Source organism: Sturnus vulgaris, chromosome 1, assembly GCF_052056855.1.
Source record: "Sturnus vulgaris isolate bStuVul1 chromosome 1, bStuVul1.hap1, whole genome shotgun sequence".
Taxonomy (NCBI): domain Eukaryota; kingdom Metazoa; phylum Chordata; class Aves; order Passeriformes; family Sturnidae; genus Sturnus; species Sturnus vulgaris.
Window position 1 is genome coordinate 42,157,411 of NC_142243.1, and position 277,339 is coordinate 42,434,749.

Sequence of the window (277,339 nt, forward strand, 5' to 3'; positions counted from 1 at the left end):
TAATGATCTGTGAAGCAGATAACTTCACAAGATATTGTCGAGGGCTTTCAGGCTAGAGAACACAGATATTCCTTCTTGAAACAAGAAGTCAATACTTCTCCCTGGGCTCTTCATTTGTCAATTTCTTTCACAAATCTCGGTGTAGTCACAATGTGGGTCCCAGCTAATTTTAAAACACCTTGTAAACTGAACCTTGTCTGAAGCTGAGCTCTCCAGATTGGGTGGTGAGGTCAACTCACCAAACATCCAAGCCCCCAGCTATATAATCAATCATGAAGTCAGGATTTCAGGCTGTGTGTATTTTAAATACAACAGCAGTGAAACACTCTTAGCCACCTGACCTGTTGGTCCTGTAATAAATAGACCCACTCAGCCAAACCCTGCTGTCACAAAGAGATTAATTTAAATTAAAATAACCCTTTCTTCCTCTTCTCATCAGTTACCACCTAATAGATCAGCTTGTAAGACATAAACAAAAGAGCAAGTCAGAAGCAATTAAGGAAGATTTTGTGCATGCTCAGAGGTGGCCGCATATGAGACCCAAGAATAAAATTCTGAAAAATTGATCACACACAAATCAGGAAACCTGCAATCTGACTACCACAACTTCTTTCCCCTCCCCACTAACAAATCAGTTTCTTAAGATTAGAGAATTAGATCTTTGTTGTATGAGTTATATAGAAAATATTTGCACCCTCTGTGTATTATTTTCTGAGTTATACCTTGTTATTAGCTCCTTTCAGATTGCTCAATATCTGCACCAATTGCCTCCATTCCTTGCTGCTGATTCTCATGACTCTTGCCTTTAATTTGTTGCCTAAAGAAATAATTCTGGAAGCCTCCTGAAATATCTCACTTTCTTGGCGCATAAAATTAGGCATTTCTACAAAAAGGGCTGCAGCTTCATCAAATAGCCAAGTTCTAAACAGGATTACTTGAGTCTTGATTTGATGCCTTTAGGCTCTACAGTTGTCATGTAAAGAAATCATTAATAAAGCAAGGGTAATTTTTACACCTAGAACAATTCACTCTTTGCTTGGGGAAAAAAAGCATTCTGATTCATTTGAGCTAAATTCCCAAGAATCCCTGGGAAAAGGGCCAAGTAGTAAAAATAAAACCATTTCAGCACAAGACGAAAGAAAGCAAAGTAGAACAGGTTTTGATCTTATCCTCTAGGCAGCTGTTGACCTACAGCAAAACAAATTGTAATCACTTTTAACTAATCAGATTGCTGCCTTTTTCAGTCTTATATTTTCTTTATCTCTGCAAATATAAGGAGTAGATGGAACACTGGATTCCTTACTGTGGTCACCTTGTCCCACAACTTCAGAAAAAATACAAGAGCATTATTTTCACATGCAATCAACAAAACAATATTACCTAGGAATAAATTTTTAACTTTACCATAAGACAGGAGAAATTTCACTCTACCTTCTCCATACTAGAACTATTAAATTGCTTCATCTATCTGAGAAGCTTTGTTAACTGACTAGAGGAGAGTTTGCAATTTGCTTAATGGAATACAAACTTACCAAGAAGCTTCCTTAGATGATCTGTAATGTTAGCAAGCTACCAAATAAGTGTACTTAACTAATATGTTAAGTATATCTGGAAGATGGAGTATAGGAGGTGTCAGAGAGACAAATCATATATATTCATGTCTGAGTATTTCTTCACTTCAAGAAGCTATCAAAAGGATCCTTTTAATATGTCAACATTTTTATTTGGAATTAATTTCAGCCTCTTCTATCTCCTGAAACACTGTTGGTTGGGGGTTTTTTGGCTTTTTCTGAGGAGTAGGAAGAACAGGTCTATAAAATTCCTTCCAGGCTGAACAGCAAAAACAGCAGCTGCAGGAGGTATGAGTGGCTTCTTGGCAGAAAAGCATTCTGTCATACATCAGATCCACACTCATTAGTATTAGTGAGCATTGCTGCAGTCAGAATTAACTGTTATGCACGGGACTCAAGGATATTTTAGCCCCAAACAATGAGACAGCATATGTAATTTAATAATGGTGGCACCAGCTTAGCTGCACTCCTAATTCTTTTGAACAGGATGCAAAACTAATACCCTCCTGTTAGTGTAGCTGAAGACTTCCAAAACATTAAATAGGAAATATATCACAGTCTTGTAATAGGGCAAAGTAAAAAAAAAACCCTGATGTGAACAAAAAAGCAAAAAAAAAGGACCATTATTTGGACGTACTTCTACAACATACTGAGCACAGACTGAACATTAAATATTAAGCATTACTAAGCATTAAGAGGTCTCATTACCATTCAGGTAACATCTAACAGAATCAGGCCTTTTACGAGGGGATAGTAGCCACAGGAAAGGTCATAGTAGCATTTTTAATCAGTACACCTCAAAGCACCACAAGAAAGATGCCAGTATCATTATGCCCATTTTACAGATTAGGAAATTGAGGCAAAAAGCTTCATCAAGATTTGACAAGCTACTATTAGAGCTAAAAACAGAAACCAGTTATCTTAAATCCTCATTAAGTCTAGTCACGAGCTTTTCAGGAGAAAACGGAGACAGTTGTTCTTGGACAATGATAAAGACCTGACTTTTCAGAGGTGCAGTCAGCAAGGGAGACAGACACTTAAAGCCTACAGAAATAAAGCATTTATTTTTTCCCTTCTTACAGCCAGCACAGTCACCAGATCAATAAGCAGCCTGAAGTGCTAAGACTGTGTTTCTTGGCCTGGTTTCAGATGGCATTCCAGACAAACAAATCCAACTGCCCCCACTGAGTTGTTCTCAAGTGAGTGGGATTCCCTTCAGACAAAAAAGTTGTCTGCATAGGACAAGTTACAGGATCAAGACATAATAGCAAGATGAATTATTAATTTTAGCATGTTTAAAATTGCAACATCCCTTTAAATATAAACTATTTCCTATGTAGTCTTGACAGTACTCTCATTAAATGCTAATAGATGATTCTGTAATAAACAGAACCTTAAAAATTAATCACATTTATATACCTTGGGATGTCATGAGTAACAGTGTTTTGCAACTTAGAAGTGCACAGAATCTTTTTTTTATGGTGCATTGACAACTCCTTCTTGGTGTTGAACAACACCTCATTATACTTCATGTTACAAATATATTTGTTTTGTAGAAAAATTTGCAGTTATTCTATAAATTTCAAATGTTAGTTGTACAATTTTCCTTCATGAGAATGCAAGAAAATCTCTTCAGATTGATTGTTTTGTTGTACAGACAGAGCAATCACTTCCATGTGTGCCATAACAATTATAAACCTGAGGTATTTTTTCTTATGAGCTAAAGTGATATACCACTCAATTAGAAATGCAAATATGTGGGCTGGAGAGAAAAACTGTAAACAAGTAATGTTTTCAGAAGGTCAGCTTTCTCACAGCCCCCTCTAGGTGCACAGATCATAATCTACTTCAAGCAGAGCTGCTGGTAAAGCTGAGGTAATGGTTAATTAAATATGTTGTTCCTAGATACTTTGAAATCCTTCAGACAAAGGCACCATGCAATCTCAAAAACAATTACATCCAAAAATCACTGTTATCAGCTACTACAATAATATAAATTACATTAACACAGACTGTAGGCCTACTAGTGGAAACAAACTTGAATTTCAGAGGAGTCTCAAAATGAGATTCTGGTGTTGGGACAGAGGCAGATGACTCAGCCATTAAAAATGCAGTGCTGTCCCAGCTTTTTTTTTTTTTTCCTTTGGAACAAAACCTTGGAGCCATACTATGGGGTAGATCTCAATTCTGACACAAAAAAAGCTTCAAAGAAGTCAACAACTGTTTATCACTGCTGCTCACACAGTTCCAAGCTCATCATAGTCACTTGCTAGGGAAACCACATGATTTATGCACATTCATGGTATTCAAGCTGGAAATAAAAGAAGAGCAAAACAGAAGGTTTTACATGAGTTTTATATTTGTCATACCAAGGGAAAGAAAACAAGATGGAAACCTAGGTGCAAAAGGATGTGGATTGAGATCCATTTTTAGCAATAAGGTAAGTTACTACCCTCAGCTGTGAGAAAAGTAGACAAGCATATCATGTGAGCTCTGCAGTTTAATGGCAATGTTGGTTCTACTCTAACAATGATTAATTACCTGATTTAATTATTAGTAGTTACCTTGTGTGCAGGGCTACAGCACAAACATGAACTCGAATTTCCAGTCTCTTGACATGTACAGTTATTAATTCTGTGTACTGTGGGGTTTTACACTGTGGTGACACCCAAGTATTACTATAGCCAGCTAGGACAATATCTGGATCAAATTACTTATTTATTTGCTCATTTAGATTTAAAAAACTGGCAAACCACAAGTTTTATAGTAACTATCAAATAAGTTACATCACTCCAAACTCCTAGAGGTTTGTGCAAGCACATAACTTACAGTGATGTAAAGCAAATGTATTTAGAAGTATTCTAGATTAATAAAAGATTCAAGCAGTGTAACTTAATTTGGGTATATGCATGTCAACAGAAGAAAATAGATTCCATTTAATTTAGGCTAACATTTTTAAGGAGTTTACTCAGGTACACAAAAAGCTGTCTGGAAACCCCCACAAATTGCTACACAGACAAATTGCAGTACGGGAACAGGCTACTGAGTATCAGCCGACCCATGGCCACAGTCCGTGTCAATTTTCTTATATCACAGCAAATAGTGAGGTAACCAAAGGTAGCCTGGCCATCTCTCCATGAAATCTGATTCACATAATTTATCATCCTCCTTGGACAGGTGCACAGTCACTGTACATCAGCTGATGCACAATATCTTTTCAAGGTGCATCACTGGATGAATGGAGTAAAATTGTTCTGGCCTTGCACAAGAAAAATAGCTAAATGACCAAGGTAAAATGGAATAAACTGCATTTTGTTCCAGTTGCTACATTTTTCAGGCATCTGTGCTGGCATAAACTAACTGGTACTGGTGCCAATTTTCTTTAGCTAAATGGAAACCTACAGAGATGTCTCTAAAATGCAGCACCAGTTTAGTTAAGTGTGTGTTTTAAATTACTGCATGTAACTCAGTTCAATCCACTACATTTAAAGCAGGATTATTTTAATTTGCCTTAAACTGATTAGGAATATGTTTAAATTAAACCAACATATTCTTAAATCAGAATTCTGGATCAGAATACCACAACTCTGGTATAAACTTTTTCTATTTTAAAATAACCTGTAGGGTTAAATACTTTCTAACATTCTCATCGGACAGGCCAAAATGAATACTTCCATTTACAGCCAAGTTTTTAACTCCAATAGTTTTTTGCACCTGCAAATGACCTAAAAATGGAAATATTTCCATATGCAAGACTACTATAAATATCTGATTTACTCATGGCTGAAATTTAGTCCTACCTGAAGAAGTACTCAGAGCTAACTCAAAAATAGTTAGTTATTATCCTTGGAAGAAATGAAGTATTTCTACAGCTTCAGCAATCCAAATGGAAAATGTACAACCTTTTGCTACACAGACTCAAGGACTACAGCTAATTAGACTGAATTATAATGCTCCTTTAAAATCAATACATACTAAAAGAAACATATTTAAAAGACTAGGAAAAAAACAACTTAAAGTAACAAAACCAGTAAATTGTTCATGATTCTGCAAATCAGTATCAAAGGGTTTGCTGTCAGTCTCTTTTAAGATCAAACTGTATAAAAGAGAATTTCTCTACGTGTTTTGACACAGGAACATCTCAAAAGATATTCACCAGGTTTATTGCTCTGGTTGGAAGTGCCAAAATATACAGGAAAGATATTACTGTCCAATTTGATTTCTAAATAAAACAAGTAATAGCCTGAGTTTCATCCATTACAGGAATCCCAGTGGTTAGGGAATCACTCGGACTAAAATGATCGAGCAAAACATCTTGGCACACACAGGAATAAACAAGGCCTTGATCCAGGAAACTGCTCCCTGTTGAGGCTACCTGAGATCAGTTAGACTCAGCATCGACATGGGACATGGCTTATTCAGAGCAGTTCACAAGAGGCTAAAGGTCTAAAGGAAAACTAAAAAAAAAACCAGAAATTCCTCACTTCAACAAAAAGCCCCTTCTGCATTTTTTAAATTTTCCATTTTAGTTCTGTCTTTTAAATCTTACAGTAAGGTATGAGGAAGACCAAGGTTTATTTTATTCTTGACATTTTTCAATAGTAAAAAGGAGACATTATAAAAGTACCAAAAAATTGAAAGAAATAATTTTATATGTATTGCTAATATTCAGTAATTACTTCATAGGTAGAAAAAATGTTTTGAAGGGCTAAGAAATTTAGTGTGGAGGTATTCCCCCCAAGTCAGCCCACAAATTATTCTCATCTCCTCTCCTCTCCTGGTGGCAAACTTCCAAATATCTTTCATTTTCATTAAAAAGTTTCTCAGCTCGTCCTTGTGGGCATAGAGGTTGTAAACTGCTGGTTATGGAGAAAGGTCATTCTGAGCTGTTGTGATTCAAGTGCTGGCACAGGTTCTAAAATAAAGCAACCTTCTCAGTGCTGTGATAAAGGCTGAGCCTTCAACATTTCTGGTTTAGCTGCTATTGAAGCTATTGCTGATGCACAGTTAGTTATTCTCAGCAATTCGTACTACCCTTGGAAAATATGCAGGGAAAATTGAGAGAAGTCTCACTGTACTTAAAAATTCACACTATATCTACAGTTTCCATCCATTAGCTTAATAGAATTTAATTTATTCCAAAAAAATCTGCTCCACCATAGAGCCTATATGCTTCTCCTATTTTCACTGCGTTAAGTGAAAAGCAAAAGGCAGACACTTAAACCAGTAGGGAACAGTACTGAGATATTTCATGGCTTTGTAAAGTTTTAAATCAAAGGACACCATGAGATCATCCCATCTGCTTAAGTTTCATCATAATTTATTATTATGTTTCATCTGGTCACCTCTGCACCGAGCCTCCCCTAACTTGTGTTTGTTGATTGCCTGTCTACCAAAGTAGACACTGGGGGTTTTGCTTCAGTCATTATTAGCTAAACTCTGGTCTCTCTGGCCCCTGCCACAGCTGCAAATTAATCCTGGGCAAATAAAACAGCACAGTTCTGTGTGGCACTCTCTGCCAGGGCACTTCCCCCACACTGCAATTCCTTGTGTTTGTGTGGTGTGGCAAGGCTGATGTAAGGATGTCCCTCACAGCTCAGGGCACTTGAGGGCTCTGACAGTAGGAGTGGCAGGTATGTCACAGTGTAGTGATAAAATCTGAAAAGATCCTTACTCCCTCTATGCTGGTGCGGATGCCATTCAGGGTGACTGGCCATCAGACTATTTCCTCAAAGATAGATGGGAAGAGTTCCAGGACTATCAGTCCAAAAATGATCAGAGGGCTGATGCAACCATAGCATCTGATCAGGCAGGAATAAATACAGAACAGGTTTTTACACACATCAGAAGGTTCCTCCACGCCTATGCAGATGTTTGAAACCAGGATACCTATAAAAACACTTATCTGTGCTGTAACTCGAGCACAGCTGAGACCAGCAGTTGGCTTCAGGTAAACATAGGCTGTACTTCACAGTCTGCTCTTCCACTGTCATTTGACCCATAAATAATAGTGCCCTTCCCTCCATTTGAATTTTCCTGCATCACTGACACAACTGGAGTCTGGATTAGGGAGTATATTAACATACTTGAAAACCTTTGAAGGCATCCTCTTCCCTTTTTCAATCCAGTTTGCAATTGATGTAATTGTGCCCAGCATGACAACGCAGGTATGGCCATAAAGAGGAGTATCTTCACCAACAGCAGGTGTAAATGGATCGATATGATCATGGCTGCCAAAAAAAAAAAATTTAAAAAAGTGAATAAAAGAATTTCTGAAGAAGTTGGAAGAGATTTAACGAGTGGATGTAATCAGCCCATCTTTTTATTCTTGAATGAGAGCATGAAGAGACACGGCAGGGGCATACTTGTCAGGCGTGAAAAAAAGTGAACCTCCCATGAGGCTCAAGGAAAGGAGAAGCCCTGATGCTGAATTTAAAAAGAGGCAAAAGCACAGATGTCCAGATAAAGAGTCCTATGTGATTCCTTCAACTAGCTAATTAACTCTTTCAGTAGTGAGATGAAAAATAGCAACAAAGAACCACGTTTCCTTACAGTTTCACTTTCTACTTCTCATCTACAACACTATGACTGCACTGCCTGCAAGCACAGCAAGGGGACCTCTCTTCTTCTTAACGTTTTTCCTGCATCAGTCATTTCTGACTTTCCTTGAGGTGACACTGAATTCAAAAACTCCATGAAGAAATTAGTCAGTGAGTGGGTAGGAGTGTAAAGGAAAGGGGTAAGAGAAGGCAAACAAGTCAAACCAAACAAGCAAAGGAATCTATCGCACCAGTATCAAAGGAGCAAAAGTCACAACGGCTGGGAACCTGAGGCTGATGTGATTTACTTGCATGCCTTAGGACATTCAGTTCCACATAATCCACTGTCAAAGTAAATTATAAGTATTACAGTATCTGCTATTGGAATGGATCCAATTCATTCAGAAGGAAACATCAAATGCTGCCTGTAAGGTATATGAGCACTTAATGACAAGGATTTATACCAAGATACAATCAAAATGAACAAGCTGTACAAAAGAGCAAACCAAAGCTAGGTTGCTTGTGTCTCTGTTTTTAATAGCTGTGTCTGATTTCTCAAGGGATTATTTTTAACTAACTTTCTTCAAACATAACAGCATTAGGAAACAAAGGAATAAATAATCTTTTTTTTGTAACATTGGCCCAAAAAGTTACTTTCCTAAGCCTATACTAATATATCAAACCAGACATAATTATTAGATTTTTCAGAGCCTGGCACCTTCTGTTGAAATCAGTAACACCATCTATCTCTCACCACATGGCTTTACCACTACTGCGAGGATGATCCACTCCTGACTGTGATGAAGTAGTGCTATTTGAAGGAGGAAACTGTGCTGGTAGGCAAAGAGAAATGCTTTGAAGAGTTTGAAATCAAAGTACAGTCTCTTTTTGTCAAAGATATGCAGGCAAAACTGTTTATTAAGGACTGGAAATGCTCCATGGATCTTGCCCCATTTTTAGGGCAGACAGTTGAATAACAATTTTTACTGTATCTGCTTGACTCAGAAACACCATCCCATTCTGGCAAAAGAGGACCTTGGCCACGTTTATTTCTGTCTTTGACCTTCCTTGACTTATGCACAATTTCCATGTACTTCAACACAAACCATCTAACATTTTGGAAATTCCAGCTGGCACAGAGCAGAGCAGCATGCACCCTCTGAAACACATGTGCTGCCAGTGCATCCAGTCCATTCTCCTCACCTGAAAGTGGCTTCACAACAGGTACCAGATGAAGTCCTAGTTCTACCACATGTCAGGGTATCTAAAAGATCAACAAAACTTCCAAAATTTACACGATGATCAACTCAATACCATGGTCCAAGCCTGCACTCTGGGAGCAATCCAAACCTCCATACACAAGTTCAGGTTGACTTTCTCTCACCTTCTTCTCTCTCTAGCATAAACACACAGCAGTAAGAATAGTCTTTGTATTCTAACCTTAAATTCCATTGCACATGCTCTTCCTCCAGGAATTATGGGGTGGGCAGCAGGGTCAGGTAGCTGGTGCCCTGACATGGGACCAGGAGGTATAAAGGCCATACCAAGAGGTGACATAGGTGGGAAAGGAGCAGGGGCTTGCTTAGCACACCCTCACCCAGTGGACAAACTCAACAGAGGTAAGCAAGGTAAGAAGAGCTAAACAGCTAGACCTGATGATCTGAAATGTCCTTTTCCAACCTTAAAAATTCCATGATTTTATGAAAATTTCTAGGAGGTGCACAGATGTGCACTCATTACAGAGAAGAATCATGCAATCCTACTGGAAAATCAGAAGTTAAAATAGAAGACTGGATCAGCTTTTCATTTTTCAGTTTCATTTCTAACTTCCAACACCTCATGGAACCAGGCCTGGACAATGATGGTGCACTGGTGCAAGAATGGCTCATGGGAAACAAGCTGGTTTACTAGATGCAGTTTGCTAGCAGACAAATTGCTCTAGCACAGGCAGGATTAGTGAAAAAAAAGCCCATAGGAACAGAAAGAATCCTCTAAAGTGATATTCCAAACAGATGTGAATATCCTTTATGAAGAAAAATTATGCTGAAGAAAAATTCTACTGTTCCTCTAGGAAACAGATGCAAGATTTGTTTCCAGGGCTTCTGACTTCTCCTATGTCAGCAATGTATTCCTATAATTCTTACTTCCCTTTAACAGGAGGATTTCACTGAAAATTGTAGGTAGCAAAAGAGACTAGTTTTAGACCTTTTTACCACAGTAAAAATATTTCTACACTATATAATTTCTTTTGCTACAATGAATCATTATAAAGTCAGCTGAAGTTCAAGATAACATATCTTAAGAACCTTAACAGAGGAAAAAAATTGTATCTACCTAATTATACATCAAAGAGTACTTTTGGAATAAATTCTGTTATCTGCAGAGTTAGAATTTTTTAAGTGTTCTACTTTAGTAATAAGAACAGTGCTGCTTGAATTAACTATTTTGCATAACTGCACTCAGATATCAGGGGTATCCAAATGTACTTTTACATGTCCACTCTATTATTATCACTAGAGATTCTCAGTCCATACTTCCCACAAAAAATATTCAATTCCTAATGCAGAAGTACTTTTATTATGGTCCTTTTTAATAACTTCAGTCTTGCCACAGTTCAGCATAATATTTTATAAAGCTTCTTTTGAGTTAAAGGGCATGAAGTTTCAATAATAGCACTAATGTATATTGAATTTGTATTTCAGTTTTCAATTATTTTCACATTTTTATTATAATTTTCTTTACAAAAATGTCTACATGGAGGCAGTCTCGTTTTCCACACAAGAATATATCTAATTCTGACATCCATCTGTCTGGAAATCTTTTTTATTGTATTTGTCACAGCATATTTAGAGGTAAACTTACTCTGTGACATTTCAAGATATAATAGCATTTTCTCATGCACACTAATGAAAATCCTAAAAAATCTCTTATACTATATTGAGAATTTGCCCTAGATCATAGATATTATGTTTTTCAATGCATTTTGAATCTGCATGTTAATTTTCATTTAAAATACTTACTTAAAGATGATCAGACTTGACATTGGAAGGGACCTCTGGAGATATCTTGTCCAAGTCCCCAGCACAAGCAGGGCCACCTAGAGTTTGTTGCTCAGGTCCATATCCAGACAGCTTTTGAATACCTATAATGTGTGAGACTCCATAATGTCCCTGGGCAACCTGTGCCAGTGCTCAGTCACCCTCACTGGGGAAAAGTGGTTTCTGATGTTCGGGGGGAAACTCCTGTATTTCAGTTTGTGCTCATCAGCTCTGTTCCTGCCACTGGCTACCACTGGAAAGAGCCTGGGCCTGTTCTATTTGCCCTCTCCTTGCAATTATTTGTACACATTGGTGAGATCCCCCTCAGCTTTCTCTTCTCTGAGCTGAACAAGCCCAGCTCCAGTTTATTAATAGTCTCCATGGCACTTCTTTGGACTGTCTCCAGTATGTCCACATCTCTCTTGTCATGGGGAGCCCAGAACTGGACACAGCACTCTCGGGTGTGGCCTCACCAGTGCTGAGTAGAGAGGAAGGATCACCTCCCTTGACCTGCCTAATGCATCCCAACAATAAAGTAGCTTTCTTTGCTGCAAGGGCACATAGCTGGCTCATGTTCAATTTGGATACCATCAGCACTCACAGGCCTTTTTCTTCCAAGCTGCTTTCCAGCTGAGTGGCCCCCAGTATTTATTGGTGCAAGGGGTTGTTCATCCCCACGTTCAACATAAGCCAGCAGTGTGCCCTTGCAGGGAAAAAAAAAAAAAAAAGTAACATTTCCTTGGGCTGAATTAGAGTGTTACCAGCAGGTCAAGAGAAAAATATAAACACTTCAAGGGAGGGTATTGGATCCAGTATCAATCATTGGGACACATTGCTTGTTACTGGCCTCGAACTAGATTTTGTGCCACAGATCACAACCCTCAGGGCTCAGCTGTTCACTCAGTTTTCAATCCCCTTCACTGCCTGCTCATGTAGCCCACACTTCAGCTCCTGTGTGACCATCTCTGGGAAGTCAAGGTATACAGTATCTACTCCTCTTAAGTGTACCAGAGTCGTGATTTCCTCTCATGTTCTTTCATTGTTTATTTACACATCAAAATTCCCAGTATGCTATAATTAACAGTTATAATCGAGAATAGGTTATACATTTGGCATTTATCAGCTAGTTCATTGTCCCTGAAATCAGTTATCCATTACTTCTTACACACTAGACCAGGAATCAGCCTTTAATACCGGGAAGAGAGAGCAAGAAAAATACAGAAACAACCAAGATCATGCTTTCATTTTTACTTTGTTAACCTTTTTTCTTTATAAATTCACTTCTTTGAGGTATCCTTGAGGATGTGCCTATGAGATCTCTGAAAGAACAGAGAATTATGGGCTGGTAATTGGAATGTCCTGAACCCCACAGTCCTTGAAAAAAAGAAACAAAAGAACAGGACATGAAAAACTAAAATCACTAATAGAACAAAAGAAGGAATGTTGACACAATAAAAGACTATTCAGAGACAAAAGCCTTCATTGCTACTCAGCTTTGATTAAACCCCAGAGCAGGACCATCTTGTTTAATGAATGAACCAAGGGGTCCTTTGGAGAAAAAAAAAAAAAAGTTTAAGTTTTCATGAAACAGAACTAACTAGAAATGAATGGAAATCCAAAATGAGAAGTCATTAAGAGCAACTTAAAACTATATATTCATTACATATTTTATCCCAGTGTGATTTCTTTCTTTCAGACAAACTTCATATTCAAATTGAGGTATGTTTACAAATTATTTACTTCTTTCTATGAACATCAAAAAAGTTCTAAATATTTTCCTTTAGAATAAGAGTTAAATCCCTTCTGTTTTTAAGATGGTAATTCTCAAAGCAGCAATGTCATAGGAGACAATTATGAAATCTCAAAGTAAAATCCATCTTTCAAAGGGTAAAAAGTAGTACAGTTACATAATTCAAAAGGTAGAGTAATAAAATAATAATAAGACTGGCAACTTCTTTCTAAAGATCTCAGAAATCTGTACAAATATTGATGTACATGTAAGCATTAAAATTTATCTGGAAATAAGGGAACAGTTTCATTTTCATTTCAGAGATTAAAAAAGGCATACAAAGATTAACTATTTAGCTCAGGGCCACTGTGCTTGGCCACTGTTTTCAAAACAAAACTGAAAATTGCTCCAAAGTCAGATGCCTGCTTGCTGGATTGCATTCCATTCAGCAGGACTGTCTATCCAGAAAACAGACAGAAAATATCCTTGTGCCTTACACTGACAAACAAAAGAAGTTATAAATCTGTCAATACAGTACCTTGGTAATGGAACACATATCACGTACATTATGGAACAAATGAAAAGGTAAAGTTCTGAAATTTTTTTTTTTTCATTTCCTTACCTGCTTTTGTTGCTGCAGGCAAGTGCGAACATAGCTGTGTAGAAAGACTTCATATTTGAATAAATGCAGAGCAAAATCACCTGGATAAAATTAAATTCTAGTTTAAAAATGTGGCTGATAATGAAGTGAGAGGAAGAAGGTGAATGCTTACATGCATTCATTTTCTGTCAGTGCAGGACTGGATCCATTCTACAACATTACATACCAAGGTGAGAAATAATCAGATTCTATCCCACATCTCTAATAATGGGATAATGTACACACAGGGCAATACTGCAACACAACTATTGGTTCCTTAAAGAGGAGCCATAAAGAGAGTAATCCACTGGCATTATGCTGAGATATTTCAATAGAAAAAAAGGAGAAATTAAAAAAAAAAAAAAAGCCGTGAAACTCTTGCTTGAGATGGTATTAGTCACTGTTTTTATCTTTAAAATATTGTAAGGGATGAGGCACATGTAATGTTGGTTATTAACTTCTTTGTTACCATTACACTGAATTTAGAGGTTTATTTAACAATCAAAGAATTTTAATTTCATTTGAATGTGACTCCTAAACCTAATGGCACTTGTGTGAATCCAATCTGTTGTTGAAGAAGCACTGTTTGTTCAGGTGACATTTGTGTGGAAGTAGCTTTAAATTTACAATTCTGTTATTTCCAAAATGTCATGTATTTCTAAGCAACAAGAACACTAGATCCACGTGATAGTGCAATTTTTTCCCAATTACCAGTCCAAAACACAGTGGGAAAAATAAGTGATGCTTGGCACAGCCTGAACACTGACTATCCCAGGACAATTTGGATGCTATTGCTTGAATGGTTTTACCTACCATCAATGATGAAGACACAGTTCTTTCTAGCCTTATAGATCACATGTTCTGGTAGCTACTTTGTATTGCAAATGAGCTAAGTAATTTAGAATGATTCAGTGGAAAATGTTTTGATTTGTTTTAAAGATAATGTAAAGTTTTGACAGATCTCATAAATCAAAGCCAAAAAGGTCTGTATTTTGAAAAGGTATATTCAATTTTCATTTGCACTAACGTCAGTCTGTTAATCTTTGTATCAATTCTTCATTTCAGCAACACATGTAGATGATTAACACACCCACATACATTCCTTTCCTATAATTTTTAGCCATTCACCTAACCAAAAAGACAGATCCTGAAGTGTACTGCAGTCAGAATTACATGGATCTTAACACATCTAGGCACACATTTTGATGGCCAAACAATAAGGAATTAGGAAATAGAGCTATAAATGCTATCAATGTAGAAATTTGCAGATGGAGAGGTTTGGTTAAGGCTGTATCAGGAGCTATGGGAGGGGAAGTTAATTTTATTTTTTTAATTTGCCTATATAGAAGAGGTGAATTTGTATATTAAAAAATAAACAGCAATTCAAAGTGCATTTTTTGAAGTTCAACACACTAAATGTTTTCCTTTACGTGTTCTAAATGCTGCTCAGATTCTCCATCATCCTGTGTTTTCTCAGTTCTCTTATCTATTCCTTAGCAGAAGAGTGTCAAGGCAAATCATATCAAGTCACCTCCACAGAAAAAATGGCCATGTATATTCAGAAGATATTAATAAATGTTACAACCTTGATTTATACAAGGCAGTGGCAGGGATTTTTTACATTTTGCACAGAAAAGTGCAGTTTATTATAAAAATTCCAACTGCTTTCCATCTTATGACAGCAAGACCTTTCTTATCTTTTGAGAAAAAACTTAAAAGGATATCTCAATGCATTCCTTTTTATGAGCTTCTTGATAATGCTAGGGCAAGAATATTCTCATTTCATCACAAATGAAAAATAATTTGGATCATCTGAGACTCAAAGCCCACACAATCTACTAAAGAGAAATCACATGAGAAAATGGAAAACAGGAAACAGCTTCTGTATCAGAGCTAAAATAGGTGGTATTTAGAAACAAGAACAAATCAGGTGTTTTACTTCAGATGTCATGGAAGTGGGTATTTTTTCTGCACAACTAACAACATCATTAATTTACACAATATTCAGAAACCGGAATTCTGAAAAAGAAGCATGCAAGGAAAAGCACCTCCCAATCAACATGCTAACAATTAAGGTAATAGAGCTTTTACTATAGCTTACAGCTCTATAGAGCTGATAATTAAACCAACTTATGCCCCTGAACTCTCAGTCTTTCATAGTGCCGTCAACTGATGATGGGAGAGCTGAGTCTTTGTCTCTGCACCTGGAAAGCTTTCACCCAGCAGACACTTCATGAAAATTAGTGTATTTCTGCAGAAAATTCTAGTTTTACTAAATGACCCCTTTTTTTGCAAAAGAATGTTTAATCAGAGAATCATTACCCAAATACTTAAGCATCTTTATACAGATATTTTTTCCCAACACTATTTTTCATTAGGGTCCTTCCACAGAAAGATTGTAATATGTTCTTAATAAAACAGTTACCCGAGACAGACAGAAAGACAGACACTTTAGGGAATATGATAATGGTGCACAAAGAGGATTTAGGAGCCTACCTAGGAATCTATATTATCCTAGCAATCAATTATCCAATGTATGCATTACACAGTTTGTAGATGCAGAGTAAGGAGGAATGCTTAATTTGGTCAACTATGGTCCCAAACCAGATTTTTTGGGTAGGTTGCAAGGACAAACAAGTCTTGCAGACCTGAACAGTATTTATTGAATCTGTCATAATTTTCTCATTGTTAAAGGTCCACCATAGGCCTCCAAATCCTTTTTTGGCACCTAGTTGGAATGGTTAAGACTATAAGGTGATTTAATGAGTCCAGAGACTGTTCTCTGGCTGTACACCACACAGCATTTGACCCGAGTCCCTCTAGGCCCCATAAACTGCCCCTTTGAGTACAAGACATAATTATTTTTTACTGTGTTTTTTTTTAGCTCAAACCACCTGAAATAACATGTGACTTTTTAATACAGCATCTCTGGTTTTGGTTGTTCTCTGTCTGCATAATTCAGAATCTAAAAATAGGACTTAAATAATCCTTCCATAATGATATGTCACAGTGAAAGAGCAGGCAAAAGAATGAGTAGGTATTACCATATACTACTTCTATGGGTGGTAGCTGTACTGTAATTAAAAATTGTTAATGGTTCTATTATAAGTGTCTAATTCATAGATTTTATCATTTAATCTTAAAAGATAATGCCTTCATTTTAGTTCATTTACTTGAGTGAGTAATCCCAACTTGTGAAAGGAGTCCTCTTAATGAGTCACATCAATAAAGAATTGGTCCCAAAATGAGAATAACTTTTACAGTGTAAACTTTAGCTGAAAGCTACATTTCTTTCTTTTCCCCCTCTACGTCTAAATAAAAAAGATCATCTGAACCAAAAAGAAAACATGTAGATGCTCTCAGTTAACCCTGGATCTGTTTTCAGAATGAAATAGGAAATTTATCAAGTGAGCAGTCATTATAGAGTTATGATTTCTTTTGAAACAAACCTTTGAAATGTAGTTCAGGCATTTACCTTTGCTCATGATCAGTGGTCATTGCTCTTCTAAGGCAAAATCCAAAAGATCTGATTGCTAATCTTGCATGAGATGCTGAATTTATACTCACGCATGATACTACCCCACACTCACTTCAAATCCTGTAGTAATCAGTCACATCCAAAAGAAATGTTTGTTCCTGCAAAATGCCTTCATATCATGACTTCCTGTTGGCAAATATGAGGCTTTTACACCTGCTTTGAATGTCTATTTGATCATCTAAGATCTAATCTTTGTCACAACTGTCAGTCCCTCTGAGTACAAAAGAAATTCAGTTATTTTGGTAATCTTATCTGTCTTTTTATGCTGTGGGATTTCCCAGATGCATGAGGTACCCCTTGCACTTAACACTTCACATTCTGTAACACTGTAGTTTTTCTCCCAACATTATTATTATTTTAGTCACCATGTCACTCTGCGTGCCAGTGCACCAACAGAGGTCTTGTGTCACTCAGCATAGCAACACATGGAAGTGCTAAATCACAGTGAAGAATGATGTTTCTTTGAGAGATATGAATTCCCAGCCACCAAGGCAAATAAAACAATCTAGTTTCTTCTGCTAAGGTGAACAAGAGATGTATCTGTGTAGTGCAGATGTTAGGAAGAAGTTTATGCATCAATTCTGGTGACAGAAGGGTGCAACATTCAAGGTACTAGCAGTGCTACAGGGCTAATGCAAAGGCAGCCAAGCCAATAAGGATTCTGATGGTTTATCTTTCTTTGAGCTGCTTATGTTAATAAGAATATTGAACTCATGCAGCTAGAACAGGGTTTGTAAAGGCAAAGTTTGAGCCTCACAAGCTAAAATCCTGCCATGACAAGCTAGTCCCCCGGCTCAGTCCTTTTAGCAATACAGGAAGCTGCTCTTATCCACACATCAATTTCAGACCACAAAGAACTTACAGGACTGAAATTAAACATTAAAAAAACCACGAGAAACCACAGATAACACTTCAGCAGTAGAATACAACAGAAAACAACATGAAGGAAAGTTTGACTCACAGCTCAGTGGAAGAGGCCAAGACAAGAATTAGCACAAGTGCTTAGGTGTGCTAGCAGCTAAAGCCTTGCTCAAGACAGCAGACATGGATACATGGATTTTAAAAAAGTAGGTTAGGCAGGTCTTTGAAAAACCTCCCCATCATTTAGATTCCAACAAGTTATTAAAAAAAAAAATCAGGAGGCCTCTGGCCAAGACTCACAGGAATTGATGAATTAATTTTATTTATATATGTATATATGTATATGCACTGAGCACCAAAGAGGCTTTGACAAAAAGCTAAAGCGTGTTGGCTTGAATTACTGGAAGTTTTTCCTGGGGCAAAGATTTTCTTCCAAGTGTTCAATTACAAAGAAGCTGGCTGAAATGCTCTCAAAATTACCATATGATGAGAGAATGCACCAGTAGGGTGGCTTCTTTGGAACAGCCTTGAAAGTCCTCAAGATTAGCAGCTTCCCTGATTTGTGACATAGGGTGAAAAACAAGATGTACAGATCCAAAACTAAATTAATATTTCCTCAGGCTACTGATTTTGACCTGGAGGCAAAGCTGAATATTGGGAATCCAAGTGTGGAATGGTACTGGCCACAGAGGAGGTAGAAATAAAACTCAGGGGGCTTTCTATAGCATCTGCCAATTTCCAAGATGGTATTCTGAAAGCCTTACCACATGCATTCATATGAAAATACTTTTAATAAATGTCTCAAGTTGTCATATGAACAGGTAGCAGCATTTATTGAGCTTGTGTTTATGAAGCAGTGAAGCAGAAAAAGTGATCCAGTTACTGCACTGTTTGAACCTCAGCAGAACACAGTGCTTTCAAACAGATAATGCTGATAGACAGAAATAAATACAAAATTAATTCAAGGGCAGGTAAGTCCAGACTAAACTTCATAGTATTCTTTTTTTAAAGAGAACTGGCTTTAAAAGAAAATCCTCAGATGTCCTCAGTCCAGTCTGCAGTAAAATAGCTGATACAGGGCTATGTGGGAAGTCAATAAATAATGCTAGAGAAGAAAGAGGTAAAAGAGGAACTGTTAGATGGAAAGGAAAATAGAAATCGAGTGTTGGGTAACTGACAGTTTGAAAGGGGCACTTTGACAGTGGAAAGAGCTTAATGGTACTTATTCAAGGATCAGTTCTGGGGTGAGCTGTTTTTAAATTTTCTTTCATGATCATGGCATATAAATAAGTGGTATGATGACTCAAACAAAGAAGCATTGTCAATACAAAACAAAATTAAGTCACTGAAGATTAAAATTGGAATGATCTGAGGACAGGAGTAATGGAAAGAAGAGCTTGGTCTAAAAACACTATTTACTTCAGAACTTAATTGCAATTAATTTAGGAAATTACTAGTGAAAAATAACTGAAGAAAAGGACCTATCTTGGCTATGAGGCACAGATTTACTAGAAAAATAGAATATCCTTCTTCTCTTGCTTGCACCACCATTTATCTGAGGATAAATGTACAATTACAGCACACAGTCCCACTGCATGTGATGCAATTTCAGATATTCAGATCCCCAGCCTGTGACAAGAATGAAGGCAAAATCAGGATGTATTTTTGAGGTATTTACTGTGGATACAGAGAACTTTGTGTGTCATTATTTGGCATTGGTAATCGAATTGAAATTCTGTACTGCCATTAAATAAAAGGAAGTTCAAGTGGAGAGAAGCTACTAGGAAAAGAGACTACTAGGAAACAAGATTATGGTTGGTGTAATAGAAAAGTTCAGAACCTGAAGCTGCAGGTCTTGGCCAATCCTTTTGCCTTGGGCTGAATTGGCAGCCTTTGTTAGTCTGTCTCTATTGGAAGCAAAGTGACAGTTCTGAACTAGAAGCAAAAATCGTGTTGTGCGGTTTTGCTTTGCTGCTTTTTTCCAAGTTTTGGGGGGTTTTGGGGGGGGGGTTGTCTCAGTAGAGTACAGATCTCCTAACAGGCTTTTTCAGAAAAGCTTTGCATTTATACTTACACGTTCATGTAGAACCAAGATTACAAACATAGAATATATATTAACAAAATAACAACTGTTTGCATGGTTTGTCTTTCATGCCACTGTAAAGGGTGCATTGTACCATTTTACACTCAAAGGAAGAACCAGTAATTTCCAAATAGCTAACTGTTGCATTTTTACTGGTTTATACTTTAGATTTTTTGCATTCAACCAAAGTAGCGGTTTGTTGAATTTGTTATTCTGTCTGCCATAGTAGCCTTGGGCAAATAATTCATGCAACAGTTTAAACTTTGTTTCTCAAGAAAGAGCTGTTTGATACCATACTGCCTTCCTCACCTGTGGTAGGTAGAAGTTAGATTACAATCTGAAAACTTAGATTCCAGATAATAGCCATTCTTTGAATATTTCCAATACAAGCTACATTACTGTTGTCATGCACTAAACACCACTGTTAACTGGCAATACTCATCTAGAAACATGGACTATATACGACTTGTCAAAACAACTGAGCAAGTCTATCTACTCTCTTATTTTTTCTGAGGCACAAGTGTAGAGGGAGCTGCCAGCCACCTGAATAGCTCTATGCCCAGTCTTCTTTTCCATCAGCCAAGCACATGGTAGTCAGAGAAAAATGAGAAAATGTCAGTGAAAGGCTTCTGTGAAAGCAAACAGCAGGGACTGCAACAGATCAATGATTCTGGAGGTGGCATTGAAAAACAGCCAAAGCTTTCCTTGATAGATATGGACAAACATATGTTGCATAGAGAATCAGCAATATTTCCATTGCTTCAGGGAAGCACCACCTCTTGCAAGTATACCCAACCTCATTGATTTGGGCATGTTCAGTAAGCCCAGTTCCACGAGGACTAATCAAACTTAAGTGCAAATGCTCTGGTCAGTCCATTAGGTGCTGGACATGTGACTATGGAAAGCACCATGACACACGACCCAAGTGCTTTCATAAGAAGCTATGCACCCAGCTGTATCAGAACAACTGTGCATCACCAACATAAATAATGGCCAAAAAAACAAAGATTGTCCACATATTAAAGTACCAATCTAAAATTCAGTTTTGCTCTACATGAGATTCTGTCCGTGGTCCAAGGCAAATCATCTAGTGTTACCCCAGTGCCAATTCTGTTCACTTGATTAGTGGCATGATAACACTTTTCTCCATTAGAAGCATTTTGTAAGGATCAATATGCTAAGGATTCTTAAATATTCAGATCAAATGTTATTGGATGATTAACCAAGTTAGCAAGAAATGTCAGACCCTTTTAGTAATGCAATGAAGTTCACTGCCTCAGATCTTGAGGGAATGATGCCACATTTGTGTAAAAAGGATTTTCTGCTATCAGTTTAAAACTGAAAGGCTGTGATTTTATTGTGAAGCCTTTGTTCTTGAGTTCTGAGACAGTTAAATCAGTGCACCTCCTTGACCCTTTCTAAACTATTAATAATTTATACACCTCTTTCATTTCACCTCTTATTCATCTCTGTTGTTACGTAAATACACTAATCTTTTTAATCTCTGCATGTATGGAACTCTATCCATGCCTCTGATCCTTCTCATTACTATTCTCTATCTCCTTTTTCATTTATGGCCTAAGTGAAATTAAGTGACCAAACTGAATGAATAGTCCAAATGGAAGGTTACTATGGTTTCATGTAAGATGTCCATAATACATTTGATTTATTTCAGGATATTTTCCTTTTTTCCCTTGTGTATGTAGGTGTTTTCAACAGAAAGGCCACAGAATGAGTATAGTCTTTTCTCTGAATATAGCTGCTGATCATTTAGGATTTCTCTGGCAGAACTAGCAGGTCTAATACTTATTTTCCACTGTCCGCTGATCTTTTCTTACTTTATCAGCTGCTGTTGGAGTCCAGGCTTCCAAACAGTAGCTCTCAGCATTCTGCACTGTGGTGTTCTTTCCATTTTGCTCTTATTAATTTATTCTTGTCTCTCCTATGTCAACACAGCTTTTTCCTAAGATTTGCTCAAAAATCCTGGGTTGTCTTCAATTTTATTTATTACTCAAATATTTAGAATCCCACCACATCTTGCATTGCTGCCTTATGCCATTGTTTTGCATGAATCCAAACCTGACCATCTGGGCACAACAAGATGACCTCCACTCATCCATTTCACTCTGTGATACGTTCTGTGTTTAGCTTTGCATTCCCTTATCTCCTCCCATGGATTCTCTTGCTTATCTGTTAGGATCTTTTCCTGTCTGCCATCCTTTCTGTTTTGCATTAAATCAACAGTCTCCTGCCTGTCTGTACAGCACACCAACTGTGCTGTGCCATCATTTTGTGCTACCCATGAGAAGGTGCCCTTGTGCTCCAAGTCCTGTTGATGCCAATTTAGTTAAATCCAGCTTCAGCACAGTGTGGACTATTGTGTGAATACAGTAATCCCAGGTCAAACATATACTTTGCAAAACACCCCTGGGGCTCCCTAGGCAAAGCTCTTGACTGCATGTCCTTCATCAGGCACTTCACAGAAATATTTGTCATGTCTTATGGGTGACTGTTACCAGAAGTAAAATCTATTCTTACCTTCTGCCAGAACTGAGATGAGTAAAGACTGTATCAGAACTGAGATAAGTAAAGACTGTATCATATACTGTCTTTGAATTCATCATCCACTAATATACATGCTCTCAATTAGATATTTATGCCTGCCAAGCAGGCAGCTCTCTGACCAGAGTTAGTGATGTCTCTCATTTCATATATGAACTGCTGTCCATTTCATGCCAACTCCTAAGATCATGACTCAATTCTCTATAAACAAAATGTTCCCACCACACAGCTCATCCATCATCTCGTGTAAGAAAGAGCTTCATGCAGTACATGGTCCTCACAATCTGGTCAATGCCAGAGTATAAACTCTTTTAGTCCCTAGTCCCTGCTTAGAGTATAGAGTTATGTTGAGAGAAAGAGTACATACACATCTCAACAAAAGAAGCAAATACAACAGTATAGTCCACTGCTGGAATCCATCTCACAGAGATGTGTGCATTGTGTTCAGGAAAGCCAGTTCAGTGTCAGCTATTAACAGTGACTCGCTCCACACTACACAGTTCTGCAGTCTTCACAACACTCAACTTGGAATGCAGTTTTTCTGATGGGATGCTCACAGTGCTGGTACTTAGAGGTGAGCTGGTGGAAACATTTGTTTGCAAAAAAGCTTGGTCCACAACTCTTTCTTAAAGCAATTTTTTTGTGTCTCTTGATGCTAACAACTTCTGCAAGCTAATTCCTTTAGTAACCACAGAATCCTTGCCTTTCAGCAGAACAAGTACTTCAGGCAAATACTTTGGCTATAATACATTTATCCTTCAAATGTTTGTTCTTGGACACATGACTCTACTTACATTGGACTGCTATGTATCAAAACCTGTATCAAAGGCTATTTGTAAGAGCATGCAGCATCTAGGAGATAGCTATTCATCCTCACTGCCCCCCTCATATACATCAATCTTACATATTCCTAATAGCACCTCAAGGCCTGAAAATTATTTGCTAGAGATCTACAGAGCTCAGTTCTTCTTACTTTCTCCTTGATCATGTTTTCATTAATATACTTTCCAGAGTATTCACTCATAATTTGTTGCACCTTCATAATATATGTTGCTTGTTCCTTGATGCCTCATTTACCTTCAAGAACGTCATCAGTACTGCTCTCAGGACATTTTCTTGTGCGTGTTTGACATTAGAATTCCATTGAAGACAGATAGATACTTAAAACTACTTGTGGTCAGCCCAATACTAACAGTAAAGGTAGTTGCCTTGTCTTATTATACTAAAACATGTACTTGAGTGCACCTAAAATGTTATTTTTATCCTAAAACAGATCCTATATCCACAGTCTCTGGATGAGGCTAGTGACTAATTTTTAGTGTGACTTAAGTACAGGTTCTGATATTATCTGAATATTACCTCCCTCATTTCTTGTGAAACTACATTACCACTGTAGTCTGCTGAAAATAATTACTGTACACAGTGTGGTAGTTGGTATGTTTGTCAATTCTTTTCTATGGGGAGTTTAAAAACATTTCATTGTCTCATATAGTAAACATGGGAATATACTTCTAAAACAACCCTGCACTGTATGTGTCCTTTTCCTTGAGACAAATTTGCATGCTGCTAGACAATTTTCATTTCTCTTTTCCATCAAGGACTTCATTGCTGTTCAACAGTGGGAGGTACAGTCCCATTTGGACCACTGGAAATTCTAACAAATAACTTACCACTGGAGGAGGATGGATTTTTACAGACAATATGTACTCACTTCACTGATCTCAGAAAGGTTTTACTGTCTTTGATCACTTTGTAGACATTCTTCCTAAATCTAACCACTTTCTAGGCCCAGCTATCAGCTGGAATTACAAGGCAGCTGGAATGTGATTGGTTGCCAGTCCAATAACATATCTTCAAACATTATTTGACATGAATACATATATAAGTTTGGGGATCGCTTACATGTGGTGATCATTTCACTAGGCTTCTTTCGTTACCCATACTGCTGCAGACCACTATGATGTTAGTTTCAGCTTTGGGATAGGAACAATTTCTAATCCTTATACAGGTCCACAGACTTGTTTTTTCTGCTTTTCATGCTGCCTTCTTATGTCTGCCCTAAACCACACTGTGAGCCTCAATATATCCTAATTCCTCATTTTCTTTATTGTGACCCAGTAGATTGGTTTGGGCTTTTGTCCTAGTAGCCACTATAACTTTGATACCTTCCCAGGAGAATGCAACGTAACTGTTGCACAAGATACATATTTCCTGACAGTCTTTCCCATAAGAAATTTGTCTGCCACATACAAATCTGTCATTAACAAGGAATCTTTAATGTTTCCAGAGTTTCTGGGGCTACAAGCTCACTATAATAATTTCCTCTTCCACTTGTCTTTAAGTAGAAAATAACAAGATGCACAACAGCCTCCTGTCCATAATCTCCTGTGGGGTCACATTACTCAATAAGCACTTTTATCAGTCTTCCCAATGTTTCAGACACAACAGCATCTTATTTGCTTCTCTTCCATCTTTTCCCAGAAAGATAGCAAAGAAAACCTTTACTGTCATTTTCTCTTCTTTATTCCTTTGTGTACATGCTCAATTACTTTTTTAACAGCTTCCTTGTTTGTGTAGGCTATTTTTTCTGGAAATCCACCAATACATTTCTAAAAGTCTCTCCAGACCACCTGTTTATTCCTAGCTTTGTTTTCCATTTAATAATATTTGAAGGGGAAGGTGTGTCTCTCTGTAATTATTGCTGCTGACATATTTCTGCACCAGGTACTGGACAATAGTACCAGAAGACTCCATGTTCATAACACCAAACTGGCTCTTTAATAAGTTATTTACAAAGATGCTGAGGCTGCAATTAACAGCAAAGCCACATGCATGCAGATTAGCTTATGTGTGGTCTTTCAGATCTCCCTGCAACCCATGTTCTTTCCCCTGGCTTCACACAGATTACTGCATTCAGTTATCTTTATTTACTTTCCCAGCCTAAGAAATTGTATGTGATTTAACAGCAGCTAGAGAAGTTAGATGCTGAGCACTTATCAGTAGTGGTGGCAGCTGTTAGAGCAATAAATCTGTCTTTCCCAGCTTGGCTGGAAAATACCTTATATTTAGGTACTCACTTAAGCAAGACTGAAGCTATGTTAAACAGAATTCCTTTTAAACAAGCCAATTTTAAGCATTAGTTCTCACAACTTTATTTACTTCCTAGGAAACTAAAGTTTTGAAACTGTCCTCATGTTGTCCATTATAATACAAAAATACACAGATGAAATAAGCAGTTTTGAGACCTGATGAGATTTACTTGAATCCATCACTGTCTTTGTGGATCTTATCTCACTTGAACTGTGTCAACCATAGGGGACATCCAAAAAGACTGCCTGTTAAAGCAGTATATTATGCTGATAGAAGAACCTTTAGCATAACTGAAATTTACTCTTTGATCATAGACTATGATCGTATTGCCAAGAAAAGGATAAAAGGCACATTTTATATTACTTTAGGTTAAATATTTATACATTACTATTTCTAAATTGAAATGCATATAGAGATATTCTAAAACATATGACCTACTAAAAATAAATGCTAAGCTCTTCCTCTAGTGTTTGATTCAAGCAGCTAAACATAGCAAAATATATCACAATATTTTGATAGAGCATTAAAACATGACCATTAAAGTGTGTTCTCTACTGTGCAGGGCTCTTTAGTTATTAATCTAGAAATGTCCCCTAATAATTCAGGCCAGTTTGAAATAATATGGCATTTTAGACCTTGTGCTTAAAGCATTGTGTTCCTCACTGTAAATCAGCAAATAAAGATTAATTTCACATTTAAAGATTAAACAAACAGCTATAAATGTATAATACTGCACCAATTATAAAATGAAGACTATATTGCCTTTAAGAAATCCAGCTGTTTTTCATTCATCCAGATATGTTCAATCTTACTGAAAAATTAGTATCTGTGTAAGGACATATTTATTTTTACCAGGAGAAGAGACATAGCATGTTTCCTTCACAATGCAGAAGAAGTGGCTACATCTGCTCACCTCAGAAAGCATACAGATGTTCAAACACTGTACCAAGGAGAAAACTTAGCTGCCTGGGTGTCACACTTTAATTCAATATAGGTGAAGCAGGAAGATGAGAATTTTAAAAAATTTTCTGAGTTAATTGATTCATTGATGAATAACAGCTTCCAAGAGCAGACATTTTTTCATCTCATTTCATATACCCTGATCTGAAATTCTCTCGGATTACCTCAGGTCATAAAGACATGATAACTAAGGACACACTGAAGTGTGCACAGCACACTGCATACTTCCACTTTCTATTTTCCAGCATTTTTCTGGGATTTTAATTTACTGGAGATACATGACCAGACTACCTATTTCTATAAAACTGCTGTTAGAGCTTGACTCAAGAAATATTAGGAGTAAGTATTTCCCTGCAATGTTCCTCTTTCCTCTCTGAGGAGAGAGAAACTTTTTACAACTCTCTGACATAAACAAATGTGAAATGGTAAAATTTTTATAAATATTATTATTGATGCAAATATTTCCATTTTTTCTGCCAGATTAGCTTTCTTGACCAAGATGTATGCTAAAATGATAGCTACATATGTACAAATATCTTAGCAACAAAAGAGCATCAGCATAAAGTCTGAAACTTGAAAACTATACATACCATAACTTATTGTGGATCTATCCAATTTTATCACTGCTGAATGGTTTTTAAATATAGAGTTCCTTTCATTTGTGCAACTCTAGCAAATATATACATGTCAAGTCTTTCAATTATGGATACCTAATAGCAAGCAGCCAAATTATCTAAAAAGTAAAAGGGAAATTTAAGATATTTGGGCTTTGAGATAGCAAGAGTCAATTAGAAATGTAATAAAACCACAAAGTTTTGAAATACAGTTCAAAATAGATCTTTTTAAAGAATAACCTACCATGCACCATACTCAGCAGCTGTGTAGCTGAAACAAACAAACACCTCGTTTGAACCGGGCAGAGCCCTGTACAGAACAGACGTGGTTTTCAGACAGGGACACACATGTTCTACACTGGGTAGGTATGACACACATGAAGGGCTCTTCACTGGGTAATGAATGGAAGACAAAGATACACAGCTTGAATGACAAAACATTACTGGAGGAAAAAAATTAACTCACAGAGAACTCAGGGTTGTTTGTTTAGCATAATCCTAAAATGCGTTCTGTTCACATAGATTTTTATTTTAAAAGGAACAATTGCTCTTCAAAAATAAATAAATGTTTTGCAACAGAAACAGGGACTCCATCATCTCTGATAATGATCACAGTGATTTTCTTTTGTCATGAGAGTGAAGGAGTATGAGCAGTTTTATGCAGCCCATATCAAGTAAATATTCTCAACATCCATATACAATTGGATGGACAAATCTTACTGATTTTGGCATCCATCAGCTCTATGGATAGACCTTTTTTTTCTTCTGGAATGACACTATTGGGAAATTGATTTCTAAATTATAAACTAGGCAGGAACTTCTGTAATAAATAATGGGTTTTAAAACCCCAGGTTTTTGGAAGTCAGTTTCTAACACTAATGTGAACTGTCATGGCAAGGGATTTGTTGGGCACAGCTAGAGCAAAGAGGACAAGCAAAGTACAGAACAATAACATTACAGAAGAGGACATTACTGAACAGAAGAGATAAAATGGAATGCTAAAAAAATTATGATGCAAGGAATCAGAAGGTTTAAGAAACTATGAACTTCAAAATTACTATTTTACTTATAGCTTGGTGAGAGAATAAGTTGTCAGCTAACTGATAACATCTCAACAACTGTGTAGAAATAGCCTAAAGCTCAGACTCAAGCTGAATTTGTCACTTCTTTACAGTACTTCCCTGCAAAAGCCTACTCAAGGGTCAGCTCTAAAGCACCCCAACTAGTGCATCTAGCAGGGAAACCCTGTTTATTTTTGAGACCACATAAGCTTTCTTCAGAGATGTGCTGCAGGATACTGTGACTGATTTGCCCTCAGAATGCATCTTATCCTGGAGGTCAGCAAAATGAACTCATCTTCTGAGGCCCACTGAGTCCAACTGCAGGGGCTTTGTGTGAGCTCAAGCTCCAGCTCAAGGAAAACTGCTTGTAACAGAGACATGTGATTTCAGGCATTCAAAGCATTCTGGAGCCATGCAGCTCGCATGAAACGTGTAGGTACAGCCAGAAGCTATTAACAGCTGAAATATCTTTGTATCTACCTGCTAAATTACATAAAGAGTATATATATATAATAAGAAGGTCATATGGCCAAATATCACTCTGCTTGCTCTGGTAACTGTTACCCACACATTTATCTTTTCTTAGCTTGTTGCTTTTCTTCATAGCCTGAAGTTGTGTCATGGGAGGTTTTGGTTGGATATTAGGAAAAGGTTTCTCACCCGGAGGGTGGTTGGACACTGGATCAGGCTCCCCAGGGAAGAGGTCACAACACCAAGCCTGACAGAGTTCAAGAAGAGTTTGGACAGTGCTCTCAGGCTGTGTGTGTCATGGTGTGACTCTTGGGGACGGTGCTGTATTGGGCCAGGAGTAGGACTTGATGATCCTTGTGGGTCCCTTCCAACTCAACTCCTTCCGTGATTAAGGAGGAGTTTAACTAAGAATTACAAGGCGTTATAATGAGGATCCTATTAAATACTCAAGATCTTGCATTCAAAACTGCTTAGAAAAGAGACAGTTTTGTGACACAGGTCTGTTACTGTCCAAGGTTTTGGGGTATTGAGTTTGTTGTAATTAAAAGCAAACAAATACAAACAACAAGAAAAAAGGCAACACATAGCCAGTAGGTTACATCATCTACAAAATCTTTCTTCTACATATTAAACAGGTGAGATTATTTAAAATCAGCTAGTCTGTAGTTCTGCCCCTATTCTTTTCCTTTCTTCTGTTTTCTTCTTTGGAGCTGGGAAAATAATCACAAATGAGTTCTTGCCCATTTTAATCACATCTTCCCTTCACAATCAACCAGCACAGTCAGCACTATTGGCAAAGAAAAGAATATAGCATTTCAAGAGGGAGCAAGCTTACTTGCAAACCCTCATCAATCTCATTTCTGTTTCATTATTTTTTTGGAAAAAATACTTTTATGTCACCACTATATCCTTGCAACAATTATCATCTTCAGCTGTCTTTACTTATTTCTGTAAACTAATGCTTTTTATTAATAAATAAAAGTGGGATTAAATAAAAAATGTTGGCAAAGCTAGCAAAAAAAAAAAAGCCTTTGAAGCAAAAGTATTCTGGTGATCATTATCTTTAGACACCATATTAAAGGCTTTCTCTTTTATTCATCTTAACACTGTAGACAAGAGGTAACTGCTTCCAGAGAGCAGTGGAATGAAGGTGCCACAACATTAGCAGTATCACAGCAAGTAGCAGACAGGCTCTGGTGTGACAGAATAATAATAGAAAATACATCCATTTCAAGGAGGAAATATACTAATTTGTAGTCAACTCCACTCGGAGAGATACTGAAAACAATTCCTTAAACTGGCTTCCTAAGAAAGATGGTAGGTTATTAGCTTACTGCCTCTTTCTCAAGAGACACAAACAAGTCCATTACACAGAAGAATGACAAACGCTGTTTTTGAAGAAGAGTGGTTAACGATCTCTTCTAATACTAATGTCACTTGGTTCTTCATCTCACCTGCATCTCACAGCACTTTGTGAAAGCTGCATTTTATAGTCCCTTTCAGCAAGGGAATTCAACACCAAAGCTTTTTGCAAAGTGGGGATGTCTCTGAGGAACCACGATAGAGGAAAAAGCATGCCCAAAGTGTTTCTCTTCCCGACAAGAAAATTCATTTCCTTGCCTTCATCCTTCCAAGCTCACACCTGGAGTAGGTTCCACACCAGAGTAATAGAGAGAAGGGTAAAGGCAAGCAGACTGACTGAAAGGAAGCACTGAGGGGAAAATAAAGATCTGTAAAACCTTGAAGGAAGTATAGTCTGATAGAACAGGATGTGGAAAGTTTGTGCTGTTGAGAGGGCCTAGACTCAAAGACAGTTCATTAACATTTAGCTGACCTGTCAGCCACCTGTGGAAGAAGACCACAGATACGACAACCCTGCACGACATTCCATAGTTAGTTCTAGTGGGAAATGTGTGCCTGTTGCACAATGAGTAACATTCTGTCACAACTTAGGGGACAAAATAAAGCACCTAACTGAAGCTAATAGGAAACTTAGTAGGCAACAGGTAATTCCCAACCCTGCAGACTGGGGTTTTCTTTTCCCACAACTGCTCAATGAGAAAAGGCTCTATTAGGCTCCCAGCCAGAGGAAGACAGTTGTGATCCACCTGTTTATATACAGAAGTGTATTTCTTTCCCTTATGTCATTATTCTTCTACAGAGGTCAAGGAATGCAAGAAAAACTGTGCAATTCACTAGAGCAGAATACAGAGTTCCTCTTCCAAAAATCCTTTAAGCAATGCCTTTGCTAGTAGAGTCTATAATCTACCATAGGGAGGTCACAGTAGACACTGCATTGGCTCAACTTCAGCAATTATCTGGAAAACACTTTTTCAGCCACTAAATCCAGTTTGAAAAAAGCCAAATAATTCTCAGTTGCAAGGCCCTGCACTCCCCAGTGATGGGCCTCATGGAAACAGTGATTGCATCTATCACCCCAAAAAACCTACTCGCTTTTAGACAGCTCTTCACCATCCCTAGAGTCAGACTTCACACTTAAAATTCATCCCTCTGGATTTAGGCAGGATTTTAAATATGGAACAGTGCCCCAGTTGTTGCTTATTTGGTTCAGAATTCCTGTGAACCATAAATTATAGGGTTTGAGACAGAACTATTCATGAATGTTTATCTGTATCATCTGATTCCAAGTTTGACCACAGATTTCCTTACTGCTGCTATGATATGTTTCATGGGAATCCTTTTAATACAATTTAACTTCTTAGCTACCACTTCCTTCACACCAAGGGGGAAAAAAGTGAAAAAGACAAAAAAACTGGTAGGTACCCTCGGAGTACAATTTTCAGATAATGCCTCTGTTTAAGCAAACAACGACAAAAACATTTATTTCTGAGATTTCTATTTCCAGCCACCCTTGAGCCTTTCAGAATAAATTGCACACTAGAAATAAAGCAAAATACTGTAGATCAGTTCATCTTTCCTATAGTAGAGATCTATTCTATGCAATACTTCTGCCTTTTTAGTAATGTGAGAAAGACTGCAATTTGCTGTTGTTCCAGTCCCAAAGAACTCAAGTCCCTGCTGAAAACTGCAAGTCTGTTAAAAATCCCTGTAAGATACATGCCCTTTAGAGAAATGGTGTGCAAGAGGCTTGAAGGGTTTAGTTGCTTCTCAGCCATGTAGAACATAGCACATAACTTTGAAAACAGTTGTCTTTTCACAAGACATTAATTTTACCACCTTGTATTAATTCTATCACCACATATTTAACTCTACAAGGCCAGGTTTCCCTATGTCTTAAGCCTGTGCAAGTATCCGCACTTATTCCATTTTGAAATAAAGAACACATAAGGTGGCCATCCAACACGGATGGGAAATACAACATCTTATTTCTAATAACCCACTGTCCTCTGAATCAAAGAATTGTTTAAAATCTCCAAATTCTTAAATATTAGTAAACAAACATATGTAAGATTTGATTAAAATGTACAGCCAAAAAGCTACTATGAGGCAAAAATTTCTGTCCTAAAAAATTGCAGACTTAATCTGAAAGCAGTATAAAGCTTATTACTAAAAATAATCTCTCCAGAACCAACATAAACATCCAAGTAAACTACTGTTTAACTTTAGTATTGTTTGATCACTGTTGTCACCAAGAGCCAGTCATGGGCCATGAAGTCACATCACCTTAACTATTGAAAAGTTCATATTTACTACATAATTGAGTTTACTTGTGCATTGTCAAAGGTAATTTTTAAAGGCTTCAAGGTAGAAAACTGAACACTTGATGCTATGAAAAAATGAGATAAATGTCTTGTCTGTCCATAATACAGTAAAATCCAGTGGCATATTTCCACATTTAACAATATTATGAAAAAAAAAGTATTTGCCATAGAATTATGCTTTGTCTTCCATATCATCATTTCTTTTCTTATTTGGACATTTCTATTGCCTTGTGTAGATACGCCATCTCTTCATCTTCATTTTTCTAAGGAGAATACACTGGGAGTTTTTGCCTCCTCACCAAACCTGAACTGTTTTTAATTTGGTAGAGTTAAGATTCATGCGTGAAAAAAAGAAGGAAAAAAGAAAAGTCTCTACATTATTCAACAGTGTTTGACATGACTACAGAACTGGGGAAAAAAACTTATCTTTAAATTGCATGTGCTATCATACTGTGACATTATATTACCAGGTGGCGATAAAACATGACTCTCTGAGAAATGATGATACATCTTTGTCATAGAAAATGTTAGGTGCTTTGGAACAGCATCACTTGCTGTTTTGAGAAAAAAAAATTCTAAGTTATCAAGAGACTTACAGGATGGCTGCATCCAACACTGAAGAAAATTACTTGAAAATAGTTTCAACTTCACTGCCCAGAGCATACATTAAATGCATTATCTGTATTGAGCTCTGCTGCAGCTCTAAATTTAGTGAAATGTGTATTTCACCGAGGCTAATGAAACTGGTAATCCCTATGGAGAGTGAAATTTCAGCATTTTCCTTATTCAGTGGTTTCTCATTTTCCAACCAGACCACCTTAGGCTATGATTTATCAGAGCTCAGATGCTAGGTTTGAGGGCCTTTTTAAATACGTGGGTAGGAAACCTTTTTTGGAAAACTTGGTTCCCAAAGAAGAAATGATGATGCTACTGAACTATTATAAACTCAGAATTAGTTGGTATCTAGCCACTAAAACTGCCTTCTTTTGAAGATCTTAAATACAAGTGTAATTAGCAGAAGACTTTCAAAAGATTTTTGAGGTGTTGGTTTTCAGTTGGGTTTTTATGAGTTTTTTTCCCCATGAGAGCAAATGTCTGTACTCCTATTTCAGTGATCCCTAAAATTGGAATGATACATACCATCCATGGGCAATTGGCATAAGGTCAGCAAGAGCAAACCTAGTCTACCAAAAATTCTCAGAGAAGTCTAACCTAACCATGTGAGTGGGATTGTTTCATCCTGTGGCCAGGGTGGTTTCCATCCAAGACTAAGAGCTCTAATTTGGAATTTACTGTACCATCATGTTAGTGTTTGTACACAGATTCAAAGATCAAAAAAACCCCATTAGATGCTTAGCAAAAAGTTAGGACTTACCTCTAGATTAAGACATGTAAAAATCAGGTTCTACATGTGAGCTAGATGTTCTCACTCCCCCTGTAGCTAATGGAGAACTGATCAATGTAGCTGACAGAATCCAAAAGCAATTCAGCTCCAAAGTCTCTTCTGAATTTGGCAGCTCATTAAGCCAGCGTAGTTAAAAGCACTGTTTCTGTGGCCGATTTTATACAAATGATGGTTGCATCTGTCCACCCACTTCATTACTTTCAACTACTCAAACCAAATGACCAGGAATGGATGCTGTTGTGATGTAACCTCATTCAGCAACTTAGTCACATGTTCGTTCCCCCCTGGTGGGATGGGGGAGAAAATCAGAAGAGTGAAAGTGAGAAAATTTTTGAGTTGAGATAAAGACAGATCAATAAAGTAAAGCCAAAGGCACATATACATGCAAAGAAAGCAAAACAATAAATTCATTAACTGCCTCCCATAGACAGGCAGATGTTACAGCGTCCTCAGGAGAGCAGGGCTCCATCACATCTAATGGTAACTTGGGAAGACAAACGCCATTCCTCCAAATGTCCTCTGCTTCCTTCTTCCTTCTCTATAAGCTAAGCATGACTCCATAGGGTATGAAAAATGCCTTTGGTAAGTGGGGTGCAGCTGTTCCAGCTGTGCCTCCCCAACTCCTTGTGCACACCCAGCCCTCTTACCGGCTGGGCAGTATGAGAGACAGAAAAGACCTTGACTCTGTATGAGCCCTTCTCAGCAATAACAAAAACATCTCTCTATTATCAACTCTGTTTTCATCAGGAATCCAAAGCAGAGCCCCACAAAAGCCACTGTGAAGACAATCAACTCTACCCCAGCTCAAACCAGCCCACATGCGCAGCACGATCGATTATGCAGTTTTGTCACAAGGCAGAAATTTACATCTCTACATACCATAAATACTACTCTACTTCAACAGTGTCATCACTATCCATATTTTTACTCATCTGTGTCTTTACTTCAAAGGTCCACTGTAAAGCAAAGAAAAAGCATAGCAGTTCAAATTTGGTTTAAAAACACAGCTCAAATGGTATAATTTCATACACGCATTAAGCACTTTTGGAGAAATATATAATGCCATAATCCACGCAAAATACCTAAAATTACCTAAATGCCTGAGCCACCTGCTGAAAATATACTGATCATATACACCCTCTATGCTGCCCTTGCTGACTGACACCTATGAAACCCAGTATGGAATTTAAATTGCCCCTACACAGACCTTTCCAGCTCTGTCCAACAATTGCAACATTACAGCAAGGTTCAAGCATCCTCTCAAGCATGACATTTAACTGAAAATGGTTCACCCCTCAGGGAAAGTCTGGATGAAGATGCTAAAGATATCCCCTGCAGATTATCTTAAAAGCTTTTCAGCTTGGCTAATAGATGGAAGTCTCATTGTATTAGTATCAGCTAATTGATTTTGGGGAACAAAACCCTCTTGCCATAGTTTAGCCTGCCTTACAACTGCCCTACAGTTTGCTGGTAAAGCTGAATAGTCAGAGAAGAGTCTTACCAGATGCAGCAGAGACTGGAAATTGGATGTTTTCCAACACAGCAATTGGTATAGACACTATCTGGATTATGCAGTCCCTTATTAAGTAGTGTCAAGGATTAGCCAGAACTAAAAACACTTGTGGGATTAGGGATTTATTTATATGAGGACAATCAGGAAAGTGAATTAACGAAAAATGTTACTTTAAAGAGAAGCTGTAAAACTACATTAAATCCTAATGTGGATGTTCTCCTTTAGAAACTACATTTGAATGATCTAACTTCACTGATGAAGTAAATTAAATTAAATTAGGACCACTTGAATTCTGGATAAGAAGGTCCTTAGGGGTTTTAATGACGTTTAACTGATCTATTTCTAAGTCACATCTTTAGTTGACTCACATTAATTTTCATGAATTGCTCCGTGCAGATAAGTCTCAAGTTCTGAAATGAGGAAAGCCCATAAAAAGAAAAGTGGCTGCTAAATTAACGGCAACAAAACATTCCTAAAATCAGTTGCAACACAGCTTGTTCATCTGCAAAGGCAACAGCACTCACAATGACTCTGGATCTGCATACTGAAGGACAAGATTTAGTAACAGGCTGTCAAATAACTCTTCTTGTGACAATGCCCAACTGAGGCTTCTTCTGTACTTCTCAAATTGAAAACTGCTTGCTCTGCAAGTCCTAAAACAAGATTTTAGATTTTAGGAAACTATAAACATTTTGGAAGGCATTTAGGCCCAAGTTAAGATTTATAATTAAAGAGCTGTAAACTACTGGTTTGTCAAGGGAGTACCCTTTCCTTATTTTTATTCCAAGTTCAAATGCTGGCAAAATAGACAAAAAATATCACTCATAACTCTATTTTTTTTCTGTTTCTGTAATCTATGCAATCCATGGTCGACAACTCATAACCAATTTATTTCTTATATTGTATCAAAAAGCCAATGGGACAAATGGCATTACTGACCTTTCTGCTTTTTGTGCAATATCCTATTTCCAGAGTGGAAGCAACTACCTAGTTCCATTATATTACTGATATTTGAGTCAAATTGTGCAATAATTCTTTTGTTGTAAATTCAGCTAATTAATCATTGTCATCCCTCCATTGTGCATCTTGACTCTCCTTCTGTAATTTTTCTGTCCATAAAACAATTGCTATTATAGGTAGTCATATTCAGAGTGTACATAAAACTTCATTCCTTCATACAAAGTTTCCTTTTCCTCAAGAGGAGTAATATAAGAAAATGTATTTAAATTTTAATACCGGGCATCATAAATAGTTTTTCCTTACAAAGAGATAAGTTTTCGAGTCCCTCTTGTGACAAGTGCTGTAATGAGCATCTTAACACTGTAAGGGGGTTGTAGTTATTGCAGTTCAGAGATTATATCTATACTGAGAGGGAGGAAAAAAGGCTGGAACCAGGCTAAAATATGCTGAACCATTGGTTCAATTTCTTTTGTCTTCACCGCTGTCGGTTAGTAAAGGTAAAAAAGCACCCATATTACGCCTCAAAAAAAAAAAAACCCTCAGTGATTTTCCTTATGCAGAGAACAATCTGTGAAGGCCTAACCTTTGTAGCTGATAGCAAACACATTTAGATTAAAATGAAGGTCTTAAAATACACTGCTCTTGAACACATGCACTTACAAGGATGTTATGTCTAATTTTGGCCTTTTGGAAGGGTAACTATTTTCAGAACCCATTTTATTGAAGTCTTAGGGTACATGTAGAAATAAAATACTACATGTTGATCCAGGAGAAAGCAAGTTTCGAAAATCAAGATTCACCTGGTGCTTTCTCCTCACTTAAAAAAATAAAAGAAAAAGATACTTTGCACCAAAAGCCAAAGACATTGCATTATTTTCATTAACTATGGTCTGAAAAAAACATCCAGAGCTCTTCTTGGAGGAGAAAACCTAAAAAGCTTATGGAAGAGCTTAATTGGGCACCTTTAATTTTTTTTCTCTTGTGGAATGAAGACTTCAGCATTTTCATTAATAATTCCTGATGTTTTGTCCATTACACCATTTTCAATAGAAATGAAACATAACTTGCTTATTTCAGAGCACTGAACAAACCAACAAATTGAGAAACCAGTTGCATTTCCAGACAAGGTAAAGAATACAATTTATCTCTGAACTTTCTGGAAAATACAAGGGGCTAAAATCAGAGAGGTTAAGGGGAGGAAAGTTTGCCAATTTTAAAACTGAAGAGGAAGCCAATTTTACCTTGACTTAGTCAGTGTTAATGAAATCCTAGCATCCATGCAGACCTTTAAATGAAAAAAAATAACCTTGTTTCTCAATTACTCTGGGGTGACAGCGACTGCAGAAATTCTGTGGTTCTGGTATAAAAGTATCCTGATTTTATTTTCCATCAGAAAAGATAAATTGTTTCATTCTCGGGTTTTGAACTCCTAATGGCTTAAGCACACAAGTAATCCTTCTGATTTCTGAAATAGTATGTTTTTCAGGACTGTGATTGTTTGTTTGCTATGTGTTTGTACTCACTTTTCCATGACAAACATAACAAGTAAAATTGCAAAAGCCTGCTTAGTTCAGCAAAAAAACACCCTGTTTTCTGCTTACTTAACGAGCTGAATCCACTCATGAGTGGTTGAACAAGTAACAGTGGCTATAAAAAAGAAGTTGGACCTTGGGGCAGAAGTAAGGAAAAGTGGAAAAGGAAGCAGGGATAAGAGAACCTGAAAACACCTGAAATCCTCCTTTCAGCAGTGTCAAACTATTGGATGTGCTCAGAGATCTCGTTTCTTTGCTGGTTTAAAGACCCAAGTATGACATAGGAAAACAAACCAAGGCTCTCTGCCCTTTGCACTTCCCTTGCTTCCAAGGGGTACAGTTCTGTTAAAAAGAGGTGTTTGGTCTTGTAAGATTTAAGAAATATTTATTTTTAATTGATGTTCAAGCATTTGTAGTACCTCCACTGCATTGAACACAATCCAATAGGGAAAGACCTGGCTCCTTAATAATAACTGCAATGCTTTCTCACGCTAGTCAAGAGTATTGAGTCTCCTGACAAGACATTTCTCTATCGTTTATCAAAAGCAAAGGTTTTCTTGCTGTAAAAATTAAAGCAATTTCTTTTCAGTTTCCACCCTCTCAAAAAACAGCTTGTGCAGCTAAACTTGAGTCCCTTCCAAGTCCCAAGTCCAAAAAAGTCCCTTTTTTGACTACACATCACACTTCAAAATTTAAAAGATAAAAGTTTCCCTTTATGAAAGTCAGCATTAAAAGTTTTTAATAAAAAATTCTTTTACCATTGTTTAACCATAAAATTGTTACTGGAAGACTATGTTCTCAAGATGGAAAATATTTTGAGGGTAGAGAAACAGAAACTTATTTGTAAATAATCATCAACATGTACTGGCAGACTTTGCTGGAATGCACAAAATGCAGTAAAGGAAAAAATGTTGTCCTCTTCTATCTATATTTAAATTAGACCTTTGTGCAAAAGCCCATTTCAGATCAGAGTTTTTTTGCTTAAACCAACACTGGAAGAGGTGAACTACTTAAAAAAAGAAATCCCTCCAAATGAAAAAAGAGGATTATCCAATTTTATTTTCTGTCCAGTTTTGATAAAACCTCAGTGATAAAAATCCTCATATGCTATCCTACATAATACATTGATACATAAGCAGAATGCGCAAAAATCCTAAAAATACAAGAAACTTTTAATGCATATTAAATACAACATATTAAAGTCATCAGCCCTACACTGTAAAATAATACAAGTAGAGAGACCAAGAAGTCCCACAGAACAGCCTTTCATGTCTTCTGCTCTTTTCCTGGACTAGAAATACTCTTATGGCAGGTTCTTTTACAAGATTTACCATAGACAGATAAAATACATTATATTTTCATTCTGAATGTTACATCTACAGACCCTCAAATATACCAATAGTTTTATTTAAGTAGCTACATTTTGTTATTGATTGGAGAACAGAAAACAGATGTGTGTGTGTATAGGAAACGTAAGTGTAGGAGGGAAGGAAAGCAGAACCAAATGTGAACTCCTGCATACAAAAGATGGTGGTAGCAAGTGTGGGGTGTAACATATGTTGGAACACTGTTCTTAATTTTAACATTATTTTGGATGGGTAAACCCATGGCAATTATGCCACTAAGATTCTTCAGCCACTTGCAAGCAAGCATAGGAATGTAAGAACAGAAGAATGGTAGGAAGGGACTACAACTACAGGGAATGCATGGATAAATCAGCAGATAACATGCAGGAATACTGAGATGATTGATGGACAGAAAGTGAGAAGGAAAAGTCATGTAACTGAGTCTCCAGAGACTGAGGTTTGCCTGCTGAGCTCTGCAGCAGTGGGTCTGTGGCTGCAAGAGGGGTGGAGCATATGCTGGGTATGGTAAGGAACCCACGGAGACTGAAGGAAAGTGCACACAAGAGGAAACAGCATCTTACTCAACTGCAGACACACTGTCAATTATCGTCCTTGGTTCCTCTTTTTGGAGTAAGAGTTTATTCCCCTGTTGAAGGTAACAGAAGAAACCAGGAACCTTTGGAAATTAGAGTTATACATACAAGAATTCAGTGAGAGACAATTAGGAACACTTTTCAAAGGCTAGTTGGTAAAGATCTTCTGTCTCAGATTATTTCTAAAATGGAGATACAATATCTAACTAGTCTACACAAGATACTGAGTTGTTAGCAGAAAAGGTCTTTTCAATACATGGGGTACTATAAGTGCTAAGTATTATTATCATTACTACTACTAAGAAGAAAAGAGTAAAATATGGTATTGAACAAAGGGCAACACACTGCAATATTTTTACATCCTGTTTTAAATAAATATATTTCTATCACTGGTAATAAAAACATATATATTTTAATACTATAATTTCCATTTAACATTATGATTTCCATTTTATAGTATTATTTACATAAAATAAATCTCAGACAAGTAATCTAAGGAGGGTGGGAGTGATACAAGAAATTGGTACTGGTTTGCTTGACTGCTTTTATGCTAAATGACATGGGGATTTGGCTGAATACTTTAGACTGTAATATTCTCTGTTAAGGTTGATTTGTTCAAATCCATTACTCTTGTCAGAGTTTGGTCATTTATACATCTACTGGGGAGAGAAATCAAATATTACAAACACTCAAGGCAATGATCTAACTCCTGCATTGTATTTTTTTCAGTTTGAAGCTACTGCAGGCCACTTAGATGTTGCAAATCCCTTTATTCCCTCCACAGGAGTCTGAACACATTGACCTTTCTTTACCCTATGCAACTTCCAGTGGAATAAAGAATATGCTGGTTCGACACTAGACAGGGTAGCTTGGATGTACATATCCAAGCTGACTTAACTAACCTATTTAGTGACTGACAAAAGTCCATCCCGAGGCAGGATGGGTCTCAGTACAGACTGTTAAAGCCTAAATACATCAAACAGCCTAAATGAAACTCCAGGTCCCCGTCTGGCTACACTGTGCCCACAGGAGCAGTTTTAAAGCCAGCTCAGGTGCATCCTGAGGAGCTATAGCTACATTGGTAGACTGGAGTGTAGACGTATGATATGAGAGATGACTGCAGATATTCATCAGCTTTGAAAATTAAAAATTTCTCAGGATAAGAGCAGTAAAGAGACAAAGATAAATTTGTAAAGGAAATAAGATTTTACTTTCTGGAAATTGTATTTGGACATAAAGTCTGATTAATGAAAATTTAGTAATTTTTTAGCATCTAATCACATTTAGTCATGGTGGTTAGAGGTCTCACCACTGCTGGTTATCCAGTAAATTCCTAATCAATTAAATACATTATGTTTCCTCAGTTCTATCTGAAGCTTTGGTGTGAAGATTTCTCACAAGAAACTGATCCCACTCCAAAGATTCCTCACAGGAATGCAGAAATTCTGAAGATTTCTATCTTTGGCTTCCTGGGCAACAACCTTGCTCATTTGCTTACTTTGCTCAGCAATTCTGCCAACCAAAGCTAGCAACGGACTCCTCAGATGGGAGCATTATTTCCTTATGGATTCATTTCTACCTCATTTTTGGTTTTATTTTGAGCAAAATATCTCTATAGGTATCCTATGGATAAAGCTAAAATCCTTGGAAAAGAAAGTATACAAAAGTCAAATACAACTTATTTAAAATTCATTAAGTATTTCAAACATTTTAGCATGCACCTAAGTTCCAACAATATTTTTGGGAAGAGAGGGCAGCAGATCCACCTCTTAGGAATTTCATCATTTTTGAGGGAAAACACCAGAAGTTTGTTGTATGAAATTAAGAGACGAAGGCAATAGGAGTTTCAAATTCTTTTTTTGATCATGAACTGATCTACAGCTATGTAGTCTATCGTGATTTCATTAAGATACCATTTATAAAGGAAAGTAGGCCTGCCAAATTTTAACCATAAATGATTCTATTACCAGGAATAAAAACATTGGAAGACTTTTATCTATTTGGATCCTAGCTATTCAGAAAAAGAATAAAAATATTATTTTAAAACTTCAAATATTAAAGATAAATATAAATTTTAATTAGAGGATGCTATCTTTATTTTGATATTAACTGTTTTAGCAAGCTATATTTTTAGGCTTATTTTCTTAAACTGACCTGTTTTCTGTGCTGAAATTCCTTTTAATCATCCCCTTGTACAGCCTAACACACTAAGTCATTGTTATCACATAAGTTGTCCCAAAGAGGTCACAAATCATTACATTTCTGGATAAATAGATGTCCTACGAAAACACAGCAGGAGCAGTTACAGTTTGATTAAAGGTGAAACAAAATGAAAGTGAATGCTAGCTTTTTGTGCCTCTATAATGTTTTTCTTTACTTGATCTTTAATCTTTTAGAGAGATTAAAAGAAGAAGACTGGTGCAATTTGTTTCAACAAAAACAATGTTAGTTTAGATGGAATGCCTACAAAGATCTGCAGTGCCTGACAACAAGAATTATTAAGGACAGTAGCAAAGAGTTATTCATGAATTTAAAATACAGAGATATAATTTATAAATCTCATTTTGCTTACCTGACATTGCAATTAGCAGTATGCAAAATGGCTGTGATGAGTAGTCATGGTAATAGGAGACCTTTTCTTAAGTCAGTATGTATTTGAAAGAATTCTTTTCAATAGTATATTCTCTCTTGCTCTTCAGGGGATCCTTACTACAACTAAATAGATATGAAAACGTAATTGTAAAACCTTAATATTTGCTGAGGCATTGGGTATCTACAGCATTGGACTGGAAAGAACTTTTTTTCCCCTCTATCTAACCCAGAAAATCTCAGATAACAAATTTCTGTCTTTTAACAGATATCTTTATCCATCTAGCTATCTACATATGTATGCTAAAAATAAAGTAAAATATAATGAAATCGCTTGGGGGAAAAAAAAGGTAACTTACCTAGAGAAGCAGTGAAAATGCTGTTTATTTGCAGAGATATTTAAAATTAAATTGCCCAAAGCACTGGAAAGGTTTATGGCAGAAAACCGTTTTGCTGTGGAAGGCAATGGACGACATAAAGTAATAAGTCTTTCCCGTGTCTAGATTCCATGACTCACATAGTAAATGAAGATGACCAATAACGTTTTTTTAACCAATAAAAAAACCCCAGCGTCTTTTGAAAACTCTGTCCTTCCTTATTCCAGGAGATACTAAGGTTGAAAAGTCTGACAAGACCACTAACGACTCAAAAATCACAACAAAACAAAACTAATTATTTCTATTTAAGCACCATTTCACAAGTACTGTATTATAATTAAGCTTCTAAAACATGACTCTGACACATTTAAATTTGATCGTGGTCCAACAGAACTTTTTGTGTATGCCCAGAGCAAAGTGAAACGGCATAGGTACACAAGCAAAAAAAGAGTAAACAAGTAAACAAAGGGTACACAAGTAAACAAAGGGTACACAGCAGGTATTTAAGCCAAATTGTACTTGTAAATCTACTGGTCAAGTTAGAGCAATCACATCAGTGATTGATCACATTAGTGAGAATTCCTGAAATGACACAGTGGCCTCGAGTCTTTCCAGCCTCACTTGGGATCTTGATGAAAATAGCTAAATTTAACACTGTTACCTGGAGTTCCACATACAACCATTTACAAGAAAGCTGCTCTGCCGTGCAATTCTCACTACCTACAACCCTAAGGAAAACAGCGAGTCTCCGTTTCTGATCAGTGTCCCTAAAGGGAGTGCAATCTGAAAGACTCCTGGGAGCCCAGTTGCAAATCCCCCCATGGAAATGTTAGCAGATACTGCTCTGCATGACCCCAGCTACTCAACTCTTAGCAGAGAGCAGCAGAGAGCTGGGCTATGCAGACCCAGCTATGGCTTCCTGCTCTCCACAGGGAATAGAAGGGGCATATCCTGGAACCATACAGGGTTTCCTATTGGACAGAAAGAGTAATAACTCTGCACAGACTATGCCTATCACCTACTCTTTATTACAGTTTGGTGACCCTTGAGTAACCTCACAAACTCACCTCCCTCAGGATATATAGCCCATGCACCTTCTTGAGAGCTCATACACTCCAGTCACCAAAACTAAAAATTTGAGATCTACTCCTGTGGGCTGATTCTTCCTAAACTAATAACTCTTACAGACAAGAGTGGTTTAATCCTGTTTCCAGAATGATAATAGAGTTTCTTGAGAATAATGATCAATATTGTATTGGATTGGAGTAGAAGAGTAAGTGGTCTTGCACTTTCTCTGTGCTTATGGAAAAGTGCACAAAGGCATGTTATTACTGTCCAAAATATTATAAATTCTTTATAAAAAAGTAACATCAATATATAGCATGATCCACTTGCCAAATGCAACTTCGGGGGAGGGAGGGAAGGAGGGAGAGAAGAGCAATATATTTATGGCATGTTTCTTGCGTCTGGTTTGCTGAACAGCAGAATTATATTCAAACTGCATTCAAGGGAAACTTATAAAAAGAAGTACATATAGAAAGTAGAAATATTTCTACCAAACCTGGGAACAATGCTCATATATTTAGATATGGTTTTCTTTGCATGTGTCAAATTTTCTAGGGACACAATTCAGCTAAAATACTTCAGCATAAGATTAGCTCTGTGCACTTTATTCGGGTTATTCGTGTGCTTAAAGAAAATACAAGCTTAAGTGTTGAACTTAAGAATTACACATTTTAACAACTTTAAAATCCCTGTCTTCAAATAAAACATGCAAAAATAGATTTTAGAAAAATATATCTTATAAAAATATTCCCAACTCACCAGCAACTTTTCCCTATTACCCAAAATCTGCAGGTATCTTCGCCTCATCCATTTCTAGAGAGAATCCTCATATCTGTCTCTTGATTATACCCTGATAAATAACCAAAACACAAATGTTCAAGACATCCTGATCTCTAGAGGAAGCACAGCAATTTTTTTTTTCAGAGCTCATCTGCTAACTATCCTAGAGGAAAATAAAGATATTTGAAAAACATACCTAGAAAACTGCCAAGAACACAGACAAGAAAGATGGTTTCTTGATCCACTAACTAAGCCAAAGTGCTTCTGCAAGAGGCTGTCACTCTGATCCTGACTAACAGTCAGTAGCAGCAGCATCTTCCTGGCTTCTAGGAAAGACATGACATAAAAGACACAAATCCAACAGATACATCTCCATAAGTGTACTCTGGCAACAATTCACCACACCTAGATAGAAACTCTTGTAGGAAAAGTCTACCAATTTTTCTCATAGTCCCAGTTCTTTTGTCATGGATTCAATTCGATCAGAATCCAAGCAACTCTATCTTCAAAAGAATGTGAAAACTCACAGCAAGAAATGTTTAACTCTGTTACTGTAGGCAAGTTCTTAGATTAACCAAGTAGCTAAGCACTAAGAATGCTCCTGCTGATGATGATTTCATATGTGCTCCTTAAGGCACGGACATTTTTCTTTTGCCTCCACCATAAGCATAGGATAAAAGCTTTGTTTTAAAAATATTTCTTACATTTCTCTAAAACTGAAGTAAAATCTTCCACAACTACCGTCATAGAATTTTTTTCTTTTCTGTCTCAGCTATCACAATCAATTCTCTTGCAATACAGCTGAAGTGCAGGAAATTTAGGTCTATTTAGTATTAATGGTTTAAGAATAGAATTTCAGTTCCCATCAGATCGAAACATCTGCCAATCTGCACTATTGTTCTTCAGAGCCCTATAAAACATAAATTTTATTAGGTTTCAGGGCAGACTTTTAAAACAGAGTCTAAAAGGCAAAATACACTACCATATCCTTACAGTTCTTTCACTTTATGTGTAAATTCTGCTCATCAGCAGATGTGACTTGGGGAGCTCCTTGCTCACAGTAGACCAAGAGCATAATCATTGCAACAGAATAACTTCAGTTCTTTTCAATTTTCGTTTTCCAATGAGGAGCAGTTTCTCTAGTCAATTGAATGTTATTGGAAGTGGGTGCTTGGATAACTCCTTGTAGGCAGTCATTATAAGGGTCCACTGAATCACACAATAACAGAGTTGTTACCAAAAGAACTGCTCTCTATTCCTCCAGTGGGAAAAGGCTCTGCCACAGGTAAGTTAGGCCTCAGAAACTGTTTTTTTCCAAAAATTCAGAGTTGACTAGAAATGTGGGTAGAAACACAGCATTTGTTTGTTCATGACATATATACACTGATGAGCTTGTTTTATACACTTAGCATCCCAACTCTGCTACCAGTGTATTATTCATAACTCCAGAGCATTTCCCAGTCCTTGCAGATGCCTGAAAATAAGGACAACATAAGCACAGGCAAAGAGGCAATGCCAGTAACTATGTACTAAGTGGCTCAGAAGACCCATAATACCATTCTGGCCAATTTAAATATTCATCCTTTCCTTGTTAACATAAAACCTCTCCATGTTCAGTTTCTCAGTTAAACAGGAGGTGCAGTGGTTTACACAGCAGTGCTTTAGTGAGATGGAATCTGATTACACTTATCTCCCAATACACAAAAGTGTGACTTCCCAAGAGTTAATAAAACAGGAGGATTAGAAATTACAAGAGTACTACTTCCAAAATGAACTTAAGATCAAGCATAAGAATGTCTCATTACCAAAGTAAAAACCTGCATTGAGAGGTATTAATTTCTCAAGCATGGATGGGTGGAACAAGCCATGATTATATCTCTCATCCTTTAGCACATGCATTTCTCACAGACCTACCTTGCACTAGTGCTTAGGAAGCTGATTGCTTCTGCTCCCTTTTCAAGAAACTAGGTGCCATAATGTTGGGTGTATGAGTAAAAGGATAATAATACCATATGGAGGCAGAGAAGCTAAAATATTGATATTTCATTTTTTCATCCTACTGGGGTTCTGTCATTCTTTAGATTGTTCCAATACGTAACAGAGAGAGAAAACTTTTTACAATCACAAATTTATGAGTCGCGTTTGTCTGCCTAAAAGCGTTCAGGGTTTGACCTTGCATTTCTGAATTTTTAGGAGTCTCTATAGGACTCCAAAACAAAAATGTATTGTATACATATATTGTATTATAATTGTATTATATAGAAGCTGACAGACAGGGTTTATAATACTCTGGAGGACCTGGCTGATCTTCAGAGGCCTACATCATTCTCAACTAAAATAGAGAATTAAGTAAAAGATAGTCAGTCTTTGTACTTAATATTCACAGCTTTTCTAGTCTCTAGCTGTGAGAACCAGTGCTGGCTGTACTCATAAAATTTTTCTCCTACCACATTAGAAGAAACCATCTACAACTAACACTTGACAGTCCAGGTTAGGACAGTGCACATTAAGCTATGGTCACAGTACGTTGGTGGGCCTGCAGTGAAATGACACTGCATTTTTTCTAAGCCTGGTAGAATTACTCTACTGCTTTTGAAAGAGCATTTGAACACTGTCTTCCCCTTGTTGTTACCCACCACAATGAGTTAATTAAGAAAACAAGAAAGTCACAAATACAAGTCATGTTTCTCTCCAGAAGGGCAACTGCTGGAGAAATAACAAAATATTAGCATAACTCTATACTAATAATTCAATAATTAATAGTCTAATAAAAATTTTCTAGGATCTCCACACAAATCTTACCATCTTCCTGCAATAAAAATCATGAAGTACATCTCTGCTTCAGGTGGAAGTCACATGAAGGAGATGTAAGTAGAACAAATTCAGCAAATTAAAGAACCTTGTAAGATAATGGGGGTATTTTCTCTTAAAAAGAGACCTTAGAAATTCCTGAATTTATTCTCAATATTAAGAAATAGGATCTTCTCAAAAGTTGTATGACTCCATAAATACATACAGTCTCCAAACATAATATTCAATACATGACATTGTATAAACAGAACAGTTTGTAACAAAAAGACATTTGAGTAAAGAAAAAACATCCTGGTAAGCGGTAAAAAGATATCATGATGCAGATAGCTTGGTCACATTCCCTATCCAGCTTGCCTTTGTGGACTTGGAAACCTGTGGGAAGAGTACAGGGACTGCCCTATGCCAGACTTATGGTTCCAGGAAGCTTTACAGTTGATCCACTGCAGGTCAAGGCTGAGCCCAACATCCAAGTTTAAACATATCCAAGAAATACAAGAAGACATCAGCTAGAGAGAGGAGGAGGAAGAGTTAGAAACAACAGAGAGAAGTGCTCCATGATACATATGCCTGCAGCCCATGAAACACTGTACCATACACTTGCAAGACTGAAACTACACTCAAAAAATGCATCCCTATCAAATTAAAGTTGATAAGCTCTTTATATCATTTTGTTAGATATTCCTATTAGATGACAGAGGATGAGAACAAGCATGGTAGCTGCCATGCAATTTGGATGCTGGTGCTGTCCTAGTGTATCCACCCTTCTACCTCTACTCCCCCTTAACAGTGCCTGGGTGACACAATAGGTTATGGGACTGGAAAGGATCTCAGGTTGAATCTTGAATACTGTACATACAGGTCCATACTTGAGGCATATAGTATGTATAGGGAACAGCTGGAAGATTTGTCCACTCTCTCACACTTACAATTTTGAAGGTCAATAATTTGGCACAAAATCCATGGCACAAAGAAGCCAAAGCAATATTGAGTGTAGTCCTTCATGCAAAGCCAAAGTGCATCCATTCTACTCAGAAAGGAGAAATATTGAGATTAGGGTTATTACACCTGTCTTGGCAATTTTGGATGATCTCAAGCAATACTGGTTCCATGTAAAAATAAAGCACAATATCCAACAAGTTGGGAGAAGAAAGAGGCCAGGGAGGCTGTATGCATGTGGCAGGGCAGTAGTTATTAAAACAGCATTTGTAAGGCAATTTTGTATCTTTGTGTTTAAGACAACTTCATGCAACATCTCCCTCCCAAGTGTCTCTAAATTCAGAAGTACAGAGAGCACAAAAGCAAAAACTAGGAAAAAATGTTAGAGGACAGAATTCACACCAGAAGGGAACAAAGAGGCTTTTAAAAGTCATGACATGGCTTGTTATGTTAAGGTTGTATTACTTGCTGATTGTCACGTCAAAGGAAAATGAAATGGTTGAATAATCTGCCCAATGCACCCTGCCTTGAACTTGTGGCTTGGCTGCTTGGGCAGAAGAATCTGTCCTCTGGTCCTGCTTTTGCATTAGTACTTTTGCTATAGTCAAATAAGAAAAGATCTTTAATTTTGCATCAAATTTATGTGGCTGTTTTCCTTTAGAAACAGAAATACATTCTAAAGAAAATAATTTGAAATACTACGATTATTTTTGTCTGAGAGCATGCACCAGTAATAAACTGGGAGGATATATCAGCAAATGGCATAGAATATCAATAGAGATTACAATGTTTAAGTTTATGTATAAAGTGGAACAAATATTTAAGGGAGGAAGGCATAAGAAGATAGTTTAGCAGTAAGGATTAGAGTAATTACTGCAGGGTCAGTTTCCCCAGGATAGGATTTTAAACATTAAGATTCATTGTCTCACAACACATGATAAGGAAGAAAAGAAAACAAATCAAATCAAACCAAACCAAACAAAACAAAAAAGAGGGGGAAAAAAAAAAAAAGAAAAAAAGAAAAAAAGACAACAACCCGGAAATTCAACTGGATAACAATAAATCTGGGACTCTGATGCTAGAATCATTTGCAAAAAGAGATTGCTGGGACCCTGAAGACTTGAACTGAAGACTGCAGATTATATATCACAGAACATAGTGTCTCAGTTCATATGTGGACAGAAGGCAGTAAAAACCTCGAAGTAACTTCACCTCAATACATCATTTTTTCTGAAGTTTCGAAAGCATCATTTGATGCCACTGCAGAGGCAAAAGAAATTCAAGTCATATAAAGTCAAAGTAGTCATTGCTGAGTTCTCTTCATGACAATGATAGAGTCCTCACTTCAGATCTACATGCAAGGATAGTTTGAAATTACACTATCCCAAAGCACCCATAAGCTCCTGTTTTGTATTGCATAGTGCATTTTGGCACAGTTTTTTCCACAAGAATGTGACTTAAATTCTTTTGCAATTCTAATGCAGTTATTAATGCAGCAGTTGACCAGAAAAATACCTACAAGTAGTCTAGAAAACAGCGAAGAGGCAATTAGTCTGAATTGCTACCAAGAGAAAAGAACTAGAAACAATATTTTGTAAAATTCTCTTTCCTCAAGGCTGTGCACATTTAGGCTACAAACTCAATTATGGGAAGATACTGCACAATACTTACAGTGAAATTTCCAGGCATGGGGAAATCTTTGCTGATATTTTATGACACGATTTTCTCTATTTTTTACCTACTGAATTAGTTAATGCACTGAAGTATTCTTTGATACTGCAGAAGAATTTTGAGAAGGCTCAAATTTATCAGCCAAACTAAAATCAGAAGAGCTAAACTTTAATGAATTATGGGAACAGTTTACAGACAATGTGCAAATAAAATCTTCTTCCCCTTCCTCTGCATTCAATTGCCACCCGAAACTACGTGAGATGTTCTGGCGACGGAGGCAATGAAGAAAAATTCAACTCAAGGATGATCAACATGCTACCAAGAAAAATCTCCCACTGATTTCAATATGCTTTAAACAACTTAAAAATTTCATTTCTTCTCTGCCCCTATGTTCTTTGCCATTTCCACACATCTTACCCTGATGCTGTAACAGCAGCTAGTGTTACAGCAAACGGCAGAACGCCTCTTTCCTGTACTCTGCTCTCCCCTCTCACTTCAACAAAATTCACCTTAATTTTGACTAAGCAGTGAGAGATCTCATATACTTAAACTGAATATAGCTTTCACTCCACTCCCCAGAGGTTGGCTTTACCCTCCAGCTGGTTCCCTGAGCAGCTTTGCTGCTCCAATAAAACATTTTAATATGACCCACTATCTACAACATGTAGATACCTAGCATTCACATGTTAAACATCACACTTCAGATGGGCCATTCAGTCATGTCCCTGAACAAAATGGGCTTTTAAAAAACTTTTTGTTGATCATCCCCAAGGCTGTACTTTCCTTCTTGCCAGAAGGAATAAAATGAAAGTTTTGCGAAACCACTCGGGTACAGCATTTTCCAAGAACAGCCAAATTCTGGTTAAGGTGCTTGCAAACACTACAGGTGACAAGACAGGTACTTCAGAGGTCCACAGCTTTTAAATGTTGCACAGTACTTATGTATGTAGGTTAGAAAATACACATGTAGAACGTTGAGTATGGCTTTATTTATCTATTTATTTAAAGAAGGGCCCAGTGTGTGCCTCCCCCTCAGTTTTTTTAACAAGGGATGAAGATTTAGCAGGGCTGGCACCAGCCCAGCAGATGGAAAGGACCCATTTCTTCACAAGAAGTCAGGTTGATGCAAAAGGTTATGGTAGCATATGGTTATGTCATGGCTTGGCTAGGAAAAGTAAAAAGTAGGTCTGTGCATGCAGACTGGAGTGATTTTTACCACTGTACAGGCCATGGGAAAGGCAAATTAAGCAGGATAATTAAGACAGAAGAAGCAGAGGAGCAACATCAACACGTCTAAACTATTGGAAAGGGAGAGGAAGAATCAGCAATAAAAGCTGTAAGGTTTGAGTTCCTCCTGTTATTGAATTAAATGCCAGATGAAGGCCTTGTCTAAACACACCAGTTGTGCAATTTCTACTCAAATCAATTACAAACCTCATTATAGTTACACAGGTGCAAAACTCTTTACAGACTATCTTGTATCATTGCTTAAGTGATTTACACATATCCACAAAGGGTCACAGCTGCTGAATTAAACCCATGTTACAATTAGAATAAACTCATGCCATTTTTGTCTATATGGAGACTAATAGTGATTTTTTTAAGTGCATTAAACTTCAGGTTCCCAGAGATAATTTCAGGCAATGGAGTTATGTTTTCTTTCATTTGAACATTTTTAAACAATGACCATCTGAGCACATAGCTGAAATCAAGTATCTTCCACCACATCAAATTATGCTTAACTATGCTATTTTAATATTCTTCATTTCAGGAGGTATTCTATCATTAATTTCTAAAGCCATCCTCAAAATATCTTAATACCAAGCTTGACAACTTGTTCAGCTGCAGGAACACAAAGTTGGAAAGACTGTTTAAGAAACTTTTTTATTCACTTCAAACCTGAACTGCTCTTCACTAAACTAAAGTGTCTACTGCTGTTATTAAACGCTGCTGAATAGTTTGCTAATGAAGTTTGGTGAGAAATATGAACCATGAGGCTGTACTTCTGATTAATAATTGATTTATTGGATGTGTCCAGGTGCAGTTTTTTCTGCAGGAATTTTGCTGCCTTTCTTTCAGCAGTACTGACACATGGTAGCTCTGCTGAGGAACGAAGAGCTCTCATTTGACATTTTCCTATATGTAGCTCCACAGCTTTCAAGATTTTCTAGTTTGTGCAACCATAATATGAATTCTGCATTTGGCATTATCCCCTGGATAATTCCATTATTAAGGAAGCTTGGAAATGAAAGATTTTTTTCTTTCCTTAAGGCATTTGGCCATTATTTTACACGTTTAGAATAAGAAAATTATTTTCTGTACACAAAATGGTTCAGAATCACTATGCAAAGTCAACTCCTCAGTCACTAATGTGGACATTTTTGCGGGGTTTTGTGTTCAAAGAATGCACCACGACACACAGTGGAACAAATCAAACCAAATTACCTTGAAACAAATCAAAGAACACAAGAGGACTGGGGGAGGAGGGGGGGGCACATAATGAAGGAAGTAAATATAAAATAAGATAAAAAGAGAGACATGGCAAATGTCTTTCCCTATCAAGCCATTAGTGTGGGTTGAATGCAGTTTCCAGTTGACATATTTTGCATCTCCTCTACAGAAATGTACTTTCCATTTCCATGACTCCACTGTCATGGCAGTATAGCACCAAACCCACTCAATCCTTCCATCTACCTATAGGAGTCTCTTAATTTCCATCTGTGTGTATTTGTTTGATCGATTTTGTCATAAGGCTATTAAGCCTTATTTAAATTCAAACAATATATTTACAGAAATGTTAATAAAAGCTTTTACTAGAACTGTGCTTTTGCTGCCACTGAATATCATTGCCCAAGCTCTGGGATATTCAAGAGTACCACCTTTTGAACAGTTTAAAAATGAATAGGCAACAATATTATTTGTTACCAATGACAAAGAAACACTTTACCATTAGTCAGCATTCAAATAAATCACATTGTCTGGGCTTGTCTATGCTCAAAAAATTGTCTGATCTAACTCTGACAGTACAGTCAGAATGATATAACCTCCTTGTTGCAAGTAAAAGTTATAGCACTGAAATTTAAAGTAAACACCATATAACCTTATCCACACCATGATCTGCAATAATTTTTAAATAAATCAGATTCCAAATCAAGGGAAGTTAACACTGGTAGTAAATTATACATTTAAAAAAAAAGCTCTGATATACACATCTTTTTTCCCAGCTAATATGAATCATGGGTCCTTTTTGGCTCCTTAACATCTAGAAAAATCATCAGAAAGGAAAGAAAACACAAAGGTATTCTCTCAGCGTACAACACTGCCATTTGAAACAGCTCCTCTGCTGCATCGTTAAGCCTGAACTGCTGTTTCCAAAAACAGGATGCCAACTGAGAGAATAAAAATTCAGAAAAGTAGACCAGGACTGAGCCTGTCGTAAAATCAGCCAGTACCTTTTAGAAAACACTTGATAGTTGCAAATTTCTGCTCACATTTGCTCTGCATTCACGAGCCAATTAAAAAAAATCCTTCACTTGAAATGCCAGTTGGCCAGCTCATTAAAAAAGCCTCACTGACAACACTGGAAAAGGGGCAAATACCTAACGCAATCGGTCTTGAACATATTACTGGTCTGTTTAAACAAGAATAAGAAAGAATACAGTGTTTAAAAAAGCAGCAACAAACTAACCACAACCAACACAAACGAAAAATCCTTACCTAAGAAAAATTTAGCCTTTTAAAAACCAGATTCAGCAGAACTGAACCTCAAAATCTTCCAGAAGTTTTCCTAAACCTCATTCTGCAGCTGTGTGAAATGGAGTCCTTTACAAGCAAGAGTGTATCAAAGTGCTCAGATCAAAACATACATACACATAGCTGACAATATAGTTACTCTGCTTTCAAATACAGTGACCAAGTCATACCCCTTGGCTAACGCAGGGATGGAGGAAAAATATTTACATTCTCAAAGGATTCTTGAACAGAGCTTTCCACTAAAGGAACAACTTCAATGGAGGGCTGCATCCAGCTCTGAGATCTCCAGCACAGCAGTGCTGGACCTCTTGGAATGAGTCCAGACGAGGCCCACAGAAATAATCAGAGAGCTGGAACACCTCTCCTATGGAGACAGGCTGACAGAGCTGGGGTTTTTCAGCCTGGAGCGGAGGAGTCTCCAGGGAGACCTAGAAGTACCTAGAAGAAAGCTGGAGAGGGACTTTTTACAACGGCAGGTAGTGACAGGACAAGGGGAAATTGTTTTAAACTAAGATGAAGTAGGTCTAGAGTGGATGTTAGGAAGAAATTCTTTAATGTGAGGGTGGTGAGCCACTGGAAGAGGTTACCCAGAGAAGCTGGGGATGCCCCATCCCTGGAAGTGTTCAAGGCCAGGTTGGATGAGGCTTTGAGTAACCTGGTGTAGTAGAAGATGATTCTGTTCTCATAGAAGGGAGGTTGGAAGTAAGGTCCCTTCCAACCCAAACCACTGTATGATCCTGTAATAGAAAGGTTTCCACTACGTATAAAAAGAAACATACTGTTTTCTTCCTTGGCCAAACAAAATAAAACCAGAGACAACAGCAAGGACTAATTAAAATTGTATTAGTCAACTAAGGCACAATACAGTCCCCATCCATACTAGTGAAATTGAACTGCAAGTCTTCAGGACCTTTGAAGAGCCACATTTGTGCATCAAAGGGAATGCACCTCAAATGATAAACACCAAACTATTTAATTTCAAAACTGAAGTCCCACATAAAAGCCACAAAACACGTTATCTGTGTGATCACTGCAAAGAGCCATGTACTCTTTTATTCTGGCTGTGTTTAGTATCATACCTTTTCTAAAAGCAGGCTGTCCCCTGCCATCTCAGGGTAGAAAAAAGGCCAGCATGACCTCAAACACCATTGACTGTGCAAGCTCAGAAGCCTTCAGTTTTCTTCACCTTCTCCTTATAGCCACAGGTTTTGCAAAATATTTGAGGAAGTCACAAGGTTCCCAAATAGCATTTCAATGGGAAAACTCCTAAAAGACAATTAATAAAATCTCGAACAATCCCACCCCCCCAGTCCCCCCCAAAAAGCCAAGATGTCCGTTTGCTGTGACTGCACCAAGGTGGTAGTCATCATCCCTGGAGGTGTTTAAGGAAAGACTGGATCTGGCTCTTAGTGCCATGGTCGAGTTGACATGGTGGTGTTTGGCCGTAAGTTGGACTTGATGACCTCAAAGATCTCTTCCAACCGATGCACTGCTGGTTTCTGTAAAAGTGCTCCCAGCTAAGGCAAGTGGCGCACGCAGGGCTCTCCCTGACCTTGCCCCAAGCTACCGCTCTTAACTGTATGAGGGCGAAGCTGTCCCAAATCCCTCAGTTCCAGCCAGCGCAGTTTCCACCAGGACAAATAAACATTTCCAACAAATGGAGTTACCGGTCACACGCTCAGGAGCTCGTCGCGCCCCCGCACGGCGGACTACAGCTCCCAGCATGCTCCACTCCGCACCGCCCCAGAGCACGCCGGGAGCGGCACCACCCACCGGCCCACACACATCTCAGCGCCCTGGCATGGCTCCGGGGGGCGCACACGTGACACCATGCCGCGCTTCGATTGGACCAAACCGCTGCCAGTCAACTGCCCCAACGGCTGGCACCGGGTGCGACGTGCCACAGCGCGCGGGGCCGTGCCGCTCCGATTGGCTGCTCGGGGATGACCCGCCCCTTTTAAATACCTGTCGCTCCGTGACAGGCCGTCACTGGAGTTCCTGTTAGGAGGGCGCTACCGGAGAGGATCGGTCCCGCCCCTTCGCCTTCTCCTGGGAGCCCCGCCCTCCTCCGCTAGCTCCTCCCGCTCCGGAGGGGCGGCAATGTCAAACGGCTCGCTCGGGAGGGAGGGAGGAAGGGAGACGCGATCCGCCCCACTCCCTCCCGCCTGGATCCCGTCCGCAGCCCCTCCTGCCAGAGCGCCCCCTCCCCACCCCGGCGCTGCCCCTCGGAGCCGCGCGCGCGCCCCGGGCCGTCTCGAGCCCCGCCCCCCCGGCTCCTTGCCCCCACCCCGTTCCTGTCGATGGCCCCGCCCCCCGGGCTCGCGCGCGCCGCGCCGTGTCCTCCCCCGGCCCGGGGGACGGTGACGGCGGCGGCGGGAGGAGGCGGCAGCGGCAGAGCCCGGGTGCGCCAGGAGGCGGCGGGGAGTCAGCGAGGAGCGCCGAGCAAGAACGGGCGGGCTCCGCCCCGCCCCTTGCCGAGCCCCCCGCCCCCTGCCCTTCCTCCCTCCTCTCCTCCCCTCCTCCGCCTCCTCCTCCCCGCACGCGCCGGGCGGAGGGAGAGGCTGCGAGGGAGCCCCGGGTACAACATGGCGGAGCACTCGGCCCCCGACCACAAGCACAGACCCGCCGCCAACTCCGCGGCGCCGCTCCACAGCCGCGCCGGGGCGGGCGGCGGCCTGTCGGGGGGCCTATCGCAGCCGGCGGGCTGGCAATCCCTGCTCTCCTTCACCATCCTCTTCCTGGCCTGGCTGGCTGGATTCAGCTCCCGGCTCTTCGCCGTCATCCGCTTCGAGAGCATCATCCACGAGTTCGACCCCTGGTCAGTCGCCGCCGCCGCCGGGCGGGACGGGGAGGCGGGAAAGCACCGCGCCATGAGCCGCGGCGGGGGAGACCCGCGGGTTCTGTCCACCGTGGCCGCGGAGACGGCGGGAGGGCCCCGCAGCCCGCCCCCCGCTCCGCCACGAAGTTGCGCCCCTGCCTGTTCCCCGGAGTGAGCCGGCAGCTGCGGCCGCCCCGGGAGCCGGGGAGGGAGGCAAGGAGAGAGAGATGGAGGCGGTGCGGACGGGACACGCTGTTGCAGGTCGGAGGGAGCGTGAGGGGTCGCCACCGCGGCGCGGGAGAAGGGGAGCGCCGGGAGCGAGCGGCGGTGCCGGGCGCTGGGGTGTCCCCTGCGGCGGAGACCTCGGGAACGGGGCGGCGGCAGTTCCCTCGTATCCCTTGGAGTTGCGGCAGGACTCTCCGAGGGACGCGGAGAAAGAAAGTTGTGGCGCTCGTAGGGAATCGGGCAGGAGTCAGGGGCTGGTAGCGAAACAGTTGTGCCAGGCGTGACCCGCGCCCCGGTCCGGGTCCCGTTGTCGCGGTGCCGGTCCCATGTGTGCCGTACGGCTTCCCGAAGTGGTCTTTGCTAGAGTCCTTGTCGACCGGGGAGGGAGCAGAGTGAGGAATGCACTGCAGGAAGTAATCTTCATAAAAGTGACTTGAGGGATTACAGCGAAATGGGTGACATTGATTTACTGCCAGGTGTTTCGAAGCTGCGTTTCTGAGCCCAAGGACTTTTGCTGTTTCCCACACATCTTGATTTTTCCAAAGGTTGCTTTCCCTCCTGTAGAAGCCGTCTGTTCTTTTTCCCTTCTTGGAGGGGACCGAAACCATTTTATGCATGAGATCAAGAAACGCTGCACTCGTTCCTTGCAGCAAGGCAAAGTGAAAGATGACAAGACTTGTGGGGCAGGGTTGTTGTAATGCAAAAATGTGACAATGAATTTTTATATTATTGTTTACTTCATCCTGGGAATCCGTGGGGTTTTTAGAACTCTAAGTAGGGTAAGTGGCAGATGACTTTAGAATAGTGAATTGTCAGATTTTAATTTAAAATTTTATGTCTTGGGTCTCACTGTTAATTGCACAAAGGAAGGAGATGCTTCGTTTTGAATTGCACGCTAGGTAGTCTGTGTTAAATTTAATCTAAAATTGTTGCTGGAATGGCATTCTCTGCAAAAGCATGCGCTCCACTTTGATACTTTCAAAAGCACAACTTCCTCTTTTCTAGTTGGCTTTTCCCCCCTCGTTTCTCTCCCCTCCACCCCCAAATGTAATCCATTCACAAATCATGGCTCAGGATAGTAGATAGAGAACAAGGAATTGCTTTGTTTTTAAATGCTGTGTGAAGTAATAAACCTTTGTGATGTGAAAGCCAAGTATCTCAAAATATCTTCAAAATGTCGAGTAATTGTCCATGATTTAAGTGTTTTTCTGCAAACACAAATGAATGGAAGAAGTGTAAACTTCCAGTTAATAAAGTTAAGAATGAGGGGGAGTATAGTTTAAACACATCTACAATGAGACTATGGACCTGAGGTTGTATCCTGTGGAGTAGTTTTCTTTTAATCTAAATTTAAGCATAAAGGCTTTCCTTTCTATTATGGAGGAAACTTTTAAGCATGCAACTTACATTTTTGTGCAAATTTTGTCTGATTTTTATCATCAATATTCATCCTTGTTGGATAAACGGAAATTTTACAGTGCTGAGTTGCATAACTTGTTACTAAGCCCTGAAGGACACTAAAATGGTGCTATGGGAGTTAAGTTCATAGTAATGATCTAGCTGTAAAGATAAACTCCTGTTAAAAGCAATGTGTAAATTGATGCAAAGTCATCTTCCTGAGTACACAAACAGAAGGCATTGCTGCCTGAGCTGCTGGATGTACCCTTGTTAATTAGGGAATAGATGAAGTTGACAAAACTCATTGATTTTAATGCAGGTCTGTGAGAAGCAGTTGAAATGTCAAGAATCATGCCAGTGTCGTGTTGCTGCATGCCAGAAATGGTAGAAGCAAATGCACTTAAGTTAATTAGTAGGAAAGAGAACCTAAAATGGTAGAAACTGAGTGAAAACAAAGGGCTTTCTCTATTGCAGCAGCAAAATTGTTGGAAAGTAAAAAATTATGTTGCTCTATTAAACAGTGTGGAGTAGCTAGGTAGGAATGGTTGCAAATAGTTGCAAGGGTCTTACAAGTCTGAATGTAATATGGGAAAGGAGCTTATGAAAAGACTAGTAGCAGTGCTCTGTTTCTATTTTTTTTTAACTACTTCTTTAGCAGCTTCTCCAGGTAAACTGGATTTTTTTTATTTTTTTGGGGACAGTGGCTGTAGACTTTGCTATGGAACAGTTTTATATTTTTCTCAATTCTTTTGGCTTTGCATAGGATATCTTGCAGTGTGTTGTTAAGTCAGTCACCTCTTCTCTAGTATTTGTTTTATGCTCCAGAGAGGAAACGCAGGTATGTCTGATAAAATGAGGAGCATTAGGCAAATCGTTTATTCTTTTGAATGGAAAAATATTGCTGCCTCTAAGGTGTAGAAAGCTTTTCCATTTACTTAGGAATCCAGTTTCCTGGTATGGACATACAAAACCATCAAGGGTGGGAAGAAAGGCAGAATTGCCTTGGGTTTTCTACATATTAATTGAATCAAATACCACCTTCTTTCTTTTTTTTTCCCCTAACATCCCTTTCGCGCTGCCTTTCTGACAGTAAAATTAGGTTTTGATTTGGGATAGAAGGGAGATTTGCTGCTTTTGTAAAATCAGCCACTGAGACTCACTTGTGTTGGCATTTCTTGCAGAAGTGACCCAAATGTAGTACGATAGGCCAAGGCAGTAGAGAGAGGACGGTGTTTGGTTTTGAAATACAATGCCTGTGCAAGGTAAAACCAAACTGGTGTTTTGAGGTCACCACGCTGCCACTTAAGAACTTGTGACCTGTACATTATGGCTAGGTTTACTGGGGTGTTTTTCACACTGACTACCTATTTTGTTCAGTATTTTCACTTTTTGATTTATTTCTCATGTGTTTACTTTCCATACTTGAGCTGGTCCAGAGACTTTGAAAAACGTGTGTGCTTCTTGGCAGTTTCTAGGTCAGGTGAACTGATACACAAAGTCAAGCAGCACTGACATTAAGATGTGCCATTGACAGGTCTCCAGCATTCAATTCCAGGACTTCATTCTAAGGCCAAGAACTTGAAACATGGATAGTGGTGGTACATTGGAATGGACAGATTCCATGTCTGAAATTTGGTTCATCTGTTGGCTGGTTTGGCAGCTGGGTTGACCAAGAGCTTAATTTTGGTGCTGTGTACACACAAGTGCAGAGTGAAAGCTGCACATGAAAATACAACAGCAGATTTAACTCAGTTGTCAAGTGAGAGCATTTTTATGCCAGATGTTGCCTTAAATGCCAACCTGGCTGCAGAACCAAGGCAACCAAAATCATGGAGCCCTTGAGCAGGAGCTACTTTCTGTGCACTTTCTAAAGTAAAGCTCCAGCATGTCCATATGCTCTTTCTTTTGACTGCTTGCACATATGTGTGTGTATAGATGCATAAAAAATAATCTGTATGTATACATATAAGATAGATATATATAAAAGGTGTGTACGTATATATATGTATTTAGCAAGACTGTTGCATTCTGGTACTGCTGCCAAGTGAAATGATAACAACTTTTGGTAGATCAGTAGTCTTGAGGGTGTACTGTCAAAATAGTGCATTCATTCTGTTTGTACAGTCCTTACCATTAAGTCACACGTGTGAGAAGTGTAGCTGAATCATTAATCATATCCCATGACATGAGATCAAATTTCTCTTTCCCCTGAGAATTTTAACATCTTGCTAAAAGATATTAATGCTAGTTACCTTAGTGAAAGCTTTCTTAGGCTGGAATACCAAAGCTCATATGTGTAAACATGAGACCCTCTCCATACCAGTTTGCACGTGCAGCATGGTGCACCAAGGCTTTGTCAGTTCCATTTGCCTACCTTCTCCTGCCAGGAATGTTGTCTTCTACATCCCTGCCAGCTCTTGGTGCTGGAGAGCACTACCACAATCTCCTCTACATTTTTGGTTCTTCCAAACCAGCAGCACTGATTGCTCAAACCACTGTCTTTTTACCTGCATTTAGGAATGACCATTGTTTACTGTACCTCACTCTGAGGGAACGTAATTGTCCTGGTAGCATATATGGCTTATAGATAGAAAAGCAATCCACTTTCTTAGCACGGATACCACAATCTGGCATTAGTGGAGTGTAGTGACTGAGGATGAACTGGTAAAAATAAACCTATAGTCAGTGTCGTTGCTGGAGTTTCAGAGACAGGCAGGTTAAAGGAAGTTGAGAATTTTATCTCAGGCACTGTCAAATATACAGGTTTTGCTATGTTCGAATCATGTTTGCCAGATGGATTCTTGAGCTGTTGTAAACTTGTTTCATTAATGAAAACAAAATTTAGCATCTATAAATATGACATGAAACCTTCCTTAAAATTCAAAGTGTGACTGAAATGAACATAAAAAGTGGTGTATGGAATTGATTGATCAGTGGTGCTTGTGGGTTTGTGTTGTAGTTGCCTGGTCTGATAGTTGACTTCTGGAGTAGTTCTCTGTCGTCCACTTGCAGTCCTGTTTTTTTCTTCTTGCTTGCTATAAAGCAGTCATAGTAAATTCAGTGAGGTAAATTGTTAAAATACTATAACATTTTAGTTGCCTGAGCTGGTTTGCCACCAGTTTTTATATTTATTTATATAATATATATATTTACATTATATTTGAGGAAGAATATGAACATCAGCAGGGCATGTAAATAGTGACTGATGTTAGAGGATAAATTGGGATTGAGTGATAGAGGGGAGGTGTATAGAAATAAAACCAGAGCATGTTATGACACTGGAGCAACAGGTGATGAAAGAAGAGGTGAATAAGAGCATGTTAAGTTGGTGTTCATAAGGAGAGGGGAAAAAAATTGTATAAGGAAGATAGTGTCAATAATATCAATTACCAATGCCCACCTAGGTGATTGATCTGGCCACTGCTTCCTTGCTAGTGCCTCTTGCTGGGAAAATAGACAGCAGATTGTGTACTAAATGTGTTCTTGAGAGTTAACAGCCACTTTGGTCTCCAAACGGTATCTGTCTTTCTGGAGCCTTTCAACCCATCCCACAGTCCTGTTCAAGTGAAGTACATAAATGTGGATCTGTTTAGTAAACGTTTCTCACAGACTTCAGAGTTTTTTCCCAAAACAATTCCTTTTGTTTATAATCTTAGACAACTTCCAGACCTCAGGAAAGAATTTAATTCCAATTCAGTTTGAATATAATCACTTTGAATTAATTTTGAGATGTTGCAAATTTCATGAGATTCATGTTAAAAACTTACATGCTCTTCATTCAAAATTGTTTTGATTCTGTGAAGTGAGAAGTACTCTATTTCTATTTTATTGAAATATATTTTTTAAGATTATATTTACTGTTAACATTTGAATTGTTTTTATACTCCAGTAATATGAATAATTTTAACAGAATTTCAAGTAACTCAAACTTGTTTCTGTCGTTTCATTGTAGTAGGAAAAATACTGTAGCATTGGGTCCAGATCTGATTCAGTGGGGCCTGTGTGCTCATGAAAAGAAGATTAGAGATTTTTATGTGAGAATAATCTTCCAGGCTTCACCACTGCACCACCACCTACCCTTTAATGAGGAGGACCCAAATCAGGCATCTTTTATGACCACTTCTATTGCAGTATGACATGGGTTGAGAAACTCTGTTAGCACAGGTTAGCCTGGCTTTTGGGGTTTCTCAGTTGTAAGGTATTGTTGATCTACTTGGAGGGAGCTGTTTTGAAGCCAAGTAAATTTTCCTGTAAGGTTGATATGGTGGTAACAGTCAAGATGATGTGCACTTGACTGCGTCTGGACTTCTCTACTGCTTGTGAAATTGCAAAAATAGGTAAATATTAGAAATGTAATGGAAGAAGGATAATTTGGAAAAAGAACGTTGGACAGAGTTGAAGGCATAGCAGAAACTGCTTTGTGAGTGGGCAGACCTCAGGCTAGATTTGTTCAGCTGGAGTGATGCAGCTGAAAAGCAGTTCACTGTGTGGCCTCATAAAATAGCAGTCATGCAAGAATCAAATCCCTGCTCTGATTACTATTGTCTTCTACCATCTTTACTTAGCACATAGTGCTTCTTTCCTCACTTGCACTACTTGTAATTGGGGTAAACACCTCATCAGATGTCATGTGGGTGCAGTAATGGGGTAATGCATGATAGGTAGGAGGGGCAGGTTCATAAAACACATGCAGAGTATGATTGAGTACAGAGACTCCCTATAGACTTCTTTTGGAAAACACGTGAGGTGAGATAGAATGCTTGCAAAGTGTTGACCCTTTTATTGATTTATGAGTAGCAGAATGAAACATGAAAAGGAAAACGTATCCAAATGTTTTATGTAGGCCAGGTCAACTGAACCATCAAGTTTAGCTTTTAATGCCATGATTTTTTTTTAATGGTCTTCAGCAAACACAAACACTTGACTAACTAGAGCAAATGCTAGGATTATAATCTTTGAATGGACTTTTTTTTGGCAGATATCCTATTATTTGAACAGCTTAATATGTTTGGTTTTTAAAAAAGAAATTTGATTTGATTACGTAGGGTTAGAGTGGTTTATAAAGGTTAGCTTTTGCTTCCTATCATAACTCTCTCTAATAGTCTCTAGTTTTGGCAGCCTGTAATCCTAACACTCACGTTTTTGAATCAGTCTCATGTTGAACTGGTGGGGGAAGGGGAGAATAAAAACTTTGGCTGGTAGAGTTAGCAAGGAAATTCAAAATCCTGTAGGAACTAATAGGTTTTAAATGGATTTAGGGTACACTAAGTTTAGGTAAATGTCTTTGCTGTTCCACAAGAATCTCCTCTAATTTAGTCAGCTTATTTTCCATTTAATGTCTAACTGTGCATGTGTTGTAAAGTTTCCTCCTGAATTTTTGAAAATTCCATTCTTGCAAGCCCTTTGAGGTACATTTGTACTGACATTAAGGGCTGCTCCTGAGGGCTTCTTTTGACATAGGAAAGCCATTAAAGCTGCTAGTTTTGGGGCCTGTGGAGCCTGCACCTAGTAGCAGGATGTGTGACAATGTTTTTATTATTATTAACGCCTTTAGCAAAACTTCTTGGAGCCATCAGTCTTACTACTTGCTTGGAGAGCAAAGTGAGCTTAGGACATGTATTGCTGTAACCTTTTTATGGTATGTCCAGCACATAGACTGTTTCCAGCCCCATGGCTGAGCAGTTTGTGGTCTTGATTTGAGCTGTTCCTGGGAATCAAACTGAGGTGTTTTTAATGTGGGTAGCTGCTAGGCCTGGGCTGGAGAGGTACCATGAAATTGACCCTAATGCCACACCGCACCTTATGTAAGTTGAAGCAGCCTGGGGAATGAATTTAAGGATATAGATACAAACAAAATAGATCAGCTTCTGTATTTCTCAACTTACTGCTGCTTTCCCAGGGTAAAAGCTCCTTTGGCATTTTAGAGAATTAAACACTTGCTATACTTGAAAAGTTTTTGCTATTATGTGAGGCAATATTCCTGTGCTTTAGAAAAAGAAATGGTCTGTTTTAAACAAGGAACAACTTATTTATACATGAGTGCTTCAAGAGCAGGAAACAGTTTTTAAAATGTCTATCTGCTATGGGGGACCCAAGTCCAGTATCAAATGTTACTTTTTCAGAGCCCATTTAACTTAAGTAACTGTAAATGATAATTTCTTCCGGGTGTTACAATGCTTATCATACAATTTTCTGTGACAGTCAATTTATGTGGGTTATGTTAGTTTGTTAGGTAAAAGAGCATGTTCAAGTTCTCTTCAGCTGATAATCCGTGAGGAATTGCAAAACACCTTTTCAGAACTTCCCTCACTTAAGCAAACAAATTCCTTGGAAAACTGCATTGCAATGGAGGATGTGAGTTTGGCTTGATTATTGATTTTTGGTTGTGTTCTTAGTGGGATAGCTGTTCTCCTCTAGACTGTTTTCTGGTGTATTATTTACATTTATTTAAAATAGTGCCTCCCTGTATGGATAGGCACTCTATATCCTGTTGATTTAATATGGGTTTTGCAGAAGGGAGAAATAACATGTAATTATGTAATTTTAAACTGTTCTAGAACATGTGACTGGGCAGCCTACATCTTTTGAGTTCTTGGCTTTATTTTTTTTCAGTCTCGTATTCTTTTCTTGCAATTACGCTATAAATGATAGCCAGCTTCTTTAAATCCAAGTAGTGTGATTTTATATATTTTTATTCCTATCTTCACTATAGATTGATACGTTAAGAAAGTCTAAGCATGAAAAGTACCTCTTTGAAGATGCAGCTGATAGAGAGGAACACATTTAATAGAATATGTGTGCTGTAGCCAGAGGATTTGAAAATAGAGGAATGCAGAAGCAAAACATAACAAAACAAGCTTTCCTGTCCTGAGTACTTTTCTGTTTCTATGTTTTTACATATATATATATACATATACATATATATATATATATATATAGTCTGTTGCATACCTTGAATGTGCTAACTCCTTATTCTAAACTTAGCCCAAACAGCATTTGGAAGTTCAGTTAAATAACTTAGAATTTCATAAATATTTTTGAAACCTTTATCTTGAAAAAGGTGATTTCATCTTCATGGCTGGATATTAAAGGTCTTTAAAACATCTTTAATTCCTTCTCTGGCAATAGATAAAGTGCCTTAAAGTTGCAATTTTTCTGAATTAGAAAGTCAGCAAAACTAAATTGGAGCTTTGGTATTGTATTGGTGGTAACAATGGCAGTAAATGGATGTCTCTTCGACTCACTATTGTAGAATGAAAGTCATGAAAGCCAAGGCAGTGTTTGAGGTTTCCAAGAAGCTGTGTGATGGTACCGTGTTTTGACTGTTCTGTCTTACTCAGGTGACTAGAATGATTCATCTATTGTCAGATGTCTGAAGTAACATTTGAAAAAGCTATTGCATGTGTCTCACGATTAATTTTACTCTGTAACAGTTTTAATCTTTCATTTGCCAAATAGAAAATGGATCTTGACACTGGAGAGACTACCTTAAACATTAGCAACAGTATCTTAATTTGTGATGTCTCAGGTCAGCTAGTAATGACAACTGTAATTATTCTCCTATGGATAAATGGGAGCCGAGGAATTTGTAGTGATTTAATTTTGTATTCCACCTTTATTTCACCAACATTAGCCCCACCCTCCCACGGTAAAGCCCAGTTTTTGCTAGGCACAAGCTTGGATGGTATGTTTTGTGTGAAATATATCATGCTTGTAATTGTTCCATCACTGAGTTTTATTTTCTGGCTTTTGCTTTTGTAAGTCAGCTTCAGGGTTCTTTTTTCTTTATGCTTCCATTGCACTCTGGTTTCAACAAAACATTCTTAGCTATGCACATCATGGTTTTGCTTTGTGCAAGCATGTTCCACACGGTGCCATCTGCTGTCTTCTTTCAGGGCTACCTTCAAGAAGAAAAAGCCACAGAAGAGCGCATTTGTGGAGAGAGAGTTGAGAGGGCATATGATCTGGTGGGGATTGAAGCATGAAAGGTCCTGAAACAGACCATCTTAATTCATTTTTGGAGAGCAAGGAGAGAGAAGATTTAGGATTATGTGACCTAAGAACTGTCCCTTGAGAGCTTACACCAGATCATTCCCAACAACTCTTACAAACCTCTGCAGTACATGACTTTTCAACCCCACCTAAACTGAAACTGAACTTCTTGCTTTAGCATCCTTCTTTCCCCATTTTCATGGGCAACCACACGTTCATTTTATGCCAGTGGGGCAGCAGCGAAAGGATGCGCTTTGATTTAATAAAATGGCTTTAGAAATGAAACTCATCCTTTTACTGTTCTAAGACAGAGCTACCAAACTGTGTATACCAGTGTAGCTGGCTGGTCAAAGAGGTGGTTTGCTTTTGAAAAGGGCATGTTCCTGGGAGGAGTATAGAGGAGGCAGTGGTGGGTGTAATCTCTGAATATTTTTGTAATAACATTTGTGACAGCTTCAAAGCATATGTGTGTAATAACAAGCCTAGCTCATCATAACAGTTCCCCCACCTTCACATTTTAAGGTCATTTCCAAGCATTCATGGGATTTTACTAAAATTACAGAGGAGCACAGTGAAATAGCTCAATATCTACAGTAGAGTAAGACTGAGCAATGCTAGAAGTTCTATCACGTAATGAGAAAATAAACATGTAACTTCAATTTCACATTGTACGTGACTGGAATTTAATATTAATTATAAATACTGTCTTAAATGCTGAGAACTGCTGTCATCACAGTACACTTAATCTTTAGCTTTTCTGTGAGAATACCTAAAAAGCAAATAACATTTTGTTACTACCCTTGTGTTTCCTGTACACATCCAGAGTTTGAAGAAACATTGGTAACCATTAAGTACAATTCTTAACAGGTTACATTAAATTAAAGGAAAACTTAGGTTTTCTTTTTAACTTAGACTGACTTGAAACATTATGAAAGATGTACAATAGATAACTCACTTTAAATTCTGCTCGCCATACTTATTTGAGACTAAATCAGACACTGAAAGTATCTGAATGCAAAATGCGGTTAGAAAGAGAAACTCTACTCGATGTATTATGAGGAAGGATGAAGGCCACGTTCAGTTTTCACCTACTTTTCTGATCTTTGTTTAGTTTATTGGTGACATCCTATTCCCACATTAATTTGCTCCAGTGTGAGAATATACAGTCGCTTTGCAAACAGCTCTTTTTGCCCTTAGCTAGGGGCCATCATCCCTTCTGTTGGACTGTATTAATAAAGCATGGGGATACTTTTAATCTGCTTCAGAATAAAATCAGTTAAAGTGGTTGAGGTTATAGAATCATTTAGGTTGAAAAAGACCTCTTAGAGCAATGAGTCCAACCGATAACCCTACACTAGCATGTCCAACCACTTTTAAACACTTCAAGGGTTGGTGATTCAGCCACTTCCTGGGTAGCCTGTTCCAGTGTTTAACAACCCTTTCAATGAAGAAATTTTTCCAAATACCTATCTAAATCTCTTCTGCTGCAACTTGACATTTCTTCTTGTCATCTTACTTGTTACCTGGGAGAAGAGGCTGACCCCTACCTGGCTACAGCCTCTTTTCAGATGTTTGCAGGGAGTGATAAGGTTCCCCATAAGCCTTTTTTTTTTTTTTTTTCTCCAGGCTGAACAAACCAACTCTTTCAGTTGCTCCTCATTGTGTTCCAGGCCCTTCACCAGCTTCACTGCCCTTCTCTGGACTTGCTCCAGCACCTCAGTGTTCTTTTTTGTCCCAAAACTGAACACAGGATTTGAGGTGTGGCCTCACCAGTGCTGAGCACAGCGAGACAATCACTGCCCTGGTCCTGCTGGCCACACTATTTCTGATACAGGCCAGGATGCCACGGGTCTTCATGGCCATCTGGGCACACACTGGCTCATGTTTAGCTGCTGTTGAACCAGGTGCTTTTCCACCGTTTAGCTTTCTAGCCACTCTTTTCCCAAGCCTGCAGTGTTTAGCAGGGTTGTTGTGATCCAAGTGCAGGACCCAGCACTTCACCTTGTTGAACCTCCTATAACTGGCCTTGGCCCATCATTCCAGCCTGTTCAGGTCCCTCTGCAGAGCCTTCCTGCCCTGCAGCAGATCAGCATTCCTACCCAACATCTCCAGACTGACTGAGAATGCACTTGATCCCTCATCCAGATAATTGATAAAGAAATTAAGCTGGCCTGACCCTAGCATTGGTCCCTGGGGAACGCCACTTGTGATCAGCTGCCAACTGGTGCAACTCCATTCACCACCACTTTTTGGGTTTGGCCGTCCAGACAGTTGTTTCCCCAGCAAAGAGTGCACCTGTCCAAGCCATGAGCAGCCCAGTTTCTCCAGAATGCTATAGAAATGTTGTCAAAAGCTGCAGTAAAGTGTAGATAAACAACATCCACAGTCTTTCCCTTATCCACTGAATGTATGACCTTGTCATAGGAGATCAGGTTGGTCAAGAGGTACCTGCCCCTCTTAAACCGTCCTGACTGGGCCTGATGCCCTGGTTGTTCTGTGTGTGCTGTGTGATTGTGCTCAAGATGATCTGCTCCACCAACTTCCCTGGCACCAAGGTGAGATTGACAGGCCTGGAATTACCTGGATCCTCCTTCACATCCTTCTTGTAGGTGTGCATCACATTTGCTGGCTTCGGTCTACCGGGACCTCTCTGGTTAGTCAGGACTGCTGGGAAATTATTGAAAATGGCGTGGTGAGCGCTTCTGCCAGCTCCCTCAGTACCTTTGGGTGGACCCCATGCAGTTTTGTGTGTGTTTGAGTGGTGCAGTAGGTTGCTGACCATTTCCCCTTGGAGTAGGGGAGCTTCACTGTGCTGCTCATCCCAGTCTTCCAGCTCAGGGAACTGGGTACTCGAACAACAGCTGGTCATACTGTAAAAGATAGGGGCAAAGAAGCATTATGTACTTTGTGCTTTGTCACTGTTTCCTTCCACATCCAGCAAAGCATGGAGGTCCTCCTTTGCCCTCCCTTTGTTGTTGATGTATTTATAGAAGCATTTTTTGTTGTCTTTTACAGTGTCTTTTTTGTTGTCTCTAACAGTGTCTTTAGAGTGGTTTGCTTTTTAGCTGTGATTCGAGCTAATTTGTCCCATTTGTGGACAGAAGCAGATTAGGAGTGCTTCTGCACTCCTTTTAGCAAGCCAAGGTTAGTTGAAGGATAACTGCCACAGTTAAATTTGCATATGTAATTTAGTACAAGGCATCCTAGAGCTGGAAATACTTTTTTTTTTTTTTTTACTCTTACGCCTTTGCACTTTGGGCTTTATTCGTGTGTTTTTCTTTTCAGCTTTATCTTGTGGGGCATAATTATATCTGTCTCTAGGTTCCTATAAACCCTATGTGTATTGTTTGGTTTGTTCTGCAGGTAGTTCTATCTATATACATACATACCCACAGGTGAAAATTGTCTGATCAGTTCTACAGTCCTTAGGAATGAAATATTTGTGTCTATTTATGCCAGGTTAATGAAGGGTTAAGAAGAATTTGAGCAGACATATTTAAGTTAGATAAAATTAGGTCTTTAAAACCTGGTGTTAATCACAGGACAAATTCTTCAAGTTAGACTGTGTCTGTTCTGCTCTGATGACCCTTTGTATTATCCGCTCTGAAACAATTTTTATTTTCTAAGAGTTACTGTATTAAAAAGTCAGTAAGTTGATGTGGCAACGGATGGAGTTCAACAGGTGCGGTATGAGAGATCCAGATTCTTGGACTGAACATGGTCTACCTACAGAGAGATCAATGGAAAGCAAGTATAGTCAGAGAATTCAGGCAAGGGAGACCTACCTACACGTAGGAGGAAGAATAGCAGATACATTAAGAAAAGTACTAAAGAACAAATATGTAAGGATTTTTGGATTAAAAGCTACCTTATTTTCACGTGCTAAACTGCTTTAGGTGTGCAGCCACAACACTGTAGATACTTTTAATTCCTGTGAGCTAAAGAACATTATGTTGTCATAATTTGCACAGAGTAGTTTGATATCTAATGTCTGATTCTGGCTGGATTTATCCTTTGTCGTGTTACAAAGAAGTTAAAGTAACAGACTCTTGACTGTTAAGGGTTGTACAAAATAATTTCTGCTAAAGCTCTTCTATGGTGCTGTAACTGTTTAAATGTTCTGCCAGAAATAAGATTGTCACTGCTTAAATATCATCTGTGGTGTGAGGGATATGGAGCCTTTCTAAGGGTCCTGTTTACTTTTTACCATGTCTTGTATTTTACAGGGTAGAGCAGTCTGCCAGGCCATCTTGCATCCAGACTGATGTCTTAAATTTCACTTTAAATTTCATAGGAAGTGAAGTTGGTTCAAGTGCATTGTGGATGTAGCTGGTGCTTTCTCAATTGCATATAGCCGACTTTATTATGTAATAGAGATGAAGGCTGTGCCACATACTTCCAAGCAGTTAAAATATAATTAAGATATCTGCAATGAATAGTAAATTTCCTTTGTTGTACTATGTATTTCAGACTATTGCAAAAGCTAGTATTCACTTCTGCAAGCATATTAGATCTTGCTACAAGATAGCAGGTATTTTTGGGGTCAGTTTAATAGGGAGTCCACTGTAGTTATTTGGGTGATAGAGATTGCTTTTCTATACTAGGAGACGGTGAAAAAAGTGGCTTGGAAGCTAGCTGTCCTCTGTTCCCTCTTACTTCTTATGAAGCAGTCATGTTCATCTCAGTGATTTTTAGTACCAGATTTTTCACAAAAAGGATGTTTTGCTCTTAAAATGTATTGTTCAGCTAATAGCCTTTTAATTCTTTCCTGCCAAGCAGACCCTCAAGTATCAGCCTTTAACTTGGAAGACCTTGGTTATGCTGTCTGCATCATGTTTAACACAAGTACAGCACAAATCTGATCTGGAAAAACACCGTCTTGAATATATTCTTGAATTCCATGCAAAGCTGTCAGAGTTGAGCATACAAGGCTTATTGTGCCACAGAGTAGCCCAAGAACATTCAAAAAGAAACAAGCATAGCACTATAGGGTTTTTTGAGTTTGTGGTAGTTAATACTGTATTGAGGAGAGAATTGATCCTTCTCAAGAAGCTGATGCTGTCAAAAGGTATAGAATCAACATTGTCATCAATTTGGATGTCAGTTGTAGTGTGGTATCTGGGGTAAAGTGTATGTCCATAAAACAGAAAACAAGCATTCCGTTTTTGCCTGTAAAAATTTCAAATGATTCTGTTTCCATCTTGTCTTTTAAACCTCTTGGGAATTTTGACTGTCCCAAGAAAAATGTTGTCACCACTTTCTTCTTAGGTCTAAAATGTTGTTATGTGTTATGAATGGCAGAATTGACTGGCAAAGTATGCCTTTTAATATTGATAAAACTAATGCTTTTCATAATAATTTGCCTTGAGACATGGAATAGTTCAAAAGCAAGAGAAAAAATAATAAAAACCTAATAGGCATCAGGGGAAGTGTCTGAAGTTGTAGACAGATATACGCCCACTACATGGTGATGGGAAGCATATCGTGGTTTCAGATGGTGATATACTGTGTGAAAAATACAAATTGTGATCATGGAGTGCTCTCAAAAACTCACAGTTTCTTAGCAAAAATACTGGAGGTGCCTTGGGTTCTCTGAAGAAGCTGAGTGACTATATGCTCCTTGTAGAATTTTATATCATTAAGCTACTGGCAGCATGCAGTTCCTGATTTTAGCACTTGCGAAGCGTAACATCTTATTGGAGGCAGGGAAAATTCCATGCCAAGTAGTGGCAGTAGAAAGACTGTAATCCTTCTTAAACACATTGAGGACATTCTGATATTCTTAATGGCAATTATTAATGGTTATTCTATAAACATTCTGGTATCCTTCAGAATTTCCATTGAGCTTAGTTGAATGTTGGGCCTCAGAAAATGGATGCCCTGCTGATTGTGTCATCTACCTTTTTTCTGCCTTGGCTTTCTCTGGGTTTACCTTCAGGAATTAGTCTAAAGATATTACAAAAAGGAGTTTGGTTTCTCAGCTGGATTCCAGGAATAGAAATTTCTTCCTCCTTTGACTCAAAATTTCCATCGTTTTTGAAGTTAGGTGGCCACATCTCTGCAAACTTCCTGCCATTTTGTTACATCATCATTCTTACTAATCAAGGGAGCTTTTGGCACATATTTTTGAGTGGCTGGGTTTGTCCAGAGTTATGAAATCTGAAATTAGAAGCAGGTCCATGACCAACTTTGCACCTGAGAAAATTCAGAATGGCATACTGCTGTCAATTATTTTGTCAAAGGCTTGTGATTGGCAGTCAACTTGAAGGACATGTATTTCTCTTTTCAAATGGCCCTACTTGCATCAAAACCCCTACAGATCATCAGAGCCTCTCTAAATGTAGGACAGTCTCAGGAGCCACCACAAATATTTGATATTATCTCAGAATGATAAAAGTAATTACGTATCCAGATATTTTGATAGAAAAATGCAAAGACTAAACAATCAAAAATTGCATATTTAACGCCCTAAAACCATCAGAATTAAGATGATACTAAACTCTGCATCAGTCAAAGCTTTTTTTTTTTCTGGTGGACTTGTCTTAATAATCATCTTTCAATCAAGATTAGCAAGAACTGTGCAAACCTGTTCCGTGTCCCTTGTGAAATATGGGCTAGAGTTCGTGTGCTTGTGACTCCCTGGATGGTTGTTGTCTGGGGAGGTACAGTAGCTTGAGTGTGCAAAGTGATAACAACTTCCACATAAAACCATAGTAGGTGTGTATCCAGAGAAATTAAAAAAAAAAAAAAGATTTGTGGTCACATAAGGACTTAAAATATATATCAATGTGCTAATTAGGGACAAATCATACAGTGTATGTATTAAATTTAGGACCTAATAAAACCATTCCACTGACATGAATGTAAGTTAAAAAGAAAGGAATGTGAGATTTTATTGAAATAAAATTGCCTAGTTGTTCGTCCATTTTGCGGAGTCAGTTTTGGCTCAGGTAAACAGAAGACCAGCCTCCATCTCATGGGTTCTTACACATGAGAGAGTTAGAGCTTGGTGTATGTTTTCTCCAGTCTTCCTGTGAGGTCTAACACCTTAGCTTTGGGATGTGGGCACTAGGAAAGGCTCTTTACGTGTCATAAGTACTTTTGCCTGTAGGTATTGCTGCTCCAAAATTCTAATCTTGATTATTTGAGAATGGGCTAAATGTCCATACATACTTAGCAAGATTATCAAGTAACACAATTAAAAATCTTCCCGATGAGAAAGACTTCCTTAGTGCCTTGGATTCATTATGTGATTGATGAGTGCTACACTTCCATTTTAAAAACTTTGTGCAGAATTCATTGCGTTAATTGCTCATTTGCAGATACAGAGCTCAGAATGAGACTTGCAGGATGCTGTGCTTGTAGTATAGTCTGTGGGCAAGCAGGTGTTTTAAAATTTAATTTGGAATACTGTATATATGTTTCTTTGTTTCAATGGAAGTTACTGAAGTTTCTCATTAGATTTTCCATAAAGTGTTGCTGAATATATTCTTCCTTTGGATGCAGAGAATATGTTGGATATGGAGTCAACCCGCAACTATCTTTTTCAAGAATCTAGACTTGCCATCTCTAATTAGATTCTGTATGGCCGAATTGATTCTGTAATCTACATTTGCATTAAAAACTGACTCCTAGAATTATTCAGATAGCTTGTAATGTTCACAGTTAGTATCTTGTCATTTTTCTGAGTTTGCAGATGTGAAAATTTTGTGCATCTGCAGCTGAAGACTTTTAAAGCACAGAAGCCTTTATAATTGAAGGCTTAGAAAATTTTCAACACATTCTGCTTGTAAGGAGATTACATATTCTCAGATGGCTGTAAAATGCTGGATAAGTCTAGATGATGGGGCAATAATAGCATGAAATTGATTGGGGTTTAGACAGCCACCATTCCCACAAGAAGCAATACACTGATCTTGCACTCTGTTGGAATGGAGGGGTCAAATGAATTCCATTGCTGTCAGTGTAATTTGCCTTAAGCGTTTTTAAGATCTGGATGAAGTAACTGCACTGCTGTACGTGTGCTGTTCTTTTCTATATGTTCTTTTTTCTCAGTAGGCTGAATTTTATTTTAATACTCACCTTAAATAGTACTTTGTCAAGAAAATACTAAACCTAGGAACGTCAAAGACGTCTCTTTATAAATATAGCAGTAATTGTTGCCGTGAAGTGCTGGAGAATTCTGTAGCTCCTGGATAGAAAGTGATTGCTGTGACTAGCATTAAGTAATCATCCTACAGTATTGCCTTGTGTCATCAAAAAGGCAGTTCATAGCAAGGAATAAAAATCAAACCTAAGCATGAACAGATAGTTAAGATTATGTATTAACAGTGCATAATATATAAGCGAAAACTTCACAGTCTTTGCTTTGCAAGTTGTCTAGTTAAGCTTTCTAAGTTAATGTTGCTACTAAAAAAAAGATTATGCCTCTGTTTCAGTTATTTTGCTCTTGCTGCTTATACTCTGTTCTATGTTAAAATATATGAAATGAGAACTGTATTTTTATTAACTTATCTCCAGTTGTCTACTGAACCAGCTGTAATGTAGGTATCTCCAACAGTGCCACAAAATTAATGGTACCATACACAGAGTACTTAGATGATCATTAGAGCATGCCCCCAAAGGTTCAAACTACAGTACCAGCCTAGATTGGTGGTTGGGGCTTTGAATTCTGAAACGTGCAGACTTAGGATTGTTTATTCCTTTAAAGCTTAGCTTGGAGGAGGAAATAGTTCAAACTACAGACTTGACAGAAAGAGGCAAGAACAGCAGAGCATCAGTTTTCCTCCTAGAGCGTTAACTGAAATAAGTCAGTGCTTCCTGGTGCCAGGCCCTCAGCTGAATATTAGCAAGTCTGTATCTTCTTCACAGCATGGACTGAGAACTTGAATATTTAACTCCGTTTTTCTAGCTAAGTATTTAATTAACATGTGCTTCACATAATTTTGTTCTTTATTCTTCTCAGGTCTGTTTCAAATCGACTTGCCTCAAGGGAGTGAGGGAGGATGGAGGGAATCTTGGGAAATGTGTAATCTGTTTCCATACCTCAAGATCAGATGGATGTGAGGGTTGAAGGTGGCAGAAAAGGGATCCTGTCCTTCACTCTGGTTCTGTCACATCATGCTGCATACTGTTTAGTCAGTGCAACCAGCAGTGTACTTCAGTTCCAGTGTCTCCTTGGATAAGATGGAGTAGGTCAGAAGGAGGGCTGGATAAAAACCCTAAATACCACCTTTTATTGCTGCTGCAAGTGGAAGAACTGGGATCCCCAAACTTGACATGCAATCTCTACCCAGCACTGGCTGTTCTTGCCTCCATTCTGATTCCTCCCTCACCTGCAGCCCCTGAATCTCCCAGATGCAGGTGTAGGAAAAGGTGGCAGTTTTTTTAATATTTACCAGGGCTGTTTTACACCCCTGTGAAACCTATAGATTGTTGCAGGTACTGTGGTAGCATTGCAGGAGAAATACAATACCACTGTGCTGCATTTCAAGCACAGTTTGAAAAGTACCAAGATAGTAAGAAGGTGTGACTGGTTTGTGATGCTCACTGTTTGTTAGCAGTGCTCTCCATTCTAGCTTAAAGGGAAACAGTTTCATAAGGTTCAGGCTTGTCCCTAATGGAGAAAAGTGCTGTGAAGGGCTAAGTGGTATCAAAGTATAATACTGGATCATATGATTGCCAGACTATACTTTTGTCTGGTGCACTGCCCATTGCTGCCAGTTTGTCCATGCTCAAAACTGGCTTTGATATGCAACATCACAGCAGCCTTTTCCTGATGTGTGCTTATGTTTATATTGACATTTTAACTTATTTTTGTTTGCAAGTAACCTAGTGGGAAGTGAAGTGGGCACTTTTTTTTTTTAAAGTCAAAAAGTCAAAGTCACTTTTATTTTTTTACTTTGACTTCTTAATTTAGAAGCTGAATTAAGCTTCTAAATATTTTTAGTTTTAAGTTTTGTGTCTAGAAGGTTGTGTCTTGTTCTCACGGGTCTTCTCACAGTGAAAAAGTAATGTACCTATAGTATTGCCAGTAATTTCTGCTGTAAACACATGCCCAGCTGTCACTGCATGCTTTCATTTGTGCCAAAAGAATCACTTTTACTAAAGAAGAGCTGATAGATTTGTCTGTCTAAGAGCATATTAGGAGGGAAGCTTAAATTCTTACCTCTGAAGTGGTAGAAGTAAAATGCTGTTATGTTGCATTTCAATTTTGAGTGGTAATTCATTCTTAATAAAGACTTAATGGGATGCTGCCAAAGCTCAACACAGTTGTTCGCATCCTTCTGAAGTCAGTTACGAAGCTTTGCTATTTGGAAACATGAGGAGAATGTCAATATGTATTCTTCTTGCCTATTTCATTTGTTTAACTAATCTTTTGATGCTGTAAAAGTAAATATTAGTAATACTTTTGTAGCCTCTGTGAGTTTGAGTCATGACTTAAAAATTCGAAAGTAATCCGTGTTAGTAAACATCTTTTTGAAGTTCTAGGATAACAATATTCGCTGGGTTTTCAGTCTTTTCAGTCCAGTCTAGCTGGATGGATTCTGTGTATCTTGTGCAACACAAAACTCCTAATTTGTTACATACCATACTGCAGGCACTTGGCACTAAACAAATTAACAACAGACCTTGCTATCCTAAGATAAGAGGCTAATTTTACAGGTACAGCATTTCAGAAATCACATTAGAGTTGACAGTTCAGAACTGGAGAATTAATTAATATTTAGAAATCTAGTCAAACGGGAATAGTTGTAGGCTTATTAGAAACCAATGTCACATTGCTGTTTGAATCAAAGATTTCTAGGTCAGAATGACTGATGTTCGTGTGAATTTTCTTATGTAAACGTGACTAATGACTTCTGAAAGTCCACAGTTTTATCAGTTAATGTATCCTATATGTCTGCTTATTTAATAGTAAGAGACTGTTCCTGAAAGTACTTCACTCTTTGTTATTTACTTATGTTTAATATCATTTGACTGACACTGTGATAGTTCAGACACTTGAAATATGCAAATTTGCTGACATCTGAACCTGAATTTCAGGTTTTTGTTCTTCCACTGTGTAGATGAAGAAATCTGCTCATGACCTCAATGTGGCTTTATTTCAGATATTACTTGTACTGATTAAACAATTAGGAACTTAATGGGGTTTGCAGTCTTAAATGACCTTAGCTTTATTCTGTGGAAATGAATTGGTTCAAAGTAAACCTATGATATTTTGGGAATCCTAGATATGCAAAAAAATTTGATTTAGTTTAAAATTTTTTGTCAGAAGGGATGCATATATCTGATGTGAGGGGATGTTTCCATAAAATAGATAAAAAGAAAAACACACACAAGCTTTTCTAGGCTTGAATTCATGCAGAGTCTTCGGAAGTTTTCATGGTAGTTTGCCCATCTAACCTTTTGTCTGTTGTAGGTATTCCATTTCACCTGAATTTCCGTTTAACTAATGAATAAAATCTTTAATACTTCTTTAACTAATGAATTTCACATGGTTAACTGAAAGTCAATTAGCATATCTATTAGAAGGATTGGCTTTGTGAATATTGCTTGTTTTAGAAGTTGTGTTCACCCAGGCTGTTCTCTACAAAACTTCACATTCTCAATATCTGTAGCCTTTTTTTTTAGTTTGGCCTTTGAAAGAATGATCATGCAAGAGTTTCTGGTTTAGGACAACATGCACTGTAGTGCTTTTTGCAGCCTTATACCTAGTTTCAAGAACTAATGGACATTTTAAAAGTTTAAAAGTTTTGTTGTCAGGTGTTTGATGTATTTTGTGCCAGGAAGATGGAAGATGAATTCCTTAATAGCAGTCTGCTGGTGGTTTTTTAATGGTTTTTACGCAGTGTGGAAGGCTGAACTGAAGGTGGTGTGCATGAGAGATCTTTTGTTATACAGAAAATTCTCTGCCGCAGAGAATGTGCAAACTTTGAAGATGAAACTTCACTTACAGAGGTTCTACAGTGTGTAAATTCTTATTGATTGAAGGAAGTTTGATAGTGTGAACAAACAGACTGATTCTGTTGTCTGTTATTGAATGAGTCACCTGTCAATTTGACATGAAGTAGTAGGGCAGCAGCAAATGTAGCGTGTAGCTATCCTGTCTCAGAATGGAAGTCTTGCATTGACTGCATGTGATAGACCATATTTGAAAATGAGTAGTTTTAGAAATGAGTAAAAAAAATAACCAGACTGTTGTATCAGAGTGAAAGAAAACCTTTTAATCTTTATGCACAAAAACGAACTCACCAAAAACTGTAAACTGTCATCTGTGGTACATGCACTGGCTGTAGCAGCAAAGGAAATATAGTGGTTAGTAGCTGAGAACTTAGTAATTTGCTGCACAGGTTTAGAGAGGACCATTGTATTTACATAGTAGATTAGATGCTAAAGTTCTTGGTTTTTATCTTATCCTTCCATTTCTTTCTAGGTTTAACTATAGATCAACACATCATCTTGCATCTCATGGGTTTTACGAATTTTTAAATTGGTTTGACGAAAGAGCATGGTATCCACTAGGAAGAATAGTAGGTGGAACTGTAAGTATTGTAATAATAACTTTATTAAAATAAAATCAATTTAATAAGTAAAAAATAATTAAAGATCACTTTTTAGGAAGTTTTATGAACTTTCAGTACAAATTTGACTTCGATAAAGGAGAATCTTAAGAGAATATGCTTTTAATTGTCAACTTGCTATAGAGGGAATACTGAGGTGTTTTTAATTTTTAACTGCAGAAACTAAGTAAGTCAATATGCCTTAGTCTTTCTCCATTAGCACATTGTGACAAAGAAATACAGAACTTCCTTACATGTGAAATTCTAATAGTAACAAATCAGGGTATTATGATCCTGAAATTCCGGTATATGAAATCAAAACAGGAAAAACATTTTTTTAAAAAACTTTTTAAAATCGTTACCTAAATCTCTTAAGGTCCAAGTTTTTATGCAATGATGAGTAGGCTTTATGTCTGTATGGAAAAAGTTTAGATTTCACTGGGAGAAGACCTTGTGAAATTAGATCAGTGTGGCCTCTGTACGAAGCATCAGGACTAGTTAAGATTGGTATCAGTGCAATTTACAAGACAAAAGGTGTACAAAACGATGTTATCCAATCAGAATGCAAATATCACTCATTGGAATAGCTTTAGTAACACAAAGTAATGCAACCATGTGTGTTTCTTAATGTGTAAAAGTTCATGAAAGCTTTTTAATGATAGTATATACCACTTAATTTACAAGTTTTTTGTAGCAGTTAGATCACCGTTTGTTTTAGTATATTAGAGATACTGGACACTCTTTATGCAACATGTAAATGCATGTTTTCCATACCTGTCTTTTACAAAATAAAATCTCTTAGGAAAAGGAATTGAAATACATGCAAGGGAGCATTCAGTCATCTGTTAATTTAATTTAGTACAATGCCCTTCTTGGTTTTTGAAAGAAACTAAGGCAGGTGAAGTACATATTGCCTTTTCTAGGATGTATTGATTTTTCTAATGTTGATAAATGTGGGAGGGTAGAGTTCCTATTAAGAACATTCTAAAGTTCTCCAGTAGTCCGTGGTGGGTTCAATAGATTTGTGTAAGTCCATGCTACCTTTCCTGGAACACATCTTAATTCAATTTTACAGGACTTCGTTTTAGTCCTTCATATCTGAAGATGTCTACAGATATTTTGCGAAAATACAGCACTCAATTGACTGACCATCAACTTTTCAACTTTAAAAAATTAAATCTTGTTGAAGCACATTTTCTTTCTTTGTTGATACCAAGAAGTGAAAGAATAGCATGGTATACTTTAAAGGAAAATGGATATGACTGGGAAATTTTGCGTTTCTTCTTGATATCTTAGGCTTTTGGGGCTTGTGTGTTTTTTTCCTTAAAACTGGTAGCTGGCTTGAAATTCTCTTGCAGATTTTGGTTTCTGCTTCCATACCTTAATAACAAATTCTTTTCATTGTATGATAAATGTCAAGCAAGATGGAATATTATCTGTATGCTGCTCATTCATTTATGAAGTAGATTATATGTTATTGTTAGCATTTGGATAAAATTTAAAGAGCCTAGGCTATTCAGTGGTGTTGTCAAAACATGATTAAAGTAGTACTAAAATAATTCTGTTAGCTTATGCTAATACTCACTGCTTATATCAGCTTAAAAAATTATTGTTTCATTGCAAGTTCTGTGTAAACAACCCTACCATGTAGTTGTCTTTAATAACCCAGTGTTCTGGTTTGTTTTGGTTTTTATCTTCGTATAGGTATACCCAGGACTGATGGTGACAGCAGGCCTTATACATTGGATTTTAAATATGCTTAATGTGACAGTCCATATAAGAGATGTGTGTGTGTTTCTAGCACCAGTTTTTAGCGGCCTTACAGCTATTTCTACTTTCCTGCTCACCAGAGAACTGTGGAACCAGGGAGCAGGGCTTTTAGCTGCCTGTTTCATCGCCATAGTTCCAGGTTACATATCCCGATCAGTAGCAGGATCGTTTGACAATGAAGGCATAGCTATTTTTGCACTGCAGTTCACATACTATTTATGGGTAAGTAATTGCTGAGTCTTTTGCTTTCGAAAGGTTTTTTGGTTCCTCCTCCAACCAAATGACTGATTTTTCTTAGAATCCATTGAATTCGTATTTTCCTCCCTCTCATCCCTCTTCCCTTTGGCTCTTGATTAGGCAAGTACTGAGAAGTCACATGATCTGAACCACTCCATAATCATGCTCTTCAGTTTGCTGTGTAAAAGCATGGTTCCACTGAAGCACTGTAGTAGTAATAAAAACAATGATGAGTCTATAAATTTAAAGCAAACAGAAGGGTTGTTTGTTTTTCAGTTTGGACCTGTTAGTCTTGTGTGCATCAAATGTTAGCTTCCTTATAAAGCTGGAGGAAAGCAGTAGACTCTGAATACGAAGTGCTTTGAATTGTCTTCTGGAAATACTTTTGACTGTATAGAGGGTCTGGGCTTTGAGTTAAGTATCCAAATTAAATAGTCAAAGCTGTCTAGAGTCAGATATTAGTGTTACTTGTGTGCTTAAAAAAACCAGTGTTAGGTCTTTTAATTTGCCTGCTTGCTAAAACAGCATGTATGCCTCTCCTTTATCTGTGCAGAATTTCATCTGTAAAGTAGTTTTGCAGGAATGAGTTAAGGAAAGCTGGAGTTTTTCTGGCCTGTTGGACCTACTTTGGAAATAACAAAAATAGCATAACTATATTGTTAATTCAGTACAGACACTCTAGGGTACTGTCTCTTGTGTATTCTGGAATGCCTGTACTTTTAATTTAGAGTGGTTCCATGTAAGTCATGGTCACTATAGCTTTCTCCATAATTTTGTCAAGAGTTCTGGTTTTCATAAGCAGATGCATATTCACAAACGTTTTAGCTTTAGAATATTTCAAACTTGGGATATAGTTGGTGGGAATATAATGGAAGATAATTGAATTTTTCATGACTGAGTGACTGGTGTTACTTAAATGCAGTTTTTTAAAATCTGGTTTTAGACTAAGCTGCAGCTGGAAAGGTGTGCTGTGTTTGATAACAATAATAGAATCAACCTGTGTTGTTACTTTAGAGTAACTGAGATATGATAGCAGTTATCTGTTCACATGTTCATTCATATTTAATTAAACTGCAGAGTGCAATAATGTTTGCATGAACTCTTGTAGAATCAAATCCATTTTGTAGACAACTTTCTAGCTTTTTGAAATGTGTGTTCTTCATTCCTGTTCTCCCTCACCACATGAGTTTCAGACAAATTCTTATTCCCGGGCCAGTTTCTGGATCCTGCTCAACCTTTGGTAGTATCTGGATGCTCTCGTTAACCTTAAGTGAGTTTTTTAAAATTACAGAATAGCTCTTTTGTCTATAATGGCAGAGTTGGGTCGGATGCCAGACAAATTAAGGCATGGATGGTCTTCACTTAGAATTATAAAGCGCTCTAATGTCTCAGAGAAAGTAACCATTGGATTGTATGCTTTTGCTAGAGAAATACATCTAACCTCCTTTTGTGTGTGAAAGAAGTGCATTTGTGTTACGATTTTATGGACATCAGTTCATAAGCATAAAATATAACTTGATGTGGGCTAAAGAAGTTCTCTCAACAATTGTTTTAGAATGAAACTTCAGAGTATTGTCCAGGATTTGTCATTCATAAATACTTGGTTATTTTTCCAGGTGAAGTCTGTGAAAACTGGGTCAGTCTTTTGGACAATCTGCTGCTGTTTATCCTACTTTTACATGGTAAGGCTTTTATATATATAATAGCTAAACTATTTGTCCATGTGTTGACAAAGAAGAAAAGGATATTTTCTTCTTTGTTGGAGCCATAATATAAAATTGTTGCTTTGTATTGTTATTAAAACCTTAAATATATGACTAGACAACATAATATGTACTTAAATCAACATGATTAAAGTACTTTTTGAGAAAAAAAAGAAATATAATAACTTTAATTACAAACTTTTCCCATGCTGTGAATGGGTACTCTGATTCATTTGGATTTTTATTTGGATACAGGTAAATTAAGGTATAATTTTGATATTCGTGTCTGTATGCCATTACTATAATGCAATAATAATCAGAATATTTAGAATGTAAGGACAAAGTTACATTTTTGTAATTTTGAAAGCTGTTTCTATGGGTGTAATTATGCCATGAAGTAAAGCTTACCACCAGAACTGATGAATGACTTCAATGTCATCATAAATGATCATAAAAGCCCTTTTCATTCTTGATCTGTGAAAATGGAGGCTATTGCAGAGATTTTCCTAAGGGCTGACAGAGGGGGAAAACAGTAGTAAAAATGAGGAGATAAACCTAATAGAAAAATGGAGGGAATTGGTTTTCTCCCTCCTCCATTTTCTGAAATCTTAGACTTGAAGAATTTTCCTGTTTGAATCAAGGATTTTTGTTTTTTCCCCCTGATAAACTTTGAGGCTGTATGAAAAATAAATTATCCTCAAAATAGCCAGTGGTGGGACAACCAGACTAATTGCTTGCTGGCAGTTAAGACTGAAGTCTCAAATACTGCTTTTCTACCATCAGGTAACTAGGTTTGCAAGAACAAGGAACTTCTGGATTGGTTTATGTGCCTTAAAGTCAAGGTTAATTCAAAGGTTGTCTGGATGCTGTCTAGTTTCCCTCTAGCTTTAATGTCTGTTTGGTTTCCTGGGAGACTTTTGCAGTTAATATAGGAAATAATAGCCTTGTGTTTGTCACCAAAGAGGCTAAGATAGCTATTTCTTGTTAAGAGTACATTTATTTCAATCAATTTCTCCTCCTTTTTGCCACATTACTTAATAGAGAGCCACTTGTTTATACACAGCATTGCTGTTTATATAGCATTATAGTGAAAAGGTCCTGTAGCTTTGGTACATGTTTAAGTGCAGTACAAAAGCTGAAAGCAAGTTTTTTAATCATTATATTTATATAGTGCAGTATTTTTTTATATTGTGCCAATTTATTGGTAAGATTCTCTTAAGGTGCCTTTATAAACATACTGATAACAAATACAATACTTTCACGATTTTACTGCTAAAAATCACACAATAACAGGTTTTTATGATCTTGGTGTGTGGGATTGTATGTGAGAGTATGTGATAATGTGTGTGCATGGTATCGGAATTTAAGAATTAATGTCGTCGTGACAATCAATCCTTGAATGTAAATGGGGGGTGCTGTTATTTTCTTTTCAAGTTCTATCAGCTCATGAAAGGTTCAGATTCATCTGTAGTTTAGCTTCAAATCTCAGTGATTAGATGATAGAATTTTATTGTTTGGATCTACTTCATCCCACATAGGTGATGGCTTTCCCTGTATTGTGTTTCCCTTTTGGAAAGAATTTTGAGGAGTTGCCCTTCTAGATATTTTGCTTGAGTAAATTTTTTAGGACAAAGCATAATTGTATATTTGTTTCATTATAATAATTTGTCTTTCTCTGATGAAATTAGTCATTTTCAGTGTAAGTTGGAAGGTAGATCACGATTTTGAGGTAGTAAGAGTCAGTCTTTGAATGGGAAGTTGGGAGAACGGCTTGAAAGGTGAATGGATATTGCATGAACTGACAAATCTTTCCTGATAACTAAATCTGCCTTATAATATATACCTAACTCACTGTGGTAACTTGACTCATGACCTTACATTACATTCAATATAGAGAAGGGTGTTTTCTCCATGGATTTATATTTTTAGCCTTTCTTTTGCTTCATCAGCTTCTGCTTCATATGGCTTTTCATGACAAGGAGGTAAAATAAAGGAAAGCTTTACACTGAAGCAATCCTGTAGGAGTAATAGCATGTCTCCACTCCTTTTGCCAATCTGTGAGGATGCCTCAGTTTTCTTTGAAAAGTTCCAAAGTGCATCTTCAGTATAATTTTTGGTGCTTAGATTTGGGTTCATATTTTGATAATTAGGGATGCAGGTCTCTGGTCCATGCAAACTGCAACCTCCTTCATTCAAACCTTTCCCTGAATTTGACAGTGTTCTATTTCCATGTTTGAACTATCTTACCTGTCTTCATACAGTGTTTTCTCCCATTAAATAAACTTACCTGTGTAAACCGTGATACTTCCTACAAGTAATTAAGTAATAGGATTTTGATAATCTGAAATGAGTTACTAGAAAACGTAGATTATTTTATTCTACTTGTTTCACATTGTCTGAATTGCTTACCATAAATTTTGAAATGCTGGGTTTTGTAGTATTAGTGTCAAAAGACAGTAATACTTGACCTCATCGTTTTTTTAGAATCTGTTCTATAGAACATAGTAATTTGGGTTTCTTTTTGGGTTCTAGGGCTTTAAAAATAGCTACATGAATCTAAAGCCTAAATTACAATTAAAGTGAAAACCACTTTAGCTACTGTATACTAAAAATGAAGATCTAGGGTAGGCATGGTGCATATGGGAGCAGTCTAGACTGTAATTTGATGAAAAGATGTGTTAAAATACAGATTGTCTAGTCAATATGAGCCCTTTTAAATATGTTAGAAAATTAGGTAAGGCATTGTAATGATAGCTCATTAAATCCTTACCTAAACCAGCAATCAGTGATCTGTTAATACCACTGTAGTGTTTCAGTTCTAAGTACACCATAGCAGTCCTTCCCAACAGCTCTTGTTGCCACGGCTCTGCAATATCTCTATTGTTGTATATCATTCCACAGTGCTCAGTCCTGCTTTCATGTGCATCTGTACTCTTCCTTTTGTTTATTTCCTTACACTGCAATCTGCATTGGCTGCTCTGGTCTTGGAGTTCTGCTCCTGGAGGTGTACCTTGCTCCCTTTCCCCTCTCTGCCTGGAGATAATGTTCCCTGTCCTCAGCAAAAAGTGCATGGTGCTAAATTTGTCAAAAGAAAGTTTTGAATCCTACATGAGATCATAGAATATCCTGGGTTGGAAGGGACCCACAAAGATCATCTCATGTCCAACTCGTGGCCCTGCAGGTCCTACCACTGATATGTGTTGAAGCCCTCACCATTGGGAAAAGCTTCCAGCATAACATTCTTATTTGCCAGAATTACCAGATTATCTTGGAAGGAGGAGATCCAGGAAGGGTGGTCCAGGAAATCCATCAGCCCATTTCAAGCACCTCTGATATGTGGGCTTTATTGTGGTTGTTTTACTCCCATAATATATATTGAGAATGATTGGTGGTACTAGTAGTTCTGACTGCTTGTGTAGATGAGCTTTGTGTTTTCTTGTTAGACCATCAAGAGGTATAAATCCAGCATGGGCTGTCCTAAGAATCTGCAGATATTTTCATATCTAATTTCCTGTTCCGTTTGTTGTAGGTCTCTGCATGGGGTGGTTATGTTTTCATCATCAACCTTATTCCACTGCATGTGTTTGTTCTGTTGCTGATGCAAAGATACAGCAGGAGAGTCTACATTGGTAAGTTCTGTTCATTGCAAAGTCATGCTCAAATACTTAAACATGAAGTACAAAATTATTGTAGTGATGTGTTTTGTATCAAGTGGGTGTTAAGTAATTGCATATCAGATTGAGTTGTTTTAATCTGATTACTGATTATAGTCAATTTTTTTCTACAACATGGAAATAAGGACTTGAAACATACTCATACTTCCAAAATTTCATATATGTAGCTGCTAATTATTTTTTCCTTTCTAGTGCCTGGGAAAGAAAAATGGGTGGTTTGATGTAAAAGAGTCCTGTTAATATCTTTTAAATATGCATTACATATCTATACCTTTAATAATGGTTTATATTTTTTTTCCTTTCCAAGTATATAAAACAACTTGTATTTTTATAAGTATACAGCAGAAGTTATGCAAACATATAGATAAAGACATAGGAAATGTTAAGCAATCTAAGTTTTAGATTTAGATTAGTTTTAGATCACTGAGACAAGGTGTGCACAGTAAGAGTCTGCTCACTCCAGGGACTCCTTAAAATTTTATTGGATTAATTGGTCAGCCTTCCTTCCAGTTTCAGGAATGTGTGAATAGGAATCATAGGAGCCTAAGTTTTTTATTGATTTGCCTGCCATTTAAATACTGTGTAAACTGGTTTTTACTGACACTTTACCAATAAAATCAGTCAGCTATCATGTAGGTGTGTGAATGGAATAATTAGTAAGCAATTCAGGTATTCTGAGATTTAGAAGTTAGCTGGAACATTTTTAATGTCAAGCCTTTACCATAGGTAGGTAGAGAACATAATGTGAGCTGAAGCATAATCACAAGGCGTTTCATATTTGTAAATATGTTTTCATTCCTCATTTTAATACTGTTTTATCTTTGTATTGTTAATTATTTTAATAATTAATTTAATTATTTAAAATATTTAATAGGGTTTTTTAGTCCCTGCTAGAGAAATTACTTTCTGTACATATATATGAACCATTATATGCCACAATAATTGCTCAATTTACTCGAGTTTTGAATTTTTGTTATCAAAACTTTAAATACTGCTTCTATACTTCTTTGTTACTTTATGTAATTGGGAATTGGAAATGCGTTAAAATTAAAAAAGAGGAAAAGCTCTAACGCATCCTTAATTTTTAATGTTAGTATTACTTAACTTCTTCATTAACTACTTCTTCTCATCTTAAGGGGAAAGTAATTAATCTTGGTTTCCCTTTAAAATTGTTTCATTGAATATTTTCATTTTCTGATTTCTATAAATTAGGCAAGAGAAAATTAAATCTACTAATTACAAAATCCTGAAGCAATATGGCAGCCAGAAACAGTAAAGAATAAGTGCTTAGCTTTTTCAGCTTGCAGTAAACTAATCTTTGAACTCATGTGGGGAAAATAGTACTGCATGTTCATAAGAATTAAAGGGTTTGGCAGATGTTTGTTTTGCAAATAGCTACAGTGTTTTGAGATGTTATTGCCCTTCAGCAGTGAGGGATATGTGCTGCCATGGAGTTGTCAGAGTGAAAATGTGATCACTGCTCTCCTGTTTCATTGCAACTGCTGTCTTAATTTAAGCTTTCATGGGAAGCCCTAGAGAAGTCTGTACATCTCACATTACTATGTCATTTCTAGGTTTGTTTAACAGGATATTTTTATAAACCAGGTAAGAATGTTCAAGTACTTCTCAGAGGAAATTCAAGTGTGCTTCACCTCCAAACTATTCAGATAGGAAGAAGAGTTTACAAAAGCTCCTTGAAACAGGGAGAATAAAGATATTTAGGGAGTTTCTGTTGCAATTGCTACTATGCCTGCAGCAGTCTCATAATTCTTAAAAAACTACCCACGTGCAGCTAAAACGTTTGAAAAATATTGTCAGCTGACAATAGCTAATAAAATCTACATTCTTTTCATTATTATGGGGATTTTGGGGGGTTTTAATCTCTAGATCAGTTATTTAAATTTATTTCAAGCTAGCTTGAGCCATTTTATAAAGGATGTGTTAAGTTTAATCCAACATAACATAGAGAATAGTATTTGGCAGAACCAATTTTTTAAAAATAGTGATGATTTCCTTGTATATGTTTTTCATAAGAGTGTTCATACACCAAGGAAAAGGTTAATGGGACATGATTGATATATCTGGGAGTATAATTCAGAATCATGTAATGAGTAAAAATTTCCAGAATGTGAAGGGTTTGCCAATTTTAAAGTATTTTAGGGCTGGAAGGCAAATGACTTTATTAGCCAGATAGCTTCTGACCCATTTGGCATCAGTAGTGATGATGCTAGATCCATTTGAAAGCTCAAGCTGTGCTTTTATTTTTTCATCTTGACAATGGCCAGTGCCTTTCATTCAGACCCTCTAGTTTAATCATTATGAACAAATGCTTACAATTCCAGTGTATTAGCAGAGAGATGAACAGCTTCTTTATTCAGATACAGCAACCATTGATACTGTTTTCTAGTATTGTAGTCTCTCTTTAGTTTCTCATATGTTTAAAAAATAAATGGTTTTACTCTTGGAAGGGTATAGATTTATGTTATATTTGCTCACTACAATATAATAACTTTTCATACAATTTTTTTAGGTTCTGTATAATTATCAGAATATATAATAAAACACTTGAGGATCTTCCAGAATTTAAAACTTCATTTCAGTAATTCCTTGTTATAGGTCTTGAATTTTATCATTCAAGCAGTGAACAGGCATATATTTATATCATCTAAAATTTCAGATTGTTTATTTATGGTGATTGTAATCCATTCATTGAAAGTATGTGGCCAACATATGATTATACTCTCTGGAGAAGCTTTTCAGCAGGTCTTTCCTGTATTTGTGTGGTATACTGCAAATTAAATTATTTGTAAAATGACTTTATCCACAGTAGATCAGAATGATTTTTTTTTTTTTTTTCTGGAGTTGGTCAAAGTTATAACCATAAGAACAGCATGCAGGAATCAAAATTAACTTTTTGCTTTTGCAAATACTGTGCAAACTATAGAATATAAAGGAACGTGAAAAGTCTGTGATGATATATCATCCTGATGTTTCTAAGTTCCTAGAAAAATTGTCGTGTTGTTTAAATTACCTTTTTTAAAAATCTTTTCAGTACCGGGCAGTATGTAGCTTTTTGAAAGAAGTGGGAGTAAGGAATTTGGGTGGGGTTGAGCAGTGCACTTAGCAAGTATAGCAGTTGCAGGACTGGGCTTAAAAATGGTGATTTACAGTGGTCTAACAAATGTGAAATGATTTATGCCAATCATTGAACTTCCACAGGATGGCAGTGTTGTAACAGTTGCATGGTACAGTAAATGATTTATGTTGTAGTGAATCCTTCAAAAATTGAGCTTCCTACAGGAAAATGCATTTCAGTGACTTAGAGGGCATAGATGAGTAGCCAGGCCAAGCTGTGCAATACAGGTGCTTGAAAAAATAAACTGAGTGCTTGGAAATATCATCCCCATCACTTCTGACTGGTTTGGGACTGAGACAGTGCCCTGGGAGCATAAACCCTCAGCAAGACCACATAGGTGCTATGGAAGTGACACCACTGCTCAATGATGCACTCCACAGAACTGATCTCATGGAGGTTAGTAAAGGACTATGAGAACAGGCATCTCTTCGTAAGATCCAGGCTGTCTGTAGACAGATAGGAGTTCAGGATTTCTAGGAGTTTAAAAATCTGACAGGTGGATTATTGCTGTTTGCCACTGAAGGAACAGAACTTCATTTGGACTTCAAGTTGGTTGTTTAGTTCAAATGTAATCAGCCTCATGGCTTTCCACATTTGATACTTTTATCTTCCTCTTCCATCTCCTCTTCACCCTGTAATACTGAGGACCAAAACCCCTTTCAGAATAAAGTATATGAATGTTAATGCATATGCAATAAGAATTCATATTAATAATAGTAATGTTAATATTAATGATGCTCTTGGCCTCTATTTTCTGGGGATTTATAAATCCCCAGAGTTGATACAGCTCTATCATACATATCCTTAATATTAATTTTTAATTCAATTGTTGTTCCATTTCTTGCATTCCCTCTGCTCTTATGTTAAATAAAGAGCAATGGTGCCTGGTTGCATTTTCTAAAGAAGTAGTGGACTCTTTAAATGTTTTGCTTTTTTAAGGTCTGGTCCTTTCAATTTCTCCTCATAAAGAAAGCCTATGTCACTTGTCATTTGAGAGTTCCTTCCACATCCATGACTCTCAAAAACGAGAACTTTTTTTCAAGCTGGAGAATCTTAGGTAAATGGATTATTTTCTTAGGAGGAGAAAAAACAGTGCAGTTAGAAAGAACACTACTTTGCTATATCCACTAAAATTGGTTGCAATAGACAGCTTTATTGTAGTCAAAGAAGAAAAAAGTAATTAGGATGGCTGAAATATTTAACATAGTACACTTCTGTTTTGCTGTCAGTGAAGTTAGGGGAGATGGACTTCTCTTTGAAGATGGAGCCAATGCTTTTTCAAATGTGTATTAATTTTGTTACCGTCTTTCTCTTCCCCTCTCCTCACATTTTTCTCTCCTAGCATATAGCACTTTCTACATTGTGGGGTTAATATTATCGATGCAAATACCTTTTGTGGGATTTCAGCCAATTAGAACAAGTGAACACATGGCAGCTGCAGGTAAGAAAATGAAACTTCTGCATCCAAAGCCTGCTTAACACAGGAAAACCTCAAGCACTTGCAGCTTTGTTTCCATGTATTAGAAAAAACCCAGGCTAACAAGGCATATTATTAAAGAAAGGTATAATTTAGTGTCCGTTGGGAAGTCTTCTTTCCAATTGACACATTATCCTCTTTTTGTGTGGGCTAATGGAGGTAAAATGCTTCCATAAGATTGGCTCGATTAGCATTCTGACAAGCCTTACTTTACACATTGATAATCTCTGCTGCTTTGCAATACAATGTTGCCTTCACACGTTGTACAGTTGAAACATTTCTTACTAGTAATGCAGTTTTTACTGAGCGAAATGGTTTTAGAGTTGATAGTCTTCTGTAATCTTTCAAAGCAGGCTAAGTTACTAATCAGGAGGGTGATTTTTAAATAACTGATTTCAATCTTGTTTGGGTTTTTTTGATTTAAGTTGATTTTTCAGTAGTTGGTGGCAGTCAGAGATCTTGATTTCTTGACAGCAATAACCTCTGCCAACACTGACTTTAAGTGCTTGCACTGTTTGTGTGATATAGTTCAGATTGTTATATTCCCCAGATTTTCTCTTATATTTAGTCACTTACCAAAATGTATTTGGGACAGTGATGGGACCATCATTGAAATTTAATACAAAAATACTTTCAAAATGGAGATTTGCAACAATCTGAATATAATGGAAAAAGAAAAAAATTACCAAGCTGTGTTTGGATTCTGAATAATTTTACATTTATTTAGTGAATAGAATTTTTGTCTTTCTCTAGGAGTTCAGAACTAGTGAATTTCATTGTGTACCTCGAATTCTTTGTTAACCTGAAGAAAGGCAATACACTTTTGTTTTATTTTATTCCTCTATCAGTCAGCATTGAATTTTGACTTTTGAAAGGATTCATCAGTGGATTGATCTGATTATATACCGTGAAATGAATAATACTGAAATACTATGTCCAATTTCTGGGTTTAATGTTAAACTCTGAACAGCCTTTTTTGAGAGTGTTGGGTGCTTCACCAGTGAATTCTAGTATTTCAACATGAACTTTTTATAATTCAGTTGACTTAATACTTACTTGGTTTGGTTTTTTCTTTCATCAGTTCCTCCAGTTTTACTCAGTATCTTCTTAGTTTGCATATATTTCCGTATTAGCATTATGTGTTGCCTGAAGTCTGTCTCTTAATTTTTCACCACATCTAGATAGGTATGTTAATCTGTATTCTTCTCATAATCAATGCAATCTGGTTTTCAGGTGTTTCTCTCCTTTAGAATATTTTATCTCATTGGAAGTTTCTGTTTTTGCATGAAAGTGTCATCTTTGTTAAGTATTAAAGGTTATTTGTCAGAAAGTATGTTATAGTAGTTTCTAGATGTTAGAGTGTGCCTTATATTTATTTTTCCAATTTAAATATAGGCAAATATGCTGGTTGCTTTAACAGCTGTGCTGCTTTTGAGCATTTATACAAGAACTTTCCTCTTTCCATAGGTGTTTTTGCACTGCTGCAGGCTTACGCATTTTTGCAGTATCTGAGAGACAGATTAACAAAGCAAGAATTTCAGACATTGTTCTTCTTGGGTGTCTCACTAGCTGCTGGTACTGTATTCCTGAGTGTCATCTATCTGACATACACAGGTAAATAAATGTGAAACTCATTTATGTTTACAGCTTGTAAGCCAGATGATCAACATTTGGTTTAGCCTAAAGTAGTTGTTTCAACATTTTGGACTATTTAATAGCAGTTTTATTTTTGTTACTTATGATATATTTTTTTCAAAAGAATTCTTAGCATCTCTGTTGGTTTCAAAGTCTTCTAAAACATGGTGGTTTGATTTGCTTTTCCATGCATAAGTTAGCAAAGTTTTCAGACTGGCATATCAAAACAAAAATTGGCTTCTAATCTCAGCATGCAGCCAAATATGTATTCTGTTGCAGTTCTTGGGAAGTGTTGATTTCATCTTCTGAAATTCACTGATCAGTATCCGTGCTTCATCAGCTGGAACAGGCCTAGTTCCCTCAGCTTCTGCTGGGCTGTGCAATCTGGGCTCCTGATCACCTCACAGCTCTCTGATTTCTTAATACACTCTCGGATTTTCTTAATAACCCTCTTGCACAAGAGGGTGCCCATGTCTGGACACATTATCCCAGGTGCAGCATCTAGAAGACTGAGCTTCAGGCTTTGGACTGAAGTCCTGCCTGTACAAGGCATGTCAGCCTCAATTTAGCACAGTTCCTTTTGGCCTCTGGGATATTTCTACTTTCTGTGAGCCACCAGCTGGACGCCGATCCACTGTGTACTACCTTGAGCTTGTCAGGACAGCCAGTTTTCAAGCAGTCACGTGGTCCCTTTGTCCTGTCCATTCCTCTTCAGCTGTAAATGAGCAATGAGGAAAACATTTATCAATGTATTTCAGGAGGCTGTGTTCCATGTTCTTTTCAGCAGCTCAGTTACTCGGTTACTGCCCTGTAGGTTCCTGCATATAACTTCCTGCCTTTCCTGGAGGTGCAGCAGTAGCCAATTCCCAGGCACCCTTTTCACTCAGGGGAAGATGGTGGGTAGCCTTCATGCTGGCCAGCTCTTCCAGCACCCTCAGGTGAATGCTGTCTACATCCAGAGAAGATCATAACCAGTAGTTCTTGTGTGCTGACAGCTCCTTCTTCATGTGCTTCCAGTGGATTGGGAGCAATTTCATCATCTGAAGACTGAAGGGAAAAATATGTCTTGTATTAGAACATTAACCACAATATTTAAACATCTAAATTAGATACTAAACGAAACCCTTCAGTCAGATTATACTAATTTTGAATGTAAGATAGGGGGAAGACTTACTGAGTCATGCACAAAAGCTTGGATAATCATGAAAGGATTTAAGCTTCTCTTATTTCTCTTCGTCTGTATCTGTCTTCAGGAGGAGCTGAAACAGTTGCAAAGAAAGTGTAAATAAAAGTTTAAGAATCATCTAATAACTTTTAATAATAATTTTTATCTTTAATTTAATAATTATACTGTTTCTTTTCATCTTACCATATTCAACTTATCTAAAAGCCTTGTTTTATAAAATAATATGCAAAACTTATCAGCATGTCTAATAGCAGCTCTTATATTCCATGCCGTAAGTAGATCTACCAGGAGAGAAATAAAAGGAAACCAGCGTTTAATTTAGTGTTTGTATTTTGGCTATAGAGTGTTCCCAGTTTCCTGCTCTGACATTTCAGAAAAATGAAATACTTTCTTACCAATTACATTTTCTTTTTCTCATGCACCTTCATAGAGTATAGTTTGCAATCTGTCATATTATTTGAGAAATATTCAATATTGCATAGCTTTGACTTTTGGAAGTGTGCGTGTCTTGATACTCAGATTGTACTTAACAAGTACAATGTGATCCTGTAAGTGTGTTCTAAAACCAGCTTGCTTCATGGTTGGTAGATTTTATAGCCTGTCAAATGCAGTAGGTATGGTTCACATATATTACAAGTTCAATGAAAATTTCTTTGGCTTTATGTTATAACTTGAGGGAGTAGAAAAACTATTGCATTTAAAAACCTAGGCAGCAAAAAGGTTTTTCTTTCTCTTTTTCAGGTTATATTGCTCCTTGGAGTGGTAGATTTTATTCACTGTGGGACACTGGGTAAGTAAGGATACAAGATTCAGATATCGGTAACATTTTACTGAAAATTAATAATAATTTACTCTCCTCATCCCCAAATCCATTTAGTATTCCAGTCAAGGAGAATCAGTTATCTAAAGAGTGTTTGTAGTAGCTGTTTCATGATCTTTACAACCATTTCACTAATTTGTCTATGAAATTTCTTGCTTCTTTGCAAGTCTTTGAATACGAAATATGTTTTTTCTATATGAAAGTCTAGTGTGTATGTCAGTGTGAAATAACTGAAAGCTATGCCAACACTTGAGTACACATTTAAAAATTACTAAGAGCCTTAGACTATATTCAGTGTGCAACAAAAATGTTGTGCATATGATCTTGCACGTTGCCTCTGTATTACGTTCATACATTCCTTTTGTATATACAGATGTCTGCTCTGAACAATGGTTTTATTAATGTGTGTTTTCACACATTAATAAATAATAATAATTAATCTTGTTAATCTCTTGTTTTAGTTAACCTTTGAAAATACTATATTGGATTTACTGGATTCTTTAGTCAGCCCAGAGAAAACAAACAAAATGGAAAGTCTTTTTCTCAGATAAATATTTTAAAGTGAAATTCTGTTGGTAGACTTTTTTTTTAATATTTAAAGCAAGGATAGAAGAACTTCGAACTCTGTACAGTTCAGACTTTTCAGACTTCCAGTTTTCAGGCTTCAAAATCCAGCTCATACAGGATTCTGTCCCAGCTCTATAATAAATGTAGTAGAACAGATGTCAATAAAGAAGCTTCAGATTTACTTGGGGAATATATGGATGTTGTTCTTTGCCTGTCTATATTTACTTATATATATACATATATTTGTATATATACAAAGCATTAAACTTTTGAGGGCTTGTCTACATTAGAAAAACATACTGTGTTAAAACACACAATACAGTTTTGAATGAGAACTGGATCTCAGTGAAGAAAAGGACATATGTTTGATACCTCAGCATTCAATCATGATAGCACCCTAGATTAGGTCCATATGTATCGTTGTCTGTAATACAGAGCACAGTTCTGTCCTTGTCTGCACTGAGTGTTTGACATGTTATTTAGGTGGCGTGTTTCCAAGTGTAGACAAGGCCTGATATTTTTCAAGCATCTGAAAGAATGTGGGTGCATCAGTAACTGATCTGGTATTTTAACACTGTAACTTTCTTTACTAAGAAAATTAAATTGATTCTCTTCAAAAATGTAGCAAAGGTGCTTCCATAGTTGTGTGTTTTCATTTTGGTGAATTTGGCTTCATATTTAGCAATAAACAAATGAAACATCCGTAATTTTCATTGTCTTAATTAGTATGGAAATAGTTGCTGTTTTAAATAACTATACACCAAATGCTTCCTAGATACAGTAAGGCCTGGGGACTTCTTTGGTATAAGAGTTTCATCAGATTTCTGCTGATTAGGGCACTTGCCATTTAAAATTGAAATGCTTCCTTTGAGATGAATTTCAAAATTCCTAATGTTTGCAAGTTTTAATTTTATCTTTTCAAAATAATTTGAACTGAATTTTTTTTAAAAAAGGTATGCGAAAATTCACATCCCGATCATTGCCTCTGTGTCTGAGCATCAGCCTACAACATGGGTTTCCTTCTTTTTTGATCTGCATATTCTCGTGTGTACTTTCCCAGCAGGGCTGTGGTTCTGTATCAAAAACATCAATGATGAAAGAGTCTTTGGTAAGAGAAAATATTTTTAAATTATTTTGAAAAAGTTTGCCTTCACCTTGATTTTACTTTGGTTTTGTTTGCTCAAAGCTCATATGTGGCTTGTTCTAAAACACGGTTTAAAAGTGATGTGTTTAAAGGTGATTGTTAAGAGTTGCCTGCACCCAGCAGTCTTTAAAACAGTTTGTAAAAGTGCAGAGGTTGCTGAAATGGTGATGGAGTGTAGTCCCAGGAGGTGGGATGCAGTCATTTGTTGTGTTCAGTTCTGCAGCTGGAGTTGCATGTTCTGGTGGGATACAGTTCCACAGTACAGGTCAGCCAGGTGAACAGCTCAGTGCAAAGGCAGGGTCCCTGCTCTGGGCGCCTGGCACTCATCCCATCACAAATCCCATTCAAAATGCCTTTGCTTTCCAGGTTTTCTGCTGTTTTACTGAACAGAAGCACTTGCTTTGGAACAAGTGCTGCAAAAGGCACAAGCCAAAATGGAAGTGTGGAGTCTCCCTATGTCAGTGACAACTTTTTTTTTATTTGTGCAAAGCTGTATTGTGAAAGCCAGCTTCTGATTTTTCGTTGAGGCTTGCAAGCAGTTGTAACCCATATGAAGGAGTGAAGATCACTCAGGTCTTGGACTTTTAGAGGGACAGGAGGCTCCAGGCTAATATAGCTGCCACTTAGGCTACCTAAGACGTGTGGGCATAGGAATGTTTACTCTGAGGTAGTCTGTGCTGCGTGCCTTACAATGAATGTTTGTCAAGACCAGTGCTGGTCAATTTGCTTTCAGCTTCCTACTGAAGGCTGCACCTTCCATCCAACACAGCATAAAGAGACCTATGACTGAGGATGGAGATGCCTCACCACAATGTAGAAAATACTTACATGATGTAATCTGATAAATCAGTGTCCCTTGATCTCAATGGCAAATCTTTCAAAAGAGGATATTGTTAAACTGTAGCAGACTAGGAGTCTACCACAAGGAAACCACTATTGGATATTCCCAATCAGTGTATACAGGATTGTTTGGGGTTTTTTTCTTTCCAATAAATGTGTTCTTGATGTGTTGTAGTATTCTGAAAACCTTGATTTATGTTTTGTGGAAGACAAAATGGAGGTAATACTGCTCAGGAATACTTCCTTCAGAATAGGATTCCTAATATAATGTTATTCATCTGTATAGAATTATAATGTAGACAAGCCCCCAATTTGTCCACAGATACCTCTAACTTAAATTAAAATATAATATTTACTTGAAATTGTAACACTTCCTTTTGCTTTTTCAGTTTCTAATGACTTGTTTGGTCTAAAGCTGTTTGACTTTTTTAATCAAATGAAGTTACCTATTATTCCAGTAGTATTGTTGGTGTGGAATATTAAATTTCACTAATAATGTATCTTCTGACACATTACTAATGAATATTGAAAATGGAGTTGTGTTATTGTTAACAGTTGTCAAGATGAATCTCAGGAAGGGTTTGAGGCTTCAAATGGATAAACATTTATTCAGCCGTATGTCTGTAAATTAAAAAGCAGTGAAATGCAAGATGCACACTCAAGCTTTTATACACACAGATGCTCAACCCACTTCTAGAAGTAGTTTTATGGAGAGCATGTACGTGTGCAGTCAGAGTGAGTATTATTTTCTAAGTGTCACCATTAGATGTGTTCCCTTGCAGTTGCTCTGTATGCAATCAGCGCTGTTTACTTTGCTGGAGTGATGGTTCGCCTGATGCTCACTTTGACTCCAGTGGTCTGTATGCTGTCAGCAATTGCTTTCTCCAATGTCTTTGAGCGTTACTTGGGTGATGATATGAAGAGGGAAAATCCACCAATAGAAGACAGCAGTGATGAGGATGACAAAAGGAACCCTGGCAACCTGTATGATAAGGTGAGGGGAGGAAGCAAGCCTTAGGAAACTTGATTTCCAATGTCAAGGATGATAGAATTTGCCATAACAGATGCATTTGTGTTTGTTTAGGCAGGCAAAGTGAGGAAACATGTGTCCGAGCAGGAAAAAACAGAAGAAGGGCTGGGTCCCAATATCAAAAATATTGTGACTATGCTGATGCTGATGTTGTTGATGATGTTTGCTGTTCACTGTACCTGGGTAACCAGCAATGCTTACTCCAGCCCCAGCGTGGTTCTCGCCTCCTATAACCATGATGGGTAAGGTCTACAGTCTGAAGTGATTAAAGGGCAAAAGCCTTTTTTACTGCTATTGTATTAGCAATTTGCTTTGCCTTCTTTAAATCACTCCTTATTATATAAAGGAATTGTGACCTGAATTAAAAATTATTCATACTCTAATTTTCAAAAAGATACAACATTTTCTGAAATATTTGATGAAATATATAAAAATAATCCTACCTAAAGCCAGTAAAAATGATGGTTAAAAAAAAGCCTTGGAGTCAACTGGGAAAACTTGTTTAAGAATATATATTTGACTGGAAATTTATTTAGTCATCTACAAAAGCAGTTCAACTTCTGGACATTCAGCTGTCAGAGAATTCAAACTTATGACTGCTGGTGACAAAATCCCTCAAAGGGACCTGAACTCATAAGAAAACCCTTATTTGTGAACCCAGACTTATCATGGTGCAGTTAATTTGTTGGTAGTATTTGAACAGATGCAGATCAAATGAATTGTTTTCCAGCACTCGGAATATCCTGGATGACTTCAGAGAAGCCTATTACTGGCTCAGACAGAACACAGACGAGCATGCCAGAGTGATGTCGTGGTGGGATTATGGGTATCAGATAGCAGGAATGGCCAACCGGACAACCCTGGTTGATAACAACACTTGGAACAACAGCCACATCGCCTTGGTAAGGGTGGCTGCTTTCTGTGGAGCAGAAACACCATACTGCAGTCCAGTATGAAATTGCAGATGTCTCTTTGGGTGATTGATATTAAGGAGAAATTGTATACGCAATTGTGGAAGGAACATACCTTTTTCATTTGTTAAAACTCAAGTATACGGATCAATTTTGCTTCAGAGTTTTCATTTTGTTTACTTGGAGCTTTCAAAACTTCACTTCCACTTCAGTTTCTCTTCTTTTCCTTGGGGGAAGATAGACAAAACCTAAGGTAACCATTCCCCTTGGGATCAATGCTGTAACAACTGGTACGACTGCATTACTGGCCTATCAAACTAAGGATCCTTGCATTTCAGCAGTGCCACTGCTGAGTGAATTTTTTTAAAGGCATTCTGAAAACTGACTATATGACTTGACAAATTTTCAGACATTGGGAAATCACAGGAAGTGATTATTTATGACTAGCTGTGGAAGTGTAGCAGACTGAATGCAGTTCTGTCTTCTCAAATTTGTTTTGCTACAAGGGCAGAATGGGAGAAGAGCTCAAGAAATTAGGATAATTAGGATAGTTTCTTGTGTTCTTTCCGTCTTGTGTCAGGAGTGACTACAGCTGTGGACCAGATCTGTCCAAAAGGAGTGTACAAAGCCAACAAATTAACAAAGCTGTGCTTTGAGCAGAGTCGCAAAAAAATGTGTATTGGGGGAAGAAGGATCACACACCCACACTTTTTGCAGGGCAGGAAACTCACATTCAGCTAGAAGCAAGCTTGGGAAATTGTATTGATGGTGTTAATATTAGTCTGATGTCAGTCAACATGCATTGCCACGTGCTCTGAGGCACTCCTAATTTGGTTGTTGACCTGACAGTATTGGTGTGTTTTAATGGGCACTCAGCTCTGATAACTCTGTGTTGCCTCCCTGTGCTACAGGAGGTAGAAATGCAGATACTGCATCCAAACTCAAGTTTCTTGCAGGACAAGGTGCATCATGTGAATAGAGACTGTGGAAGTCATCTGTGCTGCTGAAGGACAGTAACCACATAGCAGCAACTGGCAATAATGACTTTCAGTAAAGAATTCTCTCAAGTACAACTGCTGCATTGTCAAGTTCCATTTTGGAATGAAGACTCCATAAAGGGGGACCCAAGCAATAAATGTGTGTTGTGGCCAATACCTGCATTTGTGCTGTAAACGAGGCATGCCCTGGAGATGTCCAGATGATTTTTTCCAGCACAGAGATGGAAATCTGGCAAATAACCTCACGTTAATTAGGATAAAAACCAGGAAGCTGAGGTTCTTGGTCTTTTGACAGCTTGCTGCCTAAGCTTAGTGCTCTCTAATTACATTCTTAGCTGAATGTTACTAAGTCAGATGCAATGTTATGTATATTATAGTTAATCCCTTAGACTACAGCTATACCTTACTATGCCTTAAGTACAAGAGCTTCAAGAGCAAACAAAACTGCTGAACTGCTGAATGCCAATTGCTGACCAAATGCTTTTAAATGTGGGAACTGACCAGGATACAAGAGGTTCTGAATGCAGCTCTAAAAAGTTTTATTCTGATATTTTCTCTGTGTAGATTTACCTTGAATTCAGTGCTGAGCGTGCCTGTGTGCTACTTAGTGCAATGCACAATGGTGGCTTCATTAATGAAGGACAGAGCTCAAGGAAAAAAAAATAAGAATGCACATTTCAAAAATTTCAAATAATGTTTACACTTTGGGCTGTGTTTGAAGCTTTGAAAATAATTTGTAATTAGGTATTTTCTGCAACACTTAAGGTTTTGGTAATAAAGTTATGACTTGAAAAATATGTAAGTGCCACAAAAGGAAAACCCTTGTTGCTGCATTTCGTACTCAAAACACTCCTTTCAACAGGCAGCACTCCTCTTACAGAGGAGAAAATATTTCAGTTTCATTTGGGCTTTTGAGTTTCTAAATATTCACAATATGTTTTCTTTATCTAGAATGAAAATGTTGGCTTTGGTTGACAGGTAGATGTTAGAGAATCACAGAACCACAGGCTGGAAGGGAACACAGTGGATCACCTGGTCCAACCTCCCTGCCCAAGCAGGGCCTTTCTAGAGTATATGGCATAGGATTCCTGGGCTTTGGTCTGGCTGTATTAATCTGTGGAGCTGTTCAATAGGCAGCTATGCAGAAATTTAAGATATTTTTGCCATGATACAGGTGGGAAAGGCAATGTCATCAAATGAGTCTGCAGCATACGAGATCATGAGAAGCCTGGATGTGGACTATGTTTTGATTATTTTTGGTGGTGTGATTGGCTACTCTGGTGATGATATTAATAAGTTCTTGTGGATGGTGAGAATAGCAGAGGGGGAACATCCCAAAGATATACGGGTAAGTGGAACCTCTCTTTTTTGTTCTTTTAAAAAAACCTTATTTGTGTTATCACTTGTCTGGGAGTGGTCACTACAGTGGAGGGAAATCTCTTCTACTCTATTGCCATTTTACTTGAAATATGCTGGGATTGTTTTTCTAGAATAGTAGGAGTGCAGTTGCCTGTAGCCCAGTTTCTTTCAATGTTTTTGATTCTGAAAGGTCAGTAGCCTCAAAAGCTTTTCACATTTTTGCACAATACTAAAAGTAGGATTTTTTTTGTAATTCTTGTCTGTATGTCTCTGTGCATCATCACTTTGAAAAAAGTAGGAGCATTCAGAGTGTTTAAACAACATTACAAATTTCTTCAAACCCTGTAATAGCAGGAGACAAGTGAAAGTGTTAATATTGACTCATGTAGAGTTTAAGCTATTCAAACACCTCTGAGATTGCAGAAGTCTGTAGTAATATTTTCTTAAGCCTAACAAAAACTCCTAGATATTGAGCATAGGCTTAAGGGAGTAGTCCATGTGCGTACTTTCATCTTGTAGTTGAGATGAAAATGGCAGAAATTTTTTGTTTAAACACAGAGAATATTTGAAGTTTATAGTCACCCTGCAGATCTTGTATTTTAACAATAGAGAGTTTGTTGCCTTTCTGAAGAATAGATGCTCAACTAAATTTTACAGTTTGAGGTAACTTTTCCAGAACTACTTACAGTGATGTGACAGAACTTTTAACAGAAAAAAAGTACAGATCCACTGGCATCTGGGTTACAAGCAGGTAGTTCGCAACTATGTCACTTTCAATGAGCACCATCTCTTTCATTTTAAGGCTACCTTAAATCAGCTTTTAAAGTGTAATAGCCAGTTGAGATTCTTAGGAGTCTTTCTGTGGGGAAAGGAATGAGAAATTCCCTTATGATTTTAGTTTGCATTGACTCTTTGTATCTTCTTTTCTTTTTAAAGGAAAGTGATTACTTTACCCCTCAGGGAGAATTCCGGGTAGACAAGGCAGGCTCTCCAACTTTGCTGAACTGCCTCATGTATAAAATGTCCTATTACAGATTTGGAGAGATGCAGGTTAGTGCTACAACTTCTTCTGAATCTTAACTGAAATATGAGAAAGCAAATACTATTTTTATGTATTTTCTATCTTTTAAATTAAGCATTGCTTGTAGTAGCAGAATCTGCAGTAAGAGTGAGCTTTACAAATTAAAACACATCCAGTCATGGTCTGCTGTTTATAACCTTTAGCAAAAAGCATTTCTGCTGTTAATCCACACTTCTACTTCATTTTTTGGTGTCCTTCACATTGCCCCAGATGAGTATCTTGATTGCACTGTGCTGTGTGCTCACTAAAGCATCAACCGTGACATTGTGGAGAGCTTTAGATTTGTTTGTTGTAATAGCAACACAGAAGTGGAACTATTGACTGTTTAATGTCTGTCAGAAACTATGTGATTTCCATCCAAGTCACGTCAGTATAAAACAACACTACACTGTACAGTAAGGGCAGCAGTTGTCACTCCCCTTTGGGAGCACCAAACACATGGATGGAGCTAAATCTCTTTGTTTTTTTTCCTTTTCTTCCCCTGTTGCCCCCACCAGGAGCCCTTCCTTCTGATGTATTAGCACAATAATCCTTTTTTCAGTGGATTTTACTTGTAACACAGTGGGGACAAATTTAACTGATAATTGTGAACTACTTCTGGATTGTTTGGAAAACCGTGGTAGTGCAAATTATTGCAGTATAGGCAAGACAACAAAGGCAGCAGCTCTGCTGAAAAAACACTGCAGGCTGCTGCACCTCAGACTGTTCTTTGTTTCATCTCTAAATGCAGACAGGGTAGTTTTGCTGAGACATTAAGTACTGTCTCCTGTGACAGTTGTAGGATTCAGAATGAATTTGTCCCTGAGGATCTTAAAGGTTTTTCTGTGTAATAGTAACCAATGCAAGAGAAATGTTGCCCTTTGACTAGGGCCAGCTGAAGGCATTGCCTTATATGAAGTTTCACAGTTTGCAGTGATTGATGTTCTGGGTTTTGTCTCAAACTAACACACAACTTTAATTTTTATAGCTGGATTTTCGGACACCCCCGGGATTTGACCGTACGCGCAATGCAGAGATAGGCAACAAAGACATTAAATTTAAACATCTGGAGGAAGCCTTTACCTCAGAGCACTGGCTTGTTAGAATATACAAGGTCAAACAACTAGACAACAGAGAGACACTGGATCATAAACCTAGAGTAACCAACATGGTACCGAAACAGAAGTATTTGTCAAAGAAGGTGGGTTCCCAGTGAAGTAACTGAAAGGGGTCAGGAGCTTATTTTTAACAGTGAATCACATAGCTGGTGAATTATAGATTTCCACTAGCCAGAATGTTAATGGATACTGTTCATGTTAGTGTCCAATATCAGACCTGCCTGCTGGTAATAATTGTTAATTTACTGTCTGCTTAACTTAAAAGCATGTGAAGACACAAGGCTAGATTTTTTTTAGGCAGAATGCTAACTGGACATAGAGTGTGTCACTGGCTGCTACAACTCTTATGTCTTCATGTAACTGAAGTATAATCTCTAAAGTACATCAATTCATGTTTCAGTAACTATGGCTCACTAAGTAAATGTGGAAGTTGCTTTCTGACTTTGTTTGAAAGTAGTGATGCCTAGAAGTTTACAAATGGCAATTTTGTATGAAATAAATTAAATATGAAACTTTTGTTGATGGAACTTTAGTGTCTGTCTGCTTACTGCTTGAAGTCATCTTCACGGTTTTAAAGTGTTTGTTGTGCTGCCCTCCTTCAGCCTATTAAGAAAGGCCTGTTCCCAGGGGAGTTGGGGAGACTGTTAGCAGCACTCTCCTTCACAACATCTGTTTTCTATACATTCAAATAGATGTTGCAAAGGGAGCTCCAGAATCCTGTCTAACAAATTGGTATAGGCAGTAGACTTACAGTGTGTCATGGAAATACAAGTAGAGAACATTCTCTGCAAGCAGAAAATGTTAAATGTAAAGATGCTTATTTCTGTGATTTGATGGGAAGTACATTCAATAAGGCATTTGGGAGTTGCCACTGAAGCAAGACATATCTTACAATGATAATCTTTATTGTGCCTGTCATACACTTAACACTGTGACTTCTGATCTTAAGTGATGAGCAAGGCTGTATTTATATCTATGGTAGATGCACTCACAACACTTGAGCCTTGGATGTGTAGATTCTCTGTCTAGAAGTTGATGTAATTTCTGACCCATCACCAACTGCTGCAGTACAAACAGGCTCTACTTCCCATTAAGAAGTCAGAGAACCAGTGGAGAGAGGGTGCAGGTGTCCAAACTAGGATTCCTTTAAATACATTCCAAGGGCTCCTTAGTAGCCAGAGTTTTTCAGCAGTTACTTCCTTACTGGAAATTCAGTCCATCTCTTAACATTCATGTTAGGAGTGTTATTGCTCAAGCTCAGAGATACAATGTGTGTCTGAATATTGCATATTAGTTTGCATCTATCTCACTTTATTATAATGTCGTTGGTGTCATGTTGATTAAATGCAAATTTTTAAAATAATAATAGACCCTGTTGGTAAGCACAGCAAAGTGCAGCAAGGGTGGGAGCTGCTTCCTGGCAGGTGTGTTGAAGGTACAGTTCTACCTGCCACAAACTATATACACAAATTTGGAGTTAATTTTACCTATGACCAAAATTAATGTTCTCCTGCATCACTACTTTAAAAAAAAATCTAAAACATGCTGATAAAGGAATGTGCAGGAAGCTAACTAAGCAACCTACAGCCCAAGAGTGGAGTTTAGAAGACTAAAATGGGATTATTCAGGTATTTTTCTTTGAAAAAATGCTTTGAGCAAATACTTCTACCTAACTTGTGAGAGAATCAAATAGTGCAAAAGATGCAAGAAGGTATTTCCAAACAAAACTAACACTTATACCAGTTGTGCTCTTTATGCTTATTAGAGTTTTATCATGTTGGTTAATTATTAATTTTGTCTCAGGACATGCTTTGAAAACAATTCTACAGATCTGGTAGACAGGGTTACAAAAGCACATCTTGTGCAAAAGCAACTATTGGGCAGGAATTAACAGTCCCAACATTAAAAATAATAACCGGATAATGCCTAGTTGAGGGTTTAGCATTTAAGCTCTTTAAAATCAATCTAAAGCTCAGGCATTGAATGCACATCATTAAACCGCGGTCAAGACTAAATCATTAACTAATACCTGTTATTCTGTTTTTCTTTTTAGACCTCCAAAAGGAAGCGTGGCTACATTAAGAATAAACTAATTTTAAAGAAAGGCAAGAGACCCAACAGGAAGACAGTTTAAACACACTGTTCTGATTGCTAATACGAAGCAGTTGTCCTTGAGATAACCAGTCTTTGCCTTTAGCTCAAATCATGTTTCACAGCAACATGAGGGTACAGAACCATCATTGGTCCAGATTATTGTACAAAATTTTCAGGCAATGTCTGATTAAAAATATTGGCTTATTGAGAACAGCTGTTTTAGATTTGTAATGTGAAGCAAGACAGAGCTGCTATCCAAGTCTAGCAGCATTTTTTTTATTGGTACATATTATCCTTCAAATCTGTTGTAAATTTGGACTGACTTTACCAAAGAACCCTGTAATTTGGTCCTTGGCACATGCATTACTTGTCAATCTTTTCTGGAGAACACTGTTCAGCTGAATAGCAGCAGTATGAAAACTGGAATGGTGACACCTGAAAATGACTCTTTTTCAACAAGAAAGAGGTGGCAGAGCTCTCTCAAATTCAACTTTCAAAACAAGTTGCTCCCATGCTTATTTTTCAATGGTTTCTTTCAATGTCCTTTTACTCTTGCTGCAGGCTGGTTTTGAGCTGGAGTGTAAGAAGCAAAGCTGCAGTTTTCACAAGAGGTGACAGGACAGATTAATTGGACAAGCTGCTTTTGTTCAACACAGGATTGCAGTATTGCTGCCTTACACTGTCATTTCACAAGGTAGACAAGGCAAATCTTGCACACTGTAGATACAAGGGCTAAATTTGTAACCTCCTGAAAGATCTGAAACGACAGTAATGAATGCTGTAACAACGTACAACTGAGCACCATGGAGCTGCTGGTGCTTCAGAACAGAAATTAAACTATTTCAGGTGAATGTTTACATTGGTAAAACAAGTATAGCCTGGCTATTGGGGAAAAGAAGGTTGACAGGTATACAAAACCCCTTTTCTGTGGCTATCAGAGGTAGAAGATTTGCAAACCTCTTCAGCCCTCACTGAAGCCTTTCTGGCGAGGGTGGAAGTTTTTCTGGAAATCTGTTTCTCTGCATTTTTATTTAGAGTGCTTAAATCAATTGAAGAAATTCCTGCTCTAGTGCTATTTGCTTTGTCTGTCTTTTATACTGGTTTTGGTTTGTTTTTTTTTTTAAGTGGTGAAAGCTGTCAGATTAAATGCACTAAAATATGAATGGAGATTGAACGTGTTCACTTTCCAGCTATAAGGAAACTTTATACAGACTTGAAATTTTTCTTTGATTAAAATGAAAGGGTTTTTTTGCCATTTGTTTTCCTGCCACAGGTTGTAACTTTTTATAGAAACAAAACTTGCATCAATAACTTGATGTAAAATGCAGAATAGTATGTACCTTTCATGAAGAAAATGTAAATTTACAGTGTTCTGTGAGAATGTTACTGCTGACTTCTTTCCCAAGGTGTAGAATATTTTTTTGATTTATGAACTCATTTTTGACTCCAGTGGTTTATACAGACCAATACTACAGCTGCAACATTTTCACAAAGGTAATTAAATCTGGATTTCTGGCCCCTGTCGTTTGGAGATTTCATTTTATTTTGTTGCTTTAAAGCTCAATGCAGACCAGTTGTCAACTGTAGGGGAAAATAAAGTTAATTCAAGTTTTGTGTTAAGGCTGTGTGTCAGTTTTGTTGTGATTAACTTGATAACATGTTGCTTGTTGTCCTAGTCATAAATTAAGACATTAGAATTCTGTATTGCAAATCTCCTGCCATCACCAAGCTGCTGTAATGAAGCCACAGCATCTTCTTAACATCCCTCCAGCTTAAACCAAGCCAAATCTAGGGCCTGTGCAGTGATGAAACGAAGGTGGCTGTCATATTTCCAGGGAAGAGCAGCCTGCCTTCTCAACCACACATTGCAGCAACTCCTTCCAGCATCTGGATCTCCTCAAGCTGCTACAGCTGCTCACCCACCAGCAGAAGGGCTGATTGATTATGTGATGCACGATTTCTAGTGTCATGCTGCTTCCAAGCCAATCTGCAGCCTGATCATGTGTAAGAAATAAGGGATCTAACATTTGGAAGAACACCTGAAAGGCAGCAGGAGAGAGGCTGCCAGTCAGTTTGTGGTTTGGCAGTAACTCAGCCTTGTTTTAAAAAAGGAAATATAAGATTGCCCTCCCCTCTTCAGGTACCATTACAGTTGGACAGACTGTCTTCAGCCTTAGGTGCCAGTGTTCTGTGAATCTGAGGCATATGAAATAAAAATAAGCCAACTGCAGAGATCCCAGCCAGCCTGAGCCTAAAGTGGCCTACTACTTACCTGAGCTTTATTTTCTTCTTAAATCTAACATGACTTCAAGGATTCTGCCAATGTTCTGCAGTTGAAATAAAAAGTTGGGAGTCTTTGAGGCATCCACTTAGAAAAAGCAGCATTACAAAGAAGAACTGGCACTGCTTCATATTCCTTGGTTCCTCAGGAATCTGCACCCTGTGTAGATGGATCCTGGAATCAAACAGCTAACTCCTGCCTCCTCTTTATGAGAGCTGAACAGCACTTCTACCAGTGAAGATTGTCAGCATCTTCTCTCTTCACACACACACCTCCCAGACTAGTTTATTTCCTTAGCTCCAGTCATCCTTTTTCCTCTTGTTGTTCTACTGTGTCAAATTTTGAAGCATAATTGCCACAAAACAGTAAAAAAAAACCACAAAAAACCCCACAAGGACAAAACAAAACAAAACCACACACACAGAAAAGTAAAAAAAAAAAAGACAAAACACCAAGCACTTGAGCCAGGCTCAGGTCAGCAGTTGCTAAGGAACTAAAGCTGGAAGTGTCTAGATCTCAATACTGCATGGGTTCTGTATCTCTTAATCACTACTGGTGGGAACAGTGAGGCAGAGAGTACTGTTGGTAATGCCAGAAGAAATATTTTGACTTGCAGAAGTAATTTCATAACAAGGAAAAAAGTCATTAATTAACTATCTTAACAGATTTACTCTTCAAAAGCAACTGGATGCTTTATGAATAAAAAGTGAAAAAAAATCATATTTGGCTGTGTCTAAAACTCCTCACATCTTTTACCCAAGTGGATAAACTGCTCAAAGATTGCCTTGAAGCAATGCCACGGAAGGCAAGGAACAGGACTGGGTAGTGTTTCCTGCCCCACTTACAGGCAATGTTGTTTTCTGTTTTGCATAAAAACAAAGTGTTCCAGCAAGATTGTTTCCAGCACTCTGGATGAATGTTTAAAGAAAACCAGAAGGGCATTATCTAACACTTGAAAAATGCTGACCACAATCTGTTAAGAATAGTTTTCCTCCTCATGCACGTGTCCAATGCTGCAATAATGCAGAGCAATGTTTTAAGAGTTCTAATCAAGAATCTCTGTTGGTGATAAAGATTAAATGAAATGGGATTTTCAGAAGCAAGGGTACACCTTTACCTATTTCCTTTTTACTTGCCAAAATGAAGCACATGTTCCCCAGCCTTTCCTAAAGCTGTTGTTGCTGTGCAGCCCCATTTTCCCTGGATATAGCTATCCAATTTAAACAAAAAACTTACCTCCAGAGTGTCTGGGAGAATAAGCAGAGCAGAAAAGCCCCACACCAAACCCGGATTAACCTGGCAAATCACTTCCATGGGAACCATGCTCGGGTGTCATACTGCTCCTGGACAGTCAGTGACTGACACCACTGAACTAAGGCTTCCATGGAAAGAGAAAGGGCATCCCACTACTAAATGAAACAATTTTTTTATTCATGAGCATTCTCTTTTTAAATTCACAAATTATGAAAGGAAGGCAAATCAGAAGAGACTGCCAGAGCATCTTTTAAATGATAAAGGTATAAATTTTCTTTCTGAACATTTCTAATCAAAGAAAAAGGTTGCATAGGCTTTCTACAGGTGTGCACAAAAAAAAAATTGAAGTACATGGAAGTTTTTACATTACAATTCAGTGTACATCGTCTACTTGAAAAGGAAAGTATTTACTTGTTATTCCAAGACAGCTATTGGAACGACCTACAGAATAAGGCTTATGAATAGTTACTTTTCAGTCCTGCAAAATATACTGAAAACATACTATCAGAAAAATAAAATGACACTTGTAAATCTTGTTCTGGAATCTCTTGCTGATGGGATCTTTTCTGAAAGGACATTTTACGTTTGTGTCTCCCAAGTTAATCTGGGAAAGAAACAGTGGCAATGGCATCAGGGAATTCTTCATAGCATCAGAACGGAACAAAACATTGGTCAGAGCACAAGTGGAATGTCCTCGGCATGCAGAAACAACCAACCATGCAGACAGAGAAAATCTTCAATAAATTACAAGCAGAAAATTATTCAAATTTCTCCTTAAAAGGTCAGCTACAGCATCTCTGTAGCCCTGACAGTCACACCATCCCAGCTGAAAGAGGTCTACTCCTCCAGGGGCCCAGGCCTGCATGCCTGACACGCAGAGGTTTGCAATGGCTATTTAGTGAGGATGTGTCTTTGGTGTGTGGGAGAGCTCTGGGAGGATGTTTCATGGGTTTAACTCTGCTTTTTCCATTGTTCTTTGTGATGATACTACAAACTGTAGGAATATTCTTAGGTACTTATCAGACTAATCTCTAGAACAAGAGTGGATCCATTGTAAAGTGAATTCTTGCAGGTGATAAAGTACAAGTGTTCCTGATGATACTCGGTAGCAGTTCAGTAATTACTACAACAGCATCATTCTGGTTTTGTTACAGAAAACTATTACATCAACTGTTCCCAAAAAATAAGATTTTTTTTCTCTTAAAAAAAAAGTGTCAGTTACAAAACCAAGCTCATACAATCCACTTTTTTTTAAAAAATAGGATTTAAATAATTTAGAACATGAATATTTCTAATGTGCAAAAAAAAAAAAAAAAGACAAGAAGACTAAATAGCATTTAGGAGGAAAAAGTAGCCACACCTTCATTAAATAGAGATTTGAAGTTCAAATCCAAAGGAACAACTAATGGAATGTTTCCTTGGGCACACACCTCTGCTCAGCCTTCTGAGCTGCTCAAGAGATTTTAACATCTACCAAAAAATAAAAATGCAGGACGCACAAGGACAGATGTGAGCAGTGCTTTTACCTAGATGTCTTTGTAGCATCTATCAAGCATAAGTCAAGAGTATGAACAAAGCAGACAAAAGGCACAAAATTGCTCAGCTCTACAGAGAGGCATCCATGCTACTGTGTGTTAGAAATATGGTGGTTTTGTTAGGGGGCACTGTGGAAAGAAGCACTGAGCACATTTTACATGTGCCCTTTGCTGCCACCTCTCAAAAACATCTTCACTTCCAACAAATACAAACTAAAAAGCAACAAAAGCCTTAACACACTTCTAGAATCCACTTTGTCAGTGTGACAGTGGGTACCTTACAAAGCAAGATCAAATGACAGGATTTTTTAATTTTCTTTTTAACACTACAAAACAAATTGTATCCCATTTCATTTGTTTCATTCATAAAGTTATTGTCTCAGTGGAATAATTTACTAAATTGTTACTTTTACATCAGGGAATCATTTATCTGGGAAGGCTAGTTATATCATCTCTACTCATCCAAGTGTTTTATCAGAAGCAATCTCATTGAGGGGAACATGTAAGCCAGAAGTGTTGGCATGACAGCAGCCAGAGAACATTACACAGGAAGATCAAAGTTACCAGAGCAGCTGGCTCAGGGGTGGTGACCAGAGATCGACTGAATAGCTGGAGCATGAATAGACAAAGCAGCGAGGACACAACGGGCCAGTGTGAAAAACAAGGTTCTGGAGAAGGTATTGCTACTTCTTACAGGGTGGCAGGAAATTCACACTCGTCAGTGACAGGAAACACGCCGTGAACTCAGCAACCCAGAGCGAGCACAGCCAGTGGATCATTCTTATGTCAAAGTGAGTTTCTTGGTGACTGTTCAGACAGAATGACTGCCATTAAGAGACATGTCACATTTTAAGTGCAAAACATTTTTGGCAAAAGTGAAAAATAGAAAAACCTTAACCAGTACTAATAAAAAAGTATTTTCTTAAATACTAGCATAGGGCCTGATCCTGCAAGCACACAACTCGGGGAACCCCGGCTGAGTCCAGCCAGGCTTCTGTGCCCTAACACTTGGAGGAAAAGGTCTCTGAGTTGCTATTGGTGCTGGAATTGTTTACATGTAGTGTAACACACACAACACATGCACACTATGGGTACTTAGGGACGTGTGCCTGTGTGTCTGTGGATCTGCTCACACAAAATGGCTCCTGAATAAACTCGAGCTCGTGGTTATTTTGAGATGCGTCATTCACAGTATGTAACTTCCCGTGGGGATCTTCTGGAAACAGGACCTAGTCAAGGACATCCTGAAGTTACATACTGTATTATTTTAATGCCTTTCAGGGTAAAGTTATGAGGCAACTGCTCTCTCCTGTCAATGGGTCTTCCACAGAGGGTTCACATACAGCCAACCGTCGCCCTGTAAAAAAATTAAGCAGAGTTTACAAACAAGATTTACAAATCTTGTTTTAGCACACAAAAGTTAAAATAAGAACAAACAAGAAGCCATCCCCATCACCTGAAAATTCTGTGTTTAATGAATTGAGCATAATGTGGGTGGGAGAGAAAAAATTACAAGGGGGGAAGAGACGCAATGAGAAGATGCAAGAGATGCTGGTTTAAATAGGAGCTAATGCAACAATTCCCTCAGTCAGTCTCATTTCCCCTCCACCTTTCCTCCAAGAAAGCCAAGATGAACTTGGTAAGATCTTGCGTTTCCCACAGATGAAACCTAAGACTGTGTTTAGGATGTCAATGTTTACTTACACTGGATTAATCTCCCTGGACTGTGCTCATTTTAGTATGCTAAGATTATAGTGGATGTGAGTATGCAGAATTTGAAAAGCAAGGGCTAGATTTTACAGAAGAACACATCACTTATGTGCCTAACATTAGGCACCAAAAATCCAGATCAAAAGCAATCAAACTAAAGAAAAGTGAACAAGTTCACAACATAGACATGCAAAAGTCCACTGCTCTCCTTCCAGAGCCAGACTCTGTCAAAAAGAAAATTTAAGCAATCAGTGGTACATAACACCACCAGCCCATGACAAAATCCACAGATTTTCACCGTGCAGGAGCTTGCTAAAGCGTCTCTAAACCAAGAGACTCCAAGTACCTCTTTGGCAAAGTATTTGGGTTTCCAGGGAGTTGTGAGCGCTGCTCGCTGCCTCTCCTCTGCTCGCTGCCTCTCTTCCAGGCGGTGCTTGTGCTCCGTGGCAGCATCGATGTTCCCCTCCTTCAGAGAGCTGGTGACGTGCTGCCACAGGCGCCTGGCCAGGGAGAAGAGCACAAGGGAGGGTGAGAACAGCTCTGCCACAGCCCTGTGCTGCTGGACACCAGGCTGGTGAGCAGCAGGCTGAGGCCACGCTATCCATGCCAGTTTTCCAAGTCCCACAGCTTGGGAACCATCACTCTCCTAGGATATTCATCATGTTTGTGGATCAGATCTTCAGATTCACTCAACTCCCAGTATTTTGCCATCCAATTTTCTCAGCAGAATCTGACTGTTCCTGACTTTTCACCACTTGAGCTTTTTTCTCAAAGCAGGTGGATTTATTTTTACCATTTCCAGTTCACATTTCTTACTGATGTTCCTCTGCCCCCCAAAATGACAGGCATTTAATTCTGTAGTTTTTTGCAGTTAAATTTTTGAATTATAAGGGAGTGTCAGCCAAAACCCAAGAGTGCATTGATTTGGGCCACTGACTGGCCCAATGAGGTCCCTAACAGAGGAACTGATTCTAGGTAGCCCCTCTAGGTCTGCACTCTGTATTCCCACTTAGAATATTTACCAGCACAGAGCTACAGGTTTCTCACACAGCTGACCACACTCAGATACAGTGCCTTCTATCAGCCTAGCAGAAACTTTGCCTAGAAAAACCCTCACAGAATGGTTTGGGTTGGAAGAGACCTTAAAGATCCTCTAGTTCCACCCTCCCTGCCATGGGTAGGAACACCTCCCACTAGACCAGGCTGATCAGAGCCCCACCCAGCCTGGCCTTGAACACTGCCAGAGACTAGGCATCCACACCTTCTGGCAACCTGTTCCAGTGCCTCACCACCCTCACAGTAAAGAGTTTCTTCCTAATATCTAATCCAAACTATCCTCTGTCTGAAAGCAACCATAGCTTTCACTTATGTCCAGGGCTGTTTAAATGAGTTTGTGTTTACAATGTGATAAACTGCAGATCCTGCAGAGACACTGGATGGATGCAATTTGCTGACTAGTATCTAAAAAACTTATTTATTATCTATAATAAATACACTGAAAAGCTACTGGTTTCCTTATTTACTACCATCTTTATGTTCCACACTACAGGAGAAAAATGAGTTTGTAGATAAGCAAGTGGTCTAGAAAGCAGACAAATTGTATTTGACCCTGCACAATGACTCAAGACACCTTTGTAAAATAGACATTTATAGATAATAAAATGTAGTTTAACTCATATTTTTAAATCTCCCAATAAAATGTTCCTAAATTCAATTAAAGTATTGATTTTTCTGAAGATAAACATCAACGGTTATTGACAGCGGATACAGAACAGGCTTTTTTCTAAAGTATCTAGTCAGAGTTAGGCATATCGTGTGGGTGCCATGAGCCTCAAAAACCACCTGTATGTGTGTCTTGCTATCTCATACCACCTCACATACTACATATGTTTATACAAATATATATTCTAAAATATATAAAACATGAAGTACCAGTTTCAATGATATGCAACATATAAATACCAGTTTGAATTACTTGCAACAAACTGACTGATTTGCCTACCATGTTGCAATCACTCCAAGAAGCAGGTAAAAACACTGCGTTACCATTTTCCAGATGCTCATTAAAACAAATACAGGCATTTTCCCCATCTACAAAATCGATGTACTCATCACTACAGTGTAATTTATGCTCCAAGGAACCAACACACAGCCTCAGCTCTCTGTGCCCAGATTTCAGTGCTGTACGAAGCAAGGAATTTTTGAACCACAGCACTCAGACCTGCAGTTGGCTTCCCTGCTCTGTTCCCACCCAAAGTTCAGGACAGCACTGCAAAGCCTCCGCCCTTACCTGGATTCCAGTGGCCCTTGGTTTGCTATAGGCCTGATCTTTTTCCTGATGACAGGCAGTTTGGTGGTGTCAATCACTTTGGTGTCTCCATTGCTGTAAGTGAATTCCAGGGTGCCATTCCATTCTCCCTGTGCCTTGCACACAATGGTGTTTGTTGGATTGTGCTTCACTTCTGCTGTAACCCTGATTCAAGGGGAATAACACAGAAATAACTGGTACCATTTTTTATCAGCACACGAAAGCACTACCTTGCTAAGGGTGCAAGCAGTTTTCTACCTCCATAAATCAATTATTCAAGCAAAGTGGTGATGCTGCCTCCAAAAAAGAAAGACTCATCCCAGGAAAGCTCTTCTAACAGAGCAACAGCTTTGGGATGACATTCTAGCTAAGTACAGCAGTATCCCAACTTAAAATTCTGATACTTGGCTCAAGTCCAGAGCCAAATAGTTACCTCAGCAGCCTGAAAAATAATCCCTGACATTCATGAGCCATTTTCAATACATGATACCTTCACACCTGAACATAATGCTGTCAGAAACACATGTCAAAAACTTCGGGTATCTTTGTTTTCTTCTTTAGCTCTGCAAGTTCACTTCTCAGCTGCTGAGGGGCAATGATTAAAGCCACCTCACCAGTTAAAGAACTGATCTAAGAGTGAGCAAAATCGACAGATAGGAGTGGAAAACCGAAATGGAGAGAGAAGTTCCGTGTGTGTGTCCATGAGAAAGCTGTAGAAAACCATGTCATCAGTAAACTCTAAATTTTATAATTACTGAAGTAATACAGCACCATTTCCCCAAATTTTCACTCACCCTGATGGCACCAATTATTATCTACAAATTTATAGAAAAACCCTGCCAAAACAGCCCCATGTGGACATTTTCCTGAACACAACATTGAAATGGTTGACGCACATATGGAAGAATAGTTACACCATCTGAAATAAAACTGAGGTAACCATGCAAAGCACAGTCTCTACTGGACACTGCAACAATCCACAGCAGATCAAGAAGGGGGTCTGATGTTAATGACTGGGACATCAACTTGAGTATGGAGAAAGACAGGAGGCTGTCAGGCACATCGCTTCTTTGCACCCTTAGTAAAGGGGAACCAAAGAAGCTAAGTAACATTTTCAACATCTGGAACTTCAGTGCCCAGTAGGGAGCTACCACTATGGGCAGTGACACTTCTGCTTTTCTCCTCTTTTCAGGAGCTCCACCTGGAACACCAGTTCATCTACAAGACTCACACAGAAGCAGCAGCTGGGGTAGCAGAAATATTGCCTTTTCCATGTACATTTTTCTGATCCTGCACTTACAGCGGGATCAGAAACTTTTACAAGCAACAAAGCCTGGAGAGATACATTCACTTTATTTTAATGAGAGAAATACATCCAATTCAGTTAAACAACATAATATGTATTGCTACAATAAACTGCCCTAAAGCTTTAAGTCATCTCCAGCACTAACAGGAAAAGAACTTCAGCTATCTGGCTATAAAATACTGCAACAGAAGAACTGAACAAATACCCGAGAGCCTTTCCCCTGAAATCCAGCAGCAGGTAAACAAGAGTAAAACAGTAATTCCCATACCTGTGGACCTTCCCTCCATAGAAAGGCTTGGTGTGGAACGTGACTGTGGCAGAATACCCTGTTCTGGCACAATTGATGTTGACTTTCCCTCCAAGCTCCACCCAGGGGATGGTAAGGATTGAGCGAGCGTAGGCACTGGGCAGGGTGAAGACATACTCTTCTTCATGTTCCAGCAAGTGAAGAACACCTGTGCAGGAAGAGGAGAAAGTGAGGTGATAAAAGGTTCACTGATAAGACCTGATGGCCACTGACCAATGATCACCATCAAAATGCACATCCACAGAAAGCACAACATGCAGCTCTCCTTGAAGGAGGGCACGGTCTGCTAAGAAACTCTGCTCTATGAAACAAGTTTCTTCCAACAAGCATTTTGAAAAGCCAGTTCAAAAGCCAATCCAATTTGACTGTGTACCCTGTGGTCCTGCATGGTACCAAACGACTTTTCAGAAAATCTGACTGGATTCCTTACTTTGTGTTCCTGTTAAAAATTGGAAAAACATAGAATGTCCACCCAAAAAGCCATACTGAAAATTCAGATGCTCCCTCAGTGTCATATCATAATCTCCCTCCAGAAAAAATATAAGCATGGCCAAAGGACTCTTCACTTCTCCATTCAGTTCAAAACAGCCACGTCCTCCCCTAAAATTTCCTCTTGATGCTATGAAAGACTCTAATTTTCTGTGGGTACAACAAGGAAACACGGCATCTACAAATTTCCCATTAACTTTGTTCCTTAATTTCCAAATGCTTGGTTTCTCACACAGGCTTTGAAAAAAAATCTTGCATAATCAAAAAGGGGCCCAGGAGGGCCACTGCTCTACCAGCACCAAGTCCGATGTCTCTACCAGGCAGAGAAAATTACTGGTAATTCCATCTCACTCTGTAAAGGCTCCTCCACTCTCAGCACTATGAGGCTGTAACTAAAAACAACACACAACAGCAGCAGTTTTTCAACATTACTTGAAAGTTGCACGAAGAAAGTTGCCTTCCTGATCAGACCTTTGCAGCTTCCCCTGGGGCTAAGGGTACAGCTCTATTCCCATAAAAAACTGTAGTTTGGTCTTCAGGATAACAGGACATAAGACCAGGAAAAGAGCACCATAAACCTTGCACGCAGAATTAGATCATGCCAAATGTCTGCAGTGTATTTTTTTATTAGAGTTTTACAGTCTTTTGTGCCCCATTTACTAACTGCCTAAAGGCAAAAATGACAGCTTTGAAAATATTTTTTCACAACAGGGACTGAAAATAACCCATCACAGGAGGGACTCAGAACCCAGAAATATTTGGAAAAAAAGAGCAGGAAAGTTATTTTGACACAGTAATAGTATCTGTTTAGAAACAAGATGAGGTAGAGTCCATTTGCCTTCATCCTAGAGCAGGCAGAGGAAGAACACACTGTTAGTGGTATTGATTAATCTCTCTGTTTAAGGGAATACTGACACTACTTTTTCAAAGTGATCTCACATTTAATGATGAAAAAGCATTAAACAGGAACACAACACTACTGCTGCCATTATGAAAATATGCCTTTAATGTTGCACGGAAACACAAAATTAAAAGCACATAGCTCTAAGAGAGCCCTGATCTTGAATATTGGTTCCAGCTAACAAAACTAAATTAAGGCACACGAAACTCTGCAATTTGCCACTTCTGCCTTCTGAAACTACTTCACAGGAAAACATTTGCAAACCAGAACAGTTTCATGCAGTTGTTGTCAGAACCTCTGCAACTTCAGCCTCCCAGCAGTGACACAGCCAGCACACCCACTCCAGCACTAGGAGCTGGGAGTGCAAAAGCACACAGAAAAGCCATGTCTTAAAAGGACCTTTAATCTTTTAGTCGAGTTACAAGTTCCTGGTGTCATGTGCTGAACCCTCAATAGCAGGGAAGGGCCAGGAAGACACAGCCAGAATACACACACACATATTTTCCTTAAGCTTCCTTGGCTTCACACCTGCTGAGACATCCAAGCTGAACACACTGCAGGAAGGCTGAACTACCCAACTCACACTGGACACACAGCCAGGAAGTATTTTACTCAATAAATGGCTCTGGTTTTCAAACTCATTAAATGGATGCTGTAACAGCATTAAGTTAATAAAGAACTATCGTAGAATCACAGAATGGCCTGGGTTGGAAGGGACCTTTAAAGATCATCCCTGCCATGGCCAGGGACAACTCCCACCAGACTTGGTTGCTCAAAGCCCCATCCAACCTGGCCTTGAACACTTACAGGGATGGGGCAGCCACAGTTTCTTTGGGCAGCCTGTTCCAGCACCTCAACACCTCCACAGTAAAGAATGTTTTTCTAATATTTAACCTAAACCTACCCTCTTTTATTTTAAAGCCATTCTCCCTTTTCCTGTCTCTACACGCCCTGGTAAAGTCTCCCTCCATGTCCCATCCTCCTCTGACCATGACTGTATGTGATGTTTTCTTACGTGAGAGGAAACTGGTATGATAAACACCATTTCCTTATGGATGAATATACATTTGCTTCTGTCCCCCTGGTGGGATCAAGAGCTTTTTTCTCCCTGGTCAAGTGGGAGGGACTTGGAGCTGCAGTGCTGCCAAGCACATTTAAAGTGGAGAGCAAACAGCAGCAGTGACCTTCAACGTAAATATTTAACCACCACAGCAGGTTAGATATTAAAAACTGATCCCAGCTCTCTTGGCAGTATTTTTAGCACCTGGTAGCATATTTTCTGGATTCCTTAAACACCTGAATAAATACATTCTTTTATGAAGTGCTATCTCACTTGAAATATGACTCCAGCTCCGTAATTACAGTCTAAAGGAGAATAAAGGGCAGATCTGAAATACCCATGACTTGATAATACTTTCAGTATTAACCTGTTTTGCATTCCGTTGTTCACAGAGCCCACATGCAAAACCTCATTTAAGTGAAGCACCACAAACACTGTGGCTGCACCACCACATCTGAACAGAGACCTGTGCTTCCTTAGGGGAGAGGAAACCAAAAATTACACTGAGATTCAACATTTCTACCAGGTACCTCAGTTTGAATTAACTCCCTACCCTGCCAAGTGTCAATCTCGAGAAATTACAAGCCAATTAACTGAAAACTAACAGTTACTTTACAATGTGTAATTTTAACATCTGCTTATAACGATTACATTGCAACTGATCTTTAAAAACAACTGCTGGAAAATACACAGGCTATTTTTCTTCCCTTTTTTCCCTGCTGTAAGGGATGATTTACGTTTAGTTTGAAAATGGGTATAAGTAAATGCTCATGAAAAGTTGTAGAATATTCTCCCAATTTTAGTTTTTTCCTCTCATGTCAAAGAGCTCTTTCAAAACCTTCCAATTCTTAAAAAACAAATCTGAAGTATTTATAGGCAACAATTACACACAGAAGAATGCACCAGACCAGTACTCTAGGAGAAACAGTGGATTCAGTAATCTAGTTTGTTAGAAAAAAATGCTACAAGAATTTGTTATAAACCATTGCAGAATATTGAAATTCCCCCTTGAAATGTCCTCAGCACCATTTACTCCTCCTTTTGACTACAGCAAGGTATTCAGAGTCACACCCCTATCCATGGCTCCTCAGCCTGCATTAAAGGAAGTGATGGTCCTGGCATATCATTTTCCCAGTTTGACTCTTACATGTCCCTCACTGACGCTGCAGCTTTGTGAATTGATTTCCCAGTAACACATATTGACAAAAAAAACCCAGAGGAGGCTCCGGATCAATAAGCTGCAGAAGAGACATGAGGGATTTAATGCTTCCCACTGCCTGCATGGAGATCAATCTGAACAAATGGCACGAGGGACACGAGGGGCCTGGGGCAGTTTCCTTGTTTCAGAAGCTCCTCACCCTGCCTGTGTTTGTCATAACACACAAAGTTACGTGTGGGATGAGCCCCACACGGGTGTTGTGCATCACCAACTGCCCAGATCCCCACAGGAAAACGGGAGATGCCAGAACTGGGCTCTTACTGTCTCAAACCTTCCAGGCAGCTGTGTTGAACACTGCTCATTTTTCATAGACTGGAATCATTTGCTAAATTCAGTAAGGAGTGCCGTGCTAGATGAAAATGGTGCTAAAAACACTGGGCTAAAAATATTAACTCAAAAACGTGTACTTAGGGAAATATTTAGGCAGTTCTAATTGCATGCAGCAATCAAGCTTTGGGACTGGTAAATTAAGAAGTCACTCGTTTCTCAGTAATAGAAATTACAGACCTGTACATTTATTAATACATACACATACGTGTATTTGAACAGAAGAAAAAAAGGAGAGGAAAAAACATTCATTGTTTCCTTTTAAATTTACCCTGGAAAGAGCACTGAACCTTCTGGCCACCTATCGGATCTTTTCAAATGAATTTTCAATTTAGAAAAATAATTTTTGGAAGCCTATACCTCACTACTTTTTAAAATATTTAAAATAGCAGAAATGAAAACACCAGACGTAACTAGCCACTTGACAATACAGAGCAATCCATTTAATGTACTTTATGCTCTCTGCAAAATTAACCCATAAATCAAATATGACACATTTTGTTGGATTTTGCTGCTCTGGACCAAAATCCAAGAGCAGAAAAGGAACGGGCACAAGTTTACACTGAGGTGTGCTCACCACAGCATCCTTACCCTACAACCAGCATCAGTGTAAAGATTCTATGGAACACGTAAAAACCATTAAATATTTATATTGACTTTCTCATCCTTTGCTAATTTAAATCTTAATGTGACCCTGTTCATTATGGCCTCATCTCCTCCCTCATTCTTTCATTAGTACATAATTAACATTAACCAGAATTAGAGACTGCACATGCAACGGAAGTTCTTTTATGCAAAATACCCTCTTTTCTATTCAGGGTGGCTTTCTCATGGGGAAACTCAGTGCTGACTACTCTGAAGAATGGGGGTTTTGTCACACAGCAAAGAAAAGTTGCGACATTTCATTAGCAAGCCAGATTTAGACCACTCATAACCAGAGATGAAGAAAGGCCAGCATATAAAACAGTTCCCCACATGGGTTTCCAGCAGTGCTCTCCCACTTGCTCCACACCTCTGCAACAGACACTTATTTTGAATCAACAAACAAAAACCACAGACAGAAAAAAACAACCTTAGCCACTTTGAGGTGCGACATTCACAAAAACATCACACCACTGAGACACTGAGCTGTACTATCTGTGTGCCAAGACCATTCCATCCTTAAATCCCCGAATTCTTTACATTCCTTTATAAACCTTTGTACTTCCACGGTATTTTATGTCAGCTTCTAATAAAGAGCATAAAAAGCAATGTGCTCTATACATCTAAGGACTTTCTATAAAAATATGATTCAAAGCCTCCACAGACACATTCCCATTACAATATTCGTTACACACTATAGGTCAAAAAATTCGGTACTGCTTTATTTCTGCAAATAGCCAAGTGCAGTAGAAAAAGCTTCATTGAACTGTTGGAGGGGCACACACAATATTGTTCAGTAGAGAGCAAAGTTTCAAAACACACCCCAGTTGCTTGTATTCAACATTAGGCTACAAAAATTTCTGGTCATCGTCACAGAATCATCATAGAATGGCCTGTGTTGCAAGGGACCTTAAAAGTAATCTTGTTCCAAACCCTCTGCTGTGGGCAGGGACATCATCCACTAGACCAGGCTGCTCACAGCCCCAGCCAACCTGGACCTGGAAACCTCCAAGGATGGGGCATCCACAGCTACTCTGGGTAAGCTGGTCAAACAGAACTGTTCTGATACATATCTGACTAGAACAAGATGGTCACTCACTACCACTAAATTATCCAGAACATTAATTACAGTTCTTTAACACTCTGTTTGGAAGGACTGTTTTCCCCTCTAATATAACAATTAGTACTGATTTAATCTGTAGTATAATGAAACGAATACTGAAGAAACAGCAGAATTATTTAACCCAAGTGTCAAAATGGACACAGACATATTGGAGGTATCAAGGAAACTGTCTTTCAAGTAACATGATGCCACATGTAAAATCCTTACTGGTCTTACAAAAAAATCAAACTCCCCTACATGTACATAATTTAACTCCAGCAACAAGCAAAAAAGGGCTGAATGCTCATAATGAGGGGAAATGTAAAAAAAAGGAGAAAGGGACAAGACAAAATCCCAACAATGGCACATGATTAGTTTGATCATCCAATGCACAGTAGCAAAAAAACGCCACAACAATCAAAACCCACAGATTTTGATGATCCATGAGATGTTACTCTGTCTCTCATCAAAAGCAGGATCAGTGATACTTCATTCCCAAGAAACTTACTTAATCTGCTTTTAACAGTTTAAAATAGGATTCTACAATCTTACTGGCCAACCTTGGTGTGGAAAAGTTTCTCCAAGGAGCTAACTTTAATTTCTACCCACCTTAGGTAGCTTCACATGCCTTCTGACTAACAGCACCTTTTCAAAACCCAGCTCACTAACTTTGCTAGACTACTTCACCCCATATGAAATGTTGTAACTCTAACATGTCCCTAAACACAATGAAAAAATCTCCAAATTACATTTCACATTAAAAAAATTATTTGGCCCTGCATTACTACGCATGTAAATACAGGCTTAGGTTTTCCACACTTAGTCCAGCAGCTCCTTTTTGTCGGTTCAGCACTCTATTCCCTGATACTCAAGCTGACCTCAATCTACTACAGAATTTATACTTATGCAGCACATAAGAAAGAAGCATCTGCAGTAGATTTTAGATTTGAGTAGATTCTAAATTTTGCACAGCTTGACAAATCCACACACCAACTTAATCAGGAAGATTTCCCTGGACCTAAAATAAATAAACAAAAAAATTAAAGGAAGTGCAGTTTCAAGTGAAGAAATTGGACTGCAAAGCTGGCATTTTAAACTGAGGCTGTCAGGCTTAGACTTGCTGTTTTCAGATGACAGAAAAGCCTCAGTGGTACACAACTTCCTGCTGCCCATTGCCAGTCCTCAATGTGTAACAGAAATGCTTGGGCTGCACTGTGTCTCCATAACTTCCCAGAAATGCTGTCACTGTGAAGGACCCTGCTCTTGCACAGCTTACATGAACAAAAAAATGAATAGTAACTATGAACTGGTGAACTCAGACTTCCCCCCAGAATGCACATCACAAAGACAGCAGCAAACCTTGGAATAAAAGACTTTGCTACTGCAGATGTTCCCCAAAGCCGCCTCCACTCCCGGGATATCCCCAGTATTATGAAAAAAAGAAAGAGTATAGGGAAGAACTTATTCTCACAAGCACACATTAAACAATCCTTGGGGTGAGTAAGCAGTTAATTCTTAGACCCTTTCTGTCTCAAAACTGGGACACATTAGGACTTTGAAGTCTTAAATAATCCCCACTTTAGACACCCCCAATCCCAGGGAACTGTGTGCACTAGCAGCAAGAAATTTCCCAACTCCTACATAATCATAAGTGACTTTGTGTTTAATTTTATTTCCATTAAATAGTTCCCTTCACTGAGCAAAATGAGCTAGAAATGAACATGTACCAGAAAAATGCAGAATGTTAAGCCAATGACTCAGGCTGGCAGTAGTACAGGCAGGAGACAGACAAACAGACAGACCAATTTCCCCTCTGACACTCCCTTCCCAACTTCCTTAACTCTGTATTCAAAGCAAAATACCGAAGTCATAGAAGAAGGAAACACACGTGCTAACACAGACTTTATCACAAGGATATCAAAACTAGTAGTAAGGAGGTTTCACGTCTCTTCTATTAAAAAAGGGAATATATTGCCATCAGGGAAGGAGCTACTGTCTTTCCACTGGTCTTTACTTTTAGGTAGAAGAAATAGCAGAATATACCTGTATTTTTTCACTGTAATTATTTTGTTGCTATAAATAAGCAAAAACCAAATCACTGCATTTCCCACCCCACTTTTTACTGCTTTTAATACCACAGTATTCAACATAATGGTGACAAAAAGAAGCAAGTTGTTCTCATACTTCTGAGACTACAGTCTGAAAACTAGTTAAGGCAAAACACCAAAATCCATACATAGCATCTTACCCTCAAATGGCCAAAGGGACTAAATTGCTTAGAAACACACTTATCTCCAAGCAGTCACAGTCAGTGACAACACTGGTACAAGTGTGTGTATCAGTTCAGATCATCTAATAAGGATTTGTTATGACTCCCTCTGTTTCTGAACTCAAGTTGAGCAATGACTTATCACAATGCAGACTGCATATATATGATACAGAAAATCAGGATTCACACCTCTACTATGTGACTTTCTAGAAAGCTTATGAAAATACACTAACTGCAAACACTACAGAAATCATGACTCTTTGCAGAAACTATGAAAAACAAATGTTAAGCTTATTCAAAAACATGGCTTTTCTCATTGCTTTGCTCCAATTGTGAGAACCAAATCCCACATTACTTTAAAAATGAACAAGACAAAAATATTCTTACACAATATGCTAAAATTTGTCATTTGCTATTGTAACTTATTGTTTCTGAAGTCTGACAATATGTATTAACAGAGTCTCATCAATACAAGCACACATTTATATGTGTAACGTGCATTTCACATTCTGTCTGGACAGCAAAAGGTTATATGAACCCTACAGTTTTAATTCCAAGCTTCACAAAAGCAAACAGTCAAGGTTCAAATGAAAGGTCAGAGGGAGAGCAAGCAAGATCACATTTGGATTTCTGTTGACACTCAGAAATATTAGCTCAAAAAAAGCAGAATAAAAGCACATTTCCTTACCTTCACCTACCATAGAAACACCTATTGACATGCCCATGAACTTGCTTTTGGTCCACACGTGAGCGTTCACACACATTTTCTTCTCTTTGCACTCACAGTAAAAGCAGGATACTGGTGGATGATGAGACACTTGTTCAGCTACAAACCTCAGCTTGTAGCAGCTGGACTGGTCCTGGCCAAGCTCCTTGGCTGAGTCCTTAGAAGCCGTGGAGGCACCATTAGTTCTGAAAGCTTTCACTTTATCTTTAGGCACATCCCACGAGCAATGGAACGTTTCACCAATTATAGGGTTATAGGGCTTCTTGGCAACTGCTCCCTTTCGGCCTTCGTGAAAAGCTGTTAGATAATACTCCACAAAGCAGATAATTCTTTCCTCGGGAGTGGCTCCAGCTGCAATTGACAAAAACAGGTCTGGATGGGCCATGAAATTTGCATACATCTCCAGCAGGGATCTTTTCTCCAAAATAAATGTTGGAAGCACTACCTGTATGCAAAGCAGACAAAGGCATATATGATTTCCCTGTGATCACACTACTGAGGGGAAAGGGGGAGAGAGAACAGTTAGGATAGCTATAATTCTGACCCTGCCAAATTTTGGGATAGCTTATTTCCCTCCCGTGCCACAACAATTGAATTTTCTTTGCAGTGTAAATAATGAGCAAAGGAAAAAGCAGTGGCCTTGATACCCATGCAAACTGCTTCCTATTCCATTACGACTTTCAAGAGCAGCTCACACAACAGGGATGGGCTGTTCCACGCACATGGAAATCCACCTTTTCCTCTCCTCTCAGTTAACAAAACAGCCATTGTTTTCCTTGTTTACAGGACACAAAAGCATACTTTGATATTAACTAATTTACAGCAAACATCAACAAACCAAACTAATCATAACTCTCCCAAATGGGAGGTGCACAACCTCAACCACAACAAATCATAACCAAATCTCAAGTCTATTTCCAAGTATAAAATCATTCCAAGGAGCCTTCACAAAAGGCCATAGGCAAGAAAGCACTTCCCATGTGCCCTAGAGTGTCATCATATGTCATGTCCCCCCACAGCTCCCAAGTCAAAGCCCTTGCCATCCCTAAGATCCCCTGTCTCCCTTAAGCCCATGGCACACCCCCTCAGTTTCAGAGGGTACCATGTCACTGTGGAGGGGCCCTGCATGGCTTCATTTTATTTCACACAAGTTGAAACAAAAACTGCACAAAGGATTACATTCATGTCATGGGCATAGAGAGGCTCCCATGGGCCCAGAGAAAAACCTGGGGCTGAGCACTAGGCAGCCTGCCCTGGAGGGAGCCAGGCCCAAGTGATTTGGATACAGACTCAAGGGCCTCCTCTATCAAGGCAGATGTTGCCAAAGTCACTCTCTTCACAATAACACTTTGTTAGAAGTTTCCAGTGAAACATCCTGGAGGGCACTGCAAGGCAAACAAGGGCTACAGGACATGATTTATTTCTCTCCCTTCTTTCTCCCCCATGCTGTCCCCATTGTGCAGGTCTGTCACAGGGAGCTCAGAGGTTGCTCTCACATGACCAAAAGGAACTTCTGGCACACACAGATCTATCTAATGTGAACCCAAGTGGCTCAATGACGCCAGATGCAAATCAACATCTCTCCTCTATTACAGCAATTCTTCTGCTATCCTCTTTAATTCTTCATTGTATTTACTTTATCCCTTTCCCAAAAGCCAGGGTTATTTACAGCAGGCAGGGAGCCACTGTCTGTCACAAACACTTTTGCTTTCCCCCCGCTGGCCCAGCTTGCTATTCTAAGTGGGAGCAAAGCACAGATCAGCCCTTTTGGATCCCATGGATAATAAAACAGAAGCTGTCAAACTTTTATTAATCATTCAGCCCTTCTCAAAGAGAACTTGTAAACAGGAACAAGAATTCCAGACACAGCAGCTCAGAGTCTTTACAGCTAAACACAAGTCACGGTATCTCCCTGCAAGAAGAGAGAACTACTGGTAACTTATCTGCTTGTTGGCTCTCTCCTTCTGTATTTTATATTTAGACAGTCCTTTATAGGCTAATAATTTTTACAAGTTTAGATATAAATCAAGCAAAACTCTATCTGTATTATTCCTCTGACTCTACTCTCTAAGCCTTGAGGACTCCACATGACTTCTGCTACCAACCTATTGATGCCCTGAATGATGAAGGACCTTAATTTTACACTATGTGTGGCAGATTGAGTGCTAAAGACAGCCTACAGTCCTGGTGATGTGACAGTGACAGGCTGAGAAGATTGGTTTCTAAAGTGAAATCCAAAACTCTGAAGGCAAAGTGGAAATTGAGTAAAGTTTTCTTATTTTTAGCTCTTTAAACAATTCCATCTTACTTGCAGCATTCTCATTCTGACCAAATACTCATTATCCAATATAATCCTTAAAAAAGTGCAATTCAGCAGTTGAGATCCTCAATTCAGAATTTCATTTTAATATAAATTGTACACTAAAAGATCAGGTTACCAGAGGGGAAAGTGACAGCAAACATATAAAAAAATCTCCCATAACTTCTGTCTAGAAATACCAGTAGTGCCTTTTGTGAGTTCACTGCAGAGATTTGAAAGGGCAAACTCATTTGGATAAACAGCACTCTGCATCACACTATGTCCAAGAGCCTCTCTCTAAAGACAGTGACCTTTATTGGCACAAATAGAGAAGAAAACTGCAGACCACACTTCAGATGGTGCAGATTTTATGGTACAACACCAAGACTGCTCTGGTTTCACCCCACTGACGTGGTCAGAGAGTCTTGGTATCTCCTCCCTTAAGTCCTAGATGTGTGCTTTGCTTAACACAGCTACACCAGCACTGCCACTAAATGAGACGTGATGAATCACTGGACTCTTATAGAGTTTCAAGAATCAATTTAAAATCTGAATAAGGCCTGAACTCCAGCCCAAATGATTTTGCTTTAAAAGCCCAACTAAGCTGGAAATGACATCCCTAATTGTGGCAGGAAAGGATCCACTGAATAACTGAATTGTTTCCACACAAGGAGGCAGAGCTCTGAAATAAAAATACTTGAGTTTTAAAGCTTACACAACTGCAGTACTACGAAATATGCCTACAAAACATTGCCTTTTACTAAGTAATCTCATAGCCTCAAAGTTTCAATATGCAACACCAACACACGCTAATATAGCAAAAAAAAAAAAAATTTTTTTTTAATTGGCCTTATCTTGATTTCTGCAGAAATAAGAAAAATAGAAATAAACGAATTTGCAAGTGCACAGCATTCTTTTTGCCAGCACTGGGCTGTTGTGCACTTGTGCTAGCACTCTAGCTTTTAAAGGAATGACGTTTTCAACTCTTCTGCAGCCAGACAGAATGAAGAGTCCAGAAAAATACACTTAGGACCTATGTTCTTTGTACTGGCTTTAGACGGGACTATGAATTTTTTTTTAATTGCAGAAGAAGTCAAAATTGACTGAGTTTTTCCTCTGAGAAAAGGCCAGCATGACAACCAAAAGAAACTCTCTAGAACAAATACCAAGTTGCTGAAGTCTAAAGCAAAAAAAAAAATAATCTCACTGAATTCTAAAATGTTAGAATAATCTATTCTTACTCTTTCTCAGGCTTCAGATTTAAAAAAAAAAAAACGGTTTAAGAGGCATGCTTCCATTTTCATTGAGGTTAAAAAGACAATACTGGTTCAAAACTTGATTATAACCTCTTAGGTTTGAATCACTTAATTAGATCTGAATGCAATTGAGAAAAACAAGCACAACATCTTAAGAACAGATATTTATCCCCACTATTATTTACTGTGAGGAAAAAATGCGTGTCAGCATCATTCCCTAATTTTTTCAGAAATCCAGCCAAGGTACCTCATGCTGAGATACCCTTCTCTTAGAGGTGTAAAAGCTTCTTCTTCACTGTCATCTGTGTCATTGTGGGAATAAAATAAGTTATTTTCATGCCATTTATATTTTAAAATTGCAAAGTAAAAGAATATTGGCAAGCAAAGTAAAAACTTATGACATCATGAACACACCACAGTGTTCATTAGCAACAGGTTGACACTCTGCAGAATTACTGGCAGTCCTTTTACACAGAATGGCAATCCTTTATTTTTAGCACATATTAACTGTTAAGGGAAGGTGAGGCAATGCAGGGGAGTGATCACCCATCTGTACAAACTGTTAGCATTAACTGCAATCCATTAGATGCCATTTAGATGCCATTTGCCAAAAAAGGCTGTCAGTGGGGTTTGGCACTATTTTTCATTTTTTAAAAGTCTTAAGAACAAACAATTTAGAAACTTGTTTTTTTTCCCCCAGCCATTCTAGTTTTAGATGAGGTTGAAAGCCCTATCCCAGTCTGAGGCACCACCTGTGTACCACATTCTGCTGCTGTGAGCTGCTCCCCACCCAACTCTCTCCAGCAGCTGCTGAAGTCTATTTGGCCACCACCGAGTCCAGCCTGTTCTAGCAAATCCCCACATAGATCTGATACTACTCTGCAGGTGTTCTCCTGCACAGCAGTTCTTACTCCTTAACTCCTCACTAAAAGGCAGCAGTATGACACATTCCAGAAGTGAAGCACAGCACTAAATGTGGCTATCTTCACTGTGGGAGACTGCTGTCAGCACAGGCAAGGCCACGGCTAACCTAAGGAAAAGATGCTGTTTCCTGTGATATGGAATGTGAAGGTAATGCTCATGCATCCAGAACCCACAACCACCAAGGCCTCAGAAAAAGCTGTTTGTTCATGTGAGTATCATGCAGCAATCCACAGCTCTCAGAATGAACCAAAGACACAGCCCTAGGGAAGAAGGCACAGGAAAATGGAAATATGTAAAGACATCCCCTGATATTAGCAACTACTGCGCCACAACCACTTCCAGCAGAAGGTGATGAGCATCAAGGTGCTCTGAAATCTGACTTTCAGAGGAAGAATGGAAAATGGGAAGAAGTGCAGCCAACGAACCCAGCTTTACTGTCACATGTCAGAGGCCCTAAGGGCCTCATGTCAGTAAGCAAAGTTGATAAAAAAAGCAGCCAGCTGTCCTGTATTTTTTTTTTTAATCCTCAAAATGGGCAGAAAAGTGATGTGCACATGTGGCATGTCTCATTAATACTTATCATATGTGTATCCATGCATCACACAGACTACAAACAGATCTAACTATGCCATATGCCTGTTTCTCATCTCATTTCAACATTTATCATTAGCTTTAAAAATTGTGCTCTAAGAACCCTATGCAAGAAACAGGCTATCATCTATGTTTTTACCTCCTTTTTTTTCTTGTAAGTGTCTACACTTCTCTCATTTACATTAACAGTGTATCTTTGGGTTTTGCCTACTCCACCATGACAAAAAGATGACAGTGAAAATCAGGAAAGAAAAATCTTGTTCGTTGCCAAAGACAAAATGTTTTGAAGATACAGACTCATGGATGAGAAATCTCAGCCTAGTTTGAACATTATAGGCTCAGACAGCCTTAGAAAACCAACACAGAAAAAGGGAAGAGTTAAGAAAAGCAAGAATGTAAGAAAAACAACCAAAATGAACTGTATATAACCCCAGACATACTAAAAAGTGACAAGTATAAATTATTCAAAATGAAATTATGAAACTTTCGTTTTATTTAGAATTAAACATTCATTTCTGTACAGGTACTCAGCACCAAAATACAGGATTGCACAGTCTTAAAAATGCAATTATTTTAAAACACTGACAAGTGTTCCAGAGGAAGCAGAAAAAACTATATTGAGAAAACTTTATTTTGTAAGAAAGTTATAGTTTCTGATAAATCTATAAAAAAAAAAAAAAGAAAGGCAGATGAACTCTTCAGAATATCAAAATGCCCATGAGAATAACTTCCTGTAAAACTACGTCATGTGCCAGAGAAATTCTCTGGTCCTTCCAAACTTTGCATTACTTGTGAAGAGTGTCAGAATGAGTTCTTATTTCTGAAAACTGGACTATAGGAGTTTTATTTGGGGGATTTTTAAGTAGAAAACCCTTGTGAAAAGAAAGGATATTCCATATATTTACAAAAATCTGTTTGATTGTTTATTAAGTCCCATGAGAAGGTTTCACTGGAATATAAGACTATTCAAAAAGAAGCATTCCTTGCTTCCTTAACATCTACCTCATTTCCAAAACTGTAAGGAATTAGACTTAAGGGAAAATTTCTCAGACACTGTAATTTCTTGGCTCACATCAGTACGAAAAATCTTGTAGCAATACTGGTTCTACGACCAGAAGAATGCACAGAAGGTTAAACTGGTGAGTTGCTCAACACAGACAAGAACTGACACACTGAAGACTCCAATTTCTTTACCATCATGGGTTTTTTTGAAGCTGACTTGGAATCAAATGGAATCCAATCCACAAAGCAGTTATGTGAACATGTATATATCCTTCATCCATACAATTGCCCTTTCTGTTTCTCAGACCCAGAGTGCCTGACATACTTGTGGGTTACATACACAACATCAGGTTACTCTGAAAGACTTGCAAGAAAATAAGCAAGAGTTTTGGAGGATTTTTTTCTGTCCCTCCCCTTCCATCTTAAAAATATCTGATGTGGTCACTTTATGTGAAAGCAAGAGACAGCACTCCATAGCTCTCTGGGACCAGACTTTTATAAAGAGGAAAACTTTGCTGTCCACAAGGGCAAAACACACTCACAAGAACCAGCTTGCACACAAACACACAGAAGGATGAGAAAAAAAAACAACAGTGAACAAAAACAAAAGAGAGACAATGTTCATACCCTGGTAAGGTCCATGCCAAGTTTGAGCTGAGAGATGAGATGGAGAATTACACTACGTTGATCATCCATGACTCCTAAATCCTCCTCTTCATTATCTTCAGTATCTGTCATTTCATCTTCAACTAGGATCAACTCAGAAGCTGAATGCTGAAATGAAAAGAAATGTCACCATCTGAACAAAAAGATACAGAATGGGTATTTTTCCCCCCACTATATATGTTTAAAAATGGAGCTGTCTCGATGGAACTGAAGACAGCCTCTGTTAAAACCAAGAAAAGATACAAAGTCAAAATAAATAAAAAATCCAGTGATGGATTCATAAAGCATTTTGATCCTTTCCTCAGAATGAGAGTACTAAGTATAAGATGCTAATTTACACATTCTCTTCTCGTATTTATACTTCAGTCATGTCACACAAAGCTCACAGCATATTTAACAAGTCATCTTTTCATTAAATAGAAGTACACAGTTGAAAATGATCTTCAAGCTTGTTTCATAAATCTCCCCAGCAAATATTCATGTCATACACAGATGTTGCATGACTCGATATCATAGTTTTTTTTCCATTCTTTATCAAATTTCAAAGTTAGATATTTAAGAAAGCCAAGACATTTACTAAAGAAGATAAAACGACAACTATAATTAAAGAACACACTTCTGAAAAAAAGCTATAGACATTAGATTTTGGGAAGCAGAGCAGTGCTGTTAACTCTTTATAACTATTGGAACACTTCATCACCTCACAGCACAATGTCAGTGCTGCTGAGTTTCCAAAAATACAAGCTGAATATCAATAGACAGGCACCATGCCAGTCACTTCAAGAGGAACTTTACAGCAAAAGGGATAATGACTTGTGATATTTTATTTTTCCTCAGGGTTTTACAATGTATAACTAACAATAATCCAAACAGGTGGTAGTTACTTTGTTCAATCCATTGAAACCACTCTGCAAGCCTTCCAGATATGTATTCAAGTAAGCTTTTTGTACTTCAAGGGAAAAAAAATTGGGTTATGTAGATGAAAAATTACAGCCCAGCACGTCATCACTGCCCAAAGATTCCGTGCTGTAAATGAGACAACACTCCCTGCAAAAGTTAGCATTCTTTCATGCTAAATTGCACTTCTGCAGGAACAGCTAGTTCATTACATAAAACAAGAAATTCTTCATCTCACTCTGGAAGCCCACACAACTGAAAAGTTTCACTAAAACCAGCTGATATCCAGAATTAAGTTTCAAAGGAATATTTCTGAATCATCACATTAGACCCCCTCAGGTGAACTGTAGCTTGTGTAAGGGGAGTTCCTTTGAAATTTAGTTACTACGGAGGATTCCAAGATTTGAATAAAGTACTTTCTTTTTTTTTTTTTTTTAATTACTTAAATGTTTAGGTGGCTATTCATAAAAGAATAGCTATTTGGTGAAACCCAAGGACATCTGCAAGACACTTTACAGTTGCTTTATTTAGAAAGTAGAATATGTAGATTACATAAAACAGAATCTGGTGAGCTGTAACCTCAACAGCTTGGAGCTTTTCAAAAGGACAAAACCACACTTTCTTCTTCCCACTCCCCCGGAAAATAAAAGGAGAGAACGATAAGCCCTTTTCTCCCAAAATGCACAGCATTATTACCCACTGACTGATGCCTCACTGACAAGTTCAATTAACATAAAACCTGACAACCTCACACAAAATTATCAGTCGGGGAGAGATAAAGCACCGAAGCCTGGCTCAGTCGCACAGGCTATGATTCATTTGGAGGTAGCATGGAGAAAGCAGAATCAGAACTTACAGGAGATGCTTCCACAGGAGGCTTCCCTTTGATCCAGCTTGACCTCATTGAGAGCACTGAGCTACCGAATGGGCTCTGCTGCTTCTGTCACTGCCATGAACCGAGCTTGCGGCAAACAAGCTCCAGCAGGAATTAACAGCGCTACAAAAAAAGCAAGGGAACCTCCCCTCCTCACTCCCACCCCCTCTTTTTTTTCCTCTTTTTTTTTTTTTTTTTTTTTTTTGCTATCTGAGGGGTTGGAGAGTGTGCACCGGATGGCAATCTGCTCCTTGCATTTCCAGTCACATGGCACTGAGATCAGTGAGCTTAAATGCACGCAGCTCCAACTGGGAAATGGTGCTGCTGTCCCCAGAGGATATCCCGACCGGCAGTTCTCCAGGAGGGAGGGGAAGGGGCACAAATTTGTGTGAGACAGAAAGAGGACACAAAGAGAACGTGCTAGCATGTAATGTCCTTTTTGCGTGAACATGTAACAGCTGCGTAGCCTGAAGTTTCTAACAGCATCAGAAAAACAAACAAGTTACCCATTACTAGTCTGCAGACTAAATTATATACTAAGAATTTGCTTTTTCTCCCAAAGATTGTACTTTCACCCAGGGCCAGAAAATCCTTCTTTCTTTCTTGATGGAATACATGTTACATTTTCCTTGCCTCGTAATTGTTACTACCAAAATAGCAACCAAGCCAGAATATTCTGTGAAATTATCTCTCTCTGCTACCCTGCAAAACATCCATGGTCAGAGCAAGCCACCCTATGGACACTTGAGGTGCTCAGGAAAGTAGCATTTGCACTGTTGTAAATGAAAGCCTTTCTGCTCATCAGGGAGGATGAATACAGTGTAATATTAGGATCAATCGTGTTTCATGAGCACACTGTAAAGACTAAAATTTTAAATTATCTTAACTATATCTATTCTAAGAACTTGTGCAAGGTCACCAAAAAAACCCACAACTCTGCTTTTACAGTCATCAACACACTAGTGACCTTCAGTGAATGACATGGAGACAATTGCTCTTCTCTCACTTTCCAAGGAAAAGAATTTAAGGAAGCAGTTTACAATTTATGCTACAGGAACTAAAGAGCATTCATCTTCAGAAAGCAATATCCTTTCTATATTTCCCTCTCTCCTCATTAGCTGTTCTACATAACCATTAAATAGGTTTTTAGGAGCACATAAACTAACTTTAACACATATTTCTTTAACTAACACATTTTCTTAAACCAACATGCAAGCACAACACCATGCGAGTGGACACGCAGTCACAAAATTAAAAAAAAAGACTAGTGTATCTTTAAAGTGTCATAAAAGTCAAACCATTCTTTCTTTTTCTTTCCATGAAAATAGCATGCAGTTTAGTAGTATCCAATGCATAAGCATTCAGCAGAAAGCAAAGGATTATGTGGAGTGATTATCCTTTAACGGCAGCTTTTCTGAATCATCAGACATAGACTTTTTTTTTACCTCGTCCTGTAAAATGTAACTGGCAAAACTGACCCAGGAAAGCAGAGATCTGCTCCATCTCTGGGTGGTCAGAGCATAATGTAAAAGCTATTGAGCTGTGCACTGCCCAGCCTGGGAACTAACAGCACAGCCTGGTTTAGGTGCTGAGCCTGAGAAATCCAATACGGACCAGTTACAACCAACCACAAAAAAGGGGCTTATATTTAAAATAATTTTAATCAAAATCAGTTTCCAATACTGGGCTGAAACACTAGTATTTTTCAGAAAAATATGAAGAGAAAATAAAATATAATTTCCAAAAATACCAGGAAGAGACGCACTTCAAAGTTTAAATGCCAAAGACATGAAAATACACAGCAGCATAGAGCTATTTTAAACAGGTCACCTCATTAGAACTGGGATCGATTAATTTAGAGAGGTCATCTGCTGGGATACAAAACGGATGTTCCAGTCAGCAGTCTCCATCAGAAAACATGCTGATTCTTTTTTAACAATGAAACCTGTACGGGTAAGAAATTGTTTCTGAAGGAAACATTTTGCATTTTAAAAAAATGCTTTTAGGAAAAAGACACTTTGACAAGCCTGGGATAGAATCACAGAGTTAAAAGCTATACTTCTGTGAAAGGGCAAATGTGCCTCTGTCCTTCTACAGCTTCTTCCACAAATTAATTTTTCAAATTAACTGCTGTGCTGGAAATTAACTGTTAGAGATATACAACTCAGAGCTTCATTTTCCAACATATTTCACAAACCATACAATGCAACAATACTGTCAAGAATGACTGGGTCTCCTCTTAAGTTTTTTGAGGGGAAGAAAGTCACAGAATCAGTCTCATTTAGACTGGAACTGACTTCTTGGTATCTTCTTTTCCCACACCCTGCTCAAGCAGTACAGAATCAGTTTCCCAGGACGGTGTCCAGCTAAATTTTGATTATCTCCAAGGATGGAGACTCCACATCTTTTCTGGGCAACCCATATCAATGTTCACCACTCCCCACAGCAGAACTGCATTTTCTGGTGCTCAGATTCACTTCCAAGTGCCCACTGCCTCTTGTCTTATCACTGGGCACTATTGAGAAAAATCTGTCTCCCTGTTCTTCACTCTGTGAGAACACTGATAAGATACCATTGAGTTCTTCTCCAGGCTGAACAGTCCCAGTTCTCCCAGACCCTCCTTATGGGAAGGATGCTCCAGAACCTTCATCATCTTTGTGGGCCTCTGCTGGACCCATCCCAGTAAGCCCATGCCCTGCTTGCACTGGGGAGCCCAGAACTGCACACAACACTGTCGATGTGGCCTCACCTCTGCCAAGCAGAGGGGAAAGATCTCAACCTGCTGGCAACACTTCCTAAAGCAGCCCAGGAAGCTGCTGGCCACAAAAACATTTTGTTGGTTCACGGTCAGCTTGTTGTCCCCCAAGATCTCTGCAGAACTGCTTTCCAACCAGATGGCCTTCAGCGTGTATTAGTGCAAGAGTTTACCCTCAAATATCTCCAGATACAGGACTTGGCACTTGCCTGAGCTTATCTTTAAGAGACTCCTCTCTGTCCAGACTGCCAAGGTCCCTCTCCATGGCAGCACAAACCCCTGGCACATGAACCACTCCTCCCAGGTTTTTCATCACCTACAAACTTTCCAGGAGTGCACTCTGCATCATCATCCAGGTCATTAGTGAAGATGTGGAACACTGCCAGCCCCAGTATGGACCCCTGGGGTACACCACTAGTGACTAGCCTCCAACTGGACCTTGTACCACTGATCACAACCCTCTGGGCTGGGTTGTTCAGTTTTAAATCCACCTCACTGCCCAATTATTTAATCCATACCCTGTCAGCTTGCCTATGAGGATGTTAGGGAAGACAGGGTCAAAAACCTTACCAACATTAAAGCAAACAACATCCACTGCTCTCCCCATAAGCACCAAGCCAGTCACTTCCATTGTAGAGGGGTATCATGTTCGTTAAGCATGATTTTCCCTTTTTAAGTCTGACTACTTCTAATTGCCTTCTTGTCTTTTATGTGTTTGGAGATACCTTCCAGGGTTAGTTGCTCCACCACCTTCCCAAGGACTGACAAACCTGCAGCTCCCTAGATGGTACCAGAACACCCAAAGAGTTTCTTCTTGTCCTTTTTTAAAATGAATGACGTTCACTTTCCTCTAGACTACACAAACCTCTCCCAAATTCCACAACCTGTTAGAGACTCTGGTATATGTGCAGTTTAAGTGCTGCCTAACCTGTTCTCCCTCCACCAAGGGTCAGTCTACCTCCAGACTTTCCCTCTGATCTCAAAGTCTGTTACCAGTAAAGGCCAAGGTAAAGAAGGCATAGAGTAATCTCCACCACAGTAGTAAGCAGAGACTATGTATATCCTGGGATATCAGGGACATGTATATCCATGTATATCAGGGACACACTGAGGACCTCATATTCTTCATATAATTATGAAAGAATACTCTAAGAATCTTCATTTAGGCATAAAAACGTGTTTATGTTTTCACTATAAAAAGGACTGTAGTCAGGAGCAAGAGGATGAATCTTAGGAACTTAAAACACCCAGATAAAAATATACCATTTTGTAATATTCCAATGGAAGCATTCTTTAAGTCCTTCTATGTTCAAAAAAATGCCAAAGATTGTAAAACAAAATCCCATTTACAAAACATGTCTGCATCTAGAGAAAGACAGAATAAGTTAGAAGCAATATTAAACAGAATTAGCATTTTCAGACTAGACAAGGACTGTCATATTTTCTGCAGAGTCCTCTAATTATCTTTGGTCCCTACTAGTACATATAAAAGTCAAGATTCCCTTCAATAATGGCATAGCTTTGCAAGCATCATTTATACTCGCATTTGTGTAACTCGAGAGCTTGCAAGCAGGTTTTCCGTGGGTGTAAGATTAAATATAATTCCACAAGGTCAGGGAGCTTTAGCACCCTTACACTTATGTGAGAAATTAGCCCCGTAAGATTTTCACCAGTCCCAATACTAAAGTTAGAATTCTTTTTCTAAAGTGAGTAAGAACAACCCAAAGTAGTAGCATATAATGAGCTGTTAGCTTCTTGTAGGGCTTGTCACTGGATCAGAAATGACAACACCACACTAACTTGCATATGCCACTTCTCTTCTACTGGGCACCACACATTTAACTGCACTTACTGTAGCATGCACCTGACAGAAAAGCATGCAAGTTTACTGTACCCATCCCTCATCAGCAGTGATCAAATGTAGCTTGTGAAGTCAGTTGTACTTATTAAAGTATTTTATATATAGACTAGCATCTTGTCATGCTGCCGGTTGTGGTGGGCTGTCCCTGGCTAGGAGCCAGGTGCCCACCAAAAGCTCTCTTTCACTCCCTTTCTCAGCTGTGCAGCAGAGAGAAAATACAATGGAAGGCTCATGGGTTGAGTTAAGGAGAGGGAGAAATCACTCACCCATTATCTCATGGCTAACACAGACTTGACTTGGGGAAATTAATTCGAATTATTACCAATCAAGTAAGAGGAGGTAATGAGAAAATAAAAATAAATTTTTAACACCATGCTCCCACTACTTCTTCCTAGGCTTAAATTTACTACTTCCTACCAGTTTCCCCACAGTGGTGCAGGGGGACAGGCAATGGGACTTGCAGTCAGTACTTCACACCTTGCCTGAGGGGAACTGTGACCCAGACTCTTCCCCTGCTCCAGCACAGACTCGCTCCCAACAGGGACAGTCATCCACAAACTTCACCAACATGAGTCCTTCCCATGGCCTGCAGTTATTCACAAACTGCACTTCCATGGGTCCCTTCCACAGGGTACAGTCCTTCAGGCACACCCTGCTCCAGCATGGGTCCCCTACGGGGTCACAAATCCTACCAGAAAACCTGCTCCAGCATGGGCTTCTCTCCACATAGATCCAGATCCTGCAAGGACCCTATTCCAGCATAAGCTTCCACAGGGTCCCAGCTCCAGCACAGGGTCCTCCAGGGGCTGTGGGTCAGTATCTGCTTCGCTGTGGTCCTGCAGAGGGAGAGCCTGACTGGCCATGGTGTGCACCACGGGCTGCAGAAGAATGTCTGCTCTGGCAGCTGGACCATTTCATGTCCTTCCCCTCCTTCTTCGCTGACCTTTGTGTCTGCAGCTGCTTCTCTCACATTCTAACTCCTCTCTCTGCTGCTGTTCTGCAGGTTCCCTTTTTTCTCCCATCCTAAGTCTGCTATCCCAGAGGCACTAGGATCATCACTGATGGGCTCAGCCTCAGCCAGCAGCAGGTCCACCCTGGAGCCAGTGAGCATTGGTTCTGCCAAACACAGAGCAAGCTTCCAGCAGCTTCTCACAGAAACTGCCCCTCTAGCCCCTACACTACCAAAATCTTGCCACACAAACCCAATAGAAATAGAAATAAATAAATAAATAGAAACTTTGTTTACTTCAACCTAATTCTTGAAACAAAACAGTTTGAAACACATTTACTACCTACTATGAAGACTGATTCCTGAAATTATCCTCATCCACTCACTTTTTCTCTAACTTCCAAATGCAATGTTATTTACAGATTATCAAGCCTATTCTTAACTATAAGGCAGTAAAACTTTTTAATATCCAACAAACTCCTGTGTCTCTTTATATAAGATTTTCTACTCTTCAAGAACAGCTCAAATAAAACCATAAATAATTAGAAAATATTCTTCTCAACGTTTACCACCATGCAATGTAAGCAGCAGAAAGTGAAAAATGGAGTTGAAAAAGTGGTGGTGAAGACAAATAATAGCTTGGAGCTGGCCTCCCTCCATCTTACTGTAGTCTTATTTATGCTTTGCTTCTGGTGGCATCCGTGACTGATCACTACAAAGAATGAGTAGATCAAAGATAAAACCTCACATCCCATATACCCACTGTAATGTTGGCACCTGGATACCAAAGTTACAGTGGCTTTCAAAGAGACTTAAGGCTGTTCAATGTTCAAGGTTTGATGTTTTCAAAGCCACATAATGAGCCCGGAAGCAAAGCAGATCTTAAATGGAGAATTTAGAGAGAAAAACTTATTACCTGTGTACACCTTCATTTCATCCTGAAAAAGGTTTCTTAAAGATAGCAAAATAGGCAGGCTCAGTTCAGCTGCATTTTTAAAATTTACTCTATTTTGTAGAAGTTGTTTCCTCTAATCCAGAAAGTCTACCACCTCAAGGGGGAACCCACTCCCCTCAAACCCCAAAACATGCACTCTCCTAGAATTCTGTCATTAGAGCTTAGCTCTAACAATGATGTATCAAAATTGCACCTAACTTTTAAATTATTGAAGCAAGTAATAGAGGACGAGAATCAAATGAGAAGGATTTTACAATGAAAAAGTGAATACACCATAACTTACACACAACACTACCATGGCAAGAAAATATATCACTTTATTTTTGTTATCTACATACAGAACCAACCAGAAAGATAGTTAATTTTTCCTTCTTATAACAAAGGAAAAATGGTATAATAAGCAGATTTTCTACTTACCTTAAGTTATGCATGCCAAGAAAAATAATCCAGGCATATTTATCTAATAGGTAAGTAACTGCTGTATCCAAGTTTGTGTTCTGACACCGTGGGGTCAAAGCATTTATGTAACTGTGGACACATCATTCAGCACTAATAGGTCAAACCAGGTGGTATTTGGTAGAAAAAGCTTACATCAGGAAAGAATATCTAGAGTGCCCAGAAATTAATTTCTTGCCAATTTTTTTTTGTGTTTGGTAATTCAGGTCTCCAGATAAAATAAAATTCTTCAAACTAGGACTGTCAATGATTAAAACATCTCTTTTTTTGTGTGTATGGATAATTTGTATATATTTTGTGGTTTGTTGCTTGGGGTTGTTTTTCATTGAATATGCTAAACACACATGTTCAGAAAATCTCTCAGCTAGGGACAAGCACAAGGATCAAAGTGTGGCAATCTGTCTATCACACAAGATTAATTGGAGACAACATGTAATAGCAGAGACATCTACTGAACCAAGAAATACCTATCCTTCTCTAGGAGATATCCCATCACTGCACAGCAAGCCAGCAAAGCAGAAATGAATCTTGACAGTAACGCTGCACAGACAGGCTGACACACACGGACAATGCAAGCAAAGAAAACGATCACAAAACCTTCACCTCAGGTGACAAACAGGTCTGCAATCTTTTTCCTTCTCAACAGAAACAATCTGCCAGGCAGATCTGGAGACAAGCATGTTATCCAGATACTGATCAACTAGAGAACTGTATTAATGCCTTTTGCTAATGCTTTGCGGGAGTATCTCTGGGAACAAAAGTCTTTTCATCATTAAAGAACAAGCTGAGAAAGCTTCCTACACTGCAGATGTGTTTTACTCTGACCTCGGACTATATTTAGGGCTGAACATGACAATGTAGCAGTGATGAGGACCAGATAATAAGAGATTTCAGAAGAAAAAGGACTGGTTTCTTGTTTAAAGAATAGGAACAAATGCATGCAACACAAAACAAAGAACATCTATGTTTACATTGCAGTATAGCCTGTACAAGCACTCAGAAAAAACACTCAAAGCTAACTCTGAAAGTTATTATGTTTAAAAATAAAGAATCTATCAGTGACTAAACATCCTGTTAAACAGAGTTCCTCATTTGGGTTACCTACAGCACTATAATCCTGTTATGCACCAAATAATGTTTTTTGGACCACTTTCGCCCCCATGTTCATATTTTCTTTATAAGACAATCCCTCTTGCAAAACTTGATTTTCATAAACCTAAGTCAGTCAGTTCTGAAAACAGGCTGAAAAGCAGCTAATTCCCAACACACAGATTCCACAGGAAAGATTAAGTATGAGTACCAGTCCACACATGCTTGCGAGCACCTTTCAGGAAATGAGGGCTATGGAAGTACAGAACTGTTTAATCCGAATCCTAAAATACAAGAGGACTTTGCAGTATTGCATAAATTCAGTAAGAACTGGGAATAAATATATTTCATCACTGGTATCATCAGAAAGAAATAGTAACATGAGACTATAAAACAAAAATGCATGAAAAGCCCCACGGACTTGTCCTAAATTAAAGCAAAAAAACCTTGAAGCCTAGCATAAATCACAACCATAAGACAGAGAGTATCATATCATAAACAATTTTAACAAAAACTATATGTAATGCAATACAGAGACTAGTGAAGAACAATTTCCTGAAACATATTCAGTTTTATTTTGCAAATTAAATTTGCAAATGGCAACAAATAGAGTATCTGACACAATTAAAAGTGTAAAAGCTTGCAAACCACAGAGTGCAGCAGGACAGCTTCGAGTCACCTCCAGGCAGCACTTCAGACACTACAAGGGGTCTGAAAGTCACATGGTTGTAACATTTGGGGAGCTAAAGACAAAAGACTGCAGGTCAGTGCAGGAGAGTAGCACTGGGGAAAGGCTGGCAGAGAGCTGCACTTTATGGACACTCCCCTGTATTACAAGGCATCCTCTCTAGAATGAGATCCTTGGGGAGAAACCTGAAATTCTTCATATTCCCATGAAGAAGAGGAGGACAAATACCTTCTGGTAAGGGTCCCCGAAGGTGGACCCTTTTAGCTGCTCACCAGACAGTACAGCACACTGAGTATGATGCCTTTCCTTATCAAACAACCCTTTGCTCCCATCGACAAAATCCCTAGAGAAAGTGCAAGATTTTGTGCAGAGAGGCTGTGGGAGCTGCGCTGTGGGAGGTGTGCAGGACTGGACAAGCTGACCTGATTAGCGCTGCTCTCACAGTGCTGAGCTGCAGGACCTCGGGAGGTCCCTTTCAAGCCAGAGTACTCTGTGATTCCATTATGATTCTGCCTGCAGTGCCCAGTAACTGAAAAGTTAGGAAGTAACAGAGCTGAAGTCATTTAGCCAGCTGTAATTCTCTTTTATGTCGCTTTGTATGCTAGCTAAGCAAATTTACGGCACAAAAATACTGCCACATTAGTCAATAATACACCACTCACATATGCGAAGAGGGCACAAAAAGATGGACAACTACAAATTTAACCTTTACAATCATCTGGTCTTGCAATACCAATCTATATGTAAATCCAGTTCTCATAGTGCTATTTCTTGTATGCAGTATCACATGTCAGCACATTTGTAAGAGGACAGAAATGGTAAAGACATGTTAATCCAAGCAATATTAACAGTCTTGCCCCAAGACAACACATTTATTAAATCACCCTGACTCTTCCTGCAATTTCATTGCTCATCCACTATACACATTTACATTGTTGATAAACACACAAAACTAAAAAAAACCCAAACAAAAACCCTTAAGTCTTTCAAAAGAAAACTGAATCACTATAAACCATAGCAGGAGAATATTCAATGTGTATGTGAAACAAATTAGGCCTAGAAGGTTGTCTTCTTTTATATGTAGAACTTCTTGAGGCCAGTGGAACTCTCTGCTTAAAAAGCTCTCAAGAACTCTTCTCAGTCTGAAGAATCAACTGCTTGGTCCATCTCAAACTGAAAGTTCTCTATTAATGTAGAAGAGTTCTGCCTTTTTCACTTGCTCCTTCCAACTCCTCCTCTGGGACAAATTTTAGAATTAAATTCTGTTATCACAGCTGAGATTTATTTCCACATTCTGGCCTTTTCAAACAAAGAACCACTACAGTTCATCATCACAAGGTGAAAACCCCAATTTTTTTTCTAGCAAGACCAGACAGAATAGCTGAAGCCAGTTAGGATGATTCACTAAACAAGATAAAGCAATGCCAACTTGAGCCAAACTCTCTCTGTAAAAGAGTTGAAACCAACTTAGTCTAGTTAAGGAACTGACAGTCTTAGTGAGATTGGTAACATTTCTAACGGGCAGTATCACCAAGCCCACATATATACACGTACTAAGAAATAAAACTGATAGCACAAAGCAAATTAACTGGCACATAACAAATGGGCACACAATCCTGAAATAAAATTAACATTGACTTCAGAGTTCCTTTAGTAAGGGGCCCAAGTTTTATACTGAATAGAGTATGTAATTGATCCACTTAAAGTTAATTTTTAAGCCTTACTGCAAGGGAACCCAAGTTCTTTATACTCCAATGATTAGATTTCATTGACTTTTCACTAGTAATTATGGAATGCCACATGAATCAGAAGCTCATGTTTATTCAAATTAGAAGCAGATTTGGAATAAAGGATTTTTTTTAACACAGAGTATTACTCTCAATTATATAGATAGCAGCTGGAGCACAAGCATTTTGGAGGTGGAAGTGATTCAAGAATATGCAGTGGGTTTGACTGGTAGTAAAATTTTTATTAATTATTTGCATAAACAGTTTTACTAGAGGACTGTTTGCTGACACAAACTATTCTGGAAAGCTAGGAAAAAAACCAATCAAAATTAGCTAGATTATCTTAGTCATTGTCAGTGCTGCTGTAGCAGGCTTAGGGTCATTTAATTCTACTTTTAGTCTAATTGTACATTTAATCCTTAAATATACATTCCCTTGATTATCCTTAAATATACCTTCAATTGATTACCTCAGATTTCATTTTTTAGATGGTCTGCATAGTGAATGGATTAACCGGTACCATCTTTGCCTAGAGATTAATTTAGCTAAATCATTACAGGCCATTCAGTGTGCTCTTCGGCCTGAAAAGTACTTAATCATGCAAAGGACAAAAAGCAGAGCACTTTGAAAAACCCTCTAATGTCTGTACTAAACAGTGAAAAGGGACCATCTGTAATTCTGCAAACGTTACTTTCCCATCTTCATCTTTTGTTCTTCCATTACTGCACTTGTGGCTAGCACTGTATGTTCATGGCCAAGCTCTCTCCCAGCATCAATTATACAGATTTCTGTCAACTACAAAAAGGAATTAGGAAACACTAGAAACAAATTATACTAGGAAACAATCCACAGACCTGGGCACGTCTGCTGAGACACAGATAAATAAAGGTAATATTGAATTAGAAATAATTTCTTTTATCTAGCTTAGTTTCTAAAATTGCATGAACATTTTTTAAATTATTTCTTAGCATCTCTAATGCATTCTGCAATAGCTCTAAAGTCATATTAGTATATATACTTACATACAAATAAAAACAAATTACAGCTTGATAGAAAGAAACTATCACCTGAAGAAACAGGAAAAAAATACATAAACATAAAATAGAACAATTCAGCTCAGTACCTCCTCTAAGCAGAGCAGCTCCCTGTTACAGTTGAAAACATCAAGGTTCAGATCATCTAGGGGACCAAAACATCTTTAATAACCTGGACTTGACTGCCCTTGCAATCACTATCACAATTAAAACCTGGTTTAGCATTTAGATAATCAGAGCTAAAGGCTCAATCCTACAGAGCTCAAACTTCAATCCTATTAAAAAGACACTTCAGTTTGGAGCATGTGTACAGCTGCTCATGCTCACAGGCAAGGCAAAGTTAGGGACAGGAAAGCAGAGAGACAGCACAGATCCAAGGGACAGGAAGAATCAGCTGGCATGGCATTTTAAGGCATAAAAATCACATGAAGAGGACTATATTCCAGATCTAGCTACAGAACAATTTTTAAAATAATTCTTAACTAAAGTATTAGATCCAAAGAAAATTATTCCTCCTCTTTCAGACCCCACATAAAAACAGCCTGTTACCTATTTGTATTTGGCTGTCAGGGGAAGCATTTGGCCTGCAGTCACTCTCTGTCAGCTCACACAGGGAATTCTGACACCCAAAATGACAATTAGTTCAACTGGAATAGTGATTCACACTTATATTCTACTTTGACACGGAGTTTATTACAACTCAATTTACTATGAGATTCAAACTAATTAATTTCAGTATTTCTTGAAAAGAATTTCAAAATTATTAAACCTTATATGAAGAAAGCAGGGTCCAGTTTATGGCAGACTGGACAGAGACCAAGTTCACATCACAGGTCTGAAGAGTGCACCTATGGCATATTTCACACCAGATTTGTTCTGTTCTGCTTTAAGGAAAAACTCCAAAAGTTACCTTGAAATTGTAACACAACTTATGCTAGAAAATTCAGGAGCATTTTACATCAACTATCATTAGATTAAGAATAGTTCTGTGCAGTTCAGCCATCATCCCTTCCATCTGATGTTTCAGGTGGACAAACCAAAACAAAAAAGGAGAAATTAACTAAAATTTAGAGACTTATAAAATGTTTTTTTAAAAATTTGTAAAATAAGAGACAAAATTTCTTGAGGTTGTTTCTTTTAGTAAAGATAACAGGCTTGAACTTCTGCTGTCCTATATCAGAACTCTAAAAGAATAATAGGCAAGGAACACACAAGAAAATAACCTCTGTCACAAAATCTTTTATTTTCTGAACTAGTTTAAGCAGTATCTCAGACGATATCCCCCCTGCATTTGGAAGCAGGAAATGCCCTAAATAAACCAAGTCAAGTAAACACCAACATATTATCAAAAGAGGATAATCTTTAGCTTCTACCTTATTTCACCAGAGAAGAAACTCTGAATTCCTGAAACCCTGACAGTACAACAGACCAAAAAGTTTTAATTTAGTTACCTATGGTGTCAAAACTCAGCTCCAGAACTTTCCACATCCCTCAACAATGCTGAAGTATTCAAAGAAAACTGTATTAGATGAATCTTGTTATTCCAGAGAATTGTAAAGATCCACACACTTCATAAAGATATAAAAAGCTGTTTGTTAATGATGCTGGATGCACAGCTGCCAAGTGTCTGAATGCTGTGCTGAGAATTAGCACAGCTATCACTAAACACACTCAGCCACTCGGCCATGCTGCCAGGAAACTGCTGCCACTGGCAGGCAGCTGCATGGGAAAGATTCCTCAGCAGTCACCCACAACCTCCTCTGCCCCAACATAACATCTCTGTTTTCTTCTTAAAATCACTGCTGATCCACATTCCTACAGTTATCTTTTCCTTATAAACAACACTCCATAATATAAGCAGCTGAGTCTCCTGCTCCTCAAGGTGAGCCATTTAATGGCATTTTCTATTTCAGACTAGAGGGCAATTCACAATTTGTTTGGTTGGTCCATCTATTATATTACACAGAGTTAGCCAAAAAAGCTCTCTCCCATTCCTGTGAGGTATAGCTTCTGACTGAGATAGAGGTTATACCATAAAATTCCAAATTTTTTAAAATAAAAATCTACACTAGTCAAAGAAGAGACTGGAATAAATTTTGATAGCACTGATAAAGGAACTCTCATCTCATAACTTCTGTAAAAGCAAGGCTTATTTCTTCTGGCAGGTATATTTGGAAAGTTGAGCCCCATTAATACCCCAGAAGCGTCTTCAAAAAAACAAGATTATCTGGTGCCTAGTTGGGTTGTCTTAAAAAGAAAATCATTAAGAGAAATAAGCTGCATTTGAATGACACTTGTGGATTCCTCTTTTCTTCTAAAAGAAACTATCAGATAAATAAAAAAAGAAATCAGGGCATTCAGTGTCAACAGAATGTCAACTAATGACATCTAGAAACATTTTCTTATTCTCTGCTTATGTCACCACTGTTACTAACAACAAAGTATCTGGACTACAAATAAGTGATGATTTGCATTTGCTTTTATATATTATTATATGTGCTAAGCAATTAGCACAGTCGGTGCTTTTAGACCTTTGAAAATAAAGTGCCTATTCAGTGCCAGATCTAGGCTCTTGCCTTGGACACACAAGGCCACAATATATTTTAAAATATGATTACATCCTGCACACAGAACTGTTAAATTGTGTCAAATCAAACACCTTTGATAACTTTGGGCATGTCACACATCATCTTCTGGCTGACTACCTGGCTCAGATAGCATTCCTACCAGGGTAATTGTTAAGTTTCTCAGAAAAAAATTCATCAAAATTATCAAAACAGAAAAGTGTATCAGCTACATTTAAAAAACACTTCCAATTCAGAGCCAACAATATCAATCTCAGCACCACACACATGCTCTCTGTAAGGAAGGATACAGGTTTGTAAAGAACTTCCAGGAATAAATCCTGGTTTAAGCCACTTCCTTTGGGCAAAACCAAATTTCTGCTCATTAAACTGTACTACTGCATAACAAAAATTGCATGCCTGATTCCAGCTGCTTCTTGTTGCTCCACAATACACAAACTTCTACTTACTGTTTCAACCAAAAACACCTTCTTGAGCTAACCTTTTTGTAACTTAAAAATCTTACTCTTTTTCTGCCCTCATCTCTTTTTCTTTTTAATGTCTAATGCCTCAGGGCCTCAAACGCAGGCTGCTGACTTCACAAAGACTGCCCACAAAGCACTGAGGATTCTGTACTAGGAACAGTGCTACACTTCCTTGTTTCTATTCACCCCTTCAAGGGTACACCCTTCTCAATAAATCATGAGTTCCACAAGCAAAGCAGTATACCTCAAGCCACGCACACAACTCAGTGTCTCTCATCAGCAAATGAACAGGAAGGGATTGGACTCAAAAAAATATTGTTATTTAAAACATGCCATAAATGGCTCAACTCAACTGCAAAATGATAGCTTAACTTGAGTAAAATCACCTGCTGCTCTTTATATTCCTGCTGCAAAGTTCATGCTTCCACATCCCATTTGGTGTTAGTGGACGATGGAGAATAAAAAATAAAAAAAACTAAAAAAATCCTAATGAAACAGATTTAGGTGGTTCAGTAAGTAGTAACTCCCAAAACAATACTCTTAAATAGCCTCTTGTCTTACATACTGTAAAAAGTACACTTGGCTTATCTGAAAAAAGAAATTACACAACTTCCTAATAAAAAGTAATTTAAACACTTTGTTAAATGGACACTAGGAGTAACAGAACTCAGAATTCCTTTCTAAGGACAGAGGACCGAAGGAACATGTTTTAAAAAAATGGTTTAGCTGTGAATTTTTTTGAACTATATTCAATTCAACATACTACAAAAGAACTGGAAAAACAGCTTTATTAACGTCTCCAGCCATTACATATTTCGTTAAAGGCAATATAATTTAATTTAAGCTGTTCCAATTGCCCAGACCATTCATTAGTTTCTTCAGCTCTTTCGAAAACTTTGTTCCAGTTCTCCAGGTCTCACGTGCTCCAGGTGCCCTATAATCTCTAGGGTCTCAGAGTGCAGTGTTTTCCTTGTGGGCAGGACTGGTTACTGAAGCAGACAGCAGAAGCTGGAGTTTGTCGTGATGAGAGATTTTCAGTGCATGACATGTCTGACACGCAGCTGTGAGTCTCCTCAAAGAGTGGATGCTTCAGAACTGCCCTTTACCAAGTAAATGCCATAAAAGCACAAATCAGCTGGTTGATGCAAGATGATGGGGACAAGTTCTGCCCATAATCACTTAACAGGAAAAGCGATCAGGAAATAACATCGTTTTTCAACTCAAAGAACAGTCAGCTATACTCAAAAGATGCCCAAGAGCAAACAGCAAACATGGAAGAACAAGTAGCAAGCAAGCAGTGTCTCCTGTCTATCTCAAATGAATGAATGAAAAATAAATAAATAGCTCTTATTTGCATCAGAAGATAGAAATGTGTACTGACAATCAGTTGATTGCTTTTAAGATTATGAAAGAAATTGTACACTTGTACACAAGTACCTCGGAGAAGTAAAAGCATAGAACAATATCATTAACGTACTTTTTAAGTTTTTGGAGTGCACTTTTGCATTAAGCTTATCATTTTCACAAAACAAAGAATACACTATAAAGACAAAATACAATAATTTATCAATGAAAGTATTTACCATCACACATGGTCTGTGTCTAACCAACACCCTACAGACACCAAGCAAGCTTACCTCAGTGTTTGGCTGCAGTGCCTGTGCATCCTGGGCTGCAGATGGTACTATTGCCCATGTAATATTGGCACTAGCAGATGATAAGGAGCTGAGAGCACCATTTTTCAGTTCCTCTGTGGAGTGTGACTTGGGCCCAGGCCATCCCAGGATACCTTCTGAAGCAGAAAATATCTATCAGTTTATGAGAGAAAGATTACAGATTTCCTCCATTCACCTCACCCCTCTACTGATCTAAATGTGTTGTATCTCTTCTCTGCCTCTATGTACAGCTTCACTTTAGTAAAAAATGATCTTGTACTTTCTGAACTAGCCTATGCAGTATCTCAAATGATATCCCTGCCTTTGGAAACAAGAAACACCCTAATTAACCAAACTAAGCATCTTACAGGCCAATCTATCTGTGATTTTTTTAAGTCAATGAATGTTAGACCTACTAACAGACTGTATAATCCTGAATGTGGCATACCTTGGAAATTAAGCAAGAATTCTCTACCCCCTATTTTCATAGTTATAAAGTTATCCAAGTAAACCCTCCATTTCTTCCGCTTGAAATCAGTTTTAAGTCTAGCAGCTGTATTTTATTTCTGTCTGTACTATTAAAAGCTTTTTCTAGATTAAGTACTAAAATGCTTTACTGGTACCAAGACCACAGTTTAAAAGAGGTCTCATTAGGAAGATACATATTAAATATGAATCAAACAGAACTTGGCATCAGAACAACCCTTATTTCTGGTGGTACTTGATTTCCTGGATGGGTATTTAAGGATGCCATGACAGAAAGTATGATCAGCTAAGGCAAGTACACAGTTGTTCCTCCCTAACTGCTCTAAAACATAGTCTCAACAGTCAAATCAGTAGCCCTCAGCACGGGACTTAAAATTTCAGTTATTAATTACACGCTTCCATAAAATGTAGAGATATGGATAAGAGAATCACAGCTCCTCAGTCATTACCATAACTTATATATGAATATACAATTAGTGCCACAGGGAGGATCTCCTCTCATCACTGACAGATTTTTAAGATGGTGCAGAGCAACACAAAGTACATTAAAGAATGTGCAATTTCTCCTCTCTATATCACCAGGGTTACCAGAGATTGCCTCCTAAGTGAAGTAAATGGTTAGATCTGGAGAGGCTATGCTGCGTAGCATTACATTAACACTTCCATTATTAAAAAATGGGCCACAAATCCCATAGCTGACTGAGCTCTTACCAAATGCAACAAACAAAACAGTTACAGAACATTCCTCTCATCTAAAATGGCACTAAGTTATGAAGACACCGCACAACTTCAGATCTGCTTTGCTTAGGGTGCTTTTGTGGCGCCATCTTTTGCTGAAGAAAGCATGAGGAAAGCATAAACAAATTGTTAAGAGTAAAATTATTTTCAAAGATCTGAGTAACCAACGGGGGGAAAAAATCCAGCTTTTTTTCTTTTTTAAAATGTGTATTTCATATAATTACACAAAATTCCCCTTGCCAAAGGAAGAACATTTCTGTGGCTCTGCTGTCAAATTATATTTCTCACTCTTCATTATTTTGCAATAACAGATCTTGATCTATTTTTTGGTTTTTCTCTGTCAAAAAAGCTGAATAATGGATTACTGCTGCTACTTTCCTATTACACAGACACTAAAAAAAAACTGAACTGACTTCTCTTTATGCCAATCTTTAAAAATATGTCATCCCATCATTCCCTTGGGCAATCCATTTTCTCTCTGCAGAATCTATTTGGCCTTCACGGTAAACATTTATTTTTGATTTTTTTTAATCTAGTTTATGTAAATAAGCACAATGAAGAAGCACCTCACTTCAGGGGAAATTTTTAAGTGTGAACATTTACTTCATCATCACAAACATATTTTTAAAGACATTATATTAGTCTTCCTCTTCAGTTCAAATACATTGTAAAAAGACCTTTGTATTTCTCTGCACATTTTAGAGTCTCTAAGAGAAATAGAAACTGTTAGAACTAGGCAAGCATGTTTTCTCTCCTGTACCAAGGGCAATGCTACCCTCACAAAACAACAAATCTTGTCAGCCTAATCAAATTTTAAACAGATCTTAAAAATACATTATGACCTAGCCAACACCAACAGGATGCCAACAGTTACAGTCTAAATTATATTAAAGCACATTCATTTCCTCAACACTTCTGCATATGTGAAAAATTGTTTTGTTAAATTGTGCATCTGGAATTTTACTACTTTGCAGAAGAGAAATATGCTGGGAAAGAGTAAGTCACACAGCACAGAAATCTAAACAAATAAAGAGTATCTCTCTGAACAAGTTGAAAAAAATTCCTGCCTACTTTCAAAGTGCCATCAGGGAACCTGTGATGATCTTTAATCTACAAATCTTACTCTGAGATGTCAGCATTCTCATGCCATCCCAAGGGACTTGCCATATATCTAACACAGCAGCTCATGTTTCAGGCAAAAGCAATCTCTGATGAGAGAACTCATCAGAAATTATCTTCAAATCAACTAAGGCTGGAACACAATCTCTATGTAGAAAGTGAAAGGCCACAACAATATGGCTCCTACATTACTCATCAGTTTTACAAAACTTTTCAGGACAGTTTTTCGGGGAGCGGTGGTTTCAGTACAATCATAATGTTCTCATCTGCACTACTACAAATTACTCTTATCACAAAATAGTGCCTGTATAGCTGTTGTCTGTGCCATGTCTAATTGAGTTGTTTTACTGGAATTCACTCTCCACAGACTGAGCTGCCATCTGTAAATCATTTGATCCATTTTAATGGAGTTGCCATCTTTGCCAGTTTATGGGACTCAAAAATTTCTATCACTAGTTCAATCCCTGTTCTTATAAAGAATTTAAATATATATATATAAATTAAACATAATATGAGGAAGTTTATCTTCTGAGTTGGATACAAATAGGAAGAAACTGCTGTCATTGGTTTGGATTTTTTTAAGCCAGATTTTTTTCTCTGTTTTCAGTCACAGTCAAAGACAGCTGACAGAAGGTAAATTCTAATCTATTTTGATACATTTCAGAGCTCTAAAGGAATTCTCCAGAAAGGCAGTCACAAATTATATAAAAGTATTGAAAGCTACATAACTACTTTACTACTTGCTTTAAGACTATGCAAAGCACTACACTAATTAAAACATCTGTTTCTGCAGTAAATGAAGATGCAAAAATCAGATGTACCAAATACACAACTAGTAAAACTGTCAGATCTCTTCTACCTGCACGGTGTTGGTTCTGTAGCTCCAGAAGTGAAAACCCAAGTCTGATTCCTCTGAAAGTTCACAGCATATGTATATACAAAACAAGAGTTCTTATAGAAATACCCAAAAAATAGCTTCTTTCCCTCTTCCCCTCAACACCAGCTTCCACTGTGATGAACATGCAGCACACAAGGCACCGGAGAACACCTGTACCTAGGCAAAGTACAGCATCCAGACAGACAACCTATTTATCCTTTCCCTATAGGAATGCTACAGTTCACAAACATCTATTTTAGAGGGCACAATAGGTTGTATCCCACACAAATGCCCTCAGGAGAAACATCTATTCCTTCTACAAGTGCACACTGCAGGAGTGGGAGGAGTTTTCTCCAAAGAGAAGGTTTACAGGAGATTTTTCTGTTAAGCAATGTTGATAATTTTCTTTTGTTGGTTTTGATTTTCTGGGTACCTGAGGTACCTTCAAACTCACTTTTGCATGATAATTGATTCATGAAATACGCTTAACACCTATCTCAACTCCATAACAAAAACCTTTCTAATTTTAAGTCCTCTGGTCTTGCCTGAGAGACTACAAAAACAAAAAAAACAAAAACAAACCTACTTTTTTCCCCAGCACAATCGTAAACTAATATCTACTGATAACACTTTCATGACATATTTTAAATATACTCTAACAAATATCCCCTAAGAGTGCAGTAGTAGGCCTTGAGGAGAAGCCAACATGAGATTTGGATTCCTTCCCCTGCCAGGGATGGATGTGACAATTTGGTTTCTCTGCTGAATCCCCACAGCACACTGAACCAGCAACAGCAAATGGCAGCTGCATCTCTGCTTTTCACATGAGATTGTATTTGCTAATGTTGTGTGGGGACTAGAAAATGATGTTATCTTCCAATGAAAGAAGAATATGTAAGGAATAATGCATTAGCCTCTAGACAGAGCAGCAAATTGTTCTGGTTATTCTTGACAGAAGCAAGGCTGGTGATGGTGCAATTAAGGGAGAACGGACTGACCAAGCCAACTTTAGTAAAGTACACCAGTAACAAAGAATAAGTATTCCCCTGTCTGCTTTCCTCACTCTTCTCTGCCCACACACATTTAAGCACAAATAAGGACTTACTTATCTTCTCATTTTTCTTTCTTGTCATCTCAGCTGCAAGAGAATTCTTAGCTGTCCTTTGTCAACAAATTGAAAGCATCTAGATTTTGTCTTTCCTATCCATTTATTTTCTCCAAAAAGGAGGCAATAGAGAATAAAAAGCTCAAGTATATCCAGTACCCAACTCCAGAATCATCTCCAATCCATTTGTTTCCATGGGAGCCAAAATCAGCAGCATTTGCACATTAAAGTGAACTTTAGAAAATCCATAGTAAGGATGAGTGTGGCTTTCGTTTTTAAAAAAATATTTTAAAAAATGAAACATTCTACAGTTTGAAAAGTGGGCAAGGGAGAGACAGAAAAATATAGGAGGGAATTCCTATCAGGAAGATGCTTTATTCAGTAAATGAGTGGCTAATGTGAAATGTAGATTAAAAAAACTGATTGATCTGTACAGGCTGCTACTACAAGAGAGGATTCTGTCTGCCAAAACACTAGAATAAAATTTAAAAAAAAACAGACCTAAAACACAACATACGCTGGTAGAGCTACATTAAAACAAACGTTCAAGTTTGCTCTGTTCACAGTCTGGGAGGGAAGAATGTTAACAATTGCAGTCAACAGGCTCTGGAGATACTCTTCTGCCAAAGGCTGTATACAGAGCTGGAAAAAAATAACACTAGAACTTCTAAAGTTAGAAATGAAGACAAAAGTCTCTTCTCCACATTTTGTAGAGATACAATCTCTCCTCCTCAACTCACACTACATGTAACCAACATTTCCAGCTAATAATACCCTTCCTCTGGCAGATTTCTCAATGAAAGAAAAAAAAATCATAGAAATTTAGATCAATGCACGTACCTTTAATAATGACAGCTAGAAATTATTTTTTAAATTATTTTTACTCAAAAGTAGAAACACGGGATTTTGCTTCACTTGTTCTTCTTGATGTACTTCGAAAATTGACAATTACAAAAACCTTTCCATGAAGCTTCAGAGTGGAAATAAAGAATTTACTGACTAGCCTTCAAGACTGAAGACTTCAGTTTAATCTTCATGTCTGCTTGCAGGCTTGAGGTCTAAGGCAATGCGTGAGAAACATGAAACGGAAAAATCATGTAATCCTTAAACTATTCCATTAGAAAGGATGCCATAAAAATATTTTAAGTAATGACCTACATAATTGTAGATTCTGGACAAGGTTCCACTAAAGTGAATACCAAGCTGATTTCTTTCTACTCTAATTACTGGAAAACAAAGCAACAAAAAATATTTACATCAAAAGAAAGAAGACACTTTTTTCCTTGTTTACAACAATAAATGTCAGTAAGTCTATTTAAAATAGTGGCTAATTATAATCTTCATGAGAGCATTCCCTAAGTACTAGGTCAGAAACCCTCAGCCACTTTTAAGTCTTTCCTTTAGAGGCAGTAAGACTGCAAGGCCTCCAGGGAAGTCAGCAGAACTTGCACAATCGGGTATAAAGACCCTCAAGGACACAAGGAATGGTAGAGAGGAAGCAGATTAAGTAGATATATATCTACTTTTAAGGCAGCTCTCTCTCCTTATGGCATAATAATGAAAGCTTTGGATGCTGAAGGAAAGCAAACTCAAGGGTAGGTCCAAGTCACCCAAGCCAAGCAATTGAATATTTCTCACACTCCACACAAGGAAGACTGTTGCCTGCCTGCACTGGATTGCTTTCAGGAACTGTAGGCTAGAAGTAAGAAAATAAATTACCAAATTCCTATCTTGTCTCTATCTATGCATTCTGCCTCACAATGCCCACTAGCATTAACACCACACAGCAGGTGATGAGACAGCACTGGGATGAAGCATTCAGCAATAAACTGCACAGGGCTATGACATCTCACAAGAAAGGTGTTTGGGAACTCCTATCACAGAAGCACATGGCTTTTAAACTAACATGTCATTTTCATCTGACAGTGACAGTAAAGGTCATCTTCTGTTATACCTGCTGGGTATAAAATTAAAAGAATTCACCTGGAGGACACAATCAAAATGAACTAGATCATCTCTCAGAATTAGAGTTTGCTAGGGGATTACTTAAAGGCTTTAGTCTGAATAGGTATGAGCTTATGCAGCTTTGATGACTCTGAAACTCTACCGACTCAGCAGAAACGCTAAGTCTATCAAAGTATGCCTGGAAAAGATTAAGTGTGTAGGAAAATCAGTAATCAAGACTTGTAGGCCAGGTTCTTTCAGGCAACTGTGTTGCATAATAAGGCCAAGGGGAAAAAAAAATCATTTCAGGCAGGGAGAAGAAACTAAATATTTCAGCAGCTTTTAGTGCCCTTCTTAGTTTAGCGGGTTTTTTGGTTTGTTTTTTTTTTTTTTACTTCCATACCAAAGAATAAGCCCACACATACACTGAAGCATTAACTGCTTGCATTCAAGATCTCACAGTTACACCAAAGATGCCAGAGTGAACCAGTGCTACACAATTTTGATTCCTGAAAGAATTCTCGTGCAAGTTTTCAGTCTTAGGAAAAAAAACAAACAAAAACACTTATTAGTTTTTATAATTCAGTATTTAATAGTCTTTACTTCCCTTTCAAAAAAAAAAAAAAAGAGGATTCCCTTTAAGCAATTACTGATGTTTTGCTTGCTTTTCTCTCTTCTTGCCCACAGATCCTCAAAAACCATTATCAAGTCAAAACAAAGACACTGATTTAACAGAAGATTATGTGGACACAGATTCAAGGACATTCACACCTCAAGTCATCTATCTTTTGACAGTTCACTTAGATCACATCAAGATGAAAAACAACCTTCAGGGACCTTGAAACTAGAAAGTAACTTTTCTTCGAAGGATGCTTTTCATCTGTGGTTCAAACCATTCTTTTCTGAAATAAAGTTATATCAAATAATTTAATTCAATGCACTTTACTACTTATGTAAGTGCAAGAGGGATTTGCATTTTCCACAAGAAAATAGCAATTTATTAAAAATCATGTTCCTTTATGAAGCCAATCAGAATCTGGATATGGGAAAGTCAGCATGTACCATAGGACAGGTGTCAAAAGGCTTAATAGTGGATTTTTCCAAGAACCACATTCACATCACCTTCCTGTTTCCCAAGTAACCCTCTCACATTTCTATTCTCCTCACAATGGGAATGCTTCAGAGGCTGTCCCACCGTGCCACCTCAGCAGCCTTGAGGGCACATCCTGCCCTGTAGTGAACCTACTGCAAGTAAGGGTAGGCTGGGGGGAATTGCTGTGGAAGCACCCAAAGAAAATACAAAAAGGCACCCCATATCCAGAGTTCTTCTGCTGCTGCTTCTTAGATGAACACTTGCTCTTGTTCTTAAGACTTGGCAGTGCAGTTTATGCATGGGAAAACGCTAATCACCCTTCCAGAAACCCAAGGTCCAAATTCCAATATTATGGATAAATCCAGAACTGGTTGAACTGGAAAAACTGAGGTACATGGGGACTGAAAAGCTCATGCCTGCAGAGCTCAATGTAGTATCACACTGACATTTTAGGCTCATAAAACTTGCTGCAAAATTTTATTTTTTCTTTAAAGCATGGAGAACTCTTTCCAGACTCAAAGAAAACCACAGACTGAAATGAATCCACCTCAGCAGCATCCTTCCATGCAGAAAACTAGAAAAATTATTTTCACTGTAGCACTGCATAGCATTATTTTTATCAAACAAATCTGTATTGAGATTGAAATCTAATTAACAAGAACAGGAAGGGGAGCAAACCAAAACAACCAAGCTGGTTCTGCACTGCCATTAACATCAAAAATGTAGATATATATATATACCTCTTCTCCATGCCCCATATTTTTTGTGTTGCTGTCTTCAGGACTGGATTTCTCTGAGAAGACTCAGGACCACCTCTTTTCCTCCCCTCTTCTGATTGCAATACATTTTGCATCCTTTTATTAAGTAGAGCATTACAGTGCTTGAGACTGCAGAAGCTCACAACCTGCTCACCCCAACTTGCCTCTCTGAGAATGGTTAATTTTGCCTGCTTCATATCATAATAAAACACACAATGCACATGAAACAACACCCAAGGGAGCTTGTGCTCACCTGATGACAGTGTCCTGCTATGCTGTTGGCCCACTTGATGCATGCTTTGCTGTAGTAGACTCAGGCATTCTCCAAGGCAGCTCAGGGTGGCAGCAGAGGTAGCTTTTAAAAGTAGCAAGTCCTGATCCAAGGCAGTAAGGGGTCCAGAATTTGGGAGAGCTTCAATGGCTTGTACAAGATTCTTCTGTTGTCCTTCAGCTTGGCTCATGATCTATAAAGGTCAAAAAACATCTGCTGTCATAGGAAATATCACTATGTAACTGTTAGATTCTTATGGATTGAAATCGTGACTAAATGTGAAGAACTACCACAAATGGATGTTAATGTTCTGATCCAAACATACCACATACTCACCTACAAAAACGAAGGGCTTGAGACTACCAAAGGCCTGTAAAAATGTCAAGACTATGTTAGAGAAAATAGTCTCTTAAAATAGTAGGTTCACAATAGGTTTAATAGTGACTCATACTTTCTGAAAGTCTTTGTAAGGAAAAGTATGAAAATTCTACTTCCTTCTCCATTATTAATTTAGGCTTCAATTTTCTTGTTTTTGTATGTGATATGAGACACCCAAGGAAGCTACACTGTCCCTCCTTTCCTACATAAAGTATCTCATCACAGTTTAAGAATGGGTATTATCCATTTCTCGAGCATCACTAAGAAACTGTTATTACAAAATGCAGTATTTTTTAAGTTTACAGACATTAGTATAGGAAGCAACTTATTTCATATCCAATATGAATACCAGCTGCCAGGCAGAAAGTTAACCTGTTTCTAGATTTGGACCATCCAGATGAAGACAAAACGGGTGCTTGAATAGCAGGTAAAAACAGCATTTGAGCAGGCTGCTCTTTAAGCAAATTGGGAAGCTTTCAAAATCCTAAAGCCAAAAGAAAAAGGAGATGTTCAAAATTTCTCTCTCCATTTTTACAGCCTGTAGGAAGTCATAAATGCACATGGCAAGCCTCTTACACTTACCTTGCAAAAAACTTACTGCAAAAACTTACAGGTTAACACTTGAAGCATCCAAAGCTTTCAGAAAAATATGTCTGAAGACATCATAATAAACAAAGATTCAAGCTCCATTTGTCCACACTACTGTACTGTAAAAATGTATTATGAACTTAATGACTTTTTAATTATCATTATCATATTTTCAAGTATTGTGTGCTTCCTGCAGCCTTCCTATGCTAGTGTAAATTGACTGATTAAAAAATGTATGTTGAGTGCACTGAAAAGCTAGAAAGGAAACTGAACTCAAAGATGCAAATAACCACTCTTGCAAAAAAAAAAGACTAGAATTACAAAAGAAGCTGTTGCTGCAGTTTGTAAATTTAGCCAAATGCCTTGCTGAAGGTTAACATGACATTTTAATAATCAACATTTAAAACAGAGGCCAAAACTTCAGTAAAAGCCACAGACGATTTTAATTCCCTTTTGCAGAAAACAAGACCAGTCAGAAGGTGACACAGACCCCTCCAATATGCAGCTTTAAGGAACCACAGAATCAATCCCAGGCAATGCTCTGCTTTCAGAAATCACACAGCATGAACCTGAGCTCCACAGCACGGACAAGGTGGCTGCTTCAAAGATTAAACAAATAAAATAAAAAAAAATACCACAGACACACACTTAGGCAAGTATTCCTCCTTCATGCAAAGAACACAAGAAGGCAAACAGAAGGAATAGCCAGGAGAAAAAATATGACCATCTCCCTGGAAGACTGAACAATATAATTGTATGGAAAACTGCTTCTCTCCTTTTCCCATCCTGCATAAGAGTGTGAAATTGAAAACTTGACTTTCTCATACTTCACAGTGACAGAAATGTTCTATTTTCATTTCCAAGTGACTAGTTTTCCTATTTTTTTTAATTTTTTTTTCCTTTTTTGGAAACACTTTACAAATTCAAGATCTGCTTCCATAAAAAATAAAATCAAAAATAAAACTAAAAGCAAAACTTTGAAAACTTCAAACATTTTCATTTTCCCCTCCCCCTTAATAAAGGAGTATATTCTTTTGCAGATAAGACAGGAGCATAAGATAAACTCATCAGGGAGTTTAGAAAACATTTGGAAAATTAACTGAATGTTTGTAGCTATCACCCAGCCCGAAACTTTACAGGCTTTTCTCAGTTGTATTTTTCCTAGATTAGGAGAATTTTCAATAAAATCAATTATTTATTCTACCTTATCCAAAACAAGGTGTTGGTCCAAGTCTTACTGTTTTCCAGCTGAGCTAAGATAGCTTTAAAGCAGCCCATTGATTCATCTTTTCCCTGCTACCTAGTTTCATGTTATAGTTGTGATACCAGCAGCTGGTCTACAGACCTGACATAGCAGAAGACATCTGAAACTGCAACCTCTGTGTAGGATTCAAAGTATTAGAACTTGCTGAGCATTTACTGCTCAAATATTGATCAAAACCACACTCTTTAAGGTGCTGAATGCCCAGAACAAAGAAGAACCTCCCCTACTCTAAAGTGACAGATCAACTCTATGGCAAAATGGACAAGGAAGTTACACAGATTATTGAAATAACTAATTGTTTTTATGTTTGCCGATTTTTTTAAAGATCTTTAAAAAAGATTTCAGAAGAAAGAGCTGAAGTGTAGTTGTTCTACAGAGAGTAAATCAAGGAGGAGCTAACACAAAAACACCAAAATATACAAGATTAAACTCTTTAAACGCATTAACCCTTAACAAGACAGCCACGAAGTCATGTAGTTATAGAATCATCCTCTGTCTTACTGGTGGGTCTGTTTTTTGCTTTTTCCCAGGAGAGGAGAGGCAAAATGCTTGACTTACTAGCACTTTAAGCTCATTTCAAAACCAGAATGAAAAGCTTTGATTTTGAGAAAGGGACGTTTTTAACTTTCCTTTTCCAAAGAGAAATAACTTGCCTAATTTTGAATTACTTTGCTCTTACATGGGATTATTTTGCCACCTTACAATTCTCCATCCTTCCAGTTTGCAAATACAAACAGCTCAAAGTAGTAGTTCTCTATTTGTAACAACAACAACAAATGCTATTTGCCCCTGTCTCCTCACCAAATATTAACCCATTTCTCTTCCCACTCTTGTTTTGGATTTGACACCTCCTCTTCACCTATATATTCTTCTCATAATATCACAAAACAACTGCACATTCTCAGAAATGCACTGAAACTTCAAAAATATAACTTTATGATAGACGTACAATAAAAATACTGAAAGAACCATCAGGACTTCATGTATTAAAAGGAATTACATGTGTGCAAATATCTAGCATTATTCGGCCTGCATTTACTTAATTGCAAAATGTTCAGGAAGAGGAAGCCTCAAGCTTCATCCTAGGAAGACACTAGCTCAAATGCATGGTCTGCTTCTTTCTCCATCTTCTGCCTGATGCAGGAGAACAAGCAGATGACATGTGCTCCCTATTAACAGCTGCTCCTGAAGCATGAAGGAGATTCAGACCTTTTAGCCTGTCAGAAACTCTCAGGTATTGCCTGTGTTCTTGTAGTGGACTGACTTTGGCTGGTTACCCAGTGCCTACCACTTTCCCTCCTTGGCTGAACAACAAAAAGTTTGGGGGGTCCAGATAAGGACAGGGAGGTCACTCAATTACTATCACAGGTAAAACAGACTTGACTCAGGGAAATCAGTGTAATTAGTATCAATCAGAGTAAGGTAACAAAAAATAAAACCAAATCTTACTTCTCCCCCACCCCTCCCTTCTTCCCAGGCTTAACTTAATTCCCAGTTTCACTACCTCCTTCCCAGAGCAGCACAGGGGGACAGTTAGGGGGAGTTATACCTGTTCGTGACACATTGTCTCTGCCACTCCATCCTCACTCTCTTTGCCTGATCCAGCATGGGGTCCTCCCATGGCAAACAATCCTCCATGAACTGCTCCAGCACAGGTCCTGTCAGCAAACCTGTGTCAGAGTCACAGCTCCTCCAGGCATCCACCTACTCTGGCAGGGTGCTCCACAGGCTGCACGTGGATCTCTGCTCACCATGGACCACAGAGAGTGATCCTGCTTCACCATGGGCTGCAGGGAAATCCCTGCTCCAGTACGTGGAGCACCAGCTTCCTCTCCTTCGCCCCTGGCCTTGGTGTCTGCAGTTGCTTCTCTCACATATTCTCACTCCTCTCTTCTCTGGCTGCTGTTGAGCAGCAGTTTTTGCCCCTTTCTTAAATCTGTTATCCCAGGAGCTCTACCACCATGGGTGACGGACTTGGCCAACTGGGGGTCCATCCTGGAGCCAGCTGGCCTTGGCTCTGTTGGACATGGGGAAACTTCTGGCAGCTTCTCACAGAAGCCATGGCTGTGGCCCTTCTCGTGCCAAAGCCTTGCCATGCAAAGCCAATACAATTCTCCTGAATAACACTACACTCAAAGAAACATGCCATCCAATGATCCTCTCACGAATATCAGAATGCAACAGGAAACATCTGTGATGTTTTCCTCTCTAGGTCATCTCCTCCCTACCACTTGCTCCAAAACAGAAAATCCACAGCTTTTGTTGCTTCCTGTTCCCTCCTCTCCAGGGATGATCTTAATCTGTGTGGTTGCTTCCCCTACCTACCCCAGCCACAGCAACTGCTGCCTACTCCTTCACAGCTGGAACTGCACCTCCTGTTGTGAGCACATAGCCAACCATGATACAAGAGACCTTATGCGACAAGAATCCAAACAAATGGTAAGTACAAATGACTAATTCTCAGGGTTATTTCCACAGTATGTGGAAGATAAGCAGAAAAAGCCATGAGATACCCTAGGTTTCCAAAGAAATTTACTTCAGACATAGTAAGATGAAAGAACATTCTTTCATGCGGTAAATAAGCTAAAATTAGTTATTAAAAATTAATTTATGAAGTAAAAATGAAAAATCGATGTGCTATTTTCCCTGCCAAAAGAAAAAATACAGGAATTCAACATTTTGTTAAAATACAAATAATACATTAATCTTTCCCACACAGAGAAATCATAGTATAAAATCTGAATGCCATTTTTGATTTAAGGTTTCAATTTGTTTCTGAAACTAGAAAGAGAAAGGGAGAGATTCCAAATTATTAAGTATAATAATAAATAATCTCTATTCAAGACTTTTCCTCCCATCCGACAACAAAAATAAATAGAAACTTCAAAGGAAGAAAACTAAATAGCCACACCTGAATGTAAGAGCATATCATTGCTTTTGACATTATTTTATTTTAAATGCTTTTGTTATCCAGATTCCAAGACTAACTTAAGGCATAAGTCTGTCATATTGACAATGGACAGATGTGTATTATCAGAACATCTTTCTTTCTAAAATTATTGATCCTACATAATTTTGCCCAATTAACAAAGCACATTGCAACAACCTAAAGCAAACACCAGCGTCATGCCATCTGTAAAACTTCTCAATCCCCAGCAGCCACAGGGGCACCTCCCAGGACAGTGACTTCAGGTTCCTCAAAGCAAAGGAAGAATGACATCAGCCATATTACCTCAGAGGGCAAGCAGACACTCTCCCTCACAGGGGCCACATGGAGCTGGCCAAGAAAACAAGCATCACCAATCTTGTCTTTGTACTTAAATGATTTAAATACTTCAGATCATCCTACCCTCCTTCTAGTATATAAAACATGAGAGAGATTCTTCAGACTGTGCCAGCTACAATCCAACCCTATAAGCAATTTCAATTTTAGTTTAAATTTAGTTTAAATGTTGTTTAAATAGTCTTGATAACATAATTGAATCCTTTCATAGTCAGTATTAAGATATGCCTACCCATGCATGAGGAAAAATCCAAAACACTCCAGAGAAAAAAGAAAATGTTCTTTTAGAACTGAAAAAACACAGAAATTATGTTTCATCAAGCTCCTCTGTGACATGCTAGAAATCATTCATGAGACATTCTGCTCCATCAGTTAATAAATCTTTTTCTCTACTGTAATAATCTCTGCGCACCATCACCAGCAGCACGTGGCCTGACGACTTATCTGTAGGCAATTCCTCTGAAAGATTTAATGCAGTGATTTTTATTTTTAAATCCTTTCCATTATTGACTGCATGCAAGCTGAAAACAGTCATTAAAAACACGGGAAAATAAACAACACCACAAAAAGAGCTTATACAAAAATAGAGCATCTGTAAAAATAAACAGTTGTGTGGAAAAATCTTTAGACACTTAAATAGTAATAGAAATGCAACATGCACCACTTCCTTAAAACTCTAAGTCAAGCTGTCCTTATGAGAAGTTTATTGCTTTTAAAGACCAGGAAATAGCCAGTTTGCTGCTGCACTCTTTTTTTGGCAGGATTCGATCGGTCGGATCTTCATTTGGGGTGAGTTTTTCTAATATGAAAACACAGTCTCTCTCTGTCTCTCTCTGTCTGACACATGCATGCACACACAGCCATTCTGGAAATACTAGTTATTTGCTTTTTAGAAAACAGTACCAGAAAAATAACTTTTCAGAAAACATTGGGAAAGGACAGGAGGTGAGACCAGCTTTTCAAACTATTCTAGAACAAGTCACAAGTGATGTGTGAGTCAGGACATCTAACCATTGTTAAACACACATATTTCACAGGAGTTTGGATTCTTTTCTTTTATTTAATAGAAAACACCTTTTTTCTTAAAAGCAAATGAAGAACAGAAGAGTCCACACACAAGAAATAAACACCTTCTAAGTCACTCTAAATGTGATACATTGTGCTGTCACATGAACTTAATCCAGTCATCAATTCTGACCTTGAGCAAGGGCTCCTCTTGCAATCTTGACCTGTATTTCATCAACACCACAAACTGTCATATTGTAAAAATCAAAAGTTAAAACAGACAGTATAAGTAGAATATATGTGTGTATATATATATACACATACATCTATCAAGAATATATCAAAATGTAAGATACTGATACCTGGAACTCCAGTGTCACTAAAGCAATCACACAGTCACTAATTGGACACGCTACCTACCAATACAGCTCATATTCACAAATCCAACACTATTTCCATTAAACTTGCCCACTTTCCACTATTTATTCTGAAAAAGGAAAGAGCATCAACACACATACAAGAAGACTACTGTTAATCATCAGCTCAGAAAGTATACCTCACCAATTGAGATGTCTGGCCAAAGAAGGTAACTTGCACAAATGCAGTAAAAGTGAATGTTGTTTGGTTTTTTTAATTATTTAATGCACTGGTTTTTGAGTTACGCATAACCACTGCGGAGCAACTGAATTTCTGCCTTGACTTAACCACTGAAAAACATTCTCAGAGTACTCAAGGTTACTTGCTATGTTCATCTTACTACTTGACAAAAGAAATTTTCTGACGAGGATTTACAGACTTCACTCTTTTCTTCAGTAAAGTCACATCTTTCAATGGGATTCCATCTATAGCATGCAAGCTAGGAAGCCAAAATTACAGCTTAATATATAACTAAGAATAGAGATTGCTGCTGGAATTACTCCAATAGCTAACAGAAATCTCTTATCAAGATGAGTTTGCACTTCAGCTTTTAAAGCGTCAAGCGTAGAAACACGTACAAGACCAGATGACCACTGGTAACATATCTGTACACTTTGCTTGCAATAAAACCTGACCTTCAGATCAAAAAGAACCTCCTTATATTGTAAACCGGGAAGAATTCTACCCACAAAGCTTCAATCTGGAGTAGTCTCTATGAACATTACTATGCTAATGAAAAGGTTTTAAGGAAGGATCCTAGAACATCAAGTGAGAGACTTTGAAAGCGTCTTGGAAAGATGAAACCAGATAATAAGATCCGTATCAGCTGTCCTTTCCTGATTACTGCTTCCCTCCCATTACCAGGAATAAGCGCAAAATTCTCCATTATCATCACCTCAGGGTAGCAGCCAGCTTGACCTCAATTATTTTAACGAAACAAACAATGAACACTAAAATTGTAATGACTTGTTATATAATAGTTATTAAGGCTCAGACACATACATCCCATCAACAAAGCTTCAAAGAAGCAAGTTAATTTTCATTTGGCACGTAATTTGCAGACAGAGACACAAAAAGTGACGGAACAAACAGAACTGTACCTCTGACAATCAGGATGGAAGATAATCACCAGGGAGCATTTCTTCTTCGCTTCAGTCCTTGCCTCTGCTTTCACAATTCAATTTTTCCCTCAAAGGAGAATGAAAACAAGCTCTCTCCACCCCCATCTGTTATTTTGTTGTCTTTTTCCCTAATCAGGAACACACAATCTCTGTTACAGGAAAAACTGAAAAGTCAGTTGCTACATATCTTCATTGTCTCAGCTAACAAAACATTATTTCCTTTAGGGTTTTGTTTTGGCTTTTTGTGCTCAGCTTCTCACCATGCTCTCCACAGGGTGGATCCTTGTGAGGAAAACCTTATAGAGCAAACACCAAATGGCATCAGGATTGAGTCTAAAAGCCAAGTCTAAGACAACGAGAAAACCAGGGAGTGGAGAAGGCAGGCTGGCTCAATTGTTTCCGGTTCTCAGCTACTCTTACCAATCTGCTGCTGTCCCACTGGTTGCATCAGCACCTCCTGGGGCTACGAGCTCTCCACACACCTCAGCACAGGGTTTACTCTCCAGAGAGCAGCTCTTATTTACTTCTGTCATGAAAATTTTGAATTGGCTAGTTAATTTTTTCAGATACTAAACATGAAACTATGCTCCTTTTTTACATATTCGATTCCTATTTTCTATCTGCAACTTGGACACTTACTGCATATCCTTACAATATAATTCTATTTTGCACAGACAACATTCATTAATCATTTGATGAACTACAGACATCTTCTCATTGGCCTAATAACCAGTAGCTTATTAATCACACCTGCAAGCTCCCTTGTTATTAGCTGCACACCTACAACAGTAAGACTTCCTATTTTGTAGGTCTGAATACTATTGCTTTAGTCCATGAAGTTACTAGATTTGGGGGAGAGAGGAAAAGGGGGACACAGGTCTTTTTTGCTGAATAGTTTGGAAGCCTTAAACATTCCATGCAGTGGCAGAGGAGGAAAAATTAATCTACGCTCCCAAGAAATTCTCAGTTGGTTGCAGCTCAGGTGTATGAGAGGAAGTTTCTCTCTTCCTCCCTCTTTAAAGTAGGCAGAAGCTCAGCAAGAAAGAGAGCTGACCTAACTTAACTACCTGTTTTACAGAAGTATCATTCTGTTCAGAGGAATGAAAGATAGGATACGTTTAACAGATCTATCTCCAAACACCAAAAAGTATATGATATCTGTAGTTGTCAGTGTTCTCTGAGACTTCATAAAGACACTTTATTTGGATGCAAAACACTCCCAAGGACAATCTGAGCATTCTGAGTTTCTAAAGAAGTACACTCCTTATATGTGGGAAGCAGAGAGACACCAGAGAGAGCTTCACAGCCCTCGTAACACAAAGGGTCAGTAACGAGTATCATAGCAGTTTTGGCTGGATCCCTGAGAATGCCTCCAGAAATCTCAGCAAAACAGTCCACCTATGTCAAGTCAAAACAAATAGAATCCCTTTGCTACCTCCTTACCACACATGACAACCCCAGACATAAGGTTAAATGCATGCTCACTGTATTCAATCTGTCCTCCTCACCTGAGAAATGAGCTACTGAATGATAGAAAAGCAACTGGGGGCAGGGATGAGGAAAAGACCTTATGGCCATGCAGACAGACTAGGACAAAAAAATTCAGATTTTGCCAGCAAATATTTAAGTAGACAGACTTCTTGGATTTTCTAAACTAGAGAATGTTTTTAGTCTTAATCAATACTCTGATGTATATTCAGCTTTCCGTGAGTGGCTTCATATTATACAGGAGGGGGAAAAATGGGAGGAAAGCTTTTCCTGTCGTTCTCCCAAAATCTTTTAATTATTCTGAGAATATCTTCTTGCTGCCTAAATATGAAGGAGAACACTTCTTCCTCACAAAACAACATCAACTTCATGTTGCTTTCCCTGTGGAAGAGGAAGATTTACCAACAAACCAAAGTATTAAAACACTAGAGAAGAATAAAACTCCTCTGATAGTGTCAGGTGTCCATGAGTATTTCATGGAGCCACTTTCAGAAGTCACAAGCTAAGAAGTGAAATCTTTTTAGAAAGAGCTGGTTGTCATAAGAAACACACAAGTGAAAGTATGTGATTCAGGCAAATTGTATCAATGAGCACTGAGTTTTCCCACAAATAAGAGTGAGTAAGCTAGTTTTCTGCAAAATTATCAGTATCAACCTAGCACTGGTAACTTTGCCAGTGGAGGGAGGTGTTGGGGAATCAGGGCTTGTTGCAGGAGACACGACAGTTTTCCTCTTTTGCCTGTTATGTTAGAGCTCCCTGTGAATACTCCATATACCGGGGTAACACATGACATTTTGTACAAAAACAACTACTAAGTGCTGGGTTCCCTTGCCGTGATCCCTTTTCTTGAGTATTTTCTATGAACCATATCCTATTAATAGCCATCTATCGAGACTTTGCATTTACTGTCAAACACAACTCAATGGGAGCAGAGAGTTAGGATTGCAAGGAAAAAAATCACAGGGAAGAGAAAAAGCAGCTCCCAAGGTTGTTTCCCCCACCCCAAGTTGTTTTCAGAGATCCATAATAAAAAAAAATTAGAGAAGCAAAAGGAAGGAGTGTACAAATTCAAGTAAATCTTGGATGGCAGCTGGCTGCCATCAAGCCAAGCAGGAAGCACTCTATGCTATTTTAAACCACAGAATACAGTATTGAGAGCAGTTTATAAAAAGAACTTTGTGGGAAATCATTCTTATGCAATTTTACTATAAAAATTACCTCGCAAAGTCATTATTTTTAGTCATTAAACGTTACTCATAAGCAGATGTTATTTGGTGGGCTCTTCTGAGTAGGAGTTTTTCTTATCTTCTTCAGAATGATCATTTTGCTGAAGTCAACAGCTATAGCCCTGATCTGGAAAGCATATTTTGATTATCAGGAATTTAGGCTCATTTGTGAATTTCAAGCATTCCAAAGAGCTCCTAAAATGTTGCTGCTAGCCAATAGGTCAACATCAGAAATCACAGGAAAATTGTATCAGTTTACTGCAACATAGGACACAATTGATAAAAGGTGGGGTTCGGACTTTGAATGAAATTAGTTTTCAGAAGAGAAAAGGTGATGTTGAACATAAATTATACATTTCAACATGAGTAATTTCAAGGATGCAGTGGTTTCTGTCAGAATATCTGGTGCTGGAAAAAGTAACACTGAATCTTACAAAATTATTATTTCATTCCACCTGGGAATATACAAACATACATACTGCCACTCAGAGAAGTCCAATATCCCATACAGTATGCAAACTTCTAATGGAAAGTCCCAGTTCTTCTTCGCTTTCCCAAGACTGCTTATAGATCCTTTCACCTCCCCTCCCAATTAGCCACTTAACTTACAGAGTCCAAGCATAAAACTGAATTTTGTTTCTGTCATTTTAAAAAACTCTCACGTTTAGATATTACTTCCCCATCACCTCATGTTTTCTGAGAAGTCAGTGAGCTGTCATCATCAAAGCTATCTAATCTTACCTGAGTATTCCACAGAGTGCACCTCTATAACTTGTGACAAAGCATTCCAAATCCATCCCTTTGACTTCTCCCCATGTACAAAAGCTGACTGTCAGCTGGTTTAAGTGGACATCATTAACTTTACTGCACTGAAGTGATTCAACATACACTACCATAGTTTTGAGTAGCCATTTTGTGACACACTGGAATATGGCTGAAGCACCTTTATATAGCAACTTTTCCAAAAATCCAACTGTTTTGTTTCTGCCAGCCTAGACCTATCAATAAAACTGCAATTGGATAACTGAGGTTCTTGGAGAAAAACTGTAAGCAGTAATCCTAAAACACAGGAGATACCACCAGAAAAATATGCTATGTATGTGTAAAAATGTATGACAATGCTTCCTAGAAAGTGGCACAGGGAAGAGAGAATTGCATGAACCATAATAAAAATTAAAAATAATTCATCAGTGACAAATATGCATCTAGTACCTATAATAAAATGCTACTTTAAAGCATATGTCAGATTTGGGCAGATGTAGTTCAGGTTTGCTTGTTGGATGCGATGTTGCTAGCCATCATCTTATTATCCATATTTTAAAAGCATACTGCTAAAAGTCAGAATTGCAACCAAGAAGCAGGTAAGCAGCTGCTGAAAAGCACCTATGTAGCACAATTTCCAAAGCATTCAACACCTGCAAGACAAGCATTACAGTAAGAACATGCAGCAAAAGCTGTCAGAGATCAGGTCTTTGTTAAATAACTAAGAGCTGCAGTGCTTACTGTTCACGTTTGTTGTAAACTCAAAATGTTTCCTGTGTTTCTTAGAGTAGCATTCAGTACTTTAGGTGTTACACAAGGAGTTGAAGATTATCATAAGCCCTCAATAAAAGTGTATAATAATGCAAACTTAATGCTATGCTTAAAATATATGAGCCATTTCTATGGTTACTTTCTTCTAGAGGGCATTTATAGAAGTACTTCCTGTACTTAGTATTTGAATTTGGGCAGCCACCTAACATTAAATTGTCATATATTACCACCGAAAACATTCAAAAATACCTTCTACTTAATTGAATAAAAAGAGCATATAAATGTGGGTTAACAAAATGGCCCATGTACCTTGGAAGCAGTAATTTGCATTAGAGAGTTACAGAAGGTGCCTCTTGCCACCCTTGTCCAGGGTTTGCTGTGAAAATCACTGCTACACCAGCCAGCCACCCAGAAACCTGCACTGAAAACAAGACCATGAGATGCGGTAACCTCATCCAAGAAAATACTGAAGTATGTTCTCTTTAAAGCTTAATTTTCAAACTGAGAACTCTGATTTTATATTTCTGCAGTATTTGTGCTAAAATTGTGAAAGAAAACAACCCTGTACTTTTCAAAAAACGCAGGTATGTGTATGACACGCTATGCTGTTTTATACATGCACATAAAACAGAACAGTTAAATTTTGTACATAAAGCAGAATTAAGTGGCAGTTTTGAAGGCACACAGAAACTGGAGACAGAATTCCCTTCAAATGTAACTTCTCTCAGGATCCCTTGGGAACCTACCATTTACTTGAAATTTAATTAAATGTTTTAATAATTGTAAAGAATAATCTTGGCTTCTCTGCAATTGCTTAAGAAAATGAATGCTGCAGCAATTTCTGAATGTAGTTGTCAGACATACTGTATTATCCCTAATTTATAAATTGCCATTTATTAAATGATGGAAAATTATCATCTTTGCACATGCTCAACCACTGCTAAACTACAGGCTGAAAAAAAGTCATTTTTGTATAACTCGTATTTTCCAGGTTTGAAGGGGGGGCTGGTAAAAGGAAATATCAGAAATAACGAGCCAGGTTCATTCTTGACATAACTCATATGGACAAACTGTAATTTCAGTAGAACATTTGCTCTACGATTCCCATAGCAACCTTAATTCTCCCTGCCTGGGTATCTGGAACCCAGGATGACTCAACCTTTACATGAATACAAAATTAAATGCACAGAACAAAGTGTAGTTTAGGAAGATGCTACTTATATGCACTCTTAAGTGACCTCAAACATATTGCAAACACAAGGTAAAGGTTCAGAGATCAGAGAAGTACTCAGCTCATGTTTATGTAATGGTAACAATTGGTTAATATTATTAGAAAAATTTCCATCTCCTCATCCCCCAAAGTGAGACAGTTAATGCTACTTACTGAATAATTTTTATAAGCACATGTGCATTTACTGCTCTGGGAGGTACTCGACTGAGACTGCCAGAGATTTAAGCACCCCATTTACCTCCCTAGGAGATATGCTTCTATTGACCTTAGCAGGACTAACTTGACATAGAATAAGCTGATACAGAAGAGACGTCTATAGACAAGACAAACACCTTCCAAAGAAACTGCCACAGAAAGCAAGAAATAACTGCATCTGTTCTACATGCTCTAAATTCTGTTTTTCTCTCTAAGGAGATGAAGGGCAGGCAATCACACAGATATTGCTGTACAGCCAGAAGAACATTTCTGTGTGCTCACACCGGTATTTTCACACTGTTGAAGAATCACAGGTTTCTAGAACAGGGGCCAACACCAATTCAGACGAAAGTGGAGAGGTAACACTCGCAGCTGCCCCTTTTAGACCTCACGCTAGGTTTGAAACTGGTTTATACCTCTACAGACTTAATGCCTCTAAACAAATCATAACGGCTCCTGTTAAAACCCAGCTGGGAGCCACCCTTTTGGTATCAACCAGCTCAGCTGCAACTGAGCTGTTAAATGTACCTGTTACACAAATGTGTATTACAACACTTCTCAAGTCGAAAAGTGTGTCCAAGCACAGTTAAATAGTAGCTGTAGTATAACTTACACCATCATGTTCTGTGCCAAATAAATATCAACTACTGAATTAAGGCTTAAGGGCTCATTCACTTTGTATTGACTTCAACTGACACAAAACTTACACAAAGAGTTTCTGCTGTCTTTTCTTCTGCTTCACTTTTCTTCAAGCTAAGAAGTACCACTGCTTTCTGAGAAACAGCTGGTTTTAGTTTGAGGGCTTTTTTTTCCCCCAAGCACTTTTACATTCCTCTTTTAGAGTGGAGACATTCTTCCCTTTTTCACACCCAGATAATTAAAGTGAAAATTTTCTGACAGTGAGTTTGCAGACAAATGGAAGTGTAAGACATACAATCCGTATAGAGATGCAGTATTATGAGGATGTAACCTCTTCAGTCACATATCTCATTTTCTGATTAGCATCCATCTATAATTAAAGACTACTTATCTTGTATATATGATGATGTACTCGATAAAAGATGATCAACAGGACGAACCTTTACTAATTTCTTATGTATCGTGAGGGATTGAAGGAAGTTATTTTTAATACAAGTCCAGGAAAAACTGGAGAGCTGTAACTAACAAAGGCTACTCCTCTGTGTTCTCTCCTTTCCTTTCCCAAACTTGCCACCACTGTATTATTTCGTCAAATGAACAGAATACAGGACACTTGGATTTCAAAACTGAAACAGTATAAACACTTTCTGCAGTATCCATGAGAGATGAACTGAGAAATCTGTCTAGAGTGTATTTACTACACTAGTTTTGAAATGCAGGAAGATTCTAGTTAAAAGAAACCAAAAACTGCCACAAAGAAAACATCACAAAAAAACTTTTTATACTAAAACATATCTAGAAAGAAAAACGGACATGATTTTAGGTAACTAGTTATATACCTGACTAACAAAGGCACAGCAATGATATGATGCTCACAGACTTGAGCAATGATACTGTAGCTGTAGTCCATGGTTATCAGCTCTCCCCCAATAAAAGCACCCACATTACTAGGCCAGAAAGATTGAAGTTAGCACAGTTCACCATCCTACCTCCATACCTTAGGTGAATATGAGATCATTTTCATCTTCTAAAAGCAAATATTTGATTTAATACTCATGCAGACCTAAAGGTCATCTTGTTACAAAGCAGCTCTCACCTTCCTGCACTCCAAAATCAAGGTGAGAACTGACAGTGAAAGCAATGAAACAGCATTTTCCCCACTTATACACAGTAATTTTACACAAAATTAGACATATACTTTCAAAAACACTTAAATTGTTAACATACTTTGTACATACTTCACACCGTTTAAGCATGATGTCCTGTTCAAGGAGCTGAATCCATTTTTTTTAATGTGCTCTTATTGCACAACCCACAGAACCTCAACACTATGCCAAATATCTGGAGCTACAGCACTCTTTTTGCTAGGACTCACATTAGCCCTTATCCATTGACCTTTCCACGTACATACTTTCAGAGAAACAAAAGGACAAAAGAAATTGAAATAAAAAGCAAAACCTGATTTTTTTCAAAGCTGCAAAGTAAAATCTGGCATAGGTCAAAAACCATCAAGATTTCCCCCATTACCAGCTTAAACATTTACTACAAAGCTTTTACATCAACAGGCAGCTTAGTGTATGTCTTCACATAAAGTTCACACACCTAAAAGTCCTTCAAGTCTAAATGTTTCCCCAAGTGGTTTAAGTAGCCCATCTCCTTTGTAACCCACAATGCTGCTTGTGCAGCACTGTAATTCTGTGACCCAACAAACACTTCTCCATAGACAACAGCATCCCTTTTTTGCTAGCGAGTCACAGCTCCTAACTTTGCTATCCAAATATTACAGTGACCTAAAGACATTCTCTTCTCACTCGAAAAATCCTCCAAAGTGGTTTAGAATCATCTCTTTCTCCCAGTAACCACATAGAATTGGACAATTGTAGCCTCACAAGATTGCTGTTAAACCTCACTCCATGAAGCCATGGGTCCAAGTCCTAGACTTCCCCATATTGTAAGGAAGGAAGCAAAGAACTATTACTTAACTACATAATTCCTGGAGGAATCAAACAGTACCTGTTTAAATATGGAAAAGGATGTGCAAGAAGCAGGACTGATATCTTACCAAAAAGCAGTCCTTTCCAAGTTATAGAACTGCCCACTGGCACATAAAAGAGATGTTGCACTGGTAGAGGCCTCGTGAAATCTGGATCCCCCTGTACCAAATGTTCAGAAACCCATGCAGATGTCTAATCAGGGTATCAAAAGTTGTAGCAAACATATTTCAAAGTGATCTGAAAACCCTTCACTGGCTTTTTTAAACTGTGGGAAGAAATATTTCTCTGGACTTCTTTTAGTTTTATTTCTCTAAGTGTCTGTAAATAATTAATATAAACTACTACAAAATCTTCACACACCTGGTTCTTTCTTGGTTCTTTAACAACAATAGTAATAACACTGGCAGAGGTTGTACAAGAGTCAGACACTCTCAGCTCAAATAAACACCATTCTGACCATTCTGTCACTATTATTTCATTCAGTGACAGCTAAAATTGAATATGAACTGTGCTGTGGCCACTTGGCTTAACCTTCCAGTTGATTTTAACCACCTACAGTAAAGAAATCTGAAAGCATAACTCTTAACATAAATTTCTAACAGGATAATAATATGCACAGTTTTAAAAACAGAATTAAATGTCAAGACCACAGAGACTTAGGTTGCCATAAAATCACTTACTAAAAAATTAGCTTAAAGTACCACTTTAATGCTAAGTTACGGTCCAAATAATGAGGTAGGATCTCTAATAATTCTGCATAAAGTGCAACACGATGCAGATAATTTTTCACAAGTTAATGTACGGTTAATTTTAGTTTTAATGTAACATTCCATAAATCAGTGTGGAGTGCACTATTAACACCAAGTTAATATAAGCAAAAATCTGATTTAAGAGAACAATATTAAACAGCATAAAAAATTAAACTACGATGAAAAGTAATGCTCCTGAGCACCTTTTCAACTGAACACTATAAAAAAGTAGGTCAAGTATTAAAACATAAAATTTTTATAACAGTCAAAAGCTCTATACTTATGCTCAATTTTAACTTACCAAAATTTGGAAAAAAAAGGTGAAATTTCAATGTCACAACAGAAACACTTATTACATGTGTCATTCTGCAGACCTAGAAAGTTGTATTTACTACATTTATATGATTTTGCATGTCAGTTTCGTGCTAAATAGATCTCTTAGCTACAATTAGTTTCATGCTTAAATTCTCGAGCCCATTAAAAATAAAACAAAATTCACCAGAACAAACCACAGGAGGAAACTTTATTTATTCTTACTGTGTTGTTTATTCTTATTATGAAGTGAAAAGAGAGGGAAAAGAACAATCAAGTATTACCAAACACCTAGCACTATATAAAATATAGGAGTATAGTCTCCCCTATTTGCAACATGGAGACAAACCTCACTTTTTTCTGAATAATATGGCCAGACCAAGGAAACTCAGAATTGAGTAGCAATTTCAAGTTCAACACTTTCTCGGGAACATTGTCCAAGCCAGCAAACACCACATGTGCCAAGTGAAGGATGACCCTTTTTGCAGTATTACTGTTTTTCAAAGATCTCAAATATAACACAGTAGCACTACCATACCATACCATACCATACCATACCATACCATACCATACCATACCATACCATACCATACCATACCATACCATACCATACCATTGCATGCTTCCTCTCATTTTCCAGAAGCAGATCAACCTTTTTCCATTGACTCAACTACTGTATTTGTAAGGTGCAAAATTAGCTAATGCAGTCCTATTTATAGAATAATTTTTAAAAACTTATTTGCATGTCGAAGTTTCAATGGCATCATTCAATCAGGAGAAAACTGGCATTGATCTATAATCCTTTTGCAGTGTCTTCTCTTCATCCAGATCATACTAAACAAATTTCAAATAAAAAGCAAAGATTTGGGTGTTGAGGGAAGGATTAATTCTCTCTCTCTCTCTCACTGTACTTTTAGCTCCTATTTTTCATTGTTTCAGATAAAAAAGAGGACTAGAATAGATTTAAGCACACTTTTGTGAGGACTCTGGACATACCTCTTTATTGATAAATTTAACAAGAGAGGAATCTAACAGTCACTGACTGACTCATATACCGAGCAAAGATATTCCCTGAAAACACAGGTATCATATACCCAAGTCTCTTGCATTCACTCTGGAGTAAAGGAGAGAAGAAAGTGCACAGAGCATGCTGTTGAAATAAAATCTGCTTTCCTTAATCTGGAAAAAACAGACATATCCTTTCACAAGATGAGAACAACATCAGTTAAGCATCCACTTTCTACACAAGACTGGGAAAGAGGGCAGAAGGTCAGCTTTTGCTACTGTCATGCTCTTCTTTAGAAAGCTGCACGCACACACAAAATATCCAATATATAAAAAGGTAAACTTCACTCATCATCTTATGAAATTTGCTTATGCATCATTCATCTTAGTACCATTTTCTCTCCCTGAAAAGCACTCATTTCCTTCAGCCATTACTGTATCTTCAATGCCTGAGGGGTTTTGTCATTATTACTTCAGCCCTCTAAAAGGAGCTGGTGCTGCAGCTGAGGTACCATTCATATCAAACAAAACGAAGTAATTACCTTTCGTCATTAGAGATTGAAGTCTTGTAACAGTTACCTTTTTTTGGAATGATATCACGTTGCAATACACTGCAAACAAGTGAGTCAGCAATTCAACTGGCCTTTTCTGCAGGGATGACACCCGACCTCTTACTCACTATTTTACTATAGGTTAATATTTATTTCTTCCAGGTATAGTTCTTTGCAACTGATGGCTTTTTCCATTCCCAACTTATGATCAGCACACACACTAATGCTCTCTTTTAAACTGCTTTCAGCCTTACCCAGCTTCATTTGACAAAATTGCAACAGCTCCCACTGTTGATTTTATTAACAGGTTTGAGGTGCACTCTGAATTCAACCTATGAGAGCAAATACATTTATTCCGCTAGTAACAACCAGGGGGAGACAACTGGTAGACAAAGACAAGAGATGGTTTTTAGAAAATAAACAGATGTGTGTTTTTTATAATGTAAATAAAATGTGGGTGACATTCAGACAGTGAGTTCTTAATTTCTAATGTTAACTAGAAGAAAAACAAGCAAACCTCCTCAGGATGTGTAACTTAAGCCTTCATTGAGAGCACACCCCAAAAATGTATTCAAATTCTTAACATGAAAGACAAAACAAAAAATAGTAAGAGATGAAAGATGAAAGTGTGTTCTGTGAAAATCTGCCATACTATTTAAGCTTGAAATTCTGTACTATTTTTTGTTATCTGGAAGACAGACTTAAATCAGCATGAGTTAAATTTCTTAAACGCTGGTACAAACAGGCTTTAAAAGAAACAAGCTTTCTTCTTTGGTTTTCATGCACTTTACACAGACAAACCATTTTTCCTTTCCAAGGACAGGAATATAAACTTGACACAAAGTTAAGACTACGGCAGTATAGCAACAAATTGCTGAGTGTGGGGAGCTACGCCTTCATTCACACAAACGTCAGACTAATTCAAGTAGATTTTTCCAGCTATATATAAATGCTTCAGGGCCCACTTTCCAGGTATCTGAAAGCTGCACGCAGCTTCAAAGACATTTTCCTCCAGTACTGCAACATCACTGCAAAGTCTGGGAGCTGTTGCCAATCTACTTCACTTTTAAGCATGTGCACACACCAATTTTAACATCAGCATAAAAAAAAAAAATCTGTATACACCCGACCTGAAGCTGAACCAGACCTAAAGCCCACCTCTTGCTCAGCAAGGGAATCAAAACAAAGCAGTCATAAAGTCGGAAACAAAGAGAATTGTCAACTTGTCATAATCAATTGCTTATTCTAAAGCAAAATAAGCACTTCCAGGTTATAGCCAAACAGCAGATGTTTCTCTCTTACCTCTCGGACTTCATGGAGTTGACCAGGTCGCTGGCTCTTTGCTCTTCGAGCAGCTGCAGGTGATTTGTGATGTGTGATGGTTACAACAGTTGGCCCACTTTGATTCGTGTATTTCTGGCCACTCGGAGATGCAGAATTAACTGTCCCAGGCGGCAGCAGAGATGAGCTTCTACTTCGTGAGGATGAGATGCTCTAGAACAAGCAACAGAACTGTGGTATTAGCAACCTTTACACAGCTAAAAATTTACAATTCAGGCTATACATTTGTATTGTTCTACTTTTCTCACAAACTTAAATCTGGAGGTGTTACTGATTTATTCCTTCTGAACCATAGGCATGGCTCACCATAATGTTCTTGGAAACATTAGAGCTATTGCCTTTGTTTCTTGGCTTGCCTGAAATTGGTCTTTGCAAAAATCTTCACCAATCCTTACATAACAATATGCTTCTTAGTTCTTACAATCCTACTTTTTAGGAAAGCTTAGGAAAGATTTTGCAGACAGAGTAACAACAATGCCAACACAAATATTTTTAATGAAGCCATTGATCTACAATTCACCAAACTGGTGTGAACACAAGGAAGAAAAAAAAATCGTAACACTTGCATTTTATGAACTTCTGAAACAGTGTAGTATTGTTTTCAGCATCAGAGGAGGTGCACACAGCAATTAAACACTAATGTTTGAAACAAAACATGGCTTCAAGAAATCAACACATTTTGGAGTAAGCTCAGGATAAACCCCATATACAAAAAAGGCCAGAAATAAATCTCCAACAGTACCTGCAGTATGAATACTTTTAACATACAACCTATAAAATCAGTCAGGACATTTGGTTTTTACCTAACCATCTATCAGAGTTGTTATCTCAGTTTGCCCTCCACAGACCTCAAATACAAGTTATCCTGGAGGTCTGTAGGACAGCAATTCTCAATCAAGCTCAGACGGGCATCAGATCACCATGGGACATCGTATATAAAAGTGCAACATAAAAAAGTTTTTCCCTTTTATTTGAACTGTTGATTGCATCTGTAAGGTTCAAACCGAAACAGAGTAAGTTTCACCTCATGAAACAAAACCAATTCAGAGACTAACATTAAGTAGCACTTTAAGACACTGAAGAAAATACACAGCCCCTTGAATAGAACACCTCTCCACCTCTCCTTCAAACCCTGCACAAATAACAATGGCAACCTACAACATTGCTAAGACAGTCACCATCAACACAAAGTACTTCTCCTGAGCCTGCTGGTGAGTACACAAAAGTATTTCTTGGGTATAATCTCTCTTCTTATACCTTACAAATCACTTTTTTGCAATTCTGTGGTAATCTTAAAACCAAGGTGAAAAGGTTCCAACTACCACTGCAGGTAAAGTCAGACCTCATGTTACCACTACGCTGACTGTAAAGGACAAGGCAGATTATTTGGCACTGCCAAGGAGGAGAAGTGAAACAAGTAACACAATCCCTCTGCCACCAGCACACAAAACTACACTTCAGACTTTTTGAAGGTTTAAAAAATGGGTTATCACATTGCCAGTGTGCAAAGAACTACTAATCTCATAGAAATAATTATTATTCCATTGGTCTAGACTTAACATTTACAAATCCTTCCAAGAATGATGGTCTGACTGTTTTTGAAATGAATATATTCTTTACTACCATGGCCAATAAGATTACAATAATAATCATTTGTTCAAAAATTATCCACCCTGGCTGATAAATCACAATTGCATTAAAACTGGATTTGACTCTAAGGCAAAAAAGCAGCACGAGATGTAATTTGTCAGAAGGGCACAGAAGGTTGCTAGGTTTATAATTCATCTTCCATTTGAGAGAGCACAGCTTAGACATAACTAAATAAGAGTCAGAGGAAAAGGTATTTGAGAGAAAGAAGGGGATGAGGGAAACTGAATTTCTTTTTTCAAACATATATTCCAGAGAAAAAGGGAATTCCTAGTATATAAGAGCAGAATACACCTCACTAATGTTTGTTTTTCAAACTGACTAGTATCAGAACCCTTCTAAACCAAATTTAGGCTTAAAGGAAGAACAAGATAATTTTATCTTTTAGTTGAAAAATCACCTCTTTTAGATTAAGATAAGTTATTTTTGTTTCAGAATGAAATCTTTTGAGATTCACTGACATTTTAGTATCATCCTATCACAATAATAAAAATACACAGCTGCTACTTTCATATAGCTAAACATATCCTAAGATTCAGACAAACAGCAGCTATGTAAAACAGTGAGTTTTCCCATTAGTTTCACTTAAAAGAAAACAATATTCTGTGAGAGGTAAAGTTTTGATTTTCTTGAGGGAGAGCTACAGATCTACACATAATAAAAGTTAACACAAAACATATATGGAAAAATCCATGCACTGGTTCAGACTGTGGGACCACAATGCATTTAAGACGGCTTTTCCTAAGTTTTGCCAAGGTATGTGTCAGCTCACAGCAACTTCTGGTGAACAGCCATTTAGGGCATGGAGCTTGGGGATCAGTGGAGCAGGAGAGAAAAATCAGAAAAAACAGCTCATTTAGTTTCAGCAGTGGGTGGTGCTCAAGAAGGCTGCCCTGCTATAGGGAAACTAGGTAAACCCAAATCTCTACACACACAAGTTCACAGCGTGGCAAGGGCTGCCCATGATGCACTGCCTGGTGTGTCTGACACTCAGCTCTGTTGTAGGGCAAGGCAAGGAGCTTTGAGATCTCCAGGGAGACATCACCTCTCCCAGTGAGTCTCCTAGAGCCCTCTGCTTTCCCTTGCAGCACAGAAGAGTCACCAATCCTAGGCAGCTCATCCAGTCAGGGAGACTGGCAATCTGGAATTCGTACATACATAGTCTGTGCCAAGTATCAGAGCTAAATACATTGATCCATGATCAGCTCCTACATGTCTATAAGCAAGTTCTCCTCAGCTCATTGTTTTCTGTCCCTTTATACCCTTCATCCATCTATAGTGACCCAACATTTCCAAACAACGTGCCAGAAAATTCTACCAGCCCACAATACAAATACTTCAGCATCTAAATTTGGTATTATTCTTTAAAGGGCATCTGTAACATACAAACTTTAAATGAGCTCAGCACCAGGACCTCTGGCTACCCATGAAGCTATCTCTAGGTAAGGCCCCGTGACAAACATAAAAATTTGCAACTTAAAACTTGCAAAATCAGTCACAGCCAGTATGCATGTGAAGGTCTGCAGGAAGCAGCTTTTACAATCACTCAAAACCTTTTCAAGTTGGACTCCGTTCCTCCACTGCCACAGAGAACAGCAGCAGAACTGTGCCTGCTGCATCCAAGAAAATGGGGAAGCATCCAATTCCTTCTGACAGTTTCTTCCTGTCACTGCCAGAAGAGGACTCTCCAGGAACTGCACACTCAGCCCCTCAGGCACTTCTGAATTTTACAGCACATTGTCAACACCTATGTCTCAGCCAAATACTTGACTCTTCTTTTGCAGAATTTCTTGAGATTAAACACTGGGAATGACAAGCACCCCTTTGCACTGAAACACAGCTGTGCAAAAATAAGAATTTTTCGTTTCTGTTAAAATGTGAAAACCTATGTGAAGTTTTCTACTGCTAAAAGCACTCTAATTATAAATCATACTACAACAGCCATTAAAGTCACTCTCACAGGAAATCAAAGCAATGACAGTAACTGATGGGCCTCTATACCTAATTCCCTGCTCTTCCCCCAGCACTGCTCCTATGACTGATCTGCCCCTCTAATTATTATCATATGTAATTTTCTTTGGTATAACTGCTTTCTGGCTCACAACTAAATAAATAAAAAGTCTGATGAAAGGAAGACATAAGCTCTTCAACAATTAGTAATGCATAGTGCCAATAATGAGTCAAGAAATGCCACAGGCTGAAGCATCCCAAAATGACTGCAAATTTTCTTTCCTGAGGCCACATTTTACCATTGCACCAACATTTCACCTGCTAATAAAACGAAACCAATAAAAGAATAATAAAGAAGTTAATAAAAGATTATTTTGTAATTTTCATTCATATGAGTTTTATGACCTAAAGCTAGCTAAAGTATGCTTAACCCAAATCTGTTTTAGCTAAGATTTTAATTTTAGTAGCCTGTCCATCTCCAAGATAAAAAAGCAGTGTAATGAATGCTTCCATTTGGATATCAAAAATCCTAACAATTAAAATAATGGAATTTCAGAACAGTAAGTTTGAACTATACTAATGTTTTCATGATTCATTCTCCCAGGAGATTTTCTTTTCTGTTCACAAAGCAGCTGAAGTGTTTTTCACCACTTACCAGAAGCAAACAATTTGGTTTATTTTGGAAAGTAAATGCAATGTTCCAGAGATCAATAAAATAATTTCTGAAGTGAATTGTCATATCTGCTTATGGTTGATAATCATCATTTTCACAGGCACTGTGCCACAGATGTTTTTCTCTGAATAATAATTACCAAAATGACACTCCTTTACTCCTCTGCATATATACAGCACAGAAAACAATCCCTGCATGCAGCATTAGAGCTATAGAAAGTCACATGCTATCAGAAAGTAATTACAATTTTGAGACACCACCATTCAGTGCTTTAATTCCCATCTACTTCTTTTCCAATGCATCCTAAGTAAACAAACACTGATAAAAGATAAACGTAGACACAGTTCTGCTTCATTTACATCATAATCATTCACAAATATTAAAATGCAAATTACAGAATCTACATAACATCCAAACTTCAGCACTGCAAAGAGACCAGCTTATGATGTTTTGCACATTTCTGTCAAGCACCATCTATGGTACTAACTCTTCTGATAGAATATCATACTGCTTCATCATCTTCAGTAAGGCAATATATGTCTTCTTTTTAAGCAAGAGACTATGGTAATTATTCTATCATAAAATCTTTTCTTCATAAAGAAACATTTGACCATGTTCAATCCTAAATTGATTTTCTTCCATTTCTGTAGAAAGATTTTAGAAGCAGTGAGCAACTTATTTTCATGAAGCTTCCAAGGGAGGAAAAAAGATGTCATACACCTATCAACAGTCAAGCACTGCTTCCCTCTCAGGCTCACTACTGTAAGGATTTCAGTGCATTTTTTAATTAGAAGTGCCATTCTTTAGTTGACTTCTATAGGTCAGGGATGAGAAGAGGAAGCAGACAAGCATACCAACAGAGGGAACAGTTAAGCTCTAAAGGCAAAGCAATTTGACGTGCACAGAAGAACCAAAACAACACTGAGAAGGACTTGAAATGTTCACTAATTTGGCTTTCTGAAAAGTTATCATACAGATGTCAAAAATACTCAGACAATGATTCATTTAGAAATGCAAAGGTATCTCTGTGGCCACTCATTATTAAGGAAAAAAGAAAGTTGATAAAACCCAAGGTCTGTGATAGTCATTCTTCCAGCTGTGGAGAAAAATTACACATGTGCCTCATAACAATTTGATAAAAGTATTAAGTTTGAGGCAGTACTGCGGTGCTGTTTCACATAATATCCAAACTGCTACTGCAGTTGACACTTGAAAGGGGCTGGTTTGGACTTTTTTTCCCCACCATTACTCCAGGAGGTAAGCAAGTAGAGAACCAGAGACAGAGACACACATTCCTCAGAGAGCTGGTCAGAGAGCTTAGTTCTTTTTAGCAGGATGCAATTTTTTTCTACTTCTGATGCCCAAGTTAACACAGAACTGGAAGCACAATAAAACCCACACAAAAGGTGCTAGCAGAAGGAAGGGAACTGGATTACAATTTACAGCTGCAAGGAATCGGCAAATGAGTTCAGCTTAAAGATGAATCCACACCATCCAATTTTAAGCAGCTAACTCACTGTGCAGCTCCAAACCAAAGGCTGAAATAATGGAGAGTCTGTCTCCTTTCTCTAACACAGACCAAAGCTGAAAGTTACCATCTGAGCTCAGAAGCAACTTCACAACATAAAGGTTCTGTTCCCTGTCACATTCCTGATACAGACACACTGAGATATACAACAGTTGTATGCAAATCCAGCAACCAATCTACATATAGGCACTAAGAGCTGGTTCAAAAACCTATGTTTGTTTTCAGTAGTGCTTTTACAGCCACCATTATTAAACAGTCAAGAAAAAAGGAGAATGAAACAGAAGAACTAAAAAGCTTGTGACAATTTCTGGATAGAAAATTGTTCTTGGAAGTTACCACAGAAATTATGCATAAGCCTACTCCTTCTTGAAAGCATTTTATATCACTGAATTCAAATTTGACTAATGCTTTAATTAAAGCTTGTACAAAATATTCACTTAAAATAATCTCAAAGAACCAGCAATCTTATCCAGAGAGAAGGTTTATTCCAATACAGTTGATTTGGCACTTACAGAGGTTGAGCAAACTGTAATTAAGTGAAATGAGACTTGTATGGGAATACCAAGAACTATCTGACAGCATGGGAATTATTTGACAGAGAACACTTTTGCTTTACTGCTTTTTTTTTATCATTACCATGTAAAATTTAATTAAAACAAAGTCAGAGACTTAGCTTATGTTACATTCGCTCATTAACTGTACCGCTCACCTTTGGACCATTTATTAGAACGCAACTAAATCTGGTGTTTAATATACAACTTTTTTTCAATCACTTCTCTATTTAATTTCCTCCAACACTCCAATCCCCAGCTGAAGCTTTAAAACAGTCACGACAGCAAGTCATTCAGTAGCATTTTGAAGCAGGCAGTAGCTTGAAAAAGAAAGGAAACTAAGGCTGATCTAGATCCAGCACAACAAGAAGGAATGCTCTTCTCTGAGTACTTCACAGAAACAGTGACACAGCTTCAGCTTTGAAAAACATCTTCCAAATTATCATGTTTTTCCACTAACTCCCTTCCAATAACATCTGTTCAAGATTTTAAAAATATGTTCTCTCTCCAGTATGAATGACCTGTCACTAAGACTTACTTCACTGGTATTCTTGGGAACCTTCCCACTCCTTGCCTGTTATCCCATTATTATTTTTTTCACATTTAAACTATACCCCACGTGCATAACATAAAATATACCTCTCACTGCATATTTTTCACTTCCCATTCTACTTCATACAAGCACAGGACTCCTAAAGAACAGCTAGAAATTTCTGCATCTCAGTATTCCTGTGAAAAAGGTGAATTTAAGCTGCAGAAGAAGTTGGGAGCAAACACTCAGATTCCAACTTTCCAGATGCTGTTCCCAGCAGAGACAGAGCTTTGATTCTGTTCAAACTCCAGAAGCTCAGAACATGATGAGAGACAGATAACTTACAGTTTTCACTTACTACAGTCCTTAAAGTATACAGAGAGGGAGGAATAAAGAAATCCAGCCCTGCTGCCAGCAGAATAACAAATCACATCACGACAGTCCTATCAATGGTAGAGCTATTTTAACAAAACCCAAAACCACATATTTTTGCAAAGTCCACGATTATGCAAAAGTAACTCAAACATATACTCATCTCTGTGTCATTAGAGACCTTTCTGTGTAATTCCAGACCCTAAGCTAAACACAAAAGAAACAGTAAGGTGGCTGAAACAAGCATAATACTATTTTATGTAAATTTAAAATATTTTAAAGAGCATGTTTCTACTCCTATGCTAAAAATCATTTAGTATAAAGTACCATCATCTACAAGAGAAAGAGAAATAACATCACAAAGAAATGAAGCAGCTCTTGCTTCTCTTACCTCCTACCAGGCAGTAGATATGAAGAAACTTTGAGGAAAAGAAAAATAAAAAAGAAAAATAATAGAAATGTGGGTTTTTTTCTAGTTTCTGGAATTTCTGTGAAGGATTGCTACCTTGCAAACAATATCTGATTTCTGAAGTCTAATTATTGTATCATTCTAGCTTTTGGTCCCTTCCTTTAATAAAGAAAAGTAGAGAGAAGTTTTAAAATGTATTTGTAGATGAAATTTAAGTTAGCACTATATGCAATGCTAAAGCCAGGACTGAGAAGATAGGAGGGGGAAAATGAAAAAAAGCATATTAAAAACAAGAGATAAATCTTGTCACAAGAAAGGTTTCTTGGAACAGGTAAGCATAAAATTGCTTCAAGTACAGTTCACTTCCAAAGTAAGAAGTAGAGTCATCAGTGGTCTCATCTGAAGTGCATAAATTCCCAACGTTTTATTTTCTGGTCTGGTAAGTTTAAAAATACAGAAGATAGATATTCTCTTTTTGCTCTCTGGCTTACAAAAGCAGAGAATTAAAAGTGCTTCACTAACAAATATTTTAAGTGAAAAGTGACCTAGCCTGATTTGTAACACAGAACTAAGAAGAATAGTTTTCTTCAGCATCTCTATTTTATACTCAACAGATTCAAGCTAATTAAAACATCTCTATTCTAAAGTATATCTATACTGCAACTTCCTATGCCAAGTTTCTGTAACTCATCAGTCTTTAAGAAAAATGCAAGAACCCTCTTCCAACTAGCTGAAATACTCTTTCATTTAGTTTCTCTGCTACATATGTCCACCACACCTCAGTCAAGGAAATCCTTTTATTTTCTTGCACAATGAGCATAGGAACCAGGAGCAAACCACAGCATTGTTGGTGACTATGGAGGAATACAAGTAGTCAGCGAGATGCTCCCCATTCGAAAGCTTTCCTATTACCAAAAGTTGTGCCTTAGATCTTCTGTGACAGAAACTGTTCATGTATTTACCAGCCTCCCACTCATTTACTCAAGACTGTCTAACAAAATTTTGCTTTTCACATACTTTTCAAATCTGTAAGTACTTTTGGCATCCAAAGCATCCCAAAATATTCTCCACTTTCTATTAATTTCCTTTTGGGGCTTTTTTTGGTTTGTTTTATCTTTTGCCTGTTTTCAACTCTTTTTCTTTGAGGCTCCCCATATCAATATTATTAACAGCTAGCAAATACTTCCTATTCAACCACTGCAGAGGACTTATTATACTGATTTGCCCTTTCCATTCTCATCACCAGAAAAAAAAAGACTACAATGAAGTCAAATTTTATCACACAGAATTCATCCTGTACAAAAGAATAACAAATACTATGAAAAGTACTTCATTTTCCCCACTCCAAGTTTTCATTTCAGAAATGGAAGGGGACTGATAGAAGTATTCATTACAAGTATTTGAGAGAGTTAGAGCAGTCTAAATATTATCCCTTTTTTTCCTGATAATTTCTAAAATTTAGTTTGCTTTCTTAGGACCAGTACTAGTTGCTGTTTATTTTCACTGTTGTAACACCAAGATTTTTCTCTTGACACACTAATGAATTCAGAAGAAAATGTGTAGATACTACTCCTGTTGAAGGGGCTCAACATGGAAAGGTAGTCTGAACAGAAATTATTACCAAGTGCAAGAGTTTTTACTTAAGGAGGAAATATGATCCCAACTTCAGTTCTACAAAGATCAGCTTCAAGTAAGTTACTGTCATTCTAAATGAAACTTCGCTATTAAAATAGAATAATTTATCACAAGCAGGAAAATAATAAAAACAAAACCAGTATTAAGAAATATTATGAAAATTAATAGAGTGTAGAAGCATAAAAACTATTATGCCATTGCACAAATCTCCAATATCATATATACTGAACAGCAGTTTTACCACCTCATCACAGTTAAATTATAGGTGCTAAACATTTTAAAGCATTTCACAAGTGACCAGAAAACATACTGAGGAATAATTCCTTGATGGAAATTGAGTATAAAAAGTAGGGATCACTATCTAGCACAGGAGCTGCAAGTCAACAACAACTGTAAGAGTACCCTGATCAAGCAGACAGTTGCACCTTTCTGAGTAGTACTGGGCCACATCTATATAAAAACTATATTGAATTCCAATGCATAAGAATTTTTAAAGTACTGAAATACTCAAACGATTTAATTCTCCTTCAAAAAGGGTTTTATTTGCACCACAATTCATGCCATTTTTACTTTGAGGTTGGAGACAGCCTCAACCCACCATTTTGCTAAGTCTACACAGTCTTTTTACCTGTCTGACATATTTAGCTGTTTGAGGACAAAAGTTGTGGACAATTAGTTCCAAAGAGAAGTAAATTAACATAAAACTTCATATGATGAGCTCTTTCCAATTTAGTAAAGAAGATGACTGCTGCTAACATCTATCTGAAGTTTCCTATAATAAAAGTCACTAAATTGTATAGAACTAAATAAAACTATGTTAGCTAATACTTCTAATACTAATCATGACAACACATGGTATTTATTAATAAATGGTTGATTCAGCCACCCAATTACCCATGCACTTCACTAATTTGTTATAAGCATGAAAACGTTTACTTTATTAAGATCACCCAAACTGACTGATCATCCAGGCTATGCTAATCTTCACCTACTCCACTTAAAACATAGTAATTACTTCTCACTCTTAATTATTTACCTTAGAATCACTTTCCTTGTGATGTCTGGCACAGGATCGAAGCTGAGTTATCCAGTACTGTTTCTCCTTTGCATCAGCAGCTAGAACAGAAACAAGAAAATGAAGGCAATCACACATAAATCAATACTCATTTTTGCACAAGAGGTGACAGAGCAGGGCAGAGGGGGAAAGATTAATTATTGATTAGGATGCAGTATAAATCCTAATTTATGCTACATAAGTACACTTAAGTTTGTCAGCGCAACACATCTAAACCTGTACTTAAGAGGCCAGTTGGAAGAAATAAGCTTATGAGTCTTCTTCACAGTTATCTTCTTCACATGTTAGCAAAAGCAGAACTACCTACCTTAAGAAGATGTTTTTGTTCAAAATTTTTCATCCACTTTTGTTTTACTTGTCTGTCTTTGTGAAGGACAAGGACCACACCACAGTATTTAAATCCATAAAAGCTCTACACTCAGGTTGTCAATCAGCTACCAGACAAGCTACCAGTTCCCCAGATACTTAAGTGCTTCTCTTTTAATGGAGTTCAGCTAAATCTCTCTCTAAACCTATGTCATTCATACACAACTTAAAGACACAGGAATAAAAATCATAATTTTCCCCCCACATCTTTAAAAAACAGCTTTAAAAATTATGGAAGAGTTTGTCTGCTCTCAGATTGCTACTGTGTAATACAGTAAGACCGTTTAGGAGAGAGGCTTTTTTTTCTTAACTACTACAGGGATCCTCATTAAGAATGGCAATACAGAGTTGATAATTTCAGTAAATATTTCCTCTTACTTCCTCTGCTACTGAGTTTCTTAATGGTTATTAACTCAGCATAAAAATTGTTTACTGATTTTAATCAAATTCACAGACATCATTGAATTAAAAGCAGCATATTGTAAGCATTTGATAATTTCAAGTGATTGGAAAAGCATAATGAAATAACAAGTGTTCATGATTTCTATCTGTGAGACTTTCAAAGCATTTTAACAGAAATTCTCCCTGGTTGTTTCTGAATTCAGTTCTGTGTATGTAAGAGCAACACACTGTACCACAGGGTACTTCTGCATGCTCAGTCCTGCTAGACAACTGGATAACCTGTGGTCGGAATAAAACTAAGAATACGTCTGTTACACTGCATTATATATCCTTTTTTTTTTTAGTAACAGTTTATTTTTTATAAATTAGTTTGATTTGGAAGCACCAATCAACCATACTAAAATACACTAAAATCAGAACACTGCCTTTTTTTTTTCCTTCCTTTTTTGTAAATATTCCAAAGTAACTCCTACGTACCCTATACTGTCTTAGACTTGGGAAGAAGGGAGAGGAAAACATCATGCTCATTCCCATTGAGCATTCAATTACTCCAAGACTGATTATATAATATCTTAGCAGCCTCTCACTGGCATTTTTCTTTTCTCTGACCCATCATCAGATTCATTACTGCACATTATCTGCAGGATGGTGACAGGGAAGAACAGTATTAGAAAACAAATTATGCCGTGGACAGCAATGAAAGCAGCTTTTTCTTCCTTTGGAAGCAAGTAAAATACAGCATTCAATCAAAATGCCTCAGCAACAGATTACAGAAGCCACCTTGAGGTACCTTCCAGCACTGAAAGTCTATGCATTGTAAAGTCATATGTACTTAACTCCAGATTACTTCTCCACCGTGTTGTAAAACATACTGTGTAATAACAGAGCTGTATAGCCACTACTTTCTGACAGCATAGGGAAGTAAAAGAGAAATGAGATATGAGAGAAGATAAGGAGGAGTGGAAGAGAACAATTCAGCTGGCACTGTAAGCAGCACTGTACCTCTTAACTTGTACATCTCTCCATTAGCAGAGTAGACCACCAGCATGTGTGGCACTTCATCACTGGGCGATATTATAGCTCCAGCTAAAGACAAGGCTCCTCGTGGCTTTGGGCTCTGATTTTTAGTTTGTTCATTCATGAAATACTGCAGAATCCCGGTCTCAAAGTCCAGCACAAAGTACCTGTTGAAAGAAATTACAACCATATAATATTTCCGCAGAAGTTATTAATGCACTTACCAAACAAAGGGCACAGATTGATCTTAAATCAAGACCATAAATACACAAATGAGGTTAAAGTAATGTTTGCAATTACAGTTTTATAAGGTACTGTTATTAGGCTTGGTTTTTCAGGGGTAGGCAATTTGTTCCTTAATTCGTAACACATGCCATTTCACAATAAACCAACACCTAGGACTGAAAGATCATACAAGCAAAAAAACTAACTGGGTTGCCCGAGTGTACTAAATGAAAGTGAAGGTATTTCAAAGTTGGCGTATCAGCCTCAAGAGTTGAAAAACATTTCCTTTTTTCCACAAATAAATCCATCTTTCACAACAGCACAGATCCTAAATTCAATTTCCCCTTGGAACTCTTCTATGCTACTACACAGAACAATTATTTGTTAATGTTGAACACTAACCCTTGACCAAGAGGGAACAGACAGCAACCTCCTAGCTCACATGAAAATCAGTGTACTACAACCCTCAACAGACTAGAGTGAAGATCACCCAAATGCAAGTTACCCCCCTTAGCTGCTTCAAAAAAACCACACCAACAATCTGGCTAATCCTATTAACATGGGTATTTGTAATACACAGTATTTGTGACTTTTCCTCTAAGATAAGATTACCACTGGTCATAAGAATTTGTGTACAGTATTTCAGACACTGTGATTATTCGGACTTCTGTAGCTTTGTATATCCCAACTTTGCTCAAGTTACCACATTTTGTCTTAGCTCTTTCACAACATCCCCAACACAGAACATCTCGAACCTTTCTCATCACAGAACATTTCCAGGATTGTCTTCACCGCCTGCAGTTATTGGTGGTGCTCTGCTCCTTTCTTTATTCATGCTAAATAAGCCTGCACATGATGCAAGCAGTTATTGCCTAAGATTTACAGAGTTTCAGACGTTTTGCTTGGGACCCCTTCCTTTGCTGCAGTTATGCTTAATTCTCTACTGGCGCTGCCCTCACATGAGAGCAAAGACCAAATTTTCTTTCAATTGTTACAGATCTTGTCCCAAACAATCTTGTCCCAAAGAATTTTAAGCTAGTGCATCACTACACCCTTCACTTCTGCCCTGGATTCATCTCCAGCAAGCACTTCTGCATCCTTTTCCTCAAAAATCAAATGGAAACCCTCCCTTTTGTAAACACGTAGCACATTGCTTCACCTTCCCTACAGGTTATGAAGTTAACTTCAACACAAAGAAGGACTAGAGGAATGGGAAGCTGAATGACAAGCACATTTACAACAGCAGTGTTAAAAATAAGCATGCCCTAAAAAGAAACTGTCAAAATTTCAGATTACCTTACTGACTTGTATTGTATCGGTTCATAACCTTCCTGTTTGACTTTTAAATTATTTAACAATACTACTCTTCCACTTAAAAAGCATTTTTTCTCTTCAGGTTGCTTAGTAGGAAAAAATGATGCACTTAACTGTAGGGGAAAACAGCAGAATTGGAAAACTTTTTTTTTTAAAGTCAGACTTGCATATTTCATAGTAAATTTTAATTTCGCTCATTCTCATTTTTCCAGATATTTTGGGAATATCTGTTACATACTCAAGAGAAAAAGAAGAGCACTAGACAGAAGTGATGCCATGCCCCTGAGAAAATTACACAGTAGCTTGACCCTAGAGCTAATGCTTCTCCCCATCATCCCTGAGCTCAGCAAACAAGTCTAGACTATATGATGTTCATTCCAAGCCTGTGCCATTCTCATTATAATTTCATTGTCCTTTTATTGTTCAGGTACAAATAATTTATTTCAGCCTTTGTTATTTGGCCATTTTTCAATCGATTACTACCTTGAAAATCACCACTGTGGTTGCTAAAGTACAGCTCTACAATTAACAAAAAGGAGGAACAACAGCTAGAGGGGGGAAAAAAAGGAAAGAAAGAGAGAGGCAAGAAAAAGTCACTTCTCCTATTAAGACCAAAGGATTTGGGGAAAAAAGTTCTGAGTCTATTAGAACAGAATCTATTAAGCTACATAAACACTATGAGTGCTTCAGCGCAGAAACTTCTGCATGCTAGACCAGCGAAGCACTCCCACAATGACTGTAAGCTCCACAAAAATGGGCTTTGCATTGGCTTAAAGCTACCCCAGGGAAGGAAACCAGCCATTCGAGTACAGAATATACCTTTACCAGCATAATGACATCCGACAGCAGCAACTTCTGCAAATTCCCAAACACAGAGACAGCATCTTCCACATCCTTGTTATAACTGCTACAGCAGTAGTGTTAACTGCATTTTTAGCCAACCACAACCTATTTTATGTACAGTCACAGAAAAACATTATCACCGGCCTTGTACCTTAGGTTTTTTGTGATGAAGCCTGTAAAAGCAAGCAATGTTTCCAGTAGAAATCAAGCGGTAATTTTAAGAAAGAAAAAGTAACCAGTTCTCACAAGCCCTCACATCACCCTCAAGTATCCTGCCTTCTTTCTTGTCCTAAAAGAACCAGGAGCTTTTCACAACCATCTTGGTCGTGACACTGTTCACATCACACAGAATCAATCATTTCCTTTTCAGAGGTTATAGTTTGATGTGCAACTCCCCTCTTCACCTTTCACACAGTGGTATCACAGAAAAAGACAAGAATAAACTGCACAGATAACTATAGCCTCACAGAAGAATCAGGGAGATAACACACTTTGAAAACTGCTAAAAGGATGGAAAAAGCCAGGAGAAGGAATAAGGAATTAAATGTCAAATCAAGCAGTGTGAGGCTTCATACAAAGGATGTGGAGGAGGGAGGAACACAAAGAGATAGGAAAAACAGGAGCAGCTTTCAAAAACATTTTCTCGAATCACAGACCAAATGATGACCCAGTTCAGACCATCACAAAAACACAGAAGAAATGGAGACCAGAGTCTTTCATTACCTGAGGATGGAAAAGCATTACACATATAAAGCAGAACAGAAGAGAAGGGTACATTTTAGAAGCGCTGTGCAGCTGAATCAAAAGGACAAAGATCTCTTTTAAGTTCTAAAAGTCATTTGTTCTGCCTACCAGGGAAATAACAGCACTAACCTCTCTACAATTGATTCATCTTGCCACCTCATCCTTATTTCTTTACTGGCCTTGCTCACATTTACCCATGACGTCATATTTCTGGAATTAAATCTCAGATACCAGTGATGAAAACAAACGTACTCTTTAGAGAACAGTCAGGCAGAAGTTAGCAGAGCCCAGTTATGTCATACTTCTCATGCAAAAAACTAGTGCTATAGAGAAATTGTCAACAACTGTTACTGAGACTTCCAAAAGACAGCTGAATTTTTCTGTTATTCCAAAACCAGAATAACATTTTTGTAAATTAATAGTCTTTAAAAGAGTCCATCTAGAGGTAAGGTAGAAAGTCACCACTTAAGCACATTTTAAGTAGTCTTAACTGCTTAAGCACAGTTCAAAATAGACATGCAAAATTACAGGCAAGAAAATGCAGGCTCCTTCACAGAAGAAAAGCCAACGGATTTCTCACTTCAGATTCAAATCCATTCAGAGACTAAATGCTTCCTGATCCTCTGGCACAGCTTTCCTTAAGCTCCTGAGATCCATCAGGATACTCCCCCCCAGCATTCCAACCAAAGGCAGAGCCATTACCACCTGACATCAATTATAAGTGAAAACACTCACCACACTCTGCAAAGCTGAAGTCTAACACTACCGGAATTGTTACGTTTTAAGTCACCCAGGAGTTTGTCAATATGGCCTGATAACAGTTTATTTCTTTTACTTCCCATATTTCAAAATTAAAGCCCTCTCTGCATAAATCCTAAATCTTATAAATTCTACAACTGTCTTAATTAAACACTTGTGTCTCACCATGCCTTTCATCCATTCACTCATTCATTCATAGCCATTTAAAAAGAATTTTAAAGTTTCAAGTAGAACATGCATGACAGGCTAGGAAGTGTAACATGCTACCTTCTGAATTCTTCAAAGGGAAGGTCAAACAGTACTAATAAAGTATTTCAACTGGGTTTGCTTCCACTAATATGAGCATTTATTAGAGTAATAATTATAACATGTTCATATAATTATATAGTATTACAATAATTTATTATTAGTTCCCTATTCAAGAAGACTTTAAGAATAAGCAACGACTAAGCTTTTAAAGAGCTATAAAATGCTGGTAGAATAGCAGGAGATAAAAGTGTTCTACCACTAGAGCCTATCAACAAAGAACAGCAAGTCTTCCATGACAAAAGCTGACATTTCACCAATATAAATAGATTTGAAGCAATAAAGAATTCTTTAAGAAAAATTTTAAAAGCCACATATAGGTATCAGAAGTACATGATATGAACATTTCCCACATAGTTTATTCACCTCACTGGATTTAAGAATTTTAATTTTCCCATTTCCGGTCAAATTAATTATTTCCATATTCTAGAGTGGAAATAACACTTAAGTAAGTAAATAATAAAAAATAAATCACATTTCTATGTATTTCATCATTCAATTACACATCATAACATGGTGCACTGCTCCTTGAAGTTGTCACTTGAAGGCAAACCTGTAAAGCACCCAAAATTATGCTCCCAACAGAAAAACACCTCAAAACAAGTTTCTCCTTTTCTTCCCTTATTCTGAGCACATCTCAGAAACTAACCATCTGAAACCACGTTTTCACTACTCTGTTAACCCAAGAAATTTTCAATGTAGGATTGCTAAATCTTTCCATTGTGTAATGCATTCCTAGCAATGTGAATACTCCTCACACCCTTCCTTACCACTTAAGTCAGATTTCTGGACCAGACTTTGTATAACTTCCAGTTTGAATCCAAAATGTGACAGAGGTTTTATTATAGACATATGCAACTGGACAACTACAGTCCCAATCAAACCTTCAATTTCTGACTCAATCTTCTGGAACTACCTCAACTCTTTTGGAAAGCAGCACTGTATTAATCACGTCCTTGGGTTCAAAAAGGTAGCCTGTGCTGGAGTCCATGCTTCATAGTTGGGCTCTGTCTAATCCCAGTTTTTATGTTTAAAATTGGTATGGTGTCTGAATACTGCACACTAGCACAGACAAATCCTTCTGATTGAAGACAAAAATCTTGCAATTTTCCACAATTTCCAAACAATACAATTGTTTTAATTATATTATGACCTAACACAGCAAGCACTTCTGGATGGAGAGAGATGCTGGGTTGTTTCTACAGCAGGCTAGCTTTGTTTCACCTTTTGGGAGATTTTTTCCCCAGTTACTTAACTCAGTGATGCATAGAGGAACTTTTCTTTCTAAAACACTGCTTTAGGTCTTCTGCAGACATCTTTTCTCCTAAGTCAGTCTCACAATACGTACTTTATTATCTGTTTTTTATTTTGCTTTATCCATAAAAATGAAAATTGTTTAAACAAAATAAATTTACTTCAAACAGGACAGTATTCACTCATATTTAAAACCCTGATAAGCAGCATCACCTACTACATTGGAATAGTAACAATTCATACATTTTCCCTCTCAGTCTGCTGAATTCATGGCTCCAGACAATGTGACAAATACTATGCTCTACTCCATACTTCAGCACCAAATTAACTCAAGAACAGAAGCAGCTCACAACAGAAGAAATTTCACTACCTTCTTCAACCACTGTTCTCAACATTTCTGAGTTTCCAAATGTGTTTTCCTTTTGCTCCATTCCAATCTCCCTGCAGTCACTGCCAGCACATACTCTTTGCTGATTCCATAACTCTCTAAAGGAAGATTTTCAAGAATAAGGAATCAAACTATTCTGTAATTTTCTTCCTTTTTAAAAGTAGTTTTAAAATAGCTAAGAACTGTATGAAAGAAAGTAAATTACTGTGTCAAAGAAAAGCAAAATTTACGGTTCCACTAACTGAATGAGATGTCACACAGAAATATTTCATTTTTAGGAAACTGTATCTTATTAGGACATGCTGAACACCACATTTATACAATGTGCTTCTTTTTTTCCCCTTTTACCTTGATCCATAAAATTAATGGAATTATTCAAGCCAATAAAGATAAAGCATAGCATGCACACATTCGACAGCCAAGGACTTTATTATTAAAAATTATCTCCAAAGTTGTCATTTAAAGACTGATGATCAGGAGAATATGCTTACATTTCAGTAACTCTACCATCCTTTCCACACTGAGGTTCCTCAATTTATCATTTTCTAACATAAGAAAGCATTAAGAACCACAGTATTTATTAAAAGCTTTACTGACTTTGAGCATCCCTGTATGAAAACTGAATTTTTAGAACAGTAATTTTTCGGCATTACTGGAATTCAGTCAAGATGAACTACAATTTGCTGGATACTTTTAGAGGTGTTCCACATCTAAAATGTGGTTAAGAAACAGAGGAAGTACTATCCACAGCTAACAGATGAACAGCTTATTTTTGCTGATCATGCCCTTCACGATTTTAGCATCCACAGAATTATCACACAAATAAAATAATAAGAGAAATCTCCTTTCCTGTCTTGTCAAGTCCCAGCAAGCCCTCTTTATGAACCAGAATGTCATTTCTTTCTCAGTGAAGAAACAATTGCTACTGCCCAGCTCATCAAGTCACCAACCCTGCTTATAATGCCATTTATTTTCAACTGTCTGAACTTCTCTGTAGTGATGAATGGATATGTTGCTGAGATTTTATAGGAAAAGAGACTACAGTAAGGATAAACATCAAAAATTGCTTAGGGGTTGCTTTTTAGGAAAGAGGGAGGAAGAATAGGCCTAAAAATAACGCATCCATTTGTACACATCAGGCTTTGCATTCACAGAGAATAGTGGAGAAGTACATTCATCACACTAATCTATGCTTCAGTATAACATAGCCATGCTGAGGGGTAGCAATTGCAGTTTATGGGCAAACATAAAGAAAAGGTATACAGTTGACTTTGATACCATTAACAGCACCTACTGCTCACAGACCATCACACTGGCTGGTTACCCAGTGCTACTTCATGTCATTTAGTAATCCTTGCCACCTTCCTTTTCCTGGTTCCAAATTCACTACTACTTCACAATTAAGCAGGCTCAAACTTTTGTACTGAGGGTCAAGAGAAAAGGGATGTAACTGGGGGAATAAACGGGCTGCTGTAATTTTAATTCTGGAAATGTTTTTACCCCACTCGATTCAGGTCACAGATTAAAAACAGAGCTTCCAGGCAGGAAAATATGCCTTCCTTCATAAGAAAAACAACAAAGACCTAAAATAAAACAAGAACTCAGTACATACATGCCACTTGTAACGAACTGCATGTAATGAAAGGATGTTAACCTTCAGAAAGACACAGTTCTATGAGAATCTAAAACAAGATCAGGGAAACACACACGAGAAAATAAGCTGTACACACACCAACTTCATTCCCCATCTGAGGGGAAGGCAGTGCTCTGCATGACACAAGGCTCATTAGCTAAATCAGTTCTCACTGAAGACAAGTCCACAGGAGTTGTTTGCAATCATCTGGATACCAAAAGGAAGGAAGCTGTCTGGTTCATCTTCTCCGAGTCCCGCCTTTCCACTTTATCTAGGAGCAAGGCTTTGGTCCTTTGAGAAAGTAAAATTACAGACACCTACTTTGCAGCCTGTATGGACAACTGCTTCTCTGCTCCAAGTCTATATGCATATTGTTCTGTCCCAGCTAGCAATAAAAATCCCACCAATAAACAAGGCAGCTATCAAAAATAAAGTGCTTCACTTTCTTCTGTTATGCCTAAATCTAGCTAAATTCGGCTTTACATTCAGCTTTCACCTAGTCATCCTCAAGAGGATGCAAAGAAGTAGAATGCATGTAGTTAGTCAAGGAATATTGTAGTTGCAAAGTACCTTAAGAATACCCAGAGAAGCAACTGTTAGAAGAACTTATTACCAAACTCGGTGAGAGTCAGTAACTAAATGACAAAAAATAATTTGCCTTCATTTTCATAACAAATCACATACCAAGAAAATCCAAAAGCAGAAAAACACAAAAAGCCCCCCAAACTTAAATGTTAGATGTTGGGGGGAGCGGGACAGATACACACTGAAAATCGGAAAAAAATTTTAGTTTCTTCCCCAAAATAAAGAGGAAAAAATATCTATATCTACGTATGTATATGTAATGAGAGAGTCAATTATACCTAGCTTGTGAAAGAAGCTATTATACACTAACATTTGTAAATCCCTCTATTCACATTAGGAGTTATCAAAACTGCTACTGAGCAAACAGCTGCATTACTACACAGCTTTAAGCACCTCCCAAAATTACACAAGCTATGCCAGGAATCTTATTGCCTATTCTTTTCTGCAACATAAAACCCCATCAAAATTGCAAGTGATACAGAAATATTCGACCTTCTGAAAAAATATGTCACTTTTTTGCTTGACAATTTCTGTAATACATTTCAAAAGATCTGACAGGTTTGGCAGGCACACTTCACATCAAAAATTGCCTGGTGCCTAGCATCCATTCATCTTTCATGAAATACTTAAACAAAATACAGAATTAAACAAACAGCTTAGAAGTTGGTCTAACATACCAAAAAAATACAACTCTCCAACAAACTGAATACCAAATCTGAAGGAAAGTAATCAAAACAAAGACAGCACTGAAGGCAGCTACTCAGAGCACTAATGAGTCCAACAGTGATTGACACTACCATGTATTATTCTTTCAACAGTCTCTCCTTTAAGTAGAGACATACACACACACACACACACACACAGAACACACTTCCAAGATGGCAACATACGAAGACAAATCAATGATGAAGTGAGATTTAACCAAGGGCAGTATTTTATGGAGATTTCTGTCTGCTACTTGTCACATCCTCCAGGAGACTTCACGGATTGACTAGAGAAGATGTGACCTTTGCTTGGTCTTTTTGCTACTTGCTATTACAATATCCACAAACTAATCAAATATATTCGACAGCCTGGTTCTCATGAAACATAATGAGAGACTCGCAGCAAATTCAGTCACCTAACATAATGCCCCCACAACATACAGTCTCAGAGCCTGGAATTGCCAGTTTGGTATCAGCATTACTATGCAGCAGAGTTTAAAGAAAACCATATCCCACTGAATTTGTGTGAGTCAGCCAGGTCTAAATCACAGTTTTATCTCAAAATACTATCATCTGTAATCCAAATTCTCTACAATTTGCAGCTACGAAATTTTAGCAATCCCAAACATAAACACCTCTGAAAAAGGCTGTCAAACAAAAAACTTACATTGAGTTGAAATATCCCCACAACCCTCTCCTTCACCTCAGCAACTAGAGCATGCCCTCTGAACTACATTACTAGAAGGTCATAAAATGTATGAAGGAAGCAGTAAAACCTCACAAAGTCACACACCCTGTGTCTAATACACACTATCTTCCACTGGCTGCATCCTAAGCTTTATTATCACTTCCCTCTTAGGGTGTACCAGTGATGAATTGAACCTTTATTTGCACAGATAAAGTTGGTTTATGTTTCCCTGACTTGTACCTCCCAACTCTTCCCCTCTCTTCTCCAACAATTTGCATTCCTCATTGGTAAGAATTAACCCAGCACTACTGCTACTGAATATTACATCCCATCTAGGAGAAGCAGCCTCAGATATCTGTATATTTTTAGTGTTATCTTCTGCTGCCAAGAATTACAGACCGTATAGAGAAAAGCACTCAGCTATGAGAAAACCAATGACCCCGAGTTTTTATGCCAGACTCGATGTTAGCTAGGATTTCACCTGGAGATAAAATACTTTCAGGGACTGAAATATTAATGAAGCAAACAACAAAGGTACAGGGAGTGACCCTGGACAACAGCACAAACGCTGACGCTGAGAAGGAGACACTGGATGACAAACCAAGAGACGGCCGAATACCTCCAGGCATGAATATCAGACAAACTATTCAGGTAATCAGACCACAAAACAGAGAGCAAAGACTGCAAATAGAAGTAGCTCTAATTAACAACACACTCTAGCTTCATTTAAGAGTAACTGTAGAGTAGCTCAGCTACTTTCAAGTACTGTTTTTTGCTCAATTTAACAATGAAAGTACAGAAATTAGGAGCATCATTCAAGTTGTATCTAAAGCCAATTACAAAGACAAAAGGAATCTGTTATCGCAGCCCAAACTATTTGGCCTCAGTGTCTTCACGTTAAAAGCCAGGGAAAATATTTATGTAGGTAAACCCTAATGTTCCTCACAGTGAATATAGTCCTATCTTCAACAATAACAGCCTACAGTGGTAAGTCAGGAACCTGCACATAAATAAATAGGAGTAAATGTCAATGCAAGCAAAATGGCCATTGGAGTTCTTTCAAATTCATTTTTACTGCTTACTGGAAACCAAAGTTGCTTTAAGACACACTGCAAAAACCTCAAAGTCAGAGGAAAGACATACAACTCTACTGAAAATTTTATTCTAACAACTGCACTATTTTGTATATAGTAATTATTGAACTAAATAGCTAAACCACTGAACTATCTTCACTATTACTTCTCTCTTCCCAAATTTTTTATTTTGTAACATGAAATATAAAAGTTTAGATAGGATTCATAAAAAGATGTCACCAACCTAAAAGTTTTCAACAGAAACATGTTGTGGAAAATTAATTAGAACAGTTACATGTCATGATTTCTTGAGATAGAACATCAGTTCTACTACAATCACTCTGCTGCCAACAAGCAAGAGACAACCTAGAGAGGAAATGGAGGGATGAAGGAGCAGACAGGTGGAACAGTTTGGCAATGGAATGTGCCAAAAGGTTTTCATGAAATCTATCTAAAACTAAATAAACAGAAGTCTGAAGAATCATTTGACACTGCAGTCTAAAAAAGCACTTTAATAGCTAGACTTCCAACCACCATCCAGAGTAAAACACTATTCTGCACCAGATTATATGTATATTAGGCTAATTACTAGGTTAGTGAAAATTGAGGGGTTTTGCTACTTCTCACCAATTTCAGAGATATTTAATTCTGTTCAAGTTACTGATATGAAATTCTAAAGAACATGACACTTCCCTGGAAACTAAAACCCTTTCAAAAACTATATTTAATCTTATTTACATTTTATGTAATCTCCATGGATGAAGACTTAGGAAATCAGCACAGAAATCCTTGTATCACTACTTCTATTCTATGTGAACAACTCCATTCCAAAGCTACTTTACTGAAGAAAATACATGAAGTAGATTTGGTATGTCTCAATATACATCATTCCTTTCTGGTCAGTTAACTAAAATGAAGGGAGGAAAAGAAGGTTTAACTTAAGATAAGAGTTCAACTTATATGTCCAAACTCCAATCACTTGATTTAGGCTGAAACATGGTTACACCACAGTCCACAGCAATGGTGCAAAATAAACAGCATCTGTTGCCCCAAAATCTCAATTAAGTGTTACACCACATAATTGGGCAAAGTGAAAAAAGCAGCCCTTAAAAAGCTCAAGTGAAATCAGTTCACTCTCTCTCCCTCCTCAAGGAAGATTTACCGACTTGCACTTTAAAAACCTAGCTCAGTTGAACTAGCCTTCCCCTATTTGATGTCACGCAGAGTTCCTGCCCTGTCCCCATCACTGCCCAACAGCAGCACACAGCAACATATCCCAGTACAGCCAATCCAGGAATGAGAGCTGGAGTCAGAATAACACAGCCAGGTCAGTCTTTGGGTAGAAGGGGAACTTTGCAGAGTCATGCATACCACAGGAAAAAAAAAATTCCTCTGCAGCTGCAAACATCAGATGGAAACCACTGGATTATCAGTATTTTCAGCTGGAGGTCTGTGTGGATACACTTGACCCCAGGCTGTAATTTGGTACAGGCTGACACAAGAAGCCACAGGTCTCATGCCCTACGGTGAACCTGCGAGCTGGAAAGCTCCTGGCTCCAGTACAAGGGAGTGAAGCTGCCTCAGGAAAAATATTTCAGAAGGTGGTTTCAAAACCCAAAAATGCAAGGAATCAAAGTACATAACAAGATAACAGCTAATATGAAGACACCCATCTGGTTTACACCATTGCCAAGCAGCCAACTGCTTTACTGCATAAATATTCCTATCAGGATGGATCCAACTGGAGCTCTCCCTGAACTGCCAGGTGACTCTCCCCTTGAGCAGGGATGCCTCTCAAGGTTTAAGATTCCTTACTTGACCAAGAGATCCTTCCTTATGCTAAGCAGAGAGATCCCTTACGTGTGACGGATTCTTGGAGACAGACTGATAGCATGCTGAGTTAACTCTAATGAAACATTGCTAATCCACATAACTGCTAAATATTATTATAGATATTGTAAAGGTAATTCCATTACAGAACCACTTTCGTACAGGTCTGAGACTAATATTGGATCCAGCTCCATATATTCTCCATAAGGAGTTAAGAAAGCAAGGGGGTCCCCCTGAACGTTGTAACTTAAGATGAGGGTCCTCCTTTCTCTTCACATCTCCGGTCTACCTGTGAATCGTTCTAATTTGATTCTATTTCACCTTTCCTATGTATATTTCTTCCATTCGTAATTAAGAAGGTGAACCTTGCCATCAAGCTTATTGAACCTTGTCAAACCATTGCTAAACCTTTTTAAATTCCATCAAATTTATTTAACTCAGTCAATTTATTACTTTCCCTCAGTAAAATACATTGCTGCTTCTCTCTTCTGAATGACGTGCATATTTTACTCATCCACAAGGTCACATGCATTTGTGATTGTACACAGCAGTCTTGACTTGACAGCACAGAGAAGCACACTTGTTGCCCCATTACCAACTTGCAACTACCCCAAACTCCTGCCAAGTAAGCTTTCACTCAATTACGTGGAACTACTTTCTCCCAGGCTGAAAACACAGCCTGCTTCACAATAACAACTATTTTACTAGTAAGAATCTCAGATAGTCAAAAAAACCCGATAGTAAGAACAATTTGCACCACTCGGCACCAGCAGTCCTGCCAAATTAGTTTCCTCTGTGCTCATATTTTAAAATTGCAAAACTCCTTTTCTCAGGAGCATCCTACATTACATTACATATATTTCTGTCAAATCCCCTGTTGCATCTTACAGAATGACTGAGAATAGTCATAGTGGCTGATCAGCTGGCAGGTAAGTATTTTCAAATAAAATTTGATGTCATTCTTAATACAAAAGCAATCAGTCTGCTCTACAAAAGTCAAAATCCCTAGTATCTTTTATAAAGCTCAACAATTTTGCTGTCATTTCTATAGTTACAATCATGCTGCTATTAAAAACAATTTGGGAATTGCTCATCTAATCCACCCTCCCACACAAAAATAACTCCTTTGCCATAACTGAAACTATGAACTTTTGAGCTATGAACAGCTATGAACCAACAGCTTCAAATGGAAACTTTAAATTCTTCCCTTTTGAAATAAACTAGTACATGGGTATTAAAGAAATTAGGCCAATAATGACAATATTATAGCAAAATAAAATTATTTTAAATATGCTGACAATGCCTCCGCTTATCAGTGGCATAGATCAGAATGACCTTCCTGGAAAAGATAAAACTATGGAACAATGAACTAACTTAATGAGACAAATAAAACATCTCTTAGAGTTTGCTTCTAGTTCAATTTCGGATTTTTATAGTCTCTCAGGTCAGGTTTGTGCTCTCACCTTTAAGTAAAGGTAAAAACCAGCATTAAATATAGCAAAAGAGTAGGCTTTTTTCCACATGACAGGAAGCAACATCAAGTTGTGAGCTATCTATTAGACTTGAAGTTTCATGGTTCTAGTAACAGTTGAAACCCCAAATCTTACTTTTAGTGCCTCAACATTTAAGCTACATTTCAAACTTCTTCATGAAACTCCACAGTCATAATAATGAAATGCTACAGGGAGATTTGGAAGAAGGAATGTTGTTATAGACTAACCATTTTCTCAACTTGCAGATATAAGCAGTATGTTTTCCTTCAGTTACCAGAAGCCCACAGCTTTAAAATACAGAAGCAAGTAAAATTACTCAACCACATTAAGTTCTCTTCAGTAACGACCAAGAATTTATTTCAATGTTTTTCCAAGTTTAAAGACTTCTTCCATCTAGCTATCTAGCTTTTTTCCTTATCCCTAATTATGATTAAAAAATCAATGGTGTGTTAAGTACTTCTCCACTTACTTGTAGTCTTTTTTTAGTTTATCAAATGTTATCAACTGTTTGCAAAGTCTTAATAGTTGCTGCTCCTTAACCGACAGTTTCCCTTACCTGACACCACAAATAGACAACATATGATTTATTTCCACTTCCTCCTTCCCCAAAAAAATAACTCCTCTTGCTCATTGTATCAGAGACATCCAGTTTACAATCAGAAACACTCAAGCGAAAAAACAGATGGTAGGGAAAAGTCCAAAAAGAAATAACTCAACTGAAAATTTGAACTACAGAGATGCTTTTTTTTTAAAAAAAAAGCTTACTATTTCTCAAAATAAAATATTGTAAAGCAGTATAAAAAAAAAGACGCACACACACACAAAAAAAATTAAAAAAACACACAAAAAAATAAATCCACAAATCAGTTGGAGCAAAATCTTCTTAATAACAGACTAAAACACTAGCAATAATTTTAGTCTTATTCTTAGACTCTTGTAAGATTAAACCTCATGTTTGCTGTTAGAACTGCAGTAGCCAGCTTGCCTACTATGCAGTGTCTGAAAGAATGAAAGAGCAGATAACAGCGCACAAAAAGAATTTTTTCAGGAAGAAATTTGATAGCAGGGATTTCAAGAAACAGAACGTTTTTCCTGAGAAGGGAAACACAAAAGGTAGTTTCATTTTTTCCCTCAGCAGTACAAACATGACACAATTAAAGTGAGCCTTTGAACGCTCTGTTGACAAATGTGTACAGAAAGTGCGAGGGGACTGGAATAAACCAACATACAAGTGTAAAATGCTCTTTTAAACAGAAGAGACCCATCCAAGAGTCCAAGTACCTAACAGAAGACAACACCACCAACAAACCAAAAATGTAAGCACAGAACAAATGGAGGTAATAAATAAATAAATTGCCAGAGCAGAAATAGTTTTCACATTTCCAGAACCAAGTTAATTTCATAATTCTATTATTTTTCTGTTAAAAAGCAGGCAATGCAGCATTCAGTAATTAAATCCAGACGAGGGAATTATTTAATGAAAGTTAAAACTCAACATGAGAACTCAGAGTAGGTACTTTCAGTCTCTCAGACATCTGTTCCTGATGTCCTCACACTATCTCAAGTAAAAAATATCTGTGAGAAACCGTACTATATTTTTGCCCATACCAGCTGCTTTCTCTATTACTAGTGACAGTTGCACTAAGCTTTCCAGCTCCCTCAGTTGAGACACCTATTTCCTCTTGCGCTCAATCTGTTCAAGTGCCACTTTTGAAAAATCAATTATGAAGCTCAAGGGGAATAAAACCTACAAAAAGCATCATGTCATTAGCCTCCTCTCTGGAACCTGAGGTCACAGCTCATCTACCTCTAATTTTTAGTACCTGTAATATTTTCATATCTGATCTCCTTACTTTCAAATGTTTTCTTCTCCTCAGTCGATCTCCTATAGCACTACTCTCCTCCGTACACTTGCTGTCACAGTATCAAAAAGCAAGATCAAAGAAACAATAAAAGGGAAAGAGAGAGATCATTAGAACACGGACAGGAGGACAGTCAGACTCATATCATTTATCCGATCCTGCAGAAAAGCTTAATATTCCACAGCCAAACTGTTTATTCAGCTCAAGGAGTAAGACTCCAGCTGGCAGCTGCTCAGCTCTCCTCCTCAAGGCTTTAATTCTTCCATTTACAAACTAGCATAGAGAAAAGATAACCCAAGTGATGAGCAGTTGTAAGCTGCTCCAGTCTGCTTAGACAGTCCAGCTATTTTCTGCAGCTCGTCCCTCAGCTCGGGGATTCCCACTAGGAACCCCAAGGAGCAGCCACCTAAGCCTCCCACCAGTTCCCACAGTCTCCTGACCCCTCTACAAAAGGTCCAAGCACACAGAGACACTTCCAATGCTTCTCCCTCACAGCGCGCTACAGGAAGCCCTGAGCTATATCTGAATAACCTGCCAGCCTTTTGGTTCAGAGCACAGCAAGGTTACGGTACCTGTCACAGGATTTCCTTTGGCCAGCAGCATTTAGAGGGCTGAATGAAGCGAGCTGTGCCGTGCTGACCTATCCTGTGGGCCCAGGGGCTGTGCATCAGCTCGGGGCAGCTGAGCAGCTCTCACCGCTGGGCGCAGACGAACCCCAGGCCACGCAGCGCTGAGGGCAGCCAGCACAAACCCTCACAGCAAAACGCTCCCCTGTGTCGCGGAACGCGGGCATCACCTGCCTACACCCCGTAAGCAGCACAGGGCAGGCAAGGACATAAAGGCTGGAAAAGCACTGGATTACCAGAAAGCTGCAGAAGCAAACCAGCAGTCTGAACCCCTGACCCCCTGGCAAGGACGGAGCAGCTGAACGCGGCTGCCACAACCCACAGGTTATCAATCAACTGCTCACTGCAACCCATTCTCAGATGTGTGAGCTCTGCTTTAAGATACTGGCTGTTCTCACAGCTTCCTATGACTATCAAGTCTAAATTAGTATCTTAATTAGAAAAGAAGGGTAAGAGTACCAGTGCTTTTCCCAGCATAATTACATTTTCACTAGGGTTTTTACTATCAAAATATAACAACTGGAGGGGACAACTAGCAGTCCTGTTAGCAAGTTATTTAATGACAGAAGAAAAATAAGGAATTAGAAGTTACTGGTGTTCCAGTCTTTGGCTGTGTTTTTCTCATCCAAGAGCAAGAAGACACAGCTAGACAGAACTACTCCCAGATCAGGTGCCCCAGCTTTCACTTCTGGAGAAAATTATCAACTTTCCCCTAGCCAGTGCAATTTGGGACTTGGAAGGAGAAGAGATAATTCTGAAATAAGCCTCAATAGCACGTTTGGACTAAAGCGGCCTCCCAGAGAGAAAAGAAGGAATATAAAAGAAAAACACAAACCACACATTTTATCAGCAGCCTCCAGATCCCTTGTACTATCTCCCTGATGATGACTTTACTTGGCACAGTAAACCGCATTCCTTATTGGGTGTGGAACAATTGCAGATATACTGTATGATGCCTGGTAAGTATTAAATATATTCATAGACTTAACAGGACAAGACTTGCATCAGCATCAATTATAACCGCAGTTTTTACAAACACAATATGAAATCATAGAAATGCCTTAGGATGTTCAAAATAGCTTGAAAAAACAGAGAACAGAGGTACTGGCAACAGAAGGGTGGACAGAGAAGTATAGAATGATTACACAGTTAATTTTTTTTAATTGAATTTTACAAAGTGGTTTTCTACAAAAGGAAGTAACTGTATTAATAAAGATTGCCATACTAGGTAAGATTTTTTTTTCTTAGTACATGTTATGTTAAGGACTGGTAAGCATTTCATTTATGTTTTTAAAATGACAGAAAAAAATTCAAGTATATTCAAGATGACTCCTAGTTTGTTTTTAGATCTATTGGATTTCAAGTTGACATCTTTTCAATATTCAAAAGCTACTTTGTTGAAGTCAAGTATTTAAGAACAAGAACCTGTCAAAGAAAGACAATGACCATACTGTATTACAATAATGCAATCCAATGAGGTTCAAAGCCTAGCCACATCCCATCGATGGATATTACTGCATAAATTTTCAATTAGCTGCCTTGAGTCAGCAGAGTTCTACTGAGGTTGTACCACAGTTCACTGACTTTTTTGCCAGACCTTCAGAGTTCATCCTTGCTTTGAAATGCCCTGTTCTCAGCAAGAATCATTGCCAGGAGATAGAAACTTTACTGTTACTTTCTAGTCTGCAGCTAAAACCATCAAGGAATAAAAGACCTCAAGAAATAATAACCTTCCTGTAAACTGAAAAATTAATGTTTAGATTAGAAAAGCATCTTGTAATCAATCAATGAGAGTCATTTGTAGACCTCACTATTACACCAAGAAAAGAAAAACAACATATATATTTAATCTAGCAATCATTTAATGAGGAAAGATGTGGTCAGTTAGAGATCCAGCATCTCTTACTCTAACCTCAGGAATGTTAAGCATCGTATCTGATGCTTCAAGTTTTGTGAAGTACCTGTAGTGTTTTCAGATGAAAAATAAAAACTTAGAAAATAAAAACTTTGGGTTTTTTAAGAAGACACTATCACCATAAAACATGGTGTTAAAAGTTCAAACAATAGAAAAGTTGTGCTACAAACCAGTTTTAGTAAGTATTTTATTTTTATTGAGTAATACAATAATAGTAATAGAAATGCAAATAATACAATACAATTATTTTTATTGATAATTGCAATACTGACAAAGACATAAGCTCACGGGTTTGGTTTTTTTTCCCTTTACCATTTCTAACAAAACAGAAAGTAAAATAGCTCGAAACACTTTTTATCAGAAGTGTGCTTATCTTCATCAATCTAGGTCACCAAAGTTACAATGTCTGTAACAAAGCCTCTGTATTAAAGGATCTGACTTTCTAATACTTGCCTCACATTCATTTAGCTATTTTTGGGTTGTGGACATATCTACATTACTCGTCGAAGGAACTCATAGTAGTAAGATCTGATGACCACCAGCAGAAGGAAAACAAAAATTTTAAAGGTCATTTCCAGGAGAAAAAGATACATACATGATGCCAGGAGACACCAGTCCTCAAGCCAATTCTTCATTCATCCATTCCACTCTGTACTTCTAATATAATTAATTGAGGGTATATTCTCTATAGCTGTTCTAGACACAAAGTACTATGATATATTCTAAGTGAATACATGAAATGCCAGATACTTTCTAGCAGGCAAACATCTTCTGAACACATCTATTTCAACAATAATTTTTCTGCAAGTTGATGGAATAAAACATCTGGTTTTAAATTTGTTCTGTGTTTTTTACAGCAACGGTTATAGAGGCTGTTATTTTTATTTTCAAAATGTAAATAATTTATAATGTAGATTCTCAAACTTGAACCATGTGCATAGTGGCATTTCTCCCAACTGTAAGTTTCATTTTAAATATTTTTTCACTGGCAAAACCTGTTGGATAAGAAACAGTCATTTCACTGTAATATACAAGGGGCTTAGAATTCACTAATGCCATTTTTGTGAACCGCATATACTTCTTATATACAGGGAGAGAAACACACAGAAAAAAAAAAAGAAGCAAAAGGCAAGTTAAGGTCTTACTTTGGCAATTTCTGGAGTTCTCAATTATATGTCTTCCCTTCTGTTTGTTCTTCCTAGCATTTGAAATTTTTATTTATATCCACAGTCTAAAAAGTTCCCAGTTGGGAAGAAGGAACATATCCGATGCAGTATTTTCTTTACACATCATATGGGAGAAAATATGATATACAAAGTAAGAATCTTGATAACAAGATCAGCATGCTGGTTTCCCTACAGCTCTTCTGCACCCAGATTGTTGAAACAAAGGTTTGCAGAAACCAGATCTTCCTTACATCATCTTAGAATAGTTGGAACTTATCAACTTTCTGTGCCAATACTTCATAATCCAATAGAGTTTCCCTTGCCTTTACTCTTAGGACTATTAGTTTCTATTAGGTTTAGGAATAATTAGTTTCTATGTTTGCTCTTTATCCTTAAAGCTGATATGCAGACATCTTTATCAAATATCTTGTCAACACTATCTCTTAGAAACATGTATAGAGTCCACAGAATCCACAGGAAGGTAGTTTCATCAACATGTTGTGAGATATGCAGAGCATTAGCCTTGATCTTTCTGAAGAAAGAGTATTTAGATTTGTGAGCAACCATAACTTCTAAAGACCTTCATGCATTAGGTTGCTGCTTCGTACACATATATATATTTCTAAAAATACTGTCCTACAAAAATCCAAATCATCAATGTTCCAATCATAAATGAAGAAACAATACTTATAATCTTTAGCAGGAAAATAGTTTCATCATCACAGATGCTTTAATTCCCATATAAACAACACTGTGTTTAAAAGGGCAAAGGTAAGTTTGACACTGATACACAGAAAAGACTCTATAACCCGTAGAGAATTATAAAATAGGCATGCATTTATTCAGCGCTGAGGTGCACGGGGATAATTCCTCCCAAAGCATGCACACTGAAACTTCAAACTACTGCTCTATTTATTCCCTAAAAGCCTAGGATTACACAATACGCCTAATACATATTCATGTCCTAGTCCCGCCTACCTTCGCTTCGTATTCAAATGAACGAAAAGTCCTCTTGCGCTTGCGTCTCCCCAATTCTGGGGTCGTCGGAGGTCTCTGACGAAGGCTTCCAAACTCTTCATCGCATTTGAACTTTTCAGCTTTGTCTCTGGAGCATGCGTCTTAGCCATTTGGGCACATTCCAGACCTTGAGATTAGTTCTTGCTGGTTTAGAGGTTTGGATTTATCATTATCACTTGCACCCCTCACCCTGTTTGCAAGTCCTGTCTCCATTTATCACAAAGCAGTCTGCCTCTCCTCCCGATTTTTGCAAGCATAGTAAGTGTCAGGCATTCCTCATTGCCTTGGTTTTTGATGAACTATTCCTCACTTTTCAATCCCCTGTCTCAGCACGTTAATGTATATCAAGGTGGTAGCTTCCTCTGGCTGCTATTCACATCAGTCCTCTACTTGCCTACAATTAGCTCTGCTACAGAAGGTGGCAAAGGGAAGAAAGCAGAAACCAGAAACATCCTCACTACACATTCTGCAATTTAAAAAAATACTACTTTCCTCACTACTTCTTGGGTGCCATTCTTAATGGCAGTATTAAAATGCATAAATAATAGCATTTCTCTCACTTGTGTTTTCAAGACTTCATTCTGCATTCATGCTATATAACTTTCAGATTTTTTTTTTTAAAGAAGTAAAGGTTTAGCCTTGTGATGTCTTAAGTTGAGCATCTACTTCTGTCTCACCCCTTTTTCTTCCCTTTCACAGAATCACAGGATGGTTTGGGTTGGAAGGGACCTTAAAACTCATCCAGTTCCAACCCCCCATGCCATTGTGGGGGACACCTTTCAACAGAGCAGGAACAAGTTGTTCAGAGCCCCATCCAACTTGGTCTTTAACACTTCCAGTGATGGGGTATGCACAGCTTCTCTGGGTAACCTGTGCCAATGCCTTGTCACTCTCACGGTAAAGAATTTCTTCCCAACATCTCATCTAAATCTACTCTCTTTCAGTGTGAAACTATTCTCTCTTGTCCTATCACTACATGTGCCATTTGCCTTCATCACTGCATCCTCCAGATGCTTTAACCCCTTTCCTAAAACTCTCCAGCCATTCTACTATTTTCTTTCCTCCCTTGTTCTATTGCCAAACTATCCCTTCCTCATACTTGCATAATAAAAGGAGGATGAATTTTGATACACGAACACAACGATCATAAAACAAAGCTCACTAAGCTGGTAAGATAAAACAGGAGAAAAGCAGAGAAGTGAAGAAAGAGACAAAACCCACACTACACTTTATGGTGTGGAAGGTAAACCTTTCAGCTAAAAAACAACCAAAATAAAAACACCAAAAATACACCAACCAAACAAACAAAAATGCCAAATGTTTGATGATTGCAGCAGTGAATAACCTGTTTTGCTCCTCCACTCTGCTGGTTTGGGCTGGGATAAAGTTAATTTGTCTACACCTTGGTATCTTTTTCATGATTAAGTTCATTATTTTCCTCCTATCACCATGATAAAAGCATTACACAGAAACTTGACACAACTTCAAATAATGGCAACAGAAAATGGCTTTTTCCTCTCTTTTTTCCTTTCATAAATTCACAAATAGCAGAATGCCTGGTCTTGCCTGCATTTGCTTAAACAAGTCTCCTTTTACTAGGAAATTTTTCTCCCTATTCCAAAGCTGGAAAAACACATACACCCCTCTCTAGCTGAGGTTAAATACACTACTCTGACTGCAGTGTGCAGATTTTCTCACAGTGTGTGTGCCCTACCTCAATGAAAGATGTAGCAAACAACATTGCTGTAAGTGTAGTGTGGTTCACAATTCAAAATATTCACAATTCAAAATATATATTCAAAATAAGGTAAGCACTGAAGCTTTATCAACACACAGCCCCAATTTACATTTACGTGCTTCCTGCCTCACCACTGTTCTTAACTGTGCTCCAAGTCCATTCTCAAGCAAATCAAATAAACATCAACTTATTTAATAAAAAATCTTGTAAACCTGGCTAAAGGCACACTATATAAGGCAGAGCTCTTAACATGAGAACAGATAACCCATGAAAGGCTGTGCAGTTGAAAAAAGCCACTTCCTCGGTCACTGAGAAATATGTACTTAGTACATAAACTTGTAGTAGTAACTTACCCTAAACGACAATAAAATAGTAATTTAGGGATTTTAACTAATGACCATCCAACTGAGAGCCTAACATCTTTTCAATCAAGTACCTCTTAAGGTACCTACAAATGCTGATACCAACAGCAACCACATTTAGCCTGCAGGAGGGTCCTAAACAAGCACCAAGCATATAGCAATTAGTACCGCACATCAGTGTATCCCTGTCTTTTATTTTGAAGACTCATAGTCCAAATTTCAAATTGCCATTTTAACAAAAAAAAATTACCACCAACAAAATTATTAGCTTACACCACTCCTACAGCGAATGACAAAAAAAAGGTTGAGGTTCATCAATACTTGGTGCATCCAGCTCCTCTTCATCAAAAACAATGGGCAAGCGCCCAAACCATAGAAAATTACACATTAAATGCACTTAAAAACAGTTAAAAGATGGAGCTATCCTGAAAATATAACTAAATGAGGTTATTTGAGTGAATGTATTTCTAATAGGGATTTTTGGCAATCAGTACTTGACTTTGGAATGCTTAGCAATGACCTAGATGGGAGGAAAAATTTCCATAAAGATTGCTGATGATATGAAAATAGGCTATCATCAGCCAACATCATGCTTTCCAATACTGTCAAAATAAAATTATATATCTAGTGACAAAAAAAAAGTCATAATTACAAGATTCAGGATTCACCTGGAAAAGAACTGACTCATAAGAATTCAGGGTAAGGAAAACCTACTGATTATTTTGGTCGAATAATTCTTCCAACTAAAAATAACTTTCCTCAGCTATATTTTTAAATTGTCTTCCTAAACAAGTAATTAACTGCTATTGTTACCTCCTCAATAAACAGGGCCTACAAGCACTATGAGAAAGCCCAAGAAAGATCACTGGGGACATGCAAAAACATGCCAACTGTGGAGAGAGCAGTCTGCAGGTTGCCAGCTATCACAGCAATCCTTTTCAACACCTTCCCAGACAAAAAAAGGGTATTGAAGTGCTACCCTTCATTTTGACACTTCTGGCACCCACTTGGGTAGTACTATACCATATGGTCCTGGATGAAGTAGTATACTGGATACCAGGAGAAAATGGCATAACAAGCACCAGGATGTTGCAGCTTAAGTAAATAGAAAATAACAAGAGTGTGGGTATGGAGATACCTGCCTGGAGAACACAAGCTGCACCAGGGAACATGAGGTCTCAGTGTTGTCTGTAATCAGACTAACAATTAAACTTAGGAGGCAAAACTAACAACCTAATTTTTAAGAAATAACCAACAAAGACCTAAAAAGCTAATGGTCTTTGAACTTTTTAAGCTGTGAATAAATATTGAGTTGGAGCAAAAAGAATGCATTATCCTTGTATTTGATCCCAAGTGCAACTACAACTGAATTCATATACAGTTCTGGTGTCCCATGTAAATAAAGACTCTGAAACACTGAATAACCATCAGGGCTATCATAAATTACTAAAGTTACTGGGAAAGCTAACTTGCAGCAAGAAAACTTCATTGGTCTTGATACTCCAAACACAGACAAAAGATGACCACTTAGCCTGCCCAAAAATAATGAACATAGAGCCCAAATGTGGTAAGAGATATCTTCAGTCCAGCATAATGAGATTCAGTGAAGAGCTAAAGGCTGATACACACTAAGTACAACAGGCAGTTTTTAAAGTAGTGATTAACTCTTGGCAAATTGTTCCCATGGCTATGATAAAGAATCCTCTATCACCAGAAGATAAATTCTCAGATCAATATCCAAAGAGAAACACAAGTCTAGACAGAACAGAAACCACAGCAAATACTATGGCTTGTACTATACAATTGAGTAGTTAAGAATCTCCAGCCTTCAGCTTTAAATTACCTACTAATTAAATGCCATCCTGGAAAGTGAAGTGCAGCAGCATTAAGACAGCATTTACAACAACGTTTTTATATGCAACAGTTAAGTGCTAACCAAATTTTGTCTCTTGATTATGTTCCGAAAAGTAATCAAATATCTCAAGAAGATATCCAGAAAAGCCTCCAAGATCTAAAGCACAATGCTGAGATACTCGTAAATAAAGTTGCATTTGTTTATTATATGGAAATAAATGCATCTTTCAATGAACCAAATTCACTACTTTTTTTCGTCATTCATTATAATACATATTTAACAAATATAGTTGTACATTAAAAGGCATTGTTATGGCAATTTTTAGCAACCTTTTCACTTAGAAAGTTCAATCTTTTAAATATGTCATAAAGAACAGAGTAAGAATATTAGGTGAAGCTAAAAACCAAATAGATTCTTACTGAACAAGCCGGTTTTAATATAAAATGACTGGGGAAAACTTTTGAATACTTACATACTCATAAAATTACTCCAGGCACCTTACTTAGCTTAACAACCTACTGTCACTTCTCCTACATGAACAAAATCCATATTCATAAATTGGTAGGGCCTTTTAAATGAGCCAGCAAGTGCACATGTGCTCCCTCTAACCACATTTATCATTGCCTTGCTAAGCACAGAAATCACCATTGAAAAAACTAGCAGCAAAATGAGCCAGTAATAACAAAACCCAGAGAAGGGCAAGTGCCTGTTTCAGTGCTAGTGCCAACTGACACTTCTTTGCACAGCCTGAGAGCTAAGTGTGACATCTGGGTGAAAGGAAGAGCACACTCTGTTTTGACTGTCACATCATTCCCTCTGGTACTCAGCTCTGAAGAGCATTCGCAAATCCCAAATATACTGCCTGAGTGAAAATGCCCGAGTCTCATCTGTTTCAAACAGATTCTTCCTACATTAGCACCAAGCATCTTCTGCATTAAGTTATTATCCATTATATGAATTTATCCTCTGCATAGGCATAAGCAGCCCCAACACCATGTGACACAAACAGCTGAGGAACAAAGAGCTTGGGTTACCTGCCTGGGGACAAGAGAAATAAATGTCCATGGCAGCTCTCCAATCAGAATCCACACCCCCACAGTGCAAACCAATTCCTTAACCGCAAGACCATCCTTTTCACTTTTAGCCTGAGGTTCAAAGTTGTCTTCTTCCAAATGTTCCCTGCAAGCATTAGCGAAGGGCTGAGAATGATTAATTTCTTAGGATTTTAACAAGGTAAAAGAGAGGCTTTCTCCAACTTCAGTGTTTGAAACGCCTTCTCCATTCTCCCAACAGAGCTGGTTTAGAGGCAGCAGCAAAAGCTATTCAAACTAATCAACCAGTCTGTCATTAAACCAATTAGGTTTAATCAACTACTAACTAAATAAAGATGAAGTACACCTTATCTTAAATTTTCGTACAAAGAAACTAGGGATATACATTTAAAAATATTGATTTGTTTCTTTTTACTTTCATTTGGTTTTTTAAGTGAGCATTGATGATATTTAAGGGAGAAAAGTTTCAACAGCAAAAAGTGAAGGAAGGAGAGGAAGATAAAAGAAAGCTTACATTTCAATGTGATTATTTTTGCTACATAGATTTTAGGATTAAGAAAATAGATTAGTGCCTTAATCCAAAACAGAATTTACTAATAACTGACTTTCTGGCATTTTAAATTCCAAGTTGATTTAAGACTAATGACATACACCTTGATTTAAATAATGTAAAATATGCAGCTACCGAGTGTTTACCATAGGAAACATCATTTGCCCCAGAGAACTACAATAAATTGGGTTTACGTACATTTCTTCCTTTTCACATTGCCTCCTACTACAAAGGGAGCCTACAAGTGAAGGGACAACACAGCCTCCAGTAAAATCTATTTTGCAAGTAAAATCTTTAATAGAATGTTAGTACCATAGTATAAAAACGCCTTGAAATTTTAAGGTTTCCACAATTCCTAAAAAATTATAAGCAAGGTTCCAAAATTCAAAGAGGAGATGTAGAACAACAGAAGAAACAGAATATATTGTATCTCCAACTCCTTAAAAGGGAGTCTCCCTGTTCACAGACTCTGCAAATAAATCCTGGAGGGTATTACAACACTACACAAAGCCCTGGATAGACATGCCACAGAATCACACTAAGATGAAAAAATACACAGCGGGGGAGCTGGTGTTAATCTAATTCCAGTAAGAACACAAAAAATGTCCATTTCAGCAAACTTTGCAAACATTAAATTAAGCATCTGTCTGTTTTCTCCTTCTCAGATATTGTCTACTGTTATGCTATTTAATACGGATAGTATGGCTTATTAGGAGTGTGGCTTATTTTTATACTAAAAAAAACCCAGTTTATTTCTCTAGGACAGATTTCCCTTTCAGCAGCTATACAGATATATCCATACAACTCTAGTCATATAGCTTGTTCCATACAGCTTGCGACCATATACTAATTTTTTATACTGGAAAAATGCCCCAATTCATTGCTCAAACAACTTGACTGGTAACACTGAAGAACTGGCAAATACTAGAGGTGCTAACTACCCCAAAACTCCACAAGCCGATGTGTCAATCACAAGATTCTGTGAAAGACTAGCTAGCTAATTCAGAAAGAGGGAGGTTATTACCGTGTTTGAATATATCTTCATCAATTCTTCTAAGAGGTCACAATCTGTTTCTCCGCAATATATATATAAGTTTGAAAAAATATTAATAAAAATGTTACAGATTTTTGTGCTACAACACAATACACTGTTGACACATTTTGTCAGCACAGGTAGAAAACCCTCCCGTGCAGTCAGAGCAGCACAAGCTCTAGGGGCCAGTGAAATCAGCCCCTAAGGTGGCACTGAAATCTGATGGCTATCTGCTGCTTGGGACACTGGTAATAAGAAAGGGTTGTGGCAGGAATCAGACTGCAACTGCTCTGTGCAACTACACAAGAAAAGAGGTTACACAAGAAAAGATCATGAGTGCAAAAAATCCCCAGACTGCCCCAAAGCATACTCTTTGTTGACCTACAGGGAATGCAGTTAATCCCCAAGGGCAGTCTGGTGGTGCCCAAGCACAAGAAGTCAGGCATGATTCATGCAGGCTGGTAACACAATACATTTCCCAACTGAGAGAGGAAACAGCAGTAGGCCAAAATAAATGTTTTAGAAAACACCTGGGCTACAGAACAACTTAGAGCAGTTCAGCTCAGAAAAGTGACAACATCCATCAGCTAGGGTTCCATTTATTGTTGTTACAAACCCAAATTTAAGTCCCAGCTCAAATGCAGATGATCCAGGACTTTATACACACTTGCAGGATAAAACCCTACAAGTATAAGTACTAAGTATTTTCAAGGAAAAAGTGAAGAGGGTGATGCAGACACTGCAAGTTTCCCACTACCTTGATCAAATGGGGGTTTTAAGATTTTCTACAACGTTTTGCCAGTCTACTCAAAAGACAGCATAGTAATGTCACAGACAATAAGTATTTCAATAATTTCAAATTAATTAATGAAAAATAGGTCTTGCATGACATGAGATGACACTACGGAGACATACCTGTCCATCAAATCCCCATAACTTCTGCTTAAACTACAAGCTCTGCCCTCCCACACACACATAACAAGTAAATCCCAATAGAAATTAATCATAACAGTACTTCAATTGAGAACGCAATTACTTGTAATTTCACAGTACAGACAGCCAGATGCCCTAATGTCTTAGACCAGACACAAGTGTTTTTATGTCAAGAGTCTGTTTCAGATTAAGCTCCACTCTCTGTATCCATACACCTGAATTAATCCACAGAAAATTACAGACTTGAGTGGAGACACTCCAAATGCCCAAGCCCCTTGACACCTTTCTCACACAACAAACTGCCTCAAAACAAAACACAAAACCACAGTTTTCTGCTGCTTATATTAAAGGTGAAGAATCATCTCACTCATTTCCAGATCAGATTGTTCCTGATCTGCTAGAGCAGAACAAATGGGTTTCTTCAGTAAAAAAATAACAAACCCTCAGAAATTCTCAAAATAAGAAGTAATGTGGCTATCCAGATTAACTGACTTTGAGGCCTTCAATTACTTTAGTTAATGCTTATAAATGAAGTGTCATGCTTCACTAACCATATTCAGTTGCCTCATCCAAAATCAGACTATCTTGCATATGCCTGCTAAAGGAGTATTTATTCAGAAGTGACACTACTTTATTATTATTCAAATTACAGTAATTGCTTCAGACTTGTAAAGGCTACTCTGCACACTAAGTGTTGGATAACCTAGGAAAGCCTTTCAACTTCAGGCAAGAGCTAACATTAACTACATTTAAATTTATTAGGTTAATGGATAAGGAGCTTTAAAGAAGAAACTCCAAATCCATGATAAGTGAACTCTGTCAGTTTTTGCTTTATTTTTCCATTTTATTTATATTCATGCCATCTGGTTGTATTGATCATGCAGTTAAACAATCTTGTGTTTTTTCAAATGAAGTAAATGCAAAACTAATTTGTGTGCTAACAAATACGCTGTAGGGTGCCAGCTACGAAATCACTTACAGACTGTTACAGCATGAGTTCCAATTCGCAGTAAACACATTCCATAACAAATATCCAGAAGGTCAAACGGACAACCATGCTCAAACCCATGGATCACTACTCATTGATTGAACATTATATAGTAAGATCAACTTCTGTGAGCCTCAAGTTTCAAATCATCTGTTTAGAATTTGTATCAGATTCCACATCCCAAACCACAGCTACATGCATGAATAGAACACAGTAAATGAGCAAACTAAAGAAGTTACTTATCCTAAAAGCTGTCTCTTGATAAACCACTTGCTCAAAAAGCCAGACCCACAGAAAATAAAAGTGGCAATTGACAAAGCACAACAAAGCAGTATTAAAAAAGCCTGCTGAAAGTAACAAACATTAATTTCCAAGTGCTGTGGTAGAACTCTTTAAGCGACATTTGTCTTTTTCCATGATGTTTTCAGGTAAAATTTCTTGGACATATACAGATTAGGCACCGTATTTCCAGCTGTTAGCCTTATCAAAGATTTAATATCTCCAAATTTAAAAAACAGGCAGCTTTAGACCCAAAGACTTATAAGCAATTCTCTCTCTTCTGTAATTTCAGATAACAACCCTTAAAATCCGTAAAAAGAGCTACTGTCTCTACAAAATGAGATGGAGATGTCAGAGGAAAAAAAGAGGGTAAGGGGGCTTTTAATTTTTAGTCATGGATTTCAGTCCTACATTTCAGGTATCAAAATGTGTTTGTTTCTTAAACAGAACTACAGGAGGACTAAATAAACCAACAAATAGATAAAAGTCTAAGGTACATCTAGAACAGAACTACAGTAACCAAATGACAGGAAAGGGCCTTCTCTATGCCTATGCTGAAGCAGTCAAGCTTAATGGAGATGAGTGTGTCTCCAGTTCATACCAAACTTGTTCCTTGTAATTTACAGCTGGTACACCTACGCATGGCCTCCAGTGTATGGAATCAGACCAGCTCCTGAAATTCTTCAGGAAGTACTGCTACAGTAGTCCTAGCACTGATTTAGCCACACAGGAGTCAGCACCAGAGCATCACTGGCATTTATGCAACTGTCACTTATAAATGCTTTAAATTTACTGTGAGAACATTAAGATCCCAGCCATTCCTGTGTTCTTATTGCTTGTGATCACCTAACATAAATAACAGCAGGTTTTAGTCTTTTTCTTAGTTTTTTTAAAGGTCTGTACAGAGTTTTATAACTAGTCCTGTACTTGTTCTCTCTACAGCATTTTCTTCCCTTTAAAATCACCACAGTGTTGCTTTATATTGAAAAGTTGAGTTTTGGACATAAATCTTCATCCATCCACTAAGAGGACAAAGTTGAGCAACAAAAAGCAACATATTAACAGGAAATCTCATTTGCTTTCAACAGATCCCAATACAGCACTATTAATTCCACAGTCTGGCTCCAACTCTGTAAAAATTTTGCATTACTACTAGACCAAAACCAGACCTTCCTCGGGACTTCCACAGATGCAAGTCAGCCTGTCCACACCCAAGAAACTGCAGGACCTGGGCCTGTCACCATATCAGCATAAATTAGGGCTTGTCAAACAAGTAGGACATAGCAACCTAAGTTATTTTATTAAACACAAAGGACACTGTTTCCACTGTCCCACGTCACAGCGAAAAAAATAATAGTATAATCAGAAGCATGACATTTTCCCCCATTTATTTTGGGAAGCTCTAAGTTTTTAATTCTTAAGTTATCCAGGCTAACTTCAGAGAAGACGGAGACTAACGCGATAGAAAAATGAGTTTAAAAACGGAACGCTGTCATGCAGGGACAGCAGCATGTGCGGCCTCAGCCCTCCCCTGCCCCCGCCCGCACCTGCGGCGGCCGCGCTGGGGGCACGGCTCCGATCCTGCGCCGGGCCACCTCCCCGCCCGCCCTAATGCCAAACTCGGCTGGGAAAATAAACAAGTCAAACAAAAGGAAGGAGAGAGGGCGCAGAGGGGAGTGGAGCCCGGCCTCGGGACGCGGCAGCCGGGGAGGGCTGGGGTCGGGTCGGGCGGCAGCGTTGGTTACCCGGGCACCATCTTGGGGGCGGCCGGGGGCGAGGACGCGGCCCCGCAGCGCCGCCGGGGGCCGGCCCGGCGCTTTACCTGCTCTGCCAGCCCTGCAGGAGGTTGGTGTATTTGCTGAGCGTCCCTTCCAGCACCGGCTCCCGCCGCCTGCCGCCGCCGGGCGCCTGCGCGCCCCCCGGGCTGGCCGCCGCCGAGCCGGGGCTGCTGCCGCCGCCCCCGCCTCCATCCAGCCTGCCCGCGGCCGCCGCTCGGCCCGGGAGCCCGCGGCTGGCGGAGGAGGACGAGGGGGACGAGCCCGCCGACGTGGGGCGGCTGCTGCTACGGCTGCTGCTGTTGCTGCCGCCGCCGCCGCCTTCGCCCGCCGCTTTCTCCATGGAGCCCCGCGGCGGAGGCTGCCCGTCCGCTCCGGCCGCGGCTGCCGCCCGTGCCCGGCAAAGCCCTGACTCACAGGCGGCGCGGAGAGGGGCGGCGCCCGGGGGAGAAGGGGCCGGGCCGCAGCGGGCGAGGGAACCGCCGCGCCGCCTCCTCCTCGCCAGGCGTTGCGGGGAGTTGGGCGGCGGTCGGTGCCCCGCGGCTCCGCGGGGTCCCGCCCGCCGCCCCCCCGGGCGCCCCGCCCGCCCGAGCCAGGGGCAGGGCGCCGCCGCTGCGGCGGGGGCCGCGCAGGGGCGGGGGCCGCACACACACACGCGGAGGCACAGGGCGAACGGGGAGAGGCACAGCACGCACGCGGACTGCATGGTGCCCGCGGCCGGCACACACGCGCACAGGCCGTGCGACACCAGGAGCGACCCCAAAGGACGCGGTGCCCGCGTGCGGGGCGGGCGAGCAGACCCACGCGTGTGGCGGGGGCAGAGCGCGCACCGAGACCGCCTCCGGCCCCGGCGGCCGCACCGCGCCCCCCGTGACGCGCCCGCCACATGACAGGCGCTGAGCCGAGCAGCGGCGGGATGTGCGCGGGGACAGCGGCGGACAGCGGGCTGCCCGAGCCGCAAGGCATGCGGCTGACGCTTGAACACGCTGTGCCCCGGCACCAGCGAGGAGGTGGCGGTCCGTGGTACCCTACATCAGCAGCGCAGCTGTGAGCTTGTAAGCTTGTGAACTCGTGAGCTTGGGTGATGAGCCCAGCAGTCCGGAACACAATATTCTTGCTCAACCCACAGCAGGTAGTGTGTATCAACATACCACATCAGTCATGTCATTCATCCAGGCTTTGCAAAGAATGCTGTAAGTCCACACCTCCTGAAACGAGAGGATGTAACCTCAAGATCACCGTAACAAGCTAAGCAGATCCTCTACAGTCAGCCCAGATCCACGAAGCACTTCCATGGCCATCCTTGCTGTTTTAGACAAGTGCCTCATTATGTTACAATGTTTATCTTCTCAGCATACCAGAGATGTAACTGTTCTTCTCGACATTTTAAAATTGTAGACCTGAAATATAGAGGAGACTCGAGAGTCTTTACATAAACTGAGCCTCAGCTTTGGCGCTTTAACCCAGTGGAAAGTTTTAACAACCCTTTGTACTAGAGATTTTTTTGACTTAGAGTATCACGTGTGCTTTCTGTTCTGCACCTCAGAAGATACTCAAAGTATCCAAATCCAAACAGAGTTAGACACGTGCATTTCTCAGATAAATCAGCTCAGAGAGGAGGGATCCTAACTTAGATTCTCCCAGTTTTCTCTCTGGAAAATCCTACCATATGTGTTGTGGTTGGGTAGCTGAAATGTTGGGCAACCGATCCTGAATTTTGGGTGGTTAAACTTCTCATGTTGTAGTTAAATACTAAGGCACTGCAGTCTGGAAATTTGAACTTCAGTATTTCATGGGTAGGACATATCATGCTCAACTCTTGAGGTACAGACAAAGATTAAGGACTTAATTTAAAATCTAAAATATTTTATAGTAACTATTTTTCCACGTCTGTTACTTGAGATGTTCATGTAAAATTTGCAAATAATTTTTTTACTATGGAAAGAAACTCCATTACCACAACCTAAAAATTCTCGTTTTTAGGCTCAACTCTACTTCTGATGACCACAGTTTCCAGGAAGCACTTGAATGAACAAGGAATGCTCCGTTGGGAAGCTCAGATCCTGCTTGGTGGATATAAGGATGAGACCCCTTCATTTGTCTTCATAATGTTAAAATGACAGGCCAAACTCGTGGAACAATATGTTATAATGAACTGTGTCACCACATCAGCCACTTCAACACATTACATGTGTATATACTGCATTATAGGTAATGAATGTAATATTTTTTGCCTTCCACAGAATTAATTGGAAGATAATTCTTCAGGAAATTTGCCAGGGAAAGAAGTGACCTTACACAAGAATAGAGAAGCCTCTCCATACATTTCTGTACAATAAAACTCAAGTAACAGTGGTGCACTTAGCAGGAAGTTTCTGAAATAAGGGGTAACAGGCTGTAAGTATATTATGCCCTCAGGGAGTTTTGACAAATCATAAAACACACTTCAATGCTGCTAGAAGGATTGCTGTGATGTGGTAACATCAGAAGTCCTCTTATAGGTTATAAACTAGTAAGTAGATGGAAAACAAAGCACAGGAGTAAATGGGCAATTCTCAAATAGATGAAAACCACCATGACTTGGGTTCTGTGTTGTTCAGTATCTTGTTAAATCAAAATCTCTTCATTTGCTTATAGTAGAATCCAATGTGAAAAAATAGCAGAAGGATATCACAGGAATGGCTAAATCACTGTTAAAATGGCACCTGAAATTTAATCTTGCTAAAAGCCAAACTAAAGCACATGGGGAGAAAATAGCTTTTACTATGTGGGCATGATGATCTATAAATTACCTATAGCCTCTCAGGCAAGAGATCTTGGAGACATTTTAAATAGTCCTCTGAAAACTCCATCTCAGTCAGTGTTCAAGGTTAATCAAACAAACAGCTGTGATAGGCTCATTAGGAAAAACAGAAATAACAGCTTGCTGCTATATAAATCCATAGTACAGCCAGTATCTGTACAACCCTGCATTTATAATATTCCTCCAAAAAGGACAGAGTAGAAAGAGAAAAGTGTGAATCCCACCTTTTATATGAAGACAGCTCACTGAGCAGGTTTTTCAGTTGAAAAAGAAACAACCAATATATAAAATGATATTCAGGTTAATAGGAGTTATTCTTCACTGTTTCTCATGAAACAAGAACTATGGGGCAACTGATTTAAAACGAGCACAGGAAACTACTTTCTTACATGATTTACACTCATGAAACTCATTCTTATGGAAATGGTTTTGGATGCTAAATATCTAGAAAGATTTTTAAAGGAATTGTTCTTGAAGAACCTTTAAACAAGGTTGACCAGAGTATCTTGGGCACATTTGAAGTTCAGAAAGGCTCTAAACTTGTGACTCCTCAAAGCTCTTTTTACTTTATTGATTAATTAATCCCTGCCCCGTTCTTCCACACCTACTCGTGGAAGGAATAAAATGCTGGACTAGAAAGACCTTTGGTTTAACCTATGGTGTAGATTTTCATATACTAAGGATTCCTTTTTCTTAGTCAACCAATGGTGGTTTTGAGTCAAACACTGACACAGTTAGCACCTTTTATATTGTATTGAGAAAAATTAATGTGTCATTTTCTCATTCCCTTTTCCCTTCCTGGTTTGTACATATTGCAACCTAGCAGACCTGGACAACCTTTCATAGCAATCTTGATACATGTGAGTTCCTAACTTCATTTCTTTTAAGTTATTAATGTTCTTTAAGATGACTGAACCTATATTTATTTTACTAACTAATGGTTTGTCCTAGTAGAGCTAGAGTTCAGGGTAATACACACTGACTTAGTCTGATGCAATACCACATGATGTATGCTTTGTTTCAAGTATTCTTAATTACTTATTTATTAATGCAACCTGATGCATAATGAAGGTTCACACTGTTTCCAAGGTAACACAGCTGCTATGTTACAGTCTTGCTTTAGAATGTTACTTTCACTCTCTGACCAAACCAAAATTTTGCTTCTTTTATTAAGAATCCAAAAGAATCAAAGTAACTCATTATTTATCCCACCTTTTAGAAATGAAAACATCCAGTCAGATAAGAAATTCAGTACTTTTTGCTCTTAGCAGGAAACAGAGACTTTTCACTGTCCTTTGCTAAACTACACAGTTTTAGCTTTTAGAACAAGGTCAGCTCATAATCCATTTGCTAACTTATGTTTCCTGGACACGCTGGTTTGGGTTTCTCCACCTTTTTAACACTTCCCTAGTAAATAGTTTCCTCAAATCACTTTCCAATTTCTTTTTATCTCCTTCCACCACTAGATTTCCCCACAACTTCTCACCATCATAATTGTATGGAGGAATTTAGCTATATGATCTACAGAAATTATTTCTGCCAATCCTACATTCAAGTATTGAACATGGAAAAGCCCCAAGGTTTGCTCAGCTTTACCATCTCTTCCTTCTTGCCCTACAGAGTTCTTCTGAGACACTGCTTCATTTCACATGAGCTTTGGAGACTAAATCCATCTGTCACTAAACTGTAGGCAATATTTTTGACAAAAACATTCCACCGTGCACTTCTTTCCCCATTGTCTATAGGTGTCTGCACCAGAATGACTAGGACATTATCCCTAAAGTTCATCTCATGCCATGGTAACACCTGCACCAAGCCTACTGTCCCTGAGGCTTCCCAGTTGTCCACAGCAACAGGAAGAGAATGAGTGCAGTATGTGGAACAGTGTGCAGCAGCATGTCCTCCAGTCCTTCCTTAGATTCAATATCATAGGTTCCTGGGCTTGAAAGTTTAAAAGAAGCAGTGACTCTCTAATCTGGCCTTTTAAATAACACATCACAAGAATTGTAATATTCTCTCTTATGTAATTGTTTTACTTAAAATTAACCAGCACATCATCCATGAGTAGCAGGCTTCTGATCTGAGGATATTGAGAACACAGAGAAATAGCCACTAACTCTGCAGTCTGCCAACTTCAGCATTAGCTTTGCTGAGCCAGTATCCATCTTATCCTCCCTCCGTGGTGCATGTAAGCCTGCAATGTATGCCAAACATGCTACTTTGCCACACTTCATCCAGTTGTCAGCAGCTTCTCACCCACCACCATAACTACCTGTCTAAACCTCACTTAACTCAAAGCTGGTGACAGGGAAACAGCCAAGAGAGACATGGCATATGGCAAAGAGCACCCAGCCTACCCTTACTGCCAGGCACAGTTGAGCTCAGGAGACAGGTACTTGCCTGCAGGTTAATATACTCAACCACAAGGCATTGCATGCGGGCTGAGGCTTCTGCTGTCACAGCTAGACTCTCACAGCTTGTTTACTCAGCTACAGTGCACTGCTCTGTAATTTGCAGGTTAGACCAGCTGAAACAAAACTTGATCAAAATGGCTGATCCTCTGGAATACAAACTTTGGGATGGTTAGCTGGAGAAAATACTAGCTTATATTATGCATGTTATGTATATATTTGCATTGGAGGTCATTAGATGTGCATGAGGAAGTGATGTGTATGTATGACAGCCATGACGAAAGGTATTTTCTTCATGGCCAGAATCAACCCTTTGAACTGCAATGGAAAACAAATAGGAAACCAATACATAAAGAAACTAAGTGAGAACAAATATCACTTACACTATATATTGTGTGTTTTAGCTAGTGAGAACAGCTTTATTCTGTGCCAGCTCATCTTTGAACAGTTTTTATAGGCAGTCACAAATACAGTTCTTCAAAATAAATTCATTCATACACTGAGGCCAGAAGAAAATACTGTGATTATCCAGCATAACTAGCTGGATAACAGAAACTGGTTTTGGTTTGATGTGGAATTACAGATAAATGTCGGTATACCAAATCTTAACAGTCTGCAGGCATTTTTACTGCCCATTTTTCTAGCTCTGTGGTTAAACATTTAGGGATTTGAAAAGTATACTAGCCCACTAAAGGTCAAATTCAGATCCAAGACGAAACTGAGGTTACTCAGTGTTGCTTTCATATCTCAAACCAGTGCTAAAGCTCTCTTTTATCCCACCTTTTTGGTGAGCTGAATGGTTCCAGTGGAATCTGCCATATTTCAAATTTATTATTCATAAGGCATGAGGCCATATATCAGTGTAATAGCAGCCGGCTTTCTAAATGAGAAATCTATGCACCTGTAATCTTATATCTAAACTGCAAAACCATTTGCACATCCAGAAAGTATTGCTATAGAGCATTTATGCTGCAGAGTGTGTATTTATTGATGAAATAATGCTAGTTTATGCCACTTGGGCTCTGGTCTCACACTCCACCAACAGCAATTTGTGTTGTTGATATCAGCAAGCAGTATCTTACAGATTAAAAACAAGTCTCATTCAAATTGGACTGGTCTCTAAGCCTGTTACTCATCTACAGCAGAGCTCTATTTTACTCACATAATCTTTAAAAGTGCTCTTTAGGTAATGTTAGAATCCACCACACAATAGGATGACAGCTAAAAAAAAAACAAAAGGAAGGAACTATGCAGTAGAAATCAAAACAAAAACACAAACATTTAAGATTTTTTGGCACTGAGAAAAGGAGGAAAAGTTCAGTCAATAAAATTTTCCAATAACTACTTATACAGAAACTACTTTTGATTACTAATTTCAGTCTCCATTCTGCAAGCAGATTCATCTACAGAAACCTAATTAAAACAAACACAAGTTTCTAATACAACATGAGTGCCTCCTTTTTTACCTACAAATCTGCATTAAGAACACTCCTACATATTTCAATATGTGGGATTAAAATATATAGACATGACAAATGACAGAGTATGTTTGAAACACTTTCTGAAGCTGCAGAACCTCATATTAAAACATGCATAATGTTCACTCCATTTTTCATGACAATGTTTTGGAAGCTGTGCAGACTATACAGATTTCCTTGTTCTTTATGAGTACTGTAAATACACAAAAAAGCAAGACCTTTTGAGCAAGTCATGACACCTATATTTTAACTGCTTTTTACTATCAAAATAAATCTCTTGTAAATTCAATAAACTACTGAAGTATATTTTACCACTTGGTTCTAAATTTTATCTCCTACCAATAAAAACCAGTCAATAAGCAGGTAGAAGGGAGTAAAAGGCAGTAAAGCTTGGGGTTTTGTTACAGTTTGAAGATTTATAATTTTAGGGGTCATGCTTTAATTAACTCTAGAATATATGAGGTGTGTAATTATCCCAAGCTGTGGATGACATCTCTTTTTTTGCCAGGTTCACCACTGAGTGATTTTAAGTTTGACTGATAACAGACTAATTATAATAGCTTGGGAAAACACGTGAACCAAAATTTTCTTACATATTACAAAAACTAAGATTAGCTTTAAAAAACCCAAATAGAACAAAATATAAAAGGGATGTGCTGCACATTGCCCACCTAATCCAAATGGGATCTGTAGGTTTAAAGCTGTTAGAACAGATAGGAACATGTTCAACAGGATCCCACAGCTCACACTGTAATCTTCCCTGATTCTGAAGAACAGTATGAATTAGGGTTTATGAAATCCTGACAAGATCATTTATCCAATCCTCTTCTGGTTGCTGGACAGAAAAAAACAGGATTTTTTTTTCTCCCTCTTCTCTGGTGAATTTGCTTTTAATGCTTACTCTCTCATATCATACTCAGCCTTGACAGAAGTATCCAGTGGAGATAACCTCAAATATGCAAAGAGCTGAATTATGATTCTGTCCCTCTGGTTTCTAAAACTCAGCTGTCAGCTTTGATCTTTGACTTTCGAGAGCCTGTTCTGCAAAATAGAATGTGTATTCCTACATGGCTTGATATAAGAGTATTTGTCATGATTTCAAGGTAGAAACAAATGCTAAATTTTTAGGATATGCATAGTGTAAGTTCAGGAAGCAACCGTTTTTCAGTTTAACTTTTCCTGACCTTGGCCTTTTCCATAGAGGATGCCTGGAACAGGCACTCCTTAGCTGCAGTTCCACAAATCCAGACATTCTAAACTCTGAGCTCTGCCACCTTCAATCAGTCATAAACTTCTCCCTGCTATACTGTGTTACAGCCTAAAAATAGGGCTATACTTTCAGAAAATGAGGTAGCATTAAAGCTATGAAAGTTGATAAAACAGATTCCAGATCCTAGGAACCTGAAATGACAATGAGAGGAAGAATGTAAGGGTTTGCACACACAGACAATTTTCTTCCTACTATATAAGCCACACAGGAGGCTGGATAAATTTATTTTTCTTACATCCCATTTGTATGAAATGAAGGACAAATATTTAATCTTACTCTCCTATTAGGGAAAAATAGGAAACAATTCTGGGGGACCTTGAAATCCTGATCAGGAGATGTCAACCCCCAACTGACAAGACAGGCATTGGGTGTCTAAAATCATCTCACAAATATTTGAAACTGTCACCAGAAATGAAAATTTAAACAAACAATATAACAAAGCTTTGAATGGTCTCAATAAAAACTTTCTCTGTCCAAATATGTTCTCCATAGACTTTTCAATTCAAAATGCTTAATGAAAAACAAGTAGAAAGGATCTGAGGTTTAAGTATAAATATCAAATGGAACAGGAAAGGTCTTCAAAAGATCATGCACTGCTTTTTTTTTTTTTTTTTTAATCTCCTTGAACAAAATCATCATCTAAAAGCTATAAATAAGTCATACACAGCATGTGCTTCATAAACTAGAATAAGATCTTATTATGGGAAAACCCAGAGCCCACACTAATTTAATCCATTCCCAGATTCCTTCATGTCAGAAATAAAAGTTGTGCTGCTTTAAGTAGAGAAGGGCACACAATTGTATTTCTGACCAGGAAAAATGAGATTTATGGGCACAAACAAAGACCAGAATGAGTCAGTTTGAAAGAGGTTTAGATATTCATATGTTTTTGCTAACAACACTGGGGTCTGCCACACCACATTAAGAACACCAGCAAGGGTTTTGGCACTTGCTATCACCTTATTTTTGCCAGCAAGTTCTGTTCTAACCAAGTTTAGACAACACTTCTGATAGCAACAAAAGCGGCTGGTCTGCTTTAGAAATCCCAGAGGAGATGGAGCTGCTCCAGTGTCAGCCTAAAAGTGTAGTGGGGAGTTTGCCAAAAAAGGCTAGGTTAGATGAAGTTTTCAGAGGCTACACACAAACCAAATGTGTCAAAATCCTGGCAGTTAACTGCCAGGAAGTTTATAACCCAGGCAGAAAGAGAAGACAAGTCTCCTGACATAACCACAGCATTTTCTCACTTTCATAGTTTCAGAAGGAAAACTGATGTTGTTTGATGATGCAGTGCATCAGAAATAAGTCAGAGGACATCACCCACAGGCAAGTGATTGGGATAATTTGAATCTTAGGAAAATATTACAAAGGGAAACACACGTAAGTAAGCCAACCCAAGCTATCACATAAGAAAGAAAAGGTTTTAAGGCAAAAAAGAGTATTCTCTGCATGAAAGTAAACTCATGAGCTGAAGCCACAGGTTTTAAGATTATTATTTTTTAGTTTAGAAGTTTTGAAGAAAAATACCACTCCTATCAACACAAACTTTATCTGTAACAATTCTGACACATTTCTTGTGCTCAAGTAAATTTTTTTCACAGAGGATAGGAAGAGTTTGTGCATTTAGAGGTACCATGACCTTATTAATTAACAAATATAGGAAAAAATCTATTAAACAACTTCTTTCCACTTTGTTTTTTCCTGAAGTGTCCCTAACATAAAACAAGCATAACTCTATGAAGTTAATTAAATTCAGTATATGTCCTTCAGGCTTCAATCTTGATAAAAGAAAAAAATAAAAGGAAAGGTAGAAAAATACTCCTGTATCAGCCTCTTTCTTGGGAAAATTCTCCACTTTAATTCAAATAAAAGGTTACCAACTTCTTATTTAGCAAAGAGCAGTTTGCTTCACCCAAGACAGGGGCAATAGAAATAAACAGTGTAAGTTTACACAAAAGGGATGGATCTCCATCTGTAACATAGAACTGAGGCAGTACGTTTTTCATTTACAATCAGTAACACAATGCAGTTAATGTTTCTCCCTAGAAATAAATATAATAAAGTTCTATTTTTCTCTGCCCTTAGCTATCCAGGAATACATTCATGGAAGGACTGACCAGGAAGCACACAGCTTCCTGTTTTACTGGTCACTGAACTTCTTGTGTATTCCTTCTACTGTTAGTGACACATTTTGGGAAGAGCTGGGCCTCTGAAAAAAATGTCCTACATAATGTAGAAGATAAAGAAATTCAAACCCAACTAGAATCAAATTAATGTAGTTGATCTCTGCTATGCATCCTGTTTCCCACAGTCTATCTAATGCCACAAAAATAGCATCAAAAATAAAATCAAAATACATATTTTCAAGGTTTGATCACAGCTCTTACTCTCCAGAAATCCTGCAGACAATGGCAGGAAGTTCAAACACTGTTACACAGTTTACACAAAAGCAATAGGTGTTGTTGAAAATAAAAATGACATTGAGAAGGTCACCTCTTTACGGGGGCTGGTGCTGACATACATGGTACATTTAGGCTTCTCTTGTTAATACAGATCAAAGGAGGCAGTGAAACTGCAGCATAGAGATGTAAGTAGTAAAATTGTGATTTTATCTATGGTATGAGGTACATTAAATTACCTGTGGCTGAATGAAAACAGGAGAATCAAATTTGTTTTCTCATGAAGGAAAAGAATATTGAAATTCGGGGCGCAACTAAAAAGCTTCAGAAAGGGCTTAGAAGACTGGCAGATTTAGAATTAAATCTGGGCACATTATTTAGACCTAGCTCAAGATCTACTCAGTCCAGAGCAAGGCTTCTAGCAGATGGATGGCAATCTAACTCAGCACACACGACTGAAAATTCAAAATGTCAGTAAAAAGGAAAACTCGGGTATGAAGCTCAGCTCCGCAGGGTACTAAGGAATATGCTTATGAAGCTCAAAATCAAAGTCAAACAAAATACCACATGAAGCCTTACATTCTGTGACAGCCAACACAATCTAGGAAAATATGTCACAAAATGCATGTAGGAAGAAGAAAAATATCTCATACATTTTGTCATTTTGCAAGGGTGTACCAGCAGAGTGCATAACATCAAAAAGGAGACAATGAGGGCCTCATTAAATCTGATTAATTCCTCACAGAAGTCCTACCAGGAGATGAATGGACTGCCAGCTAGAAAGCAAATGGGAAATGTATTGCTTTGTGCACCAGTGTCCAGCTTAAAACTAATGTATTGCCAGAACTGCAGAGTTTCTAATAAAAAGACACTAATCATAGAAGTTCAGCAATAGGACCTAGACTTCACAGTGGTTAGCTTTCCCCATAGACATCATACATTAATTAGGTTATATTTCTATAAATTATAACAGCGTCAAAGGAAAGAAAACCCCCAACTTTTTGGATTTGAAGTAATTCATATCCTTGGTCTTACTAAGGGGGCCACGCTCACATGAAAGGAAAAGCAAAACAATTCATATTATTATGAAGACATCTTCCCAAATAAGTAAAAAAAACCCTCACACAGTCTTGAAAAGAGCTTGAAAAGTTCAAGAACTTCAGATTTCATGGCTCCAGAAAAGTTCCCCCAGACCTACCATAGCATGAGAAGAGAACCTGAATGCATTATTTTGGGAGTCACAGAGCAGAGCAAACAGAAGAACCAAAAGAAAAAATACATTTCAGCATTCCAGAAAAAATATTCCACTTAAGCATGGATTCCAAAGAATTCAGCAAATATTTAAAAAAGAAACATGTTCCATTTCCTTAAAAGGGAAGAACACTCAGGAACACTCAGGGAATGTTCTGATGCCAAGGATATTTCTTCACTGAATTCTCAAAATTTCATGTATACATCTGCAATAGCCTAACCTACAAAGTTATATATTTCACTCTTCCTTGTGAGTAAAGGCTAAATCATATTTTCCTTTAATCCAATATTCTAATTAAATTTCCAAGGTTTAAAGGTGTAAAAAAGTGCCCAGATAATGTGGTAATTAATAACTAGAAAACCAATTTTCCATTGCATTATAATTTGGACAGCTCACACACTTCAGAAGACTTCTAATTGTGTTACTGATGATAAGTGTTGAATGGTCAAAGCTTGTTTGTGTTGTGCGCATTTTACTGCCCTCAAGGCCAACACACAGCTTAAAAACAGTTTAAAACATTCAAATAATACCCTTGCAAACTTGAAAGCTAAGATATAAACTACTAAGTTCACTGTTATTACAGAAGATTAATTAGTCATGCCATGGAATTTATGGGTGCACAGACAAAAAAATGGCAATGCATCATCTCTACAAGCAGCAAATGTGAGGATCTGAATGTCCAAGAGAACTGATAAAATTTCTTCTGAAAGATGCAGCAAGTTATATAGCAGTTAAGAAATACAAATAACAAGAGGTTTAATTATCTACTGAGTTAATTTATTCTTCAATCCAAATTTTTTCTACACCATCTTGATATCCATTCCTATGTATTAGGTATAAACTAGAATATCAAAGCAGAGGAGACAAGTTTGCAGAGATGAGGATAACTATAGAGAGGATAACCCCTTTGTGGTAATAATTGAAAAGAATTTTCCTTTTTAAACAAATGGATACAAATTAGGCTATCAAAGAGTGCTAAAGCCTCTCCTCTACATAAAATCATTGCTATATTATTTTGAGACATTACTTCGTGGCATGCTATTGAGTCACAAAACGCATTTATGTAAATGAAAGTAGATTTATCCCTTATCTTCTACTGAAGACATCCACTGATATTTACTGATATCTGGTGCTATCTATTCATATCTATCTACTGATATTTACTGGGTTTGTTTCCTATCAGTAGTGACCAAAACTCAGCCCTTCCTCACCCTATTTATTAATCAACATGATTGCATCTTATAAGCCCATCATTTATGCCTGTACAACCCTATCTACAACAAATAAGTTGCACCAGCTTTGGAGATTAATACTTCAAGTTCTAGAGCATTATTTTAAGCCTGAAAATTACATTAGTACACATAAACATTACAAACAATGAAGCTTTTTTATCCAAAATTAAAGAGCAGGCTGCCCAGATGAGCGGCTGAGTCACCTTCCCTGGGGTTACATAAAAGGCATATAGATGTGGTGCTTAGGGACATGGTTTAGTGATGGTCTTGGCAGTACTGAGGTAATGGTTGGACTCAGTGATCTTAGAGGCCTTTTCCAAACTGAATGATTCTATGATTCTACAAAAAATCAAAACTAGTGATGAAATTGTTAACATGGCCATAGTTCATCGTTATTTTTCTAAACACTTGTGGGTATTTATTTTTCTGTTGCTCCTCCCAGACCCAAGTAACCAACTGAGGCATCACTCAGGAATCTGGAATTCAGAGCTCTTTACTCAATATCTCTGTTGTTTAGGCACATTAGTTACTAAAACCTATGAACCTATCCATAAGCTACAGATCTTTAGATTTTAGATTTTGCTAATGAAGGACATCCTAGTCTTTTTAAAATATAAATTAATTCCAATTAAGTCCAAAGTGGGATATTAATTCAACTCATTCATTAAGTTTAAGAATCGCAACAAAAGGTGACATATTTACTGGCTGTAAATTCCACTTTATACCACATCTTGTTGAGAAACATTTGGTCTAATGCTTCTTTTGTCTCTTGTCTTTTGCTCCGTCAGTTTGCACAAAAACTCTGTAAGCCAATAAAATCCCCATATGCTTGAACTTCAGCTGTACGGGACAAGTTTATGGCCAGAAAACAGCAACTCCCTCTAGTGCCAAAGGCGCTTCCTCCTTTACAGCACTCAAAATTAACTTCCTGCGAAAGTCATTCATTGCTAATTGATGTTGTGATCTTGTTATAAAGTAGCATTCAAAAGTCGTTTTACTGTTAGTGTGTTTTGCTGTATCTGATGACACAAGTGTTAACAGGAACTAAAATTTAATAGAAACAAAAATAACTTTTGTGTTTGCAAATTAGGACACACTTGGACGTTGATGGTTTTTTTTGAAAAGCATGATGTTAAGCACACTGAAAAGCTTTGGATTACATCAGACTGGCACTACAAGCTGGCTCGCTGCCATCTCTGAAAACTGTTTCAGAACCCTGTGGCTTTTACAATTTATAGCAAGTGTATGATTTACAAGCAAACGACAACTTTGGAATCAGTAACAGTTACTTTGGATGCTTAATTTGTCCTAGGTGTTGATACTCAGCAGGTTAATATGCATGGACTCTACCATGGAATAACAAAGCAGAAAGTTGCAAGCCTTGTGGGAGTTTTTGTCCTCTGAAGATAAGATAAATAAAAGTCCTATGCCCTTGAGTTACAAACTAGCTGCTGCAGATCAGTTCCACTCGGGGCATTCCATGCCGGCATGGTGTGCTGATAACCAGGTTTGGATGCTGCTGGTACTGTTAGACTGTACATACTGGATACAAAGGTTACTGGAGCTGTCATACTCAATGCAGAGAAGCTTTGTGTACATCAGGATCGCACACCTTGCTTTGTTTTCAGAGGCACAGCAATGGAATGGCACGAAACTAAGTTGTAAAGGCAAAAAAGCAGCTGGGAAGAAATAAGGTTACACCTCATTAAGGGTGACCTGAGGCAGCAGGGAAGCTGTCCTGCCTCCATCACCGAGCAGAGACTAGCCTGCAAAGCTAGATCTGCCCTCCATCCTTTGCTAAGTTATATGGGTGGAAAAGAGTAGGAGATGGGGCTTATAGGAAAGATCTCCCTAGAAACTCCCATTACAATGACAAAAATTAGATGATGACCCAATGTCCAAAAATACGTGGTTTAAAACCTTTACAGGGTGATTTACCATGACCTACTACACAGAAAAAGATGAACACAGGGAACAATCAGCTGCCCAGCTGTCTTTAGGTCAGAAGCAGAGGTACAAGCTGTCCTTCCTGTAGTGTATGTGGTGGTCCCTTACAAAGCAGACAAGCAATTTTCATGCCCTGTACAGATGAAGAGCAGCAAGGTTTGTGTCTGTATGCTGCAGTGTGGCAGAGTTCTGTACAGTGAACCAGCTAATATAGCACAAAATCTGCATTCAGAGCATTAGGATCTCTACAGAGCAAAGAGAAGGGATGCAGACAGAGGGGCCAAGAAATGACATGTCTATCCCAGTGCAAGTGCCAAGTTCAATTTGGCTTTCTTACTCCTGCAGCCTATATTTTTTTTACCCTGGGATCACTGACACCCTGTGAGTCACACATAGTAGAACTACTGTAGACTGTTTGGCTTTACACAACTGATAGTCCACAGTCTGGTGTTCTCCAACCATCTTGGCTTGGTAGTCAGCTCAAAGGCTCACAAACTTCCATCCTGCCATTAAAAAAAACCCAAAAAAACCCCTACTATGAGAAGGTTATCTGAGATTTAACCAAGTAACCAGCCAGACTGCCCAGGTGGAGCCATGGGATAAGGTGATCCTCTTAAGTCTCCCAAGAATGTCTTAAGGCTATTGAAAATAGATTTCAATATCTATTAGGTATTTTGTGGCTAACGAAACAGTGGCTGGTGTAGTTGCTGGAGTTTATACATTTTACAAGAATAGTTAGCAAGATGCTTTTGACTAAATACTATATACAACAGTATAGATATAGATTTTGTTTATCCTACCTGATTTATTTTCAATTTAATCTCACACAATCCTAATACAAGGGAATAAGAAGGTATTTTCACTTTCAGCCTTAAATAATTTTGCAATCAGGAATAATTAGTGCTTTTTACATACCTTCCTTGCATGAATGAGTCATATACTCACTGTTACTTCATTTGGCCCTAGTCCCTAATCTTGCATAATTTTACTCAAATAGACTGGCTCTATGGTTGCTTAAACAAATAAAGTCAGCTAAAAATACTAATAAACTGCCTTTCTGTGCAGCGGATCTTTGTCCTGTTGTCAGTCTCACTCCTCTCAGTGATGCAGGATCAGCACAGGTGCATCCAAAAAACAGCGAGGGCTGAGCTGAAATGTAGCTCCTGAGACAACGGGTGGAATGTGCATGGATGGAAATGTGCATCCTAGTCCCATCTGAGGCTTCTCACAGCTGTCTCCTGACCTAGCTGTTTACAGAGCAGCCTGATCCAACACTCCACAGCTTTGCCACACTATAGTTACCTGTGAACAGAGGCAGCCAAAGCCTGGGAGATGGGGAAGATGTTCCAGAGAAGGTTCATGGAAAATGATGGTTACAGATTGGTCAAGATAACTAGAGCCTTGTGGGCCCACTGAGGGCCCTGACAGCAACTGAGTTAAAATGTGCTGTAAAGACTTTTCTAGCTACTCTTTGCCATTTAAAAATGGAGTACCCTTCTTATATTTTTTCTCCTTGCTACATCAAATATTCACCAGTCCACACACACTGAGGCTGTCATTTTGCTTCAAATGAACCAAGATAATTTTTGATTTTAGTACTTTACATTGACTGTTCCATAGTGAATTCCTATTATTTATTGCACAGTGTTTACATGATGAAAACCACATTCCATGGTTCTCAGTTCAGTTTCTCTTGACAGACATGACAGTTCACTAATTTGCTCCAAAAAATGACAATAGCGTGTAATCAAATTTGAACGTAAAAAAAAAAGAAAAAAAAATCAGTTTTGAAACTGCATACAGTTTCACATAGTCTATGTCAATAAAAGCTATTAAGCAGTAACAAACCGACTTTCAGAGACAGCTATTGAGAGCATCAGCTAAGCATATTATTGACTAGCAGAGGGATTGTTGGGCACAATTACTTCTTAAAAAATCAGTCAATACATCTTCCTACAATAACTTTATCTGAATGTTCTCTTCAGGCTGCATAAAGCTGAATATCTGATACATGAAGAGAAATGAGGACATACATATATAAGTCAATATTCTCTGTGTTAATGGAAATGCCTTTATTGTCTCAATCTTTATTTTGGAAGTGCCAAACTTCATGTCTTGTGTTACTAAAAGTTTGGGAAGGACTGGTACTGTCTTTTCAGACACCTGGAAGTCTAGTTGCATGCCAGTTAGAATTAATTCTAGATGTACTCATAGTCGCAGGAGCACAGTGGAGATTCTAAGTGATCTGTCCTGATTCCAGATCATTGGACAGCACATCAGATTCCATTACGGCTGAGAGAACTGTGCAGTCACTTAGCTGTGCTTCCCGTCTTGTGAATGTCACTGACATCCCTGAACTAATGATGCCATAATTCAACTGACCAGTCAGACACTTTACATCTTGACCAGCCAGAAGTAGTTTTCACTTCAAATCCAGGTACTTCTTTACCCTCAGATCCTTCACTGCAACAACATGCTGGTGACAAGTGTCCCTCCAGAGCTGCCCAGCCAGCATGAGGATAGGGCACAGTACTGTATTTAGCAATCCAAGAAACCAGTAGTAGTTAATCCTGACTACTGCTAGTTGGGAATTTGCAAGCCCACTTAGAACTCTCTTACATTAAAATGTGGAGGCAATGATGCCAGTGAACGTGCAGCAGATCTGCAGCCATCTATGGTATCACACTCATAAACAAAGAAGTACAAAAATTCCATTCAGGTTAAATCAGAGTTTTCTTATTTGCAGCATTCTATGGGTAATGATACACAAACACAGATGAGAAGAATGATACTACATGGACATTAGCCAGTGCAGTTTACCTAAAGAACCAGATTTTAATTAATTTGGCTTTTTTCCTCCCTCAATAATTCCTTTACAGTCAGCAGACAACAGGAAATTAAAAAAAAAAAAGCCACATGATCAAAATCTTTTTGACTAATAAAAGTGATAAACATTAAATAATTTAAATTTTACTCATCTTAAACCTCATTTATACACTATACATAACTGATAATAGCTCTGTGCAGCTACAGGAACACAGTTCCATGGATTGAGGCTTCACAGTAATGGGAGGCTCATTTTAGAGTTTTGTAAGAGATCCTCTCACTGCACTATCTGGAAGGCAGAGACACTACAGAGCACGAAGCAGAACTCAATGATGAGAGCAGGACATAGCTGGAATAAGCACCAGAGTAGAGGTACTAGTAAATCTCTAGCAGCTGTAAGGGTCACATCAGAGATGCTGATCTATGCATTGCAAATTTAAGGCTTTATTAAAGCTGACTGTTAAACAGCAGGGAACTAGACCTACATTCCTACATCATCATTCCTACACCATTTTCCTAGCTTCCAAAGACAAAGCTTGTTATTGTGTGCTTTGCTGAGGAAAGCTTAGAAAGAAAGCATTCTCTTCATGCCATCGAGCGGTTCAGTGAGAAAGGTGAGATGATGGCTAGTTCAATCTCAAGAGGAATGGAAGACAGAAAAGAAAAGAATTATTTGAGGTCATCTGTACTTCAAATAACAAGGGAAAAATCCACATCTCTAGAGCAAAACTTGCCTTTGTTTTTTGTTTTGTAAGGAATAGACTTTAATGCTGTTTATATATAGCACAGAGCGATGATAAGCAAATCTTCTAAAAATAGTTCTCCACTGCCTAATGATTGTAGGCAAGAAACACTTTCCTGGCAGAGACCCATATTCACAAAGATCATTTTTGTATATTGCCCTCAACCCACATAATTCTGTCTCCATTTTATATTTAGACTCTGTATTCCAGAATACAAATCTAATAGCACTAAATTGCTTAGTCAGATGTTTGACTTCTTGCTATGGGCTGAGACTGTCGTTCAACAGCTTAAGTTAGAAAAACAGAGAAACACAGGTGATTCTTCTTTCTGATTTTCTGCATGGATAGCACAAATGATAACTTTTGTATTAGCACAAGGTGGGGGAAAAAAGTGCAGAAAGGCAAATGGGCAGTTGAGGGAGGATAGCCTTTTTACTGACACAAAAATGTTATTACCTTAATTAATAAAGATATTACACAGAAGTTTAATGGAATAACTTGCAACAAATTACCTGAAAGAAGTTGTGCAGGCAGATGAAAAACAAGTACCACTATAACATGTAAGATACAGACAGAAGGTCTTTGTGAAGCTAAAATCAGATATTTCTTTACCAGATTTCTCCTTATTTATTAATCTTTATAATCTGTGTTTGACCTAGGTTCACAACTAGATTAAAATTTTATGTATCTTGTAAGGTCTGCTAAAATGCAATATGATAGAGCTGAAAACATTCTTTCTTCTTTGAGAACAGAAGTGTAATCTGTTTGGAAGACTGACTTATTTTGAAGGTGCTTGCATGAGGTAGGTAGCTCTCTAAAGATAAAGTAAGCACCTTTCCCTCAATGTAAGGAAAAGCAAAATAGCTTAACCCAAACCCACCTTTCTTTCCTCATGAACTTTTTATCCTCAAAAATGCAGATTCGTCAGTTAAAATAGAACAGGACTGGAAAGATAAACTTTTTAATAAAGTTGCGGTGACCTGACAAAATAAGCCCAGATAAGAAGTGGGAAAACAGGTTATGGGAAGAAAGGATGAATAGGGAGTGGATGTGAAGGGGAGAGAAGGTAAAATGTTTGTGCTTCTTAGAATTCCCTGGCCTTCATGTACACTTCTTTTTGCAGTACTTCAATGTTATTCAGCAGTCACCGAGAATAAAATCCCAAAAGCTAAAAGTCAAACCTAACTCCTTCTCATCCTGTACCCCTCCAAAAGACTCAAAGACTGGGACTTTCTTAATTCTGTTATTCAATTACATCTATGTTTGTTTAATTTAGGCAGGACCTCATCCTCAAATCTGTATTTGAGATGCTTTAGAAACTGAGGTGTCTTAAGAAAGTATTAATTATTATATCTTAATCTGCTTCCCCTTGAGGTCACCTACTTAGAGAGGCTGAGCTATGCTGCCTAATCCATGTCCATATCCACAGATAGGAGTTTACAGCACTAAAGGAGTCACAGAATTTTATAAGTCCCATACTCTCGCAATAGCATCTACATAAAAGAAATTCCTAGAAAATCACCAAAATTTAGAATGACTCAAAATGTGTTTCAAGATGTTTATACGTTCTGGTGAAATAATTATCTAATTACATATAACTCAGATTCTTATCTTTTGTGCAGAAGACTAAGAATAAACTAAAAGAAAACTGCTATTTAATGCATTTAATTATATCCTAAAAAACTTTTTTTAAAATAATACATTCAGCAAGAAAATCAGCCTACTAAAGGGAGGATTTCCAAGTACTTAATTAGGATCTTTTTTCAGAAATTTGTAATTGAAGCTAAATACTTTATATTGCTGTAGCTCTTCTGTATTTTGCAGTTGCCAGGTGTTTCTGCTTTGTACAGGACTCTGTGGCTCTAGATTAGCACTGATGTATCTTAGTATTTCTGGGTACTGAGTCTTGAAAGAAGCCTGTCAGGTTTTGATAAATGCTTCTATTGTCAGACAAATAGAGAACTCACTCCTAAGAAGAAAAGGAACAGGCATCCCAGCAATATCTATAATAGTTAAAATAGATCAATACATTAAGCTGTAAACACAGGGACTCTGCCTGAAAGTAGTTTAGAACATGCAACTAGAGAGTATCAAAGCTTTATGCTGCACTTTTTATGAGCCGCTTTTTTTCTTCTTAGTGATTGCTCAATCCATGCTGTCTTTTTTACCACCGTGTGTGAAGTCAAATGAAGCACTGAATAAAAGATCTATGGCTATTGACACTGGACCTACAAACCACTTAGATGTAGAGAAAAACTGGAAAACACAGTGATACCATTGTGTATTACTTTCTTTCCCATCCAAAATGTATTTTTTATGTTAACAAAGTTCCTTTTTTGTTGTTGTTGTTGTTGTTTTTCGTTTGTTTTGTTTGTTTGTTTGTTTGTTTTGTTGTTGTTGTTGTTTTGGGGGTTTGTTTGGTTTGGTTTGTTTTTTTTTTTTGTTTGTTTTTTTTTTTTTGGGGGGGGGGGGTGGTTGTTTTTTTTTGGTAATGGAATTATGGGTACCAAACTAGCTGCATTCTGATATGCACTAAATAAAGTTAATATTGACTTACCATTTTGAGGTGTTGACAAATCAAATCTGTCAGATCCCAGTGGTGTTTTAATAAACCCAGTTGCCTGCTTCACCTATCAGAGGAACTCATTCTGTTGCCATAGCAAGTCTGGCATAAGGGAACATGTGTTCTTGCTGCTGCTGCTTCCATACAAAGCCCAGAATCTGAAGGCCTTAAAACCCATAATTCAGGCAAACAGTTGTTTGTATCTATTAGAACCCAGCTGTCTGTCACTTCCCTTTGGCTGGTTGCTCTACAAGGCTTAGGAGAATGAAATATGGACGTGAGTATCTGTGACTTCAATTCATTGATTATACCTGGACTGTCACAGCTACACCATCAGGATGTGTTTTTTTATGAAAGAAGCTGCAAAACAGATTTCCCTGAGATTATCTTTCAGATTGCCTTTTCTCCTGACTCTTCTCATTAGCAATTTAAGGTGAGATGTCAGACTCTTGAACTCAAGCTACTGACGTGTAATTTCTTCTGCCAACCTTGAGAAAAAGATTAAAATCTCCATCTCTGGTCAGTTTGGCCCTCTAGGATAAGAGGACAATACCTTCAGGCAGTACAACTAGATTGCCTGAACACAGCTGTTTGAGTCTGCAGATGAGGCATAAATCTTGTATTCTTGCTAACATTAATGATCTGGTAGCACTTGTTTTAACAGTAGAAAGGTTCTTTCTTGCCCTTTATTCTTTATTGTCTGCAATGTTTTCCTTTAAAGGACTGGGCATTTCTAACTTCAGAAGCAGTTGAAATTAATCAGCCCTAAATTCATCAGGCAGTTGGACTAGATGGTTGTTGTAGTACCCTTCCAACTGAAATAGTCTATTTTACTTTATTCTATTCTGTAAAATTTAAAGTGGCACAGTAAACCTGCACAATGTACTTCTGCAATGCATCTGAGGATTCTTCAAGATGAATATGTGTTTATATTTTGGCTTTTTTTCAAGTTTGTGTAAACTTGATCTGTCTAAGTAGAACGCAGTTTAGTTCATTGTGTAAATGTATGTTAAATTTCAGGTGGCAGGGTGCCAGTGAGACACTGGCAATTCTATATAAAATACAGAAGTACACACACAGCCTCACAATATGCTGCAGAATGATGGACCATAGCTTTCCAGACTGTTGAAGAACTGTCAGCTTTTTGAGAAAATCTATAGAAATCAAAATTTATCTGTATTATTTTTATATTACATTAAGCCTAATAAGGACTTTAACCTTTCTGTCCAGACTGTCAAAATGATCCTGAAGTGCTCATATTCAGGATGTACATTTTGCATAATATTCAGTTCCCTGTTTCATTAAGTACTTAGATTCCAGACACTTACTACTCAATTTTATAGGACTACCCCCTCCCCAGTCCCTCAAAACCTAGGCCAGATATTACCAACCCTGGTCTCTGAATGCCTAAAGCAAGCATAAGCAAAACACTCTCTTGCTGGGCTCAAACAATGAGATGAGGGCTTTCTCCACATTAGATATAGATAAATAAAGATACTAGTGCAAGGAGATTGGATTTAGGCATGTTGGTTTTGGTTGTTGTTTTGGGGTTTTGTTCCCTTCTGTTATAGTTTAGTTTGATAGCAAACTGGCAGTGGAATAAATGGAGTAAATGAAAACCCTGCTTTTAAACTGAAAGGAAAACACTAGCAGCAGTTCACACTGCTTCAGCTATGATGACCCAAAAGGCACAAGAGCTGATCCAGCTTTTCTTCTTATATAGCCTCTAACTATAAGAAAAGCTCAAAGGGTGTTGTCTTGATACAAGGTGGATTTTAATAAAGAGAGAGAGGCACTGTCCTGGTACAGGGACAAGGGCATTGTCATGGAATCATAGGATCATAGCATCTGCTGAGTTGGAAGGCACCCACTAAGTCCAACTCCTGGCCCTGCACAGGACAACCTCAAGACCTCAGACCACGTGCTTAGTCCAAATGCTTCTTGAACTCTCGTAGGCTTAGTGCTGTGACCACTTCCCTGGGAAGTTCCAAGCCCAACGATTCTCTGGGTGAAGAACCTCTTCCTAATCTCCAACCTAGCCCCCCACCCCAGCTTCCCGCTTCCCACTTTCTTCAGTGCTATCACTGGTCATCAAACAGATCCATGCTCACCCCTCTACTTCCCCTCTTGAGGAAGTTGCAGACCATGATGAGATCATGCCTCAGTTTTTCCTTGATAATTTATTATTAAATACAGCTAGAAGTGTCAGTAGAAATACACATTTGATGGAAAAGTTTATCACAGATGACTCACACCCATTTATCAGACTAACAACTCATCCACTTTTTTTCCCCTGTAGAAGCATGTGGGATGAAGAACAATATGATTTTGGCTGAAGGCTGAGGGCAAAGGAATATTTGGAAACACTCATATTTCTGCTTTTAAGATCCCTCCAGGTCTATTATTACCTGATACATTGGTTCTTCCACACCTGGGAGCCTTCACAGACTTACTCCAAAGCTGTAGAGCACTAGGAGAGAGCAGTGTTGTTACAGATATGACTGAAATGTATGGCATTAGTTCAGCAGATAGTGGTGACAATAAGGATTCTTCCCCTGCACTCAGCAGTGGTGAGGCCACACCTCGAGTGCTGTGTCCAGTTCTGAGCTCTCCATTCAGGAAGGACATTGGGGTGCTGGAGCGAGTCCAGAGAAGGGCAGCAGAGCTGTGAAGGCTCTGGAGCACGAATCCTATGACGAGGGGCCAAGGGAGCCGCGGTTGTTTAGCCTGGGAAATGGAGATTCAGGGGTGACCTTATTGAAATCTCAAACTACCTGAAAGGAGGGTGTAGGAGGTGGGGACCAGCCTCTTCTCCAAGTAACAAGCAACAGGACAAGAGGACACAGTCTTAAGCTGTGCCACGGGAGGTTTAGGTTGGACAATAAAAGGAGTTTCTTCACAGAAAAGGTGATTAGATATTGGAATGGAGTGTCCGGAGAGGTGGTGGAGTCACCGTCCCTGGAGATGTTTAAGGAAAGACTGGACGTGCTCGAGTTGTGGTGTTCGGCCATAGGTTGGATTCGATACTCTCAGAAGCCTTTTCGAACCTAAATGATTCTGCGGTTCTGTGATATGGCACAGCACCCGCGGGGCTGTCTGCTTTGTTCGAGGGTCCCATTTACCCCCGTCCTGCCCGGGAGCCGTCGCGCCCTCCACGCCCGCCGGGGTGCGGAACTACAGTTCCCGTCACGCCGCAGGGGCGGAGGGAGAGCGGGCGATGCCCTGACGGCGGAGGCGGGAGCGGGGGGCGGTCGCCTCACGGAGCTCTTCGCCGCGGCCGCTGTGGCGGGCCGCGGGCGGCGCTGCCATGGCGCTCTCCGCCGCCCCGCTCAAGGTCTGCGTCGTGGGCTCGGGCAACTGGTGAGTGCGGCGGCCCCTGGCAGGGCAGGCAGCTGGGCGGCCGCCGCGGCCCGGCCTTCCCGGAGGCTGTACCTTCCCGGGCCTTGCTGTCGGTTCCCGCCCGGCGCCGTGGCCGCGCTGCCCTCAGGGGTGGCGGCCGTGAGGCCACCCGGTGCCGGCGGTGGAACACGGTGTCGCCGGGCCGTGGCGAGCTCTGGGTCGCGCTTCTTCAGTGCGGGAGGTCTCGTCCTGCCGTGCCGGGGGGCTCGCAGCCCTGTCCCCGGCTCCCTCGGAGCGGAGGTGCTGTCGTGACGTGCTCCTAGGAAGAAGCGGCAGAATTGAGCACGCAGCTTTAGTGTTTGCGAGCAACCGCGTGTCCTGCGAAGTAGTTGTTCTAGGATATTTTTAACCTGGTATTTCTTGTGTGCTTTGTCCGAAATCAGATGACGTAGACATTAAAGATGCTGTACATTTTAAACATTTGTTTTCTAACTACGCCCTGTGCGTAGAGTTCACTAACAACCTCACTTGTCTACTAAAGTGTATTCGGGATTTTCTGTGTTCCTGTGTGCCTGTTTTCAAAGACAGTTTAAAAAAGAATTGCGAGACACTAGATTATTTGAAATACCTCCCCCCCAACTGATTATGCTGGGGCACACTGAGAGCTTGAGACAAGGTTTTATTGCTGTCTTTTTCTCTATAATTAGACTTAAATAAACTTGCTTCTTCATCCTCTGAAAGCAATAGACTTACTTGACATCATTCTTCAAGAGGAATATCGTATTAATAACTCTTTGTCTTCTTTAGTTATTTCTTTTTCTTACACTAGATCTCTCTTTACATTGAATAAATTAAGTACAATGTCTTATAGAACTAGATCTTCACAGTTTGTCACTTCCAGTTACTAATGCTAAGCACACATTATTCACTTTGTGTAGAGTTTTAAGATGTTAAACTCAGGGACGTTCCGTGTGGAGCTAGGCACTGTGTTCTACTAAGACAAACTTGCCAGTCTTTTGTCGGGATGGTCGTAGACTTGTTGCGCACTCCATGCAGTTGGATTTGCTGCTGTTAAAAATACCAGCAGCTGCCAAATTTTGTTTTTCTTTGTGATCCCCGTGCTGAGGGAACTGGCTGATGTTTCAGTGCAGCATCTCTTGCTTTCCTAGCAGTAGCTGGTAAAATGTGTGCATTGCACTATATAGCACAAGGAAGATATGCAGTTAGACCGTTAGACCTCATCTTTTAGGAATGTTGTGGCTGTTATTCCATAGTTGAAGTCTAGATAAAGTTTTACAGGAAGTTTGATTCCATTTGTATTTGATTCACTGTTAAAACAGTTGCAGGAGCAAAAGGATTTGTAGATCTGCATACTAGCAATAACCACATGCCAATATTTGTTTTCACCTCACTGGATCAGTTTAATAAATAAGAAAAGTTCCTGCCTAATAGGATGAGTTGGTGGCAAAATGCCCATATCTCCTGTGCTGAGAGAAAGAAAAAAGCTGATTCCTGGTAGTAGCATTCTCTCTTTTGGGGATAAATATATTTAAATAACTTACAGCTTAATTCATATGCAATGGTAAGGTTTTTCATGTCAGGAAAGCAGAAACCAAAGTAATAAAAAAATGAAAATAGTAATTTTTGGAGACGTAGGTGGTTTCTTCCTCAAAGACTATGGGATAACAGACACCAAACCCTGACTGCAAAGAGCACTGTGATTCAGTAATATATGCAGCCATTGAACTAAATTGGACTAAATTTATATACCTTTTAAGTGCCTTTTGAACGGAGGCCTGCTGTCCTAAAATATTTAATTAAAGTATTACTATTTAATGCATTAAAGCAGGTAACTAGAAAGAAATTGAAGCATTTATAAACATCTGATCGTTGATGCTTGGGGATTATATACTTTTGAAGCCTGAGTTATAGGAGTATATGATTGGTGGTGCCTAAATTGTAAGCATTGTAAGTAGTTGATCTGAGTGGGGTTTGACATCTTGAGCAGGTTGGAGACAGTGGGTTTTGGGATTCTGTGTGAGCTGATTCCATCAGACAAATCTTTGCCTTCTCATAGCCCTTTAACCTCTATCTAGGATGAAAAAAAACCTAAAGGAGCTTGGCAGGACAGTAGTTTTAGAAGAGTTAAGCCAGTCACCTTGGTTGATTAACTACTTCCAGCCAGACTTGTTTGGTTGGTTTGCTGCACGAAGGTCACCTTTACAATGAAGTTGACTTGGCAGGGGTCACTTGACACCTGATGGAAGATCATGGGACAGGACAGATGGCTCAGCATGGAAGAGCAGGAACTGTGCTGTCTGCTGGCCTTGCCCTTTTAGGGTTGCTCAGCTGGTGGATAAGTGATTGTGTTAGGATCTTTTAAGGGGATAAAGTAAGCTGTCTGGAGTGTGGAGAAGGTACACCTTGGGAATATGCCTTGGAGCCCTGGCATTCCAGGACAGTGCCCAGAGTCATTTACAGCACTGCAGGCTTGTTCAGATAACACTTCCAGGGCAGGTTAATGAGATGTGCACAGCCAGAATTTATCCCTCACTGTTTTCTTGGAACCAGTTGTTAATTAACCTGATTACCAAACTTGAACAGAAACTGTAAAATTTGGGAAGAGATGGGAAATTACTGGACAGAGGAGCTTATGAAGCCAGGAAGTTGTAGAAAACTGTGGAGAACTGTGGCCAAACTGAAGTGGTTTTACAGGGACAATGGTAGAGCTAGATGATTATATCATTTGCACTTGCATGTTTTGACCACCACTGCTGCTGTTATCAGGGCAAGTTAAGGAGCTTTTTGGCTTTGTGCTTTAGTTAAAAAGTGATGAGGGGAAAGCAGACCAACTGTGAAATGCTCCTAAAAGAGTGGTTGCAACAGCATGGGAAATGGTGAACCAGAAAAGCCAGTCAGGAGAATCTTCTTGAATTCAGAAACTAAGACTAGGAAAATCTTCACTTTTCTTAAAACTGCATTCAAAGAGTGGAAAAAAAAAAAAAGACATCTCAGGCATTTAAGTGTTAAATAGTAATGGAATTAATGTCTCACTTAAGGAGTACACACTGCCAGACTTTCTGCTGGCAGACTGAAAATCCCAGCCAGAGAGTTGCTGAATCAGTTATTTCTGTCTTGCTCTGTCACCAGCAAGCACAGAGAATGTGTAGTGAAGTTCCAAACAGAAGGCAGTGGGTTTGCCCGGTTCCTGACTTTGTATATAAATCTGTAGGAGTAAACGTGCTTTTGTTCCAGGAGCTCGAAGCACTGTCTGAGGAGCACATACCTGTGCTGCGTTGAATGTGAGGTGTGCTGTTCGTGTGGATCTGACATTTGGAGGGTGAGCTGTATACCAGTGCAGCAGAAACTGCTGGATGAGCTCGATAAGAGATTGCTTGCAATTGTCTTCTGTATCAACTCCTGAACCCAGGGTCATTTTTAGTGTGTGAAGTGTTATTAGAAAAGTAAATGCCAGTCTTTTAAGACACACAGTTTTAAGATTTAACTATAAAAGATCTACTGAGGGTACTAAATTTTTTTCCTGCTAAGTGACCTTAGCCATGTGATAGCAGGCATCTTTAATACAGCACAATGAGTTGTGTCATATCAGAACGTCTTGAAGCAGAATGAGCCCGTCTTGTTTAGTTGCCAGCTATGGGTTTATTACAAGCAACATCCAATATAAATTTAGGGGATTGTGTGAGTATAACTAGATTGGAAAAGTATTCTTACCTCCTAATAAAGTGTGCAGTTTACACACACCCACACCCACATCCACGTAGGCCTCAAATCAATGACTCTGTGTTTTTATCACATCTTTTAAAATTTTTTGTGTCTCCTTATTAGGTTATCAGTAATTATGAAACTACCTCCTATCCCAGGAAAGGAACTTAGGTTAACTGGTTTAATAGAATGATGAAAGGGAAAATTGTGCTTGTTCCTACTCTTGTAATTGTGATTAATTTCGTTATTGCTTAGAGATTTGAGAAGTAAAATTGATCACTGTAATACAGATCTCACTGTATGCTGTTCTTGGAGACAATATGAGGGTAACAGTCTGCCTGCAGTTTCAGAGGATGCTGTTACAATAGTTAAGTTCTCTGAGGTTGGCTGCACAGCCATGAAGCTTATAACTTCTGCAACATATAAATGGTTCTTGGCTTTCAATGCCTGTCAGTAGTGTACAACAACTTACGAGTCAGTCATCTCAGCAAAGAAGCTTCTCATCTTTGGTAATAAAGGTGAAAAAGACACATTTAATAAAATTTAGTATGTCGCTTTTATCTCAGCTTTGAAGATACTATGAATTTGATTTGAGGAAATACAATAACCTAAACTCTCAGTCGATAACCAAGAAGAAAACAAAATAAGTAAGGATGTTTCAGTAAATGCTTCAGTCCAACCTACTCTGGCTGTAGTTGAGAGAAAGCAGCATGTGTGACTTGTGTGTTTTTTCATTTATTTTACTAGATCAAAATGCTATATGGTAACTGGTCAAATAATCTGTGAAATTGTGATTGTTTTAAAGACAATCTCTTTTTTTCAACAGCAAAATCAAGATTTTTTAAGACTACTTTTGTTTTCTTTTGTTGCAGGGGTTCTGCGGTTGCCAGAATAATAGGCAATAATGTAAAAAAATTGCAGAAGTTTGCTTCTACAGTGAACATGTGGGTCTTTGAGGAGAATATTAATGGGAGAAAACTAACAGATATCATAAATAATGACCATGAAAATGTAAAGTATCTCCCTGGATACAAGCTGCCAGATAATGTGGTAAGGCTCAAAAGCTAAATTATAGTTAACGGAGCAGAGGGAATATTGCTTGTGCTGTAAATGGAGTTAGAGGTTTGTTTTGTTAGCACCTCTAGGGTTTATAATATTTCAGACTATGCTATTTTACTGATGACATCAGAAATTTGAACAAGTAAAATTATGTAACTATGCAGTTAAATAAATCCAATGCACTCTTTCTTCTTTGGTGTCACTATTGTCTTTATGTTATTCTCATTTCTGTATTAGAAAGCAAATGTGAAAACAAAAGCAAGATTAACAGCTTTGACTATACCCATTAAAAAAAAATTGGCCTCAACCTTGGATTCTAGCTGTTTGTCTGGGACGTTTATGCTGCTGTTTCTTTTCAGTGATGAAACTCAGTAGTTTGTAGTTTTCAGCATAAGACCAAACGGCCGGGGTTCAAGTACAAGATCAAACTGGGAGATTCATTTTGGACATTAGGTGGAATTACTTCACAGAAGGAGTGATTAAAGATTAGAATGGGGTGCCCAGGGAAGTGGTATTTGAGAAAAGCTGGATGTGGCACTCAGTGCCATGGTCCAATGGACTGGGTGGTGTTCATTCTAAGGTTGGACTCAGTGATCTCAGAGGTCTTTTCCAAACTAACTGATTCTGTGATTCTGCTTTTATAACACTTGTGTGTAGTGTTAATTTTGAAAAATTATGCAGCCTTCTCTCCCACAACTACACAGGTTGCTGTCCCAAACCTTCGTGAAGCGGTACAGGATGCAGACTTGCTGGTTTTTGTCATTCCTCATCAGTTCATCCATAAAGTCTGTGATGAAATCACAGGACAAGTACCCAGGAAAGCGCTTGGCATAACTCTCATAAAGGTACAATAAATACTAACTGAGATTGTGTTGTGAAATCTTCTAAGACAAGGTGATTTGATATTTTGATGTGCAAAGTCTCCGTGCACTCTTCACTTGATTGGTCCATTAAACCTTTCTAAGTGTAAGATTAGAATTTGTCTTGGTCATTAGTGGATTGTTACACAGCACTTGCAGGAAGAGGAAAATGAGGCTCTTCACAAGACTTTTAGAAAGAAAGAGGGAGTCAATATGTTTTGCACCACTAAGCTTTCCAGTCTTTTATTTGTTGTTTCCAAAAGCATCATTAGATGAAGAACAGAGAACAAGCATAATGGTTTGATTGTTAATGCACATCCCACATGCTGAGTTCATTATTTCAAGAACTGCTGAGAGAATTTCATGTGACTGAGAGGATAGTGCTCTTGTTCATGTCAAATATTATGTGCAACAACAGTCTGTTCAGCATCGTCCAAAGAGAGTTTGAGCATAGGAAATAGGAGAGGGCAGAGGTGCAGGAGGCATTTCACTGGAGTGTTTGTAGTGTTTTGCAGAAAAATTTTAAAATGTGGATTAGTTTATACTTGGGATTATTTTTGGGTAGGTGGGCTTTTTTCCTCTGTATGTTTAGCTGGAAATAATAGTCTATTCCCACAAGGTTTAGAAGATTCTGGCTTCTTGTTGCTTTGTAGGCCGTTTTTTCAGCACACATTCCCTGGTTTCCTGTCTTTTCTGGAAAATGATACATTTATGTATCTGTGCTCAAAAAAGAACAAAAAACCCTTATCACTGCGTACTGCAAGCTTGTCTCTTTAGATTGGCTAACAAAGCCTATCAAATCTATTGTTTTGTCAGTGCTGACTGGTATATTGCTGAGATGTATGAAAAAGTAGTGCTTCCAAAGTGTTCTTCCTCCACATTGTAGAAAAACTCATATCATAGAAGAGTAAAAAAGGCAGTGTTAAAAGTGCTCAAGAGAAACTTTATTCTCCTGTAATTTGCTAAGTATGATTTATGTTCTCCTAGTGATAGGAATAACTAATGAAATTGCTAGACTAAATGAGGATTCATGTCAGCATATGTGAAGTCAGGGTTCTGGGCCTATATTCCCTTGGAATTACTCTTGTGGGTACTAGTGGCTGTATTTGACCAAAAAGAACAAAAGGGGAAGGAGGGGGTAAGGGGAAGAAATACTTACATTAAAAAAAAAAAAAGGCAAAATTCTAAACAGAGAGAAACCACGAGCAAAACAAAATGTCCATGCTTAGTGTAGTGGTGGAAAGTGAAATTGTGGCACTTGCCATGCAGTGCACAGTTGGCTACTGGGCATTTTCCCACTGTCACATGCAACACTGCATCCATAGGCAGCCTTTCCAAAGAAATGCTTTGAGGCCCCTTCATATTTTGCAAGAGAATGCAAAGTACATGTCAGTTTTTATGAAAAGACACAACTGTGCATCATTAAAAGTATCATTTGAGAAGAAGGGGTAGAGATTTAACACAACAATTCATTCTTTCTTCTATTTTTGCATATTCTTTAGGCATGCTGTTTTCATCACTGTCATTGTTTTTGAGTCTCATGCTCAATGCTAATCCTGTAAAAGTGGCTTGATAGTTAAAGTGCAGTTCTGTTCTGAAAAATATTATTCGTGGGACATCTCGTTTCTGTGCTTTCTAAATTGATTGTTAAGTTAGCAGTGTGTCATCTTTCAGTCTTTTTTACTTGGTTTTTTTTTTCTTTCTGACAGTCTAATCTTCAAGCAGAGCCTAATGTCTGACAATAAAACTGAGTCTTTGGGAAATAAAGACGTTTGTCTGCTGGTTAATATGCATTTCCATTGAAACATTTGCATCTATGTTGCTTTACATTAGCACTGTGTCTATGAAAACCGAACAAGTGGTTGTGTGGCTGTGGGAAGAGGAGCCATATAAAACTTAGAGTGCAGTACAGCAGTGAGCACAGGAAGCAGGAGAGCTGAAAGCAATTCAAAATACTCTTCAGGCAACCTCAACATCAGCCTCATTTTCATTTCCCTGTTACAGGCCCCAGGGATTGCTCTGACAGGCATATTAGGATGTAAGCTGTAAAGTCACTTGCATTGCCTGCAGACCATCACTGCTCGGTGAAAATGCCCATGCTGGAGTCTTGGTTTTGCAGGGAGGAAGGGGTGTTTGGTTTTAATTCTGTCATTCAGTATTGGATTTAACTCTACAAGAAACAGATACAGCTCTCCTTGACTTTGTCAGGAGTTGCATCTGTTTCACAATGGAGCAAAATGTGGCACCTAAGCCTTTCTGGTCTCCTTTCACTTACATGAATAATTGTTGTGTAGGTACTCACATTTTCGGAGTTGTTCCCAATGTGTGCATACTTTTCTGTTTATTACTCTGTTTATTATTGCCTGCTTAGGAAGAGGGGCCTTACAGTTATTTTGTGGAGACATATTTGGCCCTATGAGGGAAAATGCAACGTGTATTATGTGCTTGCTTTCAGGTTGTCTCTGTATGACTCATTAAAGATGAGAAAGCAGAGCTGTGCATTAAGTGATACACATAGAAAAATAATGCAGAAATGCAAGCACTAGTTTAATTGGCAGCTTTTACACAGGCATTTTATACAGACATTTCTACATGTCTCTTGATTGCACCATGTTATTTAAGGAGCAGCACCTTTAACCTGTGGAAGGGCAAATTACTGCCTGCCTGAAATGTCAGTACCAGCAGCCTACAAAGTGTGTATGTATTTGTATATATGGAAGTAATACAGGATCACACTTTTTGCATATAAATCATAATTCAAACTTGCCAATTCCCAAAAGTATCAAATCCTCAGCATTAAAAACGAGTATTGTATAAAAGGTGGTATACTATGGGAAAGAATGACTATTTCAATAGCTGGTCTGCCATACCCCTGTAATAAAAGCTGAAAAGGATTCTGCATTTAGCAGGCTGGGAGAAGAGGGTTTTATGGGAAGAAAGTGGTGTCATTTGGAGTTCTAGTTCAGGCAATTCAGGGTACCAGACTGTCTTGTTCTCTGCCGCATTAATATGTGCGATGATCTTTTCTAAGACCCTAATTCTGCCCTTTTTTCACACTTTGTAAAGAGTGCTTTGTAAATACAGATTAAAAATATTCTTAGAAGTTAAATTATTCTCAGTTGTTCAGCTTTCTACATATCTGTGAATGACTGTTCCATTTGTATTTCTACTAGTAAACTGTTGTTGGTGTTACACACTGGAGAACCTGCCACTGATATTTCAGTTCAGGTATCTCGTCACAAAACAAATTATTCAGATGCCATTTTGTGATTTTCAGTGCAATTTCAAATCTAAGTTCAGCTCTGGTTCATAACTGATGAATTGGTTATGCTTCACTGATTAAGGATACATTAATAATAAGCACCTGATTTCTGAACTAACAAAGCAGAATGTTCAGCACTCCTTAGAATCAGGTCTTTGAGGATGAAATAAAAACTGGTTTCATCATCTAGAGTTTAGTCCTAAATCTTAAGGTGCTCTCTCCTACAATTCTAAGACATCTTGGAGAGGTCAAAATAGCAGAAGTGTCTGTGGTAGCACACCTGTCATCTTTAGTCTCTGTCTGAATAGGCCTTGTGTCATTTCTCACGTCTGAACAAGACTAATTATGTTCTGCTTGCATCTCTACTGTGCTTGCCTAATGAATGACTTTTAAGTAATTCCATTTAATGTTGGCTGCAGGGAATAGATGAAGGCCCGGAGGGACTCAAACTGATCTCTGACATTATTCGAGAGAAGATGGGAATAGACATCAGTGTGCTGATGGGAGCTAACATTGCCAGTGAGGTGGCAGCAGAGAAATTCTGTGAAACCACAATAGGTACTGTTCCAAGTTGTAAGAATATTTAAAACATGCTCCTGTCCTCACAGGTGCACACCAAATAGCTCAAATTTCATTGTTTTCGACCTTAGCTGACTGTTACCAGAAGCTGTTAGTTGAATTTCCTAGAATGTTCACACTTCCAAAAGTACTAGGACAACACTAGGAATAGAGGAAGAGAGAAGACCATAATTTTACCTATTCTTACTAGGGTTATAACCTTAGCATGTGAAATACAAGCCTGTTTTTTATCGCCCTTCATATAACAAACTGCTTCATTTTATTACGGTGTTTAAGATTTTTCTTGGGTCTGAATGGCTTTATATGGATAACCAATTACAAATTCTGTACTCCAGCTCAGGTGCTATGGTCAAAGATGGTACCTTCATGCATGTTAGTTTTGGTTTGACTTTTGGTTTTTTTTTTTTAAGGTATCGTGTTTTAATTTCTCAAAATACTTAGTTCCCACAAAAACTAGAAATTGTTTTAGTTCTGTATTGGTGTCTGCACACCTTTGCAGCATAAGGATGTGCCTAGTCTTGAATTTTAAAGTTTCTAGAAGGGTGTGTGTGTGTATATGCATGCAGATACTCATACTTTATTGCACAGAGTTCATATTATGGGTTTTTTTCAGTGTTAATTTTTACAGTTTTGTGCACTGCCAGCTTTGTAACATCTCGTTCACAGCTTTTGCATTGAACTTAATTTTGAATGGTTGAACAGCATCTTAGTGTTTAGAGACGATTGTCAGAGGCAGCATGCTTGTTTAATAAAGCAGCTTTGATACACCTTTATCAGTAGGCATTTTTCTGGAATGCAGACTTTGAAATAATTGCTAGAATTGCTCCTACCATATTCTTAATTCATCTCTGTTTGATTAGCTGTTCTTTTTAAAGACAGTGATCAAAAAATGGACAGTGTCTAGAGAGTTAACGGAATTGTTATTTAGAACTTGTTGCTGAGCAGACAATAAATTGTGAAAAAGTACTGAGTAACTCAGAGCAGAGCTTTTAAGTGCGATGTCAACATGTGATTGGTCCCTTAGAACAGGGATTTTGTTTTTGGGATTGAGATAGAACAACCTTATCTCTGCTTTTAGGCATTTTGACTTGCACAGGAAAGGCTAATTAACGTACAAATAAATTATTCGGGTTTTTTAGCTTTCCTTTGTCTCTCTCAATAGGCTGCAAAATCTTGGAAAATGGCCTTCTGTTCAAAGAACTCCTGCAGACTCCAAACTTCCGAATAACTGTGGTAGACGATGCAGATGCAGTTGAGCTGTGTGGTGCTCTGAAGGTAAGATTAACAGGCTGCAGGTGATACACAGATGAAATAGTGATCCTTGTACAAAAAAAGATTATTTCCATTTGAAAAAAATAAGTTTATTGTATTTTATATAATATAAAATACATACATATATAATTTATATAAAACTGTCCCATAACATTTCCAGAAGAACCAGATGGGAAATGAGGGAGCAGCATTTTCTGAGAGCTGACTTTTAGATCTGTGTCTCACCATCTGTCAGGTTCTCTTTCTACGTCTTCCACTAACCTCACACAGTCATGAAGCAAGTATTGATTTCATCTAACTGGCTGATATATTTCTAAATCTATTTTAGTTCCCTTTTTCTTTTTGCAACAGTGTGTTCACGAAAATAAGGGGAGAAAGAAGTTGGCATTAATGCTTCGTATCTCTTGACAAAACTATCCCCCTCTTCATTAACTGAAGCAATGTGAGCACTCATGTTTTATATTTTGTGGACATACACTACATAATGCTTGTGTGGATAACCATATAACAGAAATAGGAAAAAAGGTTTTTTGGACAGTTACTCATCCAAAATTTTTTTTCATAATAAAATTGATGCTGACAGGAAGCAAAGGCTAACTTAAACATTGTAATTGGCTATTTTTTCAGGTTAATTTACAGGCCATTTGTGAAGGGGAGGTATTGGTTGTTTGGCACCCTAGCAAACAGTACAGTAGTTCACATTCTATCTATCCTGAATAATTTCTGATGGGTGTAGTAGTTTAATAGTTAATTTGGCTTACTTATTTATTTTTTGTGTTTTGGATAATTATTTTGTCTGCCTTTGGTTTTGCTGTTGAAATTTTGTGTAAACTGAATTAATTAGCTTGCAAAGCTACCACACCAAGCAATGATGTCTTAAGACAGTAGATAGATAACTGTAATAGCATATTTTTTGCCATATTAATTTCCTTAATTTAGTCTTGACAGCCGTCATACTGGAAGGCCTGAGAAAGAGGAAGTTATGGGTCTGTGCACTGATAGGATTAGGTGTTTTGAGGCAATGTGCTTTGGAGTTGTTGTATAGATAGCAATTTCTTGAGATCATGGAGTTTGTAATTCAGCTCCACAGCCATTGCTTTAAAATGCTCTGGTGATGTGGGAGTTACCAGAACAGAAATCCCTGTGTACAGACCCTTGAAAAAGTTTTGCAGATTTATTTTTCTTTGAAATCTACTTAGCAGAATGTTTTTTGACTAGCTTAAATTCTTGTCTGATAGAGGAGTTCTGTCCCAGGAAATTTTTATTCAGACAAATCTCATGAAAGGGCATTAGAGATGAGCACACCCATCAAACTGGGCAGGTACTCAGCAGACACTCAAAACTCCACTGTAAAGGTCTAAGTCAGGCAAGATACCGATATTTCTTTGGAATTGCAGTAGAATTTAAAAAGATTGTTGTTTCTTGACCTGGAAAGATATGAAGGTGAAACTTTTGAGGTTTTTTGTAACTTTGCTTTATTGCTGTCTTCTGCTTCATTATTCATTATGCATCCTGCAGACTGAACTGTCTAGTTCTATTTCTAAAAAGGGGTTTATATTCTATGTGCTCTAGTAATTTCATATTGATTGCAGTATATTTTGTTAATTGAATTGAGATTTCCAAAAAATGTGTGGTGTAAGGTCTAAACAAAAAGTGAATTAAGGATAGATTAACTGGTTTAAAATACTGTGGATTTCTTGCATAATTAAAAGGCAAAACTGGTATAAAGTGGCATAGATGCATCATTCCAGTATAGGTGATGTCTTTAAACATACAACTCTGCCTAAATCTAAAAGAAAATATTAATAAAATTGTATTTTTAAAGCAATTTTTCATTTAAAACCCTTTCTAGTTGATCCTAAATCTTGGCAGCATGTAAATAATGTCCTGAGCTATTTTACTTTCAAAGACTGCAAAATTTTATTAATTCATTGGGACCATGTCTGACTCTGAAAGAAAATAAAGAAGCTAAAATTAAACCTATGAATAAGATTTTATTGCCATAGTGCAAAGCAAAATGCAAAACTCATGTGAATAGTGTTTTTTCTTAGAAGCTGTACATATTTTCTATTAGAAGAATTGTTTGCTAAGAGTATCAACCAGAACTTCACTTTTTTATCATTCATCTGATAGTTTTTGTAATAAAAATTTGAAAAGTAGATGTCTTTTTTGTATTTTTTGAGAGTAAAATCTGATGTGTAGCTTCAGTCAGCTGACAGTTTGTTAAACTTGGAAAGTTACTTAAAAAAGTTTACTATAAAAAAAATAGTAAAAATTAGCTTTGTTTAACTTCCTGGAAGGAGGAAATTCCAATTTCAGAAGGTGACAGCATCATGTTGCATGGAGAGACAGGCATAAAAAGAGAGGCTCTACTCTCTTTCCATGGCAGTGCCAATTCAAAATGTCAGTAGTGGCACTGCAAACCACAGCAAGGAGGACAGGGGTACATAGGCAAACGTGTCACTCCAGACTGTCTTTTTGGATGTGGAAATGATAAGAGCAATTCCTGTGTTGGTATTTAAAGGATGAGAAACTTGTTCAATATGAGCAACAGTATATTTTCCTAACTTCTGCACTTTTCTGGAAATACCACCTTAGGAAAAGGAGACTTTCCTGGTATTACTGGCATAATGGACTGGCTGTTAAAAGCCTGTACTCTACCTCACTTTTTATTTCTGCCTTTCTAAACAGGGAAAATTTTCAGTGTGGGTGGTAAAGCCTGGGGAAAAATACAGAAGGGTAACAAAGAATGCTCTGAGCACAGCTTTCCCTTAGAATGATAATTATAGGTTTGAAATTGGTTTTTGGAAGCCTATTTGAGTTCAAACTGTAATATTAGGTTGTGCAGCTGGGTGATCATAAGAGAGCATGTGCTTGATTGCTATTTATATGTGGATATGTATAGAATATCCACTTCATTCACTGTATCTGGATTTGTGACAATGGGCTGGTGGAGATAGAGTGAAGTGCAGAAATCAGTGCCATGAAAATGCAGTCTTGTGTCAGCTTGGAGATTGGCTGAATAGACAGTAGCAGTGACTTTACAAAATCTAATGGTACTGAGGAGAAACAGCTTTCTACCTGTTTCTAACCTGGTTGTTGGAACAAAAAGTGCTTGGCATGTTCTTTGTGAGGATATTCTTTTCTTTTGAGGACTGATGAGCATTTCACATTTGTCAATTGACCTTATCTAAGGGTTGAGGGCAGAAACTGACGAAGTTGAAATTTGGGTAGTTGTTTCAAGGTGCCCAGTTGGTTTTACAGGCAGCATGACTCAAGGCCACCTACATGTACACCTGCCATTTGCCAGATGATGAATGGGCCTTCCTAGGAAATGCTTAAAAACTGAGCTGGGATATAAACCTGGGCACGTTCTTGAGAGGCCATGTAAACATTGGTAGCTGCAATCTCAAGGGTAAAGTGTACCCCAGTTTACCTCACTTACCCAGTGCAGCAGTGCCAGGGGTGGCTGAGAGGAGGAGGATTGAGAATCTAACCTCTGGGTATGGCAAAAGAGCCATGCTTCAGCTGCCTGATGATCAGGGCTCTGAAGAGCTGAAAGTCCTCAAGTGGCAGCAGCCAAGGACCAAGACAGATGTGAGTTACTGTAGGAAGGAGAAGCTGCAACAGCAGCTGTGGTTGCCTTTCAGGTTGCTTCAGGCTCATCTAAACTTTCTGGCTCCAGCTAAGCCTTAAGTAAAGAAGTATAGTGATGATTTACTGTTTACCAGGTTATGTAACTCACCATTGTTACTTGCAAAGTGCCTTTAGGGCAGTCACTGTTGGATAGTCAGTCTAGGTACTATAGAAGTTGATTGTGAGAGTTTTTTCCTGAGATTAAGTGGAAATGAAATTCAAGTTCGCCAGGAGGAATCAAACAGTTTATACTTAACCTCTCTGACAGTCCTGCTGATTCTGTCTTTGATTTTTTGAGTCTTTTCATTTGACCTTTTCTCAGCCATCAGGGAAAGCAATGAGCTTCTCCAAGTTCATGTGTAAACAGAGGGAAAGCAGGCTGTGCTGAGCTGTGACACTACCTCAAGGAAGGTGAAATAACATTTCTGCTTAGTTCTCTTATGGATCCATTTAGTTATGGAGAAGTAATGGTTGCATTAGAAATGGCTGCTGAAGCTGTCTTCATGAGAACTCCACAAATGTGCTGTACGCTGGATATTGGATACTTCTGAGCACTGACTCTGTAGAAGAGCAATCTGTTAGCAAAGTCTGCAGACTTGTTGTCCTTGTTTTCTTGTTCATCTGTTGACCTTGCATTTGTGACCTCTTGCATGTTTGCAGCAGGTCGTATGCAAGTAAAGGACACGTTCTCTCATTTGTTCTGACACATACTGTGAGCACTGCCTGGCATCAGCATTTCTTTTTTCATAGCTTCACTATACCAGTGATAAAATAACAAAATTCATTCCTTGCTCATGTTCTAGAATAACTAGGACTAGGACTAACACCAACTTCAGGATGCCAGAACAGCTCACCAGTTCGGGCAAAGTATTTTAGTAGTTTAAAACCATATGCAATATAAAAACACGTTGTATATCATGGTTACAGGATGTGTGCTTTTATGTAAAAAGCTGTTAATGCCGAGATAGGGGAAGTGTGTTGCTTAAGCGTGTAGTGATTTTGAGAGCTCTGAATGCCTCAGGCTAAGAGGAACATTCTGTCGTAGTCTTTTTGGGGTTATTGTGACAGTATCTTTGAAACTGTGGAACATGTTTGTCAGTAGGCACTTGCTCATTGGGCTCTCAGACTCCTATGTGTGCATGCAAATGCAGTCAGTTTCTAATCTCACAGAAATGTGGACTCTCTCTTCTTGCACACATACAAACCCACTGCATTTGCAGGAATTCCTGTAACTTCATGTTGTGGCTTAATCCCAGCTGGCAACTGCATATCATGCAGCTGCTTACTTACTAATCCTCTATCCATCAGGGATGGGAAGGAGAATAAGTGGAAAAAAAGTAAAACTCATGGGTTGAAATACAAGCAGTTTAATAATGGAAATAAAGGAAAATACAATAACAAGAAGAGCAGTAGTAGTAGTAAATGTAATGAAGGACGGAGTGAAAACGCAAGAAGAACAAGTGATGCACACTAGAGTTGCTCACCACCCACTGACCAATGCCCAGCCCGTCCCCAAGCAGCAATTGATGGTTCCTGGCCAACTGCCTCCAGTTTATATACTGGGCATGGCGTTCTGTGGTATGGAATATCCCTTTGGCCAGTTTGGATCAACTGTCCCGGCTATGTTCCCACCTCCCCAGACTCTTGTTCACTTCCTCACTGGCAGAGCATGAGACACTAAAAAGTTCCTTTCTTAAAGCAAGCGCTACTTAGCAAACAACCAAAACATGTTAACATGTCATGTAATGTAATGTCAAAACATGTTAACATGACATGTCATGTAATGTGTTAACATTATTCTCATACTGAACTCAAATCACAGCACTGTACCAGCTACTAAGGAGGAAGTTAACTGAAACCAGGACACTTCAGGTGTAGTCTTAGTCAACAGCAGCATTCAAAATCAACTATATGAGATACAGAAGGATGCTTTTGCCAGGTCAATCACCATTTCTACCTTGTGTACTTCTCAGAGGATCGCAATAGTGATAGTGCCACTAGGCTTTTGTGTGTTGATTTGTGTTTTGTTTGTGCATCTTCCTGAAGCAAGCTGACCTTAGTGCCTACAGTCAGAGATTTCAAGTAACAGTCTGTTTTGGTCTTGTTTGGGGCTGAAGGATAACTCAGTTGTACGTTTTGTGAGATGCTTTGTCGTTGTTGTTGTTTTTAAAGGAGTACCTCATGTTTGAGCAAAGTATAATTAGGCACAAGGCAGTTGTCAGTTGTCTTGAAGGATTTAAATAAATAAATAAATAAAACAAGATGGTAGATGTTGTAAATTAGTAGTTGTGGCCTGAGGGATATGTATACCAGAAAATAACAGTCTCCTAGGCATGGGGATGTGTTCTAGAGCATAATCCCTTGTCTTGTTTCTTCATTGTTTGCAAACTGTGTAAGAACATACAATGGGAACATTGTCCAAACAAGGAGCTCAGTGTTTTAGAGCTGGACTCACGACTCTCCTTGTTCCCTAGCCCATTTCCTCAGAAGTAACTAGTCTTAGTATGACTTACTTTAAAGAGTATTTCTGTTGCTCCAAAGACAAACACTGCAAAAGGTACAAGTAGACAACAAAATACCATAGACCAAATTGTATTGTAAATTATGATCAAGTAGACTGCTTCAAAGTGGAAAGTCAAGCAGACAAAACTGGAGAGAAGGGGAAGCTTTAGTATGGTAGTGTTCAAGAAGTATATGGAAAAAGCCCAAAGGCTGCTCGTGTTTGTGTTTTTAGCTGAGTGCTAAATATTTACAGACTTCATATACATGTAAAATCCATTTGAATGGATTATCCCGTCTGAAAACTTCTAAAATGTCTGTTTGACTTCCTCTTGCTTTTGCATCAAGTGAAAAAATATTAGAGGTTGCTCTACAGGAGATGTCTAATGAAAACATACCTTGACTGAATCACCACAGCCAAGATCCAAGCCAAAATTATTTAAACAACCAAATTTTAAAGTTGTCTTGGGCTGCTTCAGGTCTAATGTTGGGATATCTGTCTGCAATTTTTAATATCACCTTTAGACCTCAGCTAGCTGCTCAAAAAGCAATTACTGGTCTTCTGGCCTAATTTGATTAAGAGTCACCTAGCCATGACTGGCCACACAGCTCTGCAGCTGTCTGGCATTTGTAGTTCTTGCGGTCCAAAACCAAACCAGCTGTTAATCATCTGATTGTTTTCAGTAACATCTTCTGATTATTGTTCTTTCTTCATCAACAGTTAAAGCTGATTTCTTAATTTTATTTTTTCCCTGCATTGGGTGCTACATTACGAGCCATAATGTTGATTCTCCCTTGCTTTCTGTTGAGGTCAGTGCTGCTGCTGTTGCATCCAGGAAGATATTAACATTCATTACTTCCTTGCTTGCTTTATCAATATGCTAGAGTGCCATTTTTGGAGGGTTTTGGTAGGGTTTGTTGTGTCAGATGGATTCTTTTAGTGGGGATAGTGGAATTGTGGCTAGTGTCTGCTCTGACTCCCAAGCCAAAAAATAGTTTTTATGGTCACTTCATTCAAATGTGTCTTATCAAATGTCTTATGTTCTGTAACCGAAGCAGGGACCATATAGCTGAATGTTAACAGCACATTCTTTGTAGAAGGCTGTCACCAGGTCTAAGGAAAAAGCAAACACTATTTTTGCTAAGGGAGGTTTTCCTGTGTCATGAACCTTTTGGGAATCCTTTATTAACTATTATGGTTATAGAAACTGCATACTTAAAAGAGCTGGATACTATTGGCTTAGCTGAATTTGGCCCCTTAGCATGTCATCACAGAAGTAATTAAATGCTTTTTAGCTGTACTATTGCTTTAATCATAAAGAAAATCTGGATAAAAGCACTATAGGATGTGCTAACTTCACCCCTACCTCAGGGCAGGAATAGCTCAATCTAGCTAAAACCTTGTTTGGGTATAGTGCAACCTGTATGTTCTTAAAGATGGTCAATAATAACAGCTCCATAGCTTCAGGGGCAACTTATGTCAGAGATTTAACTATGCTTTTATCCTTGGAAATGTAAGACTTGCTGTACTTGTTTTTCAATTTTTTAAGGGTAATCGCATAGACATCAAAATGCCAAAACCAAAATAACCCAAACTAACAACCTAGTGTTCAGCAGTGAAGTGTTTGCAGTTCTTAAGGACATCTATAAACAGTAATTGAGTCATTTCCCATTTCTCTTCCTCTTAGAATATAGTAGCAGTAGGAGCTGGTTTCTGTGATGGCCTTTCCTACGGTGACAATACAAAAGCTGCTGTTATTCGCCTTGGCCTAATGGAGATGATCGCCTTTGCCAAATTTTTTTGCAAAGGACCGGTTTCTACTGCCACTTTCCTGGAGAGCTGTGGCATTGCTGATCTCATCACAACATGTTACGGTGGCCGGAATCGACGGGTAGCAGAAGCATTCGTTAAAACTGGAAAGGTACCCTTATTCACTGGCTGAAATCTGTTCCTCTAAGTGCTGCCACTCCTTGTTTGCTGCAGTAATAGTAGAGTTATCTGAGTCATGGTAGCTCACTGAGTGCATACCCTTCTCTTTCCTCTTGTTTTCTGAGTCTGTTGGCTAAAATGAGTGTAAAGGAGCTAAAAGGTAGAGGGGATGGTGATTTTTTTAAAAAAGTTTGATAGATAAGACATTGTGAGATGCAAATTTAAGAATACTTACAAACAAGAACATAGGAGAATATTCTATATGCTCTATATACTCTGAGTAACTTTTTTTTTTAATCCAGATAATGTTGTCAGGCTTCTGAAAAGTTTATCATAGCTCTCCTTTGCTTTTTTTTTTTTGCTTAGTCTATTGAAGAATTAGAGAGTGAAATGTTGAATGGTCAGAAACTCCAAGGACCACAGACTTCTGCAGAAGTGTATCGCATCCTGAAGCAGAAAGGAATGCTGGACAAGTGAGTAGGAACAGATAAAACAACCTCCACATACCCCTTTTTTATCTCCATAATTCTTTCTGCATATTTAGTTTTGATATCTTCATAAAAGTCATAGCCAAAAAGAAAATCATTGTAATAACAGTAGATGAAAACTTAAAATCAAAGAGAGAAGTGAATAGACCCTGAAAATATTATTGATGTAGATAGAGCTATTTAGTGTGACGTTAAATTTGTGAATGTCTTTCTGTATGCAGAGTGTATTATTGTCTTCTGCTACTACAGAAAAGCATAGCAAGTGTGTTTTAATATGTGAAAAGAAAAAAAATGCATGAAAGTCGAAGTAGAGCTTCCTAAAGAGACACTGAAAAGTTGCTACATCTCGTTTCATAGTAGGAAATTCATTACTTACCTCCAAGGAGAGGAGCTTGGTGATCATCTGAATAGAGTGACTGCCTCCACCACGTGGATTCTAGCTTAAATACTGCAGTTCTCTTTCTTAACGTGACTTCCAGTTTGCTGTAGGTTAAAACCTCCCATCTACCTCTGTATGTCAGGAGGTGTTTTTTTGTGATATGAAATAAAGCAGATTGTCGTGGCTTGGTTCACTTGTATTCAAGTCAGAACATGAATGATTCCTATAGCCACACACACAGTTGTCTCCTTAGAAGATTAAGGGATGGATTTATGTGTTCCTGTTTGTAAAAGAAGAAAAAAAAAATTAGAAAACTGCCAGTAAAAAGACCAGGCCTCGTTACTTTGTTTTTTCCAAAAGCATTTTTTGAAGTCTAGTTTTAATGGATCAGCTGCATTAAATGATTAATGTTTTAATATTATCTTTGGATGTAAGATACTTAAGTCTGTCTCCTCAGTGTACAGTAATTAAGCTAACTGCAGAAAAATTAATTAAAATGTTGGCTTCATTCTTTGCTGTTTATGACTCCCTAAATGAAACAGGATGCTGTGTTTGAGGGTTGTTTTGTATCCTGTTTTATCTTACAACAAATTGCATACATTATAGATGATTTTGTGGTGTGTTTTTGATGAAAGACATGAAAACAGTGTTACTAATTTCCTTTTGGTATGCCAACCTTCATGAAAGGTCTCGTTTAACAAGACTTTTGAAAGCAGCTTTCAAAGTGTTTTTCAAAAACTACTGCTTTAAAACCTAAAACAATGGAGCAGCCATGGTTTCAAAGTGACGAGGTTAGAGTCTTGTCAGGGTAGAATTTCATACTCTAGTCCTAGAAGATTAGTCCCAAGGCTGTGTAAAAGTGTGCAAACGTCAAAGTTCAGCAGAAGAGCCTTGGTAGCAGGGTTGATGTCTGTTGATACTCATGGTGCAATTACCTTTTTTCAACAGTTGTAGTCCTTGCTCGCTTGATGTGCACAGGCCTAAGATGCATTTGGAGTTTGCTGGCCCCAAGCCTGCAGTCAGCCTCAGTACAGGTTTCTCCATGTGAAGTGTGGCAGACCTGTGCACAGTAATGATCTCTGGGATAAGCAGCAGGACTTAGGCAACAGGCTGTGGTTTATAGTAGTGGTGCTTCTTCACTGCGAATTAACTGCCATTAACTGTGCCTAAACCTGTGGAAAACCTGCTTTTTCTTCAGAAACTTCACCTATTTTGTCACCATCTCTTGCATAGACATAACAAATTTTATTAGTGTCTACATGTGAGCTTTTATGGTAACAGCAAATTTAACCCCCTTTCAGCCCAATACATCACACAAAGTGAGTGATAAGTGAGGTTTGCTAAGGAATGCAGAAGTCATTGTGTAATTTTTTTTCTGCAGATTTCCTAGTAAGGGTTTTTCAGTCTAAGCAGTTTAGCATTGGCTTTTGAGAGAGCAGCTATGTGGCTATATGATGGTTTTTTCCCACCAATGAAGCAGAAGCAAAACTCAAGTCACTCTAGTTCAGGGCGATGTGCTGATAGCAGAGTTACTGCAATGTAATACGTGACAGCAGAATGTATAGGCCATCATATATGGTGCTCAGTACTGCTCAGCACTGAGATGTGCATTACAGATAAAGCTTTAGAGGGACTGGTGGTACACCTTTCCTAAGGAGAAAATCCTAGTCCAGATGTATTCTGAATCACTTAACTCTCTGGGATGGACAGAAAGCAAATACAAATTTCTATAAAGTATCCTAGTTTTATTGAAGATAAAATTATCAGAGAAGCCTGAATAATTTGGAGCTTGTTGGAGATGTGGTCAATATTAAAAAAAAAAAAAAAAGTAGGTGTGGAATTTTGTATTTCAAAATCCAGGTTTAATTTTGGATTCTTATTAAAAACTTGACCTTCCATGTATTCTTGGGTCGTTGTTTTGTCATACTTTGTATTATCAAGTTATTGCTTGATATAGAAGGACTGCATAACAGATGTGCCAGCCATCCTTTTTAACCACAGATGGGTACTGCTGTAAGAACAGCCAGGAAAATGTTTTAAATTTATTTTTTAGATCACTTTATGGTGCCGTAATGTCTCAGGCTCCATTATAGCTAGCTAGGCTTCTGAGAGTCACTGTTTCAGAGATGCGTGCAGGTTCTGTAGTTATGCCCCACTTTTCACCCCGGAATTTGCACCTGACAAATAGAAAAAATAAATCATTTTTTCCACATCTCCCTTTTTCCCCCACCCTCTCCTCACCCCTTTATACATCTTTCATTTACAAAAATGTTACAGAATAAATTTATGCTGTGTTCACTTTGCCCACCCTCTTTCCTCAGGTTTCCACTCTTCACGGCTGTGTATCAAATCTGCTATGAAGGGAGACCTGTTAAAGAGATAATATCCTGCCTTCAAACTCATCCAGAGCACAAGTAAAATCCATCAGACTGTTGTACTAATGCAGCTTTCTGCCTTTCGAGTTCATATCTGGGTTCAAGTGGATGTAGCTATCATTAAGCTTTGTTCAAAGCTGCTCTTAGGCAACAGGAACAACGTGAATGTCTCTGAGCGGGTATCGGTGTTTGTTACCCGGCCTGGTTTGATACAGCATGCGGTGTTGGCTTGGTGATTGTCCTTTTACTGGCTAAAATGCAACTCTTTTAAGATACACAATACAAAAGTTGCACTACATGCCTAGTATATATACACAAGTGTACTTTGAGTTTGCTCCTACACCATGAAACACAATGCTTTGTTGTCTCTTATTAAAACCTAGTCCACAATCCGCTGGACACAGTGGGAAGAATCCCAGTGGTTTTGATCAGAATCAAGCCTGTAAGCTTGAAATATTAGGAATCTATCTGTTAGAACTTTGTTTTATTCTGTATGCACAATTAAATGTTAACATTTTGCATGTTTATGGCTATATTAATTTAAGCGATGTTAATGCAAAACAAGTTGTAGCAGTTATTTGGGGGCTACAGGGATATTTCAGTGAGCTTAGTGAAGAATATTTTGATTGATGAAAGTCATTGAAATTGTCAGGCTACTTTGAAACCAATTTCTAAGTGAATTTAAAGTTTTTAATTACACTGTTTTAAAGGGAATATTCTAGAGGGGGATCATTGTCTCCCCTTCTGTTTTTTAATCCTTACGTTTTTGTATTTCTCTATTTCTCCCTTACTATTCTTCAGTGTTAGGCTCTTGTAGAATCCCATTTCCCGAAGCAAGCCAGAGATGTTGACCTGGGAGTTCTGAAACCTAGAGCCTACAGTTCATTTTCTTGTTTTACCTGTGATTGTTCTTCACTGGTATTGTTGGTTGAGTGGTGAAGAATACCCTTGGGTATCCACTGCTCCAAGTTTTTCTGCTGTGTTTTTAGCTTAACTGCAAAGTGTTGGGCTCCCCGGAGCACTCCAAGGAATGTCAGGGGAATTCCCTGGTACAGCACACTCTTGTGTTGTCAGAAGGGTTGTGTGCCAGTACGATGACTGCATTCATTTCAGTGCCTGCCAGTGACTGGCACGTCCACTGGGCTGTAGTCCTGATCCAGTCTTCCCAATTCTGGAGTTAGTCTTTCACTGAAAGAAACTTTTATGGGTGCTGTATTAATTCCTTTACAACTAATCTCCCAGAAAGCTTCTCAAAGGCGTCCATCTCTTTTATTCCCTAGAGATCTCAACTAGGTTTTTTTCAAGAACCTTTGTTTTATCCAGGGAGGTTAATTTTTTTTTTTAATTGGAGAATCTGTGATTTTATTGAATTTAAAGGGGGACTTGGTTTGGTGGGTCTTTTTAGATTTTTTTATTTTAAGATTGATGCAAGAGAAGATAGTTAAGTAAAATCTCTTTTGCTTTTCTTGTGTACTAAAGTGTGGGGGGGGGTTTTGTGAAATATATGCTAGGTGCATTAAGAGTGGACTCCTTTTTCCAACTGGGAGACAAGGGTTGGCATTAGAATTTATAGAACAAGACTGACCATCTGCTCTGAATATCCATGCCTAACATCTGAGCAGTTGCTCTGTTGTTCACTGTTCTCAGTGGTAGTTTTAGAACAGAAATCATGAGCACACACCCATCCTGAAACTTTAAGTTGTCATTCAAAATTTGCTAAAACAAAGAGGGTGGCTGGGAATAATTATCATACTTACATATGGATTACCCTGAAACAGGGAGGCTTTGGGGCAGCTTTGTGTAGACAGGAAGACCCTTCCACATTTTTCGTGCTCCTGTATTGTTTTAAATTAATATTTGGAAGATCTCATGAATGTCCTTAGATATTCAGGGATGTGAAAAGTTATTTTGCCTTACTTCTGATTTAGTGCTAAATATAAAAGATGGCCAGAAGTTAAGTGACATCAGACATTTGTGGCAGTTGGGAACATCACTGGTAGAGCTGACTTGGAGCCAGCACTCTGCTTAGACGTTTAAGAGGATGTTTTAAGGTTGGAAGCACTGTTATGCTAACGCACACATGGAGCATACACTCCTCATTACTGCATAACTTTCGGTGTGTTTGCTTATGCTTTGTTTTGTTCTGGTTTTTTAATACCAAATCGGTGGCTTTTTCTTTGTATGTGTACGTGTACATTATATATATAAACTTTTTTTTTTTACATGCAGTATGTAAGACAGTAGCATTTTGTAAGATACATAAAGGGCTATATGAGCTAAACGTGGTAAATTAATATATATTTTTAAATTATTTCTTTATTATTCCAATACTACTTCTTCCACTGAAACTCCCAAATCTTAATTGTTCTTGTTTTGTAGAGAAGCCTATATTCTAAGGCAAATCCAGAGAAAAGATTTTAATGGAATTCTTTCCTCCAGTCTGTTACAATATTCTTTTTTTCAGACAAAAAGTGAGGTTTCAGTAACTAAAATAACTAAAATAGTTTATTTAATTTCTACTGATAGTTCACTATTTGCATTTGCTTTTCAGTGCTGGAGAACACTCAGCTTGGCACTTGATATTTTTCCCCCACTAATACTTACTTCTCATTAAAAGACTGTGACATGGTACTGGAACTGAATGATTAGAAGCCTGCTCTGCAAACACTCTGTTTTGCCTAGTACTGGGATAGTCTTACTGAAAACATTAACCTCTGTGTAAGGGGGTCATAAATTTATTAATTTGAATTAATAATTCTTGGTAACTAATTCTTGGTTGATGAACTTTCCTAAGGAAGGGATTACATTCTAATGATACTTACTCAATTTGCCCTCGTCATATGTACTGATTTTGTTTAGAGATGTTGAATGTATACCTGTTTGAAGTACAAATAAACATTTTTTGTCTTGGGAATCACTTTGGTTTCTGTTGTCTCGTTTTACAAGGCTTGCAATTAATATTTTATTCACTTGATGGAATGTAGGTTTTTCTGGTTGTGATATGTAATGATAGCAGATATGAGGTTGCCATGCAAGAACGTAAGTTTTAAAAAGAGCTATTTGGCGTCCAGATGTCAGCATGTACTTTCTTTCCATTAGTGATACAACAGTGGTGTCTTTACCTCTGAAAACAGGTTCTTCAGTTTCTTCTGTTGATCTGGGGGCCACTGGAGGGCACTGGTCACTAAGTGGCTGATTCCACCTGCTCTGGAGTTACTTTTTTGACCATTTCTGAATTTCCCGAGATTCCTGTATGACTGCACCTGTCTTACAGTGTGTTCTTTGCATTTAGAAGATGGTTATAGTTCAGCAGCAGATGCATGTGTTATAGATCCACTGGAATTGAGGGAAGGAGCTTGGTAGAAAATGCCCAACATATTATAACCTCCACCCAAGGCACTGCCTTGTCTGTCATCTAAGATCCTCCCAAGTACAGGGCAACAGCCACTACCTCAGCTGTTGGACAATAAGGTCAGTGAGATCTTTCAGTATCAATGGGGTTCCTGTACTTTGTACTCAACAATGTTTGTTTCTGCTGGGCGTTGAAGTAAAAAGACTTTAAAGAAGTAACAAGAGCGCATTGTGCTCTGTTTTGTCAGTCTGTACATCAGCCAAAGGGATGGGAGGTGTCACAAGTGTTCATCCAGGGAAAGGAACGTCTGCTACTTGGTGTGGCACGTCATACTGTAAAACAAGTATGGTTTTCTTGGTGACCAGAATAATGCATTGTCTACTGAAAGCCTCAGAGCAGTTAATAAAATGAAAGTAATGTCCTAATCCATCATTTACACATAGGGATACTGAGAGGAGTAAAGATGGTTGCCCAGCAAATCTGTGCCCGAGTGTATTTTATTCCTAATTTTAAGACGGAATTTTAGCCATTAGGTCATTTCTTGTGGCACTTCTACCTCAAAATTATATTTATTTCAAGAGTGCATTAAATCAACCAATAGAATAAGTATATAAGTGTCTCAAACATCCATCCAAAAGGGCTTAAATTCTAATTAGCCTGAGTCAACAGCAAAGTAAAAACCATCACAAGAGAATTATGATGGACACCTTTGTTTTATGTATCTTCTGAAGGACTGGTGCTTTCTCACTAAATCAGTGCAAACAGAGTGGGTGTCTCTCATTGTCTGACTGCAAATAACAACCAGGCTGTACAAGAAACATGGGAAGAAGTCAGTGTCCAACAGCCTGTGCTGATGGTTTTTCATAATGCTTCCAACCTGGACTTCATTGTAAGCCTGGAGTCATATGAATGAATTACATGGATTTCACAGCAGTGAAATTAGATAATGCTGAAATAAAAATGTCCTGGAATACATGGCACATCATATTATTAGAAAGCATAATAATATTAATTTTCTGCCTGTCTCCTGGCTGCATGGAGTTTTCTCCTGTGATTTGCTGGAGCTGATAGAAATCTGAGCACTAAAGGTAACACTTCCATTTTGAATAATGGATGAGAAGAGCATCTGCCCTCAATCCCAACATATGCAAAGGAGAGGTGTTTGGCATTCAGGTTAAATGAAACGTGGTTCTCTCTCAGTCTGTTCTAACTTGATTTTAGATCCTGCTTTGGGTAAGGACTTTGAGATAACTCTTGATCTGTCAGTCTAATCCTGCTCTTACTGAAAACAATTGCAGAACTAGATCTTTAAGAGGAGAACAATGGGTTGACACCCAGCATAATGGTATTTCCATCAGAGTTCCCTGTGTCTAAATTGAATTTCCATATTTGTTATATTTACCTGCTACTTAGAGTGTGTTTTAGGTTTAATGAAGGGTAATTGTAGGGACATTGGGAACCATTTGTTGATTATTTCTATAAGTTATTAGAAACTGTGTGAATGACTGATTTTAAAAGTATGCTTTTCCTGTAAGTTACACTGAAGTGAATGATAAACAGAAGTACAGCTCTGACCTGTTTGAGCAGCCCTGATTGATTAGGTGGGTGTAGCTGCCAGAGTCTGGTCAGTCAAATCTACTTTGCACTCTGATGTTAGCCCTGCTGTTTGTTGCTACACTGCATGTTTCCTTTTCTCACCTGGATGAGAGTCATGTCTTGTCCTTCACCCTACAGCTTTTCTTCGTGCCTGTTCCAACTTCCCTCTCGTCTTTGTGTAACTGCACCTGTACGTGCTGTGTTGTAGTGAGTCTTAAGAAGAATTCTTCATATTAGAAGGTGGATGTGTGTACATGCTCACACATGCTCATCTACACAGGTAAATCCCTACTTACCTTGCTTTTGAATGTTTGTGTGCACAAATAAGCATTGTAAGGTGCTGGGAATTTTGCACAGGGTTTTAGCAAGGCCACCAAGAGGATTAATATTCAGCTGCCTTTGCACTAGCTAATGTCTGTCTATCCATTTAAAGCTGTCTGGGTGTGAAGCTAGTGCACAGATTTCTTCCAGGCTGTCCTTGGTGCCTGGGATGGCAATAAGTCAGGTTGGGAAAATTGTAAACATTGCTACTGTTTCAGGGGAACAGTATCACATCCATGCTGCCAGTGCCTGAAGCTCTGAAATGCCATGTTTGTAAAGAATAGTGTGTATTTCATGTTCAGGTGAAAATAATAGTGACATTAATTGAACTACTTTGCCCTTTCTTTCTCCAAATCCAGGTTTATTATAAACCAAATTCTTGTCATAGGAACATACTTCAGCTCTCAGTGTGATAGATTTTTTCTGTATGGTTTGTGGTTTTGAGGACTTGGTGAGTATCTTTCAGTTTGATGATTACTGAGCAGGCATGTGGTAGGCTCAGAAAGTACAGCCTTGGGGACTTTTAGTTTGCTTTTTTAGCTCTTTAAAGGCTGGAGACAGCTGGAAAGCAAGCCAAATCTGTTAGCAAGCACTGGCTGGGTTCCTGATCTACATCATTTTAAATACTAGTATTTGAAATGCAAAGTCAAACACAAGCATTTGCATCACAGCAGCTGCTCAGGACTGTGAGGTTTTTATTTTTTTTTATTTTAAACATGGTGTTCTTTTTTTGTGGTACCTACTTCCTGTATTGTTGCATCGAGCAATAAACCTACATGTACTGTGATCCATGCTTTAGGAAGGCTCTAAATACTTGTAAGCAAAGTGAGCACAAAGCAAGCTGCTCTGTACTGTGATAGCTGAGCAGAGCCAACCTTGGCTGTGCTTGTGCTTTGGATTAAAGCCCGGGTTTTATAGAAGTATTTTTAGCAGTATTTTTAAACCAAATTTATATTTTGTTCTAATTCCCACTTACCATGCAGATTTGCAATGGAATTTAACAGAGATGCTTTGGGTATTTTGTTGTTTCTGGGCTTTTTTTAAAATTTAATGTAGATGTCATCAATAGCATTTTCTTCAAGCTAGCTGGTAATAGCACTTAGTCATGCCAGTCTTCTCTTGTCTGCCCTCCTGTTTTCTTTATCTGCATTTTTTTCAGGCTGTAGGGAACTATAGATAAGGAATACCTTTCATTACTCCCAGAACTTTAGCCAGCATGGAAAAAAAGGATCAGCATACTGCCATGTGCATTTAGCCTTGTCTTAACATTTGATGTTCAGCAGAGAGGTTAAGTGGAATAAAGTCTTCCACACTTTCATACTTGGGTTTAATCCTTATGCCACTCCCATCTTTATTCATATATTGACTGTTTTAAAATAGCAGAAGCTCAAGTAGTTTCTTAGTGGTGTTTCCTGGTGGAGTTGCTCAGGCTCTTTAAGTCTCTAGAGTCGGTGATCACACCAAGATCTTGATAGCTAGCGATGGTATTTAACCCATCGCTGCTTAAGCTTTGTAACAAAAGCTGTTTAGGTTGATACTAATGTATTCCTGCTCTGGAGCTGTAGTATCCTACACTTAGGTGTAGTCTACCTAATTACTATACTCACATCATTTTTCCCTCTCAGAATTCTTGCCTCCATCTTATGAATGACTATACATTATTCACAGATGCATTAATTAACTGCTCCTTGAAACCATTTGACAGAGGAATGTGCTGTTTCCAGGTATGACAATTTCCAGGTGTGGCTTTTCTTCCAATATACATTGTGATTGCCTTCACAAGGCTGGGCAAGGCTAGAGCAGCAGAGGTGTTTGCTAGCAGGCACAGTTAGCTTTCTGAAAGCAATCAGGTTCGAGTGGAATGGGATTGCACTGTAAACCCTGCAGGTAAATTTTTTAAGGGTTAACTTGCGTGTATTATGTGTGGACAAGAGAGGGGACAGAATGCAGAGATTGCATTTGTTGGAACATAAGGAATGAGCCCAAGTCAGTTTTAACCTGTGCAAGAGATGGTAATACAAGAACATGTCCTGAAATGCAGAAAGAGTGAAGGCAAAGCTGTTGAGGGTTGATTGAAGCCCCTTTTGTCCTGTCAGTCTGTACCAGGCATGGCTTCATGGTAACAGCTTAGTGCAACACTGTTCCTTTCAAAACTAAAACCTGGAAAAAGTTTCCTCAGAGAATTTAGCAGTTGCTGAAGTAGGAGAGAGATTTCACAAGCATGCTTGGTGTTATCAAAATGCAAAGAGATAAAACCATTGCTGTTCAAGTTCCCTTTCCATTCCATGCAAGCAAGAAATGGAAAACTAAGATGAGAAAAATATGCTGTTCATGCATTCTAGAAAACTTACACAGAGGAAATATGCACTGCACTCACTTTGCTGTGGGATTATGAGAATTTGTGAAAATGTGATGATGGTCATGAGAAAGGCTGGCAAGAGAAACAGCTGCAGCTTGCTCGGGTTTGCACATACTGTGTTTAACAAGTGAGAAGTAATCAGAAGTGTTGGTTACCTCCTCGTCAGTTTGTGATTTTTCTTAGAGCTAAGCTAAGCAGGATTAGGTCTGACTAAGTAGTCAGAGATAAGCCCTCAAAGCAAAGCTCCTCAAAATGCTCTTCTTGAATTTCTGAGGGAATTATCTTCCTTCTCTTTTGCAACTACAGATTCAGAGCTAGAAGCAGGAGCCTTAGGTAATGGCAAGGGAGCCATAATCCTGACTATTAACGTTTTTATGTGATCTTAAAAACAAGTAAGTATAATGCTGCCAGCAGCTCTGCCCTGTTGTCACCAGAGGTTGAGGTTAAATGAAAATAATTGAGCAAGAACACTCCAGGGACACTCCTGACTCCAGATGTGATTTTATTCATCTAAAATAGGTGGGCTGGAAATCTTCCTGGTTACTTCCGTTTGAGAACTTGCATGTTGTACCCAAGCTCTCTTCCCTGGCACAAAGCCAGCATCACTGTTTTGGGGTTTTTTAATTTGCTACTATAATCAGTCCTACAGGGAAGAGTAGTGGATGTTGTTACATGACTCTTGAAGAGGCATTCATGTGAAATGACCATGTTTAGCTACCTGTCATGTCAGCATGTGAGCTGGATCAGGAGAGCATGCAAGGAGCAGTGAGCAAATGTTGGAAGGTTTGAACATCTCTATTCTTGTAATGTTGGGACAGTAATTAGGCCCAGAGTGCATGGACAGACAGATTTTAGGAAACAGAATGGGAACACTTGAGAAGCTCAGCTCAAGGTATATTGTATCAATTACTGAGCTTGACTAGACTGATTTAAAACTCATTATGTTAAAATAATGGGAACTCTGCACTCTGTCCTCCTTGAATGCATCACTAAAAATGAGAATGTTACAGAAGTTATATGGTAATAATAATATATGTTAATAATAATGTTATATGGTGAATGAGCAGGGAACCTAAACTATTCAAGGCAGCCTGCATGAGTCAGGATAAAAGCATTTCAACTGGACTGTTAGAAGACAGTGCCTCAGATTGCTGACCTTGCTGGACATACCTTAAGGAAGCAGTGACATCATTCCCTGGGACTGCTTGTTGTCTACCTGCTTCTGTGTGTTAAATTCACATTTTAAAAAAGGAAATGCATTCACAGACAACACTTGAGCAGGAAAAATGTTTAATTTTCAAGTCTGCTTTCAGTTCTGAAGTATTAATCTTAACATGTGATTTATCTCTATTCAATGCAGATTTCTTGGGTATACCTATTTCCAAGTCTTTGTGTAGCTAGACAGAGCTTTAGAAATACTATCTTGCTTTCAAAGGAATTATCTGTTTTGAGCTGATTAGTAAAATATATTGAAATCCAGTAGGCAAACCTCAAGAAATAGCTGATCTTCAGTTTAATATGGATTCAATGTTTGGGGTTGGTGGTGATTTGGGTTGGCAATTTTTTTATTTTCTGGCCTACCTTTGAATGAACACGACTTACTGCATCTGCTTTAGTCCACTATTCTTGACTGATTATAATGAATTGGTGGCTTTTTTTTGGAACAACTTGTGTCAGAGGATTCATTACCACACACACAGGGTAAAGGTAGTTTCTCTGTGATCATGGAGAGTCTATGCCTCTCTTTGTCACTCATCTTAAAAAAGTTATTTTCAATCACATTAATGGAGAACTGGGAAATAGTTTCTTTTTCAGAGCAGGGATACACAGAGACAAAGTAC

The 277,339-nt window shown here is 38.3% G+C and overlaps 3 protein-coding genes and 2 long non-coding RNA genes across 6 annotated transcripts; 2 read left to right on the plus strand and 3 right to left on the minus strand.

Moving 5' to 3' along the window:
- Window positions 1-12,397: 12,397 nt before the first annotated feature.
- On the minus strand, window positions 12,398-33,890 carry LOC148225169 (uncharacterized). Its single transcript, XR_015802118.1, has 3 exons — window positions 33,816-33,890; window positions 13,500-13,579; window positions 12,398-12,522 (listed from the first exon to the last, which is right to left on the minus strand). It is a non-coding gene; the product is annotated as an uncharacterized LOC148225169 (long non-coding RNA).
- Window positions 33,891-38,939: 5,049 nt separating this feature from the next.
- LOC148225170 (uncharacterized) lies at window positions 38,940-55,954 on the minus strand. The gene is made up of 5 exons (XR_015803603.1): window positions 54,851-55,954; window positions 44,580-44,670; window positions 42,738-42,831; window positions 42,362-42,504; window positions 38,940-39,842 (listed from the first exon to the last, which is right to left on the minus strand). It is a non-coding gene; the product is annotated as an uncharacterized LOC148225170 (long non-coding RNA).
- Window positions 55,955-56,169: 215 nt separating this feature from the next.
- On the plus strand, window positions 56,170-107,146 carry STT3B (STT3 oligosaccharyltransferase complex catalytic subunit B). The gene is made up of 16 exons (XM_014884058.2): window positions 56,170-56,589; window positions 78,641-78,749; window positions 80,472-80,759; window positions 82,391-82,456; window positions 86,007-86,106; window positions 90,630-90,728; window positions 92,232-92,378; window positions 94,327-94,375; window positions 95,926-96,080; window positions 97,739-97,950; window positions 98,041-98,228; window positions 98,717-98,888; window positions 101,070-101,243; window positions 102,191-102,304; window positions 103,303-103,515; window positions 105,486-107,146. The coding sequence occupies exons 1-16, from the start codon at window positions 56,357-56,359 to the stop codon at window positions 105,564-105,566; spliced, it is 2,400 nt and encodes a 799-aa protein (XP_014739544.2). The 5' UTR covers window positions 56,170-56,356; the 3' UTR covers window positions 105,567-107,146.
- A 2,071-nt stretch (window positions 107,147-109,217) lies between these two features.
- On the minus strand, window positions 109,218-222,254 carry OSBPL10 (oxysterol binding protein like 10). Of its 2 annotated transcripts, XM_014884054.2 has the most exons (12): window positions 221,596-222,254; window positions 190,544-190,725; window positions 188,735-188,814; window positions 178,363-178,554; window positions 158,064-158,274; window positions 149,673-149,827; window positions 131,663-131,809; window positions 124,925-125,408; window positions 116,189-116,375; window positions 114,597-114,779; window positions 112,653-112,806; window positions 109,218-111,953 (listed from the first exon to the last, which is right to left on the minus strand). In XM_014884054.2, exons 1-12 carry the CDS (start codon window positions 222,252-222,254, stop codon window positions 111,909-111,911), a joined length of 2,679 nt encoding a protein of 892 aa, XP_014739540.2. In that variant the 3' UTR covers window positions 109,218-111,908. The 2 variants fall into 2 exon arrangements, with proteins under 2 accessions (XP_014739540.2, XP_088020607.1); XM_088164481.1 differs by lacking the exons at window positions 149,673-149,827; window positions 158,064-158,274 and having other exon boundaries at window positions 221,596-221,916.
- A 23,418-nt stretch (window positions 222,255-245,672) lies between these two features.
- GPD1L (glycerol-3-phosphate dehydrogenase 1 like) lies at window positions 245,673-270,787 on the plus strand. The gene is made up of 8 exons (XM_014884064.2): window positions 245,673-245,829; window positions 250,404-250,581; window positions 251,295-251,435; window positions 255,132-255,270; window positions 256,454-256,566; window positions 264,387-264,620; window positions 264,995-265,101; window positions 267,817-270,787. Exons 1-8 carry the CDS (start codon window positions 245,777-245,779, stop codon window positions 267,911-267,913), a joined length of 1,062 nt encoding a protein of 353 aa, XP_014739550.1. The 5' UTR covers window positions 245,673-245,776; the 3' UTR covers window positions 267,914-270,787.
- Window positions 270,788-277,339: the final 6,552 nt, after the last annotated feature.

Bases quoted from the DNA above. Each gene is read 5' to 3' on its own strand.
- GPD1L (XM_014884064.2), top strand. From the start codon at position 245,777: ATGGCGCTCTCCGCCGCCCCGCTCAAGGTCTGCGTCGTGGGCTCGGGC. The intron at 255,271-256,453 runs GTACTGTTCCAA...CTCTCTCAATAG, and splicing joins ATTCTGTGAAACCACAATAG to GCTGCAAAATCTTGGAAAAT. The intron at 256,567-264,386 runs GTAAGATTAACA...TCTTCCTCTTAG, and splicing joins AGCTGTGTGGTGCTCTGAAG to AATATAGTAGCAGTAGGAGC.
- STT3B (XM_014884058.2), top strand. From the start codon at position 56,357: ATGGCGGAGCACTCGGCCCCCGACCACAAGCACAGACCCGCCGCCAAC. The intron at 86,107-90,629 runs GTAAGTTCTGTT...TTTCTCTCCTAG, and splicing joins CAGCAGGAGAGTCTACATTG to CATATAGCACTTTCTACATT. The intron at 97,951-98,040 runs GTGAGGGGAGGA...GTGTTTGTTTAG, and splicing joins CTGGCAACCTGTATGATAAG to GCAGGCAAAGTGAGGAAACA.
- OSBPL10 (XM_014884054.2), bottom strand. From the start codon at position 222,254: ATGCAGTCCGCGTGCGTGCTGTGCCTCTCCCCGTTCGCCCTGTGCCTC. The intron at 131,810-149,672 runs GTAAGCTTGCTT...TTTTCATTTCAG, and splicing joins CACTGCAGCCAAACACTGAG to CATTCAGCTTCTGAGTTGAT. The intron at 125,409-131,662 runs GTATGAACATTG...CTTTGCATACAG, and splicing joins TTGGCATGGACCTTACCAGG to GTAGTGCTTCCAACATTTAT.